Raw genomic sequence first — 288,358 nt, 5'->3', positions numbered from 1 at the left:
TGTACATGAGAAGTACTAAATATATTAGTTTGAGTTAGAGCTCTTTGGAAGGAGGCCTTGAGGAAGACCAAAGTGTGATTTAGGGATAGTGAAGGAGGCCATAGAGCTACAGTGAGAAAAAAGGATGCAGAGGACACTGATGGATAAAATAACAAATAACCAAAACTCAGGCTAACTTAATTTGACCCTGAATGCTTTTGCAATAGCTTCCTCATATCATCCATGCCTTTTACATTCATCTTATTCAGAAACCACAAAGTGATAAGTTGCAGGGAATCTAGTTTCTAGGATTGTTCTTTGTTTTTAAATCACTTGGGGCAAAATCATGACTTGTCTATGATAGGAAAGTTCCCATTCAGACCCGTGACCTAAGGAGTCCAATATCTTTTAGCGTGAAGTGTCCAGAGGGAACCACTAGCACTTACCACCCAATAGCACTTCACCAAAACATCCGTTAGTCACGCATACACAGCTGCCCAGCACTGGGAGACCGACCCACACACACCAACCCAAGTATATGAGCAAAAGACCGCATTTGTCCTGGCCCATCAGTCACAGAACCTGATCTCTCCGCCAAGGTCACACTGTCAAGATGTGGGGAATTTCCTGGGCATGCATGCAAAGAGATGGATGAGGTGAGGTCGAGGGACGGATAGAGACACGCTTAAGTAAGGCCACCGTAATGTACGAGAGGAGCGGCAACAATACGTCTTAGAGTGTGTGAGCCATAGCATGGAGAGAAGACGGGCTTTCTGTAACATCCATGCATTATTTATGAACAGCTATAGCGATGTATGCAAATGTATACATTAAGGGGAAGGCAGCTCTTCATTTCTTCCCGTTAAGAGTAAGTATCTGGGTTCTTATCACCGCACTAAAACCACAGCTATTTTGACGGGGATCGATGTGTCCCATCAGTGCATCTGTATATGCATGTATAGACTGTACATGCACATGGCTTGTGTGAATTAGATGAGTTTTTACGTTTTTACTTTTGATGACAAAGTGAAAAGGTACATTTATGGGCTTCAGCTTTCTGTTACAGGCAACATTTTGAGTACTTTTCATGATTCCAAAAGATGGATTTCTTGTTTTAAGTTGTTAATTTGGGACAATGAATGGAAATTAGCCTTAGGCTACTATTCATTTATTTATTTATTTGAGACAGGGACAGTGCACAATTTTTACATTAACCTTGACAGGAGAGATGCATTGTACCAGGTTGTAGCATCAGTGCAAATTTCCACCTGTAGTCCCTGGGCAGGTTCATTGATTAATTGTATTTAACTGACCTTGACTATCAACTGTTCTTGGAGACCTATGTAGCATGTTTTGGGTTGCTACATATCCAGTGTGTTTTCATATTGTGTCATGTTTCTCTCTAAACATACTCTGTCTCAATCAAATAAATAAATAAAATTGCTTAAACAAACAAGAAAATAAAGTAATATATTAATTGAAGTAGTATTTTGAAGAATCACTGCTAGATAGGAAGAGAAGTAGTGATATTGTTGATAGTGTTGTCACTGTGGTAGTGATAGTTGTTGATAAGGTTAGTTGTTCAACTGAATGTAACTATGACTCAATTAAATGCAGTGGAGTTATTGTGAAGTATCAATACTTGAACCTACTCACCTTTGCCTTCATTGCAAATTGTAAGATTGTAAGTAGCTCTCGAAAAGTCGTCTGATAATCATATATACTTATGAGGTGTCCTTGAAACAAATGATTTTGATTCTCCAGATAAAGGTAGCAAAAGTAGCATCCTAACTACCTTTTACTATCTAATTCCTGAGACGTGTGTGGTCCTTTAAGAAACGTTAGCCTCCTACAGAGCGCTGCCATGTTTCTGCCTGTCACAGAAGTGCTGCCTTTGCATAACTATCTCCCCATTATACTGTAATGTACCCCATGCTGAACCCGTGATAATGGCGGCAATTCTGTTTTATGCAGTTGCCCGCTGTATCTGGCCTGCATCATGAAACTTTAATTCTGAGTCAAGACAAGTCAACTTTATTTGTATAGTCTAATATCACAGTGTCTTAGTAGGCCCCATGAGCTTGGAAAAAAGAGCACTTTGCAACAAAACGCAAACATAAAAGGGACCATTATGTATTAATTACTAAGTGGTTGCACAATTAGTCTTATAGAGATTGGGGTGTAGTGATTTAAACTTGGAAGCAATGTAACCTCAAATGGCATCAGATGAATAAAAGAGAAAGATGGAAAAATATGACATGAATTTAATCAGGCACGGGGTCTACAGTAATTGCAGTACACCTATCCATACCCAACTATTACATCAGTCACTCAGACAGCCAAACAGAAAGTATGATGATGATGCAGAATGTACTGCTGCTGAGGCTAGACATTTTCATTCAATAACATCAGCAACACTCCCCAGCTCTGGAGTGCTACACATATACACAGGCCCATGGCATATTCAAATACTGTCGACTGTGGATTGTAGCAATAATATGTGTTGAATCTAATATTTTTCAACTGAATCTGAGTTACATTTTGTAATCCAAGTCTGTAATGAGAAAAATAATACAAATGTTCATGTTTAAGAATATTTTTTAAAAAGATTAATGCATCACAAATATTCCAGTTAATGAACAATTTGTTATTTTTTATACTTGTTATTGTGAACAGGGCTGCAACTAATGATTATTTATTTTTATTTACCAGTTTTTAAACAAGTAACATCTGAGATATTGTAATTGAAATATTCTAGACAGAGAACATTACATTTATTGATGAAAATGAAAAAAGTCTGTGTAGTCCAGTTAACAATATTCAGCGAGTCATATCCTATGTAATGTTTTGACTGGTTTAGTTCCTTTGCAAAGCTCTCTGCTTCTTTGTCCTCCATTTAAATTTCTTTGCAAAACCTTACTGCAAACCTTTTGTGCTTAGATTGTGGGTTTGAATTGAGCCGATTAGAAGACCATGTGACATCATCAGCATCTGGAGACTGAAGACAAAATGAGCCGTAACACTGTCACTGGGGAGTAATTGAAAATCCTTCTTTGTCAGTCGCCCAGTGAGAGTCAGGCGAGTGTGGTGAACTGGTGATGGCTGGTGGGCTGCAGTTTAGCACAGAGGCAACAGTATTTTTGCATGGGTTCAGTGTGCATGGGACAGGCTGTATAGTGACGGACTTGGCTGTATTGGCGCTCCAAGGGCAGGCAAGCAGTAGAGGCATACAGCGGGTCATCTGTCTCCCAGGATTGAACTCCTCTTCGCGGTTTGTTTCCCACGGGCCGCTCCCCTTTCCTCTGCCTTCTGTCTTAGAGTGAAGGTGAACTGCATTTCTCCATGTGTTGGCATGATTCTGCTGATGCAAGCCATGTTTGCTCAATTTACACAGATTGTTTCTTCAAGGACAAATAGATTCATTTTACATTTACATAGAGATACAATGTAATAAGGAATATAGAGTAGGTATGCATTTGATTTATTTTCTAGAGGAAGTTATTCTCCAAAATCTAAAACAGTCAAGTTTTAAGTAATAGTGTTACTGAGAACAATACTTATATCCCACCTGATGATGATAATAATAAGCAGCAAACAAAAAAGGCATGATGAAAATATCAGAAATACAGTATAAAATGGTAAGATACATACACATAAACATGTAATACATCATATAAGCTAGTATGGAGGTCTGTCTTTACATTTGATTTGTTCCCTGTATCTCGATTCAGACTTCTTTTTCTGTCACCTAACCAGTAAGGTGATTACTGTTTCTTTACTCCTACATTTAACTTTTTGCCACCAAAGCATAATTTTCGGAAAAAGTTTTTTTTTTAAATTTTGATTCTCTCCCCCCCCCAAATTTATGTGATTAGTTACTTTCAACCCCTGCTTAATCCACTATTACCTTGAGGCTTTACCTCGGAAAAGCCACTTACTTTTCCATCTTTCAAATTGAAAAATTGGATTTGCAGTTTGTTCCATTCTTAGATGTTTGTTTTGCTTGTGGCCAGAGGGCGGCCTTGATAAGGTGAGTTGGGAAAATATTTTGTTTATCCCTCTGAAATTGGTCTGTCTAATCTTTGAGTAGTTGCAAAACAACACAAATTAAAAAACAAAACAAAACTGACAAGAAATCATCACAGGCATTCTCAAGGACTGCTGAAAGTGAAATGGACTAAGAATCCATCTGCTTAAAATAGCCCTTTTGAGCTGAGTGTTATCCAGTGGTCAGGTATTTCTTGAAAGGCATTACTTGGGCTCTCATCAGATTCTGGCTCTGCAGCAAATATTCCCTTTGAAGACGCTAAAAGCAGCCACACTGTCCATCACAGCACCCCCAGTGGAAGTGCGCTCTCAAATATCCTCGACCCAAATCTGTGAGCTCGGCAGAACACAATATAGACACGGACAAATAAACACCTCGATCACATTCAGCCTCACAAGCAACAATCTTCTGTTTGGGCCTGCCTCTTTTTAAAATCATGTTTTTGTTTATGTAGTCCTACAAAAAAGTATCAGGTTCATAAGGTTTTATCGCTAATGCCAATTCAATCTCACAGCGTATGATTGAATCTTGTTCACAGTGGAAATAATTGTTATTTTCTTGAAGGTAAGGGCACTGAATATGAATGAGATTTGATATAAAGAAATGTGTTCCAATGCATTTCTGTCTCTCCTCCCCATCATACATCAGCGTCATATTAGAGTACAAGTCATTCATTCAACACCACTGGTACTTTATCATTGTCTACAGTCTATCCCTGCTGACTTGGTCCATTAGATTGGGAAACCATGGACAGTCTCCTATCCAAGTGCAATACAGAAGGTTGCAGAGATAAATTACCATGGTGAGGTGTGACTTCATTCTGAGGTCTTCATGTAACATATATTGAGTATGTACCATGTCATTAAATAATGTGCTGTTTCACAATCTGTGATAACATAATAAAATATAACCTAACCCTGACCCTAACCCCAAAGGCAATAATGGGTGATATTTCTAGGACTTTTGCTCACTCTATATATATATATATATATATATATATATATATATATATATATATATATATATATATATATATATATATATAGTAATTTATTTTGAATTGTTAATTGCTAAACTGTATTAGACTTTTATCACTCTGAAGCTCATAGATATCTTAGCGAAAAATATGTGCTGTCCTATTGAGTCCTAAGGTTGTGTTTAGAGAGACAGGGCATTGGCTGTCTGAGGCATATGATCAGCACCACACATCGTGGTAGTATTGACTATTCAAATTTGGCTATGTTTCCAGACTTAGAGGGAAAACTGCAGAAAAGCTGAAGAAACAGCTTGCAAAGTTTTGAATTTGTATCCACTGAAACACATCAAGTCTCCAGTGCAGGGCCATGAACTAAACTTCACCAAAATCCTCTTCCTCAGTCCCGGTAAAAGAGTAAAGTTAACATGGACATTTCCAGTGTGGAGCATGTGTGTTTGTGTGAATGAAGTTCACCATAATTCTTCCCCTTCGTCCAGGTAACCATGTAGTGGAAATGAAAATTTTCTTGTTTCTGCATATGCGGCAAAAACAAAAGTGAAATGTTAATGTGTGTAAGTCTGTGTGAGGATAATCTGTGCAGCCTTTTACATTTATTTTGAGTTATAACTGGACATTGTATACCTTTTCACAAATACAGACACTGAAAAAAGAACTGTGAAGGAACTGTATTGAAAAGGCTGTATTGTTAAAGTACTGAGAGAAAAAAATATAACAGTGACCAGCTGTAGAGTTGACTAAAGAACCTGATACTGTTAGGGGAGGACAAATTCTGTAACAGTTGGATGCTGCCATTCATAGAAACGTCAATAATGATAAAACTGGAGGTGTCCTTGTTTTGCCTTTGCGAGGCTAGAAAATTCCAACACAATATAATTAAACATTATTATTTTTGCACAGTGCATAGCCTTTTCAATGTGCTAATTATATGGCATGCTGGAAATGAGCGCTACAACCCCCCTCCCAACCCCCCAAAAAAGTTTCAAAATATGCATAATATCTTCCCTAGTCTCTTAGCAACTTCACCTTTACAAAAGCTATTATGCCTCGATCTGTACTTTAGCACAAAGTGGAACTGTAAAAATCGTGTGACTCCGCAGTCTGGCTCTGCTCTGCTCTTCCTCGTCTGTCGGTGCTCTTGTTCGGCTGGCTGTATGTCCTGTTAAATGATTAGTAAGCCCACAAGTGAATGTATGCAAAGCCTTCTCCACACTGCAGCTTAGCACACAGTGGGCTTATATACACCTTGGTGAATTCCCTGTCACACCAGCACAAAGGCATTCAGTGTGTGGGTAAGTCTGGGAACATCACATTCAAACAAATACATTTATTTAGACTTCAATCTGTACATATCCTATACCTTTGAAAAAAAAAAGAAACATTTTGTCATGGTAAGTCTCATGCTGTTTCATGTTATCAAATCAGCTTCAGCCGTAAATCAAGTAAAATATTCTGTTTAGTGACAATGTTAACGCCTGTAGATGGAGATTAGGACTAGATAAACAGTGTGAAGCGTCATGGTCACAGTGGGACCACTGCCAAAGAGGAGCTCCTCACATATCTTTATGTTTATACAGAAAGAAAAGTCCCAGTGTGAGGCATTAGCAGGCTGGGGATGAGCAAACCAAAGCCCTGATACGTGCTCCTGCTGTAATAGGGAGACGCTGCGAGGGACCTGCTCTGTTTGATATGTGTGCATTGCCTCCTATGTGTTTACTCCTGTGACAGATACGGCTGCCTATCTTTACGCCTTTCCTATCTCTAATGGCGTGTTGTTCTTTATGCGCAGCACATTAAAAGCAGGGCTATTTTTTACGCCAGCCGTTTAAAACAAATTCATTTCCATTTAGTTGGCCGTAGACATGACTTGCTAGTTTGTTTTATCACTGTGGAGTCTGTGTTTATTTAGTAATGCTATCTGTGTAGCTGCTCTGTGCATGGCGCGCTCAGACAGCTGCAATGTTTTAGGCAGAACAGACATAGATTTCTATCGCTGACCCTAAGGCGCCTCATTAGGATTCCGAGCACCTCTCCTCTGCACACTCTTGCTTTTCTCTGTGCTGTCTCCTACATTCAAAGAGGGAACACTGATAGTGGTTATTAGTGAGCTTTCATGGGAGAGGAGTCATGATGCGTTTGCGCAATCATGATTTCTACTAGATATGTACTATTTATGCTATGTTAAAGGTATAGTATGAAACTTTCTGGAGGTGACATGGCACCTGCTTGATTCCATGGAAATAGTTTTTTTTATTTTATTTATTATGGATATCGATTGTTTATCCAGAGAAACTGGTGGCTCTGCCAATATTTTTTGGCCAATATCTTAGCATTTACTACAAACTCACACACATTAATTTTTACCATAAACCTATAAGGAAGAAGTGTAGTCACGTTTTGTGCAATTATCTCTTCAAACTACAGTATTTCAGTAAAGCTTCATAAGTATTCTTGCAGTGGCAGTTCCAAAACAAAATATGGGCCTGTGCTGGAGATGTAAGGCCAATAGCTGATGCATTAAGAAGTGCAGTCTATCTCTATTCTCCATGGAGACAGATAAGTTTTATACTATTATTATGGAAGATATTATGGTCAGTGGAACAACATTTCCATGGGAAAAAGCAGTGTCAGGTTTGTGGAGATGCAAGCCTGCTCACAGTGTGTTTTTCAGGAGAAATAAAAACTAAACATTGTCATAAGCACATAACTAAAAAAAAGTGTATATATCAAGTAGAGTTAGAGTAAATGTCAGGAGTCACTATTATTCTTTTTTTCAGTGAGCAATAGGTCACCACCTTTTATCTGTTTTCTTCCATACAAAAAGACAACAGAATGCACTATTTTGTTTCCTACAGTGACTAGATTTGTGTTTTTAACAGGTGGCATGCTAAAATGTTTTTATAAAAAAAGCATTCAGGCTGTTGTTCATCCCCAGTCTCTTCTTTCACTGTGGCCACATGTGTGTTGCTTTTATTCCAGTATCATTGTCCCAGGCTAATTGACCAATTCCACTTGGGGAAAGGTAATTGTTGAGGTCATTGGATGGGGCTTTCAAAGAGCTGCTTGAACGCTCCCGCTTTCATAATTGCGGCTTTTAGCCACAAGCTTGCTCATACATACCTGGCATACATACAGGAAGCATTTACATGACACTTAATAACACCCTCAACACCATAACACCATCTTTGAACTAATTTGTTGTTTTTGATAGATATTCAATATAAATGTGTATTTTGTGGGGTTTTATAATATGATTTACATGCTTGTATCCCTGGTTTGTGGGTAAACACCAATCAAAGATAACATTATGATGACTTACTGGAGAAGCAGATTTTAGGATACAATAGGTTGTCTTAATGTTGTACAATTTGTTGATGGAATAATCTCATCTAAGTCTAAATTTACAGGTTTTGAAAGAAATATTGAATTTTATGATCCATTGCTATTAAATCTTGTCAGTATTTGTTCAACATTAGGTCAACAAATTCATCATAATCTTGTTATGGCATGAAGTCCTTTTAAGTGACAGCAATCACATCTATTATTTATGGCATAATAAAACATCCAATATTTTTTTTTGTGCAATTGTCCAAAGCAGAAACAATGATGAATCATAATAAGGAAATTAACTACAAGTTTGCCCAGGTTGCTTAAAAATAATATGTTCTGATAGAAATGTGTTACAAAACATAATGCAAGTAGTCATGGTGTTTTCTTTAAAGCTTTCTGTATAATAGTGGATGTGTGCATGTGTGTGTGTGTGTGTCCATGTGCTTGCATGTCTGATTGCACATGTGACTGAACACACCCCAACAATAGTGCCCCTGTCTGTTTGTCCATGCAGAGTTTCTGTGAGTGTGTGCCCAGCTCCTCCCAGCTCAAACACCGCTGGTCAGGCTCTGAAACAGCCAGGGAAACACCGGCCAAGGTAAGGCCTGTTGTTATCCGCCTATATCTGTCTGCTACAGCATAAATTAAGACAGACTGGTCTCTATGATGTTGATGTAATATATTATCACAATTACCATGTTTTAGTTCATATTTTCACATTCAGTTCCAATTTTCAAGTTAATGAAGAAAATTTAGTGTAAAATACTCATAAACACACACATTGTTGTTCATTGTAATGCATGTAAACACAACTGATTGACATGAGATAAAAGCATGATTATAGAATCTTGACTTGCATGATGCATGGTGGATAAAATGGTTACATATATTGTGCAGTGGTCAGTAAAGGTGCAAAATGTAGGTTTGTTTTAAGTCATTTTTGAGCACCAATTAAGACCATTTTCCCGATACCACTTGGCTGGTTCCAGTTGAGTTCCAGCTGCGAGTGTCCAATTATATCCCTTTGGGAAATTTGTCAAGTCACGCTAAAATAAAATAAAAAATATGTATTTAAAGATCAAATGGGGAATGAGTTATGCATGGATAATCACTGACAACATATTAAGAACCCTCATGATGTAAATACTTTACTGGAAAATACTGCTGTATTTATAAAAGTGGTTGTTTTTGTCTCTAAGCTCAAGGCTAATCAAAATTTTAAAATAAGAAAACATGAATAATAAAAAAAAAATACAATTGGACTAAAGAGAAATCGTTTTTTGTAAATTCTGTGACTCAGTTTAAACATAAATAATACAATTTATTTTAGGTTAGAAGAGTGGTATCCTCTGGTGAACTATTTGCAATGTACATCAAGTTTGTAATTTGCTGTCAGTGATTATCCATCTCATTCACTCATTGTCTGCTGCAGTTTATTTTATTTTATACTAGAATGGTGGTGGAGTCATAACATTGTCACTATATCATTTTAAACTTTAAAGTTGTTGTTCAATTATTTTAACATTCAGGAGGTAAAATGTACACCTGTAGTGCATTCTATCTAAAGTAAAGTAAAATAAGTAAATAAAAATAAAACTGTAAATATATATATAGAATCACTGAAGTGTTTTCTTCATTCACTTTCCTCAACCTGAAACCCACAAGAGTTACGCAGTGAATTTTGACTTGTTCACCTGTGATGGCTTCAGAACTATTCCAGTAGCATTCCTATTGCAATCTCTGCAATCCTCTCTGCCTGATGCGGTGATGGCAGTGTGAGGGATTACTGCGTATTACACTTTACACATATCACCATCAAGCATGAGAGATGGCGCAACCTCCTCTTAGAAGAACCCAACACACACACACAGATACAGACAAGAATTAGAATGGATTAAGTCTTGTAGATTTCTTTGAGCAGAGCGATCGTGGCTTTATCAGCAAAAGGGCATGAATGTGGGAGTGTTTTGAAAGCAGTCATTTAAAGAATACCAATCTTTAAGTTGTACATTAATCAGCAAGGTCATGGGAATTGAATAAACAAATCAAGAATAAGACAATAACAACTGTTTTAAATTGCTTCATTTTTCAGTTTGTTTATGGCTTGAGAGTGCATATGAGGCATGTTCTGTTATGTTTAATTAGTATATGATTCAAAATGAGGATGTGGCCCATAAAATGGTTTCATAACATATATACAGAGCCATGTGGATATTTATATTTTGAAAGAATACATGCTGGTGAAAATGGAAAGAGACAGCTTGCATAGCTCCTGCTGGTGTCCTGTTTATCTAATGAGTGGACAATGCTTTTGGTCTGAGTATTGTCTGCCAATGTTTCTATGTGGGTGGACAACTGATGATTTCCATGGGGAAGGATTCCTCTCCCTGCAAACCTCTGCTCTCCCAGCCAACACTGGCCATTTCCCTGATGTCCCCTGAATATGGCATGGGTACTGAGAAGATGTGACGTCAGCCTCTAATTACTGACTAGCCCCATGCTGTGAGAGTGAGAGACTCATTTACACAAATACTGTGTTAAGAGGCTTTCTGTATCCTGTGCATTGTTACTGCACTAGGCCAAGCATGCTTTTGGCTAAATATATTCTATTGGCACATTATCCAGGTTCTCCTGATTTTTTACAGTCTTGTTTTCTCTGCCGAGGAATTACCTATTTACCTGCCTATTTATGTTTCACTTTGTTTTGGGTTGGTTTGCCAGCTGGATTGCAAGATAACCTATAATGTAATTTGGACAACATTTTCAAGAAAGTTCTTTATTTGTTGGGTATTGTGAAAATGTTTTAAAGGGTTGTAAAGTATTGCACGATCATATTATCTACTATATCAGGAGGTCAATACAAAACAAATACAGTTTTAATCCAGTTCAAGTTAGATAACTTGTAAAATACAGTCCAACATTTTGAGCATATCTGAGTAAATCTCAGACATTCTGTACTGAAAAGCACCCAAGGCTGTGCCCATTCAGCGTGTTTACAAAATAAAGCAATTACTGAAGTGTACATACTGCTACTAGACAAAAGCACTCCACATACGCTTGTTTCTAAAGACGTCACTCTGCGAACATTCACCAATCAATCAATCTCAGACATTTTTGTTCATCTAAAAAAATACAAATAAATCTTGGACTGTGTTTTTTGTGTTTGTCCTCACACTAATTTAATACATTTCTAACAGGTATGTGCTGACTCCAATGGCTAATACATTTTCAAGAGGCCTGTGGCAATCACACTTTTATATACCTCCAGATCCCAACTCTCCTCACTTTTCCCTTTACTCCTGCAGGTCTAACCCTCCTCCTCCCTTTAGAGCCCACCCCTCCTCCCCTCTCACTCTCGCCTTTAGTCTTCCAAGCACTGTCCAGTTTACCAGGTCTGTTTTAGATGTTAGTGGCATGTGGATGGAGTTTAGGTGTTTAGTGCCACTTCAAAGTGCCAAGAAAACCATGGCAACAATTGTAAATAACTCAGGCCCATTTGCAGCAGGTGTATGAAAGGAAAATTATAGCTGTCATGTTTTTAAAAAAATAAATTGTTTGAGAAGTTGCTAGAGATTGCCTCAAGACATTTTTCTTATGTTTTGTTATTTGATTGTTGAAAGGTATTGTGTTAACAAAATAAATGCTAGGGGACGATACTGACATTTAGGACAGTCAAAACACATCAATAATATGTGCTTTGGCATTTTTGAAGTCTTCTCTCAGATGAAAGTAATTCTATTCACAAAAAGTCTCTGCACTGGCTTTAGTGTCAGTTACCCGCTTCTAGCTTCTTGGAAAAGCTTATGAAACAAAACACGGTTAGCACCACAAGTCAAAGCACCTAAAACACTTGTATATGCAACATTTGGTTTAATCTCTGTTTTATAGCCCATAATATTTCACAAGTAAAGCTTTGGGGGAAAGCATAACATGCATAAAGAACATAGTCAGCTGCCTATTTTCCTGCTCAAATGGGATACCCTCACGTTACTCCAACAGTTTATAAACTTGCACAGATCTGCGGGATAAAGTCACTATCAGTTCGACATTAACTCAGTGTATGGTTGTATAGATAAAAAGTTTCTATACCTTTATATTGCAAAATAGTCAAGCAAAACTATGCAACAATAAAACCTAGAAAAGAACTGGTCATCAGTGACAGCACAACTAAAGAATACACATTTTACTGGGATAAGCACTAGAACATGAATCATGTATATCATGTATAACACTAGATATTCAAGCTTCTGTCTGACCTTGTATGACTCAATCTAATCATCATTTATTTTTGTGCACCAATACTGAACAACTGTCCAAACACTGAATTTAGCTAATAATATATATAGCTCTTACTGGTAATAATTATAATGCTGATTTATTCCTAATGACAAAAAACATGTTGACCAAGTTGTTTATATTATAATCCACATGTGGGTCTTTCATTTGGGTTGCAAGTTTCGATGCTGAAAACCAGTTGGTTTAAAGACTCTCTCTGATGTGAAATATCTTTACCTAAACTGACACCATCTTTAATCAGTGCTAGTGCAGCCTCTGCAGAAGCCTAGCAGTGAGTGAATTCCGGAGGTTCTGAGCGTTTGCATGAGGCATGGTATGTCCATATACTTACGAGAAAAACATCCAAGATTCCTCTATATGCAATTTATTTTTTAAACTGTAAGAGCACAGGGTACCTACAGTTAAGAATATAAGTACTACTCTATCCTTTTATTATACCATAAATAGACTGCAAACCCACATTTAGTATGTTGGACAGCACTTCTCCCAAGGCTAAAGGCTGTAGATAAACATGGCACAATTGATCTGCACACATCAGGGGAACCATAATGCTTCACTGTTAAAGCACACCATTAGCTGTGTATTAGTGTGGACCAGTGTGCTTGGGCATTTACATATTAACAAGCTGGCACACGTACTTTTCCATGCACACTGCAAATATAGTCATACCTGCCCACATATCAGAAAACAACACTTGGGAAATGAGTGTGGAAAGAAATCTCAGAAATAGCTCTCTCTCTGTTGCTTCTTCGTCTGATGATGCTCAGTATATTAATCATGTATGTGGAGAATGTACAGTCCTCTTCATCACTGATTCTCTGAACTGCACACAAACAGTTAGATCACTGGGACCTTTTGAGATGTATTTCTGAAAAGAATGGATGTTTGATGGCCAGGTTATTGTGGTCCAGTTATTGTTTTATACTCTTGTAATTTTTCATGTCCTTTCCACCTTTGTTTAATTTTTCTTGAACGTTTTGAATTTATATTGTTCTTTAAAGGAAAAATACAAACAAGAATATCATTAACTTTACATACAGTGTCTCTTACTAAGTATTATTTTATGCTCGAGCTTGTGTGGTATGCAGGGATTGGTACTGAAACAAAACTTATAGGTAAATGATCATTTCATCTTGCTCACACTTTTTCATTTCTTTGATCTCTCCCCTCTTTCTCTTACAGCGGATGAGCTGCAGCTACCTGCTCTGCACCATCTTGCTGTTTGTGGCCGTACTGCTGGCTGTCACCGTCACTGGCACTATTCTCTTCATGAACCACTACCAGGCCCCGCCCATGTCTGATGGCATGCCGCACATCTCCAACAATCAGGAGGAGGGAAATGCTCTGGTTACTATCGAGAGGGGCGATGGGTCACGCATCAACATCTTCATTGACCCTAACTGCCCCGATTACAACAGTAACTTCCTGCGCCTGGAGGGGGTGCAGACCTCACTGCTCCACTCGCTGACTGACCACGACTCGGACCTGAAGTCAGTCAAGGGCCAGGACAGGGCTCTGCTGGTCAGCCTAGCGGAGGAAGTGGCCAAGCTGTCGGCACACGCAGGGCAGCTAAAAATGGATTATGAGTCTCTGCAGAGGGGACAGAGCAGCCTGAGACAGGACATCAGCACTCTACAGACGGAGCAGGGGCGGCTCATACAGGTGAGGGCTGTGTATAAATAGTGCGACTTATAAATAGTCCACAGCACATCGAGAAACAATAGAAGGCTGGAGATTGTGTTTTGAAGCTCATGTTGAAACAGATGTTCATTATACGTTTCTGTGAATTAGGTGAAACATAACGCATATGTACCTTTAAACTGCCTGTAGAAGGTTGAATGTTGCCATTTAAACATGAAAAATGGGGCCAAGCATAAAGATGGGGCAAATTTGACAAGCAAAATTGTGAGGGGTGAGTGACTGAGTCAGACCATCTCCAAAACCATAGCTTGTGCTCTTGTTGGGTGTTCCTGGTGCATCTGTCAGTAGTCTAGGAAAAGAACAATGGTTAACCCGTGACAGCTGATGCAAAAACACCACATAAGAAAAAAATGTGAAATTATTATTGCCAATTGCGACATAATGTATGGTATGTATGTATGTATGTATGTATGTAATAATGCTGTGTCTATTCACCTAAGTACAAATCTGTGTACAGTAACTTAATCCACTGGAGTAGACATGTGTCAGAGCCAAAGCCATGGCATGGAGTCCTGTACTGGAGTGCTCACAGACTGGATTCTGGAACACCTATCAATACACATCGATTGTAAAACCAGCTTAAGATGGGTGACACTTCACTGGACAGAGGGCTACTCCTGTGGCAGCTGTAATTTGTCCTCTTCCTTTAACTGAAACTCTAATCAGTCTGGGATCTTAAGCCTACCTGACCATGCTCCATTCTTTAACACACCAACCAAGGCCCAAACCTCAGTATTATTCTACACTAACAAAGACATAGTGTGTATTTTAAGCTCTTTTACATTTTATCCATTGCAAACAGCTATACTCATCTAAAATGGCTCAGTTATAAAAATGGGTTCATTGATTTCCTGTTCAAAACTGTAGAACTGAGAAGACTGGACTGTACAAGCAATAGATTGTCATTTAGATGTTTCTAATGTTGAAAAAAGGCCTACCTGACATTTTTAAGCCTACATATATAGGCATCATTGGTAGAGCATTCAGATTCACTGGTTGTCGGTGCGATTCCAGCTCCCACAGATTAATGCAGTTGTTGTGTCCTTGGGCAAGACACTTAACAATTAATCCACCTTGCCCCTCTGAATCCATTGGTTTATGAATAGGTGAGTGGTTCCTTGGTAAACAATGAATACACAATTTGTTCAGTTCTAAATATCTGATAAAATACAATAACTAAGTGTAGCTCATTTAGCAAAAGTATGTGTCTTTTATTGTCATTTTTACCGTCTTTTTGACCTTTTCACTGTCTTTGTTGTTAATTTAGTGGAAAATAATGTATCTGTTATGCTAAAAGTAATTCACTGGGCTTAGAGGTAATTACATTCAACCATAAGACCATAAGTTCCATACAATGCAAGCATATTCTGTTAAGTATACAACAGCTTTTGCACTATTTGTAAAGGTGACGATGAGTGGGAAAAGACAGCCTTGAAAGCAGTACGCCTTACTTACTTCCTTGAAAGATGAAATCTTGTTTGTTAAATAGAAATGCTTTGTGCAACAGACAAGGTTATAGTTTCAAAACATCAATTTTATACACGCAAAGTATATGATAAACTTGAGAAGTCATAAATGTATTGCATGTCATTTCATAACAATGTACTGTGATCAGGATGATTTTACAGTGCATGTGTTCTTTATAATAATATGATGACTGTTTTATTGTGATAACTCTGAGAAATCAAAATCACAATTTGAATAGTTCTAATAAGCAAATCACAGTGACTAATAATTTTATGTATTTTTTTTGCAAACAACATTTCTTATCATCCAAAAAAAAAAAGTCTTTTTCAGTCTTTCTAATGTTAAAGGTCTTATTCACCTTATTTGGGCCCGCCCACTTTTGTTTCTAAGTGCTCCTAAACATGGATTCTATATGGACGACTGAGGTATTTTAACGACATAGGTTCATCTGTGTAAAATGTTCAAATTTTCATGTGCACCAGCAAGTGAACACTGCTCTGATTCTCGGGTTACCTTATGAAAACATACCTGGGGTTGTCTTTTTTCATTAAAATGCTCTGTTTTTCATTAAAATGCTCTATTCCAGCTTATAATGTCATCAAGTGGTAGTTTTCAAGTGACCAGCTACCTTTTACATTTTATTCAGTAGAGATGGGAGCACTTCCTGCATAGCCACATGACATCAAAGAATCTCTGTTGAACAGAGCGTGAGAGAAGAACTCAGCCTGCATATGCAGAGTTTGTATGTTAAACATGTGTGAATGAAGCAAAACACAACTCCAGATATGTTTTTGATCAGGAAAAAACATTATAACATAGATCATAAAATAATATGAACCCATTAAAATATGATAACATAGAGCCAGTAGCGTAGCATAGTTGCGCAAGGCCCCGGTGCAAGTCTGGCATTGGGCCCCCTCCTTCCAGCCTACGCCATCTCGACCCATCCGTGTGAGACAAACATATATTCACTTTCCATAGGATCTAACTCTACAGCTTAAGCCTTAATGTAGAGTTAGTTTCTCTATACAGGTTGAGGTTTATTAAAAAACAATAAGGCCTGCCACTGGTTGTAAACATTAAACAACAGCCTCTCGTCAAAACCACCCCTGAACAACATCACTGAAAGAAGCAATCAGACAAGAAATAGCCACGCATCAGGCAGCACCAGGGCTGTAGTGGGCATGGTACGAGGGTACGCCGTCTAGTACTGTCCTATAGAGACCTGAGACTTGAAGGACCGGGACTAAACCAGGACTAAACCAGGACCAGTGGCGGCTGGTGGTATAATTTTTGGGAGGGGCACCAAGGCCAAAATTATGAATATATATTATGAATAATATATGTATTATATATAGGCTATAGTATTATAACAAATACCAGAAACAGACATTTTGGTTACTATTGGCTGAACAATATCGATCAGAGCACAATGAACAGCCAAACGCAAACTTTACGCAACAGCACAACGTAACACGCCGCTCACACCCAGACCCAACAACGTCAGCAAAACTACAATAAGAGGCTACGATCACAACATGAACACAGATGCCGCTCCTACAACACACGGCAGAACAACCAGAGCAGCTCCATCGCACCTGCGAGCTCATTTATGCACTATTTAACTATTAACACTATAACACTATTTACCTGTGAGGTTTCATGTTCAGATTTGCCACAAACTAATGAAAACCAGCCTCTTACCTTTTCTAGAGACTGAAGCAGAGTGTTTCTTCTATTCACTGTCCCATTGGTTCTGTCTCCAAAAGTGTATTGTCCAATATGAAGAGATGAAATTGGTCCAAATCCTGGTCCAGTCTGGTCCGTGACGCGAGGTTCGGGAGTGGAGTGCACGAGCGGTTGTAAAATTAGTCTTAATCCCAATTCCCACTTAAATGAAAGTTACGGTCAGTCCATATCAGCACCAGGACACCAGGTAGACTTATGCCTCTGCGCGCTATGCTCAGGTCAAACTTTTACACCCAGAACGAGCGGGCAAAGGCGGGTAGAGCAGCGAGTGGCTGCCCTGGCCCCGGCGGCGGCAGGGAGAGCCCCGGCCCGGTAGCAACTGTCCCGGGTCCTGGCGGTGGGTCTGTCAGTGTGTCCGCTCTTTGGCTCTCTCCTCACCATTTCCTTTGTGGAGGTTTAGGCTAAAGTAGCTAGCTGTCACTAATTGTGAAGCTGCTACGAGTTGACGCAGCAGGTTGACGTGAGTGACAGGACAGTTGTCCAATCACACAACACTAAATAAACAGAGACTGTGATGTCATTGATCTGGGCGCTAAAGTTTGTGCCCTCAGCCCGAAGTGAAATGTGCAAATCAAAATAATTTTAAAATAGTCATAATAACGACCTGTGCTAGGGGGTGGGGCACCAGTTGCCGCTAGGGGGGGCCACCGACACCATCTGTACGGAGTTTGGGGAGACGGGCCAGTCCTAGATCGCGATGGGCCCTCAAAGTTCCATGGGCCCCGGTGCATCGCACCGCCTGCACTGCCGAATGCGTCTACATAGAGCTGAGGGAACATAGAATTGACCGCCTTTCTGGGCAGGTTTAAGATATGCACTTTTGAACAGAATCCAGCTATTAAGGAAACTGCAAATCCAGTCATAATTGCAATGTTTGTCAGAAGAATCGAATCAAATATTTGCCAAAATTGTTCAACCTTAGATCAGAGCATTGCCATGGCTGCAACTTTAGCAGATTGGCATAGCCATTTTGTCAATTGATATCTTTTTGTTCCACAAATAAGAGTAAACTGCTTATGAATTGTGGGATATCCTTGCACTGTACTGAACATATATACTTTATCTTTAGTGTACTATAAGTCAGCATGACATTTCAGCATGTGTGGAAGTTCCATGACAGATCTCATATTTATTCATCCCCTCTTTCACATGTCCAGGAGCGGTTCATGTGTGCGTTTATTTTACAGGCCCTGACCTCACACTTAAACAAAGCCCTTTTTATTCTGTGTCAAGTGAAGTATTTATTTCCACCCAACATAAGCACCGGCGTAAATATAACAGTGTGTCATAGGTTATACTTTAAGACTGACAGCACACTATTGAAGGATGTATGTGCCATCCTGCTATTCTGCACTCCATCTGTCATGCTGACTTTGCTCAAACAGGGCCGTCAAGAAGTCACGGTCAGAAGTGTGACCCTAGAAATATAAATAATTGGTAGCTCTCTTACTGTGTGGGTGACTATAATGATATCTTGCACTAGATACAGGGATAATACATGTTTATGAACTTAAATGCCAAATCAGACAGTGGTGAGTACGAAGTCTTTTTTGGAGCCTTGGCTTGACTGGTCATGTGTGTGTTTAAATGTTTACTTTGTGACTGTTCTGGAAGAGGTCCGTCATCTGCTTGTGTCCAAGGAGATCTTATTGCCTTATCTGGAAAGTTCTGCAGTATGACATTAAACATATCTGTCTCCATGGATCAGATCATAGCACTGGGCAATGTATAGAGTTCTAATATCTGGAGTACTGATCCTACTCCATGTGAGAACATTTTTGTGGGCAATAATATTTATAGTAATTAAATACATGCTAGATGGGTGTATTTATAAGGCCATACTAAGGAACATTTCATGCAAAGCAATAAAAGCTTCATGTTCCATGAAAAGTTGCATAGTGAATGTTCAATCTTTCTCACCTTTTTTGTGTAAAATTTGCTTGCAATATTTAAAATATTTTTTTAACTGTTTAAAAGACATACATAGCCCAAAAGAGTTATATTTTTTTATTTTCCTGCTCATTCTTGCATGTTGAAATTGTCCCTAAAATCTGCCACCACCAGAGCAAAATTGAGATATTGGTAATCTTTCTTTTGATTGTTAAATATTTTATTTAGTCAAGCACAGAGATAAAGCACTTCATCTACTTCTGAGCAGAATACAGATATCTTTTTATGATACTTTGAAGGTTGCTTCTTAAGGGTGTGCCATTTCAAGAACATCCATGTGAGTCAGACCAAAAAAACAGGTAACTGTGTTTCAACCTTGGTGTGACTTTTGAATAGCAGACATATTTTACAAGCGTTCATTATCGGGTGTGCAGGGCTCATGGAGGTTCAAGATGTTCAGACATAAAGCACTGGGCCCTTTAAAAGGTTGCAGCTGTATTCATCGTGTGCTACACAGAATGAAGGACTGTTATCAGTGAATCGTTTCGAACAGTATAAATGTGCTCAAGGCTTCAAATTATTTTAACTAGCAAAGGCTGCCCAGGTCAGTAAATACAGACCATTTTAGCAGTTGCTTTCTTTTTTCTACTTCTCCTGTCCCAAATTAGTCAATAGGTACATGCAGGAACATGCCGCACTGGTTTGGATAGAATGACTCTTATATGTGCTAATTATTATAGCTTTTCCGCATTCAGTAAAATATGGATTTTTAATGTATTTTTTTCACCTCACTACATTCATCCATTCTGAAGAAAAAATGCACATAATTTTGGTCTAGTAAGGTATCACCAGTCTTATTTGTGAATAAAACATGCTATCATGGTGAGAGAATCTAAAGCATTTTTAGCTTTAGTCTGAGAAGCTTACTAAAAGACTTATATTCTGTCAACACAAGTTTGCATTTAGCATATAAGCAAAGCTAAAAGATTATACTCAAACTTGCTTCAGCCTTTTCTCCTTCTTGTGTAGTATTGTGTAGTTTTGTGAGGTCTGGTCATATTCCCATTTTGTGCATGTTAAAAGACATATAAATACATCTGTGTGTGTAGGTTTGGTCCCAGTGCCCAGGTAACATGATTGCAGTGCAGACTGCAATGCCTCCAGGGTGTGCTGCATACTTATTGAGGCCAGGGAGAGGCCACCAGAGGTTCTGTCTAATGCAGTTATAACACCTGAATATAGGTGCACTTACCTTACCTCCAAGACCTCTTATGTATGACTTTGAGCACTGTAATTGTTTAGTTTTTGGAGAAAGAGAAGGGAGGAAACTTGGAAATGTTATGATTGCTGTTGTTTTTAATGGGGTTGTGTCCAGCAGCTGTCTGTGCATGCTAGCCTGGGCAAAACGTGAGAATGACCTTTGTGTAATGAACAGCACATAAAGGGCTGCAGGTAAAGAGGTGACCATCAGAGAGGTTACTGTTCTCTGCTGGTCCTAGCACACACATTCATCACCAGCCTTCCCACAGGGTATGCTGGCTTTAGACCATTCACCACCGCATATTATGGGATGGGTTGCCATGTGGTGCCTTTGCTACTCTGGGCACACTTGGCACGTGTTCATTACACAGGGCACCTTCAGGACTATAATGTGCCAGTGCTTCATATGTTTGAGTTCATTTTTTCCTGATGCTGGGCAGTGTGACAAAGCAATCAATACTATCAATTTATTACACTTTCACCTCCTGGACACACTATAAACCTTATTTACAAGTTAGAATTGTGTTTCTTTTTTATTGTAATTTATTTTTGGACTTGTGTTATTTTCCCCTTAAACAAAAATGTCAATGTTTGACACACATGTTTAATCTGCTTTTTGTTGCAGCTGCTGTCTGACAGTCAGGTGAACATGGTGAAAGTGGTGAACTCAGTGAGTGACGCTCTGAATGCCATGCAGAAGGAGAATGTGGGACTGAAGGCCCGAGTCAAGGCAGACCTGCAGAGAGCTCCTGTGAGAGGAGCGCGCTTCAAGGGCTGTTCTAATGGTAAGAGCTCCAGTGTGTCCACAGCATACATGTGTGTAGTGCATGTGACCCTGTGGTGCATGTGCACTGTCATATAGCCCAGCACATATGTATGCATGCAGCCGCACTCACACATATCAGTATTCACAGAGACTCGCCTCATGCAGCTCGTCCAGTATCCTTGGTGCAGATCTCAATGTTTTTTACAGTACATGAGAAATGACTTGCACATTCACTGGGCTCTGTAGCTGAGAGTCAGACCCAGGCCTGAGGCATCATCCCATTGGATGCTTTTAAGGCAGGCGCACACTGTTGATGGCATTCCCCTGTCGAATTTCACTTGCATAGGTAGCCAAAGATCGCAGAGTGAAGGCCACTCGTGTACAGCATGAGCTCACCGTAACAAAGATGAAGGCTCCAGCACATGCCTTATGCATGTACAAGAAGTTTAATAAACCTACAGGCATTCATGCAGTACTCCTGAGGATACATTTATACACTATACACTTCACTTGCACCGAATTTGAATGATTTATTTACAGTTTTTACTTATGACACTTTGTAGAACTTGGTATTAATATTGTATGTATGCTGTGGTATATACATGATGTTTTGACGGGTAATTGTATGGGGGTTTGTGACACTATTCTACTGTTACTAAATTTATATTTCTTGAGGCTTTGTTTCTCTGTTGTAACAGTGATAGTAAAGTGCCTCTAAACTTCTTTCAGGTTGTAGAAAATCAGTAGTGTTACCTGATAAAATCATATTTTAGAAACAAGTTACATTACAGTTAGTTACTTTTTTAAACAACCACTATTCTAGCAAAGAAATAAATAAAATCATTTTATTTTAGTTAGCATTTTTGAGGATCCAAATGATGACACTGATCATTTGAGTAACACTTGTATTTATGCCCAGTATATGCTGATTTAGGGAAGGCAAACTACATGAAGTTGTCAAAATGTTTACAGCAATACAATTATGCGTCTATGAGCTGCATTACAGACAAGTGACGCGTTAATGCTGTAATCACTTTAAAAACGTGGTTTGCATTATGTTATGGTATAAACGTTGAGCTCATTACTTTAAATGCCTCCAATACAGTACTATCTCAGACTTTATTAACTTTTCATCATCAGGTGTTTTTGTATACGGGTTGCTACTCCTACTGCAATATACTAGTATATTAAACTACAGTAGTCTACCATCACTCAATTTACCATCTGCATCTCCAATTTTACCATGTATATCCACCAGCTTGTCAACTTACCTTTGTTGTTTTATTTCTTCATTTTTCATCAATTATTCAAAGGCTTTTCTTTTAGGGATCAATGCTTTGAAACTGTATATCTGTTCAGTGTACTGTAGTTAACCCTGTGAAATCCAAAACATGCTGGTTTTATATATATTATATTTTTAACACCTTATAAAATCTGTGGAAATGTGGAAAGCATACTCTCAAAGACACTAAAACTCTTTGTAAAAGAGTTTTGTAATGATATATTAAACTCTGTACCGCTGGGCATTTTCAGCTCACTGTTATTTTATTCAGTAAACAAACCATGCATAATTCTTTACGACATTTGCTCCCAATTAGCCCAGAACAGCGGCTATGACTACAGCATTAAGATTTAAAGAATACATTGCTGATTGATTCATTATGTAGTGATGCTTGAAAATCTTGTAGGTTTCATGCAAATATGCGGTGATTGCTTCACTCTGACCCAGTTTAAAGTGGTAATATCCTAAAGCATGGTAAATGTCAGGAATAATGCTGCACCACTAACTTCAGCACCATGGACAGCGCTCCATTTTCTCAGAGCTGCTGCATTCAAATCACTATTTAGTTGAATCTTCTTGTGTGAGTGTTTTCTGAGGTTACAAATGAGTAGCAGAAAGATAAGCTCACTGTGTCATGGCCGTGCTGCGTTATTTCATTTCTCTATGCAGCCTTATTATTTTCCTAAAGCCACAAAAAGCCCTATTCAGCATCTGTGTGTACATATACGTTTTTAATGAAGAAGCTGCCACTCACTTGGCTATGGTTTTATATAAAAATATATATTTACAGTTTATGTACTCTGACAAGCCATGGGCTGTTGCCTGTCCAGAAATGTGTTTGATTTACCTACACCAATATTATATCTTTTGAATTAGAAAAAATATTGCATAACATAGTAGGAATAATATAAAAAAACATTAATACAGTTTATTAAACAAACAAACCAGCAATAGAGAAATTCTGGTTTTCCCCTTGACCAGTTGGTAGTCATTAAATATTCCTTAGTTTTGTGAGTTGTTTTACAATTCATAAATAAATAACAGGCACCCACATGTCAATGCACAGACATGTGGTTCTTCACCTGTGTCTCCCATTGAAACTTGGATATGTTTCAATGGGACACCGGCTGTGTTTGCAATACACTCCCACAAGAATGCATTAGCTTTTCAATGTTGTGTACTTCCACAGTTGACAGCAGCGAATCTCTGAGGAAAGAAACTGCAGCATCTGTTTGAGCCGGATGAAACCACTGCGGGAGTCCTACTTTCACTTCAGACACTCACACATACAGAACTTAGCATCACCCCAACAAAACAAGCTTTAACTAAACAAATTCTGTCATGTTGCCAAGACCTTTTCAAACTCATGGATAAGGTACAACTATACAACATGTTTGATTTAAATAGACCAATGACATTAAAGGCCCCATATCACACGACACTGACTCCAATGAGTTTTTAACCATGTTAGGGTTAGTAGAGATGGGAAATTCCAGCGCTGGAATCATCCAGATTATTCTAATGAAGGTGTATGGATTTTAAAAAAACACAATGGAGTACCACATTATAAAATCATAACGTAGAACAGAGTGTTTTGTATTTGAGAGAAGAACTTAGCCTCATTGTGCAAGGTTTGTGTGTTAAACATGAATAAAACAAACCACAACTCTAGGTTTGTTTTTGATGAGGAAACATAATAACATAGATGATAAAATAGCATAATATGGGCCCTTTAAGATTATGAGCCAGGAATTTTTCGTTGTCTCGTTGTCATTTCTCGTTATGTACTTCTCTTTTTCTGGTCTGGTTTAATGAGCTTATTGCAGCCGTTGCTAAACATTTCTGTGAGGATATGTACACTGTGCAAACAAAAACAACAAAACCACAATAATATTCAGACAGTTAGACAGAGATAAACTCAAGCAGGACGCACAATGTCTAATGTAATGTTTTAAAATGATGAAATGGTGGGTAGGAACATAGTGGAGCTGATTTGGACTAAGGCTGTCGGTGAAGTGCGGTCAGGGCAAGAATTATCATCTGACAACTGACAACAGAACACTTGCTGTAAATAATGCTTGGGACATTTTGACACATTCGCTGGACAGACTGTATGCCTAATTTGTTAGCCCTATCCTCTGCTTGTAAATACATAATCTATTTTGACTGTAGCAGGAATCCATTGTCCACTGGAACTGGACTTACTAAAATTGATATATAAACAATATATTTATCTCAAAAATATCAGAAATAAGACAACATTGAACCTTTCTTGAATAATTTTAGAATGGTTGTATTCAGAACTACTATAAGAATATATGGTAAAATCAGACTATTATTCATTTATTATGTAAATGACATTATTTTGAATAATCATTGCTAAATGCTGTAAATACTGGTGATTACAGAAACTCATAAATCTACAAAGGAAGTAAGAGGGCAGAGCTTAGAGCAGAGAGTAGAGTAGAGAGTAGAGTTTTTTGTCTTTGGTGGTTACATCTTCCATGGTTTGAGCCAAAACATAAACAAAACAGAGATAAATGGATGACAAATCATGCTATAATTTATATATATATATGTATCTCAAATACTGTACCTAGTATAGGTTTTCTAATCCAAGTTTAGGTAAAATGTAAATATATGTACACATGATGATGATGATAATACTATCATTATTATTTGATACTGACATATAGTGCATATCAATGTACTATAGTCATATTTCTACTGTAAATGTAATGGGTCTTCCTTTACATGTACAGTGTAAATATGACTATGACTATTATAGCAAAGGTGCTAAATTCCATCTGTTCTTGTTAGACAGGTAACACAGAAAACAATTACATACCATTACAAAAAAGCTAATATAGTTCAGTTAAAAGTGCGACTTGGTTTTGGATTAACCAAGATGGGTACTATTAAAACCTCAAGAATATCTGAAACTTTATACTAGGAAAAGTCTGAGTTCCTTTTATGGTCTACCATCTATTTATATTCAGGGCTCTGACCCGCAGAAGTCTGGCATACATAATCTATGACATTGTCCTCCACACAGAAGCTCCTTAGCAGCTTCCTGGGAATAGCTTTGGTCTCCCTTGTGCAGCAGTGGTTCCTCAGTCACAGACAAGGGCACTAGTGTTCTTCAGCCTGTCTATCCGCTCCCATGGTCCAGCCTTCTCTAGTCACTAGTGTCTCATATATATCCATCTAAGAATGATTCATTTTAACTAGCTGCTGTTTGATGACTCAAGCTTTGACCTTCAAATAAATGCCATATCCTTAGTGTAATTGACTTCATATCATATATTTCATATTTCATTTCATTTATACAAGCAGCCATTTTATTTTCTAACAGTACATACACGGGTCATACACTTCATGTGGGTCTATTTCACGTTTTTATTTATTTGTTTATTTGTTTATGTATTTATTAGAATCTCCATTAGCTGCGCTGAGGGCCAGCCAATCATCCTTGGGTTCTGTAATTAAAAAGCACTTTAGAGTTTTAATTTCATACAGACATGTCTTTAAAACTATATAAATAATATAGTATAATTTAATAAAACAGTCTGAATTAATTTACATCATACAAAAATAATTAACTTAATTATGTTTTTATCAAAGTAAATTGTAGATTTTCTTTTCTCTATGTGCAGCATTTTGGAAACATGAATCTTGTTTATGGGATGTGCTATTAAATGGATTGGATTGGACACTACATGGGTCAAATGCAGAGGACAAATTTCCCTATGGGACAACAAAGTGTATCTTATCCTTACCTTAAATCCTCAGAACATAATTTTTCACGTGTTTTTTCACATGTTGTTTCTGCTCTGATTGTTGTAATCTCTGTCTCACCTTGATTTATTTCTTTTCTATCCACCCTTTGTCCGCACACCACCCAGTCCTTGTATTCTGTCTTTGTTCTTGTTCGCTCCGTGCTGCACTTATTCTCTTTTGTCCTGTGTCATCCATCACCCCTCCCTTTTCCAATCCATCTCATCATCTGTTCTTTTCTTTCTAAGGCCTTTCTATTTCTCCTAATTGCTTCTCCTTCTTTGCAGCTCTATTTTTCTGCTTAAACCTGTTCAGTACTCCAAATGTTTACTTGGACCAATATCCCATAACCTCTCCTCTACCTGTGCTAGATTTCACTCTCTGCTTAGGAACAACAGCTAGTGTTTGTTTTCATTTACAGTAACAGAAAAGTAAAACATCTTTATCAAAATGCTTGGACAAAGTAGAGACCTTTTAAAAGTTTGTAGTGAAATACATTCTAATTTCCAGAATGGAGGCAGTGAAATGGAACATAATGTGATAATGTCAGCAGACACCTTTACTAGTATAAAATGGTTGTTTATGCTTTTTCTACTAAGACTTAAAAGCATTAGCATATAGATCTCATGCCAGTTAATGATTGAAAATATATTATGGACTTTTACTCCTAGTCACCTCCATTCCATATACACTACCAGTCAAAAGTTCTCTCAAGAAGTCACTGTCTTTTTCTTTAAGTGTGCTAGACTTTATATACATGATCCACAATGAAAGATATATGGAATTATGTAGCACAAATTGTTAAATAACTTGCTTTAACAGCTCTCCCTACCCTAGGCCTTCTCTTAATGATCTTTGTAATAAAGTTACCTGATATAGTTTTCACTTCACAAGTGTGCTGCCTCGGGGTCTAGAAATTAAAAAGTCTAAACCAGAGTTTAAACTAAGGGTAAAGGTTATCCTAATTTAAAAAAATCTAAAACACATTTTGAGTTATTTTGAGTTTATTTTTTGTGTGCTACATTCTATATGTGCCATTCAAAGTTCTGATGCATTCATTGAGAACCTATTGTCCAAATAATCATGGGAATAAAGAAGTTTTTTTTTATTTAAAAGTGTGTCCAAACATTTGACTGGTAGTATAGATAACATTTTAAAGTTTATTTTTTGTTTGTTTTTTTTTACTCATAATTTGAAAGAATGGATACATTAGTTATGGTTCATGGTTCATCCTTCTCATACTTAAGTGGGGTTGTTTATTCTTTATTTCAACAAACCTCAAGAACAGGCACTTTGAAGTACACTAATGATCCCAGAAAGAGAAAGAGAAAAAGTTCAATATTTGTATAAGGGCAAAACTTTTCCTCCTAATTTTAAATAATCTTCCCAGTATTAACCACCAAAACATGTCCACCATACAGACTGCATGAAAACCCTTTAAACCCTTTTTACAGCTCATGTTGTGCTTTATACCCACGGTGGGAGCTCATTTATTCAGTGTCTGCCGGATTTTGCCTGTCCCTAGGCTCGCGTCCCCGTGACTGTGGTGACCTGTACGCCAGCGGTCAGAGAGAGGACGGCATCTACTCTGTGTTCCCCCTGCACCACCCCACTGGCTTCCAGGTCTACTGCGATATGACCACTGACGGAGGGGGCTGGACGGTGAGTCAGAGCACATACACACAGCAAAATGCATTCATGGCGCTTTGTATTTTTTATGGACTAAAAATACTGGACATAGAATTACACATTGTTCTCTTCAATGGATGCTTTTCTTTAGTGTTCTTGAGCACTGTAGATGTATAAATCAGCTGGAGAAGTACAAACACACAGAGCACTGTCCACTTACATCTCATTGGCCCATCTCACGTACAGTTCAAGTGCTCAAATCTGGACTCCAACCAAGGATATTTTTAGTTCAAGGTTTGAATTGACAATGGTTTCTGGATGATAGCTGAAACATTTGGATTTCAAAAACATTGTCCAGATGAGCGACTACGTTGCTATCATTCAAGAGAAAAAGTGCAATCTATTTAGACACAAGCCCCTTGAATCACACAATGCCAAAACTAATTATTTAGCATTATGACAAATCATGTGAAGGTGTGAACAAGTGCAAGGATGAGAAAAAACAAAACAATAAAACCCAATTTAAAAGAAGAAAACAAAACAAATACAAGATATTCAGTCAGATTTGTCACAGGGCTGAGCATTGATATTGGAATAATGCCTTTCTGCATAAATTGATAAAATTCCAACTTAGATTTTTCAGTATAAATAAATTTGCCATTTATCAAATTGTTTTGAGTACAGATGGTGCACAGCTGACCTGCTTATTGGCTGTTTGTAAATGTTGCATTAATGTCTTTGTAAAATAATTTTATTTAAAAAGATATTGAAGCAGGATTTCAAAGTGGTTTTGTCTGCGTGTTTTTCCCTTGATCAAACATCTGTCACTTGTCTGGCCTCTCTAAAGTAAACAGTGTTGTTTAAGTAGAGCCGGCAGACTGAAGCAGGGCGTCTGTGGGGAATGAGAGACAGCGAGGTGAACAAACACTGACACGATGCTGTTTGAAGTTATATTTGGAAATGTGCTTGAGTATTTTACTGTGTGCACACGTCTCACTTGTTACAGCCGTTTAGGTCTCTTTGTTGTGCAGCTATAGTTGTGGTCCTGAGGGAAAGCAAAGCAGCTCTTAATACAGAGCTGAGGGCCTTGTATTGTAACACATGAAAGAGCATCACATTTATACAGGCATCCATCAAAACCACTCATTTTACAGGTTGTGACATGTTTTAGTGAGACATCACACAGCTGATTGGGAGATCGTTTGGTCCTAAAGGATAGCAGGCTGCAGGAGCATTTGAGACAAATTGTCCCAGTTCCTGTTGGTATTGAATCTGTTTTGCTGCAGATTTGGCATGAGGGGGTGAGTCTGTCTTGTTGACAACTTTTTGACAGATATTTTTAAATGTGGACGTTCCCAGATATTCTTTCTTTTTTCAAAGTGTAAAAATCTTCCTGAGGTGTGAAAATGTTCTGATATTTTCGGAAAGAATCATCTTCAAACTTGCAAAAACCCACAACAGACTTTCTGGACACATCCAGAAGGCAACAAAAGAAAAAAAGAGTTTATGCTTTGCTGTAGTGAGTATACAGTACCTTTATTTATCCTTTGTGATTTTAACACAATCACATACAGTATGTAACAAAGTAAAAACACGTTTTTTAACCACTAATTCACTAAATTCACTAGAAACCAATATCAGTATATCAATGTACCAATGTATTTCCCTAATGAAGTATTGACACAAAGTCTGCATCACTTCTGCGCCACTTTAACTCAATCTCTTGAAAGGTACAGCAAAGATTTCTATTTTTTGCTTTGGTAAATCTGTGAGGAACAGCAACAAGTGGACTAGGTACGGTCAAGACCTTCCATAGCTCAAAAGGCAAGAGTGGCTGAGTGACAATGTGCTAAGAGCTACGTGATGGACCAGCTCTTGGGAGCAGAGTGATACTGTGTGTATTCAAACTTTAAGCTTAAACTAGTGTAGGCTTCCTGCAGGATGGTAAAAAGAGATTATGGTTTACAGAACATTATCACATTATGCTGGAATACTATTGCAAGATGATCTAAAAACTAATGATGAGAAATCTTTAAGAAGTTAATTCCTGAACGATGGTGTTCCAAATAAACTTAACATTATTTGTCGACTTTGTAATGACTCTGTTTCTGTGTGCATATATGTGTGTTTCTTTTTTTCCTCCCTTGTAACACGTAATCCCCTCCTCTTGTTCACCTATGGATATGCTCTCAAACACCACTCACAGACTGATGTGATAGTGATCCTTCCTGGGGTGTTGATCCGATCGTGAACACCCCTGAGCCTCATTATGAGATCAGCCACGCTCTATCCAACAAGGGCAGGTAGCAAGACAGGAAACTAGTCAGCGAGCTGAGTAGCTTACTGTCTGTCTTAAATAAAGAATAAGCCATATGCCAGCCTCTCATTAGCATACTGTGACACTGTGCTGCTCCTTACTGCAGATGCACTGGGAGATGAAGAGCTGCATGGGGAGAGGGAGACGAGACACACTGCAGAGAAAAGTGGTACCATGTGTTGGTCTTGATTCAGAGATGGCCCCTTGATAAAACCCTGGCAGTAGAAAGGAGATTTAATAACTGCTGTGCTTGTCTTTTGTAAAGTGATGGCAACAGAAAACGGCCTCTCATTTAGTTGTCAATCAGCTATGACAGCAATGACCTTTAAAAGACTGTTCCAAGTTCTGTGAAAGAAAAATATACAGGTGACCTCATTTTCAGACCTTTGACACTACTTGCAAAACAGTGATGTTAGATCAGTCAATATTTGCAATACTTGATGTAATTTGTTGACATTTTAGTTTATCTGCACACACACGCACACACGCACACAGGCACACACGCACACACGCACACATATATATATATATCAGTATTGGATCAGTATTACTTGGTATTGGACCGTTTGAGGAGGGCTTGTCAGTGTTTTTCTATGACTAAATTATGTTATACTGATAAAGACTTTACTTACTTCTGCAGCTACCTTAGACAATGTGGGTTGCATAGAAAATATTGACAACATAAATTGAGCTTGGCAGAAACTGTCTTAATCGCCAGAGGTGCTAGCAATGAGCTTGAAAACAAGAAGGAAGCCAGTCTCCTGGGACTGAATGACTAATAGTAAAACTGCCCATGTCTGTTTTCAAAGACTTGGCCCAGATAATGAAAATAATACTCTTCAGTAAACAATGACTCCCAAGTAAGCCACCAGGAAATGTCTTCAGAATGAGAAAGTCTATTCATATTTCAGAGTTATTTTCTGTTATTTGGAGGGAAAGTATTGCTCTCTCATCTCCATTCATGCACATAACTAGCTCAATTTTAGGGAGATTTTCACTGGAATTTAGTGTAAAAGCCTGATTGTATTTGTTATTTATTTTGAGTCTATGTATTGGTCATAATTTGCAGTATACTAGTATATAGAGCCCTATCTCATAATCTGCTTTTATATGTGCCTTTGAGAATGCTCTTAAATGCCATATATTTTGCATTATGCTGGTAAGCTTTCCTTGAACACCTTGTCCTTGGTCTTTCACTTAGATTTACAACAGAGGCAAACCATAGTTTTAAATATGGATGTTTTTGGACCCAATACCAGTAAAGGGGCTTTGAAGGTGCCAATAGCCGATATAACAGCCAATATATATTTAGTGATGTAAAAATTCACTGTAAATCTTGAGCTGATTCTAAAATTTAGATTGTGGATTGTAGATTGTATTTGATTTTAAATTGGGTTTATTTAGGCAATAATTACTGTTATTTTGCCTCTTTACCTTCATATTTAAAGACAGTAGGTAGGCCTAATAGCATTTTTGCATGGCATTCTAGCCAGTAAACCAGTAAGTAAGTAAACTACCGCTAGTATCCTTTAGCGATTACCGTAAATGTGTATGCGCCGCGGTAATTAATTATATGCATAAATGCCGATCATTCACACCTCTATTCACAGTTCATTTACATACCAGTGCAGGTCCAATAACATGTATACAGCCACTATAGTCACTTTACAGTAGGCCAATGTAAGAAAAAACTGGCTGTGTATGTGTATGTGTATGTGTATGTGTAGCGCTAAACAATGAGAAAGAAAGCAAAGTAGCTTCAAAACTGACACATTTGCAACCTCTCATACAGGCTCCTCTCAGATCACAAGTCTTCACAAATAAGTGTCCTTTTAATCCTGACTCAAAACAATCATTCATAAAAAGAATATAATCTAGTATGTTGACAGCAGCTGTGTGTGTCCTCTGTCTGTGGGACAGGCCTCTCTTCTCCACACTCATACTTTGATAAAAACAAGCAGTAACATTTATTTATAGTTAATATCTTAGATCAGACTTAAGAGCAGTTAAAGCACTTCAGTGTTGCACACTGGTGTAAACAAGTGCACGTGAGTCACATGGCTCTGCTGGTGAATTCAGGGGCAGTATGGCATCACAAAAACTGACAAATTACTCCACAGATAAATATTGATACGGCCCCACATTTCTGTCTGTAAATTGGATTAAATGGACATAATATATGCCCATGTGGACTATCGTCTAGATTGCCGATATGTCTCCAAGTGCCCATATCAGCCTATAATATCAGTCAACTGATATATCAGCCAGGCCCTACTTCAAATTAGTTGGGATGCATTCTATGTATCTATGTTTCTTGGCTAGAAAGAGCTGGCCTCCATCAACTTACTTACATCAAGTATCATGCCCTGGTGAGTAACAGTAAAGGTCCTATATTACTCAAAATTTACTCTTGTGAGCTTTAAACCATGTTATAATGGTGTTACCTCATTGAAAACATATCAGGAATTGTGTTTTGTTTCATTCGCACATGTTTGAGTAATCTTTTATTATTAGTCTGTGAAGCAGTAGTGTTCAATAGAGATCGGCTACTCCAGTCCTACAATCATCCATACAAGTCTAGTGAAGATATATAGAGTTTAAAAACACAGTGGGCACTTTCTGTATTACCACATGACATCACAAGGTGGAAAAGAGTGTTTTTTGTTTGAGAGCAGAACTCATCCTAAATATGATAAATGATCACATTTTTAAATAGCACTTTTCCACCTTCAAGGTTCTCAAAGCGCTTTACATCAAGGAACCACTCACCCATTTACACACCACTGCACACAGGACAAGTGTTACTGGGGGCAAGTGGTAAGTGTCTTGCTCAAGGACACAACAACAACATTCATCTGTAGTGGCTGGAATCGCACTGCCAACCTGTGAGTCCACACAACCAATGATGTTAATGTCGAGAGCAAAATTCAAACTGCCAACCTTCAGATCAGTGGACACACACTGTACCAACTGAGCTACTGTAAATATGCAGGGCTTGTGTGTTATGTGTGAACAAAACACAGCTACAGGTATATTTTTCATGAGGAAACAACATTATTAAAAAAAATAGCATGATACATACCCTTTTAAGGATACTCAAATAATTAGGGGCATAATGTGTTACAATAATGTTACATAAATCTTTGATGATCTTTGATTCCAGTGATAGTGGGCAGCTATTCCTCTTATTCTAACCAGTTCACCACTACCCCCAACCATCTACCATGCACTTCTACCATATGGGCCACCAACTGTAGCACATATGGTCCACATCACATCACATCCGCACACACACACGCACGCACACACACATACATACACACCCCCCACACACACACACACATACACATACACACACACACAAGCATGCAGTCACATGTTCATATGTTGAGACCATGCGAGACACTCACTGAAATAAGTACACACGCCAGTCCCTCCACTCATCCAAGTCCTTTGGGCCTCTGCGCTACCTGCTCCAGCATAGAGACATACTTCAAATGCCATTTAAATAAAGGCCCAGGACTCTAATGTAATGTTGTATTTTATTACTATTTTATTTGTTAAAAGGACTGAACTAAAAATGACCATTCTATCAATAATGAATGAGCAGAGATACAGAGAGCACCGTGTGGGTCTGCTGCATTATCAAATGGAGCTTTTATCAGGAGCGCTGTGATCGTTCTCAAATATCCAATTCAGAACTGAAATGTAAAAGTTTCAACTGAATGTAGGATTGTGTGCATGTTGTATCAGTCCTCTAGAAGGTTAGAGTGCCTTCTAAGCATATCAGAGTGTACTTTATAGGCTTTTCCCTACAGCTGTCTAGCTCACGGGCCTCTTAATATTTCATTTCTGTTAGTTTATTGGTTTGGAAAAAAAACAGAAATGTTTGTGTGGTTGTCTTTTATAAACTTTTGGCTAAAGCTAACTTTAGTAAAATATATAGCATGTGAGTTTCTTTCTGATGTCCTTTTGGTGTTTGAGTGAGAGTTTAATCAAAAGTTTATTGTTTTTGCTTTCACCTTTTGAGGTACAGCAAAGGTATAAATTTGGTGCTTTATTAAGCGTGAGGTGACAGTGTGTGGAGCCGCTAAGGGAGATTGTGTCCTCCTCACATTATGACCGTGTGTGTGAGACATGCCCTTTAGGAAATTAGTGCCATTAGTGACAGGAACAGTGCGCGAATAGAACAAGCTAAGCATACACCCCATTGTCACTTTTCGTTTGATGCACAGTAATTGGACTTTGAGCAATACACTAAGGACGATCTTTATGTTATTAATTGTCTTATTGCTATGAATGAAAGCTTGATTTATACTTTCTTTTCAGGAAGGAAAAAGGTTATAATATGTTGAAGATAGACTTTTCTCCTTTTCACCCCAAAAAAAATCATTCCCAGCAAGATGCTGTAGGTGAATAGGAAAAAATCTTAAATTTAGAGATATCAATTTGAATTTTTTCCTGTAGATTACTCACAGAAATGTAAGAAAAAAATGTCTCTCAACTGGCCTGGGGAAGCCTTGGGGTCCCCCCGGAGGAGCCGGAGGAAGTGTCTGGGGTGAAGGAAGTCTGGTAGTCCCTGCTTAGACTTCTGCCCCCATGACCCAGCCCTGGATAAGTGGAAGAAAATAAATGGATGGAATGTGTAAGAAAAAAATGTATTACCAGTTTTAAGTTTCATATCATGTAATATTTTCTTTTTATCTTCTTTTATATTTTATCTGTAAAAACAGAAGCATGAAAAAGAACCAAGTTCATATTATAATATATATATATATATATATATATATATATATATATATATATATATATATATATATATATATATATATATATATATATGTATATATATATATATATTTTTTTTTAATTATTTATTTATTTATTTTCTTACTGATTCTCAAAAAGGAGTGCGAAGAAGAAAGAAGAAGAAGTTATTTAATTCCCAAAATTGCAAATGCTTTGTTTAAGCTCCTTTGCATATTACATATTAGATACTAAAATATACAGAGGGGATTTTGGATATCTATTTTGTATTTCAGTAAACAAGATCTGACAGAAAATGTGCCTAAATATCTAATTTAGTTAAAACTTGAATAAACCAGACTTGGAATTAGATATTAAAATTTCAATGTCAAATTTTGGTGCATATATGTGCTACTTTAACGGTTGTCGCTGGAGAATGGATGATTCTGGTGTTTTCACATGGAAGCTTCTGTATACTGAGAGACCAACCTGACCAAAAAACAAAAAAAACAAAAAAAGAGTTTTGCCTGTAGTGTCTTACCTTAATTAAATAATGGAGAGAGTGTACAGTAGTCCTTGAGTTATTTGGCAAAATAAACTCAATTAAAATCTATCTTAATCTACCCTTTTTATTTGGTATCTTTTCTCAAACCACCTCAGATCAGTTGAATTTACAAAACTGGGCTGTGACACAAGAACTTTCTTTCAATGAACATATTTAGTTTATTATTGTGCAATATTTGTATAGAATGCACGGTCACTTAAGAAAAGCAAGACTGAAAATATTTCTTCATGATATTCATTTGTATCGTACATAACCTATCCATATGGAACATGTAAAACCTTTTGTAATCTCACATATACAAGCAGAAAACGTGACAGAATTACATAGTGTTAGGTATCTGTTCTTTTCCCTATCAGTTCACATTTGCTGCTCCACGTTATGAGCACATCTGTCTTTCTGATAGGATTATAAAACATTTGCCAACAGATGTTTGTGCTCCTCTTTGAAGCTAACACTTGTGCGCACTGCATTGGATTTATGAGAGCTTTCATCAGACAGTGTTGCATTTGTCACCATATCATCAATATTCCTAACTATGTAATCAAATTGCTAGCGATCCTTGGCTGCTGTGTTTTGATCTGTCTTATACAGAAAGCAGGTGTGTGGTGGAGCGTTGGTGGCTTTGTTTTATCACCAGTGGCTCTGAAAGTTTCACGCTTAAGATGACTTTCAAAGAGGAATCTCTAAGGGACTTTACTGTAATGAGCCTAAATCATGCTTTATCAGGTCCAAACTGGGGATAAAGCAGGGCTGACACAAACTGTGCATTACTTTGAAACATGGGCTAAACCAACATCAAAGAATGGCAACATCAAGATTAAGAAGACATAAGCAGCACCACCACGATTAAACCCAAACTGGCTTCAGAATCATTCATTTATCATATATATCACTCCTGAGATAATAGTTCAGTCCATATCCCATTTTGGTATATAAATTGAAGTAATAATATGATTTTCTTACCAATATTGGCCCAAAACACCTTACAAAACTGAACTTGTAGTTTTTCAAAGTTATTCTGTAATGGCTTTATATGATACATATGTTACAAAATACATTTGAATAATTGTTTCCCATACACATGTTTAAAGGAAATAAATAATATATTCAGTCTCTGTCCTGGTAATTGTTAATATTGGGTATTGGCAGATAATTAAAGCCATAGTATCAACATAGGAATCGGAGCGTAAAAACTGGAACATGCATACTTAACCTGAATCACTATTTATATCCATGTTTTGGGATTTGAATTGTGTCCAAAAGAACTGACCAAAAGACTGAAATAAGAACTGACAAATGAATGCAAAAATCACTGAACATTTGCACAGATCTAAAATACAGGGTTTGCACATTGTATGCAGAATAAGACACATTTTGTTGTTTGTGGACAAAATTATTGCACGTCATAAATCACAGTCTTTGCTATTTGATAATTGTGTCCATTCAAATTGTGATTTCAATTTGATTGCAATTAATTTTGCATCCCTAATTTGAACATTAAAAAAATACTCCATCAGACACCAGGGCCACATTTCACCAAAGTTCAAGAACCACTTGCAGCGTGTCCTTGCCTATTTGTCTCTGCAGTATTAAATTTCTGATTATTTTTGACTGCGTACTGATGCGTTAATTCCTCTCTGAAGATGTTCCCAATTATGTTCACTTAGAGCGGTATAGAGCAGTTGCACCCATGACATCTGCTGCCAGCACATAAACATAGTGTGTTCACAGCGAGGACATGCCAACAGCTAACAAGTTATTGGCACATCTCCTGTTTTCCACACAGCCTCATGCCAAATTGTAAATCTTCTCCAAATCAGCTTCAAAGTGCCTGTGACGCTACTCCTGCTATGCCTTTCCCCCTGTGTTCTGGTCTGGTCCATGTGTGTGCACTGTTGACAGAAAGCCTGCTGAAGAGCTTAAGGCGGCGTGTTAAGTAGCCTTCATCTACTGCTGAGATTACAGGCAGTTTAATGCGATGGTGCCTTTTAGCATGTGTTGCAAGAGCTAGCCATTAGAGATCAGACTGTTAAGCAACTTGGCTGTCATTGTGAAGCTGCCCCTGTAATTCCTGAAATTGGTTTATGTGTATTACTCTAGAAGTAACCTGGATTCACCTGGAGGTAGTTGAGGATAGATGCTGTAAGTACAGTGGAAGGCGGCAAGGCCAGGACTGCTTTGATTGTCGAGGGGAAAACACAACAACCCTTTATCTGTCAATAGTAAATCCATCGTGCGGCTGCTAACACAAGCAAAAGTTGCCCTGTATTCCTCAAAGGATTTTATCTGCACTGCGTCTCGCTGTTGTAAAAAAGTCTGGACTCTGGCTATATTGGACTCAACAATGCAGAGTGTAAATGTTTTTGAAGGCATTTTGACAACACTGAATTACTGCCAAAAATGAAGAGTGTATGTGTTGTGTTTTGAACAAATAAATACAGCTATTTTTGAAATACAGCTAGTTTGTGGTGTTATCATTTGCGTAAATCATAAACGTGGTATTCTTGGCAAAAATAAGAAGCAGTCAGATAGCTGGAACTGTCCTTGGAACTGCCAAATCTAGAGACAAAAACCTCAACACTATCCATGGGTTTCAGAGTGATAAAACATGAGCTGTTGACAATAGGGATGAGTATAGTTAAGAATTTGTCAGTATTGTCTCTTATTGATATTATCTGTTCTGGTCTTTTAAATACCATAAATATACAAATATAATAAACAGTAATTCACAATGGGCTCATTCAATTCCATGCATTTAGACATGCATGATATGTTTCCATATTTTTCCTGTTCCCTGTTATGATTTTGTTTTATTGGTACCCATCACCCATAGTTTTATATTTTTTTGAATGGTCAAAAGAAATCAAACTAGAATCTATACACTGGAAGGAAAACTGCATAAACTGATAATAAATAATAAATTACATATGGCTAGTATACCTGTCCAATTAAGTCTGTGCGTTAATACATTAACACGTTAGACATGCTAACAAACTTAATGGCATGAAAAGGTGTGAACCCCCCAGATTATATTGTTCTAGCTGAGCTACTTTTGTACCTTCAGTATAACCCCAGCAGCAATGTGCAATGCCTTCACTCCTTTCCATCTCCATGTCTCCAGAGTAAAACACATACACTCTTTTTAGATAAGCTTCTACATGACAAGATGTTGCCCCAAAAAACATGCAACATATGTGTGAAAATCCATTTGCAAAAACAAGTCAGCTGATGCATGAGTATATGTCCCATAAAGCCTTAGGGTGCTAGTTGAAGGCAGTAGAATAGCAATAACAAATGACTAGTGCAATAGAGACTCATATGGCCCTTATACTCACCTGCTCCCTATGAAAGTGAATCATAGCACATAGCATAAAGCTAAAAGTGTACTTCTGTTCAAAAATCTGTATAAGGGTGCAGGACATCACTTTGCAAATCAACAAAACATAATGTGACATGTGTGAACTTTGACATCACTGCTAGGATATGCCTTGTCAGATTGCATTATATCTTAATAGTGGCATTTGTCCACAAAAACAGAGGGTGGCATGATTTTTGAAATTATTGAGGAGTCTCTAAAATCCACCACAGACATAGCTCCAGCACTTCTGATGCTCCTTCTGCGTACTTGTAGGCTTAGAAATGTAGCCTATAAGCAAATAATGAGAGGGGTCTGGGGGTCTTTTACTTCGGCTGCATTTTTGATAGAATTATTGAGAATAAGAGCCCTAATATAGACGCATTAAATGATTGGTGAAATTTCTTTAGAGCTGAAAATAATGGAACCTTCCTTTTCCTATAAATATATTTAAGTTAATAACATATATGATAGAGGCATATGTGGTATAATATCACATAATATGACTTAATATGACTACATTCATTTTTATTAATGAATTTTAGTGTTGTTGATTCACTCAGACTCTGTTAAACACAAATTTAGGTTTCTAATTCAAAACCTCATGCAAAAATGTATTTATTAATGATCAACAAACATCAATTTCACCCAACAAAACTGCAAAGACAATTTCACATTCTAGCAGTTCCTTCTGATGCTCTGGGTCTGTAAATATTTCCTGCTTTAGTGGTAAATCTCTGACGGGATCCTGAGAGAAGTGGGTTGTTTAGGCTTTGTGGAGCATGTTGAACAGCTTGTATAAAGAATTAATTACCTGGGAGCTGTAAAAGTAACAAACATTGAAATACAGAGAAAGTGTTGGTGAAGTGGGAGGACGACATGAAATTTAAGTCCAAATAAATCAAAATAAATGTCTTCTCCTGGTTCACAGCACAGATGCCGGCTTTCTTTCTGTAATATTTGATGACAATTTTACCTTATGAGCCACAGTGAAGTTTTATGAGTGAGTTTGATCTGTGTCAAGCAGTACACAACACAGTGGAGTAAATAATGTAGGTCTCCGTGGTGATTGTGTGAATATACAATACATATTTAATCCCTCGCATCACACTGGATTGCAGAATTATCTGACAAGTGGATGACAATGGATGTGTTTTTAAGTAATGTTATTACTTGATCTTAGCTGACTGCAGTGCATGTTCTTTTTTGTAGACCTACACACAAATCAAATTTTGACAACATAGAAGTGCTGTTGCTCCCCATGTTGTCAGACAGTTCACCACTGCTTCTTCCATGTTGTACTGACAAAGGCTGAGCAGGAATAGCTCACAAGAGCACTGGCTTTAGAAGTGCTCTGGCCCAGACATCGGAGAGGTTTGCTTCAGTTTAGTGACTTTTTAAGCAGGAAAGGAAGAAGGTTTTTTTTAAGGCCATTAAAAACTGCTAGAATAAATATGGGAACCCCCTTGTGTTAGGCATTTTCTTGTTGGTGATTCCAGATATCTAAAAAATAATTGGTTCATCGATCAAAAAAGCTATTTCTTTGCCCTGCCTGTACAGAAAACTATGATCCATATGTGAGTCCATTTATATAAACATATCAAACCTGGTAATGTTAGTCTATGGACTGCTGGCGGTACCAGCAAATGAGGCCTTTACCAATCAAACTGTCTGTGTCACCTCTTACTGTCCATGGTCAGCATCAGCACAAACAAAGTCACACAGACAGGGCCTCTACACATGTCCTGGAAAATCCTTTCTTAGGCTGCATGGCCACAGGGCAGACACTACATCAAACTTGTGCTGTCAAGGTCAGGAACTGTCAAACTGCACTCTGCTGTTTGGGTCTGTGACCGGTCACAGCCACTGCCAGGGAAGGGCAGTGCTCTTATTGATTAAAAAGAAGTCCAGAAATGACAAAATGCTAAGCCTTTGTGGATCTCTAATTTGATTGAAAAGAATATTTGTGTAAAAATAACCTAAAATTGAATATGTATCGCTTGAATCTTCTGCTGCTACCTTTGCCTCACCTTTCAAGTCATTCATACAGTACATGTATTTGTCCTCTTGCCATTTCAGCAATGTGTCCCAAGTTCTCATTTGACTTCTTACTGATCCACATTCTCCCTCATATTACATTGCTGGTATCTCAGCGTTCACATTCCTGAATGTAAACGTTCAGTAATTCATTGTGCCTTAATCATTTGCAGCTTTCTTTGTTCAGTTGCTGTTGCCAAGTTTAGAATATAATGTGTGTTTATTTTAATTTTTTTTCATTGTAGTATTTTTATGGAACTAGCAGAGCATGGCCTTAAATTCAAAGACATGTGAAGTGCATGTCACTTTAAATACAGTGTTTAGCAGCAATTTTTCTCTTGGTTGAGTAGCCTGCTGAAGCCTGTATGCTCAACTCATATGTGACAGAGGACCTGTGCCTCACGCTACTCGTCTGTCCTCCTCTTTGCACCTGCTGCACACTATGTGATGGAAGCTCCTCAGAGTACTGGCAGATTAGCAGTAGCAGTTCACTTCAGATTAGGGTTAACTCTGCTCTGGCCCTCCTCCCTCTGTGGGGCAGCCTGGTGAGAGTGGAGAGCATCTCCCAGATTTAATTGTTGGCTGACCTCAAAGGTCACAGAGTGTGGGAATATAGCACTATGGGAACATACAGCACTAGTGACATTATTTCCCTTGGTTAAGAATGGGCTTTCCTAGATCCAGACTTAACAGTAAACATTTGTTGTAATTATATTTTAGCCTAGTTGTATGTCACTGAAAATGATGGAAACACACTGGCTTTGTGGCCTGTATCTTTAGCATTGCCATATTAGTATAACTATTGCCCCTCCAAACATTCTGTGCGTTTATTAGTCTCACAATTCAAGATTACAAATTGTGTGTTTCATTGTTGATCAGTGTAGAAAGGTTGCTCGGCCAGATGAAAAAACATACATGGCATGTCCCACCCCATGGTTTGTGTCCAGACCATCCTGCATTCAAACAGAGAGTAGAATGGATTGGCTAGACAGGTTCAGCAGTCAAGTAAAGTGAGATTAGGTTGAACTTCAAAGTAAATACTGTAGTGATTTTTAGATAAGGCAGAGTGACAGATAGGACAGTCTGGCAGCATAAGGGGCAAAGCTTGTGAAGGACTCACGGAGTATCTGTTTCAAATCCCCTTTGTTTCATTTTGTACAAGATGCTTTGACCCTAGCATTGTACTGTGTACCATATTGACAATAGGATATCTGTAGCCTTGCACTCTGGCAATTTTATGAGACCATGGCCAATGAAGTCAGTGAGAGCTGACACTGAAAAAGAATTCTTACATTTCTATGAAAAAAATGACAAATTGCTGCAAATGTAATGTTAATTTTAAAGAAAAAGACTGGGAAATATGTGTAGTCTTGACAATAATGTGATCATGATCATGATGCAGGGTTTCGTAATGAGGATGGTTATGGAGCTGAAAATGGTGAATCTGGAGACATTTTGGGGCGGCTTCTCCTAAGAGCCACTATGACAGGTACCATCTGGGCTCTGATGGTGTATTTGGAGATTAAGAATGATGAACAAAACCCTCATTTCCACTATCGAGAGGAGACTTCATATTGCAGGTCCATTTCCTCCTCACAAATATGCTTCTCATTTTGATTCATCTTGAGCTGAGCACATTTAGAGTCAGCATTTTCAGTGGACGACATGTTTTATTGGTGAGAATTAATACAGATCCGTTTGCACATGCAGAAGTATGTATCAAAAATAAATGAGCTTTATGCAAATATTCTCTTTGTTTCTAACACTGAAAGTGTTGTGAGGCCGCTCCCTTAATATCTCCACACATCAGTGCTTTATCGTACTCCCACAATTCCCACGAACAAGGAAAGGCATGCATTTCATCTCTTTGTCTGCATTTAGGATTATTGTATTATGAATATATTCCCCCTTTTTTCTGGGATTTCAATTAAGTATGCAGATTGTGCAATGATTTGATTCAAAGTCAGTCAAGATTTAATGGATTCCTTTTATTAGCTTCCGACAAATTGCCTTTTTAGTGGGGAAGAGTGTTTGCATTATTCATTTGTGAAAGAGCAAGCATTTATGAGTTCATTTAGTTTTGCTGGAGATGAGCACAGCAGCAAACCAGCAGTGGGATTTGGAGAGAGAGATAGTGAGTCATGGGCGAGCGGAGGAGGAAGAGGAGGATGATGATACTTATACAAATGAAGATGATATGACCTTTGACCTCTGTGCTGCATCTGCTGCCTCTCCAGGTGATCCAGCGCAGGGAGGACGGCTCGGTCAACTTCTTCAGAGGATGGGAGTCATACAGGGAAGGTTTTGGAAAGATCACTGGAGAACACTGGCTCGGTAAGTGTTTAACACACATATGCTTTCATCATTGGTGGGTTACATTTTAGTGCCACACTTATTGTGAAAAGAAACATTAGTAGATCTTATGATGGTCACATATTCTCCAAGGATAAAAATGTGGCCACTTTTCTGGTGGAGGATCCGCCACCTGCTTGTCTCCATAGTGATGTTGTTGCTTTGCCTGGAATGTTACATGGTATGAAATTAAACATTGCAAGGCTTTGGGGGCAGGAGTGCTACTTGGATATGCAAAAAATGTGCAGAATTGTTGTTTTGGTGCTCTTCAGTGTAGGGACCAGTCTCAAATACAAAATAGGAAAAAAACTGAGGCACTCAAAAAGTACAAAATAATTAAAAGCCTTTAATACCACAATGCAGATAAAGTTAAAATACGCCAACGTGTTTCAGCCCTTCAGTTTGCCCTGATGATGAACATGTTGGCATATTTTAACTTTATCTGCCATGTGGTATTAAAGGCTTTTAATTATTTTGTACTTTTTGAGTGCCTCAGTTTTTTTCATACTTTGTATATGAAATTAAACATATTCATCTATTCATTAAGGGTGTTCCTGTTGCTTAAAAATACAATGATTCCTTCTGTGAATAGGGGCGACTCTCCACAGATCTGAACTGTAGTGTAGCATTGTGCTGTAACCTGCTCGTATCTCGTGTCTCTCTAGATAGTTTAATGTATAGTGTGGAACATTCTAGACAAAGTATTTTCCTGGAGACATTATGTGGCAGACCCTTCACTAGAAATATTACACAGTACATCTTTAATTGAGCTGATCAAACCTCCTGTCTTAATGGTATGTGATTATAGTATCTATAGATACTCAAAATGAAATATTTGATAGTGTAGTCGTCAATGCTTTCTAGCATTAGCAGGATACAGGCAGTATAATTATACGATGTTTAAGGTTGTGGATATACAGTCATTTCTGATACTCATTGGTTATTACCATCTGAAGGTTTGGTTCCATTCAATTGCTTTGTTTCTTCTTTGAGGAAAGTCAATAAGGGGAAGTCCTTAAAGTAGTCATCACTTATAATTGGTGGTGTAAACACATTTTTGGGCAAGGTGGATAAAATATCTTGCCCAAGGACACAACAACAGCATGCAAAAGTGTAACCATGCAAGATTCAAACAGAAGTCTGATCACTTATGCCATTTTTCCTTCATACATTATATTTGAATGGTCCTCAAGCTTCAAATGAATAATTAAAATAGCCGTTAAAAGGTACATGAGTGTGCTTAATCACAATTCATTTGCAGCTGAACTCTGCCTTTGATTTTTTACCTTTTATGAGAACTGTCATGCTTTTTTCCCTTTCTTGTGTGCCTCACACTGACATAATACACATCTCCTCAGTTTGACAGAAATAAAAGACTGCCAGCAATGTATTCAGCTGTGAAATTATCACCATTCAAAAGCCAAATTTTTCAACCTCGCACAGCCTTTCATTAAATGGACCAAAATACATGCTTTCTCTGGGGTTACGCTTAGGTACAGAAAAAGTCGCTAAAAGATTATTTCATTTATGTGGTTTTCAAAGTGCACAATAGTACAATATATTTGTGTGGTTAGGGGTTCACCGCCTGCTTTTTTCATTACTTGCCTGGAATTACACAGTATGGCATTAAACCTATCAAAGGCAGGTGTTTTATTGCTCAAAAGTCTTTTGAGAAACAGTAACTGGAACATATAAGTCTGATGTACCATGAAATATTCCAACACAATAACATCTGTAACTAATTTATTTGGCTTTATTATTAACGGTGATTATCTGATTACTTGACTTATTTGTTAGGTCCTTTTTCTGTGGTGTAAGAAAACGTTATAAAAAGATGAAAATAGTACACCTTGTTAGTGTTAGTTGTGTTAGAGGATCAATGGTTTTGTTTTTCTGTATGTGTTTATTGTGGTTTATTGTGGTTTCCCTGTAGATCAAAACTTCATAATGTACTGATGAAAGTAAAACTATGAACTGTAGTCAGTGACAGGTCATCTGCCCACCAGCACTGACTCATTGTGTTATCCCTATGCTGTTTATCTTGTCAACCACAAACTGGTATTAATAACATCAGAAACAACACAAGGATGCTCTCTTTTACATTATTTTTCAATTGATGCAATATGACCCCAACTGTAGCTTTTTACAAATGTCTTATATTTATGTGGAGTGAGATGTTGAAACCTAAAATCTCTTTGCCCAGGATCAGACTGGAGTAATTGGAGCTTGAAATCTATTTCTGTGTTGGTGAAGGTGAAGGTCACGGACATGCATTGGTGAAGATAGCATCAGCAAACTCCACCACATGTACATGAACATACAGCTTACAATAAAAACACTTTAAAGTGATACTTCAGTATGGTTGCCTGAAATTGCATCTACCATGTTGCTATACCTAGAAAAGCTAGTGAAATGCCACATGCATTTCCCCCGTTTATGTGAATTAATAGATATGTAGGTCTTTGTGTTGACCTGAGGCCATTACAGAGCATAGCCCCTCTATCTCCCAGCAGAGCGGCGCTGAAACATGGCAAGAATATGGAGAGGGCTGGATTTAACTGAGTGAATGTGAATGAGCCCACTCTCCAAAGCTGCACGCCTCATTCTGTGTGTGCTGTTGTCTCGTCATCCTCATCATCGATTACCCTCAAGGCACAAATGAAAAATGGATTCATGTTCCCTGCAGCTGTATACTCGGCTCCGGTCAGACTAATCTATATTACAAATGCAGGTGCTTGCCTACACACACACACACACACACACACACACACACACACACACACATATATATATATATATATATATATATATATATATATATATATATATATATATATATATATATATATATATATATATATATATATATATATATATATATATATATATATATATATATATATATATATATATATATATATAAAAATGTGTTTTTCACCTTCCACGGTGGTAGGTCTCTCTCACCCTCATTGAGCTCGGGTCCTCTACCAGAGGCCTGGGAGCTTGAGAGTTCTGCGCAGTATCTTTGCTGTTCCCAGTACTGCACTTTTCTGGACTGAGATGTCCATTGTTTTTCCCGGTATCTGTTGAAGCCACTCTTCCAGTTTGGGGGTTACAGCCCCGAGTGCTCCGATCACCACAGGCACCACTGATGCCTTTACTTTCCAGGCTCTCTCCAGCTCTTCCTTGAGCCCCTGGTATTTCTCTAGCTTCTCGTGTTCCTTTTTCCTGATATTACCATCGCTTGGTATTGCGATGTCCACCACCACGGCTCTGCTCTGTTTCTTATCCACCACCACTATGTCTGGTTGGTTCGCCATCACCATTCTGTCAGTCTGTATCTGGAAGTCCCACAGGATCTTGGCTCGGTCATTCTCCACAACCTTTGGAGGTGTTTCCCACCTTGATCCTGGGGTTTCCAGCCCGTACTCTGCACAGATGTTTCTGTACACTATGCCCGCCACTTGGTTATGTCGCTCCATGTATGCTTTCCCTGCCAGCATCTTACACCCTGCAGTTATGTGCTGGACTGTCTCAGGAGCCTCTTTGCACAGTCTACACCGTGGGTCTTGTCTGGTGTGGTAGATCTGGGCCTCTATTGCTCGAGTGCCCAGGGCCTGCTCCTGAGCAGCCAGGATCAGTGCCTCTGTGCTGTCCTTCAGACCAGCCCTCTCAAGCCATTGGTAGGATTTCTTGATATCAGCCACTTCAGTTATGTTCCGGTGGTACGCCCCATGTAGGGGTTTGTCCTGCCATGATGGTCCCTCCAGCACCTCTTCCTCTGGACCCCACTGTCTGAGACATTCTCTGAGCACCTCATCTGCCGGGGCCTTGTCCTTGATGTACTCAAGGAGCTTGGATGTTTCATCCTGGACAGTGGTTCCCACACTCACTAGTCCTCGGCCCCCTTCCTTCCGGCCTGCGTACAGTCTCAGGGTGCTGGATTTGGGATGGAACCCTCCATGCATGGTCAGGAGCTTTCGTGTCTTAACATCTGTGGTCTGTATCTCCTCCTTTGGCCAGCTTACAATCCCTGCAGGGTATCTGATCACTGGCAGGGCGTAGCTGTTGATTGCCTGCACCTTGTTCTTGCCATTGAGCTGGCTTCTAAGGACTTGCCTCACTCTTTGCAGGTATTTGGCCGTAGCCGCTTTCCTTGTTGCCTCTTCAAGGTTGCCATTTGCTTGTGGGATACCAAGGTACTTGTAACTGTCCTCAACGTCTGCTATTGTTCCCTCTGGGGAAAGATATATATGGTATATATATATATATATATATATATATATATATATATATATATACAGTGAGGAAAATAAGTATTTGAACACCCTGCTATTTTGCAAGTTCTCCCAATTAGAAATCATGGAGGCGTCTGAAATTTTCATCATAGGTGCATGTCCACTGTGAGAGACATAATATTAAAAGAAAAATCCAGAAATCAATGTATGATTTTTAAAAAACTATTTATATGTATGATACAGCTGCAAATAAGTATTTGAACACCTGTCTATCAGCTAGAATATTATCCTAAATCAGATGGACCTGTTTGAGGTCGCTGGCTAAATAAAGAGTTTGAGGTCGCTGGCTAAATAAAGACACCTATCCACCTCATACAATCAGTAAGACTCCAACTACTAACATGGCCAAGACCAAAGAGCTATCCAAAGACACCAGAGACAAAATTGTACACCTCCACAAGGCTGGAAAGGGCTACGGGGAAATTGCCAAGCAGCTTGGTGAACAAAGGTCCACTGTTGGAGCAATCATTAGAAAATGGAAGAAGCTAAACATGACTGTCAGTCTCCCTTGGACTGTGGCTCTATGCAAGATCTCACCTCGTGGGGTCTCAGTGATCGTAAGAAAGGTGAGGAATCAACCCAGAACTACACGGGAGGAGCTGGTCAATGACCTGAAAAGAGCTGGGACCACCGTTTCCAAGGTTACTGTTGGTAACACACTAAGACGTCATGGTTTGAAATCATGCATGGCACAGAAGGTTCCCCTGCTTAAGCCAGCACATGTCAAAGCCCGTCTTAAGTTTGCCAATGGCCATTTGGATGATCCAGAGGAGACATGGGAGAAAGTCATGTGGTCAGATGAGGCCAAAATGGAACTTTTTGGTCATAATTCCACTAACCGTGTTTGGAGGAAGAAGAATGATGAGTACCATCCCAAGAACACCATCCCTACTGTGAAGCATGGGGGTGGTAGCATCATGCTTTGGGAGTGTTTTTCTGCACATGAGACAGGGCGACTGCACTGTATTAAGGAGAGAATGACCGGGGCCATGTATTGTGAGATTTTGGGGAACAACCTCCTTCCCTCAGTTAGAGCATTGAAGATGGGTTGAGGCTGGGTCTTCCAACATGACAATGACCCAAAGCACACAGCCAGGATAACCAAGAAGTGGCTCTGTAAGAAGCACATCAAGGTTCTGGCGTGGCCTAGCCAGTCTCCAGACCTAAACCCAATACAATAGAAAATCTTTGGAGGGAGCTCAAACTCCTTGTTTCTCAGCAGCAGCCCAGAATCCTGACTGATCTAGAGAAGATCTGTGTGGAGGAGTGGGCCAAAATCCCTCCTACAGTGTGTGCAAACCTGGTGAAAAACTACAGGAAACATTTGACCTCTGTAATTGCAAACAAAGGCTACTGTACCAAATATTAACATTGATTTTCTCAGGTGTTCAAATACTTAATTGCAGCTGTATCATACAAATAAATAGTTTAAAAAATCATACATTGTGATTTTTGGATTTTTTTTTTTTCAGTCTCTCACATTGGACATGCACCTACGATGAAAATTTCAGACCCCTCCATGATTTCTAAGTGGGAAATCTTGCACAATAGCAGGGTAGATAGATAGTTAGATAAAGGATGTTAAGGATGTCTTAAAGGAATGAAGACTGTTAATTGTATTATTAATAATTGTTTTGTTAATTATTAAATTTAAATGTAAAAAAAAAACAATCTTTGTAATCATCATGAATGGGTACCAAAAACTCTAAAAATAGCCTGAAGAGGTGACTGCTGCTGTGACTTGGTGCTTTTAATTTTAATTAAAGCTTACATCAGAATTAATTTAATTTTCTTTTCTTTTAAATTTGGCTATTGCACATACAGATGCTTTTATTTGCACCTCATGATGTATCACATATGATGAAAGCTAGTGTTACATCGTAATATTGCAAAGAGTTAGTGCAGCTTTTAGCACAACCACAGAGTTAAGTATTGTGGATAGCAGCCTCTCTATGCTTCCCCTCAAGTTGAAAATGCCACATGCTGCCTCTCATTTCTTATCTTTGCTGGCTAATAAGCATGTTGACACAGTGACCAGAAAAAAAGGAGTAAAACGAAGCCCGCTGTGCGTATCTCTGACAAAAACCAACATACTGCTGAATAATCTCTCCCAAAGGGGCCCATAATAAGAGTATAAAAGTAGGCCAAGGCAATTCTACTGTCACCATCAAATCTATTAGACACCTGGGTGGCAGGGCTGACGGGATGTGTCTGTATGTAATGTAGGTTATCAAACGGTTTAATGCTGTCCCAAAGAAGCTAACCCACTTTTCCAGATGGCCCATTACATTTCTACACGTCGTCTTGTATTGAAAAAGCAAAAAGCATTCATTTTGATGTAAATGAGTGTCATGTTGAGTTCAAGGCTTTGACTTGGACAGCTGCTATTCTTGAAAAAAACGAGAACAGTTAGTCTGAACTAAGGTGCAATGTCACCTTGAAGTTCTTTAAGTTACTTTATTCATATTTTCTTTTACATAACAATGTCGGTATGTGTAGCAATGGCAATAGTAGGCCTGGTTGTAGGAGCTGTATCATCATTTCACCAAGCATATTCATGGTTAAATCCTGTTTGAATTCGGATTTATGCCTGTTTTGTTCAAGTTTACGTGACAGAGATGTAGTCTAATTTCAATGCCAAGTAAAATTATCATTGATATCATTGGTATTATTACTAGGGTAGCAGTGGCTACCCTAGTGATTTGATCCTAGCTCTGACCAGTCCAAATGTCTTCATTCACCTTGTATGTATGAATCCATATGACTGTCCATATGACTCTGATTGATGGTGGTCAGACTGACACTGGAGCTTAGCAGCCAGGCATCATTCTGCCACAGGGCAGCTGTGACTGTAGAGAAAAAGTGTCACCGATGAATATGACTGAGGAGTCTTCCTCCTGTAATATTATACAAGTTAAATTGCACAGGCTTTATTTTAGTCACCAACCGGGATGTAGTTAGGTGGAATATAGGTGCTTTTGAAAGGCGTTAAGCCTGGTATCTAGGCTAGCTGTTGTGGGCACAGTGAGTTGAGTGGTCAACAGTCTTGTCCATTAACTGTGTAGCGTTTAGTGCTAATGGGTTGTTGTTTCGGCAAGCCACTTGAACCTCCAGTCAGCACCACCCCTGGTATGTCTCTCGTAGAGCTCTGCTTTTAGATGGTGCTGATCACACTGAAATCCTGTGATGATGCTTTGTATAGGGTCGAGTCCTGATGCTTTCCTTGGGTCCTGTGTTTGTAGCTCTGTGTCTTGAACAGAGCACAGCACTTTAACCACACCTGCAGTTACACAGTATTTTTGAATGTGTAAGAGTGGGATTCAGAGAGCCGGAATGGCATTCCATTATTTCAAATGTGTCATGTGAGTCATGTATGTTCAATTTCATATGAACACAACATGTGTTACAACATACAATTGATGGATGTCTGTTTGTCTTCTGGCTGCTTACTGCACATTATTTGGTTTTTGATTTGAATTTTATTGCACAAAAGGCAGCAAAATTTAGTCATGAAGGGTTGTTGATCAGAGTTTACTCTGATTAGTCTGTTTTGGTTTTATTTCCTAGGAAACACTTTTTCTTTTGAGAAGCACTCAATTTCATTAATCATTGGAGCATTAACGTTTGAATCAATATCTCTAAATGCAATTCTCCTTTTGTTAGCTTCCACAATTACAAATTAAACTTTTGTTGATTCTCCAAACAGCTATAATGGATTCAGTCCAACTTTGCTTTCATACTTTTAATCTTAAAAATGTGCTTAATCCCTACAAATATGGTTTATACACACACATTTTGTTCTAATATATACACCTTTAGACAGAATTTTACGGCAGTGGCAAAAGTGTGAGGGTGAATGTGATAGTAGAACCACTTTCTTTCATTAGGTAAAGCTGGTGCAGTGATGGGAGACAGGATCTCCTTTTCATCAGTTAGAGTTTCTGCATTGATGGCTCCCTCACTTTCAGGTTTTTGATTAACCCCAAGCCATTTGCTCACCACACCAGTCTTCCCTTTTTGTTTAGCGGAATCATCCTGTCACAATTTGTTAAAAGAAAACATGAGAAAAATGCTGTCACACAACTATATTGCAAAAATGACAAAGAATTTGGATTTTATTCACAAATTCTTGAGAAGGTTCTTAAATGTAAAATTGTATAGATTTCATTTCATTTAAATCATTGTATATGGTGTCACAAGTATTAAGAAAACCTCATCTCATATAGTAAGGATTTATATCAGTATTTTGCTTAGGTGCACTAACAGATGCCATTCCTGTCCCAATCTTTACATTTACAGTAAAGACTTGCAGATGTCCATTAGAGTGATGTTACTAATAAAAGGAGATTTTCACATGCCAAACGTGTAATGTGGAAACACACAGAGAATGTCCACAGCTGCAGAAATACACTGTCATATGGTATTAAAGGAAGCACAGGGATCTGCCCCCTGTAAGGCTTTGGTCATGAGATCACACAGCCCCTCTCGGATTAGACGCACAAAGAGGCCTTCACAAAGCCCTTTCACGAATACAGACACTGAATAGAATATGTGTGCAGGGCTGAGAGGTGGTAGCACAGTCCAAGAACATGTTGCTACCAAGATGTGATCAAAAATATAAAAGGCAAGCTTGCAAAGTAATAGCAGAAGAAATAGGACTGAAAATAGGTCCAATCTTTTCCTTATTCCAAATCCTAATGCTGTGCTGCAGAAGAAAGTTAGTCAAATGTACTACCTCATCAGTGTGTCATGGTGCGGATAGAACGGGGAGCCCTGCATGTGCCCTGTGCCCAGATGGTAGACCCACCTCCACTCTGAGCCCCACTCTGAGCTCTGAGGTCCTGTGATGACAGACGCTCTCAAGGAAGTCATTTAAGCCATCAATCACACATCCCCATCTGTCCAACACTCATTCATGTAATCAACACAAGTCCAGCAGCACGTGAAGACCACTGAGCCTCAAAGACTTCAGCCCACAGAATCAAACCATATCCATGTAGAATACAAAGATATTTGAGAGATGAATACTGGTATGTCATGATTAAGCTTATGTTATTGTAGTTTAGTCTCTGGACTTTTCGTTTCACATCAAGTCTTTGACCACTTTCAGTGAAGCTGTCTTTACTCATGTCATAACAAGGGCACATGGCTTTAGAATGTAAAAAATAATATTATACTAGTATTATACTCAACTTATTTTAAATTTTTTTTTTAAGTTGAATCTGCACAAAAGCCAACTGTTGGTGCAAATCTTAATAGAATATTTGAGCATTCACATTAGAAATCAAATAGGAAAGTCTTGATGTTTAGATCAAACAATGCTTGTAAAAGCACTTTTATACAACAGGTTGACATGAGTCAGTGTTGCACCTTATATGTTGCATTGCTAATGTCTACATAACAGTTTATAGCTTATGTGAAGAAGTTTATAGTAAAAGCATGGTCTTTCCTGAAGAAACATGCATTTGGTAGGACAAGCTAATTATGTACTGGGATATTGTGCTATATACTGTACAATTGTTCCTTTTCAGAATCATGCTGGAAACAACTAACTCATATTATGCCTTATGGATTGCTTTCATTTAAAAACAAAGATGCAAATAATGTTACTCAAGCGCATAAAGCCAGCTGGAGACAATAGAAAAGTAGGCTTATTTTCTTAAAAACAGCTTTGGGCACAGGCTGGGTGAATATGAAGATGAGCATGTTATGGATCATTGCCTTGTTTTTGTGACTTATCTCTCTCTCCTGTCACTTCTCCAGCAGATGCTTGAGGTCAGACTGTTAGAGGGTGGTGGAGGTGTTATGGTATCATTTAAAATATGGCCCCAGGCTGTAGCCATTTCTGAATAAATAGACTTCATCTCATGAGACTACTACAGAGGAGTACTCAGTGTTATAGTATTTGGACAAATATGCTATTGTCTATGCATGGTTAATCTCAATAATGGCACATCCTGGTAGTTTAGTACAGTCTGAGCACTCACCCTGCACTCATCCTGCTGTCATGAACACACAAATGAATCTGCCTCTCTTTCATCAAATACACATCAGAGCCAAGCCAAACAAGTGACAATACATCCTCTCATTATTACAGTAAGCAGACCAGCTCCGTCAGTTACAATAACATCGATAATATTCTCCGACATTTCAGAAAGATAAATCAGTTTGGAACATGCAGTAGGCCTACTGCAAGTGAAATCTATTGTTTATTCTGCTAACACTACTTTCTCCTACACATAGACCGTATAAAGAAGTGGACCAAGGGAGTGTGACATCACCTATAATGTTCGGCTTCAGTCAAATGAAGCTCACAAAGCTAATGGTTACGGGGCGAGTTTGGAGCCAGGCCCATATTAGGTATAGGAATTTATTTATATTCAAAATAGCTAAATAAAAACACCACGATCATGTAGAGTTTGTTAATACGAACATTTTAAGACCAAAATGACAAGGCTCACTGCAGCAGTTATAGCGAGAGGGGTGACAATTTTCCAATGTACAGTCCCTGACAAAAGTCTTGTCGCTTATCCATTTTGCAGAAACAAAAGCTTATAACTTGACTTTAAATTAATCGATTGGTTTTAGAAATGTCTCATATGAAAGCTAAAACCCTCCCAAATTATGCTCAATAAACTAAAATAAATTTGCTTCACTGAAAAAAGATTGATCATTTAATGAACACAGAAAGGTCAGATTTTGGCAAGACAAAAGTTTTGTCGCCTACAGAAAATTGAACAAATAATTTAATTCAGATACAAAAATATGTTGCATAACATCAGTGAATTAAGTAGTGGTGCTGTGAGATCCATATTTAATATCTTATATGACTTCCATGAGCTTCAAGGACTGCATCCATGCGGTTCCACAATGATTCATACAATTTGTTGATGAAGTCATCAGGAATAGCAAAGAAAGCAGTCTTACATGCCTCCCAGAGTTCATCAAGATTCTTTGGTTTTGCCTTCATGCTTCCTCTTTCATTCCACCCCAGACATGCTCAATGATGTTCATGTCTGGTGACTGGGCTGGCCAGTCCTGGAGCACCTTGATCTTCTTCGCCTTGAGAAACTTTGATGTTGAGATAGAATTATGCGATGGAGCACCATCCTGCTGCAAAATTTGACCCCTTTTATGGTTGGGAACGTAAGAGGTAGTTAATACTTCTTGATATTTTAGGCTATTGATATTGCCTTCCACCCTGCAAATGTCTTGCACACCCCCCATACTGGATGGAACCCCAGACCATGATTTTTCCGCCACCAAACTTAACTGTTTTCTGGGTGAATCTTGGATCCATGAGGGCTCCAGTAGGTCTCCTGCATTATTTGCGGCGGCTGTGATGTAATTCAACCGAGGATTCATCTGAGAAATCCACCTTCTGCCACTTTTCCAGTGTCCATCCTTTTAGCAGGCTGTGGGCCTTGGCAAATGCCACACAGTTTTTTAATTGCCTTTTGTTTAGTGCTGGTTTCTGTGCACTGATTCGACCATGGAGGCCATTTCGAGACAGAATTCTACAAACTGTTCTGGTTGACACAGGGACTTGAGGTGACCAGGCCTGGTGGAGATCTGCTGCAGTGGAAAAGGGGTTGGCTGTGGATTTTCGAATCAACAAACGGTCCTCCTGAGCAGTTGTCTTGCGGGGTCTGCTGGACCTGGGCTTGTCAAAAACATCTCCAGTCATTTCAGATCTTTTTCTTATTCTTTGTACTTGACGCTGAGACACATTGAAGGTGTCAGCCACCTCAGCAGTGGATCTGGTCTTCAGCCTCTTGATAATTAATGCTTTGGTCTCAGGGTGGATCTTAGGCATGTTGTCAGAGGTCAAGTTGCAGTTGATGTGAAGGTCTGGTGTGCTGGGGTTCTTTTTATACACACCCACTAACTGACTGAGCAGTAACTGATCACAGATGAGGCTGTAATCTAGGATTGGGTGCATCATATGACAAGGCGACAAGACTTTTGTCTTGCCAAAATCTGACCTTTCTGTGTTCATTAAATGATCAATCTTTTTTCAGTGAAGCAAATTTATTTTAGTATATTGAGCATAATTTGGGAGGGTTTTAGCTTTCATATGGCACATTTCTAAAACCAATCGATTAATTTAAAGTCAAGTTATAAGCTTTTGTTTCTACAAAATGGATAAGCGACAAGACTTTTGTCAGGGACTGTACAGTCAGTTGGAAACAGAGTCAGTGGAGCCAGAAGCATCACCATGAACACTTCCTGTTTGGAACGCAGGGGCTAGTGGGTTAGTCCCACTATGATTATTTATATACAGTCTATGCTCCGCTCCGATATGCACCACTATAAGTAGTTACTCAACCTATAATTCTACTTCTGTAGGTTCTGTACTGCACAATCATTCTGACCATGGACGTTATTGCAACCCATTTGTTATTACATTACAGTATAAATATTTGTAGTACATATTCTGATGTACTATATTTTTATCGGTGCTTCCAATAGATACCATTACTTTCAAAATTAAGCAGGTGGCTATGATGTTCTCTTAAGTGAAACACTGACAGCTGCCTTGTAGTAGACCTGGATCACGCTTCCATATTTAAACATATTTACTTTGAATAAAACAATAAAAACACAAAGATAGGCCTCACTAAGCCAAAGCAACCCTATTGTTAAACTGTAATATTTATTCTGTCCCTAAACCACTTCGATATGCACTTTCTACTAGCGACACTCCAGGCTTGTCATATTTTCTGCTATCTTCAGTTTTTTTGCGAGAAGCGCTGGTGCAGGAGAGGGGCACACAATGAGACCCGCGTGTCTGTTCTGCCTGGAAGTTGTCCTCTTTGCCTGCAGCTGCTCTGATTTCACATGCTGCCTTATTAAAGATACACTCGCTGCTGCCACAAGGAGGAATAGACAGGCAAACTCCTATTCTTTTGTCACCCTGTCACATTGTGCACACCTCAGCAAAATAAAAAGCAGCAATAACCACGTTTAAGAACCACCTATAACTGGGGCAGCCTACACACGCAGTCTATATAACTACCAGCAGCCTCTTATATGTGTGCTAGGTCATGTGATTATAGAGAGGCAGGGCACATAGAATGATATATTTGCACATGTATATGGTTACCTGACAGCGAAGGTGTGAGACTAGGTGCAAGGGAGCAGAATGACTATAATTTGGAAGATGGGGATTTGACAGGCTGCCAACGTCGCTCTATGAGGAAAATAAGGGCCTTGCCACATTGTGAGGAAGAGTGAGAAGACCATAGCATACTGCCTCGGAGCTCTGTAAGCAATTTAAAAGCTTTGTGTGTCTATTTTTAGCATTATAAAGAGCCTATTGATTGCTGCTCTAAGATTTCTGCTTCTTACAGTGGTTCTGGTGTAGTAACTTTTTTCTTCGAAAGATATATACATTTTATACAGTGTGCTTTTTATCAAGTCCTGTCCCACACTTCTGCTTTATATATAATAGAATAGTACAATGGGACTAGAATAACTCTTCTAACCTGAAGAATGTGAAACCTAGAGACACCATTACATTCTTTTACAGTTTTTTTCAGATCTAACCAGGTCTTTTCAGAACCACTGATACGTCAGAATACAATTACATGCTACCCCCCGTGAAGGATTCTTCATTGCTGCTTTGCCGAATGAGTAGAAATATACTTAGATTTATAAGAAGCAAAAGTGAAATACCAAGACTATGACTCACAAAGTCCTTTAACTTGGGGTAAATGCAAAGTCCATTGAGCCACATGTTTAATACATCACATTAATTCAAACCAACCTGATAAATGATACTCTAGAAAGCCTATTTGGTGAAACTATGCATACAGATTATAGCTGTCTCTGAATATTGAAAAATAGACGGTCCACTGTACTGAGATTATAAAAGAAGCACGTGTGTGGTCATTTACTAGGAACTATCATGTCTTTTATGTCTTCATGTCATAATGTAATTGCTGTACATTCTGTCTTTAATGTCACACATTTTACCATATCAACCAGAGGATTTCCATAGCTTTTGTCATTGAAACATCGCTATATGGCATGTTTGAGCCATACGTGTATGACCCAGAGTCTGCATTTTTTGTATCATCACCAGATAAATACAGAGAAGTGGGAGGAGATGGGGGTGGGTGAAAACTGAAATTTTCTGAGCACTCAAGCCTCAGAAACAATACAAGACTATTCAAGCCTGCATGCAAATGATGAGAGAACACTGTTATAAACATAGATTTTACCCAATACATCCCTTTTACTAAAATGTGTTATTGCTAAAAGTATAGCCCTTTCTTTATTCTGAGACTAGAAATGTTGTAATTACATTTCACCACCTACCAACAAACATCAGTGATAGAAGAAGATAGAGCTCTGGTGACGGGATGATGCAGCCAAAAGCCCCCCAAAAAACAGCCTGACTCCCCTGGACAGCTTTAGTGTTCAAAGCTTCAGTGCATTAGCCGGTGTACGGTGTAATTGTGTTTCTCTCGCTCCCTTTATACCCTCCATCTTTCTTCTCTACACTGGCACACCCTAGTATCTTTATTTCTTTTCTATGGCTGGAGTCAGCGCCATGTTCCCCCAGATCAATGAGTCTGTGGCAATTAAGTCCCCCAGCGCCAGTGGAACTATTCAGGGCTTAGAGAAGCAGGAGAGACGCACAGCGGGGAGCTCCATTCATCTTCACTCCTCTTCAGTCTCGGAACACACTGTCCACACATCAAAATCTACACACTCCAGAAGCCATATTGGATTTTAGAGAGTGTGATGGATATACTAAAAAAGGATAGAAATTCTCAAGCACAGTTGAAAAATGGTGTTTGGGTGAATGCAATAAAGCCAGCAGTGTTATTAAAGTGGAATGGAATAGGTTGAAAATAGTATTAACAAGAACAGAAATATATTGTGATGGCATTTTACCAGAAGTTGTGATTAAATAAGAGCAACTCATCGAAATTAACTGAATAATGATAACTCTATTTGGATAACAAATATATAGATATACTCAAACAAAAGATGTTGCAGGGTAAGGGTTAGGCTGTGGTGGAAGAAGTTTGGCCTTTTTAATTGCTACTGAATTCTAAAATAAAATTCACTTCAATTCACTTCAATAAAACACTTCAATGTCATTTTGATTGATATTATTGCCTTATTAAGAGTTATATTGGATACTCTAAAAGAGGGGGTATTTTACTTCTGTGGGGTATTCACTGCTAACCTGTAACGTATTTAGATCCCCATGTTACCTTTTATTGTTTTGAAATAGCCACATTAACATGACTCATAAGTTTTACTTTCTTTTTGACATACTGCATTCCCCTAACCCTTTGGTCCTCATGCTAAGTCACACCACCTTCACAGTGCTATACGACATGCTGATTGTGCATGTGATATGCTGATGAATGATGATGTGGGAGCATGGATGACGTAGGCTTGTGGGCTGAACACTGCACAGAATTTTACACCTAACCCTACAACTAATGAGTAAAGAGTACAGCACATTCATAATTTGACCAATGTATATCCTAATCTTCAAACAACACAATGGCATTCCCTCACGTCACAGAGCTCTGCTGGCTTTACAGCTTAAAGCTAGTGTTACACTACTATGGGGTATTCACTGTTAACAACAAATAACATATTTAGATTACTATGTTACCTTTTATTGTTTTGAAATTGCTAGTACTGCTAACTGTGAGAATGGTTCGAATAGTGAAAAAGAGATTGCAGGATTACTCGAACATGCATGGATGACATATAAAACCACTTTGGGTGTATTTTTGATGAGGAGAAAACAATATAACATAGTAGAAAGCTCCAAAAAGTTGATTTTGCATAATAGACACTTCAAACAGTATCTAGATAATGAAATGAAACCATGAAATTATTATTACCAAAATGTGTTGCTCACACATTTATGACTCCATTTTCGGCTGTGCTTTACTTTAAATCTTCTTTTCCCTTCATTATTTTCAGGACTAAACACATGCCTACACACTATCCTCCGCAGTCACATACAACAATAGCATGCGGAGTGTTGTTTTTGCCCTGTTTCCACACAGTAGCAAGCTAAAGAGGACTGTATAAGTACAAAAAGAGCCTGAATCAAAGATGTGCACAATTCCTGTGAGGCTGACAAGCCATTTTGCTTTTTTGTGTCTGTTTTTCCCATTTTCTTGTCTCTGGACACTTACTTTTGTGTTATTGAAGTCTTGCCGGGTAAGTCAGCCATACACAAGCAGTAGTATTGCTCAAGGCAGGGGAACACATCGTCAGCTGTCAGCGACCACAAACACAAAAACATTCAACAAACAAATGAAACAAATAGATGGTCTCCGGGCATACACTGTATTTAGACCCTTCTTCTCAACACGTAGTATTGTTCATTTAGACAAATCTATTGTCTATATTAGCCACAAAATTTATTCAGCACTTTACAGTAGTTGTTAACTGGACGTCATATTCAGTTGTTTTCAAGATGACATTGATTGATTAAAGATTTATGAATAAGTCATTGACAATTATACATTTATTTACTTGTTTATGTCCCCTGTGGTTGGATTTTTATTATTTTTATTATTTTATTATTATTATTGGTATAGATTTTATGAGAATAGGCATGACTATAGATGAAATCTGGACTAGGGCTTGAAATTGCAATCCCATTTGATACTCGATACCTGGCTCACGATGCAATATTTTTAAAAAACAAATACATTTTAACAACAGTATTTCTTTGTTAGACCAATGAAATAAACCAGTTGCAACCAGTAAAACAAGCAAGTTTCCTTTGTCTGAACAAACATCAAAATTGTAGGACTGTCACAAAATAATGTAGTGAAATATAACCATTGGTGATATATGTAGGGCAGATACTGTATCAAGAAATATTGATATTTCAATATTTTTACACACACCTCATCTAGAATGTGTATTTTCTTCTTTCTAGTATTGTGTCAGTGTAGCATCAGCATGTACGCTAGCTGCAGTTTCCTTCACAGGGATACATTACCTGTTTCTCTACCTCCTTTTTTCTCCTAAGGCAGAATTGCGTCACAAATAGACAGGGGTTCTGATTGCACAACTTTAACAGACAGCAACAAAAAACGCAGATAAAACAATTGCGCTTGACGTGCCTTGACCCCATCTTCGGTTCATGTGTGATACTCTGCCAGACACTCCAATCATGCGCCGCTGTTGTGTCTTCTCTCAGCTTCTCCCTGCAGAGGCAGTGCTGACAGCACCGGGGTCAAAGTTCAACACTGCTTCCCACTCACAGGTTAGCCCAGAGAGGGGGTGGAAAGAATGCTCATTGATTGCTCACGGGGAGATTTATTACTCCAGTCTTCGATAGATAGGTGATGCTCCTCACATTCAGATCTGTGCCTCTGCTATAGAGGAGGGTTTTGTGAAGTGGAGAGCTAAATGAGATAAGATGCAGTATAAGCCAAAAGACAAGAATAAAAACTAATCTCAATTCAGAATAAGTTGTTCATATAAAGTCAAATAAACAAAAAATGCATTGATTAGGAAGAATAAAATTATGTTAGAACCATTTTCTGAACTTATTTGCTCATTTAGAGTTAGATGGCAAAAAATGCAGATTAAGCTAAGTAAGTAAGTAAGTTTTTTAATTTTTATTTTATTTTAAAATTTATGTAGCGCTTTTCACATACGTTTGTCACAAACACACGTTATAGAGCATTATTCAGTCAGTCACTCCATACCCGGTGGTGGTAAGCTATTATTGTTAAGCTAAGAGACAGTACACACTGGGTGAAACTACTGAATGTCATCATGTCCAAGTTGTCCATTTTGAAAATTATCCAAGTTGGCAAGATTTATTTTAAGTGAGTTATTAAAAAAAATTATCAGGCTTCTTGTTTGTTCCTTGTTTTGAATCAGGTTTGTGGAATTACATCAAATCAGCAAGTCAAAATAAGACAAATTTAGCTTTTTCTTGATGTAGTCGATTTGAAGAGTCTGTCTCTAAATGATGGCATGCTGTGCAAACTACACCATCTGGAGCTCATTCTTCTCCCCATTCATTATACAAAAGACAATACCGTGATTCATGGTAACTTAATAAGCTATTATCACCATTTTTTTAACAAAGCAAGGCAAATTTGTCTATTTGTAAAGTGCAATGAGAGCACGCCCAAATGGCCTCAAAAAATGCTGGGTGTTGCCACCGGTATTGTTTTTCATGTATCTGCATAACTGCAACTAAATTAACAATGACAAAGCTTAAATTTGCATAGCCCATTTCACCAAAGCAAGCAGAGGATTTCCATTGTTTGTTTTTTTATTGAAACATGGCTGTATGACTTGTTTGAACCCTTCATGTTTGTCCTGAAGTCTGCATTTTTTGTATGATCACCTGGTAAACACAGAGAAGGAGATGGGTGTGGGTGAAAACAGAACATTTCTGAGCACTCTAGCCTCAAAAACAGAACAAGATTATTCAAGCATGCATGCATTAATGGAAAAACTTCAAACTTCAAAATCTCATAAAAATAGATTTTACACAATATGTCTCCTTTAATAAATTATGTTATTGCTATTTTGTTTTTACCAAAGCAAGGCAAGTTTGTCTATTTGTATAGTACAAGAGAGCATGCCCAAATGGCCTCAGAAAATGCTGCATGGTGCCACCAGCATTGTTTTTCATGCATGTGCATAAATGCAACTAAATGCACAACGACAAGCTTGGATTTGCATAAGCCCATACACCTACAACATCCATATGAGGCTTATTCAGACTGAATGGAGTCAATAAAGGTGGCTCTGCCTTGCAAGAAGGTCGATGCTCAGAGAAAGTCTGCAGCAGGCTCTACACAGCCTTCCCCTGAACTCACTGTGTACTTGTTAGAGGGAATAAATAGGCTCATTATTCCTGTGGCGCTCTCCATCCATCCATGTGTCCCTGCCATTGTTTTAGAAAAATCCCAATGCAGCGTTCAGATGACTTTTCATTCTCTGGCCTTATTGTTCCACAGAAAATATATATCAGGTTATGGTGTTCCTTCTTAAATTGGTTTATGAATGATGTAAGAAAGTCACAGACTATAATCATAGTTATAATTAATGTGTGATTAAACTCAAATAAACATCCGGCATAATTGAAATCAGTTATAGGAAACAAAAGTAATAACTTTGTAAAGTTACATCATTTTAGCATTTTAACTCCTTCTACTCCTTCCTACATTCATTCAGGCATTTATATGGATTTTACTCAGTATAAAAGAAAATGTATTTTAATGTTTGTTTGTTTTTATGCTTTTATTTGGTGTTTATATTTGAGAAAAAAAAATGTTCCAAATGCAAGTGTACATGCTTTGAACATTTCTCTATGCTCACACAGTGACCTTAATTTTCATCTCGCTTAAGCTAAATGAGAACCAGCTATCCATGTGTGTATGTCTTCGTGAAATGCCCATTTAGTTATTTGCTGGTTTATGCATTGGTTGGAACATAAACAATATTTTTCCCTAGACACAATTTTAGCTTCTATATGGCTCCAACATTCATTCATTCAGACTGGTTTAGAGAAATACAAATAGTCCAAAGAGTTTGCAGAGATAGCGCTGAATTGGCATGGGTAAATGAAGCCATCCAGACGTGACAAAGCAGAGCAACTAATTAAGACAAGTGTGAAAGCAAGCTGTCAGGAAATATCTGAATATATGATATGACAGAGCCTCCCACACCACAAAGGCAAATATAAACTACAATCCACCGCTATCTATTATTTAACGCATGCGTAAGTGTTTTCACTTAAAGCTCCACCAATACGCCATTCATATCTGATCAATAATTCAGCAGGCCGACATGCTGATGTTGGCTGTCTAGGGGTGCATAGAGGCAGCCAGCTGAGGCTGTGCCAATCACAGGGCCCAACCTTGACCACATCATGCATGTCAAAACCAGAAGACATTGAACCCCTTAGTAAATGTGATGCTGGTTCACAGAAGAGACCATCTCTCTATTTATGATGACTATTTTGTGCATCATTCAGGCCTTTAAAGTACCTTTGAACATTAGGCTTTGTATTTCACTGCTGTAACTCAGTAATTTAATGTATATGCTATAGAAAATGGATTTCTTAGTATCCATTTCATCATCAGCTGCTGCACTGAGGATGGAAGCGATAAATTGTAAGGCTAAAATAGAAGTAGGAAGCTTCAAAGTTGGTTATTCTTGTATTGAAGGCAATTTGAGCTAACTTTGCAAACTCACATCTTGTACAGCTCCTGGTGATCCTTTTGAGTCCACACAGAAAGCGTATATTTTACGCTAACAAGGGAGCAAGGGTAAAAAAGGTAGATATCATGCTACAGATTCATCAAGCCAAAACTGTAGTATTTTGTTCTTTAGCTCACTGGCTGCTGTGAACACTTTCAGTCCCCCCTCTTGTGCAATAATTTCAAGATCAATATTACAGAGCTAGCCTTATTAGTGCTCTAATATCAGTTTTTGGTTTTTGAGTTTGACACCGTATCATGGCATTTTAACCAACTAAGAAGTGCAGTGTCTGCAGTTCAAAGGACACAAGTAAGAGACTGTTGGATTGTGTGAAATGAGCTGTTTGTTTTTCCCGTATACATGGAGACTGTGCAAGAGGCTAACTAAGAATCTAGCTATGGGCATTTGAGATTCTACAGCTGTTTTACACCATATGTGGCAGCAAATATGGCAGCAGACCTTCTTGAGGAAATACTTTGTGCAGCTAGGTCATTTCATCACCATTCGAAATAATAGAGTGGAGGGAGAGTGAGGCTTAGAAGAGGCTTTCCTGTTGACCCTATATTGTTGCAACTAAACTTGAATTTCCTTGAGGATCAATAAAGTATATCTATCTCTGTCTATGTATATATCTATTTATCTATCTATGTATGAATATGTGAAGAACATATCTCAAATGTGTCTTTGAGGGAACATCTCTACCACATGAGCTTATTATCTATAATACTACCCAGTTATTCAGCCCACTGTGAGGTATTCTGGGACACTTCTGCAAGCAGTGGTATTAACCTCAACAATGTGATCAACAAATGCGTGTTTATGATCCATACATGAATCAACTGACCCCTGCTATGGCAAAAGTAGCAGAATATGTAAAATCATACATATTTTGAAATTTCCTGAAGTTTTTGCTGCTCAAAATGTCAGTTCACAGGAGTCATATAAAGATAATCTTATCAATGAGCCTAGTGTTTTGTCTGACTGGTAGTAATAATAATAATCAAATTCAAAGGGCCTGGTCCCAGTTTCCTGCCCCTGGACTTCCTTAAGGAGGCTTATGTGGTTCTAATCAGTGAGCTGTAGCCTAACATGTGCGGCTGTGCTGTGGAGTAGATTTCACTGGCAGAGGAGTGGAGATGGAGCTGCAATTTGCTGCAATTCACGAGTAATTTTGATATTTATGAGCACCAGAGCAATCCATAGGGCCTCTCCACAATGCCCAGGTACTTTATAGAAGTCCTCTCTCCATTGGCACACTGGAAACTGCTGTTGTTCTGCTCCTCTGTATGTGATAGTGCCAAATAGGGCCGTGCAATTCATTGAATTTCAATTGAGATCGAGATTCTTTCATTTTTAATCACCAATGATCAGCTTGGGTCTTTTTAGCTGAGAGCTCTACAGCCAATCTTCTGTCAGTAAAAGCATGTGATCTGGACCATTTGGAGTCAGACAAAGGAAGCAATGTGACTTTTTAAATGTATTTATTTATTTTTTAAGATAAACAATACAGACTTTTAATAATTATGTTCAGCAAATTAATATTAAAATACATTTTCATTTGTCTTTAATAAACCAAAATAAAATTTAAAAATGTCCAACTTTGAAATGAGACATATACAACCAGGAAAGATCAGTTTGCAGAAAATATGAATTATGTTAATAGTGTAGTTTTATTAACAGAATTCACACGTGTTTCTGAATTTGACAAACAAGTTTTAAAATGATGATTATAGATAACCAACGTGGGCCCTTATCTCCAAATGCCTCCTCTGTATTATTCACCCTCTGCTGTGCTTTCTTAAGGCTTTTCAATTAGAAAACATCTAACACCTTTTAAAGCTTGGTAATAGTGCTGTATTGTTCGTGCCCAGCCAGACATTAGACAACACAACAACAAGCAGATTAACTATTCATAATTTCCGACGCTGCCTAGCTCTTCCTCTCAGTGATGTTTTTGTGGGATGACAGATCAGCTGGGTGCCTGTGCATGTGCATTCTTAATAATAACCTGCTCGGGGCTGAAAGGACTTTAGTCAGTGTGAAAAGCCACACACCACAACACTAAAGAAGAAATCTCTTCTTAATTCCTCCTCCTTTCACTTTTCTGCTTTACCTGCCACTGTCTGGTCAACATTTAGGAAGTGTGGTCTCTTAGCACAGCTGGAGGCCATGCTGTTAGCAATCCTCCCATTTTGACGGCAATCGTGTTTTTCTTCTTGGGGCATTTTTCTTTAAAGCACATTTGAAAGACACAGAAATAACGTCTGAACATCAGTTGTGACAACTCAGGTGTGTGAATAGTAGAATTGAAAGAAAGTATAAGCTGTTAAATAGTAGCAATAGTAGTTGTAGTAGTAGTAGTAGTAGTAGTAGTAGTAGTAGTAGTAGTAGTAGTAGTAGTAGTTGTAGTAGTAGTAGTAGTAGGAGAGGTTGAAGTAATAAATAGTAGAGTTGTAAAGTAAAACTACACAGAATAGTTTAAAGTTTTGCCATGACCAAGCTCTCCATCCGTTTTCTTCTTTTATTCATCCAAACACAGTTGGATAGCATCAATTTGTTGACAGTAATAATATCTGAAAATAGTGTCATGAGTTTTGAAAGAAAATCCCAGTGTTGTGCGTATGCAAGGCTCTTAATTAGCTCTGAACTCCACACAACCTCACCGCAGGCCCACAGGGCTGGGAGGCACGGGTCTCATGGACGTTGACTCCATCTCTGCCACGTCAACATTTGACCCACAGGGGGGCGGAGCTTAGCCAATGGAATCAACACACTGTGGTCTTGCCTTGGCACAGGCTCTGTTCTGGCACTGTGATCAAAGTCTCCATGACGTTTGAGTGTTTCTGTTCTGTGCTAATGGTGCGCCGTTCCACATTAGCGCCCCCCCCCCCCCCTCTCCTTCTCCCTGTTTTCCTCAATCCTCTCTGTGTCTGTGTTGTTTCTCATCAAACACAATTTTACCATTTTATAACTCGCCTCAAGGCAGATTACGGAACGTATGGCTTAGCTCTGTGCAGTCCCTTTGAAAGGCTTGTATCTAAGTTTGAGCTTCAAATGCAGCTCTGGATTTGTCGTCCAGTAAAAAGATATAGATTGACTGATTGGATTTTCATGTACATTGATGCCAGTAAATGTTTTTAGGGCATATTATTTAATAAAGAGATAATAAAGAGAAATATTTCAAAAATCATCAAAGCTTTGAGAATTACTGGAATGTTGTATGTGAATAAATTAAGAATGTAATTTGCAGGTGAATATTATTCAGGTGCACACTCAATGAATATTTGATTTCCCAAATCAAAGTTTGAGAAACTTCCATATCACGAAATATTGAGTATGTTTTCAAAAGACTTATTCCTCACAGGCTGACTTGATAATCTTCTGCTTCCCCGTTCTCATAGTGATTTCTAAATAAGTAGTCTTCCATAGCCAGGCTTGGGACAGCAATACCTTTCTGTTCTTTTGTAATAGACATAAAAAATAATGACAACAATATTTTTAAGTCTGGTGTCCCTGTTAACTTTCTGAATGTGTGTATTTTATTACTACCCATAGTGTATTTGAATATAATTTATTCTAAACCACATTACTCCTCTGTAATCATCTGGCATAGGTTTGAGCATGTTTGTGCTACTGTGTTTCTATTCCTAGCATCTTCATTGAGAATCTGGGTGGCTGTGTGTCTCCTGTGTGCTGCCAATCTCCATGCTGTCAGCCTGGCACTGCGCTGCTCATTTTGTTTTACCTGAGAGTACCTCTAAATATTAATGTGTGCCTGTGAGTGAATTACAGCCACACAGCTCTGCCAACTCTTGCAGCGTTTGTCTACCTGGCCTCCTCGCTCTGCTCAGCCCCTCCCCTCCTATGCACCTCCCCTGGCTGCCTTTGGCTCCAGCCCCCGAAGGTTAATTTCTGATCATATCGGATGTGATGGGTTGTTGGCTCTTATTCTCCTCTCTCATGATTTTATGAGTCTAATCTGTCCACTTGAGAGAAAGCCTGCCTTTATTTTCACACTCTGGGTGGCAATTGGAAGCATTTAATTTCACAAAGATGAGGGGATGAGAGTAAACCTGAAATCTCAGACAGGAGGATGTCTGCTCTATCTACCATGAAATGAATTAATCTCATCATACAGGCCATTGTTTTCTTACTAAAATGAATAATCAGATCTTCGATCTGTTAAGTTACCCATAACCTATGCTTTTGTTTTCATCTACATGTTTAAAAGCTCTTAAAAGTCAATTTCAGTAATAGTTCTCCTTTAAAACCAGTATTGATTCCAGCCTATTTTTCCTAAAATGTCTAACTAAAATCCTGAATAGGTATAGCTGGTGTCCCTGGAGAAAATCTGATTGCAGAATGACCATTTGTCATGTCAATGATGAAGCACATCTCACTAAAAATGAGATTAAGGGACTTGTAATTAGGCAAGTTCAAGCGGAATTCGTATAAAAGTCCTTCTTGTAAATTTTTTGGTAATATTTTCTTTGTGGGTTTGGAGTACAAACAGTTCAGATTCTTCTCAAAATAGTTGATTTTAATGAAAGTAAGTGACTTATAGATTTCCACTAATGTTGTACATGTCCCTGACATTGAGAGTTTCCTTTTATCAGAAGCTGGAAAAACAGAAATTAATAAAGAAAAACACGTAGCTCTGTGTGAAGCTGACAATACAGTCTGGAGATAATTACCTTGAACATTAATTAAACTAATACTTGAATGTGACCTGTCAATTAGCATATAGCACCAAGCTTACCTCTGTGCGAAGCCCTATAAATTATACTGAAATCACTTTCATTAAACGCCACCATTCTAGACAGCCATTTTTAACCTGAACAGACGAGGTTATGTGTAAATGAGCCTTGAGGAAGTTTGACATAGTTAAACCACAGCTTTAGCGCTACGTGCACAAGCAAACATGTCACCTCCAACTTGTAATGTAGTGACAGCTCAGAGAGGAGGAGACGCAGACAAGCAGCAGTCCTCATTCATTTGAGATGAGGCGAGGGAGGAAGGAGCAGCATCAGCTCTACTGCTCCACACACAGCAACACAGGGGCAAGTTCTGTTTGAAAAATACCACACACTGCTAATTCAAACTTGAACAATCACAACATATGCATTTATTTATTTGATAATAGGAAAAAATGCATTATTAAAAAAGTGTTGAATGTCATTTTAGTTGTTTGCCACCTGCTGCCATATTGGTTCTAGTGCTAATGCAAACAAATAGACTTTAAAGAAAATGTACATAAACCAAATATCAGTATTAAATTACTTTTTAAGTAATTTTGAGATTTGAAATTAAACCTACTTGTCACGAGGGAGACAAGCCGGATACAGCACTACACTACATTACAGTTCAGATCTGTGGAGAGTTGCTCCTATTCAGTGCTCCTATTATGAGCAATAGAAACACTCAGTTAATAAATGCTATATCGAGTGTAACATGGAACATTCCTGGAAAAGCAAGAATGGATGCATCTCCATGGAGACAAGTAGGTAGCAGATCCTCCACCAAATAAGTTGCACAATGCACCTTTAAATTAATAAGCGTTTCTTCCCATTAAAGTCTGTGAAAAGCGATACAAAGAACAAGTAATCATGCAATATCTGTGCTGGCTGCCCTGCGTAGTGTTACTTGGCAAAAAAACAAAAAAAAACTATTGACAATTTCCATCTCATAAAACAGTAACAATATTGGCAAACAAGTTAAAGTCATGTGAAGTGTGAAATTTTACAGTTTTCGTGCTGCTTTAATATAATGCCTTTGACACTGAAAAGGAACCCAGGTGTGTAGAGTTTCAAAAGGCTTACTCTCTGTGTGGTTGTTAGCAGTCCTTTTAACATTGGAAAAAATCATCATCAGGTAGATTGGATTAACACTTCAAATTGTGTTTGACAGTTGTGTCAAATTCATTTACCTGCTCACTTCACCAGAAGTCAGTCAGGGATAAATGTGTGGTTAGCTAAAACAATGCAGCCAATTTAAGCATGTTGGGCTGTATTAAAAATTCTCTGGTCAGTATATGGCCCTTGATAAAAGCATAAAAACCCACTATAATGGAAAAAATCTTCAAAAATTAACATATTTTTCGGACTATAAGGCGCACAGGATTATAAGGCGCGATATCAATAATGTTGAATTCTCTCGTCTGTTTTCATAATAAGGCACAGCGGATTATAAGGCACATTAAGCAAAACAAACAGACAACACTTGAGATACTTGAGATAACGCCTTAGCCCAGGCATCCACGATACATTGGCAGATACGTGACGTAATTCACCTGGTGTTGCCTTCCTGTCTTGATGAATATGTATCATGAATGTGAATATGGGTGGATAATTTAAGTTTGTTTTTTTATTTCCTACAAGGGGACTTAAATATACATTGAGTAATAATGTGTTTAATGCAGCTTTGGGCACATTTGTTTATGTTTTACAGAAGCAAAACTTAAAGCCACATGGCTAATATGCATAAATTATAAGCGCTGAAAAAGACAGCTAACTCTTTGTGCGCTGATGCGGTCAGCTTCTGTCCGACTAAAGGATACGACTGAGTGGAATATATGTGTTCTTTCTGTGACAGAGGATGTGCTGCTGATGCTGAGTCTGTTCTGTGCATATATCACGTAGGAGATATATGATATGCAGTGATATCCTCATTTTAGATGTCAAAAGGGTTTTGTAGCTCCGGGTGTTTTCTTCGGGTGTGGGAGATGCTCTAAATGGCTGTTTGAGCATTTAAGGTTGCCGATCCCTGGTTTACACAAACGCCTGGTTTAAATCAGCTTTCTAGTGTTGTGGCAGTGAATTACTTTGCGGCGCATAGACCTTGACCCAGACCCATAAATCAAAAACAACGGCGACAAGGTGATGGTGGCAGTGGGTGTTAAGTTGACGCAGAACTATACTCTGCCCTTTATTCTGCGAGGCTCCTGACTACGGTAGCATTAATGCTCCGACAATCCATCAAGCAGTGCGGCTTCGTAGCTTACCTAAATTGACCTAAAACATTTTGACAGATTTTTAAATGCCGTATACCACATAAAATCAGTTTGAGGTCAGTAAGCACAACCAGAATTAATACATAAGGTGCACCGGATTATAAGGCACACTGTTGATTTTTGAGAAAATTAAAGGATTTTAAGTGTGCCTTATACAAAATATTGTATAATAATACAGTGGTACAAATGGTGCAATTACTAATTAATAGTTTTAAATACCAAATCAATGTTCTTGAAGCTCCATTAGCCATTTTTCAAACTGCAAAAGGAGGAAGTATACATTCAAAGGTGCACCTGCTTGTCTCCATAGAAATGTTATTGCGTGGCCTGGAATATTAAACATATCCATCTAGCATTTATTAATTTTTTATTGCTCAAAAATACAGAAAAGTCACTCTGTGAATAGGGGTGACTCTCCACAGATCTGACTTGTAATGTAGCATAGTGCTTTTACCTGCTTGTCTCCAAGACAAACAGATAGCAGACCCACCACTAGAAGTGTTACACATTGCACCTTTGGATCTATGCAACTAGTGATCCCTAGCTCTGACAAAGAGACAAATAAGTAGAACAGGGACGGGCTGCCAAAGCGCAGTCCAGGTTTTCCATTAATAAAATACAGACAGCACATTGCTGTCTGATTTAACCACAAAGTACTGCTTTTACAATTTCACAATTGCATACAATTTACTCAAGAAAATCCAGCTCCTCATCTTTAAATACCACCTTATAAAGATATAATTGTATACTACTTGAACTGCCATAGCTGAGCTCACACTTTAATTTCTTTTACTAAAATCACTACTATCATTGATGCTGTTATTACTTAAACACTACAACACATTTTATCTAAATTGTTTAATGCATTTGCTATTCTTTGTACCATCAAGAGAGGCCCTTGCTCCTAAACCTAACATGTGCATATACTTGATCTGATGATCCATCTCTATATTCTATTTTCTTATGGTGGTGAGAATGACCTCCTTTCACTCCACATCTCATGTTCAAAAACAGGCTACCACAGCCTCATCGTACTGCTGGCTTTTATATGTAGTTCACAATGCTTTTGCTCCTCTGCAGACAGTTATAAGGAAACAATATTTATAAATAATATATTGCTAAGTGAATCTATCTTCAAAGACAAAGCAAGCAACCTCTGAGAAGTGCTGTAATGAGGGCGCTGTGGGCGACGTGAGCAAACATTCCCAAGATCATTATTCCCAAGTTAGACTGTGCCCGGGGAGCAGCACAGTGCATTTGGTGCTCAACAAATAACACCAAGGAAATTTAGTCAAAGAACATTCGCTTTCCCATTCAGCGAACACTTTGGAGTTTATGGGGACTGGCTCCTCCTGGACTACTGCACTTGTTACAAAATGCACTGCAGATACTGTGGTTGGATAAGGATCAGGGTTAGTGAGGCAGCTCTGACCTGTACCGAGTCTTCAAACAGGGGAGGCTATAGGCTAAACGCTGTGATATTCAGGCTGTTTGTCATCCTTTCAGCTGTGGTATAAAAATCTACACAAATGTATCACAAAAGATTCACACTCACACAAAACCGATGCTAGTCAGTTCCTAAACTGCACTATTTTCTGTATGTTATAATGTTGTTTCCTCATCACAAACAGGCCTGGGGTTGTGTTTTGTTTCATTCACACATGTTTAACACATAAACCCTGCAAATTTAGGATGAGTTCTTCTCTCAAACAGAAAACACTCTGTTCCATCTTGTCATGATGTTATGTGGTAACACAGGAAGTGCTCTACTGTTTACCTTTTCTCCATACACCTTCACTGGAGACATTTGGATCATTTTAAATCTGGACTTGCACATCTCTACTGAACAAATGGTAAAAGGTAGCTTTTAATTTGAAAACTATCTCTTCATGACATCAATGTGGAACAGAGCAATTTGGGTTTTGGACATGTAGTCAGACTAATAACAAAGGATTATTCAGATATATGTGAATAAAACAAAACAAACTCCAGATATGTTTTTGAGGAGCTAACATCTTTCTAACATGGCTAAAGGCTCACATGAATCATATTTGTGTAATATAGGATGTATGGTAAAATAATAAGTAATAAGTAATTATTTGAAATTAATTGTTGTTACCTGTTATATGTTGTCTATAGAGCTCCTACACATGAGTGAATTTGATAGGGATGCTATATTGGTAATTGAGAATTAATGACAATGAATGAATCTGCTTTTGGAAATTTTTTGTCATTAAATGTGATCATGTACAATGATTTATATCAAAACTAATCAGATTAAACTTATAAAACACTATATCTATAACATTTACTGATGGACAATTAAAATCATACGATCTTGATAAAATAGTGAAAACATGATGTGCTATAACTCATGTGCAGACATACACTGTCAGTGTAATAAATACCCCTAAAAATATTAGTTTGGCTTTAGTTTGTGATTTTATACTTCCACAGTCGATATTTCAAAGCAGTCAGTTAACATTATGCAAATTAACAGTGTTTAGCAAAAAAAAACAAAAAAAACATTTGGATGGTTTCTCTTCTAACTATTCTCTCGCCAAATAGACACGCTAATCAGTAGTCCATACAGCTTTTGAATGATACAATAGCTAAAAATTCTAATAAAACCAAATAACCCCTCTCCTCCATGTATCAGTGCAAAAATACATTTGTAGCTAAATTAATGTAAGGCTTGATTATCTGATTGGCCCATTTAGCTGTAGAAATCCACTTCTCCTGTCAATCAGGAGCTTTGTAAATCCAGTAAAAGACTCAGAATTTCTTCTGCTCTCGATAATGCGTACATACCGCAACAATAATTCACAATCTCTGAAACTCTGACATAAAGTTTGTTAACTGTGGCTGACGTGCTTATTTTCTATGGGAATTCTTTGGCCACTGTCACTGCAAGTATGGAGTGCGGAGGTGCATGCTGGGTGATGACACCTGCAGGAGCTTTATTACACACTAAACCCAGAGTAGACCAGAACTAAACTAGGACATACCAGGCTAAACAAAATCTACACTAGGACTCCAACTGGGCCCAAACCATTACCAGACTAGATGGGAACGGACCCATAGATTGCATTCAATGGCTGCTGCAAAAAGGTTTTGAATCTGTATGATTGAACTGTGAGAGCTTAATTTATCCATGCATTTTAAAGTCTGTCTGAATAAGCCATGTTCAAAAACAAATGTCTGTTTTTGTTTATTACTTGGAACACAAAAATGCATTTTTATTCTAAGCACAGTGTGCTCAGCCCAAACTTGCCCCAGCATAAGTATGGGTCTAATGCAAAAAATGCATTAAACTTTCCAAAGAATATATTGGGGTCTTGTAGGGCACAGTTTTCTCTTACAACTCTGCGGGGTCGGTGTAGAATCTTTTGACTCAAGCTCATGCAAAAACACAGCTTATAGCTTTAGTATTCGCGCCCTAAGCAGACTCCAAAAAGCAAGCGCTTTTCACAGGCAGAGGGTAAATATAATGGACTCCCTTTGACAGACTGTGACAAAAGCAAAAGTTGCAAATAGTTGTGCTTGTGTGTCAGAGTAGTGACAGTTAATCTTAAAATTCTCATACTTTTTTCTCCCATTAAATGTCACAGTTTGCCCGAGGGAAAGTGGTGAGCTGGGGAGTTCGCACACACACCTGTCTGTGTTTTCTTCTTCTTTGATGACAAGGGTAGAGCATACATTAGTGAATCTATTGTGAACTCTTCTGAGGGCAGACAACAGGGCAGGGCTCTTAGGGAACCTTCAAAGAGTTTGGATCAGCCAGAGTCCTGCCCTTGTGCCAAAGGGGAGCTCAGCATACTGGTGGCACAATGGAAATAGCACTTCTGGATTCACACTAAGAGGCTCTGTGCTGTGAAAGAGTCTGACAGGGAGCATGGTAACTGTGTGGAAAGATTCACATGAAGTTTAAGTGTGTGTTCACAGGTATACTTTGCATAAAAGTAAGAAAACTGCAACTAACCTACAGGAGACCAGGACTAAAACAGGACTAGAACAGGATGTAACCAAATCTAAACTGGGACTGAAACAATGACTAAATAAGTATGAAGGAATGTATAAACTTGTACCATTAAAAGGTACTAACTTATGGTGGAATTATACAGTTATTTTCTACAGCTTCACAACAGAAAGCATGCTTTAAGTGTATATTTATGAAAGTCTATAGCCTAAATAAATGTTATTCTGGAGTTATTTCCTGTCAAAGAGTAAAAGACCAAACATACTGAATTTTATATAATTTAAAATGTTCTTTAAAATGTAATTGTCTGTGACACAGTATTTGAGTATACACTGTAAAATTGGCTCTTGTAAGCTTTAAGCCATATTAGAATGTTGTTACCTCCTCAAAAACATACCTGGAGTTGTGTTATGTTTCATTCACACGTTTGAGTAATCCTTTATTATTAGTCCGTCTACATCTAAAGCTCAAAATTCTCTGTTCCAACTTATGATGTCAGAACGTTATGGTGGTATTTATTCATTTTTTTCCCTACAGATTCACAACAGAAAATGGACTATTAGAGTATAGTTACAAAAGCCTGTAGCCTAAATAATAGTTATTTTGGAAAAGAAGAGTTTTCTGTTCAGGAGTGAAAGATCCAATATAGACTGAATTTTATGTAATTTTAACTTGAACTTTTTGTAAACCATAACACTCTATATTTCTATTCTATATTCAATATTGAGTAGACAGACAGAATTTTGGATTTTTATTATCTGTAAGCCATAATCATCAAAATGTCAAGAAATAAAGGCTTGAAAGCTTCTCTCTATGTGTCATGAGTCTATGTAATATATGGGTTTGACTTGACAAAAAATATTAAACTTTTTCATGATATCTATTTTTTAAATGGTCTGTGTAGTGTAGTTGTAATTTGAGAAATATTTCTTTTTTACTGTTGAAATTGCAGCCTAGAATTTGCATCTATTGTTATCGACTAACTCACATATTTATAGACTTGTGTATCATTTTGTACTGCCAGAGAATAGGTCTACAAATGTCAAAAATAAAATACTAAAACACTGTATCTATATTCCAACAGTGGAGCAGTTGAATCTGTGACTTGGATGAAGTGAAAAATTCTGCTCTGGGCATAATTGAGCTATGAGCGAATTCCAAGTGCGCTCAATGCATGTAAATGTATACTGAGGCAGATTAGTGCAAATACAGGGAAGACAAATCGTGGGAGGGGCTGAGTTATAGGAGGAGGAAGACCATGTGGGCGGAGGAGAACGAGACTTCTTTTTTTCTCCTTCTCGGCTCAAAGCGCCTCAGCCTTTCCTAACAGGGAGAAAAGCATGATGAATATTTAACTGGAAGGAACGTCGCGAGCCGCAAAAGAGACTTATTTCTCTATGGAGTTTCCTATGTGTGTGTGTATATGTGTATGTGTATGTGTATGTGTGTGTGTGTGTGTGTGTGTGTGTGTGTGTTTTCCTTGTAATGGCACATATATGTCAAAACGCTACCCCCTTAAAAGCATTCAGTATGTTCTCCTGACAACGTAGTTTTCAATAGAAGCAAATAAATGATTCATATTTGGGCTTCCTTAGGAGATCTTTTACTGTCTCTGTTGCGAGTCTCATTAGCAATAAAATCACTTTGTAGCACAGGCTTTTCAGTTCCTAATGGTTTAATCAATGCTACGAAGGTTTCATTTGGGAAGACATAATGTATTAAGAATCAATGAGTAGAAACAGTAAAATTGATAAATTGTTGTATTAATATGTTGAAACAAGTAGAATTTGTCCAAAACCTCAAAATGTTATGAGAATGAGTTATGGATTACCCTGACCCACTTTAATGGCATAATTGTGTACATGCATCATTTTTATTGTGGCTCAAATAGATTTATTATGAAGGAGAACAATGGTAGACTCCTTTGTGTACCGGCATGTTCTACTTTCAAGAAAGCCCTTCAGGTTATGGCCTATTATTTGACTACATTAGGTCTATACTAAAAGTTGAGCAGAGTTGTACCAAGAGTGGTGTTTCATTCAAGCATGGTTAAAGGTGCACTATATAACTTTGCGGTCAATGGTCCTTGTATCCATGGAGATTTTATTACTTTGCCTGGAACATTTTACACTACAATACGGCACTTGTGCATGTTTTTCAAGCAATGTGTTTAGCATGAAAATCGCCTGTTATTCAATAAATGCTAGATATATGTTTAATGCCATACAGTGGAACATTCCAGGTAATGCTGTAATATCTCCATGGGGACAAGCAGTAGCAAACCCTTAACCAAAAAAGTGCATATCACAATACACATATTTTGGATCAAAAACCCTAAAAGGAAAACCGTAAAATGATTGTTTTCTTCAACTTCAAAGTTTGTGAAATTTTGCCGACTGTTCTAAGTAGTTTCCATACATTTAACTAAAGGAACAAAGGTTCTTTTGTTGATTTTGTTCTTTAAGTATCTGAATATCTAAAGTCTTGCTCTTGATAGACTAGGTTGTAACAATAGTTTGTTCTTGCAGTCTCCATGATTTACTGGTAAGAAAAACACTTAAAGATTTTTACCCCATTGCTTTTGTTAATGAGACCAGTTCCAAAGAGTTTGTTAATTTGTAAATACATTGATTGTTTAGAATGAGCTGCTGCATTTTCAGCATTACATTGACATTGACGTATTAGGTTTTTACTGTGTTTCTCTGTGAAGATTTGTCTGTCCAACCCTGTTCCAAGAAAATTGCCTTTCATCCATCTCATCAAAAAAACACAATTGTATCCCTGTAATAGCATATTCATATATGCTAAAGAAAAAACATTATAGATTATAGACATGGTACTTTTTCATATGGAACAATTGCTTTGTTGCAATTTTTTTCTTTTTTTGTTGTTGCTAGAATAACCATACCCATTTTATTTTGACAATGCGACCAGCTTTCAGCCACGTTTGTTTCTTTCAGTGCAGTTACACGCAGGTAAATTGAAATGTTTGCTTGGTTAAATAAATAAGGGGTCTGTTCATTTCTATTCTCAACGAGTGGTAGATAATTCTATTGCTTACTGCAATATGGAATATTGTCAGTAGTACATGTTGATCTTTCTTCAGTTTTTGTGTGCATGAGTGTGTGTGTGTGAATGTGCAACAGAACAACAGATGAAAATGAACGCCATAGATTTCAGTATGTCAGCTTTACACAGTATGTATGTTTATGTTCAACTTCCAAGCAAATGCACGTCATAACTCTTTTACAGGGGCCATCAAAAGCCTCTAGTGTGTGTTTACAATATATAAAGCATAATGTGCAGCCCACCAAGACGCTTTGAACGCAGGACCAAGAATTTTGAGCCCTGTAGAAAATATAGCCGCAGACTTTGAACTCAAATTTTCCTATTCTTACATAAACATTTCTCTAATATTAGGAGTTTCAGCACATAGAACTATAAAGCACATTTTGATACAGTCCAGTATGTTAACTACCCTGTTGTTTTGGTCTTTCATATCTCAAAATGTCTATGTGCTAATTTTGTGTGCCTGGTAACCAAGATCTAAATTCTTCTGACTTAGATACAAGTGTGTCTACAATGACTGAAATAATGATTTAGATACTGTGATTATCAAGTTGATTAAAACACATAATTACTTGTGTGCACCATCAGCCAGTACCTTTTTTTTAGGGATATGGTGAAAGAAATCCAAACTTAAGCATTATTTGGCTCTTTATTTAAATTAAAATAAAATATTCATAGGTAAGAACCAGATGCCTTGATCTCTTTATATGTGCCAATATGAAAATTCAAAATACAAGTCTAATTCTCAGCTTACAGTGCACCAAACCATTCACAAAAATCCCCAGAGCCCCCTGCTGAAACAACAGGGACAAAACAGGAACCACAGAGCTACAATACCTCTCCTATCCGCTACAAGCCCTCTACCAACTTAGTGAAGTAGCTCAGTTTGTAGGATGTTTTTCCACTGATCCTAAGGTTGGCGGTTCAAATCCCACTCTCAACAGAAACACCACTGGTTGAGCAGTTAGATATACTGGCAGTACACTTCCAGCTCCTATAGATGAACGTTGTCATTGTGTCCTTGGGCAAGATACGACAATTAACCCACATTGCCGCTAGTGTCTGCATATTCTGTTGTGTGAATGGGTGAGTGCTTCCTTTATGTAGATTGCTTTGAGTACCTTGAAGGTGGAAAAGTGCTATATAAAAAAAAAATTAACAATTACTTTCCTTTGTCTTTGCTTTGTGTTTTTCTCTTTTTTTCCAGCCACGTGAAGTTCAACATTATCATTAGTCCAAGTCTGCTGTAACAGTTGCTATAGCTCTCTTTACTCCCGGCCTAATTACTTGTCATTATGAAACTCCTACAGAACAGAGTACATTTACAACCCACCTCTTGCACTCCACATCAGCGCATAGTCGAGAGCTGCTATTGCATAACGTATTAATGATTTTTTTTTTCTAAGGAGGTTAAAAATTTCACCGGCATGACAAATCTAGTTCAGTTACGCTACTCGATGAAAATGTTTTATATCTTAAGAGATTCTTACCTTTGCCATCCAAGATACTTTGTGGGAATTATACAGAGCAAAGGGATGGTGGTAAACATTCTGGATAAAGCGTGCAGTAATCTCCCGTTTAAGGCGTAGGAGGACCTACATATGTGGGTTCTCTAAGCTTCCTTTAAATGAAAATCAGTGCAGAGTCTTCTTTTTTCCCAATGGTGCAATCATCACATTAAAACCATAGCAAAATGGCTAAAAATGTTCCATTGTATTGGGCCCATTTAAATGAACCTAACAATAGCATGTAATTAACAGTGCAGTACACCTGAGCATTTAGACGTGAGCCAACCAAGTCTCCGATGTTTTTTCCCTTGTATTCAACTCAGAGTAATTATTCCGATTTGGTGTCTGACGGAGGGTTCTCGGGGGCTTTAATTAGAGAGTGAATTAAAGTTATGTAAATATAGTAGGGAACTGCACTCTCTGTAAATAGAGCCGTGTTGCATCTGCTGTATTTGTATTTTTCCAGAGCTATAAAAAACATTCTTGCATTTGTACTTACTTTCTTTTGAAGTTTGTCAAATCACTCTAGGCTTCTTTTCCCTTAGGTTTTCATGTGCAGTGATACTTTCAAAGGGTTGTGACCAATACTGGCTGGTAATGTAAACACTGGGGTGTTTATTAAATGGATGTTATTGTGAGAAAGGTAACACTGACCACTAATGTGGAAATGTACTTGGAATTATACTATTTCAGAAGTTTATATGAATATAATTATTCAAAAACAGAGCTAAGGCGACGCAGACATCAGGAGGCATAAGAATTTTAATCAAAGAAAAAATACTGAATATATGCTAATAATAAGTCAAGAAAATTACTTTTTCCTTCAGCTGTGAGGTCTGGACAAGACTAATTATAGATTCAAATTAACTTTACAGAACACAATATAGACCACAGACACCTAACAACAAAATCTGTATGCCAGAAAGAGAGGGGGAGAGAAGCACACTGTAACAGTAACAGTTACATGAGCATTCAATTATACTGAGCCTTATAATGGCATATTCTTTGCCTGTTACATGTTGAGGAAATGAGAAGACTGGGATCAACCTGCCATCAGGCAAAATTAAATCGAAACTGAGTGTCTCAGCCAACTCTGCACGGTTGTGCCTCCGAATAATAATGGCTTCTTTCACTGGTGTTTGTCATCAAATTAGCCTTACACTTGAGACAAGGTGCTCTAGCTAGTCACATGTGGAATTCAAATGAGCCCGTGTGAGGTGGAGGCAGAGAGTTTGGTGTGTGGTGGAGGCTGGCATTGATTGCTGTGGGTGGGAGGTTTAAATGAAATGAAACAAGTTTATATAAACACTTTTCTTTCTCGCAGCTATATCCATGCATTGAAGTAGAAGTGTGAAACACACTATTCATGAGTTTCAGCTTCCTGTTATATGCAACATTTTGAGGACTTTTTCCCATTCAAAAAATCTAATATTTAGTTTTAAAATGTTAATCTGTATGGCAACAGTATTATTCTTATTTCTGGAACCCATGGCTAAAAATTCTTTACTTCTCTACATGTTAAAAATCCAATCCTATGAAGCATTCTCTCAAAAACCTATCCCTGCCCACAAATCTGAACTCTTTTGAATGTGCATTAGTAAATGTCATAGCTTTCCACTTTTGTCTGCATGTGTTTGCCTTCTATAGTGCAGTGTTGCGTTCAAGGAAAGAACTGTTGCGTTCCACACAGTGCTCAGTACCTGACACTCTGCTCCTCCAGTAGCTTTGATCAGCCCAGGAGAGGGGAAACCTGCCCTGCGAGGAATCCACTCTCTGACACAGTGGGAGAGGAGTAAGAGAGGAGACAAGGAAACAACTGGCCCCCTCTGGTAGTGCATGTCAAAATGAAAAGAGACAATGAAAAGGTGATATAATGCACTAATGACACAACATAAGGAGATGTTGGTGCCTTGCAAAAGTTTTATTAAAGCTGCACTATGTCACTTTTGTGGTGGGAATCTGCTACCTGCTTGTTTTCCTGGGGATGTTATTGCTTTGCCTAGAATGTGACTTTAGTTGCATGTTTCTCCCGTGTCTGCGTGGGTTTCTCCAGGCACTCCAACAAGATCATGGAGATGGGTTCTCAAGTACTGCACTGCAGTGTTCAATGTTCCTGAGGAGATGCCTCAGTGGGAATGAAGGATGGGTCAAAAGCAGAGGGCAAATCTCCCTACTGGTACAATAAAGTGTACCTTATCTCAATAGAGAGCAATGGTGGTTGACCCTCTACCAGAAAATGTACATAGTGCACATTTATAGACAGTAATTATGAATGCAGATATATGGCCAACTTTATACTTACATTTATTTAACTCTGGACTCCAGGTTCTAGAAATGTAAGCACACAGATAATAACTGAACCTGTATCAACTGTAACAGATAGAGAGTGATTGCATTAACAATAGGTGTGCCTGTTCTTTGTAAATCTCATTTTTTATAATTAATGTGGCATTAGTGAAAAACTGGGACACTCTAAATAAGTGGGACAAGGGACAGGAGCCTACATTGACTGTACAGTTGGTCACCCTACCTGCAAATTGTTTTATTTTCATTTAGTCTGATAAAATATTAAGTGAATTTTAACATTTTCCTCAATAACATCTGAATTTGTTTATGTATTTATTGTACTTATTTATTTTTAATTTGTCTACCATCAGTACTTGTTGATGCAAGGTGAGCCTATTTAATTAATGAAAGCAAGGACAACTTAAATCCCAAAAGCACTCGAGTTTTTGGAGTTTTTGGAGTTTTTGTCAGGTGGCAGCATATGTTTGTTGACCTAGATGTTGAACCTTGCGCTGCTCAAAAGATAATTTCATAATCCATTTTGAAAAGGAAGCAAAGCCTGTCTTTGAAGTTACAAAAAGACAGTTTTTAATCTCAATTTGGGTTTCCAGGGTTGACTGTATAACTCATTCCGACTGGTTGAAAATATGCTGCTATGATGCTGCTCCTCCATCTTAGATCTGAAAGGACACTGCATTTCTCAAGAGTTTATTTTATATATACTATGCACATCATTCACCCGTGAGTGCAACTTGGTTATGTTTCAATTTCACAGTTCACCTGCACTTTTTCCACAAGTCAAGGATGCCATGGAGAACTGAAAGCAATTACAAATTTGCCGACAAATCAACAGTCCTTATCGAGTATGGATGAGGAAGCTAAAGGTGTGCTGTGTACAAGCTCAGTGCAGCAAAGCATAACGTAATAACTGCTTGAAAAAAACAACAACCTTACAACCCACTAGACCTGAGGACTGACATATAGACTTTCCACTGTAAAAAAAAAAAAAGCTCTAATCCAGTTTTAGTTTGAAACCAGACAGTAAATGGAGAAAAAACTTGTTATGCTCGAAAGACTATATTGTTGTATTCTCAGTGGCTTTAAAATTAAGTCTGCAACATGAAGTAATGGGTTGTTTTCCTCTTTCAGGGCTGAAGCAGATCCACGCGCTGTCCATCCAAGGGAACTATGAGCTACGCATTGACCTGGAGGATTTCGAGAACAGTACTGCATACGCCCAGTACGGCACCTTTGGAGTGGGTCTGTTCTCCGTGGACCCTGACGATGATGGATACCCGCTGACTGTGGGGGACTATTCTGGAAACGCAGGTATGAGCACGCGCTGAACTAGTTGAATATGTGCTGCGCTCACACTTTGCTATTTTTCAATTTAGCCTATTTTTCGCTCTGAGGTAGATAAAACGAAACCTCCACAGCGCAGAACTTCACAAAACATCTTGTACCAGGGTGTACAGGTCTGTAATGTGTACAGATAAGAATTCATCATAGTTATACTTTTGTGATGCAATTACAAGTACTAGTACAAACAATCAACAGCTGTTACTTTCTGGAGGAGCATTTACATCCTGTTTGTCTCCATGGAGAAGTTATTTCTCTGGAATTCCACTGTATGGCATTAAGCATATAAATCTCCATGGAGACAAGCAAATCTCCAGACATGTGAAAGTTGACAGAGCTTGACCAAATGACATTTGAAACAATTACTATCAATATTTTAACAGTCATATTTTCAACTTTCACCAAACTTAGAGCAAAAAAAATATCCATGCTGCTGACGGACTCTCCCAGTTTCATAGAACCCCATTAAATTAACTTATATTTTTATAAACAGGGCATCGCTACAATCTTCCTGTATCTTCATAGATCACAACCAAGTTACCTATCAGCTTCCTCTAAATTACTGCCAATTAATAGCACTGCTTGACCTGCAGCGTAAACAAAAATGTGCTACTGAAATGAAACAGCTATTTCCTGAACCTCTGGGAACTCGGCGCTCCAAGAACACTGTAGAAATTGGGACAAATTTACGAAGCTGAGGGAAGGCAGAGTGAAAGAGATGTAGTGAGGTGGAAGAGAATCTGAATAGGACAGCTGTGAAAGAGGCATGCACAGGAAGAGGTAAATAGAATATAGATACTGTCCTGGCATGGCCTCACCACTGGCTGGAGGCAGGTAGAGTTGCCAAATACTCAAATACTCAAGTACGCGTTGTTACTTCAAAAGCAGTAGTAGTAGTACTTAAGTACAAAGTGATTAAGAGAAGAAAATATTTGGGGAAACTCAAGTAACTGTCTATGCATCTTAATAGTAACATTAATCTTACTAATTGGAAGAGCAAAACATGAACTGTTGCTAAAAATCTGATATTTTCAAATTATAGACCAGAAATAGAAAGAAATAGAAAAAGAAAATAATAAAAAATACCAGAAAAAAAAAAGAAATAGAAAAAAGCATTTAATATTGTCAACATAAAGCTTGTAGACATACTCACAGGGAGATGAGTAACCAAAACATTTACTTAAGTAAGAGTAGGCCACTGATAAACTGTGAAATATATTACTTAAGTTGGAGCAATATACGTCTCATATCTGAAAATGACTCACACAAGTACAGTCTTACTCTAGTAAGTGTACTTGAGTAAATGTAACAACCCACCACTGCCACAGGCTGATGTGTGTTTGGGAAATCACACATGCGTCTTTCATGTAATATTAGTTGTGCTGTGGACACACTGATAGCTGCTCATTTGATCCGGTATGTTTGACGTGCTTGCCTCACACAGCACCTTGCAAATTAGCCATTACTTTTTTTATACATATCCTTTGGACACCTTTTTTCTTCTCCTCCCACTACTATCTCCTTTCGTCCGTGTCGAGCAGTGCACAACACGGTTATCAGACATGCCTGTCGGATCATTTTTCCTGTTCACTGGTTACCATGGTAATGCCAAATGGAGGGAGCAGTGCCGGTGCGAGAGGGTAAGAAGCTGAGATGGCCACATCCTGAGCAATTAAGAGCGGTTTGGTGCCCTGATGAGCTGTTATCTGTCACCTTGTGTCCGTGGGCTGCCTTTCACTTGCTGTCTGCTCCGTGCTGTGCTTTTTAGGCCAGGGTAAACACAGAAACACAGATCATGCTCTGGGATATATAGGATCTAAAACAGGATTCAAAAGTGTGTAAACTGCCACATATTTGTGCTGTTTGTTTTAGAATTACTCTTAATCATATACACTGTTTGAATAACATTTATTTAATGTAAAGAAATCTATCTATCTATATCTATATATCTATATCTGTCTATCTATATATGTGTGTGTGTGTGTGTGTGTATGTATATATATATATATATATATATATATATATATATATATATATATATATATATATATATATATATATATATATATGTGTGTGTGTGTGTGTGTGTATTGTATATCACAAAAAAAAAAAAAAAAATAAAAAAAAAACTGAATAAATAGGAGCCTCTCTGTAAAGATTATTGGGTAACATCAGCTCCTAAAACCACCATTCTCTCTGCTTTTTACAGCAAGTATTGATATTTACCATTTTCCAGAGAAAAATCCTTTCACAGCCGGAGGGTATTTTTGGGCTTAACACAATTTGGTTTGAGTCTGCCTGACAATACACACATTAAAGGGCCCTTAGCTTATCTCATATAACTGGGTCCTCTCTCCACCGTCATGTAACATCACTTACATCTTATATATAACAATAAATATGGCTATGAATAGGTCCGTTTGTGACTGTAAGCAATGTCCAGATAAAAGATCAACCTATCCACTGCACAGTTTAAGTGAGCTTTTCCCTTCATGTCATGCTCATAACCCATAACCACGAGCGCTCAAAATCAATGGGAGTGTGTTATTAAAAAGAGGATAAAAAGGTCACTATGGAACCTTTGATAAATTGGATACAAAGCTGTCTGACCTCCTGTTTGGATAATGAGACCCAATACTCCGAGGAAGGAGTCTGAAGCTTTTTAATTACTGCTGGTACTGACTAATGCTCAGCCTCTAATTTTAGAACCTATAACGCAAAAGACACACAAAAGATTGCATTCAGTAGAGCTTATAATTGCAATTTTTTTTTTCTCTAAAGCACTGAGAACGGATGTATTTTAAAAACAGCAGCTGGTCCAGTGGAAAAGAGACTGTATTTCAGACTCGGTGGGAGGTGAGGAGTTTGACTGGGGAGGTACATCTGTCAGAAGGTAATGTAAATGTCCTAGGGCGAGTTCAGGGAAGATGGAAACCCCACGCACAGCCGAATGACTTAGACATCCCCCAGTGCTGTACTGCGGCACAATAAAGGCCTAGGATTTCAGGAGTTAATTAAACTTAATTGTCCAGGGATAACGACCGTAGGAACTAGGAGTATCTTTTTCAAATTAATTATCTTCCAATGTGTTAAATGACTGCACTTCGATTAATTTGTACATAATAAAAAAGTAATGAGACTAATCGATTTTCTGACACCAAATACTGAAATATCCATTATGGTATTAATAATTACTAGTGCAATAAATTCAAGTGTAACTACTCTGCAAATATGCCACTGGGCAAGAACGCAACTAAATGAAGTTAAACTAAATTGTGTGTAAGTATAAATCACTTCACAAGTCATTAAACTGCTGCTCTTGCTTCTTCTACAATAACTACATTGTTGGTTGACTTCTGGATCCAATTTGGACACACTATTTTGTATTTTGATGGATATTTTGTGTTTATTCTTACCTGCATGTCAGCTACACATCACAGAACAATACAGAAAAAGAGCACAATTTCCCTATTCAGTACATGGTAAATTCACAAACGTGTTTGTGTTTGAACATGATCATTTCTATTGGTGACTAGACTGTAGAATTCACTATATTACAACAAATATCTGCATTTAACTATTTTCACTGAGACCTGTCTGTATAAAATGTATTAAAACGCTTATGTGTTGGGATGCCAAATCAAACCCAAAAAGAAATTCCTGCTTGTGTCAAACCCATGCTGTATACTCTAGACCAGGGGTGTCAAACTCATTTTGGTCCGGGGGCCGTATCCAACCGACTTTGATCTGAAAGGGGCCGGATCAGAAAACTCATGCCATATAAACCCCCAAAATAACAATAAGTTCAAATATTTGTGCAGAGAAACGCAAATCTATTACAGAAATATTTTTTAATTGATGAACTCTTTCTTTTACAAAATATTATAATATTATGAACAACCTGAAACTTGAAACCTGAAAAATGTAATTTCAACACAATGTTTTAACATGAACTTGTATGCAAATAGGAATAAGTCAATTTTTCTTGTAAAATCCTGCACTCGGCTCCACTTTTCTCATTTTTGACATTTTTCTGATGAGGGTGTCACGGTCAACAGTCAAAACGATCGTCCTTTAAGAGCGTTTGGAAAGAGACAAGTCTTCATTTGTGCTGCTCTGGTGGGAGGGGCCACGTACAGAGACACTGGAAAATTAACAAAGAAAATTAACAAGATTTTAATAGAAAATATAATTCAAATATTTTAGTAGAAAATCAGCCAAGGGCCAGATTAAAGGTCTTGGAGGGCCGGATCTGGCCCCCGGGCCTTATGTTTGACACCTGTGCTCTAGACCAAGCATGTCCAAACTATGGCCAAATTTTACAAATATTACAAATTTTCTTGACCCTCAGGCTTCAAGGTGACTTGGCCCAAATTACCTTACATCAATAAAAAATTTACTTTTTACTGCATTTAAAAAAAAAATCTACCTTGATAAAGCTAATATTGAATATTTAGTGTGTGGTTTTAAGGATCTTAGCATGAATAAAGACTGATGGCTCATTCTAATGTGTTAAACATGCACATGTTTCAATTATTCACTGTACTGAGCACCAGTCTACGGCCCTCGATCAGCCCTCTGCTTGGTCTGTGTTTACATATGTGGCCCTTGATGAAAAAAGTTTGGACACCCCTGCTGTAGACTGTATAAAGAAGTGGGCTTAAGGGATTGTGATGTCACACATTGTGTTCTGTTCCAGTCAAATGAAGCTCACGATGTTTGCAGTTATGGGGTGAATTTGGAGCCAAGCTCAATATTAGGAGAAGGGATTTATTAACAGACCAAAAGGTGAAATAAAAACCCCAGGATCATGTAGAGCAGGTTAATATAATTAATACATTTTAAGACCACAATGACGAGGCTCTCTACAGCATTTACAGAGAGAAGGGTGACAATTTTTCAAAGCAAGTTGACTGTAAGCAGGAGCAGAAGGAACCTGAACTGCCCCCAGGCTTAAATTTGGAACACATCGGCTACATTAGCTATATCCATTTATATATATCTATATAGTCTTTGGTCAAACCAAATCAAAAACAGAAAACTTTTAGATTAAACCTAGTCTTTCTTTATTTATTGTAAATATATTATAAACTACATTTTGTTTAGGAATTAATTTGTTATGTACACAACTCACATCTTTCTCGTTTACTGTAGGTGATTCTCTTCTGAAGCACAACGGAATGAAGTTCACGACCAAGGACCGGGACAATGACCACTCGGAGAACAACTGCGCCTCCTTCTACCATGGAGCCTGGTGGTACCGTAACTGCCACACCTCCAACCTGAATGGCCAATACCTGCGGGGCCAGCACACGTCCTACGCGGACGGCATTGAGTGGTCTTCATGGACTGGCTGGCAGTATTCCCTAAAATTCTCTGAGATGAAGATCCGACCTACTCGCGACCCTGATAGTAAATGAAGGAACGTGACTGAAGTGGAATCTAATCTTGGGGAGATAAATTTACTTGGAACATATAGATGGAGTTACATGTCTTCACCTCTTTCAACTCAGCAGACTGTATGATGTTTTTTTCATTTGCAGCATTTTTCCGTCATTTTTCATACTGTCACACTGGATATTGACCCTTACAAGAAGATCCCTCAAAACCAATGCAACCTCTGAGCCCTATGGTTTTCATTGCAAAGCAACTCTGAGCCCACAGTTTAAAACGGAGCATTGGTGGTCCCTTACAAAGTCATTGTGATCTCATTTGAAATCTTTTATCTCTGCTGACAGTACAATTTGGTCCCGCTACCAAAAAGATATATTCCATGATTTGCCATGAAATAATGATAAAAGCGGACATAATTTCAGTCGAATCTGGCCCAGAAGAGACAGCTCATCTGTACTACATTATACATAGACAAAAAAGTGCCATTGTACAATTTTAGATTAGCAAAGAAAAGGTTAAGGATGTGAATAAGTGTCAAGAAGTTGCATGGGAGAAAGAATAAATACACGAGGATCTCATTCATCTGACTTTAGCCATTAGGGAGCATATTGGGCACTTTGTCTGATGTGGCTGCCAGCTGAGCACTGGCCAAGTGATGCAGCATTCACAGATGGTAACCCAGTGCTGTGTGCATAAGTAGTGTGTGTGTCTGTGTGTGTATCAAAGACAGAGATAGACCAACTCAGATCTCTCATACTATCAGTTTCCTGTTGGAGTTCAGCAGAGCCAGGCGATGAATGGACAACAGCGTTTGCCCTGGCCAGACAAAACACGATGCATGGGGGACACACTGTACAGTCCCTACCATGCACCAGAATCGTTTACATCTAGTTTGAATAATTCCAACTAGTGCAATGGGAGCTTCCATATATTTGGTTGCTTCTGATTTGCCAAGCTTTAGTATATGCTACAGGAGTAACGCTTTTTTCAACATAAATTTAACAAGAATCACAAATAAGGTTCTATATCACCTACACTGACCAGCAGAGGGCAGTGCTGAAATCACTTTGCACAGGCTTTCAGCACCACTCCCTGTTGGCCGGTAGAGATTCATAGAACCATAGTTACTTTCATAAATTTAGCTTAATAATAATAACTTCATTGTTGATGCTGTTTTAATTTGCTCTGTGTAGCAACATAGCGAAAGAAAAAAAGGGTACAAAGAAAAAAGCTGTGAGAGGATTTTGTGTAATTTACATTTCCCTGTCTGACCATTTTGACAGTGTTGAACCTAATGTTAAGTTTTTTTGTTTTGTTTAGTTTTTTTTTCTTTAATGTTCTAAAAGCTTTAAAATATCTGTAGATTTTACTGTACATTGTGTACTTTTAGAGCATGTGATGCTGTTTTCTTACTATGCTAAAACACAAAGAGAGAACTGAAGCACATGGACTAAGACAAATCCACCAGTTTAAAAAAAAGACTGAAACTGACTAAATAAACTCTTTTCTTTCTCAATACTTACATTTCCTGGAGGTGCTGCTCAGAAAGTGAAGAAAAAATCATGATCCCAATAGCACAAAATCCACCTTTGAGCGTACCATGTTGACACTATATGACTGCCTGGAGAAATCTTCTGCCCCATTGGTTTTGGATGAACATTTCTGGGAAGACATTTTGGAGCCCGTCAAGGAGGAGTCACTGGCTGACACACTAGTGAGTAAACGTGCAACAAGGCGCCATGTTGCATTGACTATCACTGACACTGGGACAGCTGTGAAGTTTTCCTAGAGGGGTTCTCCCATCGCTGCAGCACAAAGCTTGACTGCAGCAAATGCCGTTAAAGCAGACACATATGTGACAATATTGTTGAAAGAGCACAGCAGTAAGCTACGAGAATGTTGATAGATTTATAGAGACATTAAAAGAAGTTATATAAAAGGACAAAGAGGTGAGAAAGTAGGCCTACGTGAGTGTGAATGTGCATCATTGTGTACACAGTAAATGCATGAGGTGGACTGGAGGAACAGCAGACAGAGCAATGGTCTCTGTAGGAAGTTATGTCAGGTGCTGTGCTTTCCTCCCCTTGTGTTGCTAACAGAGAAATTTACACTATTATAAAGAACTATTAATTATTGTGATTGTGAACCCTATTTGAGTGGACAATGCCCTCTGGTACTGTGTTTACCTAACCTGAGCTTGAGCCATAGACAGTAGAAAGCAGAGTGACAGCAAGTGAACTAAGGAAAAGGTTTAGGGGTTTGTCCTTGTTTAGTCCTGGTTTAGGCCAGGTTTGAGTGCTAATTTAGATTTGGTTTGGTCCTCTTTAAGTCTTGGTTTAGTCCAGATTTAGTCAGAATTATGATGTGGTGATTTTGTAAGTGTGAACACACCCTAAAATTCGATAAGTACCAGTGACTTACCAACTAATTTTTACTTCTGTTAAGTGGAACTGGCATACACTTTGAAAGTTGTTGCATAACAATTAACTAAGCAATTATACACTATTGGGCAAACTTTTATGTTAAAATGAGTCACAGTTTTATTCATTTGTGTTGTGTAGTTTATCGGAATGACATGCTGTGCATCACTCATGACACATCGTGGGGAAGAATAGAGAGCTTTTATTACAAGTCACTAACATTTTGGTCACGATTGCTAAGTTCCTAAATCATTAGTGTGTGCAGTATTAAGCTGACTCTGGCACAACTAACTGTAATGCAGAACACATTTTGTCTTATCGACACTTACTTTTAATGTACTGCTTTCATAAAACAACATATGCACATGCAATCAATTAAACGTATGAGAATGCTAGAGCTAACACATGTTATGGGGTGCACTGGTCCTTCTACTATCTATGGCTCTTGCCCTTCTCTGTTCTCTCTTCATGTCTCCACTCTCTTGTGCTCACTGTATATGTTACTGCTATGTTGCCCCCTTGTTATTTGCGTGTAAAGAGCAGACATTATTTGCCACTTCCCTCCTGTGTTCTTTTAAAGCCACTTCCAGGCGAGTCTCCGATGGACAGACGTGATAAAGGAGAGGAATCAGAGGCTCTAATCATTCCAGTTATCCCGCTCATTACATCGCATCAATCCCCCAGGTCCTTCAACCCTCTATCTTTCTTACTGTGTTACTCCTTTAATTGCCTTAGCCTCTGCTGCCAATTCCCACTCACTCAACAGCCCCTGAACACCCCGTCACTACCCCCAGCAACCAACTAACCCAACCTTCATGTTCTTTTTCTTTTTAGTGAAGTATATAGATTGTTTTGCTGAATCTTGAGCTGTGTTAAAAATGTTCTTGTCAACATTTAATAAACATTCACATTTTGTAAATGCTGAACATCCTCATGTGGTATTTTGTAGTTGTTCTGTGAAAGAATCTTAGCAGTTAATCATGCGTGGACAGACCTAGTAGTATTTGTAGGTTTTCATTTTCAAGCTGCCATCTTGACCGAGCTCTATGCAAACAAAAACATTTAACACTGAGCTGGCATCAAAAGGCTGGTTATTTTTTTGGAACATCAACTATAATAAAGAATGAAATGAATTGGCAGTCTGTCTGAGACATAGACATACTGCTAAAAAACTAAATAACTGAACACTCATGTCTGTTTGGCTCATTTGTCACTTTTACAGTTTAAAGAGATCATATTACGCTATTTTCTGATCTCTGTTATAATGTTCCTCTTCACAAACATATATGGAGTTGTGTTTTACTTCATTCACACATGTTTAACAGACCAACCTTGCATAAACTTTGACTTCTTCTCTCAAACAGAAAATATGTTATTCTAAACTGCGTTGTCATGTGGTAATACAGGAAATGCTCCACTGTTTTTAAACTCCATACACCTTCACTAGAATAATTTGGATGAGTTCAGTTCTGGAATTACCAATCTACTGAATTAAAGGTAAAAGGTTAGCTCAAAAACTACCACTACATGACATCACAAGTTGTAACAGAGCATTTTAAGCTTTGGAGATGTAGACGGACTAATAACAAACTCTTATTCCAACATGTGTGAATGAAACAAAACACAACTCCAGGTATCGTTTTGAGGAGGTAACAACATTCTAACAAGTTCACAAGAGTCAATTTAGCATAATATAGGACCTTTAAAGTAGAAACAACCCATTTCTTTTTTATGTCAGGTTAATCCAGTTTCCAGATAGTGCTGCCCCTGCCCATCAGGGAAATACGGTGCCTGTACTAATTCTTTTGAAGATTCTGAGGTTAGCTCGGTGAAGACAGCCGGCTGCCAGCCCAGTGATATTTCTCATCAAGAGAGTTCAGAGTGGAGTGATTCAAGTCAGACAAAATGCTGGCATCCGACTTTGGAACTGGCACTCCGCACACGCTGCCTGAGCTATCCACTCACAATGACAGCAGGCACACATTTGGCTTATTTGTGAAGCAGTGTCAAGATGTTCCCAATATAATTTGTACGCTTCTATTGCTGCAAAATGCAGCATTTTCATGTCTGGATAAATTCACCATGGTCAGACTGATGCATAACTCCTCCACTGTGCTTTGTCAATTTGCCTTTTCCCAGATCCCCAGAATTTCATGGAGAATAGAGGCCTTGAGGTTGCCAATTGCACTGCTTTTGAGTTTGGTCTGTCTGGGTCAGATGAAAATTGAATGGTGTGATAAATGATTTGCTACCTGATTTCTCCTCATTTGGAAATATAAAAAATGCTCTGTATAAACAAATAAGCCAGTGAGTGTGAAGTAGTATGAAAAGAGAAGGCCATTCATTTCAATGTTTTTTTATTTATTGGTTATAGTGTAATGATTGTACTAAACTAGATTTGTTTTAAACCAAACCTTTAATAAAAATCAAGTAAAATCTATAGACTACCTGTTCCTAAGCAGTAAAGACATTTAACCCAATATATTTTATAATAGCTTGAGCAAATGATGCAGATAGGCATAAAAATGAAACAATTTATTACGCCACATCATGTATTTTAGAAAATCTCTGTTATTTGGTGGACTGAAAAAGAGACTGCATAATTTTCCTGGCTTGCCATTCCTTCGACTCCTGTTTCAAGACCCAAATTCTCCCTTTCTATCACCTCTTTTCACAGGTCTGTAGATGAATGGGCTGTGGTACACATGTGCACTGTGTGAAGTATACAAGTAACAATAAGTGAGCAATGCCCTGAGGCAAATACATCACACTTGTCCAATTCAGGATTAGTTTCACCCCAAGCTCCACCTGCCACAAGTCTGCTCAATATTAAACTTGTTCTCACCTTCACAACAGTTTTGGTCTTATTTCAGCCTTAACACCTACTCCTCACACTTCTCCTATTTTCTGCTTAGTTAGCTGACCAGACAAGAGTACGTAAGCAACACTGAATCAATACAAAAAAGTGTAACCCAGACAACATTAGGCCCTGTGAAAAGGGTGACAGCTTGATTTATTTTTAGAACAGATTTAATTTAAATTAAATTACAATGAGTTTTGAGGGACTAAAGTTTCCATGCAGTTTGAGAGATTATAAAATGAAAACTTTTCTATTTTTATGTTTTTGTATGATGTGTGAGTGAAATGCCAACACCGTGAGTAATGACCACTCCAGTGTTCTGCGACATAATTAGAGGACTTTACAAAGGGATACGGTGACCCGCTGACAATCAGCAATTAATAGCTTAGAGAGCACTTAAAACTTCCACCATGTTTCACATAAGGTTTTACCTCATATGACAGTAAATGTTCTTGTTTTTCTGGTGGTAAGAATATGTTTTTTAGAGCAGCTCTACTTGTGAAGTAGGAATCCAGTCTCATCTTCTACATAGTAAGTGTTTTAAGGGTTTTGATATGTACTGATTTTACAGTACACACACATACACATACACACACACAAACGAACACACACACACACACACACACACACACATATATATATATATATATATATATATATATATATATATATATATAGTGCATTCTTGTCATTTTTATCTATTTGTTTTGCATGTGAGGTGAGCAGAGGCAAATAAACCCACCAAATAAGTGACTCACATGCCCTCGTTTGTTCTTATAGAAAAAAAAAAAATCTTTATATTATGAACATTAGAAACAAACATCATATTTAATGCCATTTTGAGTGAGAGACCAAACCAAAACAACTGAAATTAAATAACAAATGAGAACAGAGAATTCACATTTGATAAGAATACACAGAATATATAATCTATTTTTATTGTATGTTTTCTTTTTTTGTACTTTTTTTTTTTCTTTACAAAAACTGCGCATTATCTTTACACAGTTGGAACTGCACGACAGATCAGGGCTGCAGGTGCTGATTACTCTTCTGAGGTGCATGGGTCTCCTTCACACATGCCGTCATGTTCCTGTGTAATGAGCTTGTGTGCGTACTTCAGAAGTGTCTGTAAATAGCTCTCTCTCATTTTTCAGATTTGAGACTGAAGTGTTAAAGGGGGCATATTATATGAAATCGGGTTTAACAAGCTTTTAACCATGTTATAATGGTGTTCCCATGCCATTAACTTACTCAAAGTTGTATTTTGGTTGATTCAAGCATGCTTGTGTAATTCTGTATTGTATACTCTGAAAATGATTGTTTTCACCTAACCATATCATTTAAAATCTTCTATTATTGTGAAATACCAGTATGAAGAGACAAGTCTTATCAGTTCTGCAGTTTTGATCAGGAAATCAATGTATTTCTTGCTGTTATATCCAGAGCTAGAAAAGGATTGTGTTCTCTGTTGTGAATTATGAAGATTAAACTACAAAATATATCATGTATATGGGCGGCATATACATAGGGCTGATCTGAAGGTTGGCGGTTCGAATCCGGCTCTTGATATAAACATCACAGGTTGAGCGGTCAGATCCACTGACCCACAGGTTGGCTGGTGTGATTCCAGCTCCCACAGATGAATGCTGTTGTTGTGTCCTTGGGCAAGACACTTAACCCACCTTGCCCACAGTGTCTGCGTACACTGGTGTATGAATGTGTGTATGAATGTGTGTGTGAATGGGTGAGTGGTTCCTTGTTGTAAAGCGCTTTGAGTGCCTTGAAGGTGGAAAAGCGCTATAGAAAAATGTGGCCATTTACCATATATGCTTGTCTGTACTGAGCAAATTTAGGACAAAAAGCACAAGCGTGAGTTACCCCAGGAATCTTGTACAAGCCTGTGGAAGGGGCTCTTTGACACATTCTAAACCATTTTCTGTGGATAAGAACCAACATTAGTTCAACATTACATCAAATAGGAAAAAAAGAAAAATTACTTAAACTGAAATGGTATCCTTAATTTTTGTAGAACCTAAGCAAATAATATATATTATCAGATAATTTATTCAAAACATTAACTGTCATACAAATGTGGCACAATTGTTCAGTTTACACTTGTCAATTATAGCAAAAATAAGAGTATGTATTGCATGCTAATATACTAATACACATACAATATGCACAGGCTAAATGAACTGTCAGATATTTGTGTGAATGTGTCCTTCTTGGTAATTCAGTTGGTACTAGTTTTACTTGAGGGGTATGTTTGATTTTTGGTATTTTTGGTAGCTTAAAAGTTGTTTACCCAAAAGCTCACATTTTGCCTCCATTCATACTTCACATATAGTGTTAATTGTCCCTTTCACACATTCTCTTTAAACACAAAACCTGGGCCTTGTTCAGTGGTGTGATCCAGAGAGGAGAGGCCTGTTACATCTTTTAATACAACAATATGCTCTAAGCAAATGTGTGACAATTTCAGTAACTTGGAAATTAAAGGCTCCTATATTATGCAAAGTTAACTCTGTTATAAATGTGTGAATGAAACAAAACACAACTCCAGGTATGTTTGTGATCTTTAACTAGCTACTTTATACATAACAACCCTGTTCTTGTTTTTTTCATTTTGTTCTTGTGGAAACATTTAATTCTGAAATGATATCATAATAGTATAAATTGTGGAGCTCTAGGGAGATGCAGTTTATATAGTTTGTATTGTTAAGGGCAGCAGTCAAGGATGTGTCCCTGCAGCCTCCCTGTAGATGGTTCACAGTGTGTTTGACTGGGGCACTGTACAGAGAGCAGCTGGGGTACTGCCTCAGGAGCCCCACAGGCACAGCACAGGACAGGCTCAAGGCCTCAGAGTCTCAAATGGACTCTTTAGGGCCCAACTACAAGAGAAGAAAGGTCTTTCTTTTAAATCAATTACTATATGACCTTGAAACATGCATATATGTAAATGATAAACAAAACTGAACTTTCCTTCAGAGTGTGGTGATTTTGTTACATTAGTTTTTGTACTGTCACCGTCTACTTTGTAAGCCATAGCCACAGCCATAGATGTGTGATATAAATTCTTCTAAAGACTGATGTACTATGTCACTTATTTACAGTTTTTGCTGGGCTTATATAATGTTACTTTTTAAGCAGTATTGCACAGACACAACATTTATATATTTTTATTTTATTTTATTTTTTAGATGTTTTTATTTTTTCTTTCTTCCTAAGTTTTTTGTTTTTGTTTTGACCATTCACCAGCCAAAAATGTGTTGATCAGCTGACAAGGCACGTCACAGCAACATCACATGAACACTCTGACAAGACCGTTAACTGTCAGCTATGAAAGCAAACTCTTGGTCTGAATAAAAATTTGATCAAATATATTATGGGAAAACCAAATGAATGCAGTTGGATTTAAAAAATTCTATAATTGACCAAAATATGAGAATACTCACTGTCAAGTGCCATCATATACATTTACCAATGGATTGCCCTGCTCACCTTGCAGTAAGTAACTTAACATAAATATTTGTCAGTAATCAAGCACAGACAAACAAACATGCTAAAAGTAATCCTGATTTCTTGATTTCAAACTGGTTTCTGTCAGGACCCGGATTCTCCTGCAGCAGTAGTTGCAAAAGGCTGAGCAGCATCAGCCTCTAGAACAGCTCTCAGTGCATGAGCACCTTAAGTGGAGCTCTGGTTCAGTGAGCTTCTGTTAGATTCTGTGGCTGATCAGATGGGACTGATAAAGCAAGCAGCTGTGGAAATGACATCAGCACAGAAATGAGGTTTAGTAGTATTGTGGGCACACAGAGCAATCACCCAGGTGAGCCCAACACTGTCACGGAGCTTCTCTTTGTATAGATCCTTTATTACATCTGACAGGCACACCAAATATTATGTGTGAATTATCAAAATGGACTTTAGGCAGACACATTTCTATTTGAGAAAGAATTAGCTATCTATTTGCACATGTCAGTTTTAATCCATGTTTTGTTTGTTTGTTTGTTTGTTTTGGGGGGTAGGCAGTCAAAGTGATGACTTTTTATCATCATCAAGGGAAATGTTCCACCTTCTTTCATCTTCCAGCTCCTGTGGGGGACACCCGGTTGCTCAGTCAGCCTCATTTTGACCGTTTATATCCAGGAACTCATGACCAAAGGTGAGAGTAGAAACTTTGCCTTTAAATTCTGCTGCTTTTTCACCGCAACTGTTCAGTACAGTAGACAATACAGTACCCCACTCGGGCCAGGAATATCCACCCACCTAGGAAGGGCAAGACACCCTTTTCAGGTTGAGGACCATGGCCTCAGATTTGGAAGGTGTGATTTTCATCCCAGCCACTTCACATTCGACTGCCCCAGTGCAGTTTCAGGTGCTGGTTCGATGAAGCCATCAGGACAACATCATCTGCAAACAGCAGAGATGAAATCCTGTGGTCCAAACCCAGACACCATCTGATCCCTGAAAGAACAGAACTGGTGATGAAGGGCATCCCTGGTAAACTCAAATTTAAATCACACAGAGCTTCTATATTAAATGTTATAATGTTCATAACTAATCTGGAATGGCGTGTCTTGCTGTCTGGAACATTTATCACTAACAAGTTTCAAGTAAAACTTTAGATCTCAGCCCTGTTTTAATGCCATAGTGAGCAGCTACACTTACTGCAGACACAATGATCATGAATGGAGCATTTTCCCCTGAAGTAAAAAAAAATAAAAATAAAAAAAATACATGACCATCGAGACTTTGGAAATTTGTAGTTGTTCATCATCTGGCATAGTCGTAATTTTCTATAATTCTATTGTATATTGTATGTACCATGACAGGAAGATTATTTGCATTTTAACTGGTCCAGCAATCATTTGAATGCATGAAAAGACTACTTAACACTATCAATAACAACACTAAATATAAAGAGGGTTAGTCTTTAGTACTGGAGGGTGTACACATAAAAGCTAATGTAGCATTGTGTGTTTAAAGGCCTGTATTGCAGAGTCAAACACTATAGTGGTTGTTTTTTCTCATTCTCCACACTAGATTTGCTTTTTAAACACTTGCCCGAGGAAACTGATAACTAGTGCAATATCTGAGACAGGGGTCACGCTCCATCATTACACGTTCAAAGATGCTATTGGTGCTGCTGATGATGCATAATGCCTTTATTGCTTATTTCTTGCATCATAAACGCGATGAGACTAACAGGACTGGACACGTGACATGGATATCTTCTGTTGAACAGAAGAGGCCAAATGCTCTTTTCAATTACATAATGCCCACTCTTGTACTATTACAAAATTACAAGAATTACAAGATTCTCTTTTCATTAAGTAAGTCCACTGGGTCATCTGCTTATACGTGAGGTTCATGATTCTATTTGGGTGAGCTGTGGCTCTACTCTGAGCTCCTCCCAGATAAAGAATATTTGCATTCATATGTATAAAGGACCACACAGCACCCCTGAGAAGTACATTCATTTTAAAAGCTTGTTTAAGTTCTTGTCCTTTTGGCCATGACCAAAGGTCATGACTTCAGAGTAAAATCAGGAGTTGACCACAACAGACTGATATATCAATAGAACTGTTGCGGGCACAGCACAAATCTGCCCATCCATCCAACATTTCCTTACGTGAAATGTATGAAGGCATTTTAAAATATTCAGCTCAATGTCTAATTTGCATGTGAACTTTACACAACATTGCATTTGTAGTCCTATTGGTGTTCCATAATGAGCTAAAATGTTAATCCTTTGTCCTGTGTTGTTTGCCTAACGAGACCAATTCTGCATTTCATTTTAACTGCCTTATGTTATTACCCATCTAAGATTTGATTAAAAATATCTTCTTGAACAGCACTTGAACACCTCTTGTTATTCCCTGCTGCAGCTTGACCTAGCAATGACTTAACAGTTTTACGTTGCTAGATTTTGCAAGAGCACTTGTGTATATATAATTTGCCTCAAAAACTCTTTGGCATTTTCACCATTCCCCTCAGCTCTTCTGTATAGCAGACCACATTTCAGCTGTCTCTCCTCGCTGCCTTGTTGTGTCTCTTTGTGTACCAGAATGCAAATGACAGTGGTAATGGATTTGAGTGTGCTCACTTCTTTTGGAGCCTTCTATTTTATGCCACAGAAATAAACAACTTTTATTTAGGACATTTTCCACCTGTGCCTGCACTGATGAAGCTGAGTCAGCAGTTGTATCACAGACCAGGACATTGCTTGACTTTATATGAGGATGGATTAGAGCTTAGCACATGCTGTGTCGTGGCAGGGAGGCATGTGATTGATGAGCAAAAAGCTAATGTGCTGTATCTTCATCGCATACATGTTTCCAGACACTGCTGACCGCTCACTGAGCCACATTTACCTCATAAGCAGTTCATAATTGTTAGAGTAATAAGTACAAAATTCTCTTGTCTCTTTTTAACAGCCATCTGCATTTTATTTATTTATTTAGTTAACTTCAAAGAGATTATGACCGTTTGCTGGGTCTCTACATCCCAAATGATCATCAGTCTCAGCTGCAAATGAAAGCTTCCCTCGCTCATCTTTAGTGTAATCTCCATCCGGACCTCTGCAAGTGGAAATAGTGGCAAATTACCACTTTATACAGCATGATAACACATAGCTCCTCATCATTTATTAAGTATAGGAGCAGCCATGCCGCTACTTGTGGTCTTCTATACTCTGAACCACCATGGCTTGTCTCAGTCATGATATACTCACATGTACTGATGATTAAAAAAAAAAAAGAATGGCATTGGAAAATCTGTTTACAGTGCTTGAAATTTGTAGGGGTAGGTGATGAGGTAAAAAAAAAAAAAATCAAAATTTTCCTGAAGCTATAGATCACAATTTCAATATGATCACAATAAACATAAACATACTGTCAGACGTTTGATGTTTCATTGCACAGCCCTAAATTGAAGTAACAAAAAAGAGGAGATTCTAATGGAGGTTGCAGTCGTGCTTTAAATGATGTGTGTGGTTCAAAGGGAGTGTGTTGAAGAAATGCAGAGCTACCCGTTTATACAAGAAAGTGACCTGAGGCGGTGGACTTTGGCTGAGGCAATAAGGCAGAAAATCTAATATGGTGGCACGGCTGTCCCACTGGGCCAGGCTCCCACCAACAGTATGCTTCTCACTCACTCTCTGTGTGAGCTCTCTCTCCTCTTCCCATTTTCCATATTCTACTGCCTGCTTCGCTCCTCACTCACCTCCTCACTTTTGGCTTGCAGCTACATGGAGTGATAAGCCGGCAGTGCTGTCTTGGCTATGACCCTAACCTTGTTTTACTGGGTTTATTGGGCAGCCTCTCGAACTAACCTCATTTTTGCCTCCAGGAATACAGAGTCAGCTATTTGTTCGAATACTTGCACACTTTTCAACACCCCTATGCCTTGCTATTGTGTTTCCTCCGTTTCTTTGTCTATTTATCTATATTCCCCAAACTGTCAGGCCCCAACTGCCATCATGCCGTGCCTTAATATGCTTTTTTCCTGCAGGTCTATGAGACAGCTGGAGTTCACTAGAGCTTTAGGCAAAAACGAGCACACTGTGAGACTTACTGCAGGGTTAGTGTCCGTGCACAGGACAGGGATCTGTGTTGATACGGCTGTAATTTAGAGAGCGTGGATAAAGGGCATTTGCAGCAGGTAAAGGCCAATTGCACAAAAATAATCACAAATGGCCCAAATCACATCGAAGAGAATGCAGTAATCATTAGGGTAAATACAGAGGTGCATGTTTGCCACTAAAGGGCTTTTGAATTAAACAAGTAACAAGAGACAAAATAGTAAATTACAGAGGCACTATGTCACTTTTCTGATTGACTCCTTTGTCCCTTTGTTTTTATTGTGTTTTTACTTTTTATTGCTCAAAAAAACAAAACAAAACACTGAATAACATACTTGGCCTGGTGGCACCTCCTGCTTGTCTCTGAGGTGTATAAGGTGTCATATGAAACAATCTAATGAAAGCAATAATCTCCGTAGAGACAACTATGTGGTCTACAATCCATCAGAAAGGTGCACCTTTAAATAAGCACTACAGAACACTTGATTTGACAACACTGTGAACACAATAGTGCACTGGCATGTTTTGCATTTAATGTGTGCCACAGGCTTTCAGCAGAATCCCTGGAAGAATATCGGCCAGCATTGAAAGTCCTGCTTCACAGTGTAAGGCGAGCGACCATGTGTTTCCTGATGGGACACTGCCCAGCCCTGCCATCTTGCAGAGATCATGTCTCACTCTGGACACTAGGATACTAATGCGTTGTATCCTCTTGCCTGTGTCTCTCATTTTGGAATCATGGGCGAATTCAAAGAGCTTCTGAGAATACAGCTCAGGGATAAGCTCCTTGCAAACTTCCATTTTGGATGAGAGGGGAGTTGTGGGGGTTGAAACAATTTTCCAACTGTCAAATGATCATGGAATTTAAATTTAACATTTGAATAATTGTTGTTTTAATTCTACTTTCTGTGTATTTAATAAAGGAAAACAAAAGGAAATAAAGATGACTTTGAGGTTTTTGAGGGGAATATCAGAAATGGGAGCTTGGTCAGGCATAAAAACAATAGATTAGGATTCAATATGGCAGGTGATTTAAGGGCATCATTAGCTCAGATAGAGCGGCGCAGAGACCGGCAGCTTGAATCCTGCTGTACCCAGTGCAGACCATCCAGAGAGTGCCCCAAAAACACAAACAATAAGCTCCCATAACACATCCATAAAGCATCGCTGAGAGCACTGAACTTGGGTGTTGGCAAGTGCTGTTGGCTGTATCCAATGGAAAAATCAGGACTCCAGAACATCCAACTCTCCAGTTACTGAGCCACCATTCTTCCTGCTGAACTTCTACCACCACCAATGTAACATAGTACATCCAAATTATAAAGCTGAAACAATTCCACCATTTTATACTTTAACTCTTTTTTTTTTCTTCACATTTTTATGTAAATGTAATTAACCTTCAAAATATTCCAGGTCTTTTCATTTGGGTCTATATATCATATGATCCCTATTCCATTTAATTATCTGAGAAATAATGATTTTATTGAAATAGTTACTATACTTTCAAGTCAACAATATCATAAACCTTCCACAAAAATTAGAAGAAGTAGCATCAGGCCTTAATTAAAACTCTGCCAACATCATCTCAGCAAAGTGTGGCCTGCTTAAAAGATATAGTCCTATAGATACGCTGATGGTGTCAACAGTTTCTAATTTTGTATTGTTGTGTGTTTGTGTGTGTATATATATATATATATATATATATATATATATATATATATATATATATATATATATATATATATATATATATAAGTATTTGTGCATGTGTATTTAAAAAGAAACATAAATGTATCTCTGTCTTCATTCACAGATGGTGTATACTGACTCCCTCACACCCCTGTACCCTGTAGTTGTAGTTCAGTGATGGTGCACAGCTGACTGCACCGTGAACTCTGGATCCTGGGGGGACACAAGGGTCCCACCTTAGACCATAGACTGCATATAGAGACAGACGCTGTACTCCAGCTCCTCTCTGCACTTGTCTGCCTCAGGTTATACATAGTTAATAAGGCTGGAGGGAAGCAGCTTGATTACACTCTTGTAATGTTCACACTGACACACAACAGGACAACTCCATCATACCATCATTCACTGCTAGCACTGCATCTATTTTATATGGCATGGTACACACCAGTACATTTTAAATGTACTCTACTTGTAATTATACTTTTTGATATGTCCAAAATGGTACAAAGCTGGTACAGCACATACTAAATTATGTGAATGTAGTGTCATTTACACTATATCAACTGTTCTCTATTCATCCAAGCAAGCCCTTTATTTCAGTCTGGGACCTCTTTGGTACACATCTAATTACTTTGTAAGAACAGTAGGGCACGTTAGGTCAGTAAATATCTCAATTGTTAATTACTGTACAATCCAGATTTGAGACTGTCGTCTGAGGTATAGTGACTTCTTTAAAGCACCAATTGCAGCTGACATTGGCCTCATCTATCTTCTTTGCTTTCCTTTCAGCTCTGATTAAATGAGTGTGATGGATCTGGGCATCATTAGAGAGACTGAAGGCTGGCGGATTGGAGCCATCACAAATCAGCTTTATGTGGGAAGAGCATGGAGTGGCAGTGACAGCTTTACGGCCTGCCTCATATAAATGGAGGAGCCCAGTGAACACGCGGTGGCCTGCAGCCCTGCTCCCTGCAGATGTATGCTCACCAGCAGACATTATACATCTCAACACGTCTGCTTATGAGCACTTCATTCTCTGCCTTAATACTTAGTCAGCACGTTACACAGTTAAGGTAAGAAATGTTGACCCATAAGGCTTAATTTGTGTAATTTGTGTAATTTCAATGAATGGTTGGCTGTTGGCACAAATGAGATGATATAGTAATGTTGTTTGAAACTTGGTGTTTCAGCTTTGGAGATGGAGCGCATTTGTTTGTGCGAGGGCCAATTATTGCAGCTTGTGGCTATATTTATTACTATAATTGAAAATATCGACATACAATAAATATGTGCAAATTATCTATGCGTTTGCATATTACTGGTTGCCCCATTTTTTCTGGAGGTTCTGAGTGAAAGTTGCCTGGGTTCCAGCTTCTTTGTAAACTAGGGAGCACCACACTTTCAGGAGAGTAAATTTCACACAAAAAAAAACACAAAAAGTACAGCGGTAAAGTATGCACAACAACCCTACAAGTACGTTTGTGTTAGTGATTTTAACATGAACAGTGAAATATTTGAGTATGGCTAGGTTAAATGTTGGCTAAAAATGTGTGCATTTTGATGTGGTTAACCTGTTTTAACAATTATTCCTGGCAGTTAACTTTCAACATAAAGGCACTGTGGAAACAGTTTAATACTAGAGGTGGGTGATTTGGCAAAAATGAAATTTTCAGGTTGTGAAACCTAGATTACAATGTTGTAACATCTGATTTATCATTTGAAGCTCATGTAATGTGAAGGCCAAAACTAAATTCAGTGTTTTCAAAGCATTGGCCACTAAAATGAGACAAACCAAATCATATCTGAAGGAGCGGTGTAAGAAACATAAATGTTCAAATCGTTTCATATTGTCAACATAATTACTTTTACTCAAGTACTGTAACCATCAAATATATAACTCAAAAGTGTCTATAAATCCTGTTGTACTCAGAGAATTACAGTTAGATTAAAAAATTACCTAAGTAAATGCAATCGAGTGTATGAGTACTCCCCATCTCTGATAACTTCTTCTGAAAGTTCACACTTGGTTAAATTAGTCTAATAATCAGTCAATAGGAGGAACGAGGGAGGAAACGTTGATGACATTTTTTATTATAAACCAAAGAGCACCAGATCACCAAATACAATCTGTTTAAATTACCTGTCTTCATTATAAACATCTGAAAATGACGAGTTTGTGACCAATTATCAGCTGTACACCACTAATATGTTTGACTTTCTCAAAAGTGATTAATATTTAACAATAACAATATTTAACATAACAATACTTACAAATGAATATTAACATATACAAATCTACAGTAAATTACCGATAATATTGGATTATGCTGCTGATGCAGTTTTTAAAAATCCACTTGAGTCACAGTTTTAAATGAAACATGTCTTCACTTATTTTTCACATTAAAATAATCCACAAATACAAAAATTCTACACAACACATCTAATAAATAAATCGTAACGGATGTGACACTGGTTAAGTCCGAGTGCAGGTTACATGGCCTTTTAAGAAAACAAAGCACACTTTGTGACTAATGGACCACATTTATGTAGGATCGGTCTGAATGTCTTTTGCAGTTTTGGAGAAAATGGCCTTAGGCAGACGACATAACATAATGCCCATAGATGAGTTGGTGAAGTTAATTCCATCAGCTTACCAGTTTGTTCAGGTGATAGGACACGGCTCCTTTGGATAAGAGGTCAAGTGTGCCCACAAAGAGTCACAGGAGCTGGCTTAAGTTCCCTTACAACCACCAAAACACAGACAAGGAGGTAAGAGTCTGTCTTATAGCACATCTGTTCTGCACAATGGACTTTTCACAGCTTTTAAAGTTATAGCTGTTTTTCCCTCTCACTGACCCGCTGTTATTTGGAGTGATTTGTGCATCTTAAATTGTTTATTTTCAAGATGCTATATTGCCAATCATCTCCCATTTTCACCGCCACCAGTACACGCCCACTGTGACGTACCAAATTTATTCTCCAATTTTAATTTCTTAATTGCAGATACAAGTAGGATTCACAAGCATTAGTCATTTTGGTACAAATGAAAAAAAAAAAGGAATCCACTGCTCACTAGTGTGATCTGCGGCTATCCATAGGAGGGGCCAACAACTACACAGCTCTTTGTTGTGGTGATATTTACAGCAATGACAGCTCCCATTAGGCACCTCAGTTTTCTAATGTGGAAGTCACCGGATTTGTTTCTTTTATGAAGTCGTTTTAGATTAATTCAGAAGATTTAAAATGTGCAAATTACATTATCATTTAGAACAGCTTTTTCAGATGGCAAAGTGAAACTGGAGTGGACCAAAGCGCTGCTTTCGGCTCTTACTTGCGGGTTGAGGAGAAATTAAATACTTTATTACTTTCTGCAGTGTACCCTGCTCTCATTTTGGGCCAAAGTGGTTTTCAAAAGTGTTCTTACCATATATTCTATTTACACTAAAACGATCCTCTCCACTGTAATACAGGTTGTGACCGTGACCTATGGACATACTTCTCTTTACATAGGATGTTCAACTCAAGTTGAACTCTTGTTTTGCTGTATGTCAGATTCACTTTTAATTCCATATACATGATGTTGCTTCATATACTGTATTTGTGTGTCTAAAATGTACAAAGTGGTAAACACAAAGAAAAAAAACACTGAATGAGAGGGTGTGCTCAAACTTTAATCTGGTCACGTTTGTGTTATAAATACTCATGGGCTTTTGTGTTTGTAGGAGAACTTCTTGAAAAACCTGCTGGCAAATGGAATGGACGACAAGAACATGATGAAGTTCTATGGCTCTTTTCCGACCACATTCGGTCCGGCCATGATTTTTGAGTGCTTGGTGTCGGACTTGCAAATCAGCAGCATAATCCAATATTGTTCGGTTTTCTATTCTCCTTTCCTAAAATGCCTTTGTGTGCAGCTGACCACAGCTCTAGATGCTCTAAAGAAAGAAGGGATCATCCCTGGAGACCTGAAGTTCAGTAATGCCATGCTGGTGAGTGAGGTCAGGCCTCTGCAGGTTCAGCTCATCGACTTTGGTCTGGCCACGCACCGCAACAAGGCTCTGAAGAGCAAGATTGTGGGCATCGCCAGCTGCAGGTGAGACTACTGCAGCACCATGTCCAACACACATTTGACCCACATTTGAACAAGAAAGAATATTTAGGCATCAATGCACAAAAAAAGGAAAAAAAAAAAGAAAAAAAAAGGCACCCACATTTTATAAAATCCATGCTAAATCTGACATTAAAGGCCCCATATATAATTTTAAATACTGACAAACATTCGAAAAGAGTTAGCACAACTTAAAGGTGATTTACCCGATTTTTACAAGAAAAGTGTCACAAATCTGAGCATTCTACTTATTCACCATAATGAGCTTTCACAACTTTCAGAGCCCAGAGTGGAGTTTTGCTGTCATGATAATACAAACAACAACTAGCATGCTAATCGCACGCTTTCAAATTTTCGGACAGTAAAATGTTTTATAATTAATTGTTAATATTTCAATTTTTCCAAAAGTCTATGGGAAAAATTTACAAAAATGTACTTCTGGAACCAAAGCAATCAGTCACTGTTGAGCTCTACTGCAGTGGAGCTCAACAAATCCCAAATCTATTTTTTACAGAAAAAAAACAAAACAGAAACAAAACAAACAAAAAAACAAACAAACAAATGACATGTTTGAAACAAATCCATTCTACAGTATTGATTTCTTCCATCTCCAGGACCCCTGAGTCTATCCTGGGTCTAAACCTGTCTGAGGCACTGGATGTGTGGTCTCTGGGCATCATGATGGTGACCATGGCCATGGGAATAGAGCTGTTCCCATGCAGCACAGAGTTTGAGATGGTAACTCCTCCCTCACTCACAGTCACAGATCACACATCAGTAAAAGACTCTAATGTAATATTTCTGCTTTTATTTGTTTCTGCTGCCCAAAATCATCACCAAACTTCTGGGCCCTGTACCGGTAAAACTGCTGCTCTAAGTACTGGTCCTCATATTATTACACTATGGACAGGGAGAGCATCAGAATCAGGGTAAACAATACTAGCAACATTCCTCATACAGGTATCCAAAGTTTTCTAATAGGAAGAGAGAAAGAGAGAGAGAGAGGGAGATACTTTTTTGATCCTGAGGAAAATTCAAGTTTTGTGTCCTGTTGCCCACAAAATCTAACAATCAGTCCATCAGTCAAGTATTCCTAAATATGCAGGGTTTGTGTGCTAAACATGTTGAATGCCCACCAACCCCTGGCCCTCCCAGACATGGTCTTCATTTTTCAACAGGTAGGAGGCACAAATTATAAAGCTAAAGGGTTGTCAAAAATCAGATACTAATCAATATTAAAACTATTATTGAAAGTAGATACTAATTTGAGCAGGTAGCAATACTAAAAAAGTCCCAGGACAGAAATAAACCTTTCCTGAATAGCTTTAGAATGATCTTGAGCTCTATTAAAATTATTATAAGAGCAGACAGATTATTATATGCCCATGGAACACCACATAATCTACCTGGTATTGTGGTATCGGTGTTGGTATCACTATTGGTATTGAGTTTTGAGTCTGTTCCTTAGAATTAAAATTGATTGATTGTATCATAACAACACTAATGGCGATTAAGTTTTGGATTAGTCCTGGTTTAGTCCCAATTTCGATGTAATACATGTAATGTAGTTGAGGTTAATATAACATTATTTAACAGAAAACGTAGGTTATTTATTCAAATTACCATCTAATATTGCAAAGTGAAATCCATATTAAACTTGTCTATTGTGTTGTGCTGTGCAGATGGCAACCGCACTGAAAGCCCTGGAGTCCATAAGAGTGATCCATATCGAGGTAACCCTGGACAACATGTGGATGTGTGCTCAGACCCTGTACCTCCAGGTCAAACTTACACACTTCCAGTCAGCCATCTACCCCATCAACACCCAGCCAGGGATGAGTCTGCAGAGCCTCCAAGACAGGCAAGTTTCTATAACATCTGCACTTTAACTAGACTTAAGAAAGCATGGAAAATGAATTCATAATCAACAAATAGCTTGTTAAGAAGGATTCAGGTAGTAACTATTTGGTAACTACTTATTTTGGTTGTTTTTATTGCACTGACCTGAGTCTTATTTGGCCTTGAGGAGGGGCCTCTTACTGCTTGTTTCCATGGAAATGTTGTTTCCTTTTATTTTAAGCTTCTCTATGCAGAATATTCTGAAGTATGGTTTTTAACTTTCTATTTCCATGGAATGATGCAGGTGACATGCCATATCCAGAACGTTACATACAGTATCTGGCTTTAATTAATACCCTAACTCCTGTATGTAACTTCTTAATAAAGTAGTTACTGAGTCTAAAAGTCTTAATAACCTATTTGTTCATTATTAATTAAGTCTTTGCTCATGCTTTATAAATCCTAATAAAAGTATAGTGTAGTAGCGTAGTAACATTTGTGGTGTGCCTTTATTCTTCAATGGCAAAGCTCCAGAAATCATTTTGGGACTTCCACTCAGCGAAGCCATAGACATAGACATGGTCTCTGGGAATCATGATGGCCTCCATGCTGTTGGGCTTTGACGTGTTCCCCAGGAGTTTGAGACTTAAATCACTAGTCTTATTAAAATATGTGTGCTATAACTTTAAATGCAAAATCACATTGTTTCTTTTTGCAGTTGAAGATCATGGTCAAATATTTCGGCCAACCTCCTGACGGCACCCTCTGAAAACAAAGGATTAAAAAAAAAAAAAAAAAACACACATCACACTGTGAATGTTGAGTTTCATGGCTTTGTTATATTGACTAACATGGATTTTCTTGTGTCTAAGCCTAGTCATGGCTTTCAGGCATAAGGATTCCTTCCTGATTTGAATACTTTGCTATGGCAACAGTCCTCTTATAGCAATCGGACCTCTAATATTAATAACTCAATAATATCTTTTGAATGGAGAAAGCTCCACGCAAACTCTTTCAAAACAGGATGGAATCATTTGCCAGAAATCCATGAATAGCCTTCTAATCTTATATATAACCTTACTGTCAGTTATAATGTTGTTTTTCATAACTTAGCCTTAACCTTTTTAACCCATATCTGAACTTTAAATCATGTTTTTTTTTTTTTTTTTTTTTTTTTTTTTTAATATTTAATATTGAAGGATTTACCTCAAACCTGATTTTTGGTCCCCCACAAAGCAGAAGGCCCTTGTGAAGTCAGTGCATACACAAATGTGTTTGTCCTGAAACACCCATACAAACAAATCCCACTCTAAATCCCCAAGTTTTTTTTTTTTTTTTTTTATTGTTCACTGTTATGAGTTTAAGCTTTTCTCATAACTTCCACAAGATAGAGCAAATACATGGGGAAAACCAGGTGCAGACCTTTTAACTCTCTCAACAACACTCAACAACACTCATTACTTCAGTAGGAGTAAAAGTATTCAACTCCATATAAGCTGTATTTTTTTATATTGTATAAAACTCACCTCTGGATTGAGCGTCCATCAGAAAGGTGATATTTTATATTTTATATAACTTGTTTTTTAGGTAAATGGAAAAAAATGCTAAAGAAAAGCTGCTTATATCAGTTTTGCCACTGGCTCAGGAAGCATCTCTGCTGCTTCACTTCGACCACAGATGACTAAACTAAATAGTTGTCCAGGCCGTATCCCAGAGTTGGGCTCCTAGCTCTGGGATGCAGCCCAGGATATCTGTGTGAATGGGTGAGTGGTTCCTTGACATATAGGACTTTGAGTGCCTGGAAGATGGACAAGGGCTATATAAAAATGTAACCATTTACCATATCTTCAGCACTTGACCCCTTGGGGCTAAAAGGTAAGTGCAGGTGGACACGTCTTCCCATTTGAAAGAGAAGATTTGGTTCACTTCTTGGGTTGGTACTTCACGAGTGATGACAATGCTGCTACAAATAGGGGTGGGTTTGGGAAAAAATGGGATTAAAATTTAAAAAATGGACTATTAGAGCTGAAGTTGGCCTAAAAGATAGGTAGTGATATTGTGACAGAGCAGAGAGCTGGGTTTTCATTGGTCCATTACACAGTGGGGTGGGCTTGATAGGTTTTGTGCTGGGCAAAACCCATGAGAATGAATGAAAGTGCAGCTGGGTTAGAAAAAGAAATCAAAATTTAAAAAGGAAACAATTAGCGCTATTTCTTGTATTCCTTGCACTTACTTGACTAGTTGTACTAGTTTTATTACCAAGTAGTAGAACTAGTGCATTCAGCACACACATTTTCTATTTGAATGAGAAGATGGGTCTACTTGGGCTAGGTTAGAAAAAAATCACACAATTTTAAAAGGGAACAATTAGCATTATTTCTTGTATTCCCTGTGCTTATTTGATAAATTTACTTTGTGTTTTGAATGTATTCTTTTATGATTTGGTTGTTATGTTTCTGTATTTTGGTTAATTTTATTTTATGTTTCTGAGTTGGATTTTCATTTGACTTGACCTGATTTTGCACGTATTCAATTTGTATTTTCTATTTTGTTCTTATTCATTATTATTATTATTTTTTAGGCTACATATTTAATGACATATGGATAGATTTCCTTTGTGTTCTGAATGTATCTGGGTTGGATTTTCTGACCTAATTTTGCAATTTTGCATGTATTCATTTTTTTATTTTTTATTTTGTGCTTACTCATTATTATTAATTTATTATAAATGTTTTTAGGCTACATATTTCACCTCATACTGATAGTTTTCCTTTGTGTTTTGAATGTATTACTGAATGTAATTTGGGACTGAGGACTCAATAAACATTTTTTGGCATATTGACATTTTGATAGATTTCATTTGTGGTTTGAGTGTACTTTTTGTGTTTAGGATGATTGATTTCTGTGTTTTGGGGGATTTGAGTCTGATTTGTATTTTCATTTGAATTGAATAGGGGTTACGGTTAGGTTAGGGGTAGGGTCAGGGTTAAGGTATGGTTAGGGTTAGAGTTAGGTTTGGGGTTAGGTTAGGGGGTAGGGTTAGGGTCAAGGTCAGGGTCACGGTTAGGCGTTAGGGTAGGTTTAGGAGGCTATAGGGTTAGAGTCAAAGTCAGGGTCAAAGTCACGGATTAGATTTAAGTTAGAGTTAGGGCGAAGCGTGATATAGGTATAGCTGTGGGGCGCAACATGGGCACAAGACACAGCATAGGTGCATGTGAGGGCTGATTATTGCCACCTACGGCTATATTTATACTTATTTGTGTATTTTTATCAACAAAGCCCAATTAGTGAATTTCTAACCTTAGATTCACAGAGACATCATTGTTAAGTTGATGATGATTTAAAGCTTGTATGTCATTCTTCTTACTGAAGTCATTTTAATTAAATTTGTAAAAACATTGAAAAAACACTGATGTTGATTAGTTATAACACAGTACTCATTGGTCTTACTAATACCTATTTCCATTAAAAATGTTGTCTAATTTACTGATAAAAAGTACCATAGATGTTTGAGTATTTCTGAAATATAGTATTGTGACCAAGTTGATGTGTTTGGTTCTGTTTAAGGCAAAATGGCAAAACAAGGAAATCTACAATGGGCCCACACAGGTTGATGAAAGCTAATAAAAAGTTGAATTTTATAGCATTATGCTCAGAGGAGAGATTTGCCAGATACTTGCTGAGGCAGAGGGCAGCAGTGCTAAGTTGCTGTAAACACTGGAGGACGAAGGGCATTAGGTGCACAAGATAAAGCAGAAGATAGCACAGCACCTCGCCAGTCCAGCACAGCATACAGCAAAGCAGCTGAACAGCATGATACAAACATGACCTATAAGGCTGAAAGTTTCAGAATCAAGAATGAATACTGCACTAAGTAATTATCACAAGTTCAACTCAAGAAAGACCACATGCTAATCTTTTCTTCTTAACTTCTGAATATTGGATAGAAGACATGGCTGTAAACACATCATAAGATCATATTCTGTATGAGCCCCACACAATGAACAGGCTTTAAACTAACAATGAACTAGATTTTGCTCAGTGATGGTGAAAATACTTTTCATTTGAGCCTGTTTTCTACATTTGCATACTTGTCATTTTGGAGGGGGAGCTTTTACAAAGTGTCTCAATTTTCACACAAATTGCTTTGTTAAATTGCACTCGGGGAAGGTGATGTACGCAATGCATTTTTCATAAATCACAGCTTACAGAAGTGTGATTAAAGTTTGTTAAAAATATATCCTGTCTTTTAAAATATTCTATTTATTTAGTGCACATATAATACAAGATAAAGAATGCTGCTTTGATTCATGGCTTTATTTGCCACTAAACAATTCCAGGCATGAACACCCACAGTGAAGGCAGCAGAGAGATGGAGGCCGTGACAGATGAGGCACACCTGGACTCGAGGTCACCTTTCCAGCTGCAGTGAAAGGAGCGCAATAGTTCTCATGTGAATTAGCCTGCACAAAGCAATATGAAAGCAAGAAAACAAAACAAATGTGACCCAATATCGGAACAGAGGGGGGTTTGAGTTTTACCTACAAACAACACGTAGCCTCTGAATGACCAGTTTCACTTGGAGTTTTATGGGGTCAATTGGTGCTGCAGTGTGACATTTCCCAGACAGATATTCTAGTCTTGCTTTTAAACTGATTCCTTTTCCATTGACTTTATTTTACCATGTGTAAATTTTAGACTCTTTGGTTGTTGAATTTAAGTGTTTGTGGCTTTAATGACGTACTGAGTAATTTGCCTGCCTGTGTAATCTCATCTATTTTTTTCTTCTTTAGCATACACACAACATTAAAACAAGTTATTTTATATTTTGAGATGAACAGCTGTGATGTAGCTCAACAAAAACATTACAAAGCAAAACACACCAGCACAAATCACAATAGGGCACACGGTTGGATATCAGGGTTTTGTTGTCAATGAGTTATAGCCCTATTGAAACCCGCAGAGACCAGGAGCCCCATGCACAGGCCACTATCTGAACACGCCGTGTATATTGCAGTGGTATGTGTGCACCATAAAACAATGCCTCAGTGTGACGCCTCTCTGGCAGAATTTGCCTATTGTGAAAATCTATCGAGCCGACATGAGCTAACATTTACTCATTACTGTCTGGAGAGCTTTGGAGCAGGAACACCACACAGGAGGCATTTTTTCTGAGTGTGTGCATGGCAGCATTCAAGGGGTGCTCTTTTGTTGGTTTTGTTGTTGCAGAGTTTTTGATGTTTGTGCTCTGACATCACATTGTACACAACTGACTGTAATCTACATGCATTCATATATTGCCACAGTCATTTAGTGCACCTATTCATACATATTCAATGTTTGTCAAAGATTGTTATTGAAAAATTTGAGAGATTATTGATCCCAAGGGAAATACTGCTATTTCTCAGTCATCTTTGTGTCTCAGTCAGAGGTCTCAGTGCAGAATAACAGGAGGAGTGGTCAGGTAGGATCTGCAGATCCTGTGTATGGGCAGTTTGAGGAGAGGAACTGGCCCGAAACCCCCAGGCTGGCTGCACCTGGCACGTTGTAAAGCGCTAAAGCAATTGATGGCAAAGCGACTCTCAGACAGGCGTAGCCCTGGAAGGTGCATTCAAAGTGTCAGTGGTCAGTGTGTCCTGTAATCTACATTAGTTCTAATGTGCTGCATTTTTCATCGACACACAAGCCGTGTGATCCACCGCTAAAAGTTTTTTTTTTTTTTGTTTCTGTTTGGGTTGAGACCAAACTCTCCAACAGGGTTGGTTTGAGGCCTCCAGAGATGAAGGAGGACTCCAGCAGGCGCCACACACCGGCCCAGCAAAGGGGCCCAGTGCGGGAAACCCCCCACCTACCCTCGAAGGGGAGAGGTGAGTTGGGTACCTGCGGGTGGCACGGGTCAAAAAAGGAAAAAGAGGAAGTAGGTATTTCAATCTAGATCTCACAAAGCATTTGGCAAATGCACAGTATGCACATGCATACACTTCAGGGTGCATGCTCAGTTTGGAACAGCTTTTTTCAGACATCGAAATGAGGCAGGGATGGACCACAGTAACAGGGTAAATCTGCTCTCAGCATTTATCTCTTATTTTGTGATATATAAAGTATTTAATAATTCAATGCAGATAACACACAAGGATCTGATCTGGTCACAAAGTGCTGCTTTTACAATATACTCTATGGGCAGATACTCATTTCCAAGAATAAAGTTGGGTACTTCAGCTTTAATAGTTCGGTAAGATATTGAACATCTTTATTTCTCAATCAATCATGCTGTTACCCCTCACTACTGCACTGGCCACAATTTCAGTGAAAAGTAATTAGAAACTTCCAATGTTATTTTCTTTTTAACAATGTGTACAGATATGATATAAATAAATAAATATTACTCAATAAACTCTAAGAGTAAGCATTCAAGTTTATATTCTTTATAACTGATTCTTATATCTATCTGTATGAAAATAGAAAAGAAATTAAGAAATAATGTAAGAAATAATGGTAGGACTTAAACACGCAACAATAGCATGGTTAGATACAGGATTCTACTTTGTTCAAGGTAATATAATCCTGACCCTGACCTATGGATAACTATGGTGATTAGTTTATTGTAATGACTGTGACCCTACTGTTTCTATCCTATTATCATAGTCTTTGCAGTAAAGTGCAACTGAAATAAATGTATAAAAGTTAACACAGAACTCATCTTGTGATTTCCTTGTAATGAACTATGAAGGTGTGATTCTCTGCTGTTAATAGGAGCTGTGATGATCACACCAGAAAAACAGTGAATACACTTTTATGCCTATAGTCTTTTGTGCCTGTTTCTTAAGGAAACATATCTGAGAGAGGAGACAACAGTCTCTGGCTGTAGTGAATGCAGCACATATGTTGCACTGATCCAATCCTGTGTATGCCAATGGGGAAGCTACCTGACTGCCAATACACTGTGGGCCAAATATGCTTGGCCACAGACTGGGAGCTCTATGTTTAGAGTGGGGCCTTCACATATGAGAGCATACAGTTTGTCTCAGAAGGACATGTGTTTAAAGGCCAATACTAGGACTGTGGATTTTTAGGAAAGTTTAAAAAAAAATTAATAAGATGTTTAAAAATGGAAGAAATGAATGATGTTTTTGGAATGGTATGATATGCATTAATTTGTATTACAACAGTGCACAACAATACTTTGACCCTAGGTTATAGCATCAACACATGAACAAATTTACAACTGAGGTGTGAATGCTGGAAATTCTAATTAAATGTATGTAGATACATTTTAATGTAAATAAATTTAAACATGTATTACCTAGGATGACATCAGTCAAATATTCTAAAAACAACATACACCCATAAATACCCATGGCTGAGTGTCTAGCACTCATACTTCACACCAAAGGTTCCATCCTCAAGTCACCCGGGCCTTTCTGTATGACCTTTGCATGTTTTGCCTCATGTCTAGGTGGGTTCCCTCTAGGTACTCCACTTTCTCCTGTCAAAACGTAAACAATAAGTTAAATCCTCCAGCTGAGGTAGTCCTGACAAATCTCCCTATAGGTACAATAAAGTATACCTCACCCATTTAAGCACATACATTCTCCCACCCTCCATCAAGGCTCAAAAAAAGTTTTATAATATAGATCATTCAGAATAACACTCATCACTAATGTGTACATACTTGTTTAGATATATCAGTCACTTCTTTGTCAAATGTGCAAACATTTGACAACATGTGCAGGTTAAAATATCTGTTGGCAAATTATTCCAATGACTCACAGCAACATTTGTTGTTATCTATTTCTACCTGTCTGTCTGTCTGTCTATCTATCTTTCTATCTGTCTATCTATCATCCATCTGTCTCTGTATATGCAGATATTTGTATTTGTATCTGTTGTATCTGTTGTATTTGTATCTTTTTTGACAAACACTCGCCCCATGCCATTTCCCCTTCTTCCTCATGGAGCATTGCAATAAAACCTACCTCATATAACGCTTACATTGTTGACTGTAACAGCCGTGGAAGAGGAGAGGAGGGTCCTTGTTGCTGTGTAAACAGCTGAATAGGAGTGGAGAGACTGTCACTGGGGAGAAAGAGCGTCCTTGCTGAAGCAGGCACCACATGGCTTCACTGTCACTGCTGCACAGCATCACAGCAGGAAGATTGTCCAAGTGCTCAAGCACCACTGGCACACAGCCACACTCAGTCTACTGCTACTGCCTCATGATACTCCTAGGGGCGGGGTAACCTTGATCAGCAGAAAGGTTGAGAGGCTGGGGCAGGGTCAGGCATGTGTAGCTTATGCTGAGTCCTATTTTATACTTTTTAATAAGAAAGTTTTTGGTCAGAATCCTACACGTAAAACCATGTAATAAGAACAGAGAGACCAAATTTTTTTTCAATTATGGCAATAGACATATTATGCAAAATAGACTTTTATGAGCTTTTACCCAATCATTTCCCTCATCACTAGCTACTCAGAGTAATATTTTGATTGCTTATTTGTGGTTGATGTTTGAGTCATCCATTATTGTTCTGCATTTGAGGCTTGAGTGCTCAGAAAATATCTGTTTTCACCTACCTCCTATCCACACTGCATTTACTGTAAAGAGGGGGTATTATGCAAAATGTATTTTTTTGGAGCTTTCTTCCATGTTACAATGTTGTTCTTACATAAAAAATATGCCTGAAGAGGTTTTAGATGTCATTCATGCATGTTTGAGTAATTTTGCTCTCTTCTGGCCAATATACAATCGCTCCTTGTGGTTAGCTGTGAGATTCTAATTCTAATGATCAGCCCCCAAGCCTATGTCATCCATGCTTCCACATGACAATTCTTCATAAACAAGATACAACAGTTCACAACAGCATCAAAAACCTGATGTGATGTGCAGTAGTTTAATTAGCAGGATGCACGCTCATTGTGAAACTTATTGAACATGTAAATACATTGTTTTGTGCTAATATAGCTTTTTAAAAACAATAACACTTGGTGCTCTAAATATGTTATGTGTTAGCAGTTAATACCCAATAAAAGTAAAATACCTCCTCTATATTTAGACTTAAGGTTAGACAAACAGGATTCAGAAATGTCACATTGAATTAAAATATGTAAAATGAGCACAAATATGAGCAGAATCTGTAAAAAGCATGCACACCCTATGACTGGTGGGTCCAATACATACTTATGTAAAGTTGTAAAAGATATTGCTTTCTCTCACGTGATTCATCATTCAAAAATCTCTTAAAACATGTGACATTTACAGGTTAGTATAGTGCCATAACCCCATATGCAAAACATGTATCTAGTTTCACCATGTCCTCATACTGTTGCACTGACTCCATGCAACATTGAGAACTGTCAGGTTGACTCTCTAAGCCTACCCACGCAGAACCAAATAAATATTCATGTATATCTGTAGATTTGCTCAAAAAACGACTCCCAAACTCAAGGCTGCTGTTTTTTTTCTTTCACTGTCACTTCTTTTGCCACTGTCTCATGTCGTACATTGGCTCTGTTGCTTTCTTTGGCATCCTACTTTGTTCACCCCAATACAAACTCACTAACAGAGTTTTTCTCCAGCAAAACTTGGAGAGCCACTGGTGTTAGCACAGAGCCTTGATATTTGTGCTGCAGCAGATTTCTAAGACGCAGCCTGTCACCACTAAGGGTATTAGCACAATGTGATTTGGTATTTCCAGCTTTGTGGGCCCCCTTTGCACCCAGCTATCTGGCAGAGGAACATGGAAGACTTTGGGCTGTCATTTTGCATGGCATCAGCAGAGACACTTACAGATAGTGTCAGTGCTGGATATCACAGGTAGAAAGGGGTCTGTTCCTTCGGGAATGGGAAGTGGTAATAAGACAGCATCAGAGAGGCACATAAGAATGGCAGGGGAAACTTATCTGCAATGTCACCAGCTTACTGCACAGACTATTCTATAGAAGAGAGGCAGAATGTGAGTCAGGAGAAAATCTGTCTGGCTAAACTTCAGCCCTGTCTGTGTGCCCCTTTAAATGTCATGGTGCACAACTGAATGTAAAAAGGCAATCGGGAGAAAGAGGAGACAAAGAGAACACAATTTCTGTTTGGAAGAATAAACTATACAGTAGTACATTATCTTTTTTTTCGAGGTTGGCTTGTGAACAGAATCACATCTGTTTTTTATACAGATGTATCATAAAGCTCACGTTACGCTTTAAGATACTACAGTTGTCAATCAGTATTGTCAGTTGTCAGCCTATTGTGAAAAAATGTTTGTGAGATTCATATTTTATGTTTTATTGACTTTTTACACATCAAAATTTTTTAAATGCTGTACATTTTGGTAGATTAAAATACCACACTACAAGACTATCCATCGGTGCCTTGGCCTCATGCTTACCTGCAATCATTTATTTTTAAATATAGGTTCACATTTGTTTGCTTCTTAGTCTCTCGGCGCAGATCTCTACACGCTCTTGTGCTGTTTTTGACAGAATAAGACTTGTTTGACTGCAAAAATGTCAGACAGAAAACAAGCAAATGTCACAGCCAGACATCCATCCGGCAATCTCTCCCTCCCCATGTTTATCTTCCTTCAGTCACAATCACACATCCACACATCCACACAAAGTATTTCATATTTACACCTGGGTCGCCCCGACAACACTCTCTTGAGAAAGCCATACGTGTTCCTTAATCCACCTGCAGAACAGAAATCAATAGTGTTTTGCTCACCAGCTCTGAGAAAAGATTGTGAGCGCCATCTCTACTGTCCAGTTTACACAACTAAATTGCTCTGAGCTTTTCATCCAAATATCATGGTTGATGGTCGACAGCAACTGCAGGATTTAGAATGCAGTGTTGTTGTCAATATAATAGAGTAAAGTCCAGTTTGAGCTAATTACACACACCACAGTCAACACACATTATTTTAGTAACACACATTATACATTCTTGTGGCTTTAAAGGGCCTATATAATGTTATAATGTTGTTTCTCATCACAAACATACCCGGAGTTGTGTTTTGTTTTATTCACGCATTTAACTCACAAACCCTGCATAATTAGGCTGAGTTCTTCTCTCAAATTGAAAAACACTCTGTTCTACCTTGTGACATCATGTGGTAATACAGGACAGGCTCCACTGTGTTTTAAAATTCCAGACACCTTCACTAGAATCACTTGCATTATTTCAGCCCTGGAATTGCCCATCTCTGCTGAACTAAAGGTAAAAGGTAGGAAGGTAAAAGCATCAAGAGTTTTTAAGATGTAGAAACTGTAATGATAAAGGATTACTCAAATGTGTGAATGAAACAAAACATAATTCCAGGTATATTTTTGAGGAGGTAACAGCATAATAACATGCTTGAAAGCTCACAAGAGTCACATTTAATTCCCATTTAACATGTGTTTTTACATTTTCTAACTTCAAATAGTGTCTACAAGTTGGAAAACATACTTACATAAGCTTCACCTCGTCAGGCATTTAGAGCTCCCTCTGTTGTCAGCAGTGGAACTGAACAATCAGAAAGTAAACATGTAAGTGCGATACTAATAGAGCCATGTGTTCATTGAAAACACAATTTAACTGCAGAACTATTGCAATGATGGCCTATGGGCTAAAAACGGAGCAGGAGAAGTCTGGATTTTTATCTATGAAGCAACAAAACAGCAAAATTTCTACAGAGCTTTTTTGAGTGCTCAAAGAAGACCATGGATTAATGAATTAAAGCTCAAAAAATGCATAATATTGTGGTCTTTAATGTTCAGACTCCAAGGTACAAATTACTGCAAGTCTGTAATTTTTTATTTGTACATATTTTTACTTTAATTAATGCATAATTTGACACTAGTCTCTTGCTATTTTCTTATTTTGAATTTATAATGACCATTTATATTGTTGCTCTTTGTTATTATGTAATATAGTGATGTGTGAGCTATGATGTTGTTGTGGATCAATACACTATACCTAAGTCTAAAACACACAGGGCATCTGTGATTTGTGTTGGTTATGTAATATTATGAACACAAAAAAGTGAATACAGTTTTACAGCATTTCTTTTTTTCCCTTTGGTTCAAGTTTTTTTTTTTTTTTTCTTTTTTTTGACAACACTCTTACTCCTTTCAGACAAAAACATACAAACACGATGAGCAATTTGGTTTCAGATACAGGAACACATTTATATTCCGTGTACACATTGGCACAGATTCTACGGTAAGTCTTCTTCTGAGGCTGTAGGCTCATTTTGTTGTTGACAAATGGAATTTTAGCAAACTGGATAGTTCGAAGTAAATAAGATAAAAGCTTATCCAAAATCTCTCATACAAATGCCTCGAGTCACTACAGTGCATTCCATTGTGCTGTTTTCCAATGTCTGCCTTCTCTCATCTACCATCATTGTGTGTCATTCATCTTGTCTTAAGGTATTATGGTTTGTGCGTGTTCCCAAAGATGCAAATGCTCTGGGCTTTTATTGGTCTTTCCCTGGAGCTGCCTATGTCTACTCTTCAGCTGTGTGCATGTAAGGTGCAGTGACAGAAGACAGGCCTGAAAATGAAGAGGCATGGGGCTGGAGTGATGCTTTCATACTGGTGATCCATTCTCATGAGGAAGTGTCAGCTCATCAAAGCATGTGAATGGAGGAATAGGCACAGCATGTTCTTGGCCTGTGATGACATGGGTTTAGGCTTTGGCTTATGAACTCACATATAACAATGATATAGTGCATGTTCTACTGGCAATACAGCGCAGTGCCAGTGTGAAGATGTGTGTATCATTAGGCAATAATCAATAGGATGAGAATGTGAAAGAACATTTTGTTTTGTATATAGTGTAAACCTCAGTTCTTGTTACATAGCTTTGGGTACATTTGGTCCACATACAATTTTTTGAAAAACAAATATTAATTTTGTTCAGGTTTTAGTATGAACTGACAGTAGTGTACATATACATAAGGAATTTGGATTTATGGCAAATTGTTTTTGGAGTGCTTTATGCATGTTTGACCAATCTTTAATCACTTATTTTCAAGACACCATAATGCTGAGTTTGCTTGTTTTTACTGCCACCAGCATATGTCCACTGCTCTGTACTCTCCAACTGTATTTCCTAATCAGTGATAAAAGCAGGATTTGGCAGTGTTGCATTATGTATTTTGGTACATACAAATGAAAAAAAAATGCAGCTTTCCATAGAAAAGCAACTCTTTGCTGTGATAATATTTGTGGTGACATCAAGTTGGTGGACTTATTTCTTTTATTAAGATGTATATTGTAACTTAAAATGTCCAAAATATAACATATAACATTATGATCCAGGAGTGTCATAGATTATAACTATGTAGCAGACACAAGCACAGTAGGTCTTCTTTAAAAGTGCACTATGCAACGCCCATCACAATGGTTTGAAATGTGTCACTCTGTAATGAATATAGATGGATTCTTTTTCAAATTAAAGTGCATGAATATTCCATCATGTTGTGTGCATCTACCATATAAAAATAAAAATCCAACTTTTAAAAGTATCTTTAAATTTGGTGCTAGCAAGCCAAGTAACACTGAGCTGCATTTGTCTTTTGTTACTACAGCCCAGTGTCCCACTTCAACAAATCAACAAAAAGCAAGCCATGGCCCCCAAAAGTAACATCATTGTTCCACGTACTACTCAAGCCTGTTCCCCTCCACTTCCCCATCTGCTTTAAGCGACCCCTGAAGTCATGACAGAAAAATAACAGAACATGATTCTGTCTCATGTAGCCGCTCCATTAAAGTACTTGCAGTCTAGGAAAATGTCACTTCCTTCTCAGAGTCATAGAACTGATTTATATTTGTCATTCAGAACATAAAGTCCTCCTCAGCGCCAGGAGAAAATACAGTTACAAAGTAAGCGTGGGTTGATACAACATCAGCTTGTGTGTCTTAAAATATTCTGTGATTTGGGTTGGGCAGTATTAATATTTTGTTCACAGTATATCAGTATGAGTATGATTATATATAGCTGTACATACTAGGCTTTTGTTTGCAGGATATATGTTGCACCCTTGGGTAAACTGACAGAGGCATGGCTGTAAATTGGCGCCACAGCTTGGCCAATCAATCTCCACTCCCTCACTCACACTAATTCAGGAGAGGTGAAGTGTCTTGCTCAAGGGCACAACAACAGAATGCACTACTGTCTTCCCTGAGGTACTTCATACTCCCAGATATGTTTAAAAAAAATATTGTGCACTTTTTTTCCTTTTTTTGATTTAGTTTTTTTGTTTTGTTATGTTGGTCTTCTCTTTGTCTTGGTGTTTGCCTGTTTATTGCTCATCTGGGGTATTGGCACAGTTTTAACGCTCTTGTGTGTCATTCTTCCCGGTGTTAGTCTTGTTCATTTTTATTACATTGGTTCTGTCAAATAAAGTTCTCTAGTTGTACAGAGGGGTGCTCTAAAGTCTAGTCAGGTATTATGTTCCACTTGTATCCACATACCTCCACATATAGTCTGCTTTGTACTGATGCCATTGAATCGCATTTTCCTCCATGAAGAATCCATGATGGCTTGAGTGGGTCCCACATGGCAAATCTCATTTTTCTGCTACTATTCTAGTAGATTTTTACCCTTATATTCAAAGTGGACTTGATTAGAAAATGATGGGCTCTATTATTTAGACTTGCTGTTCAAGGGTAAAATAATGTAGCCTGAATACTAGTACTGTTGAGGTATATATATATATATATATATATATATATATATATATATATATATATATATATATATATATACATACATACATACATACCTCAACAGTACTAGTATTAGTTGTTTATTGTTTATCTGAATTGACTATTTCATGGAAGGTGCAGTGCTTTACAAATAAGCCAGTAAATAAATAATATGGGGACAGTAGCTGGTAGGATGTTTGTCCACTAATCTGAAGATTGGTGGTTCGAATCCCGCTTTCACCATAAACATGAGTTGTCAGATCCACTGACCCACAGGTTGGCAGTGTGATTCCAGCTCCTACACAACACTACACAACACTTAATCCACCTCTCTCTACAGTGTCTGCGTACGCTGATCTATGAATGGGAGTGAATAGGTGAGTGGTTCCTAGATCTAAAGGGCTCTGAGTGCCTTGAAGGTGGAAGACTGCTATATAAACATGTGACTATTTGTCATATGCTCTCTGATTATGTCTGCTGAGGTTTCAATAATGATGCACAAACCTGATGTGTATTTCTTATTCTTCATTTACTTAATGTTGCAGTTTTTTCCTTTTTCATGACATGATCACTGCTTCACCGGTATGGAGGTAGGTGTAAGAGATTACTATCAACATTGACAAGCTGCTACACGCGTTTTATCTTTTAGCTGTTTGTAGACTGTGATCAAAGTGTTCTTGTTGTTTTTTCCCCAGACTAAAATGAGTGACAGCAAACATGTTTACCTTCTACTCTTCCTTGGGTGTGTTGCATTGCATTAAGATCGTGAAGAGATTAGAACAAGTGCATGGTATTCTATGCTGAAACCCACTGAGTGATCATGAGCAGACTCAGATGTAAACCTGTCATTCACAAGGAGAAAAAAAATCTTATATCAGGCATATTCTTACTTCACATTACATTGCCTTGTAGATTTAGCCAAAAGCCAAAAAGCCAAAAAAACAAAAAGCCAAAAACTCCAAAAGACAAAAAGACAAACATGACATCTGCCATGGTGTAGACTGATAGACGTGAAATTACCAATGTGCGCCATCGGCATCTCTAACACACCACATTCATGTGAGACAATGTGAGTGAAGTGTCCTGCCTAAGGACACAATAACAGTTTCTGTAAAGGAACTGCAGCCCCAGTGTGGCACATGGTATTCCTAGCAGTCTGTACTTGGCAGGCCCGACTTTGCTTAGCTTCAGAGATCAGGCTTGTCAAGCTGGTATAGCACAGCAAATAGAACTACTAGCATTGTCTAACACAAATCAATAACTGACACAACAGTAATTCTCTATAGTAATGTTTGATATTATGATGACACCTTAATTGGTTCATCCTACTCCAACAAGCATTAGTGTTTGTCTCTTGTTACGTGTATACAATATTCCAGGTAGTGCCAAGACTGATGCAACTTTCATCCCCTGCTGACTGCAGCAAAGTATGTCTTCAGGCGAGATATCACACACTTCCATCATCTCTTTATGCAGCAGTGTTTTCACCACTGCACACTTTTCAAGTGTGGAACTTGTGTGAACTTTGAGAAATTCGATGAAATATAGGAACCAGCTGGTGCAGGGAGGCAGGACTGTGTTTCTGTATATTTGTACTTAGCTGCTTTCTATTTGCCTTTTTAGTGATTTCTTATTTCTGTTGATGGTTAATCCTGTCAAAGGGCCACCACTACTTTTGATGGATTCAACATTTATATTAATCTCACTGTATATGTAATGGTAATGTAATCTTCACTTTTGTTATTCAATCATATTGTAATCAATATATCAATATGTGCACTTAAACGATTCTGTTTCTGAGTATTGCAGATTTCATGAGTTTGCAGAAGGTCACGAAGTCCTATCAAATTCAATAACAGGAAACATCTTGGGCGACCATTGCTTAAGGAGGATAAAACTAAGGAGGATGAAATGAGGAGGGCAGACTGACCTTAACTCTGGCCTGAATACTGTATTGAAGTGTTATTTTTGTTTTTCCTGTAAGCAAAGAGGAACTACTCCTAAATGTTTAATGTTTGCATGTTCCCCCTCCCGTTCTGAGAGGAGTAGCTCCCATTGTAACTAGGGGTCCTAATATTGAATAAAAGGCGTGGAGAAACGAGAGAAGGCTTTAGAGAGTATTGGGGTGAATAACAACTAGTTTCATGTAACTAGAGTTCTTCTCTCGGTACTCCCTCCACGCGTGTAAAAGATATTAATCTCTTGTCTTCTCTCTTGTTAAATATTGAGTATAGGTAAAGGTGAACCTATCAACTTTAAATGTCTGAGTGTGCCCAACTGCCACGTGGCATTGCTTTAGGGAGTATTTGCATTTTTACTTTTTAACTCCTATTCACACATTACCATTTACATGTTTTTACACAAAACCATTATAAAGGCTTGTCAGTAAGTGCAGTCAACTTGATATTTGCTTTTGGTAGGGATCTTATTTGGTTTTGCCCTTCTTTGGTGCTCAAAAATAGGTGGCTGATGGAATTTGACTGATGAAATTATACAGTTTGGATATGAAATGTCAAACACACCGAAACCTTTTTGGAGATGACTTGCATATGTTTACAAAACTGACATTCTCAATGCTCAGGTTAAGTGTTTTTGAGCAGTCTTTGGCAGTGTTGGAAAGAGTGCTGAAAATGTGTAAAAGTACAGCTACACGGCTAAAATGTACTCAATTACAAGGCAAAATTTGTATTTAAGTAAAAGTATTAAGTACTACTCAAAGTACATGTACTAGTTTCTAGTCGACGTTTATGAAATTTTAGCAGCATTTTAGATCTACATATAAAATGTGATTTATTAAACAGTTAAATGAAGTTGCTTAAACCATAATCATATTCTTTGAGCCCTGGTCAGTCAGAAGCAGGTGATGCAGTGCTGTGTGGAGAGGAGCACAGACATTGCATTGGGCCAATTAGGAATTGAGCTATAAAGTCAATTACAAGGATAAGTACATATTTAATGTACTCTTTTAACGTGAGCATTTCTGTCTTTGTTTAGAACCTAGTAGCTCAACTGCAACACTTAATTAAATAGAAGGGACTGGTCATATGAGAAAAGCACTCCTGATATGTTTGACAGCAGGCTATACTTGATTTGTCCTTCCTTATATAGAATGCATGGAGAGTTGCAATAGGTTTCCATTATTATAGCCATTGATTTTCAATATGTGCTGCAGTATGCTGGTGGGGGTGGAAGCAAAGTCTCAAGTCCTTCTCATATTATTAACTGCATGGCTCCACAATGGTTATTACCTGGACCAGTGCAGTCAGCAAAACATTGTGACAGGTGATGAGATTGAGGATGTGGAATGAGCCTCTGATGGACAGACAGGGAAAAGCTCAGAGGGAGAATATAACACTGCTGGTGATTTCATGCCACTGTTTGTCCTGACTAGCATTTCCACAACCTTTTCTTTAAATCGATTAATTCATTGTATATTGAAAGCCCTTATATCTAAAACAAAGCAAATTTGGAAAAGAAATATTCACTTGTGGATAGTCAAGTCTCGGGTGTGATGCAGTTAGCAATGACAACAAAACTAATGGTCCTCCGTAGACAGTCCCAGTGGGTTAGGAGTAGGCCAAACACATGAATCAAGAGCTATACTTGGAGCAGGGGTACCTCTTTGGAATGTGAAGTACATCCCCACTTCATTACACCAGTCCAGACTTACACTCATTTATTGCCTATCCTACATTACATGTTCTCTATGTGGGACATTCATAACACGGCAAGCATCAACACCTGAGACAGGTCAAACCACACAAAGTGATTCACATCTAATACTGTATAGCTTAGGTAACCTGGTATAGAGATGGAAACTAACAAATTTCAGGTAACACATTTTTGTGACATATCATGACATAATATCATAAGACTTAATTCATAATGAACAAAATAGCTTAGTAACTTTCTGTAGGTGGCACATCGTGCATTAATTCATGGAAATAAGATTTTTTAAAAAAAACATACTTTGGAACATGTTCCATGAAGATAGATAAGTTTTATGGTGTACTGTGGAATGTTCTATTATCTTTTTCTTTATTAAGACTAAGCATTTTAAAGTGACAAAATGTAAATTTTACTAGATTAGAACCTGTTTCCCTCAGTGATAACTCCAGTACGTAGTACTAAAGCACACAGAATAAAAATAATTGTGACAGTAGCAGAAGCAGTCGCAGTAGGGTGACCACCTGTCCCGCTCTTGGTTGTACTGCACAGCCATTTGGACTGCAGTGCTGCATCCTGCATATTATGTCACACTTTTTTATTGGTGATCAGCAGGCAGCAGTCAATGCAAAGGTGCAATGATTTAGAAGATCAATGAAAATACTGGACCCAACTCTTGATTGATTGAATAATTATCATTAATGGTTAACATATTTCTAGTTCAGAGAGAATATAGTGTGCGCAGAGAGTGACACAGTTTGAATGTAGTCCACCCAGGTGAGCACAAGGACTGCAGGAGCACAGACTGTATCGTCTGTCTTCATTGTGTCACATCAGAGAGGCTGGCCACCCGAGCAGGGAATAAACAGGCTACAAGGGTCATGGGGACATTTTCACCATCATCCACCATCATTCCGCTGTCTGTGCTGTGCCTCATAGAAAGCAACTTACACAACCAGAAAACCTTTTAAGGCATTTTTCTCTTTCTCTGCCTCTCAAGCACTAATGGACCAGCAGCTAAAAGCATTACCTAATGTATATGGCATTACAAAACAATTTACTGTTTGAATCTATGAATGCTTGCTTTTTGATGGATTTAAAGGCCATTTAAGTTGTATATTATTCAGCATAACAATATCTATTTACTGAGAAAATAAGGATGTTACATGATCGTATTGGTAAACTACATAGTACCATAGTTGATAAATGGGTTGTCAGATATGCCAGCTAAATCAGTACTGCTGCTAAAATTCTATTACTAACATACAATTTTGTACTATTGCCATCTTTCAAATAATCAGAAAAAATTGAATCTCTTTGAATGAGATTCTCAATTAAATTTAGTCTCAGCGGAATTTTCACAGCCCATGAGCTGACTGGCTTGTCTCCAGCATATCTCACACAATTGGAGCGAATTGGAAAGTGGGAGATGGGATATGATTGGCTGATTGCATTGAATGTTTGTCTGTGACTCATGAGGTGTGTCCGGAGCTTTGAATGGGATCCTAACATTCCTGCCGGATCATTTTGTGTTTGTGCCTCCCTGTTTCCCTGACCATCTGCCTCTCTGTTCCCTTTCTCATCTATATGGATAACGAGACATGCATTAGAATAACTAATACAACAGGCCTCATATGGTGCGTGTGCACTAACAAGGTGCTACAGATTGTTGAGAGATTTGAGAAGGCATGGCTGTGCTTATGTGACATTACGAGTTGGTGACAAAGGAAATAATAACATTTATTTTAAATTGCATAAAGCCTGACTTAGGACTTCTGATTGTTTCTATAATCAGACCAATATAATCTGTCATCAACAGAGTTTGATTCTTTAGTTTCATAGGTCCAGCCAGAAACTGAGTTTCACATAAGGGCAGGAAGGAACACTGGATGTGCTGCAGGGTGTTACTGACTCAATCCTAGGACAGGCGAAGTTACATTAGACTATAGCTGCTTAAAGTACTTCAAAACTGGCAGCCATGCTCAGTCAGTGACATCAGCTCGTCCATGAGGCACACAGACCCATCACCACTGAGAGTGGAGCCGGCCATTGCCACAGTAGAGGGCTATGAGCAGAGCGCGCCCTAAGCTACGCCTCTGGACCAATTTAAAACATAACTTACAGTTATGTTATTAGGTTCTTTTTTCAGACCTAGAGTGTTATTTCATACCTGACAGTTTTGACTGCTCACTGGCGTCTTCCTCAGAGTGGTCACGTGATGTTGCTGTGACGTGTCTGGTCAGCTGGTCACCGGTAGGAAGACAGCGCCAAAACCTGTTTAAATCAGCTGACCAGACACGTCACAGCAACATCACGTGACCACACTGAGGAAGACGTCAGTGAGCAGTCGAAACTGTCAGGTATGAAATAACACTCTAGGTCTGAAAAAAAGAACCTAATAACATAGAATATCGGAAGACCAAATGAATCTCATTGGACTATAACTTACAGTTGTCCACCTAAATGTTAGAATTGCATTGCTGAAATCAGCTGTCTCATATGGCATCATGGACAGCAGAGCATACAATACAGCAGATGGAAGTGAGTAAGTTGGAGGAAGACCAAAGAATGCTCAGAAATCTTTATAGTTTTTGCTCAACTGCTGCCTGCTGGTAGCTCCACAAAGTCCACCCTACTACATTCATACTTTCATATATACATTCATACGTTGCTATCTGCCGGCCAAGATGGGCGCATTGCCAATATATTTTCCTGAGAAAAGTTATCAGCAAATATGTTTTCTCCCTATTTCTTACTAGATCAGTCTTTAGTGTTCTTTTTTTTTTATTATACTTTTATATTTACATGTAATCAATACCCATACATTTGAATAAACGCAAAGTAATTATAACTCTATGATAAGTATACATGACACAGGAGTCTTTACTTCAGTTAAAAAGGCACATAGGGTATTTTGCCCATGTTCATATTCTTGCTATTTCAGTTTAAAGACAGATCAGATGTGTATGAAAGACAGCCAACACCTCAGGACATGTTGTGTTCTATCCAGTAGGAGGTGCTAGCACTAGTCAAACTGTGATAGATGTTGTTGAATACAGTGATGAAGAATTGCTGGAGGAGATTTCTTAGGAGCCTGGAGCAGACCTGGACTGGGAACAGAGGGCCTCACATGTGTCCATATGCTAAAACAGAGACATCTTAAGTGTTGGATCCATGGGGAATGGCTGTCCACAGTCCACATGTGGAAGTCCTGAGAGTCCTGCCTAGGGGGAACGGTGGGATTGTAAACGTGTGCACAAATGCATCGACTTCATTTGCGTCTGTGGGTTCATCTGGGATTCTTACTAAATATTTCAAAGGGCCAAGAGAGAAAACAAAGGGAAATCGGATACCAGAATGTGGAGCAGTAATCCCTGAAGAGGCACCAAGGAGCTCCCATCTCCCAGTTACAACCGAAATAAAATCGTTTGATCTCTGTTGCTTCTTGTCTCTATTGTAAACCTCCACCCTTCAGACTACACTATATGCATTGCACCAGAGAAGGCCCTACAAATGTGTACACAACAAATATGTTTACAAAACCTGCAAAAAAAAACAAAAAAACTAAAAAAAAACTCCAGAGACCCAACGCTAATTTGTAGCGTTTTCACACACCTTCCCACTTTAATTAGCACTTTTAGAGAACAGAATCCCTTTTATTCCTTGCATCACTTAGTTGCGCACCTGGTTTCACTGAGCTCAAAGCCTATATAACCACAACAATAGCCCTTTAATTCTTGCCCATTTAGTCAGGCATATCATCCATTAGTTAAATAAATGTGTTGTGGTCTCATTATGGTTCAGTGGCCCCTAAGATGAGCTTGGTGTGGTTTGGAATCTTGTTTTTAAGAGCGCTGCTGCACTCAGAGAGAAAGACACAGCCAGGTGGAGATCCATGTTTAGTTACTCATGAATCTTTTCTGTTTTAGACTTTCCAGAAGTCGCCATATGATAATACTGGCTGGCTTTGGACTTTTTATTACACAGCAAACACTATTTACATTGTCATAGCCACTTTTTTTCATTCACTCATTCATAAAGGCAAACAGGGGTGTCTGGCCCAAGGACACAGCTGCAGTGTGAGAAGAGCATATTTTTTCTGATTATTCAGTTAGCGGGTGATTCTTCCTACTGTTGTACTGCTGCACTTGGAATATTTTATAGTTATGAGTCTTGCAACTGTCAAGCAGCATATTCTGCGTAACCTTTCTGGTAGAAGATCTGCCTAGATGCCTAGAATGTTCCACAGTATGGTATTAAACATAACTATTTCTATGGAGACAAGCAGGTATGGTGAGTCCATTCAGCAACAAAGACATTTACTATTAAATAAATTAAAACAAATAATGCCAAACTGCAAAACATTCCAAGCAAAGCAACAAAACCTCCATGCACCATTTCATGTCCCAACACTCACATTTACCTTTACAAACCCCATGCTTCACTCTTTGGCCTAGACCCTGGGCCAACCCTATGCCCACTTTCATTAGCATCCTAAAAGTTTTATCTCTATTGGCTGTATCATTTGAAGCGCAGGAGACCGGTCCAAGTCACATAAATCAATGCTACACTCTCCATATTGACCACCTCTTTAGTTCTGAACACTCCCTAATGGGCCAGAGCACCTGTGTTTGCTGTACCTTGTTGCAAAATAAAAGAAAACATCCTTATCTGCCACAGTTCCCACACATTCACATGCACACCCAAAAGCTTCCCCTTATCACCGCTGAGCACAAACCTACCCATTCATTAGCATTGATTTCTCTATACGATGGCCATACAAAACATCCATCTGTATCTCTGTTACTGCCTCCTCTGCCGCGCACTGTCCTAACCTCTCCTCTGCGCCAAAGGGACCGCTCCTCCTGGACACTATAGCGGGCAAGCGCTTGTTAATTGCTCACAGCATTAGGTGGCTATCAGGTGGTCAGGCAGTGAAGCTCTGAATATTAAACAGATCCCAATGAGGTCCAGGTGGCAAACAATTAATAGAGGAAAATTCTACTGCCTCCTCACAGCTGATGAAGAGGAGGAGGAGAGGGGATCAGATGAAGTGGTTCAGGGGGCACTGGTAAATAGGGCAAATATAAGCAAGTTGGCAGCTGGAGTGTTGATTAGGAGCTACTGCCCTGAGCGTGCCTCTGGCTGGTCTTTTCATGGTGATTCCTACATTTCCATAATGCCACTCTCTGGCAGGTAAGCGTCTGGGGTTCAGACCCACCGATCCTTATGTACATCTAAACAGAAGCACTACGCTCAAGGGAAGGTATATTTATTTTGCAGTACTGATATGTTTGCTGTTCCTGCCTGTTTCAATATGTTCTTGAATTTGACTATGCTACTACTTCTGTACAGCAACAGATGGAACCCCAGTCAAGAAAAATAATCTGTGTCCAAAACTACTTGCAATTCTTTTTTGGTACCATCCATAGAAAGTTGGATCTTTCCTGAATAGTGTTAGAATGGTCTATATCAGGTCTATGTCCATCAATCACCATATATCCGTATATCACCAACAGTATAAGACCACACAGTAGCAGTAGTAGTAGTAGTAGTAGTAGTAGTAGTAGTAGTAGTAGAAGTAGTAGTAGCAATAGTAGTACAAATACAGTTTAAAATACAGTATATGGGTCCATTATGTATAATTAATTTAACATGTTACCCTGTGATTCATCTTAAATTTACATTTCAGCCAATTCCCATGACTGTCAGCTCATACATTTTCAATACAACATATTTTCATACTGGTCATCAAACAGCCTGACCACACTAACCAGCAAACTTCAATTCATCAAAAAAAGGCCTCTGTATCGTAAATTAAGATCAAAACTATTGTACTATAAACATCAGAAGTGCTGCTTGTTTGTCCCTATCTCTCCTCTTTACTTCCTGTGGGCGCTCCAGCTTTTCTGTCTAGACTTATTATGTGTCCCTTGAGTGAAGGTGGTGCACTCAGCTTATGAATGGCACGGGAATGAACCAGTCTACCTGCGTCAGCACGGCAAATGTGGATGTGGCGGCCGGGTGAGCAGAGTATAATGAGGAAGCCAGTGGCAGAGGTGGCCCTGAGGTATTCCTGGACCACTTCCTTCCTCTCGTCCAATCAGGCGTGACGTGATTTAAGCCTCCCGCTGCTGCTGCTGGTGAACACTAAGAGAGCAGATTCATAAAAATGTTTAACTTTTCTTCTGTGAGACTGCTTCAGGCTATCTGTCCACTTTCAAAGCCAATCAAGCAAAACGCTGTATTTCTCTTTCTCTGTCTCTGCTCATATCTTTCCCTCCCTTCTTCCTCTGCCTCAGTCTGTCCTTACTAGCGTGCCCTCATTTGCACACTTTGTCCCTGGCTATGTGAACTAAAGGGGAATGGAGATGACAGATCTGAACAGAATAGCTGCAGGTTTTCTACTGTAGTCATTCATATCTTCATGGTTATGCAGATTGTCTACACTCAAAATATTATTCCTGATGTATATTTAAAATAAATACTGGGATAAATGATTAAAAGAAGGTTTTTTATAAGTAGAAAGCACATACAGGTTGGGAGGAATACTGTGAAAATGCATTTATTAATAGAATACTAAATACATTAAAATGTATTCTGTAATGTATTTCTGTTACATGACCCAATCAGAGTATTGCTTTCTGAATACTTAGAATCCTTTCACTCAAGTTGGATTATACTAGTGTAAATACGTGACATGGGATTTAAACAGCTTTATGAGTGTATGCATTTTACTATATGTATTTATTTATATCACACATTAGAGAAGGAAAACTACATATGCACACCGCAAGATCGGCGTTTTCTCTTTTTTTTTCTTCTACTTTTCTTGTGCAGTTTGAAGCCTACAGTACCATGTAGTTGTACATTTTTATGTACTAGAACACAGTTTCTCAGATTTATGAATATGTATTTTTGGTACATATATTTACTTCAGCCATGCCTACTGCTATTACTACTTGAATTACATCTCCAGGACTATGAACATAACTATTTTCTACCTTCAGAAATTCTAAAAACTCAGGTGGCAACAATGGTGCAGAGTGTGTTCACCTCCCAAACAACAACAAAAACCAAACCATCGATGCCACCTTTGCCTCCCATGAGCAACACACTTCCACATCATAGTTCACATCAGTCACAAAATAAGTGAGCGGCTGTGTCATGAAGGAGAAAAACTTAACAAAAAACACAAAAAAAAAGAAAAAGGGAACAAGCAGGAGTCAAAAAGTAGAATAGATTTTAAGATTTGATTTACCATAAAACCCATGATGACCAGTATATTGGCATACGGTGCACTGAATTCACTTTCTTATCTCTGACAAACTGACAAAACTATTCCCCACAACAGGTCATATTTTGATAAATAGGCCTGGGTGATAAGCTAGTTTTGACATTGAAGGGCCACAACAGAAAAGATAGAAGGAGTGAATGAGAGGGAGATGACAAGATCTGATGTTTGTGATCCTTGAGCGGGAAGAGCTTTCATTACCTGCGGGACTTGAGCCATGCTTGTCTTGCCAGTCTCCACCATCTTGTGTGTGTGTGTGTTATTGTCTGTCAAAGTAGTGCAGCAGCTAGATACCTCTCTATGTTTAAGTCACTGTGGGATTTCAACAGCCTCTGCACCAGCCAGACAGGCCAGAGAAAGAGGCCTGATGGATGGGCGCGTCTGTTCAAGAGGAGGGAGAGGTCGCTGGGGTTCAGGGCAGAGATGGAGAGACTTCCTTGATAGGGACCTGGCCATTTTTTTAATTAACCTCTTTGGGAGGGACAGGCTCTTCCTTCGCAGGTAATCACAGTCCCTCTCATTAGGACTCACCTGACCTCCGAGTGTCCACCAGTGTCCGCAGCCACTTTCCACAGCCCATCAGTCTCCCATTCAATCCGGTAATGTCACTGCCACACAGCTAGACGAGTGTATAAAATAGAACAGGCAGATATGGTCATTGTCAGGTAAAAGTAGAATGTACATGACAATACTGATATTAAACATTGCATTATTTTTATACATTTCCATCATTTCCATCCATTAACTGTCATGCTGGTCCTTTATTACATAAAAATGATTCTTGTGATCTTAAAACCATGTTATAATGTTGTTACCTCATTGTGCTGTTTGAGTAATCAGATATTGGTGTAATCCTGCATTATTAGTCTACAAAGATCAAAATGTTCTGTTCCACCTTGTGATGTCATGAAGAGGTAGTTTTAAAGTTAACAGCAACTTTTTACCTCTTGTTCAGTAGAGATAGGTAATTCTAGGGTTGAAATCAATCAGATGATCCTAGTGAGGGTGTTTTTGTGTGTGTTCAGTTTCACAGTTAACTGGCCTGTAACTGAATACACAAGATAAATAAGTTAATGATATACTGTGGAGCATTCGAGGCAAATTAATAAAATCTCCGTGGAGACATATAGGTGGCCTACCTTCCAATAATGTAATAGTTCACCTTTACAATGCACTTTACTTCCATCTCCACTGCAGCAGCTAAACCATGAGAAATCATACTCTCCATAGTCCAAGTGCCCTTATTTATTCATGTATAGGGTTGAACAAAAAGATCTGTTTTTCCATTACATGCAATTGAGCACTACACTGGCAACTATCCCCTCAAAAATGTTAACAGAATTATCTGCTCTAAAACTTTAACATAACTCCTTCAATACTTCTTTTAGACAAACTAGACACAATTTAAAAATCAAAAGTTTGACAGATTCCTTTGTACCATCTTTCACGTTTCGAGCTCTGTGCCAATTTTACAAGAATAAGAATAGCTGCATTAAAATCAGCCACTTAAAAAATTTAATAAAAACTCAAATGCCCTACCAGTCTGACCAAGCTTGTATTTTCTGACTCTTTCTCCCCTGTATTTTTCTTTCATCTGGGCCTTAGTTGATCTATAAGAAATCTGTGATGTGCTCTCATATAAATCCGGCATAAACCCATGAAAATAAATTGGTTTTACGCCGTAGCTGCTTAGAGCCTTTTGCAGTGGAATTCTTGTTTGCTGCTTGATGTGTCATGTGCATGAAGGGTGTGTGACCAGATGAGCGCTTAAAACTAAACGCGTTTCTTAAAGTGCCGGTCAAGAGAAAGGTCACTCCAAGACAGGAAGGGTATGAATCAGAGATTCTCCATTTTGATCAATATTGTGTTGTGCTAGATTTTTTTTTATTTTATTTTATTTTTTTTACAAGCAACATGAGCCCTCGTCATTTCATTTGGTCTCAACCCATCAAAATGGAGCAGGTCATGATGTATGAATCCACAACTCCCCCACGTGGATATTTGGCAGAAATTCACCCGCTAAGGTCAATTTGTCTTACATAAAAAGTTACTTTAACAAACATCAGAAGTACAGTGAAATTAGGCAATATATATATTTCATATATTATTATTATTTTTTACTTTAGATTGCCTAAATCCCTTTGGAGGTTTTAGGGCTTTCCAGGGTGCAATAGCCAAAACATAGGGTATTACTGTCCTAAATCATGTTCATTTTATAGGCTGGGGAAAATATATGATTTGGCTACAGGTTGACTCATGCAAACTTCAGCTACTGGTCTAGATTTCTCTCTTGAAGTTCCACTATCCACAAAGGAAATTTAACACAGCTGAAAAAAACAGAACTTGACACGAAGTTGGTCTATCACCTATTACAACAGAAAAGTGAAGCTGAGGCAAAAAAAATATATATAGGTAGAGGTCTATTCATACGTTAGTAAATAATAAAGTGTGTGGCGTCAGATCCTGTGTTTGTCGGTCAATAGCGCTTTTGAATTTTGACCACAGACTTCAGAGATATGCTTTGGCTGTGGGGACAGCGGACTGTTTCAAAGCCGATTATGATCCAAGCGCGGGGGCGGGACGTAGAGCCGACACTCTTCTGTGATTGGTCGCCCGCGTGTCAAAGGCCCATGTAACCGCCAATTGTAACGCGTGGACCTTTATCATCGCTTTGGACTAGTCACCCGAAGCCCTAGGCCTACCTGACTAAAAACACCGGCTGGGGAGGTACAGGGACTAGAAAATAATAGCCCTGTGTGTTTTAACTGGTTCGGACGCAAAAGAGACTAATGTGTCTTCTAGGCATCCAGCGCTCTTTGGAGAAAGTTGAGCACAGAATGCCTCTTCATTGACATCACCAGGGATGACTTTTGACACCACTCACAGGATGGAGTGCTTGTTCCAACGTTGGCATAAAGACGTTTTCCTTTGCTCCTCGCTTCGGTCTGTACTTTCTGTGACATGCTTGGTAAGGCTATAATTATTATTATTATTTTTTAATAAAATAAAAACTTGTCAAAACCGCAGGACACAGGAAAACGGACCCAGCTAATAATAAGGGGCGTTCAAAAATGTCAGACTGTGGTTCTCTAAGGGTTAGATTGGTTATGTTATTATGACATAACCAAACATTTTTAAAGTTTCAACTAAAACTTCAAAGGACGCCAGTCTGTAGTTCTCACAAGGTCTTTTTTTGTAACTAACCAAAATCCATTGTATTTGAACAGGATTTGCAATTGCTGTCGTGTTCTGCAGAAGTAGGACAGATTAGAATTTGATCACTGTCTTCATCCGTCATTTATCTGTGCCAGACAGCGACAAATAGTAAGAGGATAATAAAAATATGACCCGGTCCAGTCACAACATGGTGGTCCTTTTGGCAAATTCATTAAATAGCTTTTCTTGTCATTTCAACAGTAAACATATTATTAACTATTCATTATAGTTGACAGCAGAAACAATGTTGTCTATTTGAGGTCACTGCCCTTTTTTTCTTTTTGTGAAGCTCCTTGTTCTGCTCATGAGTCTCTATCCCTGCCTGTGGTCCATTGGGGTGCGACTTCATTCAGTCTTCACAGGAAACTATCTACCAGGCCACTACTCTGTCCTTATTATTAACAGCCCAACCGAGCAGACGGCCAAGGATATTGGCAGGTAATACTCACAAAGCCAAACTGATTGTTCCTTTTGCTGTGGCAGGGGCCTGATTGTACAGGTGACTGTAATACATAAATGTTTTGTTTTTATTCTGTTATCTCTCTATATCTGTCTTTTTAATGTCTATGCACTTTGTGTTCAAGACAATAAAGTGTGTCTTATCTGGAAATAATTTGTTATTTTTACATAGCACATTTACTCATTTGATCCACTGGATAACATCATCCATGGTGTTTTAGAATTGGGTTTTTTAATTATTTTTACTTAAAAGTATGTATGCAAACATATTAGACTTCATCTTGAAAATGTAAAAAAGAAAAATAAATCACAACTAAAGGTTTGGGTGTTTCTGCCAAGAGTAGAGCAACTATTTTGTAAAGTTGTAAAAAGTTGTAAGGATACTAAATCTCCGCTCTCACCCCTTTTGTTGGCATTTTAACTGCATGCAAATGAGCTCTATCTATCTATTTACTGTGTCAAGACACGGCCGCACTGAGGTTGCCAGATATGCAAATCTTTTACCCAAGAGTTTGTGCTTGAGGATAGGGGTGTCACAGATAATACATTTAATAACATTAGCATCACTGTGGAAAGCAAAGTTTGCTCTGTGTTTCTGCATTATCAGCGTAGTGGTTTTACATTAAGACAGGACTCATGCAACTATCATCAAATTATTTTTCTGCACCTTTTTCTTTTCAGTTCACTGTTCAATCGCTTTTGTCCTTTTCTCTAGAGCCATCATGGAGAAGAGGCTAGCTGCCAGTATTAACATTCTCACAAGGACATCTACAATGTAATTATTGCTTTACAAAGAACACAATGCACACTTAAGCCAGTCTGACCATAAGTGCCCACCATACAAAAATTGTTCTTGACATACTTTGACAGATAGCCTATATAAACATGCTACGTCCATAGGTTACCAAGGCAACTACAACAGTAAATGGGTTGCCTCTGATTGCTCTGTCGATTTATTCTTATCATTAGAACATAAAAGGCAGTTTTGAGCTGTGTATTTGCATGGATTAACCTCTCGTGTTAATGCATAATCACAAAGGGAACAAAACTAATAGGCCATGGCGAGGAGCCCAGCTGAATAGAAACCACTCTGTCGTACCTGCTAACCCCACGGTTGTAGCTTATAATCAAATAGAAACTAGCATATATTGTCCAGTACCTCCACCTATTCCTAGAGAGGCAGTCTAATCCCCTTCTGTGTGCTTTTTTTGCCAGGTACATATGGAAAGATGAAATTCGTGACACCAGTGAAATTCTTATGGTAGATTCTTTCAAGATTAATGCCTGTTTTGCCTCCAAACAGCTGATATTCACTAATATGTAATTTTTGTTACAGCTTGTAAAAACAAAAACTTCCAGGATTCAACATGTCTTGGAATATGTGAGGTAATAATATGTAATTTATTGTTGTCCAAGGAAAGCGTTCTGACAGTATTTAGTACTTAGTATATTTAGTATTTAGTATAGTAAACAGCATTTATCAAGACTTAGACTTTAAACTATGTACTACATATCTCATGAAAGACTATAGATTATTTTGTATTTATACAAACAATAATTACAGAATGAGAACTATAAGAATATGAATTTTTTAAATAAATCAGTTATTTATTTGCTGTCTGTGCTGTGGAGCATAGACAGTACACACTGCAGTGTTATCCAAGGCCAACATACTATACAGCAATCTACTTAGTATGTAAGCATACAGCCAAGATTTTAGTTATAAGTCTTCATTTAGTGGTTGGTTTAATTTAAAGACCCTATCCCTCTTGAGTACTGTCTGTGAGTTTGCACAGTCAGGACGAGGAGCTCAAAATGAGTCATGTCCAATTCATTATAAACAATAGCTATACCCTGTCAGGCAGTGAAAGAATAATGTGGCTGTGTGGCTTTCTTCAAGGTCTGTCCACCCATACGCAGCCCCAGAAGTCCTCAGTTTTCTCGTGGAGGATGGCAACCTGGAATACCTGAACTGGATGGATGAAGTGATTCCAGAACATTGATTTATCATTAACTCAAAGTCATTTTCAGTAAACAGGATATAGACAACTGCTCTTCATCAAACATTAACCAGGAAGTAACAAACAAAACTAAGTAGTTTTAAATTAACCAACATGTTTTGAGGCAGCTTGAAGAAGCAAATATATAAACAAATAATGCCTTATTTATGTACTGTATTTGCTGAATGTTTTGCACTGTTTTAACTCTAATGGCCTTTTAAGATATTGCCAAAACTGTCAAAAAGTAAAAACAAAAAGAACAGAACAGAAAAAATAATTCATTCAACCTCAAACACTACAGACTAATACAACTACAACATTCTTTCTTACAAGTCCAGAGTATAGGCGTTATAAAAAGTCAATTTTTAAACTTCTCTTCCCCACATTATCTAATTTTTTCATATGCATATTATTGTGTAAAGTTCTTACATCAAACTGTATACTTTAAATAAATAATATCAAAGAGCCACTAAAAGCTGTGTGATTTTTTTTTTTCATGAATGTTTTATCACCATCTTATATAACTCCAGCGTCATACTGTACAGAAGTTATTCTTTCTAAAAAACAAAAAAAGACAAAACAAAACAAAGAAAAACAGCTACTATCATCTTTAATGGTATGAAAAACTGCAAATAATGCTTGTCAGTACTTCCAAGAATACATGAAGTCAAATGAATTGATGTTGTTGCCTACTTTATATTTTTGATAACTTATTTACTCTACTTTTCCCATATGGCAAAAGCACCGTTTATGATATGCTGAATGTTGCAGTGGATGCTTTAGGATGGCATGCCTGCAAAAAGCCCTGGTCTGCACAAAGTGTTTCCGGCATCAAGGAGCAACAATGGAACTGCCGACATGGATGAACCATAATAATCCTGCTTTCTCTGACAGGAAGTCCACAATGCATGGTGAACAGTTGTGCAAGTTAATGTCAAAACAGTGAAGTAAAGATAGGTGTCTTCTGTTTAAATTAGAGAATAAGAATCAGAAAAGCAGACAAATGTGCATCACTGAAATGCTCTTTCAGGTACACAACATGCAGTTTACCCAGCTGTTCACTAGATGGTGGTATTACCTTAACTTAAAAAAATAATCAAATAAAAACGTTTTGAAGTATGACTCATGCTCACAGTTAGAGAGAGAGAGCATTAAAAACAGATAACATAACATAAAATATTTGTAGTTGTAAATAAATAATTTTTAGTGTGAAGTGTTTGCAGCAAGAGCCTCTAAAAGTCAGTGCATAGATGACTTGCTGTGTCAAGGGAAGGCCAAATGGAAAAGGACACAAAATGTATAATGCCTCATGCTTTGCTCCAGCCTCCCACCCAGCTAAAAAGGAACAATTTTATTATTTTGCTCAGCCGACAGTGTAATAATCTGTTTTATTAGTGAATATACAAGATCCAGTTACTTAACAAATCAATATAATCTGGTTTGTGCAAACAAAGACAGGCGGCAGGCTTGTTTTTCCTGTGTGTCATTAAACTCTCCCTGGGATACGGAGTTGGGGACAGGATAATTAAGAATAAGCTGTTAGAAAGCAGACTGATAACTCACTCCCACAGAGCTGTTTAATAAATGAGGGATAATGACAGACGTTCTATACACAAACACTTTGCTCCAAATAGAGTAACATATGTGAATTTTCCAGAATGAAATACTGCCGCAATATTTACAAAGCAAATATAATAAATGTTAAAGTTTTATATTAACAAGGACAACACAGAGATTATTGTTCACTAATGCAAACATATGCCTGGAGCCAGTTTTAGTTGTGAGCTCTTTCTGTGTTGTCCTTGCACATCTGTAGCTACTGTAGGAGACAAAAAAACAAAAAAACAAAGACAAGTTGACAAATTATGCAACATTTTGAAGGCTATGTACAGCTAGTCTTGTTTGATATACTTCAAGCTGCTGGAGATACACAGGCATGTCTACAGAACAGTACAAATGACATACACACAAATGTATTTTATATCTTCATACTTATTATTATCTATTGGTTATATTTTTATTTTAATGCTTGCATACTACAACATAATGTCTTCACTCCTCTATGACAAAAAATATGCATTGTACATTATTTAAAAAAAAAATACATATCATGGCTTATGTAATATTAAAAGAAGAGTGAAGTTCTGGTTTATATATAGAGAGGCTAAGAGTATATGAGGCCAGGTCCTCTCTAATTATTCTCGACATGCTTTGACAGCTTTGTGCGTGATGCTGTGACCTCACATGAAGACATCTCCCTGAGCACCAGACCCCTTTCACACTCACAACTGGATGCTGCGGTTCTTGTAAGCCTTTAAGTGGTTTAGTCTGTGCGTTGTACTCACCGGGGGAGGGGAGGTGCTGGTGAGTAATAGCACGCTGCCCAAACCAGTAAGCCTATAAAGGTGATTGCCTCTCTGCTGTCCCTCCTCCCAGCTCCTCCCTCCTTTCCTTTTCAGCCTCCTAGAATCCTTTCTATGGCTCCGCCCCCCTCCGCCTCAGACTCTCATCAATCTCCATCTGCAGTACAGTACATGTGCTGGCTGCCAGGCGCTGCTGCTGAACGCTCAACTCTGCAAAAGGGGAACATGAAAAACACTGGTGACACTAGGTTAGATAACACGGCAAGCTCATTTTCTTGCCCTACCTTGAGTCCACTCCTCAAGCTGCTACGACTAGGACCTTGTCACCACAACGTACAGTGAAGGGGGTGTGTGCCCACTACATAATGGTCATACTATTACTATAGGCGCACAGTGGAGTCAATACTCAAGATGCAGCAGCGAGAAAGTATGTCTTCTGATACTCTGTCAGGTAAGAGCAATTTTACATTAAATCTTCAAATACAATGTATCTAGATTCCTTTTTTTTTTAGTTTAGACTGTTGTAAATATATGCATGTTTCATATGATGACTGTGCAAGTAATGTTTACATCTCTTGGGATCACAACTGCTTCATACCCAAAGCACAGCTGCGAAGTACATATGGAATACATAACATGGCAATATTCTGACCTATTTGCAGTAACAAAGCATGTGCTGCTTTCGTGATTTTTCTTCAAAATTTCACTTAATGTTTGGCGACTAATGTTTGAGTTGGTTGTAATCAAATGTAAATTGTACCATCTCATTTTGTGCAAAAAAAAAAAAAAAAGAATTGAAGCAACATTGTGTTTGGTCATTCACTCAGGACTGTGTTGTTGTGCTTGGCCAATGTGGATTGTCCATTGTTGCCCTTAGTGATAAGAAGGATGCTTCAGCTCCAGCCGCGTTATCCATTGGTGGCAATCTCTCCTACCACAAGAGAATAGTGGGAAAAATGTGTCAATAAAACGTGATTTAACTAGAATCTAAATGCAGTCTGTAATTTTAATTATATTACATTAGCTGTCAAAAGGAAAGTGCATCTTCCTGCTATTCCCTATCTTTCCCTGTTTTTTTCTTTGTTTTGTCTTTTTTTAAAGAACACTATTCATAATTCCAGGAAATACATTGATTTCTCTCATCCTTGTCCATTTGTACTCCCGAATCAGTAGCCAAACTGAAGGACATGGCACTTCCTGCTGCATTCAATATTTAATTTCTAGAAAGAATCAATTTACACTTTGTGACGATGCACGGACTACTTAAAATGTGTACACAAGTCTATTATTACATTGGAATATTTTGCATTCACTCATTGCTTTACTACCCTAATATCCAATTAAAATATAAATAATAAAATAAAAAATAGTCTGTCAGTTTTTGATATATTTCTAACTAAAAGCAGATGCAGGCTTCAAAGGATCTCTCTGGAGAAAAAATCTAAAAAATGTGGAAAATGTACAGGTGCTCTCTCACAATGGGCACAGTAGCTGAAGACAGTAAATTACTTATAAGTAAGTATTTCTTAAAAGAGTATATATTATGTGTATGTTCAGTGATGTGTTCAGCATTCTAATCTCTCAAGCAATATCGTACTTTACTTTATTGCAATGAATATGTTCTCATACTAAATAACAAAACAGCAACAAAAATATAAATGCCTAAAATATGTAACTGTCAACTATGCTTCCTTTGCTAACACCAGTAAATGGTTAAAGAAGTGAAGTTGCACTGTACACAGACACAGTGTTGTACCTGTCATGAATTCTCTGGCAGGTCATCAAATGCCACTCTTACTCTTCTGACACCTCTTCAGTGAGACGCTCATCAGTGATTGCATCCAACTCCAAGGTGAAGCCAGTGTCAGGATGTCCTGCATTAGGCTTTTATCTCCTGGTCCCATACCTCCTGTTCTGTAAACAATGACACAGCAGAACAACAGCATCAGTCCTGTGCAGATATAAGAAGCTCTCTTTGTATGTTGGGCAGATGGGAGATTTTAGTGGGGCTACTGCAGCACAGAAGTGCATGTAACCTAGCCTTGAGTGTGTTGTCATGGCTCACAGCACAAGTAACAGGTAGTATGAACAGGATGGTAACAAAGGGAAACTAAGAGAAATCTGATGTTTCATTGTGCAATAAAACCACAAGATTTAATAATAAAAATGTATTATTCTTATATAGTGCTTTTCAAGACACTAAAAGTCACTTTACAATTTGGTACATTAGTGATTCATTCCACACTCGGTGATGGTAAGCTACTGTTGTAGCCACAGCTGCCTTGGTGCAGAGTGACAGAAACAAGGCTGCCAATCAGCACCATCGGCCCCTCCGACCATCAACATCACTCACGCGCATACCACATTCATACGAGACAATGTGGGTGAAGTGTCTTGCCTCTGGACACTATGACAGTATTTGCCACTGGGGCTCCACTGTGGCACCTGGACCAAGCCCAAGCCTGTTTTGGTTCTGAGATATAACGAGATCAGGCTTTGACAAGAAGGCTTGACATGGAACAAAATGATCATTTATGATAATAAACATGAAAAATAAGTAAACAAACATTAAGTTTACAAATCTTCAAGTCATCGTATGTTAAAAAAAATGTCAAGTAAAAGTATTATCTGCTATCTCAACAAAACACAAGCACACTCAAAAAAGCTCAATGTAATTTTTACATACCTCCAATTAAACAGAATCCAGTTTTCTTTCTTCCCAATACACAGCTATCATCTGTCTATGCTTTGTTTGTTGTGACTATTTGATTTTTTTATTAATTTTTTGTATTCACAGGGACAAAATGATACTGACAGACTGTCTTCTTTCACTGTTGGTTCTAGTACAGTAGATGTGTTAACAAAAGGCTTACATTTAGAACACGGCCTCAGTAAAATTCAGAAAGTGCAAAGACGTGGCTCATCGGGCTCAGTCACTATTACTCTATAGGCAAATAATAAGCATATTCTTCAAGTCGATTTTAAAACCATATGTCCAATACTAAATTAATTTTGCTGAATTAGCCTAAACTAGGGGAAGGCTGTATGGCAAAACATGCATTATCATATGCAAATGCTGTGGAGAATTGAGCTATCATATCTCTAGTACACACTGAAACTTGAAAAAAAATTGATATGGGTCAACTTGAGTCAAAGTACATTTAAATGTGTTAGATAGCATCTCTTACACCACGTGTCAAAAATACTTATATATAATATATATGTACTGTACAGAGAGATACTTTATTCCGATTTTATATCGTTTAGACAGAAATGTTGTGTGGCATAACTGCGTTGGGAAAGTGTGCGCGCGGCTACAGACGCGGATATGCGCCACTATAGCACGAGCTCATCCACTGTCACTGAAAAAATTAGATGATGAATGATATTGGGTAAATATTACACTATAATAAGTTAAACAAGTGCCCGATGCCTAGTTTACTTACTCGTGCATCTTTGGTTTTAAAGATGGTTGTATTATGAGTAGGCTATGCTGGCTAAGCTTGTGCAAAACACTTATGTGCTTTTAATTATAAATGCATGCTAGGCTATAGGCTAATTCCTGCGTGCAAGTTAAGTTTTAAGAGAAGTGCTTGATGAGTGCTTTGCTAAACCAGACGTGCTGAAATTATTTTAAGCATCCAGGCTGCTAAAAAGCTCTGAAACTTTTATTTATTAGGTAAACAAAGTACACACAATCCTGTATGTCACGAGATTCCTAAGTAAATAATTTAGGCCTTGCAATCCAGAAATAGGCATGCAGCACAAGAGAGCAAATCAGTATAGACCTACTAATGATAAGAACTCTGGAGGCTGACCCATACTTTTGGAGCATCACAACTAGTCTTCACCCACCCAGTCTGAGTGAATTTGATGAACGTTGACTTAAAAGCAAATGTTGCAAACGTTTGCCAGAGCACATAATCCTGCAGAGTAGGCCTAAGTTACATTTGTGTTTTGGCCACTGAACGTTTGTATTTTCAGAGCTTTTCAGAGCTTGCTAAGCTCTTACATAACTTAATCAGCACCACCTATAACACCTGCCTCTGCCGCTAAAAGGAAAAGTGTGTCTGCTTGACCTGCTCACATCCACAGTACAGAAGTAAGTGTGAGACAGATTCTTTATGTAAGCAAGTCTGCTTCTAGTCTCTGTTTAATGAAACCATACTAAAGCTTCCTCAGACATATAGCATACAGGTAAGTATTTTTAAAGGGTCTGTATTGCTCTATTTTGTGATCTATGTTATAATGTTTCCTCATCACAAACATACCTCGAGTTATGTTTTGTTTCATTCACTAATGTTTAACACATAAACCCTGCATATTTAGCATAAACAGAAATGATTCTTTTCCACTTTGTGATATTATGTGGCAATATAGGAAGTCCTCCACTGTGATTTTTTTTACTCACCTTCACCTTCACTAGAATCATTCGGATTTTTTCAGACCTGGAATAGCTGATCTCTACTGTGGTAAAAGGTAGCTGTTAACTTGAAAAAACTATGTGACAACAAAAGGTGGAATGGAGCATTACTCACACCTGTGTGAATGAAACAAAACTCCAGGTATGTTTTTGATGAGGTAACAACATTATAAAATGGCTTAAAGCTTTCAAGAGTTCATTTTGTGTAATACAGGACCTTAAAGGTAATACAGGCAGGCAGATGCAGATAGTTGTAGTAGGGTATTTAAGTCTGTTTAGAACAGTCATATAACCATGGAATTTCAACATTATAAGTAAGGAAGTAAGTTTACTGTAGAGTGCAGAGCACTCACACACAATTTTATAAAGTCTTTCAAAATAGCTATATGTATATGCCAAATGTTCCAAGTTGCTCTAAGGACAAATTATACAGAAACAGCATGCATTGTGTAATTTCAGAATCTGTAGGCTGTGTTTGTGTTCCTCTCTGCGCTAAAGTAGGCAATGAGTGATCTTCAAAAAAACTTTTACTGTGTAATAAAGTAAGTTGCTTGTTTAATAGAAAATGACAAATGGCAATGACTCTTTTGGTTTAACATGTGACTTTCTCTCATTCAGTTTACCTTTCTTGTCACAAAGTAAACAGATTTGTTTCACTTTTTCCAGATGTGCGTAGTCCAATTAGACCCTGGATATCACGTGGACGCTCATATGAGGAGAAGCCCATGTGGAACAAGTACTGTGTGGTCCCTGACTGTCAGATGCTGCTTCTGAACGAGGAGGAGGTGAGAGCCGACTGTCCAGTCTGTCATATCCTTCTGTCTCTTCTATTGTCTGCCTTTCCCTCACACTCCCTCAATATATTCTAGTAACAGATTAAAGCAGCACCTGACTTGATCACTATAGAACTCATGGTGGATGTAAATGTTCATCATATGTCATAGAAAATACTATTAGTATACCATCCGTTATCCTGTTACTTTCACTTGTACTCAGTGCTCAGCTTTTAAATGTCTCCTACAGATCAAGGTTAAATACATGTCCTTGATTACTGTAGTAATGAATCAAAGTGCTGATATGTGTTGTGAGAATGTGATAACATGCGGACAGTTAAACATTCTGTAGCACAAACACATACAAGAGAACAAATGAGTCACCCACAGTTCAGAAAGCATTTGAATGATGAACCAATGACTATTATTTTCTAGGTGTGCTCCAGTGAAAACCCAGAACAGATGTGTGTGGATGTTCGATAAACTATTATCACTCTCTTTGGAGGACATCAGATCCCTTTCACATCTTTTCTTTGACTCACCCATTTCTCTTCCTTCCATCACTCTTCTTTTGTCTGTTTAATCTCTGAAAGCCAAACCTTTGGTATTCAAACTATAGCCCACTAAAAGTTGACATAGACCAATGTGGTGCTAAATCAGTGTGTTCACCTTGCCATTTTTCAAGAATCTTATGGTAATTCTGCATTGCTGCACTTGACCTGAGCATTAACTAAATTAAAAAATTATTTCCTCTCATTTTGTTTGTAGTAATTTTTTTCTGATGCTATGGCGGTCATAGTCTGTGTTTTCACAAGTGTTCTGTTTCCAGGGGAGGCATGTAGCATCATGCAAGGCCCATCTTTTGAGACGTACCATCAGTGTCCCAGTGGAAACTAGTTTTCCAGAATTCCACAGCCAGATATCCACTGAAAGTGGTGAGTTATTTACAACCTACTTTACTTAAGCTCAGATTAATGTGAACACGCACAAGTGCAATTTTTCAGTATTTGATTCATAAGTAACCACTAGATGGAGACATTGCTGGTTCATAGGCTGGCATGCAATACTTAACTAATTCATGGTCTTTACAATTAAAAGCTTTGGAAATGAAACCTTTTGATAACTAACAACTATTACAAATACATTTTGTAAAATACATCATATGTGACATTGTATACTGAGAGTTTGTTTCAATCCCTGTATTGAATTCAGACACAAGAGGGTAGTGTTTCCCAAATATTTGCATTTTGTGTTTCAGCAGAATTATATCTTTAGCCCTTTAAATTGTTACTGTAGCTTTAGAGTAGTATTCATCCTTATCATCATGATAGCTGCTGAATTCATTACTCATTACACTAAGGTAGGTCCAGTAACAGTGGCTGTTTACAACTGGGAAGGCACCTGACAAAATTTTGTTGTTAAAGCATATACTGTAAAATATTGACCTATACAGATTATTAAATAATTTACTTATGTTTTAAGTTAGGATGTTGTTACATTTTATAGCCTGGCTAATTAATTTAGCCATATAAATGTCAATATCATTTAAATAATCTCATATGTAGGTCAACGTTTATTTAATCCAATGCACATGTATTAACAAGATGTCTAGTATGCGTGTATATTTCAACTGATGTACAATTCATCACAACATTACACGATAAATACAGACTGTGCTTCAGCTCATTATTCATCAGTGTAGATCTCACCCGCCTGTGTCCATTGGCACTGACTTTAAATAAGCACTGTGATGAATAAAATGACAAGATGAATTGGATTCCAAAGCAAATCGTAGCGCTTTCTTCTCTTCTCATCTCCAAACTGAACAGCAAGAGGCTGCTCTTGCTTTTTTGAACTTGTCAACGTTTAGGGCTCATATGTGAAAGGCAGGAACTGTACTTAAAACACTGTGATATATGTTCTTACAAAATGTCACACCATTGTTGTAATTTCTGTTTCTGGATTATACTAGTTTAATGCAGCCCTGGTTATAGCAGTCAATATAGCTTTTTCTCTAAACGTATTAAATATATTAAACACACACACATATATATATACATATATATTTTAAATTTATTTATTTTTTTATTTTTTTACCTTAATAAGTCAAAAAATATAAACATGCTCTCCTTAGTAACTGAGTTTTAAGTGCATGTTTTCAGGGTTTTATACTTTTCTGTCAGTGAGCAGAAATGCAGAGTAAGATCTCCATCTCCATACAACACACTCTTCAGTTCATTATGGTAATTGCTCTAGTGATATTTACATTATGATTTCATAGTCACAAGTTAAATGCATCATAGTATTATAGTATAGATATTCATTTATTTCCCATGTATTGGCCCACCCAGATCTGACCCGTCACTTCGGCATGGAAACTGTTTCTTTCTCCTCCCTCTCTCTCCTCCCTCTGGTTTTCCCTGCTATACTCTCTCACCACTTCTCCAAAGCGAGGGGCTCAGTCAGACAGATGTAACACAGTGGTAAAAGCCTGCGCTGAGCTGGCAGGCAGGCAGCAGAACTTGAGACCTGGCCAAAAATCTACTCTCAACAGGAGAACAGGAACTGCAGAGGAGACGACAACTACAGCAGTTTGGACTAACACTTACATCGACTTCTTTTAAGATATGGCTATGCTAATCTTGGATCTTATTATCAGACACATCTAACATGGAAACTGACGTGAGCAGCCATCCGGAGGCACAGAATGGTAAGTTGAGATGCTGAATCTAAATCATTATAAGGAAAGGAAAGTTTGAATGTTGGTGAAGATGGAAGTAGGGTCATATGGCTTCCCTGTGAGCTTGCTACTGCAGCTCTCCATTTGGTTTTTGTTGACTAGGGCCTCTGTAGTTCGAATGAAAAGAAGTGTTTTGTTGAGGGTCAAGGGGTGAGGGGTGTTACATGGCAACGTGATGGAAACGACAGTATACAACTGAAGAAGTGGAACTGCAAAGGGAATCTCTCAAATTCTACTTTCATGTGTAGTTTTTGGCACTTGTGTCCCTCTTTGGCCTCCTGCAGAATGGAATAATTAACAGCGGCATATGTGAGAGCGCTGTGGGCGTGCTGATCTGGTTCAGGGTAATTTGATGGTTGTGTGATATATTTGTAGACTGTGTAGTGGTTGGGGCGTGTGGGTGTTGAATGAAAGTGGGATACAGAGGAAATGGCTAGACAGCATACAGTTAATTCCAGAGGGGACGCTTCTCATTCCTTCTCGTCCCATCATTTTCCGTTGCTTTTTTTCTTCACTAGATCACATGCTGTATTCTATCCTAAAGTTGTAAAGAAAACAATGTTCTCCCTGTGTTTCTATGTATTTTTTGGGATGGACATAGTTGTTCTGTTGAAGCTGATGATTAAGAATGCAGACTGATTTAACAGATTTGAACACGCAGTCTGTAGCTGTGAGTTCTAGCCAGCGCCTAAGCCACACATTGCTTTTGTAAGGGGCAGGCTGCCATAACACAAGAATGAGACAAAGGAAAGAACAAGAAACCTGTAAAACTTTCAGAACTTTAGACCATTGCTGGGACTTGACAAACTGAATAATTTAGAACATTGATGCTGATGCTCACCTTGACTGTTGCACCATAAGGTTGGTCTGCAGAGGTGGAAGGAATCTAGATATCCAGGTACAATATACTGTCTTGTAAACATTTACTTTTATTAGAAGACAATATAAGAAGGAGCAAACTACCAGGAATAAAATGCTTCAAGACTCCATGGTTCCCTAAATAGTGTTTAAGGACACTTGGAATCTCTTAACATTTTATACAATGCCATGAAAAAGTGCTACATGTTGACATCACTCTATTCAAAAAAGGACTTTGTACCTTGTCAGTGGGCCTTAGATTTTTCAGTCTACTAGCACTCCTCTAGTATTAGCAGTAGTAGCAGTTTTTCATTAAAGCAGTAGTTGCTGTTGTGGGTGTACTTTAACTTGTTGTAATAGTTTTAAGTGGAGATTGGTCATAGCCCAACTGATAAAAGTAAAAAATAAACAATAGTATTCTAGTAATTATTTGGTGTAGTCTTCTTCCATAGGATTGCAGCACATTAAAATGTATTTATTTTTAGCTTCCTTGAATTGGCCATCTGCTTGCTAACACAAAGCATACATCTTGGTGCTCAAGGCAATTCAAATTGACTTTTGAATTGTCTTTCATAAAGCCACATTTGTCACATATTGAGTTTATGGCATTTAGGAAGTAGATACAGTTATGATAGGACATTTTGGAGCCAAATTAGTGACTGGAATAAACCTAATTAAAACCATTAACATAGGGGCAATCAGGGCAGTTGTAATCCATGCCCTTCATTCTCATGTAAATAGGTCTGTGTGTATCCCTGTCCTAGTTGAACATGGCTAACTGGACCACTGGAAGCCAGTAGTACAAAACTGCATTTTAGATATATAAAACCACATTTACAAACAACAAGTCTTTCTTCTCTACTTTTATTTAAAGTGTGAATATTTCTGGTTACAGCTGAATAATAATCAAATTGTATTAAGACAAAAAAACACAGTGCTTCAGGGCTGTGGTTTGAAGAATGTTTTCATTTTACTGAATGGATTATTTTGCCATGTGTCATGTGTAGAGCTGTAGGCCTTTAGTCATTTAGTTGATTAAGCGACTGATGCTGTTTTAGTCAACCAAATTTTGCATTAATCGACTAATTATTTTATTTAGATTATATGGGGCAATAGCCGAAATGAGGAAGCATGAAATGATTTATCTTAAGACTGATATTTACGTACACTTTTACAACACTGTTACAACACTGGTTCCTAGTATTTTTTATGTATAAATAGTGCAGTTGTTGTTTTGTGTGTGCAGTGTGAGTGTAAATGGTCAGATTAAACTTAAAATAATACTAATTGATTGGCAGGAGATGTCATTAGTTGTTCAAGATTTTTTTTAGATGACCACAACTATGTGTTCTTGTACTGGGTCTAGCCTCTTTAAGTATGTCTTTGATACAGCTGTTTGTAGTATGTTACTTTTTGTTTACCTATATTGTTCATATATTTCTGTTATTATTTTAATGAGCAGAATGAGTTGATTCATACACAAATATGAAACAGTCTGCATGTATTGGTCTAACTTTTTAGACCATGTCCATAGTTTGATTTTGTTGCTTATATCATCCTTGCCAAATCTCATATAACTTCATTTATGTCAACATCAAATAAATGAGTTAATGATAGTCATGAAGAGGTCACGCAACAATGCTTGGGAACAAAGAGTGCAATTGTTGTCATGCATTACAATGAATGAATACAATGAAGAAAGTTGTCTTCCCAGTAAAATAGCGCCTAGACTTCTATCTCGACAAGAGTATCTTTACAGTGTGAAGTAATTTGCCTATAGTAAATCTGATGTCAGTTTAACATTTGATGCCCTTTCTCTCTAATTTTCCAGGTCTGGGACTGGCACAAAGCAAAGTATTATGTGTCACATCTGGCTGGATATGAACAAACCTTTGACATATAGCTAAATTACTTTGCCACTGATAAAGTTGAGATTATTTTGATGAATTTGCTCCTTTTTTTCTTTTTGGGAATCTTGAGTTGCAGTTCAGCAGTCTCACATCTCATCTAACACTGGATATAAATAACTCCGTAAGTAAAGACCTCAGCAATAGCTTCAGAAAGTTGACCAGTGTCCAGCCATAACAGTGGCACTTGTCCATTTGGCCCAGTTTGAGAAAGCCTGTGTGATGTGGGCCTGTCAGTCAGCAGTGCACACTACAGCCGCTGCATAGACTTATAATAAGGAACCCATAAACAATGACTGTATATGTTTATGTGCCTGAAGTGTTGCCTCACTTTCTATCTTTTCCTTATGTGTTTATGTCTGAGCCAGAACCAGAGCCACTGATCTTGTTTCATGCTTGCAGCTCACTACACATTTGTTAAGAATGTGCTTCTAATGTCTTTGTAAATCATATGCTAATGCACTCAGCCCACACAGCAGAGAGAGAAAGAGGAATCTGAGAGAGAAGGACTGTGTCTGACTTTGTGATTATTGTAATACTAGGACAACAACAAGACTTCGTGCATTGCTTTTTAGTTGTTGGGAGTATTGGGAAAAAGGCCTCAAAAGTGTGCATTTTGAAGTTCATTGAGTAACTTTTCTGGTGGGGGTTTGTCACCTGCTTGTCTCCATGGAGATGTTTGTTTCTCTGCCTGGAATGGCATTGAAGGTATTGTTTTAGCATTTATTTATTTATAGTGCACAAAACATGTACTCTTACTGTGTCACCTTACCTTTCCACAGATCTGAGTTGTGACTAGACCTAGTGAAGTCACCTACTTATCTCCCTGGGGATGGAAAAGTTTAATTCTATAGTGCGGAACATTCCAATATGCGGAACATTCCAGACAACGCAATAGCATCTCCATGGAGACAAGAAAGAACACAGTGCACCTTTAAATTCTGCACTGAAGACTTGGAGTAGGAAAGGATGCAAAACCAGTCTGTGTCCTTTTAACAGCATAGTAATAAAGGGCAATTCAATAAATCTTTTACCTGTGGAACACTTTACTTACAAAACATTATTATGGCTGGCCTTTTGCCTGCTAATGCACTTCAATTTTGGCCTGCTGAGGGAAAGATTGAGCCTTTGATCAAGTACAGAATAAGACTAAATGAATCGTGAATAAAGTTTCCACTAAAACTAAATAAGAAATGTAACACTTTTCTGAGTTGGACAAAACACCCCAAATCAAACAGTATGGAGGCTGAAGTGATACAAGAATGTGGGCAGGAGCTAGCACTGACAAATATAGAAGTACAGTTAACTGAAAATAGTGACTGCTCTAAATAAACACTGAATTTGAAATCTTAGACCAGATATAATACAATCAGTGTAATAAATAGACCACTAGACCAAATCAAAAATATACCAAAATCTGTGTTCTGTTTGTTTCTCTTAAATTTAACCATAGGCCTACACTACCTGTGGGAATTGGGAATTAAATTCATCCACAAAAAGCATTTATGGCATGGTTTGTATAGCAGAGGTCTGACCCCACGTGTCACACACAAGATCCTTTGTGTCTAAAATGGCCTCTGCTGACATTCCGTCTGCCTCTAATATACTGTACACATTACTTTTAATGCATTTTCCAGTTTTCCACTTTACATTCAAACACAGTGAGAGAGATGTGGAGGATTTTGTTTTAAGTGTAAATTTTTCCCTGGCCTCAGCGTTTTCTGGAGTAATTTTGCTTATATATCCATTCCTATCCAACACTAGGACTATCTCTGATCTGTCCCGCTTCAAGATTACATGGCAGATGTAGTGATTATCAGAATACCTGAGCCAATACAATAAGATATAATAGGGTTGTATTTTGATACTTCCAGGACTGAGCTACACAAGTGCACAAACACAGTGACAGGGTGAAGATTTACGGATGACCAGGGCACAAACATAAAAGGAGAGGTGTGTTTTTAGAGTGAACATGGTGTGAAACTCCAGCACACATACCATAGTAATCACTCATGCCTGTCAGAGATACTTTGTGATAGAATATTACTTTATACATTGTACAAGTTACACAACTCACTAAAGATAACATTTTCTTTTTGTGTAAAAATATTTTAAGAAAACTCTGGATCCAGGAGTGTTTAAAAGAATGTGTATTGTTTGAGATGTTTACCTTCACTCACACAAAAAATGAACACAGAACACAACCATGTTTTGGAACATTTCTCAAAATCATATAAAACATTCTTTTAACTATGAAAGCAGCACATTTACATCTATATCCAGTAACTGTATTCATTCGTCATTGTATTATAAATCAAAATATAGCATTTTTAAATTTGTATTTTTATTGCTTTTCTGACCATTTTTGCACAGTACTGTGTAATCTGTAAAAGTTAATATATTTGTTCAATCACACAACGGCAGCATTGTGAGTTGAATGAATTGGATGGAATTCATTATAAGACAACAGCAATAACACAAGATTTGTCCAATCAGTCTTACATAACTGCCACAGTGTATTACTGGCATGCATGTATGACATAATCTCCTATCTGAGGCATCATCTATGGTACATGCAGTGAAAGACCAGGAGAAAAATGGTAGTGAGTGCATGGTCAGTTACCTGGTGAGAAGAAAGTGCTGCTCCCACCATTCAGGTTGGAGTTGACAAATCTCTACTCAAGGACAGCGTAACATGAGAGGGCCATTGTTCTTCTTAAAAGGATGAGGAATGTAGACCGGGTTACAAATAGTTTCACTAGAGACTTATCAACGGGCTTATTGATATTTAGACATCTGTTTCGGGGCTACGCTTGATCAAAAAAGATTTTGTACCAAATTTTAGGATGCACAAAATGTATTTTGTTTACAGAAGTTGGTCTAATATCTGCAATAGGTTATTTAAAAAAATACTGAAATTATTGTTTATACTTTACTGTTACCACTTACTATGGCTAGTGTTTTTATTTCTGTACATCTGTTTCTGGTATACGCATGATCAACAAAGATTTTAGCATCCACAGAATGTACTTTGTTTACAGAAGTTGCACCAAAATCTGCAATAAGTTATTTGAAAAAAGAAATAAAATGATTGTTTACTTCTTACTGTTACTACTTACTATGACTACTACTTTTATTACGGTAACATTGTACACCATTGCAATCTGCAAAAGATTTTTGTAAATTTTTGTAACATTCCACCATTTATTGTCTCCCAAAAAAGCCACATTGATCCTTTAACTTATTTTATTGCTCTTCACATTGCCTTCGCAGACTAACCTTAAGTGCTGTACAAGACAAACTCCGACTAATGCCTTAAAGCTGGAGTGTGGTAGTGAGAGGCCTGGTCTGGCCCCGCGGTTTTTGGTCAACCGCATCAAAGCTCCTGATTGGACGGCCGTAGTGTAGGAATTTAGCCCTCTCTTTACTAAAGCCCCGCCCCCTCTCCTCCTCCACCTCCTCCTGCTTTTCCAAAGCTCTGAGTGCTGAGGCATTCCCTGTGCTTCCCTTTTTTCATTAGCCTGAGCATGTGAGAGAAGAAGAACGAGGAGTTTTTCTGGCGTTTGAAGTCATGGAGCAAGGAAGTAAAGGAAGTACAAGAAAGCAACTCAGCATAAAGAACGTTTTAACTCTGTTTGATTGTGCATGTCTGAGGTGGGGGGCTTGCTAACCCTGCTGGATGCCACAGGATAGTACCACATGCATACTTCCCCTGTCCACTACCTTGAATGAGTCCGAGCAGACGGACATTGAAAGCAAGGCAGCGCAGTGAGCCAAGTTTGGGGATTTACCACTTGATGCTTCTCAGGATGATCCTACTTTTGCTTTTACCTCTGCAGTGGGACCTAGTCTGAGGTAAGCAAGCACTGTCCTTCTAGCCCTTTAAAGATAAACTGAAAAAGTGTGATTCTGAATTGGAATGCTTTTGTACTGGAATGGCGTAGAGTTAAAATGGGGGCAGGAGGCATATGTGCTTCTATTGCAACACATAAAAAGAAGAGGTAAGTCATGAGGTGTTTAGACAATTGTATGTGTATTTCTTATTTCCCAGGGCATTGTCAAAGAGAGTTTAACAGTCTTGGCTGATTTGCAATGCAAACATTACAATCTTGCACATAAGCTCTTTACTGTCTGTTGGTGTGTAGCATAGGCACAAGGTAGTCATTAGCTACTTTAGCACTATGTAGTCTTCATTTATCAGCTCTGCTATGATTACAGTGCTGTCTCTGTCTGCCTTTACCACAGATAGCAGCTTATTTGAGAGTTCAACCTCCTCATCATTCTTCCACCAACATGTGTTTACTTGCAACAACCTAACATGCAACAACTTTGTCTGCAAGTTGCTCTATTGAAGTGGCATGTACAAAGAGAAAGTGATTTGAAAATAAGAGCTTTATTTTTGAAGAAATTTGTAAATGTTTGTGAATGTGTGTGTGTCTAATGAGATTCCCTTTTTACTACTTGCTATAACTGTGTGTCCAGGCTTGGGCAGGCATTGTTGTCCTATTATTAGAGCCACCCAGCAGCTGTGGGGAAGGAAGTCGGCTCACAACAGCCGGAGACGAGGGATTACTGGGAATACCGAGCGGGAATTATGGACTGCTGGATTGGAATTCCTGTATCAATCCAGTTACAACTCCAAACAGAGACTGTTGACATTTCCTATGTGAAAAAGAAAGTGAAATCAGTGAAGCAGACTAATAGATTTCTGGTATGATTACAGATGGACCAGTCTGACAGATTATTTTGTGTTTTGATGTACTTAGAATTTCAAGTGGATTTACAGTAACTACTAATCTCTAATTCTTATGTCATAGCGTATGTTGTAATTGCATCTTGGAGACTTTAAAAGTCTATGGAATAGGTTGAAACATGTTCCAGTCAGTGCCCACTAGTGAAGTGTGAAAGAGAAATACCAGTTTTTAAATTTGTAAAGATGTGAGTTTGGCTTTGGATTTCTTTGGATGTCTTTTCAGGTTAGAGCATCTTCAGTTCACAGTGGTCAGAAGTGGTCAAAGCAAAAAAAACCTGCATGAATGAAGCAATGCATGAAGAGTGGAGGGTGGTCAGTGGTCTATTATAAAACAGACAAACTAGCTGTAAAAGAAAGATGACATCAGACAGTGCATCATGATTTTTGTTTATGGCTATTCTTCTTACTGTTTTGCTGTATTGTCCAAGCTTAATGTCAAACTTCATCCATCAATGTCTGTGAAGAGCACCTGTCCTTAATGTAACACACACATTAGTACAATTAACTAATGGCTTATTTTGGTGGCCTGTTTTAAGCAGGTACATAGTCATTAAAAAAATTATTGTCATACATTGTCATATGACCACATTCTCTCACATCCCTGTAACTTGCCAATCTGTGACTGTTGTCAGCCAGTGAAAGTGGGTTTATCTCACAAACAGTGATAAGAGAGCGATAGAGTTTAGTGATAAACCACACTGACTGAGGAGATAATAGGATCCCAGTGGTACTTGTGTGTATTCCCCAGAAGTGCATGGAGATAAGCCTAGTGTTGCTTTACTCCTTTATCTATTCTGTAGTGATGTGCACGACTACTGGCATGCTATCTGCTAGTGACTCCCTGTGTTTTTTTCTAATAGCTATGCACAGGGCTGAATGCGAGTAAGCTCTGTTTAATTAAGTGTGACCTTTTGAGTGAAAGACAGCCAGTGGTGCCATTGTGAAATAGTAACCCAAACAAGAAAAGTATTGATACAGCACCTGGAGATTAGAATCGCTCTTCTTGAATGCACTTGTTTTGCTGTTTTTGCTTATGAAATCCAAACTCACTGGCTATGTTTCCAGGCAAAAAGTGTTTTGTATTAACAGGATTTAAGGAAATCTGGACTGAAATTTGCTGTAATATCCACACCACAACTTTTAAACATACTGCTTAAAGATTGTATGGAGGATTTTTTTTGTTTCAAATTGTCAATGATAGCATTATAGAGGTGCAGTAGCCTTGTAATTATGATGACCAAAAAAAAGAGAATAAAAATTCATCAACTCTGGACGTGGTGGGGCCAGCTAAACATTTGCCAATAGATAACGACATTGCCTCGTTATCTGTTAGTTGACAGGCTGTCAATCAAACTCCCTATGTTTCTAGCGTAACTGACTTGCCTGCGTGCTGCCGTTACGTGGTTTGCGTACGCCTGTCACGCAGTCCACAGACGCAAGACGCACAGACGCTGTTTACTCCACCAATGCAACAGTTCTTAGCGGCTTTTTTTTACCTATATCTTCCTCGCAGTTCGCACAAAGTTTGTTGCAATGGCAGACAAGAATCCAGGAGCAGTTAGCCACAAAAGAAAGTCCGTTTTTGAGATTGCTGAAAGAAGAAGACAAGGGGAAAAGCAGCGAAGCCAAACTAAGGTGATTCTTGAAGATTCATTCCAGCGATGGCGCAACTGAAGCAGACGCAGGGTCTAAAGACTGACGCACTGGTCGCCAAATTACTCCTGGACAGGTCACTTCTGCTTATTATGAAAACGTACTTTATTTCCAAGAGCTAGACAAACATTTTTCAGGACACGAATGCGATATCCTATGTCTGAAAACGTAATTTTCAAGGCAAAGAAAGAGTCCGCTTGCTGCTGCGTGTTGTAGCTAGTTCATTCGCACTGAATCTCCGCGCCCCCCTCTCTGCACCCCTTACTGCTCCTGTCCCCGCTGCCCGTTCTGCTCTTCCCCCTGCTCCTCACTTCTCCGGGCACGGAATCTCCGCGCACCGCTCCCCTCTCCTCTCCCCGCTCCCCGCTCCGCTCTTCTCCCTGCTCCTCACTTCTCGTCCGCGAACAAAATGTCCGCACACCCGCTCCCCCCGCTCCTCACTTCTCCGTCTTGCCTAACCAACACTGTAGTTAGTTGTTTACAAGTCATGTGCAGCGCACCGGCTGTAAACAAACCTGTTTCTGGCGTAAGGAGGAGGCGGGAGGAGGCGTTTCTACGTAGGGAGCTGTAGGGGAGGGGAGGTTTCATGCATGCGCAACATTTGAAAAAGGACAAACAGTCGCTGGATTTCTCGTTCCTTGGAAAATCCTCTATACAACCTTTAAGTAAGGTAGAGGGTACTATATTTTTTCTTTCATATAATATAAATATTTTCTAATATTTTCAAAAATTTTATTGATAAAATATATTAAAATTTCCATTAAAACTGTTGGAAAAATACAGAAAATTTTGGAACTGAACGTGTGTTTGTATATAGTGACAAACACCTTTGTGCCTCAGATGAACATTATAGCTCATTATGATCATGATCAATTAGGCCATTTTTTGTTTAGAGGAACTGAAGCGTAGACAAATATTCACAAACTCTGCTGTCTTTTACAAATTTAACTGCTGTCATTTGTGGGTGCACCAGCAAAAATACTATGGAAGGCTTCACAGTACAAATGTGACAGAGTGACCCATTGGGTCTTAGTAATTGTGTTTTATTTAACAGATATTTAAAAAGTCAGTCATACTGCCACTATATCAAGCATTTACTTGCTTTGTGTAATCCATAAAATCAGGGTATTTTCACATTTTTATTCAAGATAATACTGTTTAAATTTTGCATATTTCTCAGAGAATGTGCACCACATGTATTATCTGACGCATATAAGGTATTGACCCCAAAGGAAATTCTGGCTGGTATTTGCAATATACCTACTACCTTTATGAAAAATAGTGCAGTGAGTTGTGCATTCCCTCTCATTATAAATGCAGCTGGACTCCATCTGTTATGTATATGTGAATTCAGTGGCCCAGGAGCAGATGTGGCCCTTCACTTTTAGTCTTTCATACTGTGCTTTTTGACAAGCAGTCTCCTTCAAAGCTACCAGCAAAGCAATGTAATTCCTGCTATGCTTGCTTCTCCTCTTGTAGGCTCTGAGTTTGACAAAGAACATTGCAGTGTGCCACCAGGTTTCTTGCAGATGCACAGCAGCTGCCCCTACATTCTTCATACATTTATGGTCATCAAACTCAAACCTAGAAGATAGTGGTGAATACTTGTCTGGGAAGCGATAAATGCCAGTGGTGAAAGGCAGAATAGAAATACCTTAAAATAAATAAGAAAAAAAATGTAAATCTATTGTAGACAAAGTACCTTTTAAAGTATTCACTTGCTATCACTCTGTCAGTAATATAACAAAACTAAAGGTCTCACAGCAAGTATTTGGTGGGAATAATATATATATTTATCCATAATGATGTTACTTGTTTGTCTGGAATTTTCTTACTGTGGGCGTGGTTCCCTTTCTGCAGATCTGATCTGCAGCTTGGTTTAGTGGCATCACCTGATTTTGTTCTTGTAGATAATGCCATATTCTGGAACATTATAGGCAAAATTATTACATCTCCATGGACATAAGCAGATGGCGTTCCCCTTTTCATTGAAATGTCTCTGAAAACAGTGAAAGTGCTAATAATATTGCACAGTTGCTTGAATACTGTAGGAGGTAAAGCAATGGGGACAATACTCATAAGTTTGAATGTTTATTTTCTGCTCTTTGTCTACACTGTGAGGCCTTCCTGTAGAAGGAGGAAAGTGCTGCTACACAAGCAGCATGTTTATATTTGTATGGCCTTGTTAGATGAGTCACGCACGGGTAAAACTAGCAGCACTTGGGGCAGTATACTGTGCAGACCACATCTCACACATACAGAGCCCATAATTGGACTTGAGCTGTCAGAGATCATCCAATTAGTTTTGGAGTAAAGACTTTTTTCAATGAACCACATTGACAAACTACCTCAGAATGGCAAAACTGCTCTCTTGTTTTATGACTTAATACCCCATGTGGCTGCATCTGTACCTGAAAGATATATTTTCTTTTATCCATACGTAACACTGCTTCTTTTGTGGCCCATAGCAATTCTGAGTTACCATTTTAATGGACAGCAAGACAAAACTGTTAATAAAGACTGTTTTGTGCAAGACTTTAGTGAGTTTGTCAAAGCTAACATTACTTTCTTTGTATTTCTGTGTAACTGTCTCAAATAGAATAAAAAATCTAAAGTGTCTGGTTCAGTCAAATCTGATGAAAAGAAGATTTTCTTTTGTAGAGACATTACTGTTTTATTGGCAGACATTTCAATAATTAACTCATTGGCAATCTGACCTTTTTAGCCCAGCATTTGTCCCTTATCAAACCTACAAATAATTTCTCTTACAATGCATACCAGTCTCCCGTGTTTCCATGGAAACCGGCAGACTGATCAGGAGATGTTCCACATTTGTCATCAGAATCAACAAAAAGGCACATGCTCCATATCCAGTGAGAAATGCCAAAATGTACATTAAAATAATATGTTTACTTTGTTTTGTATTTTTGTTATTTGGTTCATATTCTAAAAATAAAACAGGAATGAGAAAGAATCTTAATGTCCTACATTCCTGACTTCTTCTGGCTTACCTCCACACCTTTCATATTATGACCCTTTGAAGAGATTCAGATATAGACTCAAGAACATTTACATTATAAACCTACTTTTTGGCTGCACTGTCCCAGATTTTGGCACTCCCCTGGTGTCCTGCCCCCTGTGTAGGGAAAAGCACTATGACATTGAAAATTTGACTGCATGAATCAAAATGGCAGTGAACTCAATTCAAAAATGTAGTTTTTAAAAGCTAACAGAAAAGAACAGATATTACTTGTATGAGTTACTTAAAATTACTGGTGTGGGGTGAGCAGCCTGCCTACTTTGCCACCAAGGTCAGACTTCTTTATACTTTTGCACCCAACTGATTGCACCCTCTCTCTCTCTGTCTCTCTCTCTCTCTGTCTCTCTTTCTCTATTTCTCTCTCTCTCTCTCTGAAGTTATTATTAAACAAAATTAAACAAAGTAGGAGTTAAAATGAATGGCATTGTGAAGTTATTTGATTTGTCTTGTAGACACTGCAGCTGCTGAGGGAGGACTGAGACCCCATATCTGTCCAACTGCCAACTACCTGTTTTCCTCTACTGGCAATATATGATTCACAGCCATTTACATATTGTGCTTATTGTTCATCAACAATAGAGTCAGTGTGAATAAGAAGGCAGTAGACACCATTGTGGGCACTGGACAAATTCTTTAAATTCCATCCTAAACAACATGAGTGTTTCTGAATTTCATTGACTCAGATTTCCACAGTGTTGGACCAATACTTTCAGTGTCTCTGCGAAGTATATAAAGAAAATAATATCAATATTACAATATTGGGTGATGCAATAACTGATATTGCAAGAAAATTAGTGATCTGTATTGATTTTGGAATGTAAGGCAGATTTTTTTTCATGATTTTCCTTACTATGTCCAACATTAGCTTTGAATGGGTCTTGGTTTTGTCGTTGCCAAGTTTTTATTTTGACTCAGTTTGACATGTGCATTTTTTGTTTTAAATTAACTTAATGTATTGTGGAAAAAAGTATTAAAATATTGCAATAATATTGTTATCAAAAAACAGTTATGGAATATCATGTCTGTCTCTAATATTGTCCATCCCTACTCCAGACCCTTTAATATGTGTGATTAGAGACAAAATAACCAGTATTTCTGTATATGAAAATTGCAGAATTCTAACCTTTCCCTAAGTAAATTTGCACAGTTCAACAATGAAGACTTAACAGACCAAATGAAATACATATAACATTATAAAATTGTATAGCGCAGAAAGTGAGGTATAGTACTTCTTGCAGTACCTTTAGTTTGAGTCTTTTAAAAAGCTGCTATAAAACTTTTTGGATCGAGCAGGAGGGTAATTGAGGCGCAACAGTCTCACTTGTGTAATGACATGTTTTGTTACCTATAAAACTGGCCTCTTGGCTTTCTCCATCCCCTACACTTTTACAGCTTTCCCTGTCCAAGCTGTCTGAATAGAAATCCTGTAAAAATGCGTTTCAGTTTAGTCTGTCTGTAACATTTCCACAATCTCTGTAAAGTCATCCTAAAGCTCCAGTTAATGAAAAGGGAATAGATGTTATTGTGCTACTATAATGGATTGAACATATACTCATATAAAGGACTGGTAAAGACATACTGTCGCTATGATCCTCTGGTCAGTAATAGATCAGCACTTTTACACTTTGCTAACTTTGTGAAAACCATGATGAATTCTATCAGTATATCCTTTCTGAGCCACACTTGGGATTTTAGCTGTTGTATTAGTTTAAACAAACAGTCAGAAAAGTAGAAATGTGTATGTCAACACAGTGTGCATCCAGAAAATTTTATTTAATTTGTCCATGTCTGTCCAAGTTGAGAGAATAATTTCCTAATCTTCCAAATATACTAGTAGTCACACATCTGTTCAAGGGCAGTATTTTAAGGTCTTGCTCCTGACAGGCCCCATTAGCAGTGCATGGTCAAAAGCAAAATACTAATTTATTTACAGTGAAAATAAAAGTGAATTGGAGACAGATAAAAGATAATACCTTGCCTCTTGGAGATGATTTGATGAAATGTTCCCAAACTGAAACTGACGGTGATTATTTGAACTTTCTGCAAAGTTTTGCTGTTGAAAAATCTTTTCTCAGATCTTCTTTTCCCTCCCAAAGGCCTGAGTTTAGATTCACACGCTATGTGTTTGTATTGAGAAGTTTTAGTCAACAAAAATGTGCTTACTCATTCTCGGGGACTTCACGCTGCCTGCTTCAAAGCTTCTCTAAAATACTGTACTGCATTGTCAATCCATCATCAGTCTGTGGTGGCCCTTGTGACTCTCCATCAAATGAAGTTCTACTCAATGTCTGTTTGTCATGTTTGGAAACAGCTCCAAAGCCTTTTCTGTTCCCATCCTAACAGCCTGCTTCATTAGTAGTATCCCTCTCTCTCTTCTGCCTCACTCTAACCCTCTCTCTCTCTCTCTTCTCTCTCTCTCCTCTCTACTCCCCCTCTCCCTCTCTCCTCATATTTGTGCTCTCGGTTCTTCTGATCTGCCCCGTGTTGGCTGTGGGTTTTTTGTCCATCAGTGTCTCACAGATGTCCTCTGTTCTCGCTCAGTGGCTCAGTCTTGTGTAATGAGTTCGCCTTTGGACAGGACATTCTGCAGTGTGGCCTTTAGTCTGGGGCCAACAGGGAGTGGGAGGCCTGAATACAAGAGAAGAAAGGAGAGCATGAGAGGGAGATACCACGCGGTCACTATAGCAGCAGCACAGGGAGCTCTAAGCTGTATGCCTCTGCTTTGTTTTTACTGACTTGTATCATGTATTTGCAAAGTAACACCTAATTATTAAATTAGGGATGGGTGGTATTGACTGAATATCTCAATATTCTTTTGGACAATAGACTAGGCCTATTACGATAACACATTTTGAAGCATGATATATTGCTACAAAGGAATATCATGATAAATAGTAATATTGAAACTGCTTTATGACTGTTGCATAATTAAAAATAAATCAGCATAATCACTGTGAACCATTAAAATACAGTATCATTAAAGCATGAACTACAATAAATAAATATTAGACATTTATCAGACAGTATAAAAAATACCAGAATCCTGTCCACAGTATGCACACAATAAATATTGAGCCCCAAAATATATTGTTCCAGCTTTCATATATTGAACAAAAAGTTGATATAGCGATCATCATGACAGACCTACAATATTCTCAGATTTTTTTTCCATAGTTATAACATTTGACCTATATTTATGGTACTCCAAATACTCATTTGTTGCTGAAAAAGCATCTTGTAGGTAGCCTATTTAATTATTATCTTCCACATTTATTGTCCGGCGGCTGTAATTATATTGGTTGGGCTCACAAACCTCTAAATGCAACCTTGAGTGCAAGACTAATGACTTGATGCTTTCCATCTCAGATAGTATGCACTATAATAGTTTCAGGGCCCAAGATAAAACTATAAATAAAGATCAGATTACATACTCTGCTTTTGTTTAGTTACAGTACTGGCCTGATTATTTATTTATGTGTGTGTTTTTTTTAACCTTTTCCAATGCACTTTATTTAGAAAAATGAACCTTTCCAAAGTGCTGTGACACTTAACATCATAAACCAATGCTCATCTTCTCCCACTGCTTTCTCCTTTAAGATCAACCAGCTTTAATCATTGTAATCATTTACTATTTAGACTCTTTAGTTGTCACTAAAAAGTTTTACCTAGGGATGTCTAGATTCATTCATAATTATAAATGTTATTAGATACCATCAAAAACAGGCATTAATAGAAATGTATTTAACAACTTGTGATTAGTGACTTACCGCTTTTACTTTTGACATTTTTTACATTTTTGACAGGAAAATGTAATACTAAAGCTTAAATATCAGATACAGAGTTTTATGCCTTTATTTAAATATATGTCATGATGTAATTTGTATAATTTAACAGCATATATACGAACTATCAGTAAGTCATATTTGGAGCTGAGGAGTAGTAATGGGTTTTGACCACCAGGGGTCAGCATTTTAACATGTTAGACATTGCACTCTGTCTCGGCCCTTCCAGATGCTTAGAATTGCGGCATTGCATTCAGCACGCAAGGTGTAATGTTTTTAATGTGCTCTTTTACTTGTTATCTGTAACTTTCTTTTTTCAAAGAGAGTTTTTCAGAGTGTCCGATCCCTGTGATGCTCTCAGATGAGTTTGTGTTTACATCTCTCTCTGAGATACAATACCAGCATATAAAGACACTAGCACAGGCTGTTGATATAAATCAATGTCTCTTTGTTTGTGGCTCAAGTATTAGTCCCATTTTCTTCTCCATCCATCCATCCATTTTCTTCCGCTTATCCGGGGCTGGGTTGCGGGGGCAGCAGTCTAAAGAGGGACTCCCAGACTTCCTTCACTTCACTTTATTTTCTTCTCAACTGGGAATTTACAGGGCACTAAACACACTTATTTAAAATAATGAACTTTTTCTTGAGCTTAATTATATTTCTATGGGAATTTTATGTTCACACACAAACTTTTTTAATTTATTGAGATTCATTTTAACTGTATAAAATAAAATACATGCTTTACTTCCTGTCTGTCTTTTAAAAGCATTTGGAGTGCATGAACTACAGGAGCCCCCTCACTGCACTGGTCTGCATGTCTATAGGGTCCATGGATGCCTAACAAGAATCCATTGTAGCTGTGTGCTCCCACTGTGCCCATTATGTGTTCTGCTTAGAGTTTGAAAGGACTTCACACGTGCCACTGTTACTTACAAGAGGCACATTATTAGGCTCGTCAATGTGTATTTATGAGACGCTGCCTCACAGTAGAACTTCTACTTAGATGTCGACTCATTGTTTGCACGTATGTGTGTGTTTGTGTGTGCGTACATATATGTGTGTATTGGTTGCTATGCTGTGTCTGACTCACTTTGGATGATGCTTACCTAATGGCATTATATATGGAACAAACAAACAAGGCTATTGACAAATGTGGAGAGGTTGTTGTAAAATGACTGCATTTTAAATGTCTGTGTTGGTTTTAGCTTACTATTATTAATTTAATTAAATTTTATTGCTGAAGGATATAGTGCCCATCTTAAAGGTCCATCACATGAAAGCAACTAATTGGCTGGGCTGTATAACCGATCATTGTTGTGTCTTTTTCTGCTATAGGCTGCAGTTACTTCCTCGTCCGTTTTTGCCGTCAGTCTTGCAAAATACATGCAAATGATAAGTCATTCGTTTATTCATTCATCAAGTCAATAATAAGATCTGTTTATTTTTAATCAAGTGTTTTCGTAATGTTCATGATAGCTTGTGTAATGACTGGGACGAAGATGCCTTGCCCAAATTATTATAACTCCAAAAATGTCCCAGTGCCACAGTTGTTGTGAGGACTGTAAGCTTTTGTGCATGTCACTCATTCTGTGTACATGCTTCCAGCTGCTTCCCTTCCTAAGGAGCCTGTTTTGATTGGCTGTTGGAAATAGACATGTATCTCTGAATGGTCATTCCCAGCCTTTCCTATGGGGGCTAATGAGAGCAGTTTAAATTTAAGATATGGAGCATGTTGTGGATGTGGCTGCAGTGGGAGCAAAGGATGGTGACCTAGTGTACTGCTTGCTTACTGTCACTGACACGCCTTTATCTGAGGTCTGTAATAGATTAGCGTGGTTAACAAGGCCACAAAGACATACTGTAACCTGACACTGCTTCTTAACTCCATTCCGCTCAAGTCAAAGCCAGTTCCTGTTTTGTAAGTGGCCAAAACCTCTGCTCCTTTCAAACCTCATATTCCCTCTTTTGTCTGTTGTCCACAAAAGAAAGTAGCTTTGAGCAGACACAATGGTGATCAGACCTGCTCAGTGATAATGTGTGTGAGGCATTCTTTCAGAGAAACAGGAACAGTTTTCCTGCCATTCAGGAAACACACTTCCAGTATTCCGGACTTGTGCATGTGGGCCCATGCTGTGGGAAACTCTGAGGAGGAGTGTCCTGGGCGGAGCCACATTTCACTTTGAGTCTCAGCTCTCAAGTTGTTGAAGGTTTGATTGCTGCTTCCCACAGTAAGAAAAGTATGAGAGGACAGCATGTTGATCACCACATGAGGACAGTGCCAGTAACTCTACTGAAGGAGGACTTCTCTGTGAGGCTGCAGCCCTGATGAGAAGGGGCTCTGGATTTGATCATCTAGGGCTGTAGTGCTGTAGACTGGGACCATGGCTGGAATCACCAGGAAGGGTTCTGGAAGACCCTCGTACTACTACAGATTCCTGGGCAAGTCTCGACTGCAGCGTCAGCGCAGCAGGTCCCGCAGTCGCACCCGGCCGGCTGCCAACAGGGGTAATCAATGCTTCTACTAAGACTACCAAGCTAACATTTGGGCTGCATTACACAGACTGTGTTCTCCTGCCTTCTCTTTTTTGAACAAGGCAAATCCTGTCACTCACATTTAGTCTTGGTCCTGATTTTGTCTGCCATCTCCCATTTTGTTTTCAATTGGGAAATTAAGGAATTAAGAAAACAAGCCATATAGTGACAGGCTCCTCACAAGAGTCTGCTGTCGTCTTTGTTTTTGTGAGAGTAACTATATTTTTAAACTGGGTGTCTCTCTCTTCTTATATGTGTGTGTTCCTAGAAATGCTAACGTGTTGGTGTAACTATTCACAAGTTGATGTAACTTTCCATTTTGAGTTTCTGTAGATGGCAGGCTACAGCTTAGAGTCTGACTGTCAGGATCCTGTAACTTTAGGCACTTAGCTGGAATAAAATCAGAAACACTTCCATTAGTTAACTCTGTGCAGGATAAGTACTATTCATGTGAGTGTGTCCTGAAGCACTGTGTGTACTTCTTTGCTTTGATGATATTAGGTGACTGTAGACAAGGCTGCAGGCACTGCATGAATTGCTGAGAAGAAGCTGCCCTTAGGCCTGACTTATGGCATGTGAATTAAGAAAGCATTTCTCATCTGCTGCCTTCTTAACTGCTAAAACCTGCTGAGAAAATTAAACATTGAATCTCAATTTCATAAACTGTGCAGTATGTGCCATGTAAACTTTGGGCTCATCCCACTGGCAGTGTAAGTCTGGTATCAATCGTGATAGAACATGTGGAGACATGGTCTTTTGAGCAGATAAAAGACCAACTTTGAAGTCTCTTTTTTCATATCTTTCACTTGTCAGCCACACACAGCCCATGCTGCAGTACAAAGACATATGTGATAGGCCCTGGTGTCTGTGGCTAACACAAACCAGCCACAAGTGGAAGTTAAGGCCACCTCCACATGGAGGAGATTGGCATTATAGACTTTGATTTACTTTGTTGTAGCTGATAAAATTATTTCATTGCTTGTTCTCACTGTGAATATAGGTTATTTGGAAACAACAAGACCTGCTCATTGGTTGGTAGTTTAAGACAGCCAGATAATTCATTATCAGTGTGCATAAAACAAATGGCATACAGTACAGAACATAGTAGACCACAGACGTATCACGTCACAGTTGAAGATGAACTCTTTTTGTATTAGATTATTGTGCTTGTATGTCTATCTTGGCCAGGACCTTCACTGTACACAGTGACCTGTAGGCTGTTGAGCTCATATGTTATTGTTTTCTTAGTGTGTGTGTGTGTGTGTCATTATCTGGAAAATGTTCTATCAGTTTGGTTCAGTCACACATTACAAGGGATCTGCTTCCCTTCTGGAAGACTGGAGGAAAGAGACTGCTCACTACTCTCCAATCTGACTTTTGCAGTGTTAGTTATTTTTAAGCCTTGTCACAATTAGTTAAGTTGAGTAGCTGAGTTTGTTGTTATTATTATTTGAATGGTGTGCGGCCTGTATGCATAGATTGTATCAAACATTGACTATTCACAAACAGTGAGACAGCTCAGTGACTAGCCTTTGATCCCTCCCCAGTGAGCTCTTGTGGATGCACTGACCTACATTTTCATTGTCATATTTGCAGGACATCAGCACCAACAGCAGCTGGTAGATATAGAGGAGACACTTGTCTATTGTGTTTGGTTACATAATTTTCTAATATAATTTACATGTCGAAACTTTTGGAGCATAAAGTTCAGATCCTGTTCCATCCTGCATCCAAAGAGTAATCTTCATTGCTTCATGATTTTTCTGTGGTATAAATCTAACTGCTGTAGTTATAAAGATTTCAACTCAATCTGAATATAGTTATGTTGTGTGTTGTGTATAGTGCAACCTTAAAATGTATGTATGTGTATTTTTTTTTTCTTTTGAACTCATTTGCATCTTGTTTGACTGAATGACTTGAACTGAATTTAAACCACATAATTCACAGATGTTTTAGCCTTATTTACCCTTCAGTCATATTGAAAATGGATTTTGCTAGGACAGACTCAGAGACTGACTATGGAGTAGGGAAAATATAAGGCATCCACATCTGAGCACTACTAACAAGAGACTCGGAGCAACAAGCCATCGAAGTTAACAAGCCTTAAAAAGAGATACTGCTGGCAGCTGGCGCCACAGTGTTTGAACTACTTGATAACAACTCAATAATGCATTACCCCCGACACTTGGTGAGCATGCGTTAGCTTAGTCTCAATGGGTCATTACAAGGATTTTTCATCTGCAGCACTGCGTCACACCAAGTTTTTGTCTTGAGTGTTTGTGATGTACCCAGTGTATGGGAGAGTGTGTGAGAGCTGAAATCAGGCCAAAAGGAACAAAAAGAATTAAAAACATGACGGAACAGCAGACCCCTCATCGTGAGTCAGTTTCCTGTGTTACAGAAAAGCACATGGTTCTCAAGATTCTGTTCAGTTTGGTGTGATGTAGTTGGCTCTGTTATAGTGTTGTTTTCTCCTCACAAACATACCTGGAGTTGTGTTTTGTTTCATTCACGTATGCTTAACACACAAACCCTGCATATTTAGGCTGTGTGTCATGTGGCACATGACAGTTTGTTTTAAAAATCCTTAAACCTTCACTAGAATCATTTATATGATTTCAGAACTGGAATTACCAATCTCTATTGTACTAAATGTAGTTGTTAACATGAAAATTACCGCATCACAAGGTGGACAAGAGTATTTTCAGCTTTGGAAATGTAGACAGGCTAATAATAAAGGGTTACGCAAACATGCATGAATTAAACAAAACAAAACTCCAGGTATGTTTTTTGAGGAGGTAACAACATCATAACATGGCTTAAAGCTCGCAAAAGTCCATTTTGTGTAATATTGGACATTTTAAAACCGTAAAGAAATGTTGGCTCGCCATTTTTCAGAAGTAAAACTAAAAAACTGCTGCTTGCTACAGTGCAATGCAAGTGTGAGGAGGTGGGACAGTAGCCGAACATTAGTTCAGCAGTTTTGAACAGTGTCAATTATCAAGGTGTTTTTGTCTCTTCAGTGATATGGTTTACAATGAACAAAACATAAGGCAATGATCTACATTTTGTTACTAAATAGAAGAAAAGAACATAACATGACTTTTAAGAGGACATAAAACTGACCCATACATCAATAGGTCCAACTGTAGCATAACCCAAAAACAGGATATTAAAAAAGCAACATAGAATTAAAATAAATGAAGAGGCAATGAAACTCATGTTTAACTTTGGATTACCCTCTGATCTATATTTCAAATCCACTCTCACCAATTTCATCTTTATTACGTAATTCTTGTGAGAACCAAAGAGTCCAATAACAGGTGCAGTCTAATTCCCCTAATCCTAAAATATGCTGTCAGATTCAATTTTTTTCATTACTAGATAATGCCTATGATTACTGTTGACTTCCAGCATGCATTACACATGAAATTACTTACATAGTGAAAGTATAGTATAGGGAAAGATACTACAAAAACGATTAGTTATGACCCAATGCTGCATAAAAATCTCAGTAAAGTAGTCTTAAAAATATAGTTTATTGTGATATTTTAAGAAACAATATATCATGCTTTACATTTCTTATCATGACAGGACTAAGAGAAGCACATTTTTAAAGTCTATATATTTTACACATGCTGAATTCTTTGATCTTTGACCCATTGTCTTGAAAGTTTCTGTTTGGAGAGAAGCCAGAGCAGCACCTGCTTTATCTACTATCATCTTTGTAGAGGTCTAGAGTCCAGCCATGTGCTTCTCGTGCACTGTTGACATATGCACTGTGTACACAAGAATGCACTCTATACCGTGCATGGGAAAGCATGCTTCAGACCATCTCAGCAGCTATTTGATTACATCACTTACAGATACAAAATGCCAAGGGTAGGCTTTGTATCTTTGAGTGATTTTGATGATATTCTGGCAACATTTTTGAAATCTGTTATATATGCACTCTGGTGCTGATTTCATTTGGATTCCCTGGGGGTATGATGCTAACTGTAGGCCCTACTCTGTCTGAGGCTTTATTAGACTTTATTTTAACATAATCTGGTCATAATTAACTCACTTATTTGGAACCACAAGAGCTGATTTGTGCTGTTAAACAAGTCTCTAGTTTGCTTCTGGTCCATAGTCCGGTCTGTCTTGAGTTTTGTGTGTCTAGTCCTGGATAAATGCTGATGGAAAGAGGGAAGAGTCAGACAGGGAAGCCAGAGCAGGTGGACAGAAACCATCACACTGACAGCCTGCCATTTGTGCTCCACATTTCAACACTCCACTGAGAGAATGTGTGTGTGTGTGTGTGTGTGTGTGTGCGCGTGCGTACGTGGCTCCTGTCATAACACCACAATTTACTATTCTCTTCTGAGACCACTTTTCACAAATAAGGCAGCAGATGACAGAGAGATGCACTGTAATATTAACAGGATTCAGTCTTAGAAAATATGTCAATTTATTTATTAGAAGATTGATACTAGGTTCTTCATTCATCATGCTTCTTATTCCTCACCAATCTTTTGTGACCACAAGACCTATAATTTTATTTGAAATATAATTCTGAAACATTATAAATTGTTAAGTTATTAAACTATTTCATCTAAGTTTAAGTTTTAAATGGATATTGGTCCTTTAAATTGTTAATATTTAAATTCATTGAAAAGTCTATGAGAAAAAATAATGGGAAATTTACATCTATAACCACCAAATTATTTTCAAACGACTGCTGAGGTCTGTACTGATTTTGTATAGAATTATTATATGTTGCAGGTCATGAATGCTGATTTTATTGTTGTAGCTTTAAGAAGAAAATGTGTTTGATGCTGTTTTCTTGGATTATAATAAGTTTTGACATGTCAAAATTGTGATATCTGTACAGAGGTCAAATAATCAGTGGTAGCTGTAGGGGTTCAGCATTAACATTTTTGGGCTTTGGGCCTTTTCCACTATTTTTCAGCAACACTTGATTTTCATGTGCAAAATATTCAACTATAATTGAATGTTTTTAGATTTGCTGATTTTCATTGTGTGCTGTTGGCAGCCCTGACCGGAAGCTAAAGCAAAGTGGGCTAGAATGGCGTGTGCAGAGAACTCGTCTGGCTTTGAAACAATAAGGAAACATGCAGGCTGACCCATACCACTAAATGTTAATGGGAGGAAGGAAAGTAGATGGACAGATGGATGGACAAATATGTGGATGTCCGTGGCTGATCTGTGGTATTGTGTGGGAGGGAGACTTTGGGTGGTCAGTGTTTTTGATGTTAATAAAAACTTGATTTATTCCTTTCCACAGCACACAGTCTTATCTGTGTTGACCAGGCCCATCTAGTCCATAGGCACACACAGACCACTGCTGACCAGCATTAAGTCTGTGCTCCAGGCTCTCGCTGACCACTAATAAGAAGCCATGGGGACAACAGACTGCTTAAGTGATAGTTTGGCAGCACAGCAGGGACAGTTGGGGGTTTGAATGGGTAAATAAAAGAAGGTTAAAAACAGATTGAAAAATTACAATACTGGCATGGTTTTATGAATTATACGCCTGTTAACTTTTTACTTTTTGTGGTACAGTAACAAATAATACAATCTATCAATTTTAAAGACAGTATGCTTTGAATAAAGTGTGTATTCTTTTGGCATTGTGTAATTTAACAATAACAATATACAGATATACCACCAGTCTTTAATGTATTCAAGTAAAATTACAAAAAAAAACAGAATATATTTTCCTTGTGTTGTAGTGCTATTGATATGTTCCTTTGATTTGAATTGTATTTCCTTTGTCTATTAGGGCTATTTATTCACTGTCAAATTGGTCATTATATACAAAAAAAGTTTCTGCACTAGTTATTAGCCTCATAAATCTAAGCGTCACAACTCTAGACTGGAGATGGCCACCCACCACACTTGGATTAACTACTACTGTAGATTTGGACATTTTATTGAAATCCGCAGTTAGATGTGGCACACAATGTTCACATTTTGTAGTTTCTGGTTAGAGCCGGTCCTTTGATGATTCTAGTGTTCTTTTTTTACAGTGACAAAGTTTCCATTCAATAGGAGCAGCAGGCTACAACACAGTCATCACGGTACATGTGCTTATTATTTGTATGTGAGCCAGAGGTACACAAAAGCAATGTGTGAAAAACAGATTAGTCTAATGAGCATCTGTGTGTGATGAGGAGAAATTCATTACCTTCAAAATGTATTTTTTCAAAAGAAAGACTAATGAATTTACCAGGATTAAACTGCTGTTGTCATGGCAGCAGGTATTTTGGTGAAGCTTAAAACATCCTTTTATAACTTTGAAGTTGATTAGGTTGATTTGTCACTCATAATTTAAGAAAAAGATCCATCAATCTAAATTTCATGTTAATGTGGCAATTTGCACTTGGTATTTGCTTTATTCATAAAATTCATATTTTCATAAATTCATAAACAGTTTTAAATTAAAGCACTGATTTTATATGTAACCTTGCTTATGCTTGTTGTTGGTCATACATTATTATGTCAAACCGCCACAATGTCTTTTTTATTTTAGACACTGTTGTTTTATGTACTTTTTTTTTTCCAGAAGGGACATGTATTTTATGATAAACTTTGATAGTAAATTGTATTCCTGTATTAAACCCTAAAACCAAAGCTCTAGAGAGATTGTATCCCCTCACTGTGTGGTACTCTTCAGGGTTACTCCAGTCCATGTGTGAACACAACATCCACAGTGCAGAGAAGCCATCTGACATGTGTGGTGGCTTGCATAGACAGCATCACTCACATTCCACTGGACATGCCTGGATCTGCATCATCCACACGGCCCTGTCTCTGCTGTACCTTCTGCACTCTTCACGTGGCTGTATATCTGATAGACTTTTTATCTGATATCATTGTTTTTCTGATTGACTACTACAAACATATCTTTAAGAAAGAAAATAAAATATATATAATAAAAAAAAACTTAAAAGAAAGTGCTACTATATAGTAGTCACAAATGGTAATTGAAAATTCTAATTTGATATTTGATACTAAATAAAACATTGATGTGATACCAAATTGAAAAAAAAAAAAAAGTGGAAATCTTCAGGTTGATGTCTTCCAGCATTATTCAGTTATTGTTACCTGAACCAATTTTTAGGATTGATACTTGGATTGAATAGGTTCCATAATGTGGCTTTAAAAGTGCATTGCTTTATGTTTCCCAGAGTCTCCTCCGGAGAGGACGGGGCGCAGGCGCAGCATGCCTGGCAGCTCCTCAGACAAGGCCACGCCCCCCGCCATGGAACCTCCGCCCACTTCCGCCACACCGTTCAGAGTCACCGTGAGTACTGTGAGTTCCTCTGTGCACTTACTTTGGCTTTAAACACTTATAGATCTGTGTTGACTCTGAGTTGCTGTTGCTGCTCTCCAGATGGCTCCATGCCAATACAAAACTCATTTACTTCCAATGCTGGAACACAGCCTTTGTTTGGTTTCTTCACTATAGTTTACATTGAGCACCCACGCTTGTTTTTAATACAAATAGTTAACACTGACCAAGTGAACGAGCAGACAGAATCTTTATATGGTGATAAGCCCCTCCTGTGTCTTTTGGATACATTTTCACTGTGCACATTTCACATTGTCCCACTTACTCTTTTGCCATCCACAGATATTCTGAGCTCATCCGTCGTCTGTCATGTTTAATTCAATTGACAAACAAGCAGCAAATGAACCTAAAATTATTGGCTCATTCATTCACAGCCTTTTTGCAGTGCTTGTACTACAGTAGATAATAAAAATAAAATACAGTGGTACGTGACAAACCTATGGCTACTTTTATCAGCAAGTCCAAATTGTCATAGTATTATGTCAGTCTCATGAAACCTGTGAGTCCAGTAGTGTTAGCGAAGAGGTATTTGATACATTTGTTGCATTATCTCATCAGCTGAAAAACATTTGAAGCCTCCATTCATTTCAGTTCTGTGGGTGTGTCTTGAACTTGATATATATTTGTTGCTGTGTTTGTTATTGTTCTCTATATGCTAGTTGTAACAAAAAAAGTGTTACAAATTGCATGGTAGACTCTCAGTAATAAATCACTATGGTAGACTAAAGTAGGGTCAGCACAGCATTAAAAGCCTTATTACAATGCATTAGGTACATACAGTAGTGGACCAAGGGAGCAGCTCCTGTGTTTGGCATTTGTTGACACATTGCCCCCTTGTGCTTACTTTAAGTTAATGCACTTTCCACTGTTACAAGTCTTGTAACAGCAACATTTTCTCCTGGTTGCTTATGCCGTGGTTCTCAAACTGTGGTACAGAAGTTGGATGGCCCACATTTACATGGATTTGTAAGTCAGTCCTGTTTTAGACCTGGGGAATATCTGGTTAAATCACAACTTTTTTCCAAGACATTTATAGGATGGTTTAATACCATCTTCTTGCTAAAACTGAGAGGATAAGGAGGAGCTTCTACCTCGAGGCCATAAGACTGTTAAATCAATCAAAACACTCTGCTCCTCTCTACATTTAATGTATTTACTGCTTCTTTTGCTAGAAGGTACATAAGAAGTTCACTACTGTATTGTACTGTGTGCATGTGACAAAAACAAGTTCATAAAAGGTTAAAAAAAAAGATGAACAGAATACTTTTGGGTAGAAATATTGCTAGTGCTTGATTAATTCAAAAATAATCACATGATTAATATTATTCATATTAAATTGTGTTTTTAGGCTTGTTGTCCTTTACAGTGTTATCAGATTTAACATTTAAACTACTAAGACAACTTCAAAGTTTGATCTGAAAAGAGTTTTGTCCTTCAGAGACAAGATTGCGTGCCCTATTAAATGACATGTTGTTTTGTAGGATTCTAAATAGCGGAAAAAAACAATCTTGGCTGTCACATTTTATTTTCTTCTCCTTATTGCCCTGTTGGATTGATTCACTGGCATTGCATAGTGTTTAAGCTCTGAGCCTTCTCTCTCTCTTTCTGAGTAGTAGGGGACTAATTGGATAAAGGTATGTCTTGTTTTCATCTGGTAGACATTAGGGAAGGAGGTGTATAAGCAGAGAACACCCTGCTGACTGATTCTGAATAGGAAATGGATTAATTAAACTCAATTTTATGATAAAGAAAAGTACAAGGAATCCTTATACAATACTTATTTTAGTTTTGTATTTTTTGTGTTTGCATTTCATAATCATGAACACATTCTTACAGAAACATTTGAGTGCAGTCATAATAACATTTTGAACTATGCTATATTGATGAAATAAATATAGATGATTAGCGATATTATTGAAACTAATTTATACACACAATAACCCTAAAGCAGAATTATCCCCACATAACTCTTCAGAATGTGTAATATTGTGTGTAATATGTAACACAAACTGCAAAAAATAAATAAATAGCAGAATGAAACACTATCTATAACGAGTCATAGAAGTTATTTTTACAGCTCAAATGCTACTGTAGTACAGAAAGAAACAAAAATTCCACACTAGTACAGAGAAAAACTTCCACGATAAATATTGACCCTTAAAATTATTGTTTCATCTGTCATGTTTAACGGTAACTCGATAGAGCAGTTATCATGTTTTGGATCCACAAAATGTACTGATGAATTCCCTTTATTCCCCTGTAAATCAGTAAAAAAAATCTGTGGTCTTCCAATGTCAAAGCTGCATGGTTTCTAAAGTTTTCCTGACCTGCAGAAGCATGTAAAATCTGATTTTTTCCCCCTCCTCCTCTTTCTAATTAGCTGTCAGCTCATGATGTGAAATAATTACAGAGCTCAATGAATTTGGCTTGCACTTAAGACGTTGCACTTGCCTCATGTCAGCCTCTGCTAATGTAATAGCCTTGCCATGTTAATATGGCAGAGAGGATGTTTTCAAAATGAGAGCTACAGAAGACAGCAGAACCAATCAGATTTATGTTAGGGCTATCACAGAATTATGTTATTAATTATCAGAGGAAATCAATTAAAATGTTTACATCGAATGGCGATTGTGGGTATGCATGTACACAATCCAGAATCTGCAGTCAGGCTGGTTTTAGGAGGTTTATCTTAAGGATAACAATGATGATGATATTTTAATAAAGTAGAAGTAGGGTTACAGTTAATAATAATATACAGTTATTTCAGAGTGCATTTCAAGTGCATTTAAATACAAAATCCCACTATACAAGCTATATGGTGTTTTAATAGCAAAGCACTGTTCCTAGTGCTTTTTTGGTCATTTTTGTGCAGACTAGCTATGTTTGCAGCTTTTTATTCACAAATGTATTTCAGTGTGTCCTGGCTCCAGTGGCCAGTGTAATTGTAAATGCTTGGTAATATTATGAAACACTGCCCTAATTACAAACACTTGGCTGCAGGGGTGGAGCTTGAAATGTTTGACCAATCACAGTGTTACTTATACCTCTAGACCCGCCCCTCCTTTCCCCTCTCTGCCCAATTTGTCAGCACTAAACAACAGATAGGATAGTAAAATAATTCTAAATAATGATGAACATGATAGATTGGTCTCAAAATAAAACTATACTGAAACTGCAGAGGGCCCTTTGCACCACTAGAGGCAGCTCCACAGTTTGAGAAACACTGCCCTAGACTGCACCTCGTCTATCATGTGCTGTGTTCTCCATCATTTTCCTCCTCATTTAGTGTGATCCACTCATTCAGCTTGTACGACTGGTGCTGCGGCTGGGCGCTGGCTGTCACTTTTGACTGCTCTCACCTCTATTTCTGTTCCCTCTGTGTGTCTAACTCACTTCCTGCACATCTCTCCTCTAGTCCTTGTCGTCTGTTAAGTGCAGACTAGCTCAAATGGAATCTCTCACATTTTGTGTGGTGCCTCTCCTGTGGGTTAAACAGGTCTTCATTGTTTTACTGGAGGCTTTTTGGCTAGCTCAAAAATTAGGATGTCACATTGATGCCCACACACAATTTGGAAAAGAGTAACACTTTATTATAACTAATTAGGGTGTAATTATTATAATGTGCCAAGATAGAAATCATTTATAAAGAACAAATTTATAAAAAAAAAAAAATTCAACCTTAGGAACTACTAACCATAACTGAATCCTAACCCTATTAATACCCTCACCTGACTGCTAACACTTCAATTAAATAGTTAGCAACCCTGAATCATTCTTAATATGAAAATTTGTTCATTATAAATTCTTTCTTTGTGCTTATTAAGGCTGTAAATAGTGTAGTTATTATAAAGTTTACCAAAAAGATCATGAAAATGTTGTAAAAGAATGATGTAAATATTGTAAAAGAAATGTTGTTTAAAATGCTCTGTTGGTTTGGCTCCACTCTCCATTTTTCTTAGCTAGCATTCACTATCTGTCATCAGAACCACTTAAATTATAATTTTTAAATTTCCTATAGATAAACAACAGAATGTCCATATCTCAAATCAACCCACAAATGAGTTTGATTTGATAATTTTGAAAACTATAACTTGTTTTGTCAGTGCAGTAAAGAAGAATGTAAATGAGTCTGCAACCGACACAGTTTGAGCATTCAGTGTTTGGTAAAAGTGGCGATGTATGGGAGCTGCCTATGGTGCGACCTTGTCTGGGCTGGAGCCCTAAACATCGCTCTCATGCCAGCCGCGATGACTCAGCCCTGCTCCTTTAGCTAATGGGCCCTGCTCACAGTTGACTGCTGACATCAATAGTTGGCCATTTGCTGTTCACTTATCTGTGACTTACATGTCAACTTGGCCAAAATGATGATGTTATAACAAGGAAATTGCTTACCAAAGTAGAAGCCCATTTGAAAAGCAGACCACCACCAAGGCAGTGTCCATATTTTGCAATAGTGGTATCATAATGCCAATATTTCAAACTTGATTTGGTTCAAAATAATACAATATAATCTATTATATAAAAATTAAGATGATTGTCAACACTGTATTTTATTTTATTTTTTAAGATATTGATATAATATAGTAACAATTACCTAGTTCAAGGGTAAATGATGATACCAGCATTTTAGTTACTTTGTGCACCCTCTACTTTAAAAGTCATAAATACAAGAGTTGTGTTTAGTATGACTTACTGCATTGTTCCTGTGTTCTATTGTACACTGTATCAGACAAACCAGGCTAGATGAATATGTATTGGTGGATGTCATAATGAAACATGGGTGCTCCTGAGTTGCTATGAAGACCTGGCAGTGACAGGGCTGTGCATGTAGCTCACAGCGCCTCCCGGTGACAGGTGGTTTTCACATGCAGGATGCTGAGACTCTTCAGTGATCAGATGGCAGCCTGTCTAGAAGCCCTACTCTAATTATCTCTTTTTCCACCGATACCTTGGGGCCACCCGTTCACACTCAGGGCAATAATTATACAGGTGTGTTAATGGTGGCACTGGGACATAGCAGGTTGGTCTACGCTGTGTTGCCTGTCACCTGCCACTGCCCTGTCAGACCTTATTTGACTCATGCACTGTGTATGTAAAGGTTTGAAGCGTTAAGGCATTTCTTTTTCTCACCACAGCCCACATACCTGTACTCTGTTGTTTAATGGTGCTGAGAGCTGCACCTGATGCTGTTTATGTGTTCCTAAATCTGTCCTCCTGCCAAGTGCAACTTTATAACAGCACAACTTACCTAAGTAAAATGGACACATGTTACTCTGCATGTGATTATTGTCTTCAGATTGATAGTAGTAGTAGTAGTTAATACTGTGTAGAGCATAGACTTCTGATGAGGCAGTTCAGTGAATGTTCTGTTTATTCCACCATAAATGTCAATTCTGTCACCTATTAATTAAAATGGTACCAAATCTGACCAGGTTTGCTGCTTAAAGGTCTTTATATTATGCAAAAGTGAATCTAATGAGCTGTTAGCCATATGAAAATGTTATTACCTCATCAAAAACATACTTGTGCTTTTTTCATTCACACATGTTTGAGTAGTCCTTTATTATTAGTCTGTCTATGTCTCTAAAGCCCAAAATGCTCTGTTGCAACTTATTTAATGAAGCCTTAGTTTTCAAGTTTACAGCTACCTTTTACCAGTTCAGTAGAGATTGGAAATTCCAGGGCTATAATCATCCAAATGATTTGAGTATGGAGTTTGAAAACAGGGGAGTACTTCCTGTATCACCACGTGACATCACAAGGTAGAGTGTTTCCTGTTTGAGAGAAGAACTATGCAGGGTTTGTGCTATAAATAACTTTATAACATAGATAGGAAAAGAGTGTAATATTGACTCTTTAAATAGACACATTAAACCAATGTCAAGCCAGTTAACAACTTTGTAGCTCATCTGGTAGAAAAAAAATCACACACATGAAAACAACATGTCACTGGATTCTAAATAATAATGCCTTGAACTTATGCTGTACAAGCCTCTCAAAGCACTACATTATTATTCATTCACTGTATACTTGATGGTGATCACAACTGCCTTGGGGTAGAATGATGTCTTGCCTAAAGAAAGACGAGTGGATTGATGGATAAATTGGTTTGTCGCAATAAATAATATATAGACTTATTCAATATTTGACAGATGGAACGACAATTTTTTGGGGTAGGTATTTATCGTGGGTACTTTTTTGTACTAGTGGGGAAATTGTATTTATTTTTCTGTATTACAATTAAATTTGAGCTGTAGAAGGTTAAATTATGAACGTCTGTGACTATGATTGTAGACACAAACTACTTGTTGCATTCTGCTTTTTATTGCAGTTCACTTTTTTAACAATATTGTACATAGAATAGTTTTTTGGGTATATTTTTTTCCTTATGGTTTGGTTTCAATATTGTTGCTTATCATCTATATTTTCTTCAGCAGTATATCACATTTTAAAATTTGTTATCCTGTGGACATATGCTCTAACCACTGAGACACTGTCTTCACTGGTTTTGCTTGAACGGATTGCCTTATGCCATACACTATGCCTTCCTAATATCTTGTCTGTTAACTGTCAACATTTTGACAAAGCCAAATAATATTGATATTGGTTAAGTTTTTAAACACACCTCCTCCCCTCAACTATTCAAACTCCTTCTTAACAAGCATGCTCTTGTCCCTTTTCATTCTTTCCCCACTTGTTGTTCCTTAAAAATCCAGTTTGACTCAGATCTAAAATAAGCTACGACTCACCATTGTTTTCCACGCTCTCTCACACAAATGTCTTGCCATTTCTGCCGCACATTTCTCGTCTGTCGGAATATTCTCTCTGTCCTTATGCCAACCAGCAGTTACTATGGAGACAGCGAGGTGCTTGGGGGAGTGTGATTGCAGATGTTAGGAGAAGTAAACACAGAGGCTTAGACGAAGACAGGAACGTACAAAACTAATATGGGGGTGCAAGGGCAAAATTAGTCTGGAAGAATGATTACAAAACACGGGCGCTTTGAGTGACATGACTTGCACAAACAAACTGGCATGATTGTGTGTCTATAAGCACGTGCTTAGTATTCATATTGTGTGTTTGACCTTGTTGCGACTTGCTCCACTGAATCACTCTCTGAAAATCTATATTCATTTCTTACCACTTTATTTCTCCTGACATCTGGTCTAAGTACATTTGCGTGCTATAAATGACTGCATTAAGGGGGTCTGTTCTAATGCCAGGCGCAGCACAAGTGATTGACAGGGCTCCTAAACCAAACTCAACCAACAGGGAATGGCTTGTACTGACTGCATCTCTCTGTCCATCAGGGTTTCCTCAGTCGTCGTCTGAAAGGCTCCATAAAGCGCACTAAGAGTCAGCCCAAACTGGACCGCAACTCCAGCTTCAGACAGATGCTGCCGGGGTTCAGGAGTGTGGACAATGACAGGTACGTGCTCAGGACACATTCTTTTTCAGTTTGAAAATTTATCTTCAATGCAACAATTTCTCTTTTGGTCATCAGATGTTGTGTGACAGTGATTTGTCTAAGAAAAAGTTAGAGTTTTTTGGTCTTCCAACATTAATCCAGTAATATCTGTAATGCTCTAAAATAATACCTCTACACAATATCTCTCTCAGCACAGGCTGCTCAATATGTCACAATTGAATTAAAATCACATTTTGAGTAGATGCTATGATCTATTACATAATAGAGTATCCACTGCTGGCTACAAAATATTGTTATTGGAAAAAAAAATTATAAATTAGACCTTGATATATAAAGGCATACAGTTCTTGTGTAACTGTTTGTATTCTAAGTTATCTTTGACATAAATGAAATGAGCACTAATGTAAAATTGTTAACTTTTTTTTTTTTTTACATAAATCAAATCAAATCTAACCTTTGTTTTGGTTATAACTTTTAACCTCTAATGTCTAAGCGATGCAAGTTGGAAAAAAATGTACAACATTTTCATCAAACTAATTAAAGCTAATTGCATAGGATTTTATAAAACTCCAATTCACTTATTGAAATGGAATAAATTCTGAAATGTTCTGAAATGTGACTAACTCTGACATATCACTGGATAAAAGTAGGTCATGCTGTAGTTCTGTATTAATGTCTGAAACCATTAATTGGCTAAAACATAACTTTATGATCCTTTTTTACCATTTATCTACTATATTCATACTGTAAATGCTATTCTATTTGACTTTGTGAACTCAGTTTGGACTCTCTTTCATCCGCCATACTTTTAATGATGCATTAATATCACTGTCTCATCATGAGGAGGGAACACTGGCAATTGTTGAGAACGGAACACCAAGAACTCTTCAACCAGTGCAGTCAGACAAAATGAGCCCTCTTCTCCCCCTCCGTCCTCCCCCCACCCCTCTGTCCCGCTGTCTTTTCTCATTCCCTTTACTACTGCTTCTTCTCTGTCATTACCACATCTATCTAACCATGCTCCGCTCTATCCATTTCAGACTCGTCACTCTCCAATTTGATCCTCATCACCAGCCTGCCTCCTTTTACCCACTCCACACGATTGTACAGCTCTATATGTGCGTCAGTGTTCCTCTGTGACAAAGTGCTTCAACACATAGGAAATTGGATTGTCTTTATTTTGCAGTGTATTAAAGAAACACACTTGCCTGTTAGATTTATCCAGTGTTTACGTATCAAGGGCTCCCATGGATCTGTTTAATGGTAATGACTGTATTGTTTCACATTCACTGAAGGTGTTGTCTATGGTCCTACCGAAACACATTGTCAAAATGAGAATGAGAAGAGTCATTTGTAACACACAGCTCCTCATACAAGTAGAGGGTGAAACAACAAAAAATGGATCAAAGCTTCGATTAACCTTCTTTTACATTTAGAGCACATCCTACTCACTGGCCCTTGCTTATTTTTGTAGGAATATGTCCTTCCTTCCTCCCACACATTGCAGATTAGACAAAGTGGACAGTGTCTTGTGAAAATCTCCCTGAGGTGCTCATTGACTGTGTGTGTGACATTGTTAGGCAGTGCAGCCCGAGGCGCTCTCCAGTGAAGGCAGACCTGCAGAGGAGCAGCAGCTGGGTGTCCAAAATGAAATATTCATTTGCATTAATCAAACCCACTGCCTCAGCAATCATGTTGAATAACCACACATTAGCATGCAAGATATTTTCTTTTGTCAAATTCAACTCATTTACAAATAATTCAGCTTTTGATTGGAGTTTGGCTGTGCAGGGACCTTTGTCAGCAAGCAAAATAAGCACAACTCCAGAAACGAGATCTAACTGGCCTGGTCCATTCTTACAGAGACATTCTACCCAAGTGACCTCTCTGACCTTCACTGAACACAAAATCACTTTTTCTTCATTTCTGCAACCAAGTCTAGCAACCAAGTCTATCCCAAAGCTAACTATAACATAAGGCAATGTAAGTCTCAAACTTTAAACCTTTTTGTTTCTAGACTAAACTTGCTAAAATGTTTAGTAAAGGTGCTTTTTAGGATAGTTGTTGGTTTCACAAGTTTACAATTCCACTCCGGTATTTCTCTGTTAGTTCATACGCTGCTTGCTGTCTGTCAAGCCTTCTGTAAGGAACAGAAACATTTCTGATTCCAGCTTGGTATTTTTATTTTTTATGTACACCTTTACTGGACAATTTTGATTTGGTAACTGTTAAAACCACTGACAGTGCTACTCCGTCTGCCTGTCATTGTCCTCCTATGTATTTGAGATAATGTCTGTATTTGGGTTGCAGCAGCTCCTGCCAATGACTCATACATTTTTATGGAAAGCTGCTTGTGTAACATAGCAGGACTGCGTCCATGTTCTCACTCCATAACACAGTACATTAGCAGATGGATGAACTATCCCAAACCATCCATTGCATAATTATTTAGCTTAGCTGCTGTGTGTTGTCAGTCTCCTCTCTCACTTGTGTCAAACAGTCTGTTCAGTCTGCAGCGTATGTCTCAGTTAGCTGGTGGTTGTATTAAGTGCTATGCTGAATTGTGAGTTTGTGTTGTGCTGAGTTTGTGTGAATTGTAAGGTGTGTCGATTCCTCCATCCTCATCTGATCTCTTCTGTGTCCAGATGTATAATGACAAAACACTTTGACTCAAATATGGAAAAAAATCATACCCAGATACTAATCGATACCACAGGTATTTGAGGTAATTACACATTTGAGCAATTAGCAATTAGCAATACTGGAAAAAATGGGCAAAAAAGACTAAATAGATCCTTTCTCAATGAAACTGATTGATATCAGAACAGACCTCATGTAAGACCACATGATGTTACTGAAGAAATATTATTATTATTTTGCATTTAAAATAGCAGTCTATAATCATCATTGTGGTATTCAAATTTGTATGAAGTAGTGAGTATTTCATTTTGTATCAAATTGAGAATGAATAGTACAGTGATAACAAGTTTTTATTCAGTATATGTGATTTAGAAAAATTAGACAAGTTGGACAAATTAGACAAATAGTTATCAAGTTGTGATAACTATTGGAATACATGAGTTCATATAGGTCACTCTTTTTATATACAGCTTTAAACATACTATTTCATCAAAATACATGTTCATCTATTCTCAAACCATTACACACTATGCACCATTGTGCTACATGCCATGTCCATGTAAGGCAGCGCAGTGTTGGTAATAGCTTTGCTTTGTACATATCTACCCACAGCAGGAGCCAAGAGCCCTCAGTACAAGACCTCCTGTCACGTTCCCATAAAAGAGCACCATTGGGGACTCTGTAGTAATTGTTGCAGGTGGGAGTGATGGAAACTGTGTGTGTGCAAAAAGTGCAGCACAGAGAGAGCAGAGGAAGACATCCATCCATAAATCCAATAAAGTGATGACATTTAGAGTTATTAAATTCTCTAAACATTCCCCAGGTGGTCGCACTGTAATATCCCGCTTTCTTTCTTCCTCCCCTTCTTCGTGTGTACCTTTACATCTTCACCTGCACTTCCTGGCATTAGATCGGCTATCTCCTACCATCTGTTAACACTTTATTGACAAAGTAAAGCCTATAGTATTTTCCATTTGACTGTCCAGGTGCCACCTGGGTATCGCTGTCCAGCGGAAATGCTGTCCAAATATACCCTTTGAAATGTATTTTTAACGTTTGTTTGCTGGGGATTTTTTTTTTTAAATTGGCACAGCCGGAACCTCGTTCAATAAATCAAATTATTGATTATAAATTTAAAGCTCCCATCTGCAACAACCTAGTCCCACCTCCCCTCACTTCCCCCTCATTTCAACTCCTCCCCTCACCTCCCCTCCTCCTCTGGACTTTGTTTGGGTACACCTGTGCTCTTTGGTCTTCTTGTGTAAGGCCAATGCTGGCACACACTCAGACTGCATCCAGCTAATTACAGTTAAAAACATTGTTAAAATTTTATGGAAATGATGAAAGTGTATGTTGGGATGTTAACCATTGTCCACCTTCTGTACTTTTTACAATAATGACAAAGGATCAATGCCTTGCCTGTGGTCTCCGCTTCAGATATTACATAATGGTCTTTTAGTGAGATGTGGTGTGGTCACAAAGATGTAATTAGTGAAAAAGGAAGAGAGTCCATCTTTGCCTTCCTCCTCCTCCTGGCTTTGGCATCCTTTCCTTCTGTCATCTCATTTGCAATGCATCGGGCTGATAATGCATGTGGTGTAGACCAAACAGCACTTATGGTCAAAATATGTTGTACAAAGCTGACTTTACCCACCACTGTGCAATATTAGACTGTGTCTTATACAAACTGAATTTAGCCATTACAATGTCTATCTATTATTTTACTTCACAATACTTATTATATAGCAATACATGTACATCTTACATGTGGAATAATTTAAAGTTTTGGATATGGTTTTATTTTGCTTCAAGGACAGAGCTGAGTATTTATACCTGAAGTTTTGTCTTGATGCATTGTCTTTTTGCTGGTTGCCTGAAATAATTACATTGTTTAGTTGTTCCTCCAAGGTTACTCCTGCTTTTGAAAAAGGCTTAAGGCTACCTTTAAATGAGCTTGGTGTCACACATATTTTACATACACAAAATGCTTAGCTCGTAATGAGTAACAACACACAAGTAACCGTTCATGTGCTCTATGTTGTTCTCATTGCAGTTAGAGAATAGATATTATATGCAAATGTACAATCTGACTCCACACTCGTGTAAATATAATCACTGTGTGTCTCATTTTCCATGTCTTGCGGGGACTTTTGTTGCATACAGTTGTTCTGCACTGTCCCATAATACACAGATGCATTATTACTGAGTGACGTCTTGAAATCAAAGATGCTGAAGAGCTTCAGATGCTGTGTCGCAGTTTAACCCTACTGGAGTTTGGTCCTTTTTCTCTTTCTATCTCTCCTGAGGTAATGAGCTGTAATGGATAGGGCCTGGGGCATGACAGGAATACCAAGGGCCGCATTAAAGCAGTGTCCTGTGCATCCCTCCAAAGGACTGCTCAGTAAGCATGCAAGCACTCATTCATCCTTGTCCTGGTTCACCTACTCTGCCTTATTCATTATGAACTGTATTCATACAATTACATGTTGAACATAGTTATATAACTATTGTAGTACAGGTAGTTTACTGTGGCATGGTCATATGCAAAATGTCTTTATTTTCTACAACTTTTTAGTATGTGATTTATCGGAAAAGGACATTTACAATAGGTTTGAGTAATGACACTAAATACCGTACCATCACAAGATAGCATCAGTGCCTAAAAGGAGGTCCTCTGTCTTATGTGTTTTAATTAAAAGACATTATGTTTTGGAGGGGAATATTTTGTTAGTATGGAATGATGACGTGTTTTTTTTCATTGTGGTCCGCAATATTGGTCTAAAAGAGTTTACGAGTAGAAACAAGCCAATTCACTTCCTTTGCTTTTATATATCTTGTGATTTCCATACAGCCGAGTTAGAGAGGGCATTATGTGGCCCAACAGCAGCACAGCTCTGCGTCTTCAGTCTGACCTAGTTAGAAACAAACATTTAAGTGCGAGGTGCCAGGCTGCCTGTCTCACTGTCTGCTTTCTCTCAGTACCTCCAAATGTGGCCCTCACTACTACTGTCTGCTGGCCTGACACGGGCTTTCACACTGACAAACTACCTTCTGTAATGCAACTTTATTATTAGGCACATACATTTTACAGGACTTCCTTTGTATTAAATATTACATTCCAAGACAGATTTGTAGAGCGAAACAAGTCTTGCATCCCTCCAACTAAAGCATTATACTTGAACATTCTTTGACCACAATTTTTATATTCAAGATACTACACAGTATATCTATACAACTTCTCTGCATCTGTAATATTGGACCAGTGATGGGGAGCAGGTGGATGGTGGTTCACAGCAACTCACAGAAATGCAGTCACTGTAAATTCAATGGTGACTTTAGACAGGTTTAAAGAAGTATTATTATACAAAATCAACCTGTTTTCACTGCCACCAGCATACAACCACTGCTCTCTGCTTACTTTTTTCACCAATTTAATTTTCTTTTTGAGTGATACATGCAAGATTCAGCAGTGCTGCATAGTTGTTTTGATGCAAATGAAAAAAGCTAGCGTCTGCATCTATCCAGCAGAGTTGTGATGATGTTTACAGCAACGTCAGGCTCCCATTGGACACCACCATTTTCTAAGGTAGTTGACAAACTTGTTTCTTTTATTAAGTAATTTTAGATTAATATTGAGATTTAAAATATGCAAATTATAACATAATGATCAAGGGGTGTCAACAAATAATAGCTAGCAGACTCGAGCATAATAGCTCTTTAATGCTTTGGCTTTAGTCTTGGCTATTCTAAGATCTGGTACATCTGATATATCATTTATGAACTAATCCAAAAGAACAAAGTAGTTTGTTGTCATTTTGAATTCACTTTAGGGGAAAAAAATCCTGGTCACACCGTCATTTGATCCATCATTGAAACCTACTGTGCACCTCCTCCACTCACACACCCACATAGCCCATTGACTGATCAGTTTGCCTCTACAGTCCCTGATGTGCTGTGTATCATCTGTCAGTGCGTGAGGCTGCGGTGATGTCATATCTGGTGACATCACTGCGGACGCGCACTGGGAGCAGATTAGCGGATGGTGGTAAAAAAAAAAAAAAAAAAAAAGATTAGATTAGAGGATTGTGGACCAGGCTTCTCCAGCTGTTCCACCTTACCTCCCCTCCCTGCACTGGGCCTTTATCCCCATGTGCCTGTACACTCTGGCTGCATGGGACACACTGCAAATAGCCTTGGTTTCACCCCAGCCAGACCACCAATTCCAAGTCAAATTGAGCGTAACAAACCCCTCCCACCCAAAATTCCCCCTCTCACTCTCTCCCATTGCTAGTCACTTTGCCAAACTGTGGCCTGTTTTTCAGTGTAAAAAACCCACACAGCTTGAGTGTCCATGGCTTAACAACAGACTAGCAGCAGGCAGTGGTTGACAATAAGAGCAGATACTTGCTCCACAGTTGACAGGACAAAGAGTGCGCACACTCCCACTGGATAACACAGGGGGGCAGGGCCAAGCTAGGCTGCACCGCACACAAGCTCACACGTGACTCCCCCACCCCCCAATGAACAGCATATGCAGGCTCCTCCCCGTGCCAGGACACACAAATGGGAGGTGCAGTCCACTCAGTGATAGCAACAGAAGCTGAGATTGGGAAAAGGAAGAGAAGAAAGCTTTAAAAAAATGACTTTCAACTTGATTCATTGTTCACTGGCAATTTTGAATACTGGAGATTGTGTCCCATTTCTGAGGCGAGACAGGAAGTAGGACATGCAGTGTGCGGACTGAGAAGAGAAGGATAGAGGGAGCCGCGTTTCTCCACCCCTCTCCTTAAAGCAGCAGCAGCAGCAGAGAGAGAGGTAGGAGTCAGAACGCAGGCACTGACTGAGCTGTCTGCATCTGCAACAGGACCAAATGAATCCCTGAGAACAGCTAGTGCTACTAACATCCCTGTCCACTCCGCTGTCTATTTCTCGGCTTGGGTCGCTTAGAAGAATTCTGACAATGACTGGTGAGTTTTTCCTGCTTTCACATCCCATTTGATCCTTTTGTGTGCTGATCTGCTTGAGTTCTTTGGTTGGTCAAGCCTTCTTTAGCAGTGATTTGAAATGTGATCACCGAATGCTTCATTGCTCCATGGCAGCTGGGTACTGTCTACTGCCCCATCTTCATCTTTCATAGCTGAGTTTAACACAAGGCAGCTTGCCTAATAACCGTTCGACTCGTGACATTTGTTTTAACCTTCAAGGAGATTTTTTTGCAAGCAGAAAATGACATGCTGAAATTGTCCGTCCATTTCCAGTGGTGTCCTAGATGTAGTAGCGCTGCACAAAGCTGGCTGTGTGACTTATGGCAGCGTGCTAACACAAATCAGATGACCAGGCCAGGCTGTGAGGTCAGCTACTCATTTGGTCTGGCTTGTTCATTTATACTGTGTAAGAAAGTGGGAGTCAGAAATGCTTGCTGATCTGAATCATAGTTGCGGGTCACAAAAAATGAACTGCTTTTGAGAGATATTTGGGGTTGTCCGTTGTTTCCCGTTGTTTGTTAGATTATGAATGATTCCATTGCTGGCCAAGTATTGACGGTGAATGTTGTGATGTTGAACCAAGTGTATATAGGTTGTGTGAAGTCTTTACTTCCAAAAAGACCTAAACTTGTATTCCGTCAGCATTTTGACACCGACAGTAGTTATACAGATACTGACTGAATACCTGGAGTGGTTAATATTTGTATATTATATCAGATCAATATTCCACATTTTTCTGACATATTGGTCAAATTTTTTTCTAAGCTTGCCTAATCTGTGTGTGCCAATTTGTCATTCCCAGTCAAAATAGAAGCGCACATATATAGAGGAGCTTGTATATTTATTTACACAATAATTATATATAAGACAACACATTGTATTATATCACAAAAGATATTTAAATAGAAATAGCTAAATATATATTTATATTTATGTATTTATTTTTATTATTATTATTATTATTATTATTATTTTATTTTATTTTATTTTTCAAATGTAATGTGGATTGTAGGAATCAGCAGCTAGGGATAATATCAGATGTCAGCTAAGAAAAAAAAACATGGTACCATCACTATAGCATTTTATAGTCAGCTGTTAGACCTACTTGCTTCTCAATTGAAACCCCCACATCAAAACCTATCTCCACTTGCTCCATGACTAGACTACAGGAGCATTTCTGTCAGCATGTATTTGTATTCGACCCAGGCAGTGTGATGTGACCCCCTCCTTCCCCCACCTGCAGCCTGAGGCGTGGACCACTGTATCTGCTTACATGCATGAGCGATGGGCTTGTATACATATATATATGTGTGCATGTACTGTGTGCAAACAGCCATGTGTAATTTGTGCCCCATGGAGTGTGTCCCACCATAGCTTTTAGTGTCAGGGAACTCTAATTGGGAGAATTAGAGCAGTTTTAAAGGCATTGGTGTTATCCCCAGTCACTTATTTGGATGTCATTTTTCTCTCCTGACTGCTTGTATTTAACATAAAATATAGTGTCAAGTTTTAATCTGGTGTGATAAACAAAACCTTAATGTGCAATTTTGTCTTTTTTATAAAACATCCATGTAAGACATTACAGTCACTATAGTGGAGTTGGTTTAACATGAAATGTAATATAACAATGAACAGTAAATTTAGAAGAAAAAGAAAAAATATGAACTAGACAATGCAAATTGTTTTCATGTGCTTGGATTCTTTCGGTCTATTCTAGCCGACTAAATCTGTTACATGATGTTCATTCTTTCCACATTCTTAATTTCATGCAGGCTTTCTCTTTTGTAACAAAGTGCTTTATAATCTTTGATATTTTGATCTGCACCAAAAGAGACAGATCCATGATTCGGCTACAGTATATGTGTGGCTCCTTTTGTGTAATTACTGTGTCATAGATTGTCATTGTGTGCCTTCTATTGATTTAGCAAGTGCTCATGAAGTGGAGCAGGGCATTTGATCCAAAGCTTGTCCTGGAAGGCAGCCACCAAGGGCCAGAGCACACCCACAGTGCACACCCACAGGGCACACCCACAGGGCACATCCACAGGGCACATCCACAGGGCACAGCGAGGGAGAGGAGGACAGGAAGAAGATACTGCTTTATGGAAGAGAGAATTGGACAATTAGTCATCATATAAATATAAAACACATTTGTGTTTGAGTTGCATATGTTACAATCAAATCATCATCTAGAGTTGAGTAAATATGGATCCATCTGAATTTAACACAATTTAAAGGATCTGTATGTAGACTGTGCTCTTAATTTATTTTTTATTTTACAATCACAACTGAATCTGGGTTGCCAGTACCTTAACTTTTTTTTTTTCTCAGTATATGGACAATTTACACTCATAAGGCTCGTTCAGATTTCTGATTGGATAATCATCTATACTGGAGACCCAAATCACTAAATTATAATATAAAAGACATGGCCACCATGGCCGGTGTTTTAGTAACTAATTCATTAATCATCTCCATTGTTACCAGTAAGAGCTACATTTATCTGGGGAGACGTTTTGGTTATGTTAATGGAATTTAATAAAAAAAATTGTTTTTATATGATTCCTTAAATGTGCAATTTGAATAATTGTCAAAGCCAGTAATTATTAGATAAAGTATATTGTCATTGTTATTGATGTAGGTTTTACTGCCCATAACTAATTTATTTTTATTTATTTAATACAAAGGAAGTGGACTGATAACAGCTAACAATCGTATTTTAGTTAAATGTAACCTGAATTACATAATTTAAACTCTGGCTCACCTAGATGAAGATTAGAGGATGTACAGTGGTATCAAATGGTTTAACTCAGATGAGATGGACCATTGTATCAATAGATTTGTAAACTGTCCTCACTATTGACAGTTTGGTCCTTGCTGAGCACCTGTTCATGACTTGAATATAGGCTTGTGGAAGCTTGTCTGGAATGTGCTGTAAGCACTGATTATTTAATTCCATTCCTTTGTGGCCATTTTGGTTTGGGCAAGTGGCACCCCTCTCAACAGGTTGGCGATTAACTGGAGTGAAGTTCTCTTATGCTTCACACACAAACAGTTTTCAGTTTGTTTTCCATTGTGCTCTACAAAATGAATCTTTTTAATTAATTAATTCATACACAATCAGTTGGCCTATGATCATCCTTCATTTAATTCTCCTATCCACTCATGGTCTTCTGGTCAACTGCAAGTTTACAAACTGCTTTGTCAGTAGCCTTGAATTAACTATTAGCAATTCCCTTTTGAATACAGACAGATAGATCCCACTCAAGACAGGCCCAAACACTACCATGCAGTCAGCTTTTTTGTCACTCTGATATGAAGGAGCTCAATGGTCACCTATCATTTTGAATGAAATAACATTTCTCTCACCCCAGATTAACAGAGTTTAGTGTATTGTGTGCACTGATTCTGCAGAAATCCACAATGTTTTACAGTCCCCTGTGATATTTTTTCCCTCTTTTTTCTGTATTCAGTCATATTTATTTTGATATGGATGGACCATGTGTGTCCCTGCTTGTCAATCATGCCCGTGTGAACTTGGGGAGATTCAACTGTGACCAGACTCACATATTTGTAAAGTATTGGAGAAGTATGTATTCTGGATCCAAAGCAACATTCATTTATGACTTGCCAGTAATTTGCAAATATAATGGACACTTAGTGTAAACATTTTATTCCTGTTAATGTCACCCTACCAAACATGAATACAGTTTTGTTTTGTAGCTTTAACATGTCCAGCTCTTTGTAGACACCAAGACAACAATCACTGAAATAACCTTTGGTATGAATGTGGCGTGTGGAATGTGGTGTGCGCTGTGAAGTTTCATTTGTACTGTAGACCCCTATTGTGTAGTGTAGTCTCACCTCGGTCACATCTGTTACTATGTCCCCTCACATTATAAAAGTGCAAATACTTTAACTGTAGCTTCTATTTTTAGGGTTTTAATAAAAAAAAAAAAATACTGTGCTTTGAACAAAAAGACATCCTATCTCTCCTCTGTTCACCTTGCCCTCATCTTTCCTGGTGTTTAGTTTGACTTTTCATACAAACTAATCATTTTGTAGGTTAAAATATTTATTGTAGAGTTTTGTCATTAGTTAGTTCATGTTCATTGTATATTGTGTCATAACATATGTCTGTTTGTATACACACTAATCATTTAGTGTGGGAAAATAGTGAGAAATCCCAGCTGCACACATTCAAACATGTGCAATGTAAAGGTCAGACTGCCACATGACTCAAGACTCCAAACAGAAGCCCATTGTTTCGAACCCATTTTCTATAAATAATATAGTTAGAGATTATGTTCTGCGTTCCTGTTTTGGACAATCCACAATATTAACCACATATATCACGCAGCTTTAATCTGACCTGCTTGTATGTTTGGGAACACTCATATACACACACACAAAAAAAACACATGGGGTGAGAGAGCATCACGAGTGCAGGCAGTAGAATGAGGAAATCCCCAGTTTAGTCTGTAGTCTTTTGTCTGTAGGGTTTTTGCCTTGGCTTTGTAGTTAACCTTTAACTAGGCATGCTTTAAAACAACAAGGTGTGGAGCGCTGTTCAAGTGATAAGAGCAGACAATCTTAATCCATACTATCGAAAGGAATGAATGCCACTCGACTCCCAAAAAGATTCTTAAAATGTTTCTGTAGCTCTATAAAGTAATGAGTCTTTGTCACTCACTGGGCTGGGCGAGAACAGTCGAATTGTGATCTATTCCATGTGGCAATGCTATGTGGAATTGTCTCCGTTTAATACAGCTCTATGTTCACACACATCAATCAGCTTCCGTCACGCTCTATGAGTGAGTGACAGATGGATTTAACCAATCACTGTGAAGCGTGAAAATTCAGAAGTAGTAATTATTTCGTAAAGCTGATTAGTGTTTATGAATAAAAATAAATAAATAAAATTAACAAATCATTATCTGGCTGTGATGCTTGTTTTTTACCATATTGTATTGAAATTTGTTTTTGAAGGGTATGTTTTCTGGAGCAAGAATTTGTTGCAAATTAGAATTAATCAAAATCAATCAATCATGTAGACAAAACATAAATTCAGGTTTGCATTTGGATGTGGATTTGGTGTAAAAGCAGGGATATTTTAAAGAGTGTTGTAAAATTTAATTTAAACGCATAAAAAGAACAAATTATCTTGGGGCTCTATGGAAAAGCACATCAGATCTTGACAAGGTTTATGAATTAATCTCTTTTTTGTGGCACTTTTGTTAGCTTATGAAGCAATTCACAATACAACAATCATCTGATGCTTAAGTATAGTATTTTTATAGTGGTAACTGTGATTTTACTGCTAAAACATACACCACTAATAGAAATGTTCACTTACTGACAGCATGTCTCGGCGATGACATCAGTCTTCCCTGGTGTAAAAACATCTGGTAGTGTGTGTCTCCTCCCTGAACCTTAACTGGCCACTAGATTTTCAAATGCACACTTTTGTCCATTCTTTTCCCCCTCCTTCCTTTTCCTGCACTGCCCAGTATTTCCCAAAGCGTGCAACATAAGGGGTGGACCATATCTCGGCATTGCTACTGGGAGGAGACACAAAACTGGCTTCCTTGCTGCCGACTTGGGATCTATATTATAGCAAGATAGCAGGAGATGAAGGAATAGAGAGGTTAGCTTATGCTGTGAAAACACTTAAGGATGTTCTTGTTTTTCATTTTTGTTGTTTATATGAAACCTTCAGATGTGTTATGGCTGCGATTTCATACTTTTAATGCACAGGTTTAGAATAGCTTCCTTTTGTGAGTGGAAGTGCTGTCTTTCTGTTGCCTTGGAGAGGGGTGTGTAGTGGTAACAGCAAGCACACATCCTTTGGGAGCGGTGTGGTGTAACTCGGAGGGCAGAGGCTCCAGCCATGTTCCCAGCCCGTCCAAAATAGTCCGGGAAAAACACACATATACACACTGCGCAGACGTTTGTTAGGAATGCCATCCCCAGTGAAGTGGGGCTGCTGGCTTGGAAAGCCTCTCGTGGACCATGTTTCATATCTTCAGTAAATCGTAAGTACTGTTTAGTTTTGCATGTTTCTGTGCTATGCTATCTATCTGTTCGTTTAGAAGTTTAAGGCTCACAGCTGCATGCAGGTTTAACTTTTCGTTCAAAGACTTCCTCGCCATACAAAGCTCTTCCTGTGTGAATCATGAAAGCAGAGAAAAGACTGGTATAGTTGATTAGGATAGAGAATAACTAGTGTACAGTGAGAGAGTGGAGGAGAAACATCCTGTGCAAAGGGGAGGGCATGTTTAGACTTGAGCATGAAAAGTATTCAGTGCCGGAGGCAAATCTCGGGCTTCACAGCGCAAATAAGACCTTTGTATTGACACCAACCTTTTATGGCTTTACTTGAAAGGATAGAGCTACCTGTTGTGATGTTTAAACTTAGACTGTTTATGCATGTGATCAGATTGGATGTATGCAATTGTAAATACTAATGCTAAAATCACTGTAATTTATGAGACTGTGAACAAAAAATATAGAAGATTTTGTAAAATTGTATTTCTTTAATTCTTATCACCTCAGATATAGTATAATTTAATATGCAATCTGAAATCTGAAAATGATTGAACCTGTATTTAAAGAAAAATATAATTTATGTTCACAAGTGCATTGAATCTGATATAGCTTTGGAGATCATTTTCTAATGTTACGGAAAAGCAGTTTTGCATTATTAGGTCTTCAGTTCGTGTGCTCGTAATTCACTGTTCTTTTTCAATGCTACAGTATGAGATATATTATTCCTACTGTGTTGTGTGGGAGGAAAGTCATTGGCCTTTTTCTTATTGTGGACTTATTGTGTGAGTGCTTGCTTGTTTCTTTGTCCAGAGCCACAGGGGTGTTTGAATATTCAGGTCAAGAAGTTGGAAAAAAAAGAAGCACTTCCTCATCTTGGCTTTTTGCACTTGTTTTCTGCTCCCCAGACATCACATGTTGCGTAATGCTTGGGTTAAGATGCTCTCTTGCTTGTAACATTTCATCAAAATAAGACTGAAGGGGTCCAGTGAAGTTTGATCTTGTGTTCTTTTCAGAAGAGGTGCTATCTGAAACACAGCTCTTATGCACAGGGCCTTGACCTTGACAGTCCTCATTGTTATGACTTAGACTGTCCGACTCCTTCTTTCGGCATAGAACATTTGTTGTTTAGTCCTAAGTAGGCCTATGCATTTTCAGCAGCAAATACAGTAAAATGTTTATTTTTTAGATATAACAAAAGACAAAGGAGAAGTAAATTAGTGGTATCACGATTCATGTATCATATGACTACTGTTGCAGATACAGTCTAATTAAAAAAGAAAATACATTAAAATATATAAAAATTAATCTTTCCCTGTAAATGCTGAAATTTGGTGTATAATGGTGAATGGCAGAGTATGAAAGCTGCGTGACACCTCTGTGGCCCTCAGGATGTGACTCTGCGTGTCCATGAGCAGGACACGACTTTAGTCGTCTAATTGAACAGACACGGCCCAATTAGACAGAGCTTCAGTCTGACTGGAGTGAGCGCTGTATTATGTCTGCTGCTGTTTCCAACTCTGGCCTCTGCAACTCTTCTACAAATAGACAAGCCTTATTTATTTTCATAGTAATCCTCTGAGGTTTTATTGTAGTATGTTTTCTACCATGGTTACCAATACCAGTTATTTTAAAAACACATGTATTTATTCCCATCATGTTGTGTGTACGTTTCCACGGACTGACTAGGTGTTAAAAGCCAGAACATTAATAACCATGGATGAACTGATGTTTCTAGGTTATAGCAATATAATAGTGCTTCATTAAAGGAAGGTTTGCCATTTTGTTTTGTTAAACTAACTTGCCATTTCCACATCTCTATCCTTGGTCCTTGGACTCTCTTATTTCCGGGGGTGACACAATAGCATAGCGTTGTGCTTCCATCATACATAACAGCCTTACTCTGTCAGCTGCTGCCCTGGTCTAATGTGGTCATATTTGCTGCCAGCTGTTTTTCCCCTTTGCCTCTGCACTGACCTGAGCGAGGGGCCTGAGGCGACCCTCTCCACGGCTGCTATCCTGTCTGTGCTCTGGTGTCCTGCTGAGCTGAGTGTCCCAGCAGATGTTTGTGTGAATCACCTCCTCAGCGCGCCGGGAGGGTGCGCTCTCTGTAATCATGCTACAAGTGTGTTAGCGAGCAGGGCCATTGAGCCAGCTCTTACCACTGCCATTCATCTGTATCACTCACATAGCAACCAGCTATTCCCACAGTCTCATCATTGTCCAAAGTGCAGCCCAGGGACCTGCTGTAGCTTGGATTAGACCTGGTTGTGTCCTTAGTTTAGTCCAGGTTTAGTCCTCCTGGTATAAGATCAGATTTAGTCCAAGTTTACACATCTGTCTTGATTTAGATGTGTTTTTTCCTGTTTGTTGAGTTAATATTAGAATATGTTTACTGTAAATGAAAGAATTAAGCTAATATTAATAGAGCAATGGCAAGGTGGCAGTGTACATTCATACACATAACTAAGTTTAAAACAAAATGTATACCAATTTGAAAGTTTGGAAAAACTACACTCATAGCTCTAAAGGGCATCTAATAATTCCATAGATGATCTAATAATAAATGCTAAGATTTATTATATCCACTGAGTGCCTTGAGTGTAGTGCTTGTGTTTACTGTATTCATCCCTTTAAAGGCTTGGGTCCTCTGTAACTGAAAGCCTGTCTTTTATGTGCAGCTATCCCTTATGCAGAGTCCTAATGTGCCCTCTCTTTTATAGCTTATACAGCTCTTATTTTTCTGTGCTTAAGTGGTGGTGCTATGGTATGTGGTGTGTGCTAGCGCCCAGGGCAGTGTGTCACTTCGCGTTTCCCACAGTAATCTCTCTTCTTTGTTTTGTGTGCACAAGTATACTCAAAGTGTTTGAGCCAGAGGACGGATGCACTAGCTATAGATGCCACTTCTACTTTACATGCCAGTGCTCACTCAGCCGTGCTGGCCATCTTTTCAAATGTGCATTTTCTTTTTATTATCGTTGCTGTTCAAAGCTCTGCAGTGTTGAGACTAAGGAGGTCAGCGATGGACGGATTCAAAGTGTCAGCCTTAATGCAATGTGGGCAATTTCTCCTTTACAGTTGTCAAGTTGGCCAACGGATTTCCATCCTCCATCTCTCTTTTGTCCGGCTCTCTCCTGAGATCTGTAAGCTGTCAGTTTGAAGCACAATGCAGAGAAAGAATTAATTTAAAAAGCAGAATAAATTCTAATTGCATTGTTGTTAACATTGAGTAAGTAAGTAATTTTAATTTTGCATCATATCATTAATTAGCACATGGGTCTGCTTTAGAATGTTGTTAGGGATGGGCCATAATTTGAAATGTCTTCTTCTATGTCTTTAGAATTGTGCAAATGTAAATGTTTAATGCCATACTGTGGAACCTTCTAGGCCAATTAATAGCATCTCCATGGATATATATATATGTATGTGTGTATATATATATATATATGTGTGTGTATATATGTATGTGTGTGTGTGTGTGTGTGTGTTATGTTGCCAACAGAAAACCAATGTAATACACATATGCACATAAAAGAAAAAAATTTCTGCTGTAAAACGTCTATCATGAAGAGCATAACCTATCTTCAAAATATTTTCAGGAATTCCTTGAGAAGAATTCCTTGATGTAGTGAGAGTCTGTAACCACACCTGCAGATGAAACGATCAAATCTGCGCTTTGATCATGACCTGGTCCACCGTCCATACTCCTCCAAAAGGGAGACATGACAATAACAGACATTTTACTATGTGGGGCATGCTGTAGTTTAGTTTTGTATTCTCATAATATTTCCAAATCTGGAAGTAATTATATGAACTTATTCCAGAACAGTAAATAATTGGAACACATGCGGTTGTACTGACTGAGCAAAAAAGTAAAAAAAAAAAAATTGCAAACTTTACCAGGATAACTAACTGCAGGTCTCTTGTCTTTGTGTGGGAAAATGCATTTTGGGATCATGGACGAGCAGGTAATTGCATAGTGGGGTAGAAGTCTTATGTGGAAAAGAGTATTGATTCTTGTAAAAGCTGTTCTGAAGGCAAAACAAGCATTCTCCTGACAGGCCCGACCACAAGCACTGAGAGCTTCTTTTGGCTGTATTAACTGGAAATGTCCTTAGAGAAATCACACAAAAATCATATTTGATATCTCGGATTATGTATACAGTGAGCTTTAAGTTTGGCATTTCAGATATTTCACACTTGTTAACCGTTACAACACCACAGTAATACGTCTGGTAGTACAAAGCTGGTATTAGTTGTAGTAGTAAGATTAGCCTGTGCCTCATGTGGACTAAAACTGTTTTTGTTTTTGTATGTGGTTATGGAGAAGGAATATAGTTGAGTAACCTGGAGCTTGATTCTGATTTTGTGCATAAATACGCTTGAACTACCTTGATTCCAATGAGGGAAAGCCACACCCACAGTAGGGATGCACTGATACTGATATTATCAGATATTAGATACCTGCACCAATCCAGGAAATTTTGCAGAATCGGATATCAGTTCAGCTGACATCCTGGTTAGGCCTTTAATTTGATGTAATAAGACTATTTACAGGCTGATGTAGGCATAGAATATCTGACTTTGTTTGAACTTTTATTCGTGCAAAGCTGTTCAGTAGTTACTTCAGGGGTATCAATTAATATCGAAAATCGACAGAAGTATTCATATTGATATTGAAGCTGATAAAGCGCTGCATCCCTAACCCTTACTGCCATATTTTCCTTTTAGAGTGTGCTTATTGTTTTTGAAGTTATAATATGTTTTTATCCTTTGTGGCTGAGCTCTTCACTCTATCTCCAGTGTCAAGCCACCCTGTGGAAAAAAAAAATATTTTGACTACTTGTATTTTATTGTATTGTATCTTGTTCTTTCTGTCATGACCCAAAGTTTATAACCATAGGTGAAAGTAGGAACATAGATTGACCAGGTAAATCGAGAGCTTTGCCTATCAATTTTGCTCCTTAAACATAGTCAATTGCCAGTCAGTCCCAGTAGCAACCTCATTTTTGTCTTTCCTTGTTCTCATTTCCTCCATTGATTATGTAAAACGGTCTACTTAAGCATTTCTTGTGCATTACAATTGTGTTTACAAACTGTAAAAAGGTCTTTAGCCATAAGCACAATCATCTTTCCCTCTGGTAGAAGCTGCTATCTGATTCCTCAGTATGTGCAGTGTAAGTGCAGTGATCAGATCAGATGCTATCAGATGAACTGTGCACAGGCCGCTGAGACAAAGAGAACAGGGAGCAGCCCAGAACCATTACAGTGCTTTCTGCTGCGGCCGACTAACTGACTTTCTATTGAGCAGACCTGAGCTTTCCTCTCACTGTAATACCTTTCTCATGCACTCACTACTGCTGTGAACACTTTGCACACAGCACTGATTCAAAAATAAAGGTATACACATTTTTATATAAGATATATAGATGGGAAAGTTATTTTTACAAACTAAATCTGTTAGAAAACTGCAGAGCTGAAGTAAGTCGACCTGACTGAAGGATGCTGTAAGTTATGCCCTTTTGTGGGAGTTCTTTTACCCAGACAGTATTGTCTGTGAGAGGTACTGGGGTTTAATATGCTCCCTGTTGATTTCAAATATTCTAAAAACCTAAAAATGAGCTACAACCTAGCCTGTTGTTGTAAGCCTCTGTTAATGGAATTAATAGCTCTTTTTGCTTGTTATTTTGTTCCCATCCAATAAGTCTTGAAATTGTGAATTTCAGTGTATTTCAGTATTTTCAATATACTATTTATAAGCCATATTATTATTTTTTTTTAAACATAGCTCTGTTGATATTTTTACTATGTAACCCAGGTCTTATGGCATACACAGAGGGATGCACTCTTCTTACAACATCTTGTGTAACTCTTACGATGGGTTTTCAAATGTGTTCTTTAAGCCATGACCTTTTACATAATGTATTTCACTACAGGCTGTATGGAGCTCTATCTGTGCACAGTTTCTCAGCTGAACTCCTGCCTATCCCTGAAATATTCAGGTGGCCCAAATGAAGCCCTTGAGACACCGAGCATAGACTGATAGGTGATCAGAGGAGAATCAACACAGACTATCTGTGGTTAGGGTCTACCAGGGACTTAGAAAGTCGATCTAACGTGAGCTAAAACACTGTTCACTGGTAAGACCCAAGCAGCCAAGAGGAAAGGACTGGCTGTCAATGATAATCAAGGACAGTGACAGGCAGAATAATAAAGTCAGTCAACTAGTTTTAAATTAGATTTTCATTACTGTTACTGTAAAAATTTACAAGGAAACGTCCTGATGATGATAACTATGTTATCTTTACAATAAACTTTGAAAAGAAAGAATGAAAGGGTTAGCCAGTGATCCTGGGAACAGGAAGCTCCAAAGGGCCCAACCCCTGCTCAAGGCGGCCTATTTTAGTGTCATGATGATGGGCATGGCTACCATACTTATTTTCTCCAGAGACTAGGTCAATTTACTTACTGGAATAAAGTGTACAATAAATGTAAAAATATTTGAAATGTGTACATGGATAATAATTACTGTATACATTTGCATTTATTATTCCTTTGTTTATGGTCAAAATGGTTGATTTTTAATAAATTTTGTGATTTGATTTTTAAATATGTTGTAGTAGTTGTAATAGTTGTTGTAGTTGTAGAAGATGTAGTAGTAGTAGTAGTTGTTGTAGTAGTTGAAATAGAATAAACATATGCATAGTTTGTGTGCATGTTGACTTTTGTGGCCATACCGGCTTGTCAAAGCCTGATCCCGTCAGATCTCAGAAGCTAAGCAAGGCTGGGCCTGGTTAGTACTTGGATGGGAGACCACTGAGAAAATCAGGTGCACAGTGGGGCGAGAGTGGGAATAACTGTCGTTGTGTCCTTAGGCAAGACACTTTACCTACATTGCCTAGTATGAAAGTGGTGTGTGCGTGAGTGATGATGGTGGTTGGAGGGACCGATGGCGCCGATTGGCATGGCAGCTGTGCTTCTGTCAGTCTGCTCCAGGGCAGCTGTGGCTACAATAGTAGCTTACCATCACCAGGTATAGAGTAAACTAATATTGCTGAATAATGCTCTGTAAAGCATCTTTTTGACAAAAAATGTCTGTGAAAAGCGCTATATAAATAAAGACTTGCTTACTTACTTACTTTCATAATTAAGACAAGTCACTGAATATCCATAGAGAATTAACACCCATTTTTGGTATATATTATACATTTTCAACCTTTTGAACAGTCCAAGAAGCAAGTTCGCACCTAACATTCATCAATCCTTTGTGTCTCTGAGAACACATTTCACTAGAATGCCCCAGCCTCCCTCTCTCTCCTCACTTGACTCGCTGGCTGTTTTGCCCAGTACCTCATCAGCCAATCACAACGCAGCGCTGTGACAACAAGTGCTGAGAGATGCCTCCTCTGTATAAACATGAAGTGTGAAGCAGGTTACGGACTGCTGTTGGTTTGTCCACTGAATGCAAATGTATGTTTTGTGTATGTATGTGTGAGAGGGAGAGATCTTTAGGGAAATCGAGACTATTGGACTGTGGATTTGACAACAAAGCCAGCTGTCTGAATGCGGTCTACCCCCGGATGCTAATCCATAATTACAGCAGATTTTTCCCCACTTTTATTTACGAGTTTACAGTATTTATCTGGAGTCCTCCGAGAAGGCACAAATAAACACGGACAGAGAGATTAGCCTGTAAGCTTTGTATAGCGGCCATTATCAAGAGAGTACCTCCCTCATTACACTGTCAATTGCCCTGCTGTCTCTTCTCAGTGTCTTTTTTAATATTATTATTATTATTATTATTATTATTATTATTATTACATTGTTGATTAGTTGAATGGGCCATTCCATAAAATAAAATAAAAAAATGGTTCCCACCCATGTAGTGAAGTATGATGAAAGTGAATATTCTGTTAATGTGTTCCTTCAAGGTTTAAACCTGTGGCTTATTTGTCATTGTCTGAGATGTTTAACCTACCTCTGGCTCATAGCTCCTTGGATAATTGTTGTCTCACATGAGTCTAACCAGGTATGTAGGGAGAGCAGCAATACCTCACAATGCAATGTGTCTCAATAACAACAGGCAAAGCGTGTCTTGATAAAATATATATTTGTTATTAAACAATTTAACTTCAAACTATTTAGTTTGAAGATATTTCACATTTAGAAAATCAGTATTAAGACTTTATATTTAAGTTTTGTAACAGTTACATAATTGTTTGACATCCTTCCCTCCCTGTGTCATACTTACAGTTGCTTTCTTCACACTCTTTATGACTACTGTCCTATTCCCATGTGCATATGCTGTCCCTCTCTCTCTATATGTCCCTGGGGCTGACACACACGTCTCTCTCTCTCTCTCTCTCTGTCCTCTCACAGGTCTCATTTAATGCCAAGGCTGAAGGAGTCTCGCTCCCATGAATCTTTGCTCAGCCCTAGCAGTGCTGTGGAAGCCCTGGACCTAAGCATGGAGGACGAAGTCATCATCAAGCCCGTTCACAGCAGCATCCTCGGGCAGGACTACTGCTTTGAGGTGAGGAGGGCCATATGGAGCACGTGCACTCTGTGAAATCATTGCTCCACTAAATACTCCCATCTCTTATACAATCTACAAGTGAAGGTTAATTGATTTGGACTTCTTCAAATTATTTTCACTTTCATGTTGAGCAGAATATTTGTGAACAAAAACTAGTTGAGAAAATAGAATATACAACTTTTTATATTAATTAAAAATATTATTGTGAAAATGATGTAAGTTAAATTCCATATAGCCCACTTCTATTTAGCGATAAGTAAAAAGCACACACAAAAGTACATCTTTTAATACTTTACAAGTAGTAGTTTTTTTACTTTACTATCCACTTCTCAGAATGAAAATTAGCTCAAATTAGCTAATTTGGGCACATTTACTCTATTAAGTTATGTGCAATGTCCTTTTTTCAAATATATTGATAAATACATAAAATACAAATACAAATAGATATTGCACAAATATCTATATCAAAAAGTACAACTAGTTATCTTATAAGGGGACTTATTGACCAAACCACAGTTTGTGCATAGTGACTGTCATTTCTATAAGTTTCTGTCAGTGTTGTAAGTGGAGCAGCGTCCCCACAGACTTAGTGAGGACATCTGTGTTTCTTCTGCTGCACTTCTGTTATAATCCGAAGACAACTGGCAGTGTTGTGTTAGTTCTTATTTATAGACAGTAAAGAAACAGCACACAATACCAGCGAGACCACAAGCCTCCACTAATCATCATTATCTGGCTCATTGCATTAATAGGTTTGTTTTGCTGTTTTTAGCTTGTCCCTGTTCTGGTTTGTTACAATCGGCCTGCCAAACACTTTCTCCTCTTCAGCCCATTCACATCATCTACCATTGTGTTGATAAGCTTCTTTTCACCGTGAAACAAAATGGTTTAAAGAACTAAGTTTAGCAATGCAATCTTTTGTTCTAATTATGTCCTGGCGATATATGCCTAAGGTTTGATCATTCAAATTTCGTCTCCTGTCTCTGCGGTAGGTCACCACCTCCACGGGAAGCAAATGCTTTTCCTGTCGTTCATCAGCCGAGAGAGACAAATGGATGGAGAATCTGAGGAGAGCGGTGCAGCCCAACAAGGTGAGTACATGACTTCACAGTGGGAGGGGAGAGAAAGAGAGAAGCAGTCAACCTGTTCATACACATCAGCATATCCCTAAGCACACATTAGAACTGTGTCATTGGAAAGACAGAGAACTCATCTACTGTAGTTGCTTATAATATAGCTCCTTATGTTTTAAGTTATATACATGTCCTAAGATATTTCCAGATTCTTTTACTTTTATTTGAGTAAAAATATTAGTCCTAGGGTGGGTTTTTGTTGGCTCCTGGTTTGAGGCCACTTTTGTCCAGATGACTTGGTTTAGTCCTGGTCTAGTTTAGTCCTGGTCTAGTCCAGGTTTAGTTCCAGAACAACAGTAAAGTAACAGTTGCTGTTACTGTTACTATAACTAGGAAAGTATCTAAGTATGTGTATGTAATAGTGAATGACAGTGACAATAATGCTCTTCTTTCGTTATATATTTTAAAAGATCATGATTTCACCAAACATATTTAGATTAGGTCAGGATTTTTTATTTTAATGATGAGACTACATCAGTTGAGACTCTTACTCAAAATCAGGGTTTTTAAATGTGTGATCCAACTGTCCTAAAGGCTTTCACACCATGTCTGACTGCTCTGTGCTATTGTAACTCTACTTATCATTAAAGAGCTTCTGGATGCTTGCTCTTTCACTCATGCGTTCAGGCTGAATGACTCAGCAAATTAATCAAGCAATTTACCTTTTGTAGAAGTGGTCCATTGCTGCAGACTGTACCAGGAACACTTATGAAAGAGTAAAAATGAGACATTAGATCCATTTTATACAAAACGGAAAGTAAAGTGTATGTCTGATCATTTAGGCCCAGGCTCTCAGACTTTAGGGTCTGATTGAATTCTCAAGTGTTTTTCTTTCAGTGTTTTACAGAATCAGACTCTTTGCCAGCACAGTATTTATCTTTATAAATATAATCTTCCTAAAAAAAAACTTTATATTACTTTATCAACATTATATCTTATTTTGAGTTGGAAAGACTTAGCTCTAGCTCGAGTGATATAAAACAAGTCACAGTTGTCAATCATTCAGTTACATGCAGTATGCAATTCTATAACATTACAAAGGTGTTATCTGTCTTTATTCACAAGTTTGCAAGTAGCATATTTCACTGCTTTAAGATTAATGCAATTTTTGCCTCATTGGTTTCAGGACAACAGCCGACGAGTGGAGAACTTGCTGCGTCTCTGGATCATCGAGGCCAAAGACCTACCTGCCAAAAAGAAGTACTTTTGTGAACTGTGTCTGGATGACTGTCTTTATGCCCGCACCACGTGTAAGCTCAAAACTGACAATGTGTTTTGGGGAGAGCACTTTGAGTTCAACAACCTCCCTGCTGTCAAAAACATCACAGCGCACTTGTACAAAGATACGGACAAGAAGAAGAAGAAAGACAAGAACAACTACATCGGACTGGTCAGTATCCCTGTTGCCGCGGTGACGGGACGGCAGTTTGTGGAGAAGTGGTATCCCGTCAGCACTCCCATCCCCCCTAAAGCAAAGACTTCTGGGCCAATGATTAGAATTAAGGCCCGCTACCAGACCATGAACATACTTCCCATGGAGATGTACAAGGAGTTTGCGGAATACACCACTAATAACTACATGTTGTTATGCTCAGTGCTGGAGCCGGGCATAAGTGTGAAAAACAAAGAGGAGATGGCATGTGCGCTGGTGCATATTCTGCAGAGTACTGGCAAAGCAAAGGTTAGTATATGCTGAAATTTTTCTATTTTTAAATCTTGATCTATATGTATTATGCAATGTTATGGGCTCCAACAACTAATGAATTGTGAGTAATTGACTATTGAAATAATTGATACTTCAGTAATTTCAAATAATTATTCAGCCTCTAAGATGGGCCAGGTGCTGAGAGAAGAGGTTTATTGCAAACAAGCTATGCCTCTGTCCAAATTTGACAGTTTGTGTGTTCTTGTTTTAAAATGAAGGAAACTAACTTGTTTGAATATGGATGGTTGTCACACAACGAGTATGCTTTTGATCATAAAGACAATAGATAATGTTATGACACCACCTTCTTTGTAATTAAAGTTTGAGACTTGCTCAAATAGAGGTATGCTAATCTACAAGAATTAAAGAGAAAAAAATCTGAATATAATGAAACTCCAGAAAATGTAAAATACTTGATGTTGATGTTTTAAGATATTCTACAGACCCCACTTGGACTAATTGGACTGAATAGTTTTGGAATGGTCTATATCAGAACTAGTGAGAAGACCACATACTATAAAAGAAACTACTATAATCTTTTATCATTATCATATTAAAATCTGTATTGAGTAACAAACCTATTCTTAAATTTAGCACCGGAACAACACTAGACTACATATCCTTTAGTCTTTGGAGTATCTTGCTATACAAAACCCCATGATGAGGCTGAATTATGTCAAGGCTCTGAGTGTTTTCCCCTGTGCACTGAGGTTAACACTGCTGTTTGTTGAACTGTTGACCCCGGCTGTTTTAATATGGCGCAGACAAAGAACAAGCAGACAACTGTATTACATTTTAAACTGGAGCTAACCCCACACATGCATTGTAGACTCAGCGCATACCAGTGCATTACAGATGATATGAAGACTCCTGGGCCTGGTGCAGTGGGTGTAAGCAGGGGCAGATTAGTCTGGCACAACAGGGGGTGACCGCTTCACACATTCACCCTGCAACTGCATTTATCCAATCTCTGACTGTCACTGTGGATTAAAGGGGTTATAAGACTGTATATAAGACTGCATTTGTACTCCAGTGTAAGAGAGTCTTGGGTCTTTTGAAGCTATTTTTTTTAGCCATTTAAAGGAATGTCAGCAATTGGTAGACTAAACATCTTAAGCAATGTTTACTATATGTGTAATTGCAAATACAAAAGTTGTGACACTACTTGGTCAGGATTAGCGCTATCTAGTCATTTGCTGATTAGTCAAATGGATGCCACTTGGCTTTCTTGTTATAGCTTTAATTTATTTGATTTGGGTTAGATGACATTCTATAGGCCTGTAACATGCAATGGAGATAGGAGATGGGTCAGATTTTTATTGTTATACAGTGACTTCTAAAGCCTAGTTACTAATAGAAATGTTTAGATTCAACATCTATCATTTCTTTTAAAATTGCAGTGTTACGGTTGAGGAAACTGTCTTTGAATCTGAATGTATATTAAATTAGAGTTGCAATTACTATATTGTTTTGGCATTCAAATAATCATGAGCAAATGCAATACTAATAATAGTTCAATGTGATCGTTATCTGGAGCGTGCTATGTCTAAAGCCATGTGAGATTAGACAGCCCAGACTAGCCATAGAAGCCAGAGTGTTATCTGATTTAAAGTTGCTTAAAATCATTTTCTGTTTAGATGAACATTATCATGTTCATCTAAACCTAAATTCTCTTTCTCTCTCTTTCTCTCTCTCTCTCTCTCTCTCTCTCTCTCTTTCTCTCTCTCTCTCTCTCTCTCTCTCTCTTTTTTTCTGTTGTCTATAATTACATTCTTGGGGTAGAGGTACAACTTGAGGAAGACAGGACCAAAAGCAGCTGTCTTTTGTCTTTTGAGCCTGAAATAGCATCAGATGTGTTTAGACTGCTTTTATTTATGAGTTTCAACTTCCTTTTCTGTTTTGCCTCATCAGTCGCACAGAAGACAACACAAGCCTAGTTTTTCCTGACAGCGTCTCATCAACGCTGCTTTCTCTTCAGACTTTGGGTGACTGTAACACGCCCCAACACCACAGTGAGTGATTAGTGCTTAAGACGAGCTGTGCATTGGCTGTATAGTGCAGCTTTAAGCACTGCTCTGAGAGAGGCTGACTGATGGAACAGAAGCAGGCCCCTGGAGAGAGCCATGTCCATAATTACTTCAATTTATCCACTCAAACTATTACTTTACTTCCTGCCCATGTTTTCAAGTTTTCCACTCATTCAGTGCAGGAGCTGAAAATAACCAGAGGTGGGAAGATTATACAAAGAAATATACTTAAGTAGGAGTACAGTCAGTGAAGTAACATTGAGTATATTTTACTTGAGAACTTATTCAAGTACATAAATTATGTGTAACCATTACTGCCTACCCACAGAATGTACTGTTACTGTAAGATAGATTTTGAATTTATTATTAAGCCAGTGGTGGTGAAACAGTGGGCAGTCAGTAGTGTTAACAGTAGGGTGTATCTGTAGCAAACTCTGTCAAAGAAACATGGTTAGTAATGTCATAAAACAGGGTAACCGCGGATTCTTAAAGATCTTAAAAATGTCTTAAATTTCATGTTCCTAAATTAAGGCCTTAAAAAGTCTTAAATTATGCTGACCAAGTCTTATTTTTTCACAAAGGTCTTCAATTTCATTAGCCTATTTTTTGGATACTCAACTGGGCTGCAGTGCAATGTTAAATGGAGGGAGGAGAAAAAAACAACGTGAAATCACGTAATGTGAAGGAACATCTAATTTGGAGTATGCACAAAAAATATTCTGGTTTCTGGCACCAGCGGTAATGAGTAAACAATCAGTAGAGTGGAGGAAGACACTGATGGATCATGGTGAAGTGTAGGTTTAATCCACAGTGGCTCTTAGATTCTAGGTATAGTAGTTTTTTGGTCATTATTAGAATTGGATCTGGTGTTTTTCACCCGCATAATGGGTGCAATGTTGTTCTTAATTTTCATTTAAGTGGTCTTAAAAAGGTCTTAAAAAAGTCTTAATTTGAGATAGTCAGACTTGGGGATACCCTGTAAAAGTTTATTGAAAACTACTTTTATTTCCTTAGAGTTGTCGTGATGACTTTTTAAAGGTATGTAACTTTTCTAGAAGAGGGTTCCCCACCTGCTTGTTCCCATGGAGATTTTATTGTTTTACATGGAATGTTCCATAATATGGCATTGGATCTGTCCATGGAGACGAGAATGTGACGTGAACAGGCAGAGTTGCAGGTCAGATCAGATCAGAGGTGAGCCCCCTTACTGTAAGAATGCATTTTTCAAGGTATTTTGAGCAATTACAAGTTACAAAACAAATACTAGCTAGATCAATTTAATGCTATACTGTGGAACAATAGCAAAGCAATGACATCTCGATGAGACTCCCCATCTGAAAAGGTACACTGTACACCTTTAAGTGGTCAGGTTGATGGATAAATTAAATATTACCTAATGCAGGAAAAGGGTCCATTCTTCAACTAATGAATGTATTCCAAGATGCTGTATTTTAGTTGAGTACGTACATACCATCCTCTGCAAAATATGTACCACAAATATGCTGTGGACATTTTAGCAGATGTATGAGACATAGTTGTATCTGTGTTTACTCCTCTGATGTCTCCGTTTGATAGACACAGCAGTGATGATGTGCCAAACACTACACAGCACTCTGACAGACCACTTGGGCTAAAAATATTTCCCAGTACTAATTAGTTTATACTTTGAAGCAGAACACAGAAGTAGTTTTTCTGCATTTCCTGGCCTGAGCATTATGATTGTTAGTTTTCTGCAGTGAAAAGTTTTTTCTTTTCTCTCTCATCTGCATCCAAACAAGGTCTAGCAAACATGTAATTAGAGAATGTGGTGGAGTGTTAATGGTTTGTAAAATGTCGAATGTGTGTATATCCTATAATATCCTCACGTAGATTTACATTGTCTCACATTGGTGATGTTTTGAGTCTTGATTATCATGTGTTCAAAGCGTATTTTATTTACAGATTCGTACATTGAATCGTTTTTGAAATGTTGAAATGTGCTCTATGTAACTTTTCTGGCAGAAAGTCCCCCACCTCCTTGTTTCCATGGTAATTTTATTGCTTGAATGCAGAATATTGAATATTTTATTGCAGAATGACATGACCTGTATTTGTTTTTCTGGGGTCAAACAGATATTGCCAAATTACAGGTTGAATCTGTGGAGAGGAGAATTGGCTAACAATAGGGATACTTGTTTTTAAAGTTGAGGGCCACACTGTGAAACATTCCAGACAAAGCAATCACATCTCCTCGGAGACAAGCAGGAGGCAGACACACAACCAGAAAAGTTACGTAGTGCCACTTTAAGTAATAGTATCTCTGATGCATGGATCAATTAAAATAACTGTCGGCGGTCTAACATGATTACATATTTTGAGTATTTTTGTGTATAGGAGCTTTCAGACCTTAACCACAATCTCCAAATTTACCCCCAAACTCTGACTCTATCCATCTCAATACATTAGCCCATTTTTCTAGGTCCTCTATTTAATTTCACACATGAGCAGGTACACAGCAGTGGTTGACTCTGGCCTATATGAAGAAGCCTCTGCAATTGAAATAGTGAGTGAGAAATTCCTGTTTATCTGACGTGTGGGGGTCATGCCGGTGTGGTGTGTGCCCCCGTTGGGACACAAAGCCAAACAGCACTATTAGATGCTCCTCGTCAACAAAAACAAGCTCACTGCTGAGTTGGAATTGCCTCCAGAAGAGGTCCATCTTTGAAAATCTCCACTGCTGGCATGAGCGCGTTTATTTATTGATCCAGTCTTCAGGGCCTTGGCTCACAGGAAGATTATGTTCTAATTTTGTTGAGACGGCTCTTCTCTGACTGTTGGACGTGACAATAAGGTGGATTTATGCCTCTGAAAACAAGCCAGGGAGAGGTGGCATTGTCATCATTACAGCCCTGTTCAGTGCTATGCATGATCAACAGTGCAATGGTTAAAAATGAAATATAAGAAATGGCTTACATAATTAGTTCATGTTTTTTGAAGTTGAAAATGGAGTTATAAAAGGTGTATTGTGTAACTTTTTAGTAGGGACTCTCACCTGCTTGTCTCTATGCAGATGTTATTGCTTTCTCTACAATATTACACTGTAAGGCATAAAATGTATCTATATAGCATTTATTCAGTGACATGTTTAAACAGGCTAAAACATTTTCTTACAGTAACCTTTCTCAACAAACTAACAAATTTGATATATAACTTAACCTGGTGGAGTTTTGCTTCCAGCTAAAGATATAACATTTTCAAACAAACCTCCTTTAGAAAAGTTACATACTGGCCGTTTTAAAATAACTTATCTGTGAGATGAGAAATATGCTGATCTTCATAGGTGATGCAGCTGCCACAGTCCGACTCAAGTGACTCAAACATTGTGATTCTAGTGGCGAGCTTGCTCCATAATTTGCAACTAAAGCAGAAGGGCAGCTCAAGTCACTTCCTGTTTCTGCTTTGATTGACAGCACAGTTGTCCTATGAAGTGATCTTATGCGTTTCCATTGGTCCTCAGTCTCGGTGCCAGCCCAGTGACCTCACAGGAAGCACTGCAGGCTATATCGCTGTAATACTATCCCCCAGTCTCCCGGGAGGAGGGCTAGAGGATACAGGAGGGGAGAGGAGAGGAGGCAGTCTTTTCTTAAGCCTCAATTTGGACGGAGAAGCAAGACTTATTGATTCTTAAAGAGGGAGTGTAGCCGGGCCATTTCCAGGCAAACGTTTCCATCTTAGACACTATAAGTGGCTATATAAGGTACTGATATAGTTGGTTCATTCAGTCCAGCCACAGAGAGTCAAGTTGGAGTTCTAATGCCCTAAGCTAGAGAGTCTGATTTGTAGTGGAGATCCCAGGGGAGTTTGTTGAATGAAACGCATATATTTTCTCGTCTATTTTTTTGACATTTTTTATGGATTTGTTTGTTTGTATTATTCTTGAAATAATAAAAACACATTCAAAAAGCCACTAAACAAAGTCCACATTATACAGTACACAATAGCTAGTACTAGTTTTCATTATGTCTCTGTTTTGGCCATTTTAAGATGTATTTAAATGCTTAAACATGATCTAAATTTAATTTCATGATTACAATTTCACAAAACACAGGCAAAGGCATATTTTATCATTCATGCATTTTTAAACCTGAGTAGGGTACAGCACAGATGGTGAACCCATTTGACCCCAAAGAGAAAGACATTAGCTTTTATTTTGTGCCTAATCCTTTTTACGATATTTTAAATTTTGAATACACTTGAGTACAGGGTATTCATTTCTACCACTCTAAATCTAGTCCCATTTGCACAAAGTAGCGATTGTGCAGTGTCACAGAGTGAGTTCACACAGGCTATCTTTTCAAACAGGACTTGATGAGATCTGATGAGGCCTGCACTTCCACACCACCTCCACTCTTGCCCTCTTGTATTCCTGACGGCCTCCACTCCCATAAACTGTGCAGGAGTTCTCTTTTGAACCATGGTTGGGCTGATGAGATGTGGCAGCGATAAAGCCCATGTTCCACTTCTCTTTATTAGTACCAGAGAAGCAGGAGGGGGTAGGAGAAGGAGGAATGGGAGGGGGGATTACAATGACAACAGCAAAGGAAGCTACTGCCCCTTCAGCCCCAAGACCAGCCACGAAGAGACCGAAGCCTTGCGATGCGTCATGGTGGTCTCTCATTTGACACATTTTTGTAGTTTAGGGAAAGTGTCAGAGCTTGAGTTGTTGCTCATTGTTCACTTTCCCCGGTATCCCTTCCCTTCACTGCCCTGGTAATAATTGACAGTGATAGTCAATCTACAGTTAAAGGTGCAAAATTAGCCTGTAAAATTTTTGAAGCATTTTATGTTATGCATTGAGTGAATACTTTGTGTGCTTTCCAAAAAGAGAGTTAGCAGATCAGATTAGCTAAATGGTCTAAAAACATACAAGAGAGTCAATGTCTTTATCTCCCAGCAATGCATTGTATAAGGTAGTCATTCATAAAATTTTCTCAACATGGTGCTGTCAGCTAATGCCCAGTGCCAGAGTAGTTACAACTCTTCCCTTAAAATCTAAGTGAATAATTGTGAGATGGTGACTAATAACGATAGACTTTGTAATTAGGGTTACAATTTACCAAAAGTCCAAAATGAATCCTGTAATTATGGCATTGGGGAAGTGTACACCCAAAATGTCATGATATGTTTAGCCACTAGGTTTCTCCAGCGTAACTCTTTTATCCATCCTATTGAATCATACATTTCAGCCAACACACACATACTTAAACTGTAAAACCTTTGTTGTTAATACAGTGAGTGCTTTATATCAATATATATCTAACCATCCCTGTAAAACCTTCACTTTTTAGTCTAATGAATGTATGGAACCTTCATTTTAAGTGTACTCATGTGTGGACTGTACTCATGTTGGTCAGCGAGGCTCTTTTGGCTGCACATCTCTGGGTGATTGGCTCCCTGTGGCGTGCCTTTGATTAGATGGATAACAGGCTTGTGTGGCAGCTATAGAAAATGTCTGGGATACTTTCTCTCTCTCCCACCGTCTGCTCTGTTTCTTAAAAGACCAGCTCCGCTCTGTCTCCCTCTATCTCTACATCTGTCACACAGCTCTCGTCTCCCTTGCTGTTATGCTGCTGGATCCCCATTCCCCAAGTTTAACAAGACGCCAGGGGACTTCCAAAAAAAATGCACCCAGAAAATGTGTTGAAAGTGGCAGAAACAAGCTATGATCCATCCCCAGATGCCTCATTTTTGTGTGTCTCGTTCACTCCGTTTTTGAGGAATTATTTTGTGTATCCACCTGCTGTTTCTCTGCACTTGCAGCATTCTCGACGTGATGCATATGTTACTTAGTGTTGTTTCTACAGTTCTAGATCAAGATGCAAGCCTTTATAGCATCTTTTAGTCAGAACTACTGCTGCATATGATTCCCTATGAAAATAAATATTTATTACAAATATGGTTTCTTTATAAAGTATTGTTCAGTGGTAGTTTCACCATTTACAACAGAATGCTCTCAGCTGCCAAACTCCTCACTACAACATTTTATTATCAATTGTTATAGACAGATAAATATTCCATGATATCATGTTAAAATATTATTTATTTTTATATTAAATTATTATTATGTATATGTCTTGTCCTTATTATCTTTAATGGCCCAACAGAAATTTCACCGCTGCATATCTACAGTGCCCCTAGTGGCTTTGTTTACACATTACAGTTTGGGTTAACACATGTTCAGAAACCAAGATTATTTCAACAATAATTATGCAAATCTTTACAAATCTGTTGTATACATTATTACCTCCGCCAAGGAGGTTATGTTTTTGCCAGCGTTTGTCTGTTTGTTTGTTTGTTTTTTTGCAACATAGCTCAAAAAGTTATGGACCGATTTTGATGAAATTTTCAGGATTTGTTGGAAATGTGAAAAGGAAGAATGATTGCATTTTGGAGGTGATCCGGAAGAAATCCTGGATTCTGGATCACTTTGAAATTTTAGATAACATTGTGGTAAATGGGGCCAAAAATTTTGTTTCTCAATATCTTAGTTAATTATTGACCAAACCCCATGAAATTTGACTCAGGGATGGACAATGGGATCCTCTTTCATATTCCAAAGGCTGATCCGTATCTGATCCAGAAGACTGATTTTATCGCAATTTATATAAAAAATGGGGGTAGTCCTTGGCGGAGGTCTGCGCTCTCTGAGTGCTTTTCTAGTTATACCTAACTTCTTATCATTGTGTTGTTGTAGGACTTCCTGACAGATTTGATGATGTCAGAAGTGGATCGCTGTGGAGAGAATGAGCACCTCATCTTCAGAGAAAACACACTGGCCACAAAGGCTATAGAGGAATACCTCAAATTAGTAGGGCAAAAATATCTGCAAGATGCCCTTGGTAAGTAATAAGTCTGCCTAATACAGTAATGTCCAAATGTAAAAAGTTAAATTTAAGTTGAATAGTTTGAAAGATAAAACTATAAGGACTTGTTCAGTATCTCAAGTTCATGATATATTCATGGGTTTCATCTTTCTGCTATATCCAACATTTTGAGGATGCTTTTCCCTGTCCAAAAGGTATAATATTTTGTTTTGAATTGTTCATTGCTATGGTACCTCCTAATTTTTCTGAAACCCGTGGATAGATAGAATATTGTATACAATATTGTAACACACCCCTCCGACCCAATGACGTGATTAGTTACACCTAAACGTCCCAATTGTACAAAGTTAAACAAGGTTGGAGCAAAGTTGCACTGCAGTCTTTCCAATCACTGCTCTGTATTCTGTGTCTGCTCTTCCTGTTGATGCTCTGGGAGAGTACACAGCAGGAGTGTAATTTCCAAATGCACACACACTTGCAAGCATTCACTCACATTGTCATCCTGTCGCTTATATTAACTTTCAATTTGTCTGCATTAATTTGGTTTGTTTGTCTTTGTGGCTGTCATTGCTGCTACACTTATAGACTGCGTTTTATAAGACAAATGTATACCCAGTGGATTTGAATGTCTGTTAAAAGTCTCCCAGCTGTGACTGTGATAGTGCAAGGGCATTCAGGGCCTTTTGGAGAGATAGGCAGAGGGGATGAAGCATATCGTCTTTGGAGAACTGGTGATGCAGACAAACTCCTGTCAGTAATTTGACAAAGTGGAAAAACATCTCCACCTATGGCATGACGAAACAGGCTTTCTTTTCCTTCATTTCCTTCTATTCTTACTTCCTACTTTCTTACTTTTTCTTGTGGAGGGTCTGCCAACTTCTTGCTTCTCATGGAATGTTCCACAGTATGGTATTAAACTATCTTATTTCCATGGAGACAAACATGTTACTCCACCAAATCAAATTACAGTTCAGATTTGTGGAGAGAGAGAGACAAACCCGCTTATAGTAAGAGTATGTTTTCCCAAGGTATTTTTAAGCATTAAAAACACCTGCATTTGAATAAATGCAATAGAGACAAGTTTAATATCATACCATGGAACATTTCAGACAAAGCAATCACATATCCATGGAAACACAAAGGTGGCGGACACTCTCTTAAAAGTGATATAGTGCAACTTTAAAACAGTAACTGAAATGTTAGTGATAATCTTGTTTACAGACAATTTTCCATGTTTACAACATTTGTCAATCTTTACAGGTGAATTCATCAAGGCTCTGTACGAGTCAGATGAGAACTGTGAGGTGGATCCGTCCAAGTGTTCATCAGGAGACCTCCCAGAACACCAGAGTAACCTGAAGATGTGCTGCGAGCTGGCCTTCTGTAAAATCATCAACTCTTACTGGTGACTTTTCTTTATCTTCTTCATGTTTTAAGACATTATTATAACAGGGTTTCAGATTAATTTCTCCCTGGATGTAAGTCAAATAGTTTTTAGTAGAGCTCGACCGATATATCGGCTGGCCGATATTATCGGCCAATATGGGCACTTGGAGACATATCGGCTGATATGCTTGCTGATATGGGCCGATATTTCACGTGGGCATGTTATATCTCGTTATAAAGCTTAGACTCTCTACATTATGTTCATTTAATCCAATTTACAGACAGATAAATGTCCTAATATGTGGCTCCGCATCAGTATTTATCTACGGTGTAATTTGTCTGTGTCTGTGTCCATACTGTCCCTGAACACACCACCAGAGTGACGTCACTTCAATCGCGTGTGTTTGTTTACACCTGCAGCGGTGCGCAACACTGAGATTACATTCTTTTTCGAACAATCGGTTTGAGTCTGGATTAAAAGGACATTTATTAGTGCAGACTGGTGATGTGAGGAGGAGCCTGTGTGAGCGGTGAGTGTTGGAAATACATCGACTTTGAAGCTAGTTTAGGTTTTGTTAGCAATTAGCTGCTGTAGCTCCCACACATAAACAGGCTGTTTTCTATTGGTCTATTGTAAAGTGACTACATTGGCCGTATATTTGTTACTGGACCAGCATTGATATGTAAATGAGCTGTGAATAGACGTGTGAATGATCCACATTTATGCATATAATTAATTACCGCGGTGCGCACGTTTTTACGGCTAAAGGCTAATAGCGATAGTTTACTAGCTAGGAGTTACGGGTCGGTCGCGATCGAAGCGGCTCTTATCCGGCTCTTTGAAGCGAACAACGGGAGCATGTTTCTTATTGGGAGCCGTGTTTTCTCTTTTTCTCACTTTTTCTCTTCATGCTGCATGTAGACCCGTAGTAGTTTGACAGCAGCAGCGGCTGAAACGAAACTTTCAGAAATCTGCGTGTGCATAGGATAAAAAAAGTGCATATTTGGCTGCAGTTCAGCATAAAATGAATAAACCAGGACTAATCTTGGGCTCGAGTGCAGGAGAGAGATAGAAATCGAGTCCCGACATTCAGTCCTGGTTCAGTTCTGGTTTAGTCCTGCTTGCAACAAAACAATCTCAAGAGTCGCTTGGGAGCCGAAAGAGCCAGCTGCTTTAGTGAGCCGAGCCAAAAGAGCCTGTTCTCCAAAAAAAAAAAACTGGAATACCCATCACTAGCAGTGACAGTAACAGTAGCTAGAATGTGATGCAAAAATGCCATTAGGCCAATCTACTGTCTGAAATATGATGTAAAGAGTCAAAATAACAATAAATGTTGCCTAAATAAACCCAATTTAGAATTCACTAGAGCCAAACCTAAGTTTTTTAATCAATTCAAGATTTACAGTGAATTTTTACATCACTAAATATATCGGCGATTATATCGGCTATCGGCAGCCCCAACTTCCATTATATCAGTTTCATATCGGCCACAACAAAATCCATATCGGTCGGGCTCTAGTTTTTAGAACACATGTTGTGGAATTGCTTGATTTGTACATGGAGATCGCACAACATTACATAACCAATACAAAGGCAAAGAAAATATGCTGATGCCAGGTTATAGATATATTATAGAAATCCATATTTGAACACAGAATTAGAAGTATGTGGACAAATCTCAAATAATCCAATCCCACACTACAAACAATATAAAAACATACAAATAGTACCTTAAAATTTAAATATTGCTATTGAAAAAAAAAAAACATGCCCAAGCTACATAACAATTTTAGTGAATGCTAAGTTACTAGCCAATCAGTTGTAAATTACTTAATACAATTTAATGTAAAATGTAGATATTGGTATTGCTTTCAACTTGCTAGATTATATGTGTGACGACTATGTGATTCCTGTTTCCTCTCGGCAGTGTGTTTCCTCGTGAGCTGAAGGAAGTGTTTGCGTCTTGGCGTCAGGAGTGTAGTAACCGGGGGCGACCGGACATCAGCGAGCGTCTCATCAGTGCATCTCTGTTTCTGAGGTTCCTCTGTCCCGCCATCATGTCCCCATCACTCTTCAACTTAATGCAGGAGTACCCAGATGACCGCACGGCACGCACTCTCACTCTCATCGCTAAAGTCACGCAAAACCTGGCCAATTTTACCAAGTATGTACTTTTACAGCTTTGCCACATACAAGATGCATGTCTCTTAACTGGATAGTGAGATGGTACACAGAAAATAGGGTTTTGTGAAAAGATTTTGATTTGCAATTTTTCTCATGAGCAGTGAGATTTGCAAATTAGGTTTCAAATCTGGCCAAAGCGCATTTTATGCATTGTAATTTGAGAGCAGGTTGAAATATGTATACAAGAATAATATGTTTGTGGCGGTGTAATCTAGAAGGTTAAGGGGTTTTATACCTTATAGTGATTGGTTGCTTGTAGAGGACATAATGATATTTGATTTGCCAATTATGGCCATTCAAACTGTGATTTTCACTTGATTCCAATTCATTCTTGCAGCTCTGCTTTCAAACACAGAGTGAATTTTGATAAATGCTATAAGTGGTTACAGTACATTGTGCAGTATCTATGCTAAACCTTGTATCTCCTCCATCAGATTTGGAAACAAAGAGGAGTACATGTCATTTATGAACCAGTTCCTTGAGCATGAGTGGACCAACATGCAGCGTTTTCTCCTGGAAATCTCCAACCCAGAGACAATCTCAAACACAGCAGGCTTCGAAGGCTACATTGACCTGGGCCGTGAGCTCTCCACCCTGCACTCCCTCCTCTCAGAAGTGGTGTCCCAGATGGATCAGGTACAAATATGCTGCAATTGACTACTAGAAAACTCAATCAAATGCATGCATTATTTATTGTTTTGGGTATCTTGCAAGAAGATGGAATTAAAATTGGTTCCAGAGGGTCTAAGAGCATAAGCATTTTAATGTCCGTGATCTACATTAGGATGCTTGCTTATCATGCAGTAATCTATAATTCATTACATTGCATTACATAAATAGCGTGCTAAGGGAAATCACTCTCAATGGGAAAAGTATTAATGGATTTACAAGGACTTTTACAGTAGATCTGACTAACTGGTAGTAATAGGATAAAGGCAATATCCATCTGTATCAAACCTGACATTTTTATAATTCATAAATCTTAGTGCTTCGGCTAATATTTAAATCCATCAGGCTGGCCAGGCTCTTTCATTATTCATTGTGTTTTTTGTATAAGAGAACTGATGCCAAAATGACTTGCTTCAGGGAAAATAATGTGGACTAGAGAAAATGGGCTAAAAACTCATCAATTAAACGCAAATATTTGAGTTTAATTTATATAAAATTTTTGAATAACTTTGTGTTCACAGAGTGCCACCTCCAAGCTAGGACCACTGCCCAGGATCCTGCGAGAAGTGACCACAGCTCTGACAAACCCATCCAGTATGCAGATTACACCAGGACAATCTACCGAACATATGGGCTCCCCTCCGGCTGAGGCAGGCTGTAGCATCTCCACAGGCCTGCAGAAGATGGTCATAGACAATGACCTCTCAGGGTAAGAAACTACTGTGAATATGTTTTTTGTTCTAAGTAGTACAGACAATAGACAATTAGTTTCAATCCTGAGCAGTCGAGAGGTGAAAGTAATATTGTCCCTGTGAGCGAATATGTGTGCGAGCGAATATGTGTGCATTTGAGCCATCCTTCTAGGTAGGGCTGCAACATTTTGGAAAAAATCTAAGATTTAGTAAATTATGTTGTAAATGATTCATGATCATGATTCAGTTTACATTGCACATTTATACATGTCATGAGCAGTAATATCATATAAACTGAAGACCATATAAACTGCTAATTGATACTACTGATATTTTTAATTTGACTTAACTTGGTAAGTCTGTTCTTCTCCTGGTCATCTGCATGTCTGCAAGGAAAACAATTTCCGCTTAGAGTTGAATAAAAGTCATTCTGATTCTGATTCTAAGCTAATACCAGAATCCCATGCATAGTCATGACATTTTGCGTAGTTCTTCTTAAAACAACACTGGGAAGCCAATAATTTCCTTTTTGTGCGATTTCAGAAGTGATAATCCAAAAAGAAAGTATAATACTGTTATTGAAACATTCAGCACCGCCAGAGCACAAAAACTCTTCACAACTAGAGCATGCTATGACCTTAGCAGAGTGCTGACGAGTGTTACATCCATCAGGCGAAGCTTTGACACAGGGAGTGTGTGGTCTGTTCTTGTTTACGTGAACTAGATGAAACCTCATTTACTCCCCTGAGAAGAATACATAGAGCCTTATCTCCCTCATAGCCTTGTGCTCCAACTCCCCATCCCGGCAACTGCAAGGTGACACATTACCAGGAAGACATGAGGAGCGGAGAGAGCAGGCAAGCATAAACAACAGCTGCAGAAAAAAACATATGAGAAAGATGACTCAAGAGACGTACTTGATAATCGTTTGCTTTTTGTCTGGTCAGGGGGGAGCCAGATCAATAATACTAATTAATTGATGTTCCTATGAGGTCTCTCCATCCTCGTCTCTTTACTTTATTACACAAACTGATTGCTCATATTGACGTTTGCTGTTTAAAAGCACTAACAGAAGCTAACAAATGCATGAGCCTTGACCAATTCTCAACGAATTGCTTCTCGTCCTGCAAATGGTGACAAGTGAAAAAAAAAAAAAAAAAAACTTAAAATGGACCCAGCAAGGTTAGAGAATGGAAGAAATGCAAAGGCAAATAAAGAAGAAACCAGCCACACGTGAGGGGAATAGGGATGCTTGTTTGTAGGTAAATTGTAGCTGCGCAGCAGTGCAGGTCATTTGTTGTATAGGTTGTTGTATAAGAGCTATTGAAAAGAAAGTTTGATTTAAATTATGGCATTATTATAGTTGCTGATACACAATAACTACATCTGGAAATCTGGACAGGACTTGATAGGATTGAATTAGCTTGATTGATTTTGAGCTGCCACCTATTGCAAGTACAGGGCTGAGGCATGGTAGTGTGTGTGATTCAGGAGATACAGCATACTTTTATGGATTAAATGAGTGCTTTTTCATTTCCAAAATACATCTAGTAGTATCCATGTTATACAATATTCGCTAACATTACAGAATAAAGAAGAAGTCTACTTTAATATTTTACCTAAAATGACAATATTTTGTTCTTCTTTCAGATTGGTGGATTTCACTAGATTACCATCACCAACGCCAGAAAACAAAGACCTGTTCTTTGTGACTAGGAGCTCAGGGATTCAACCTTCTCCAGCACGGAGCTCAAGCTATTCCGAGACGAACGAGCCTGACTTGGGAATGCCTAATGGTAGTAAGAGCCTATCTATGGTGGACCTCCAAGACCCCCGCATCCTGGAAAGTGGTCCAGGCCCCAGTTCCTCTGATGGTGCGGGTGAAGGTCCTGCCAATGGTGTGAGCTGGACCACCAGAGCTCCACAGAACAATATTGCAGGAGGCCCAACCTTGAGGAGGCCAGGCCAGAGCCCGACCACACCAGTAACAGAGGGTACAAACCGTCCTGGGCAGCTCCTCGCACCCCTTTCCTTCCAAAATCCAGTCTACCAGATGGCTGCCTGTTTGCCAGTTTCTCCTCGTGGCTTGAATGACTCCGGATCGGAATGCCACAGCTCTGTTAGTTCCCATAGCAACAATGAGGACCCACCTGGAGCCAAGCACACCTTCATGACACAGGGGGTGGGGGGAGGCGGGAGCAGTGGGGACGAGTACACCAGGCGCTCTGGGGAGTTCACCCGGCGACAGATGTCCCTTGGCGATGCGCAGAACCAGCCCACTGTCCCAAGGCAGAACAGTGCAGGACCACAGAGGAGGATAGACCAGCCCCCTCCACAGAGCATGACCAGCAGACGCACGCCCCCCAATCTCCTCAACAGTGGCCCCTATCCCAGGCCCTCATCCGGGACAATGATGACCTCCTCACCAGACTGGCCCGCTGGAGCACGGCTAAGGCAGCAGTCGTCCTCCTCCAAAGGGGACAGTCCAGAGACTAAGCACAGGCCACAGCACAAGCAGGTGAGGAAGAATCACGCCTTAAATGATGTGTGGTCTTTGTATTCCCAAGAGCAGTGCTGTTGCTGATCCTGGACCGTCTCCCCAAAGAGCCAGTCAAATATGAGGCAATAGATATATAAATAATTGGTCTTACATTTGGCCCTTAAAGATCCTATTATGCAAAATTGATGTTCACTGAACTTGTAACCATGTTAAAATGCTATTACAATGCCATTACTGTGCCAAGTATAGATCATTATACATCAAAAGTCTTCACCAGAAGGGCTCAAACTTTAAAACTTTGGGTTAATGGGCACATGTTCTGCTACTTAGCTGCAGATCATAATTCATATTTTGGGAGTTATCAGATTGTACAGGTTGCATGTTTTGTACGTAATCATCTAAAAATGTAATGACGTTTGTTCGTTACATTACATCACGCTTATTGCAATTTGGATTATTATTACATAAAATCCAAAATAGTTGTAGTAGTAGTAGTAATAGTAGGGTGACAGGTTCATTGTGTGGATGATCTTGGAACAGCAACAGGAAACATCCAGAACATCATAAAGATGGGTCTGTACCATCTTGTACTTACAATGATCTATCAAGTTTGCTTGTGCAATAAAGAGGGCCATTGGTTAGAAAACATAGGAGGCTTGTCAGGATAATCTACACATTGTGCTCTAATGAACTATAGTCATTGCGCATGTAATAACAGTAATTTGCATAGAGGCAGCTCATCACTTCACCACTGTTTTACTGGTCACCCTTAATGGGCTGAGGATGGGGGCGCTGAAGGAATAATTAACATCTTATTAAGGAGAAGTATAAGCAATCAAGTGCACAAAGGATGACTGTATCCAAGGACATGGCAGCAGGCTTCGGAAAGAGAGCTCTGATGCTTTAATGGGATGGGTCATTGTGGGTACAGAGTCACAGAGGGAGGGAAACGATTTAATAGACTGACAGAGTAGATATCAGTCATTTGGCAACGTTCATTGGATGTTGTCTGTAATAGCAAGGTTAAAAATAAATACATAAATTTGTTCTTAAAGGGCTCATATTATACTGTTTTGTTCATCTGTTATAACACTGTTTCCTCATCAGAAACATACTTGGAGTTTTATTTTGTTTCATTCACACATGTTTAGCACACAAATGCTGCATATTTAGTTTGAGTTCTTTTTTCAGGCAGAAAACACTCTGTTCCACCTTGTGATGCCATGTGATAATAAAGGAAGTGCTCCACTCTGTTTTTAAACACCATATACCTTCACTAAAATCATTTCGATAATTCAGGTCTGGTTTTGTCAGTCTCTTCTGATCAAAAGGTAAAATGTAGCTGTTAACTTGAAAACTTGCATTGCGTGACATCACAAGGTGTAACAAAGCATTTTGAGATTTGCGATGTAGACAGACTAATAATGGGATTGCTCAAACATGTGTTAATAAAACAAAATACAGCTCTAAGTATGTTTTTGATGAGGTAAGAGCATTATAGCATGGTTTAAAGCTCACAGAACCTTGTATAATATAGGACCTTTAATGTATGAAATCTATAACAAATTCATAGTGTAAGATCTTTAATCTAATAATCTGGCATACTACTTTGACCAAATTAATACACAAATGATTGTATGCTATATATTTACAACCTTATAAATGCCAGTATATACTTTTAAAACACATAATGATGCAGTTTTATAATTTATACTTTAAAACCTTAAAATTTTTATAATAACATGCACAGTCCACTTAGAAACATTGGCCATACATAGTCAAAATAATCCAATATCTTTCTTACATCCTCAGCACCTCTATTTCAAATATATTTCCATAGAAATTTTGTCAGATCACAGCCCACCTTTTTCCTGCTATAGTCCCCTCCCACAGTCTGTTTATGTGGCTGGTTCACACTCCTCCACATGTTTACTATGAGGACATGTGCGTCTCTGAGTGAGTGAACATCTACAGCACAGCGCCATACCATCCCACTGCCTTCAGTTCCAACACTCAAGCTTTTTTTCTGTTATTGTGTTGTTGTTTTTTTGCCTTGCCGCCTCCTTCCTCCCATCATTTTGCACCCTGCTCATGTGTGTGTGTGTGTGTGTGTGTGTGTGTGTGTGTTGGTTCCACTAGGCCCCTTCCCCAGTGAACCCCAGTGCTTTGGACCGTACAGCAGCCTGGCTATTGAATATGAATGTGCAGTATTTAGACCATGAGGGGATGGAGCCACTCAGAAACAGGGAGGATCTGACACAGGTGGAAAAGGTAACGCACATGTACCCGAGACATGTATTTCTACTTCCTCTCCTGCCTTCTCCGTGTTTCATAAGTCCTTTTGCCTAAGAATATTCTCCTTTGTATCCTCCTCTTCTCAGTCCATATCTGTCTTCAAAGCTTTCAAGCAGACCGACCGTGACAGCGAGGCACACTGTTGGATAGATTTAGCTTTTTCTGAAGGTTTATTCATGGGTGTCTTTGTGATTTTTATAGTCAGCAAAAAAAGTTGCACAAAGTCATTGCAATCAAAAGTTTGAGCATTTTGTATGTGCTTATTAAACTGCAGTGCACTCATAAAATTGGACAAAAGGAAAAAATATATCATTCACTATTCTGGTTTGTTACACCCTGACCTTTGTATTTTCCAACTTAAAATAAGTCATAAAAGAAAGCTACTTATATTTAAGTAATAACACCACTGCTACAAGCAGAGACACTCTGCACTCTAAATATGCAGGATTACGCAAACAAGTCTAAAACAAAACTCTTTCTCAGGCAAGTCAAGGCAAATAAACTACATAACACTGTACCATTGTAAAACTCAAAAAGTTCAGTTTAGCATAATACCACCATAAAATCCATATGGGACTCCCGCGTAACCATCACCTTATGTAATTCCATACCAATCTGTATAATAGATTTTGTGAGCTGTATTGTAGTGTGTCTGTATTTATTAAATCATTTCCAACTTCTCTTGTTCAGTCAAGCATATATCGTAGAAAAACTAATGACTTTAAGTATTATTTTAGTACTCTTGCCCTGCTGCAGTTGGTAAACCCTTCCAAATGAAAGCTTTTTGTATGTGCATGCGTTCTGCTGTGCTTCCCTCTCCTTCTGCCTTTACAGTCATTCACTGTCTGCTTTGTTTTGCCTGATTGCCACACTCTATGTTTGTTACATTCACAATGAACACAGATTTCCCCCCATGCACAAAGTAGCTCTGGTCTGACCACCGGAGGAGCCAAAGAAGTCATATCTTCAGCCTAACTAATCATCCACAGCCGTTAGTTCTCAGCTCACAGCTAAGCTGCTGTTGTATTATTTACAGATTTTAGAGATATGTGTAACATAGGCACCCCCACAAGGGAGTTGGATGTGAACTGAATTTATGTCTGCTCCTAACATGAAGTCTATGCAGCTGATAAACTAAACTTTGCAGCATACTGCCAAAGCAGAAAAGGAAATAACAGACACCCCCTTTACTATGTAGCGTTAACAATGTGTGCCATGTGTACATGCCACTTTATTTTGTTTACTTGTTGTTAAGGACATTTATAGCACTAACACATTTTCTCCACCTGCAGTGATGAGTTTGACTCTAATCTTCTACGATGCAATAACAAACCAACAATTTAGACTTTTTACAGAAATCTTTGTAATTCAGGTTGAAATTTGTAGTATATACTTTTTATTATTTATTCTGTAAAAAGAATACAATTGTAACTTATCGACTTGGACCAAGATAGCGACACATTGTTGCCCAGTGACAGCTTTCAGTCTGTCAGAATTCAAAACATTTTTGTTTGGCAGCAAATACAAAACATAACTTTAATACAATGTTTGATGTGGGGTAGGCAGCTAAATTCATAAAAAAAAGTCCTATGTTGGCATGTGTTACAAAGAACAAAAGCACTCCAACTGCAAACATTACTTTGAAATGATGCTCCTTTGACACTGTTTATCTGAAAGAAGCACAGCGAAAAAGTCAAGGCACTTTTAGATCGGGTGACATGTTGACAGCCTCCGTTTAGCGCAGCAGGGGACGATACAGTCAGAGAAAGTAATGGATCCAAAACAAACAGTGTTATTATTGAGAACAGGAGAGGCCAAAGGATAGGCCAGTGCATTCATTTTTATATGTATTCACTGCAGATGTGGGGGATATTGTTTAGGAACATACACAAGCTTACATACATACCTCAACAATCATGGAAGAGAAGACTACACCACCAAGATCACTTCTTTTTGTTAGTTTATCATATTTAGTCTTTTATTTTTTTTTAAAATATTAATAGTAATAATAAAAATAACCTTTAATAATAACTCATGAAAAAGACTTTTAATAATTGCCATTTAAAACATGCTTTTACTGAGAGAGGATTGGCAGTAGACATTAGAGCCCGACCGATATGGATTTTGTTGTGGCCGATATGAAACTAATATAATGGGAGTTGGGGCTGCCGATAGCCGATATAATCGCCGATATATTTAGTGATGTAAAAATTCACTGTAAATCTTGAATTGATTAAAAAACTTAGGTTTGGCTCTAGTGAATTCTAAATTGGGTTTATTTAGGCAACATTTATTGTTATTTTGACTCTTCACATCAAATTTACAGACAGTAGATTGGCCTAATGGCATTTTTGCATCACATTCTAGCTGCTGTTACTGTCACTGCTAGTGATGGGTATTCCAGTTTTTTGGGGTTTTTTTGGAGAACAGGCTCTTTTGGCTCGGCTCACTAAAGCAGCTGGCTCTTTCGGCTCCCAAGCGACTCTTGAGATTGTTTTGTTGCAAGCAGGACTAAACCAGAACTGAACCAGGACTGAGTGTCGGGACTCGGTTTCTATCTCTCTCCTGCACTCGAGCCTAAGATTAGTCCTGGTTTATTCATTTTATGCTGAACTGCAGCCAAATATGCACTTTTTTTATCCTATGCACACGCAGATTTCTGAAAGTTTCGTTTTCAGCCGCTGCTGCTGTCAAACTACGGGTGTAGACCGCGGCTTGAAGAGAAAAAGTGAGAAAAAGAGAAAACACGGCTCCCAATAAGAAACATGCTCCCGTTGTTCGCTTCAAAGAGCCGGATCTAAGAGCCGCTTCGATCGCGACCGACCCGTAACTCCTAGCTAGTAAACTATCGCTATTAGCCTTTAGCCGTAAAAACGTGCGCACCGCGGTAATTAATTATATGCATAAATGTGGATCATTTACACGTCTATTCACAGCTCATTTACATATCAATGCTGGTCCAGTAACAAATATACGGCCAATATAGTCACTTTACAATAGACCAATAGAAAACAGCCTGTTTATGTGCGGGAGCTACAGCAGCTAATTGCTAACAAAACCTAAACTAGCTTCAAAGTCGATGTATTTCCAACACTCACCGCTCACACAGGCTCCTCCTCACACATCACCAGTCTGCACTTAATAAATGTCCTTTTAATCCAGACTCAAACCGATTGTTCGAAAAAGAATGTAATCTCAGTGTTGCGCACCGCTGCAGGTGTAAACAAACACACGCGAGTGAAGTGACGTCACTCTGGTGGTGTGTTCAGGGACAGTACGGACACAGACAAATTACACCGTAGATAAATACTGATGCGGAGCCACATATTAGGACATTTATCTGTCTGTAAATTGGATTAAATGAACATAATGTAGAGAGTCTAAGCTTTATAACAAGATATAACATGCCCACGTGAAATATCGGCCCATATCAGCAAGCATATCGGCCGATAGCCGATATGTCTCCAGGTGCCCATATTGGCCGATAATATCGGCCAGCCGATATATCGGTCGGGCTCTAGTAGACATCTCAATTAGACCCAAGCATATCACTGGTGCTGGATCTCAAACTCAGCTAAAATAACTGACCAATTGCACAGCCCTACAATAACTAAGTTGCTTTTTTCTGAGAACTGTGCTGAGTATTGTACCTGTATATGGTCAGTTTGGTAAAAATATAAAACAAATAGAATATGTTAACTTATTATCTTACTTTATTTTTTCCCTCAAGAATAAACTAATAAAACTGTATTTTCTTTAAATGTTATCCAGGTGCTAATTGCTGATTGACTTGCTAATCCTGAGTGCTGTGTTGTTTTAGTATCAGCAGGAGATTGCAGTGCTACAGGAGAAGCTGAGAGCCTCTGTGCAGAAACTGGAGGAGTATGAGGCGCGTCTGAAAGGCCAGGATGAGCAGGCTCAGAAGGTCCTGATGGAGTACCAGGCCCGGCTGGAAGAGTCCGAGGAGAGGCTGAGGAGGCAGCAGGATGACAAAGATCTACAGATGAAGAGCATAATTAGCAGGTACAAGACATCTCTGTAATAAATACAATTTATATGATACAATTCTGATCCACCCTCCACAACAACAAACTCATCAAACACAATCTAATGTTATTTTTTCTGTATACAATTGGAGAGCAAAGAAACTTCAGAGTGACAATGTGTGGTCTGTCTGAGGACCACCAGAATTTAACCAGCTCTAAAACAGGAATATTTTAGGGTCTACATTTGGACTAAAAACAAGTCTAAAATTGGACTACACAACTGAACTACTACCGGTAGTTCTAGATAAGGATTAAGAGAGAGACCACAACATGGATTAAAATGACTATAAATGAAACTAGTATTTGAACTGCAGAGGTATCTGCATAACAGAGAAAGTAGCAGTGTTATGTGCATCACAGTTTGAGAACCGCTGTTCTAAGCAAAACGGCCTTCTCCACTGAGATGAACAGATAGCAGACCCTCCACAAGAAAAAAATATATTCCAGTTCAAGTCCAGTTGTGGATAATAGGATTTGTATTATGTCATGTCTGCAATTTCCAAGTGCTGCCAGAGTGCTTTTATTCACAAATCAATTTGTGGCTTTTTAAAAGACATTTGGACTTTGTTGCAGGCTCATGTCGGTGGAGGAGGAGCTGAAAAAGGATCACTCAGACATGCAGGCCGTGGTGGACTCCAAACAGAAAATCATTGATGCACAGGTCAGTTCTACATTGTGCCTCTGTGCTGTATGTACAGAGGTGGTTAGTTACATTTACTCAGTTACATTTACTTGAGTAACTTCTTCAAGTAGTTTTCATACACCATGTTTTTACTTTTACTTGATTTATATTTGGCAGGGAACTAGTACTCTTACTTCAGTAAAAGTTTATTATTCTTCCCACTGTGAGTAAGTCTTCAAGGGACAAAATCTTTGAACATTTGTGTTTTTTGCACTTCAGATATGATTTAATGTGTGACTTATGTTTTGCCCTTCAATTACATTACATTTAAATCATAAATTAGATGTTACAGACAGTGAGACTTACATTACTTTTACTTAAGTGTCAGTTTCTCCAAATACTTTTTTACTCTTACTTAAGTTATTTCTTTGGCCACTACTGTTTCCTGAGTAAAATTATTTTGAAGTCATGGTACCCACCTCTGTACATCCACGCGCGGTTTTCTCTCTAGAACAATTGTGCTGTCAGTTGTGTCTCCTGCTTGACGACGCAGACATGTTTTATTCATTTTTCCATCAAGTTCTGTCTCTGCTCCTGACAAGATTTGTGGACTTTTCACTTTCTGCATTTTTCTACTTGTATTTATAGCAGACTTTACAAATGTGTGATCCTATTTTTGGCTCTTAACTTGAATTGTTTTTATGTGTGCGCATAGGAGAAACGTATCCAGTCTCTCGATGCAGCCAACGCGAGGCTGATGAGCGCCCTGACACAACTGAAGGAGCGCTACAGCATGCAAAGTCGAAATGGCATCTCCCCCACCAACCCCACCAAGCTCCAGATCACAGAAAACGGAGAGTTTCGAAACAGCAGCAACTGTTAGATGATTATGCATGTGGGGAAGCATGTAATGTAAGAGAAACTGCATTGTGGCTGTTGGGATACCTGGCGGACATTTTGCTTTATGGATTTTGAAGGACCAAGCCAGAGAAGGAGGTGGGACTTGAGCATGACTGACAGATCACCAGACAGCCTTCGAGAGAGCTTGTATATATAGTATAACACATAAAAACAGTACAGTTACACACACTGGGAGAAAGCAGGACCCTGTTTGTTGGGACGAACCACTATCAATCTACACAAGATGAGTGCCGGACCCATTGCCCCTAGCAACCCTCGTCTCTCTGTTTGACTGAAGTGGACTCGGCTTAAATAACTATAACACCATCACGGATTATCTCTTTGTTATTTTAAGAGGATTAATGCTTTATTTTCATTGTTTATTAAGAACCAAATAGGAGCTTAAAATATTTATAATCCAAAACAATCTTCTGGTCACCTCTTGGATGTGTCCCTCTCTTCTTTCTCTATTGTTCTCTCGCTCTCTCCGTCCCTATCTAGTGCACTTTGTGAAGAAAAGCTATTGGTACATGAAACGCCTTAAAACACACCACTCTTTACCTACAATCCCGTTCTACTTCTGCAAAAAAGGCACAACTTATACTGTGGATTTGTAAAAATTGGTTGTACACACCTAATGTATACTAAAATCTATGTGATAACGCTATAAAAAAAACTTTTAATATAGATGTATGCATTTTCTTCTATAGATTATACATTCATATAGCTATATTTGATAATGTCAGATGTAAAATGGCTCCTTTTTGTTCGAAGTGAGGTGCTAGGTTTTTGTTTTCTGTTGCAATCCGATGACTAGTTGGAGAAGACAGCAGATCCATACATGACCAGTGTTGCTACATTCTACTTAGCCCTTTACAAACCGTGTACAACATGTTTTACAGAATTCTAACCACCTCTCGGGGCTTTGTGTTGTTGGTAAACATAAATCGGCTCCAGCAGCCCCACAACTATCCAGACATTCATTCTGTACACTGGACTGGTGAGCCACCCCTGCAACAGGCTCTTACACCTCTGCATTTACCTACTGTGACTCTGCTAGCGAGTCCTTTGAACACGGATCATGCATCAACATTACGACCACTAGCATGATTGGTTATTTTAATGTTTGGTTTAATTCTACAGAGTAGACCCTTACACCACTAACTGTGAACTGTCATTTCTCTTCTGTCAAAACATGACTTCATCAACTTTGAAATTTGTTGCTCTACTTTAACATCTTCTTCCTCTACTCAATATTGATGAGTTGCATCAAAAATATTAAACCTGGTTGCGAATATATCTTTGTGCAACATTAACACAACCAATGATGCAGGTACAGGTCATATTGCTAGCCCTGATTGGTGTACCTTTTAAGCCAGACTCCATAGTTCTGAATGTGAAGATGCTCACACATGGTCTTACCTTGAGGTTATATGTCCCTCTAACGGTTATACTTTGTATATTTTATTTTTATTTTATTTTTAAGTGAGGCTTTGCATGCTTCTTCATTGTTTTAGAGCCAATAGCAGCGTGAAATTACACCCTTATTTTATTGCGAGATGGAAAGCGATGGTGATAAACTAAATGGCTTGCTGCAGATTTATGTAGTAAATATATATAAGATTAACAGAGTGTATCTAGCGACTGGACAGCCTGAGAAAGTGTAAATAAATAAATTGCTGACACTATTTTTATGTAATGTTAACAAGAGCTTTTTGTAAATGTTTTTGTCCTAAACCTCTGCTGTTACCATTATGGATATTGTAAATAAATAGCTCAGTCAGTGATCTGCTCTCATTGGGTAGAACTGTATTTAGTCAGCCTTCTGTGTCCTCCCTGTTCAGTCTGTTGGCACTTTCTATATTATGCTAGCCAAAAACAGATTAGTCAGATACTCATGTTTTAAAGAATAGATTTCAGTGGTCCAAGGGGCTTCAGTTACAGTGAGATTCGCAAGCACAATCCTCTTTGACTCTAGCTCTATGCACTTTTCTGTTCAGTACTAGTTGGCAAACGGCAATTTTGTAGCACAGCACATAAACAGTGTTGTGATTGTGGACTTTAAAAAGAAACATGTACTTGAGGAACTGCTGTAAAAAGAAATAATTTTAATGAAATACTTCACCAAATATAATGCATACTGAAAGTTAGAATTATGATGACAGTAAATTTATTAAATGTATGTCTGAATAACTTGCTCAGTTTAAGATGTAGCTCTACTGATGCCCCATACAGGTGTTGACTTTGTAAATAAAATGTTTGTTGGACATTATTAAATGGCCCAAAACAATTGCATTGAATTGCCATATTTTGCATAAGCAAAATATTTGACATGTTTTATTGCGTCAGTTAATGGCATCTCCACAGTTCCTCAACAGTTAAAATCCACACGACAACCCAACAAATTGAACAATAAAGTAACACATGTTGTATGTTTTCTATGATCCTGTAGAAATTACTTTTGTAAGTATGTTGAGAGTATAAAGTATTTGCTGGATTCTGCTTCCTTTGGCAACAGTGACAAAACAATAATGTACAGAACTTGTGTTGACAAAATGTGGCTGTGCAATTTATGTACATTTGCAACTAGACCTATTAAAGTTTTATTTAGCTATTTTAAAGCTTAGCTGGCTGCTCTGGTTTTCCTTTTATTATGCCATGTACATTAAGCTTTAATTTGTGTATTTGATTAAATCCTCACTCAGGCCTAGATGGCAGGGTGTGAGAACATATGCTGAAGTTTGGGTCCAAAGGCCTGACCTACATACTGTCTGATTGTTATTCTCAACACTAAGGAGTCTGTTCTGAAGGAACAGTAGGTATCCTACTCAATGTTGTAAAGGCCAAAGACTACATTACTGTATGTTAATGCAAACATTATGGACATTTTTTATAGGAGATAAGAAGCATTTTATAATAAGGACAAGAATAGCACAGTTTGAAGAGCAAAATTATTTTATTTATAATTTTGTGAATACATTTATATTCTTAGTTTCTGATTAGTGTTTAGGTTATGCTTTACTAAAATGTAATCTGACAAAGGTGTTTGCATAAGTGAAAGAGTACATACTAAGCTTAGTTTTACTTTAAATACCTATGTAGTTTTGATCCTTTGATCATTATGTAAGAAATTATGCACCATGCTTTTACTGCTCAAGTAATTAGTTTGCTAATGGCAACTTACTTCCTAAGACTCTTTCCATCCATCACTTAAGGGTGGAGGCTGCCTGACTGGAACTGCTGCTGAACTGAAATAGGATAAGTGGCCTTTTCCATTTGAATACTTATTCACTTAACTCACAGCTAATGGGCTTAAGAAGCTGTGATGCAAGGCTCAGCCATTGGCTGTGTGGAGTCTTTCCCAGTAGATCCTAGAACAATAAATACACACAACACTCAGAATGAACCAGTCACACTTGCATTCAACCTGTGCAAACAAAACTCAAGTGCAATTTCAAAAAAATACACATCCTCGACACTGCTTAGTGCTTTATAAATGCCAGTGGTAAAGCTAGTTTATCAGTCACAACAAAGAAGATGCGTGTGCACATACAGTGGAAGGAGGCCAATAGCTGCCCAGTAAAACGAGCCATAGTGAACTATGGTCAGGCCTCAAATCAGATTCCCTGCTCCTTCATCCCTGTAACACTGAACAACCATGCACTGTTCACTCAGTCAGGATACAACCCTCCTTCCCATGATTCCCATCATGCCCCTCTGTGGCCACAATGTAAGGCAGCCTCTCAGTTGTTCATCATGTGTCCCTCAGTTGTCTGCGTTGACCCTGAGGCCACGGGCTTTGAGTCTGTAGTGAAGACGCTGGTCCTGGCTGACGGCTCTCCTCAGAGGAGCAGGAGAGAGCTGTGCAGTGTGGGCCAGAGTCCTGGTGCCTCCAGACAGAGCACGGCTGCAGCTCACTGAGCGCCTCTCCTCACATACACTCAGCTCACACAGCTCCAGCAGAGCTACCACCTGCTGCCTCTGGCCCAGAGATTTGAACCTGCGTGCAGCCAGTGAGAAGAAAGCCTCTACAAAAGCTTGCAGACCCATGCCTGCAAAACATGAGGCAGACTATGGGCACTGGCTTCAAATCAACCTTTTATAGTTTGTTGTAAATTGCACTTACACTTATTAAAGTGTCATCAAATGTCATCTGAACTTTATTAAATTTAAAATTAGCTACAGCTACTATTGCACTCATTCTTTAAATATTTAGTTAGTCTTTCTTTACAACAGGCACCTGTTTTAAAAATGTTTCAGTACATTACCAGCTTCTCTGGAATCTGCCACCGCTCCTGCCCAACGCCGTGTGATGTCAATGTAGAGAATGTCCACAGAAGCCATTGTGAAACTACTGTTGCTAAGTTTGCAAGTCCTGTGTAAAAGGGAAATGCATGTAAATAGGTATGACTCCAAATAAAAGTATTAGATGTGTGTGAATACAATCCCTGTATGTACCTGATGAAGGTCCTAAAGGCTGTAGGGCCCAGGCGCATGTTGCCTTTAACCCCCAGGAAGCGAATGAAGAGGGCTGCAATGCGCTCCACCAAACGCAGATGGTTGAACTGTTTGGTGTATTTGGGGTAGACCTGTTTGAGACACAGAGAGGGCAGGGCTTCCTCTGGATTGGACACGGGGGACTCAGGCTCTGCAGAAATCTCTTCTGAAGCTTCTCCTCCAGGTCTGGACAGTGCTCTGGATACAAATACACAAATACTTTCAAATTACACTGGCCCACCACCTCTGCACATATACAGTAATTCTGTTTATTCCCAGGTCTGAATTATAGGCTTCATCCTGAAAGGACATTGCAATAAACTAAAACACCATGTGCTTTTGTCACATTTTTTACAGAGTGCACAACCTGAATGAATGCACCATGCTTTTCCCATGAGTTGGCAGTTACTTTGGGGCTTGGCAGAGGGCAGTGAAGAGTAATGTTGTGTGAGGGATAAAAACTCACCTGCCCTGGCTTCTCCAAACCCTTGGTCAGTCAAGAGTAACAACGGCTATTTTTAAATGCTTAACAACTATCACAATAGCATAAAAAGAACTTATCAACTTATTCATGTATACTGATAATTTTGACCATGTCTTGAAATGGTATTTTAAACATTTGAAATTAAAACGTTTCTAATTCATGCAGAATAAAATATAGTCATATTATCACTATTAAAGACAGAATAAACATAAACTAACTAATGAAATATGCATGTCAATGGTTATCAAAGCAGCAGCAAATTGCAAAGTTCCTCTATTTTATTTTATTTTTTTCTTTAAATATTAACTCAGACTGGGTCTAACCAATTTCCAAATGTATCTAACAAGGTTTTACCCAATGTCTTTGGTGTGAGTCTCTATCTTCAACTACTCTGAACAGGCAGGTGCCTCTAGGTGCTTCCAGGTTTACAGTGCTGCTGCCTGTTGTGGAACACTCTCCCTCTTCATAAATGAGTGAACAGTGTGAGAGAGCCCTGCTGACGGTTTAACAGAATCAGTCATCCCACAGCAGAGCGCTCAAAAGGACATCACCCCTATCTGTTTAGACAGGATGGGCACGTCTGCTGCAGCTGCTGACAGCCTCACACAGAGAGGCCTGTGTATGCACACGGCACACAGCGCATGCAGCAGGACCCACGATGAAGGAGATGAAGAGGATGAAGAGGGAAAGGTGAGCACTGAATGGAGACAGGTTCATAAAGAAATGTGGTTCAGCTGTGTGGCACAAGAAAAGGACAGAGTGACTGAACACCATTTTGAACTGACGCCATCTTTTCATAACTGCTAAAGTCAGAGCCCGCGGAGAACGTGAGTCATCCATCAAACACACATTCCCCACAGGACAAAGATGCACTCCTTGTAATTAGACTATTGAGATGTTTTTTTCTACTTATCACCCAAGTCTGAAATACTTACACTCTCTCTATTCAAAGTATACTCAGTTGGAATAAGTTTGGTCTAAATATGGATTTAATGCATATTTTGAAAACTAATGTTAATTAACTTTTCTTCCGCCAGGAAGATATTAGTGTTGTTACTAATGTTGCTAAAATTAATAAAGTAAATTTTTTTTTTTCTGGGAAAAAAAAAAAATAATAATCACAAAAGGACAAAATCTTTCTTTGAAAGATAAAATGGCAATATATATAATATGAATCTGAAATAAATAATTTGGATAACTTTGGAAGATTAAATGTAAATAGCAACCCTAATTCATAATTCCGAGGCCTGGTAGATATTTTAACTGTAAAAATAGATTTTAAAAAGGTAGATTATTCAAACATCTAATAATGTCAGTAGTGAAAGCCAGTATCCATTCACAAATATTATATGTTCTGCTGATTAAAGCAGGACAAAGGTGCACCAATGAATATGAAAAGGGATTCAATATGAAGTACAAGTCCAGAATATGAATGTTATTCCTGAGACAAAAGCATATTTCACAGATGAAAGAGAAGGGAAAAGATGGAGATGCAAGGAGGAAGGGAAATGGTAAATCCTTTTGTCATGGAAGAAAAACTGTCCAACAAAAAACTCAAAGAGTAGAGGAGAGGATTTATAAGCAGGCAACACTTGGGCTACTACTCATCCAGACAACCATCAGACTTATGTATAGTTGGCTGTGTGTTCTCACCACAAACCATTTAACAGGCTTCTATAGAGCTGCTGAGGACTGAGGAGATGGGCTTTGAGAGGGAATGGGCCGTGAGAGGGGACGGGTGCGTCCTTAAAAATGAAAGTCCAAGCTTCAAACGTGTGTGTGTGTTTTTACATTGGCGGTTTCTTGCGGCTGGGATCCATAAGGCGCAGTGTGTCTCTGATCACATTCACTTTCACCTCTTCATCCACAGGACTGGGAACATATTCAAATACACCTGGTGTGATCTGGACCACACAAAAAGCAAGCAGGTGAAATGTGCTGACTTTATTATAGTGTAGCCACACATTAAATTTCATTATCATTACTTTTTTGTTCCAAGGTTACACAATGATATCACAATATCATATGTTATTTATGCAGATCCCTTTGATTTCCCCCCTGCTCTTTCTCCCTCTCTCTTCTATGAAAACTTGTCATTCGCATCAGAACAAATGAAAAATAAAATGAGCCATCAGAGAAGAATAGCTCCTCAGAGCCTAAATGCAGAAAGACTCCTGCTTAACGCTCACACTAAGGTCACTCTTCTCTGATCACTAGTTGGAAAACCAGTGACAGTCTTGCCTCCCTGCTCTCACGCACTACACAACTCATCTGCAAGTACACTGAGGAGTGGAGCAGTTAAAATCTGTTAAAATTATACTAAACCAATAGCTAGCTTCTGTTGTGTTTTGTGACTTCTATTCAGCTCTATAGAGGGTAACTGGCACTCAACCTTGCACAATTTGCACAATCTCTAGGCATGTCTCTTTGTTTTACATAATACAAGACCATTATGTGTGATTTTTTTTTTTACATTTTGCATAGTTTTATTGATTCTTACCTCTTGCTCATGCTCAATCCTCATGCTTGGATTGGAGTTAACTTCTAGCAAAACTGGTTTCAGGTTCTTCATCAGGAGTATATCAAATCCTAATATCTAATAATTTTTGGAAGACAGTTATTATATTTTCTGCAGGTGCAGGTCTAACTAAACAAAATTAAAAGTGTAACCAACCTGAAAGCATGTAGGTCCAGGTTTGCCAGGAGGTATTTCTGCCTGGTAGTAGACCTTCAGTTCAGGCACCACAGCAATAACGGTCTTAATGACCAATGCGATAATGTCAGACCACACCTTCTTGATGTCCACTCCTTTAGCGGCGAGCCTGTACAGCACACTGGAAAGAGTGCGCTTGCTACCTGTGCTCTGGCTGTCGGAGTGGACAAAGTTGCCACTGTGAACATTGAGGGAGTAATTTGTCAGATGCATGAAGACATGGCTGAGATTCTTCTGGCTTGGCTCCTTACAAAATTGCGAATAAATACATCAGTATGGTACAAGAAAAGTAGGAGGATATAATTTTGCAGAGGTCTTGGATTAGAGAGCTACTACCTGGTAAGGCTCTGTGCAAAAGCGTGTTAGCCCTTCCTTGGCAATGTAGATCTCCAGTGGTTCCAGTGACTTGATGAGCACATACAGGCGGATGTCAAATTTGAGCTTGTCGATGAGTAATGGCTTATGAATGTACTCCTGGACAACACCTTGTTTGGCCTGTGACCCAGCAACAAGCTTCAGGTCACTGGGGTCACGGATGAGGTAGATACCGTCTCCCTGAGAGCCCCCATCTGGCTTAACTATAAAGGTGTGGTTGACAGTTGCATCGCTCTCCTTCACCATGCGAATCTACACAAATTCAAATAACAAAATCAGAATCAGGACAATGTTTATTGCCATTGTCAGTGAACACTTTCACAAATCTGGAATGTATGAATGATTTGGTACAAATATAATATATACAACACGATGCAATCATTAATGGACTACAGCAGATGGCTGAGTCATGTCTTGCAATATGAAATATAAGATTGTGATGCCCTCTACTGGACATATAGTGCACAATACTTTCAGTCGATTCAGTAGATATCAGGGTTTTGCCATAATGACATTTGGATCTACTTTTTGGCAGGAATGTTAAGTGCTTTAACTTGGCAGATTTATATAGATGTTTTTTTTAACCAATTATTAATTATAATAATTATGAATATATTAATTATTATTAAATCATTAATATAGGTCCACCTAAACTAGCAGCCAATTTATAGATTATGTTTACACTCAATACATTTAATAAAGGGATGTGCCTTTCCCTAGTGTGATAACCTGTGTGGTGAACTGCTGGTACTCTTCAGGTAAAATCCATGAGCGGGGATAGAAGTCATACTCCTCTGGGAACAGCTCCTGCATAGTACGCATAGCACGGCTCATGTTGATCTTCCTCAGCATCTCAACCATTCCTATGATTTCAGATATAATGACAAATAAAGAAATTCAACATCATTACATTGGGAATAATAATTTGTGAAATCTTTACAACATATTCCTTTGCACAAAATCATGCATATTTACAATTAACGTGATTCACCTGGAAACTTGTTGACCTGCCCAGAGACAATATGTTCATTGTCGTGGAAAGACACACCATGCCAGTATATGTCACAGGCAGCTCGTCGTCCCATGGGAAACTGTGTAGAAACAAGCAACCATCTAGCGTGACTCAGGTGTTTACAATGGTACTTTACAATGACAAGACAGGGCAGGGTTAATCGTGGCCAAAACGGGAAGGTCAGGTGTGCCACCTCAATGTGATAAGCTGCTGGATCAAGAAGAGATACTACTAAAGCCTTTTAAGGAGGAAATCCTACCAGCCCTGATAACCAGCTTACAGGAGTATGTAAAATAAATATTGTTTGCATTGATTCAAGAGGTCACAAAATTGATTTAGAGTCTACTCAGCCTGTATTTAGAAATATTAGTTTATTTACATTTTGCATGGGTGCATTTACCCAAAATTGTTAAACTAATCAATACATTACAATCATTGACTGAACAACAATCAATACAACAGTGTTATTAGATGTGAAGGAATTAAATTAGACGCACTCCAACCTGTTACTTATGATATCCCTGCATTGACTATTACACCTCAAATGAGTAAAGAGTCTGTTGGATTACAGGAGCTTAATGCTAATCATTTCCGACTGTTGTACGAACCACACGTGCTACAAGTGTGATGACAGCTGACCCTCTTTTGAACCCCCAACAGTGAGTAAATATTACATTTTAAATGATGTTAATATACATGATATGATACATACAAAGTCTCAAAGAAAGCTAAAATAGGAGAAAAGCTAAAATCTTTGATCCAGTCCTGACCAACAGTGAACCCATGACCTGATTACCTTGCAGTAACTGTGCTAACCCGTTGACTATGTGTTACACTGGTTGACCCACAGATCCACTGCTTTCATAGAAACATCAGACACACTGTAGTTACGCATAAGAGCAAACAAGGCCAGTGTCAGCTCATGTTTCTTTCATGAATTACCAGATCTTTAAGATGTGTGCCAGACTCTTTTTGTCAAGGGCAATAACTTGAGTTTACTTCACTTACCCCATGGCTTTGACCTCTGTTACGCCTCATGCATAATGTAGACTCAGGTAATAATAGCAGACAACAGGTATTAATTGCATGCGTGCATACCACTCAACTGGGTTGAGTTAGTGGCAAGCAAGATCGATTTGCTCTGCACATAAATGATTCAAGTTTATAGGGCTTTATCCTGAACAACTTTCATCAGTAATTTTATACAGCTTCATTTATTGTGGAGAATGCAAATGGTAATATCGTTGTGTATTATTTAATAATGTCATCATTTATGGAATTGGGTGCAATACTACCTGATAAAATTAGTTCATGTATTCGGAATGTATAAGATAAAGTGGCTCCAGATGGCTTCAATTTAAATATAATCTCCTATTGGTGCATTTAAAGCCCTATATTTTCATATGGTGTAAATAGTCCTTATGTTGCTATTTGTAATGACCAAACATTTCATTACTAACCTCTTTCCATTTGAGATGCTTGATGCTGATTTTCAGAGCCTCCAGTGAGGTTTTGGCCTTTGAGGAGTCCACGGTCACAGGTTTCTTCTTCCGTGGATGTTTAATTCCATTTTCGTGATCCTGAATGTTTTTCAAATGGGGGTTGTTCATATAGTTGCCATTGGGCTCGGACCTACCCTGCAGAACTTTCTCAGTTCCTCTGATAAGAAGAGTTCTCTCATTCTCTTGTCTGTTTTGTTTTTGTCCTAGAAGAGAACTGTGGAAAGGTGGATCTTTATTGTGTTTGACACTTAAGTTTTTGTCTTCTTTAGCTGGTTTCCCACGACTTTTGCTTCTATTTCGACAGGTGCTCAAATTGTTCGTATCTCGTCCAGTTATGGTGATACTGGGAGCGTCTGGAGAGACAGAGGCCGAAGGAGAAGGCATTGACACCAGCTCCTCGGAATCGACACCCTCCTTCTCTGCATCCTGGACCAGTGATTTCATTTGCTCGATCTGAACCTTTACAGGAGCATGATACAGCTGTTCACGTCCACAGATTTGACAGACGCTGCCAAACAGGGCACAGTGAATCCTGTAGTAAACGCAGTGATCCGATGCCGGGTGCAAGTCAAGCTAACGTTACTCTGCAGAAATAAAACAACATTAGTTGCTGCTTTGAATTGTAATTAAAAATAAATGAACAAAGTAGCCACTTACCTATACCCGATATTGGACTAAACCACTGGGCAAATCACTGAGCTAGGGACGTAAAGCAAGCCGATCAAAAACAGCAGAGAAAACTTGCTACTTGCTGCTAGTGGCTCCTTCTTCCAGAGCTAGTACGCTAATAGCTAGCCGATAGCTGAGCTGGCCGTAACATGTCAACCTTGCCTTTTAGTCCCGTTGTCCTTTCGACATTATTGCCCTGTAGTGCGGTCATGACCGATGAGGTCTAGCTACATGCAGCATTTTGACTTCCCTGAAACGCCCAGTGCCACAATCTGCTGTGTGTCCGCAGTCCACCTCCCCCCGTCCCGTGTCCTGTGTTGTTCAGCAGCTCAGCAACAGAAGACCAGCCTCCGTGTGCGCTACTGTCTATGGTGTGCACGCCATCTGATGCTACCTTTCTAGCCCATCGTAATCCCCTCCGTCTCCCCTCAGTTCGCTTCAGTTAATGGCATAACGTTCGTTTCGTTATCTCCAAAGCACACATTTCACATTACGAGTCTTATTATGATGGGCTACTCTAAATTGTAAATACATATATCATTCCTCATGTCTAATTGTAAATATGGAAAATACATTTCCGATAACACCTGAAGTACCATCATGGGGACGAGGGGATGACAGACCATTTGGATAGCGTTCACTCGGCTCAGACTGCTGATGCTATTGCAGTTTAAAAGGGTTATTGACTAGCATATATTTAGAAATGAATACTTTTGCTATTCTGACACAATAAGGAAACATCATACCTTATCCTCCATATCGCCAACACAAGATATCCCACAGAGTGACGGGTTAGGTTCAGGGAACACTTAATATGGTATGCAGCCATCCTCTTTAAAGATAGTAGACCCATGTTGTATTTTAAACTATTCCAGGTCTAAACTAAATCACTAATTTAGGACTAACTGAAAGGGTCACAGAGTGAGAATACAGTTGTAGAACCAAGTAAGATCGGGCACAGTTTCCATTCCTTGTTTTTTTTTTTTCATTATTTGCCATAGAGAGCAGAGTTTCAGAATTAAAAACTGGGCACTCACGGGTTTGGGTGGTTGGTGATATTTTGTGAAATTGGTGATAAATTGTGAAAACAGCGTGCAATTAAGAATTATATTAGGTAGTCAGTCTATTTAGACTTATTCACATATCTTTCCTGAGTCACGTGTGAGTTAGTATATAATCTAGTAAAATTGAGCACGTTTTTGTGTTGTTGTTTTTTGTTCGTTTTTTATTTTTTTGTATTTTGGCTAAACAAATGACCAGTTATAGCCCTCTCTTTACTGTTGGTGGGTCAAAACAAGGAATAAATGGGTATTTTGTAAGACTGGGACAAATCAATTGTTTTGAATGAATCTACCGGGACATGGGACAGTGGGCCCAAAACTAGGACTGTCTCAGGTAAACAGGGATGTCTGGTCATAGACATAGGTTACTCTTTTGCCCTGAAAAGTAGCCTTTGAACTCAATGACCTGTGGTGTGAGTGTAAAATTATAGATAGGCAAGGTCCTGAGAATATTTTGTTGTTTTAATCTTGTTTCACAGCTTCCTGATATCCACAGTTATTCAAGAAAATAAATTGGCAACAGTCCTCTCTAAAACTGTACATTTAGCCTACATAATTATTACTATCAGTAATTTATGCTGGCAAGTTCTCATGAGTACTGTGTGTTTGAAATCTTCTTCCACAACAGTGTCTTTAAGTTATTAAGAACTAGTGAGTGGTGAACTTCCATTTGGCTTGCCAGTCCATTAAGTGTCACACAGGTCCGAAGCTGCTTTTCCAAATCTCCACGCACATCTGATGGTGCGCCAAATAACAGAAAGTCCTGCAGCAACACACACACCTTTGCCAGGTTGGGTTGTACCACTTCGGTGTTACACTGTTTCACCAGTCTGTCACAGGTGGCAGTACAATCTCGTCCATAAGTACAGTCTGCATTGGTTTCACAGTGCCGTCCTTTGAGATAGCCTCGCACCACTGCCTCAGAAGCCACACTGCGCAGATTGGCCATTTTGCAATCATACTTAACATTATAGCCAACGTGATGAGGACTGGCATCACATATTAAAAAGCTTCCATATGAACCATGAAAAACTTCTTCTACAAATTCTAATAAACCAATAGTAATTCGTGCTCTGCGTGGCCAAGTTGGAGCAAGCCAGTGATTCAAACCAGAGCTCAGAGCCTCAGGAACCACAGACTGCAGATAATGGGGCACCTCTAATCGATACAGTGAACTATGGCTCACTCGTTCAGTCACATATAGGTCACCACAGAATCCCAGCAGCTTGGGAGTGTGCTCCTTCTCCTGCAGCGCCACCATCAGGAGGAATTCATTGATTTGAAGAAGAGCCCAAATGGATTTTGCCTCTGCAAGCGACACTTTACCATCCTGGTTAATATCTGCCAGCGTAATAACCCGATCCACTAAGGTGTTTAAAGATGGCTGCTCTCCAAGGTTTGTCTATAAGAGAATAACAGAATTAACCATGTAATTATTTAAAGGTGTACTGCGTAAATTTCCTGTGGTTGGAACAACACCTGCTTGTCTCCTTGAAGATGAATATTATGTTGCTTAGAATGTTCCCCAGTATTACATTACACATATTTGTATAGCATTTATTAAATTATTGGTGTTTATTATTATTATTATTATTATTATTGCTCAAAAATACCTTGAAAAACATGTTTAATGTGAGCTGCTCATCTCTCCACAGATCTGACCTGTATTTTAGCATAGTGGTGTCACAAGAGACAAGCAGGTGGCGAACCCTTCACCAGAAAAGTCATATAGTGCCCCTTTAAAGTAACTCATGAATATAGTTTTCAAATGTTCTTTAATTACCTTGAGAAAAGTGTGCAGCATGTCTTTAAATTCATCCATTGACGTCCCTCGTGTTGGTTTGTCAAATAAACTCAGCTCATGCCTCAGTCCAGACTCTGGGATCCCATCTGCACTGACTGGATCATCAAGACCACACTTAATAATAACAGGTCTCTCCTTCCACAGTCCACTGTAGATCTTAAACCAATACAAAATATTTCAGATTGCATGAGTTTGCTTTTAGCATAAAGTCTGTTTGACCGTTCCATTTTTATTTATTTTTTACCTGATGTGTTGAGGTTGTGGACATACAACGCTGCATGGTCAAAGATTTTTGGTCACACAAAGCCTTGCAAGATGAGCCAGATATGATGCCTCTTTTATAATGGTCACACTGCAAATAAACCAGTCAGTTACACAGTACACTGATTATCACAAAGAGACTGCTGGCCATTCATATTTCTTATGGTTAATCCAATCTACAAGCTTCCCTTCCTGTTTAAATCACATTGATTACAAGAAATGAGTCATGCTTTGGAATGAACACACAAAAGATGTTTTGGGATATAGTCAACTGGGTTGGAAGACCTATATTAGATTATACTCACTATAACCATTTGGCAGACATGGCCACGACAGAGTTCAGAGTAAGAGGCATACTGCATGTAAAGGACCCAGCTGGTGATGAGAACGCCCAGCCATGCCAGCAGCAGGTACTTCACCTTGATCACAGGAAAGCGAGTCTGTGGAGGATGAAATAAGAAGAGAGGTATGAATGCAGATTTTTTTGTAGGCCTACATCACGGACGCAACGAAGTATTAGGAATAAGTAAATTAAAATATTGCCTTTATCTTGTCAACATGATTAAAGAATACACTGGTTAGTGCAATTGCAAAACTTAAAAACAAAACAAAAAATTATTTCCTGAAGAAAGGCGCTGCACCGACACAATTGACAACATCGTGCATCATGGATATAGCAGATAATATATGGCCTAATAAAAGCGTTAGTCGTGTTGTACATGATACCTGAACTCCTTTGGACAAGGGACAGAAGAGCACCAAATGGACCAGTCTCCGAAAAGCCCTCGGCATAATGAGCGACTGTGCGGCGTGAACATACAGCAGGGATACCTTTACGCTACATCCTTGCAGCGACCTGCGCCATACGCAGCAAACAGCCAAAAGCGCGCCTATAAACCGCGGTGTTTAGCATGTTTCCTTTTTTGTGACTTAAAACATGACTACAAAACGTAATTCAGTAGAAATAATTTTCCAGAGGGGATAAAGCTTGCGTCCTTGAAAAAGCGCAGTTTCATTTCTCTTTTCGTGAGTTGAGCTATGCTATTGTTAACACAGCAAAATTGTTAAAATGAACAACACGCCAATGCACTATAATTAGGTCCATGTATTTATGATGCAGTAAATAGAAATAAAACACATATATATATGTATGTATCGCGTGTCTCCCGTTGAGCGCGCAGCCTCTTGTTTCCAGCTACTCCTCCTCATCATCATCACCGCTGCGCTTTATTAAAGGGGAAGTGCGACTGCTCTATCAGCTGTTTGTCATTTGCCGATAGAAATTCCATATGTATGCCTGGAAGGTTTAATAAATTGCTAACTAGAAAAGCACTCAGAGAGCGCAGACCATCGCCAAGGACTATCCCCATTTTTTATATAAATTTCGATAAAATCAGTCTTCTGGATCAGATCCGGATCAGCCTTTGGAATATGAAAGAGGATCCCATTGTCAATCCCTGAGTCAAATTTCATGGGGTTTGGTCAATAATTAACCGAGATATTGAGAAACAAAACTTTTGGCCCCATTTACCACAATGTTAACTAAAATTTCAAAGTGATTCAGAATCCAGGATTTCTTCCGGATCACCCCCAAAATGAAATCAGTTCTTCCTTTTCACATTTCCAACAAATCCTGAAAATTTCATCAAAATCGGTCCATAACTTTTTGAGTTATGTTGCTAACAGACAAACAAACAAACAAACAAACAGACAAACGCCGGCAAAAACATAACCTGCTTGGCGGAGGTAATAATATATTCATTTGTTAATTTATTTTGAAGAGAAATAAATAAAAAATAACTAAATAACATTTGGACATATTTTGTTTAGATTTATTAATTAAGTATTTTGCTTCTGCTTACTCCTTTTGAGCAGCGCTGTCATTTTCATAGTATTTGATTAAAAAATGTTTTCTCAATGGTTACATTGTATAACCAATTGCTCAAATAAAAATTAATCAAATGAAAATCAATATATAGATTAATGATAAATTAAAAAAACAAGACTTTCCAAAAGAAACAAGACTTTATTTTACACAGATGCCATCAGTGTTTTCCGCATTGTTACAACATGCTTTTTACAAAATAGATGGGGCATTTCAGAGTAATATAAAGATACATAATAAATTATTCCCTAAACAGTACATAAAACATCAGAACAAAAAGTTCAAAAACAATGATGAGTGGAAATCCCTTGTAATAAAGAAAAGGAAAACTAAATAGAGGCATGAAAGTAGATATGCTTTACATTTTGGTCACAATGACAAAGACAAGGAGAAGACATGGCCACTCTGATAGGGAATATCAAAGGGTAGCACTATAAATCTCAGTCCTACGTGCACATCCTACCAACACATGCCTATTGTATACCTTTGCTTCCACACTGCATGTTGTTCTTCACAGCCAGCAGCAACTTCTAAAAAAATAGTTAAGACACAGATGCATGTTTTTTTTTGGGTTTTTTTTGCATGTTTTGCTTTTAATTAAAAATTAATCTGTATCTGGCCCGGTTCCATACCCAAAGTACACCAAACACGAGGATTGGGCCATCGTGAGCCAGTTACTTTCTGCCCACAAAGTGCACAACTATTGACACAAATGTCAAAGCTGCGTCTCTAGGGGCAATATGACAAATATAGTGTATGACGAGTATGTTTAAGATTTCTTAGTAGCTTGCTTACAGCTTAAAATGGGGAAACGGCTCTGCTGGCCTCTCCATGGTTGAACATCAACTCCAAGTTGTAAATCTGTTAAGAGAAAGGCATTCATTACACTTAATTGCAAACAACAAACAATTTCCCTACATCACTGAATCTTGATTATGAAACACATTTCTACATTAATTCCAGTCAAAATGGTAAAAACTAACATTTCTCTCAAATGTGCCAAAGTGTGAGTAATGATCATGACCTACCCACCTGACACTTTAGGCGCAATAGCGCCATCTACAGTCTTAAGCGTGACACTGTAAATCGTCTGGAATGGGGAGTTCTCTCCCTAGTGTAACCGAATACCAAATAGAGTGGGTGTAAATTTGGCCTCTAGTAGGCTTCTCTCTGTGCTAAAAGACCAGTAATAACGTTGCAAATGCCTGTACTTTCACTCATGGTATGGGTCTACTTTTATTGAAAAGTATAGGCTGTGTAAAAGCAAACCTGTTGCAGCGAATCCGCAAGAAATTTAGTAGCAATCTAGAAGCCTTATACGGTCTATGGTATCAAGCAGTGTAGTTGTAGTTAGGCCTACAGGCAATCTCCTTAATAACCATTGTGGGTTAGTTTTGGTTGATCTAACCAACACTACGACGAGAAAAGCTTAAATAGATCCCTGTGTAGGCTACTCACCGTTCTACTTTTTTAAAGAGAAATCGCGAGCAGGATACTGATGACATGAACTGACAGCTGCATGAGGCACAGCAGCCCAACAAACTACGGAAAGTCAAAAAGCCCAAATGACCTCATACAACACTTGAGCGCCTACTAGTGTGACCTATTTTAACATCAGGAAAAGCAATTTGAAATAAAGGCAATGCTTTATTTATTTTATGTGTGCATTTTAGAAACTCATCACCAATGCATGATTGAGGACTCTTCACGTCACATTTCTTATTGACTTTTGAATAATTTACAGCTTTAAATGAGAATAAACGCAGAGTTAATTCAACTTGGACATGAAAGTTACCAGTAAAAAAAAACATGACAGAACAAAGAGGCCCATTACAGTATGATTACAATGTGGACAAAATGTTTCAGAATGACCTGTAGTTGTCTTTATAACCCAGAAATAAATGTCATGAATTTTGGATGGAGGGTGTTATCAAGCCATGAAGAAGATCCATTTGCCGTCTTTTGTCTTTTGCACGGTTGACTGTCATCTTGAATAAGCGGCAGTACATTTCCACGGCCACTGGGGTATCATCATTACCAGGGATGGGGTATGTGACCAGGGATGGATTGCAGTTCGAATCCACAACACCAATCGTTGGAATATTCATTTTAGCTGCATCTCTGATTCCCACATGTGTCTGAAACACATTGTTAAGAGTGGAGAGGAAAATCATGAGATCTGGTAGGCGGACTCCAGGCCCATACTGGACAGGGGCGTTGGTAAGTAGCCCTCCTTGCCAGTATCTTGTATGGGCGTACTCTCCACACTCCTTGGCAGTGTTCTCTACTAGGTGGACAAATTGGCGTCTCCGACTGACAAAGAGTATAATACCACCCCTGTATGCAATGTGTGCAGTAAAGTTAAGGGCCTGTTGAAGATGCTCCATAGTCTTGTCCAGATCTATAATATCTTGATCTAAACGGCTTCCATAGAGATATGGCTCCATAAGTCTGCAAAAAAACAAAACAAAATAAATATCATAAATGTAATATATATATATATATATATATATATATATATATATATATATAATCTTTCATTTTGCTATGAAGTTTTTCATTTACTTTCTAGTTGGATATGGGCAGCAGATGTGACATAAACAATTACCTCTATGTAGCCAGTTATCTATCAGTCATACTGTAAACAAGGGCCTAAATTGCACAATAGTCGTTTATAGGGGAAAAAAAAAAAAAAAAAAGACACCACTTTTATTTTGGATAAATGAAATTATGGATATTTTCAGATAAATGCCTTAATTAGCCATGTAATATGTCCAAACCAAATACAGCTTATACCAGTAACAGCTGTAATGCTGATTTATTCTTGATGACAAAAACAATGGCCATGATGGCCAAGCTGTTTGTTATAATATGGTGTTTTGGTTCTCAAGATAATATCTATTCAGAAAGCAGAATAGGCCCTACATGAGTTTCATTAATGAAATACAGTTGGTCTAAATTCTCTCTGATCTGACTCTTCACTACCTGAACCGCAGCAGCACCTTGCAGCCGACTGAGTGCTAGTGCAGCCTCAGCAATATATGCTGTCCATACACTGAGAGGTTCGGTTGTAATTGTAATAGCTAAGAGCTCAGGCTACATGGTTTTCCTATAACTGATGTAACTGGTGTTTTGGGTTTTTTTCCCCCCTCTTTTCATGTACAAACCAAGTTAGACAATACCTGTGTCGGCATCCTTTCTTGTGGCCGAGATGTACTCTTGCATCGAACAAGTCTTTTAGTGAGAAGAGTTCTGATACACGGAAGAAATCTGGCTTATCAAGGGGTAGGTTTATGACCTTATCTGTAAACAAAGATATACAAAACTGTTAAATGACAACTGTCAATGTGACTGTGCTTACAAACTAATGCGATTTAACTAACCCGTTACGTCGTCATGTGTAGGTGGTAGTGTTTTTATAACCGCTGGTGTTGAATAACGCTGGTTCCCACATAACAAACCTGACCTGCAAAGGCCTAATATACAGTACATACATTAGTCAGTCCATGGCAGTATTTCTAAAGTTTTGGTTAAGATATGAAACACATATTTTACCTCTCATTAGTGCCCGAGCTGCCATGCTGTTTGATAGTGCGGAAGGTCAGCAACTGTACGCATGCGCAGTAGGAGCCTTGTATTACCCGTGCCGTCAAACAGCAGTTCTGTCGTGACTGTAGTAGAACGGCTCTTGGAGAAACTAGTGTTTTCAGTATGGATCATGCAATCATGGTTTTCAGCTTTATTCATGTTTTGTCTCAAAAAGAAATTTCGTTAACAATATGAGGTACTGATTAAAGAAAGCCACCTCGTCACCCACAATAACGGATTTTAATTGAAAGTTAAAACTTATTACTGGAAAATACGCATGCAGTGGGAATCAAAAACATACAATGAATGAACTGGCTAAACAAACTGAACTTCACCAACAATGTTTGAACAGAATACAAGCCATTTTGGTCCATAAACCTCTTTATATTTGCAGACTTGTTGCTTCCTTTCTCCTGAAAAAAAATCCACTCATTTAAATCACATATACATATTAATGTGTCATTTGGTATTGGCCTACCTCAGTACAGGAACAAACTGAAGCTTTCTCTTAACATGCTGAATTGACTGTTGTAAATTCCCACTTCTCCAAGAAATTATTCCCTAGTGATAGTAGTTTGCACATCATAACCTTTTTTCTGTTATGTTAAGTGCATTTTCACAAATAAAACTAAAGCCTAGACACTACATGAATGTACCTTCCTGCATTTGTTATCCATACACCTCCTGCTGAATCTCTCACTTCGCTCTTCAGTTGTAAGAGCTATGCAGGGTTTGAATGTGAAGCCAGGGTCAATGGCACTTGATAAAGACCTGAGCAAGCAGAGCAAGCAACATCATCAGTCCACTTCCATATAAAATATTAAGACAGACATTCATAACCAAACAGATCTTTATTATACACTCTTTATTACGCAGATGCAAGATATTTTTTTTTATATGAAAAAGTAAAATAAGGAACAAACACAAAAACACTTACAAAATATTTACAAAATGCACAGCATGTTCAGTAAGAGTTTTATAAACAAAAATAAATATCTTTTACATATGAATTTCAAAAAACAGTTTACATGACAATTTCAGATTAACTGCAAACTGAAACTGAGCTGAATTAAATCTGTGGGTATTAAAACAGTTGAGGTAATAAATTGTAATAGTGGCATATTTTTAGACAGGATAATTCAAATTATTCAGAGAACTGAGGGCACTCTGAAGGTAAAGTCACTGAAGATGTTTTATTTTGAATGCAAGCAGGTTAGGCTTCATGTTATTTGGAGAGTGGCCTTTAATTCTTTACAAAAATATTTCTAACCTGTTGCTGTTATTGCTCAATAATGAAAAATAGGAGTAATTTTGAGATTGGCTTAAATTGTTCACATATGAAAAGTTTAAAATGTTCACTGAAAATTTACGATGATGTTTCAATAGACATTCCTAACTGTTAGTAACACCTATGAACAGGTAACAAAACTGTTTAATAAATGGGTAAAAACATCAACCACATACATGGCTATACTTACAATGTGGAAAGGCCCTGTTTCTTCTCTTGATTGCTCTCGTTTCCTGACTCATAATCTGCCTCATCTATAAAGTTTTCCTCTTTAATATTCGGACATACTTCTTTTTCCTCCATCTTTCCACTCTTTCTTTCTCTAGTATTAGCAGTTAGCACATCTTGACATTCCTTGCCCTCACTTCTGTCCCTGCTTCGGACTTGAACATGGTTTGTTCTATTTGTTTCAAGTTCTACATATACACTTTTGTCTTTAGATATATGCACCATGCTCTTAGTCTCTTCCTCAATAGGGAATTGTGAACTGCGACCAGAAGCAAGTGCTTGTGTAAAGGGCCCTGGATGCTGTCTAGCAGATGATAAAAAGCTCAAAGCATGGCGGTGAAACCCCATCTCATTACTGCGAGAAAAAGATGCAGTGATCGTCTTTGCAGAGGACCAAACTGGATTTTGTACTTTGAAATTCTGAACAGTTTGATATGGCCTTGTTGTCAAAGATGTATCACTCATTTTGGATGAAGTAACCTGGAATGGAGTTCGTATTTTTGCATCAGTAATAGGTAATCCCAGGCTTTGACGCCATTTTATGGATGCAGATTGAGAAGCAGTGAGATTAGGATTTAAAACTGATTGTCCTTCTTTTGACAGACTTGCACCTTGGATGTTTCCACTACCAATTTTTTGAGTTCTTGTTGCATTTGCAGCAGCTCCGGCACCATCGGCAGGCTCTAACAAACTCTGGCTGCAGGTTGGGCTGGAGGAGAGGGCCTGTGCACCTGCAGGAGAGTGTTTTAGGGCTAAATGCTTGGGAGACAAAAGTAGCACTTTTTCTTTAGGCAGTATGTTTTCAGTAACAGGTCTATATTCAGTCAACTGTCCTGGTAGAAGAATGTTTTTACTTGGAATTTCAGCCCGCTGATTTTCCTGTTTAACATCCTCTGTTTTATTTTCAGCACAAACTGGAGAAATACCATTTGTTGATACAGTCTGGTTTTTATGGTGTTCTGATGTTGCAACCTTGGCCTTTTCTGCGAGAAACTTCCTAATCTCTAACTCGATGCTGTCGTCACTGTCCACAGAACTGTCTTCATCTTTCATAGGTTTAGACAGTGGTGAGAAGGTCAAATCAGTTCCTTTATAAGATTCACTTTCTGATTTCATGTTAGATTCTTGACTAGTGTTGCATGTCTTTTCTGAAATATTGTCCTTGGGCAATGTAGAATAACTCAGTTCATAATTTGTCTTTTCTGACTGTCTGAGAATACTTTGTTTGAGTGGATCAGGTTTTGACTTTTTAGACAGAGAAACAGATCCTTGCATTTCCTTTTTAATGCATTTCTCTGGTTTACGCTTTAAGTCTCTTGTCTTTTTCTTTAATTTCTTTTTGGTTTTGAGAAGATCTTTTATTGCCAGGTCAAGGTCCTCATCACTGTCAAGTGAGCTGCTTTTGTCTCCACTTTGCTCTTTCCTTTGTTGTTTTGATATTGGACTTGCTGGGGGTGTAGATTCATCATTGCTGTCTGCTAAAGATATTGTGCCTTTGACATTACTCAAAGCTGACATAGTGCAAAAGTTAAGTTTTTCAGTTTTTTGTTTCCTTTTTTTTGTTAAAGACAGCCTTCCAGGTTTCTTTGAACTTTTTGTTTTTACAGCCTCTTCATTTTCATCACTAGGTGTAGGAGCCACAGCAGAGCCCACTGTCTGTTTCTGCATTTGTGCTTTTTGCTCAAGAAATCTCCTTATTTCTTGCTCAATGCCATCTTCACTGTCAATAGAACTGTCATCACTTTCATCCTCTAGTTTAATGTGAGGAGGTGAAGTCTGTGCACAAGCATCAAGTGAAGAAGTGTTGCTGAAACCAGGAGCCTGTTGAAAGGCTCCAGGCATGACAGTTTTAGAAATGTCTAGTATTGCCTCAGCACACATAAGTTCTGCTGTTGTATTAGTCTTTGGATGAGTGGATTGACCCTTCAAAGCTTCAATTTTAAAGGAGTGCGGTACATTTCCTTTAATGCTGTCTAAAAGTGTATTGCTTGACATGCCAGATAACACTTCCTTCTTCATTTTATTCCTTTTCTTTTTCAGCTTGTGTTTCTTTGTGATTCCTGTGTTAGGTCCATGGTGTTCCTTTGTTGTGAATTTGTTGACAGTTTTTTTAGCTTTGTTGAACAAGGGTTTAAGGATGCTTTTCTTCTTGAGTTGCTCGAGCTGATAGCGGCGAATAGCTTCTTCAATGCCATCATCACTAGTTGAATCAGAGTCCTCACTTAATGTATGTGTGTTTTGAGTCTCTGTTTTGTTTAGCAGATTCTTCTCCATTTGAAACTTCTGAATAGCCTCTTCAATCCCATCATCACTGCTGGAGTCAGAATCCTCTTTTGGATTTGCGCTCAACTTGATAAGATCACTTAAATATTTAGATGGGTGGTTAGTCTGATCTATTGGTACATCTGACCTGCTTGGAGGTTTGCTGGATTCTTGCTTTGTGAATGAGCCTTCAATAACTGAAGCCTTGTGTTTGATGTATTTTTTAATCGGATATGTGGTAGGTGTAATCAGCTTTTCTGTTATTATATTTTTTGGTAAATCTTTGCTTGAAGTAAAAAATGAACAGCTTTCAGAATTAAGACGGGATATGCCAGGAATAGGAGAAGGACTTCTCGGAATCTTTGAAGGCTGGAAATCCTCTGAACATGTTTCACTCTTTTGTTTAGGACCATCCTTTTCTTTTAGATATTCAAGTATAGCCTCTTCAATTCCTCTGTCCACAGAATCATCACTGTCTGAATCATGGCTATTGTTACAGATTGTAGGACTCTTGAGCTGGTTAACAATGGGGCCTTGGGCTTTGGAGTTGGCTCCAACAAAAGACCCCATTGCTACCTTACAGACTTGAGGATGTCCATCTTGTCCTGATAGCACTTTCCCTTCTTTTTCATCTCCCATCTCAACTGAGGACTGAGTGCTCCGTAGGCTCTCAATGATCATTTGGACTTTGTCTGAGATAGGTGTGCCTCTGGTGGACAAGTCACTGTCCGAGTCATTGAGGCAAAGTGGAAGGCTATAGCCTCCTGGTGTGCCACATGTTCTCCACTCTGTGCGCGTCACTGCAACAGGAGGTGCGTTCATTAGGTACATTCTAGTGAAGGTGGATCAGAGTTGTGACCTCCATTCACAATCACATGGTTGAATCTGGGGAAGAAACACACAAGTAATAATCAGTCACCAAGAAATGCTGAATTACTGTCTCTGTTCTGCCATATTGTATTGAACACTAATACATCCAAAGTCCCTAAAATTTACTTAAAATTCTATGTATATACATTAACAATAAGAGGTTTCAGTATGCGCAACTAAAAAAAGCAACTTGGTAATTGAAATAATGCTACGCCGAAGAAGATAAAGCTACATAACGCTGTTGGCAGGCTTGCTAAACGCATCAGTCGCATTCACCAAAGCTCGGTTTAACACGAGTATTAGCTCACAGATGTAAAGAGATGAGACTGAGATGAGCAGCCTAACTTAACATTAAATGTAAAGTAAACGTAAGGGGGAAAAACGACGGCCATGTCTTCAAGAAACCAAAAGCTAAAATGCCAAAGTTAGCAGCGAAGAAACAACTTTGACATAAATTATGGATCTAAGTCTTAAGGTAAAGAAAGTTTTGTTACATGTATAGCTTTATCAATGTCTAGGGCTACCAATCGCGTTCATGATTTGCGTGTTTTGCTTCCATTGTGCTAAAGCAGCACATGGCTACGTGGTGCACCCTGGCGGTCTCCCTCGTTCGTCATGCGGCATGGACTGCACTGAAGCCCGGCATGCATCACTAGGAGACTCCGCAGAAGCAACCAACTACCGGCCACCATGGAAGTCAAAAAACATCGGTATAAGCCCACTAACCAATAGAAGCGCCCCTTAAATGTCCCTTAAAACTTGAAATAAAAGAATTGTGTTGATTTAATGGCAAGAGGGCTTATATGAAGTAAACATCGGGGGCATAAGCGAGTATCGGTGACTTGAAAGACAGAGGCGGGCCTGCAGGCTGCTGCAGCCCGGCATTTTCTCTGCCACTGTGAGCCTTTGTATTGAACCCGATTTGTAGCCTTAGCCCAAGCTTTTAGTCACATCTAGAAATAAGATTTCACAGTTTCTCCTACCTGCTTACAACACAAAACGACAGATGCGATGATTTACGCTCATATTTATGGTGGTCCGTGTGTTTGGCGCGGCCGTCGTGATGTTTGGGTTTTCTTGTCTGCTCACACCGCGCCTCTAGCTCTCTCCGTAGACGCACCAACAGCAGACTGCAGGCGGACAGACGCTTCCTTAAACCCGGCTCCAGCTGGGCATGGACGAGGCTACACCGCTCCCACCTACAGGCGTTTAGAGTGGTTAGGCTGCATACAGCCCCGGCTGTAGTCAGGTGCATTTTATCATATGTACAGCACAACTTTTAATGCAATAGCCTACTAAAGTATTGTTGTTGTTTTTTTCTTCAGTGAAATTACTACATTGTGCGTCACTTAGACTATTCTGGATGTTGGTGTGGGCTATATATTATCACAATTATAAATGAAGCCAATGCAATCATTTCTGGTAACTCAATATTATTGTTGTTAATGTTGTTGTTATTTAATGCTCATACAAGCAGCACGATAGTCTTTAAGCCTAAGGGACTATACCAAGTTTGCATTGCCTTGACATTCTTCTTCATTTAACTGATCTCAACAAATGTCACTGCAATTCTGTATAAACCCTCAGCAGTGCCTAGAGAACTGCATGTTTTACTGCAAATGGTGTAATTTAATAAACAGATGAAGATGGGGTTCTTCTTCGTTGCCAGTCTAAACTAAAATAGGCTCAATATCATGATTTTTCCTATCGCCTAAATTGCTTTTTTTTTTTTCTTTTTTTCTTTTTTTTAATAAAACCTCATCTTAATTCACAGATGAAGATTTGCAAAGGACACACCAGTTTACCATGAAATAGTGCAGTGGAGATTAAGTAGAATTTTAATTTAACTTACCCACGATTTGGCCCTAAAATTATCCACTCATCCCCTAAATGCCATACAATTACTTCCAATTAGGTTATTTAAACTGTAAGTATTGTATGGCACATACTCAGGTATAATGATGTGTAGAGACTATCATTCTGGAAGATATATATATTTTTTACCACATGATGGCAATGTAGGACTGCATCTGAGCAAATGGTCAATGAACGATTGGCTAAAATTGCAGGATGCTTATACTGCTCTTCCTGCAGGGGGCAACAAATTGCTACAACGAAAATCAAGCTTCACATTGCATTATTAATATGTATTAAAGTCTCAAAGATGATTGATATTATTACCTTTTTAACCATATGACATTGTCTATTTTTTCATCTTACCATAACTACAAGCTTTTTCTTTTGCACAAGTAGATAATACTTGTGTAGCTAGATGTTTTGTATAGCAAGATCATTAATTTCCATTGATGCAAGTGTCAAAAATTAAATGTGCATACACTGCTGAAATGTTGGAAGGGCTGGGGTTCATGGCCCTAATCAGGAGTAATTCAGTGCACAAATGAGTCTTCCTAATGGCCTTGTCACTTTGTTTGCCTTCAAGGGCTTCAACAGAGCCAATCTCAGTCATTGTAGAGACAATGAGAAAAATGAAATTGGGGGGCTTGGAACAAAAGGGTAACAACAAAGAATTGCAGGCAAAGACATATGCACAGAGTCATTTGAAAAAAATACTTCACGATAAGATATTTTATAGTAACAAGAGAGCATAAGCCTGAAGAGCTTGAAGATGTGTTCAGAGAGAAAGCCAAGACCCCAGCTGTGGCCCTGCTCCCACTCAGCATACTGTACAGGGAGCCACACTGGCATCCTCCCACGCCTTTGGCCAGATTTCTTTTCAACCATTTATACACATTCTATTCAGTATGCCAGTATGTCTTTTCATATCCATCTAAAAGCGTTGAAGAACTCCTTACTGTATATTGTTAAAGTGATAGTACTTCAGAGAGGGACAGTTAATGTTTGTTGCTTTGAAGATGGTCAAAGAGGACAGACTTCGTTTGGATATGAGAGGAGGAATGATTTTTTATTTTTTTATTTTTTTTTTGGTGAAGAGATGATGTTAGAGTTGCCAGTAAGAGAGGAGACATCAGCTTCCTTCTTACAACCACAATATTTCTTCTTAAGGTGTATTGACAGTCTTTTCGCCATGAGGGAACCAGTCACATTCTGTGAATAGACCTTGCGCCAAAGGGAAGAATGGAAATCGATGCACCTGTGCTCTAGCCTGGCTAACCATGACTTTACGATTTTCCTATACTTTATACAACATACCCAGACCCCACCTCTGTCTTCCTGAGTTTCAATGGCTATTTGGCAGGAGGAATGATTGCTTAATGTTTTAGTTAGTTAAGTGTTGATCAGTTGATGCTGAAAGTTAGCTGAAGATTTGAGAGAGCTAAAGATTTAATCTTCCATTTACATTTAAGTACATAATTTCATCCTAGTCTAAATGCATGTTTCTCCATGAACTCTATCTCCCATGCAATTGTAGTCTTTGTCTACAGTCTTAATATTTCCAAAGCATAACACTTCAGAGTTCTTACTTTTTTGCTTCTGTTTCAGATTTTATTTTATTTTTTTGTGCAGAGAGAACGATAAAGAGAATAGTGAAAAATCTCCAAGGAATGTATGTGACCCCAAATATCACAGTCACACCACCAATGATCAAGCTCTGTGGCTTTCAGTTTATCCAGCCCATGGCAACTTTGTCAAAGTAAACAACATCAGGGGAAAAGCTTGCTTGTGAACTCATAGAAGCAGTGTGCTGGAAAGGCCTCCTGCAGTACTGGCTTTTCAAATAAATCTGAAGTGGTTCAAAACTCCAAATATGTTGTGAAAAATACACTGGTGCGTGTTTGTGTAGCCCAGCTAGAGTTCAGATCTGTGTACATTAAAAATATCAGCAAAATAAATGAAAAACTCTGGGGATGTTAACATGAATGTCTGTGCGTTGTTTGAAGTCAATGCTGTGATTTGTTTGGCCCAAATCTGAATATTAAAGGGTGTTTCGCCCCTTACTGTCATACCTAACATTTGATTATGTGATATAATCAACTATAATTAATACTACATATTCTATTAGTTTATAACCTAATGATTATCTTACCTGTGAGTCTACCTTTGCAATTTTGCAGCTGGCATGCCTAAAGTCTTTTGACCAGTGCAAATAAGATGTATTCAAGCTGTGGATCAACGTTCATAGATATGATGTGCAGATGATAAATATCATTCTTTATTGTTACTGTTTTTATGAATGTGTGTATTCAATTTGATTGCTTATCTCAATGAATAGCCCATATAATGCCATTCCATATTATCAGTTTAGCACATTTTCCACCTATAGCAACACATATTTTCAGTTCCTGCTGTAGTATAGGAGCAGATACCTAAAGGAGATGTATTTGTGTCATTACTGGGAGTGTAAAACTGGGTTGGTGTACTATTTGTATATTTGCATTATAAACTCAAACAAAAGAATCTGTTTAAGTCCTGTGCTTGTGCACCATGTTCACTCTGTGTAAGTATCTCACCCAGGGGAAAGAAGTGTTTGTCTGCCTGTTTACTATTGACCAAGTGAACGTGAGCTCTAATCCATTTGGCTCTACAGCTGCACTCCTCTGCAGCCTTGTGTTAGTATTTACCAGGCCAGATTATGTGCTATAGCATGATTATGGCACAGCCGGCTTCTCTGGTGCCTGAAAGTAGTCGAGTTTGCACATTTGTACTTTGTTACTGCATAACACTGTATTGTTACTGTATTGTTAGTAATCTCTTGTGCTTGCAGGCTGTAGGTCCACTGTGTGTTGACCTGTGGAGTCTAGCCATCAATGTCATGTCACCAAACACTCCCCTCTATCTCTGGCTCACAGAGGGTTATTGATCTGTAGGGAAAGTATATTTAATTTGAGTCCCAGCAGATCGAACAGGCCCTGCTGTTCTTCTGTGGCAATTTTATGCTATAACATAAGATGTAGATGAGCATGAGAAAGCTTATAATTCTATTTATGGTCATTGTCTGGCTTGTTGAAAAATTGTAAAACAACAATAAAACCTATCTTAATAATAAATCCAAGCTCTAGAAACTCAAACTTATTTATGTGTAAACACAGTAATGACTATAGCAATGTACAGTATAACTCTTTATTGATCCAGAAGGGAAATTATTTGGACACAGTAGCTTACACATCACATTATATTATAATAACAAAGAGTAAAAATATAAATGGTAATAGTAAATTCGAAATAAGCAGCAAAAATAATAGCAAGAGACTTAGTGTGTCAAATTATATATAGGCTATATATATATATATATATATATATATATATATATATATATATATATATATATATATATATATATATATATATATATATATATATATATATATATGATATGTATAAGTAAAAATAAAATACAAAATAAGTAATAAAAATGTCTCGGGTATATACAAGAGGTCATAAGGAAAACAGTGCAAAAATTATATGATGGTTTTATATTGTATACTTAATAAGTGAAGACCAAAATTAAGAACTGGCATTACCTGTGACTATCTTCTTGCTTACAACCAGTTTACACCAGCACCACAGGGAGTGTTGTGCAACCACAAATGTCCTTAAAGGTAGCTATTCCCTGCTGTCACCTTTCCCTGGTAACGCCTCTTGTGGATTCTTTGAACCTACATACAACTTCATTAAAAACAAAGATGACATCATGCTGCCATGTCCCATAAGGCTCTGCGTGTAACAGACTTTCCAGAAAGAACTTGAAGGAGAGATGCTCTGTCAAAGATTTGCTTTAATGGAGTAAACAGAAAACCTTATATTTGATCTACAGAAGGACCAACTGTGAGCAAATATTAGACCACAGTCATTTGGGGGTCATTATGATATATGTCTCTCATTTTTATAAAACCCTGTTGTTTAGACCCATGTTTAGATAATATTTTGTCTGATACTGCAAATATTTGTCTTATAAATTGCCATATTTTTTCTTTTTTCAAAATTGTTTAGTCCCAATTTATACTTCTGGATTCTAAGATTAATGTTGGCTGTTCAAGTAAATAGAGTTTGTGGCAGGCTAAAAAGGAAATGTTTGATGCAAGCCCCGTTTGGATTCAAGACTGGAAGTAAAAAGTGATCTATAAAAAATACATGTCTCACAAGGGGCTTAAGGCTGGAAAGAGTTTATGTGCTGCAAAAATACTTTTCTTGACAAACAGAAACATCCGCAGGGAGTAAGGACATTAAACTGGCATCTATAAGATTTACATTGTGCTACTAAAAATAATCTATATGCAAATGAAAATTGGCAGTATTTAGTTCACTCTGATTCAAATGCCTCTTAAAGCTTACGCTGCACTTGGACGTTTTATTCCACACTGTGCCAACATTTGTATGAAAGTTTATGAAGTGTTGCCAGTGATGTGCCATTTTATTTCACCAGTTTAATGTGGAAAATGATTCTATATGTTCCCTTTGAACTGTGTCCAATATGGGCTTTTTTCACTATAAAACAATTACAGTATGTTGTCTGACTACTTTAAATGGACTTCCAGTGAATAGTTATGAGAGAGGTGGTCTGTCACATTTAGTGGCCATTTCCAGTAGCGCTTAACAATTCTGGAAAGATTTTGCTAATTATGTTTAAAAAGTAGGACTTTGTTCGGACTGCATATTGTACTACTGGAGCAATAAAATTTGAGAGATGACTGCAATAAACTGATATACCAATAAAAATTCCATGCACTTCAGAACATGTTAGGCCTTAACCGTAGGCACACAAAATATTTATGTAAAAACAGAATATTATAGAAAACTGTGAAAGTGTGTTTTGGGGGCAATGCTGATTAAGACCTGACACATGTTCTCTATTCTAACAGATATGCAAAACATGTTGTTCAGTTCTCACTGAGCTTGAGAGATGTTTAGTGTTATTATCAAACTCTACAATATTTCTTCTCACAAAGGAATGGAAACGGAAAAGTAATTCACCTGGGCAGACTCCCTGCAGCTCCAGAGAGGCTGCCATCAAATTCAGCTCTGGTCTCTGTAGTGGGGGGTATTTGGCCCTTTGAGCTCTGGTGTGCTACAAGATTTAGACTTTACCTGCTGTCAGTGTCAGAGCCGATGGAGAAGAATTACACCTAGAGAGACACTAAGATCCATATAGAGAAGGCATGATTTTATTAGAGCTGAACCAAGTGTGGCCATTAGACCCAAAGCAACAAATAAGAATGGAGAAGTTAATTAAAGATTTCATAATGAATGGAAAAGTCCCGAGGATGTGGCAGATGCTTCATTATAGGAACAGTTAATCCCACCCTGGACTGTTGAAAATCAATCAGGGCAATTTGCTTGTAAAATAAAATTTTAAAAAAGAAAGCAAAGTTAAAGTTAAAAGTAAAAAAAAAAGTGCAATTATATAAAAAACAGAAGAGGTATTTATACTATGCCTTGTCCTGTATTTTATTATTAAATTATGCAATAAGAATGTCAGCATGTGATGGCTAATTAAAATGTACATTTAAACACATAATTGAAATAACAGCACATTGTATCTTCCCATTGCATGCTCCTCATAAACAGAATATGTGCATCAGGGTTTGGAGTATGTCACCTCTCACTGCACTGCTTAGTCTTTTTGTTGGTTGCTAGGAGACTACACTGTAGTGCCTAAAGGTTTTTGCAGAGATAGTGTAATGTTCAGGGGTTATACTTTTCTCTCCAGTCACTCCCACTGATGTTGTGGAGTGATGGAGGAGGATGTGGATGTCAAAGGAGCGGTGATGCACAAATGTACACACCAGTTATGAATGCTATTATGATTTGTTATGTAATTTTTTTTTGTTTGGCATCCCATGTAGATCCTTATTTTTGAGCGTTTTAATCATGGATCGACTTGAAATAATCGCGATGTATTGACCACTAGGGGGCTCTGAAGGTCTATTTGACATGTGCTGCTCCGGTTATTGGCTTGCTTTTTTTTCTCATTATATTTCAATTTGATGTTGACCCACTCAAACTTCCACTTGAATTTTACCACACAACACCACGGTGAAGACACTGTGTCTGTGTGTACACTAAATTAGACAAAAGTGGAATCTCCCTGGGGTTTTCTGTTTTTCAGAGCACATGATATGCCCCACTTTGGCTGTTAAAAAAAAAAAAAAGTGCAATGCATGAAGAGGTTTTGTTCATTGTTTGTGTAAACACTTACTCTGCTGCATATTGAAATTTTGTTGTTGAATTGTGCATTATTTTTATAAATTTTTATTTTGGTGTAACTTTCCCCCCTAAGGCCAGGCCACCTTCTGAATGGTAGTTCTTTGTGCGATTTATAGAGGTGATAGTGCATCATTATTCCAATATATCATATTTCACTATCTATATATAGAGCTCGCACATTTACTTAAACTAGCAGCTATAGCTGACTGACTTGATCTGAGAAAAAGTTAGTAGGCTTTGAGTCTCCACTACACTGCACCTCTTCAAAGAATGGTTTTGCTAATTCAAAATGCTTATTGATCTGTTTAAAAGATTGCCTTTGCCATGGTTAATTTGTTCTCAGTTTGCCTCGCTAATGCTTAAACTTAAGACCCCACTGTGTAACATTCAATCAAAAAATAGACTGAAATAACGACATTTCCTTCATTATAGATTTTTATTTCACTTAAAACATTGAAAAACATGCACCTTTGCTGTAGCTAATAATGTGAGAAGTCTATTATAACATGGTTAAACATTATTAAAAGTACCCTTAAAGTAGAGGGGCTAAATGTGAGTAGTCTCCAAAAACCAAATTCATAAATGTGTTCTGTTCAGTTGGATAACAAAGCCTTTTCATGTTAATTTAAAACTTGCCAGTGTTGCATAATTAGTTGCAAGCCAAGCCTGCCAGTGAACAAGTGGCTTGAGTTTTTATCTGTGACAACAACTTGGGCCTAAACCACAGTGCAGTTTTCACATTTAAAATTTCTTGACTCAGTTACAGGGAATAGACAGACAGACATTTATTTTTGTAATTTTAATAATCAAATCATATCGATATTGTACCCTATTCTTTACAGGACACCATGCAGCCAAGAAAACTATAGGCCCCATCTATGTCACCATACCGCACATATCTTTCCTTCTTTATCATATATATGTACAGGCTATTTGTACTATTTTTCACTGAGGTGCTCTTCATCTCGGGAGGGCAGAAGTGGAGCAGTACCTTGCTCTCGTAGTAGGGAGTTTGTTGGCATACCTCAAGGCCAGCGTACCTCAGGTGAACTGGGATTTGTAGGAGACACTTTGCTGTAGTAGCAATTTATGGGGGTGAAAAAGTCCCACTGAGCTAATGGACCATTTATTTTGGTTGACAGGATGCTGCTGAATGTGGACTTGCTCCATACCATCCCATTGTGTGGCCATCCACAGACTAAATCCCAAGAAACGGTGTTCTTCTCAGTCGCTGAAAAAGTTATTTGTACAAAAGGAGTAATTTGTTTAGTGCAAGTATTGCACATGGGAGGAAAATAAACTGCAGAAGTCTAATAGAAGTCTGTACCTTATGGAAAGTGCATGGGGAGTGGGGGTAAAATTACACAACTTGACAAATGTTCAATATGACATCAGTCCCTAATGATGTGGTACTATGTCAAAGTATACAATTGAAAAGTTATTGCAGTATATTGGATTCTTTTCAGTTGTGAAGCTTGATGCTGATAAAAACAGTTCTCTGTATAATAGTAGGCATATCTAAAGTAACATGGCAGCAGTAGAAACATATAGTGGGTTTTATATAATGTATACTTAATTTATATAATGTACACATATTGTCAGTGTTCCTCTACTGTTGTAGCAGTAGTGTTATCAATAGGTGCATCTCATGCTTCTACTGACACAGTGTCCCAAGCTGATCACAGACCATTGTTGACGGATATTTGAAAGCCCATTTAAGCTGTTTAGTGTAGACAAATAGGAGAGGTCTTTGTTGACCAATAAGCTTGGTATGAAATAAAACGTTTCCTTTTTCAGTTTTCAGTTAAATGAGTGATACTTCACTTGCCTCTGTATGGAAAAAACATTAACACACCTCAGTTATTATTATTTGTCTGAACAACCCAATAAACCTGGATATACTATAAATCAGCCGCTGGTTCTGGTTATTAAATATTGTTAAGTATTGTTGTTGTAGTAGGTCACAGAAGGTCAGTGGGGCTCTCTGATAAAGGAGCTGGAGCTGTCAGAGTGGAGTGGTGCACGTGCTGCATTTGGATCAGTCCTGGCAGAGCTCTTTACAAACAGCAGGCAAAGAGGAAACAGGGGCCAAGGCACACGACCGGCTTGTTTTCCTAAACTCAGGCCGACCAATGCCAATGTCACACCGAACATGGATGTTGACTACAGATCAGGGAGGATGAAGAACAACATGTCAAAGGCTTTTCAAGTCTGTAAACGTTTGAACAAAAATAACAAGGCAATTACACAAATGGATGAGGGACTTTCATTCAACAGCTGTACATTTGCACTTACTGCATATTAGAGTGCTTCGAAATAAAACCAATTTTGTCTTTAAAGGGGCACTATATGTAACCTTTCTGCAGGATCTACAGGATCTGATGTTATTGCTTTGCCTGTAATGTTTAACAGTATAGAATTAAACTCATCTATCTTACATTTATTCATCTAGATGTGTTTTACTGGTTTAAAATATCTTAAACATAATGTCAAAAACATGCTTTCTTATTGTGAGTGTGGTCACTTCTCCACACATTTCATCTTGGCCTGGTGACATCATCTGCTTGTCTCCATGGCCATAAATGTTCCATATTTATACTCATCTAAGACAAAGCAATGACATCTCCAAGACAAGCAGTAAAGTTTAATTTCATTCACCTTTACAATTCTGCTATATCTTTTGTTTTTCTTTTGGTCAAACACAAGCAAAATAAGAAACATTGATGTAATGTGTTGCTCAATATAACATCAGTTCCAGACGATGTAAGCTAGCCCAACATAAACAGTTGAAATATCATCATAGAGTATTGAAATGTATAATTTATGAGGCTTCATTTCAGCAGAAATTATTGGGCCCAATATCACGCTGATCATGATTTTCATATACAATAAAAGGAAATCTAATTATTCTGAACAATTGCTTGCAGTACTTTTACTCTTTATGATTTTTCAAAACCAAACAGTTTAATATTAAATACTGAATAGTGTATTTTGCACAGCCCAGGCAGTCTCTACTTCTTTCTTCTATCTCCACTGATGAGCTGTTAAAACTCTTGCTGTGTTTTTTTATTCCCCATACACTTGATTCACATAAAATTTTAATGATCTCTCGACAGAAAGTGGGTCATCGCAGCAGCTCTGAATAAGATATAGAATAAGACAAGAGCAATGGAAAGAGCACTGCTGGCACAAGCCACTGAAAATTTTAAGAGGTTTTAAATATTACTCACATAAATAACCTGAAAAACATATTTATTATATATGACCAAATGCCCTTATATTAAAAAAAAAAAAAAAATCTCGAGAAAATAATTGTGGTAGAGAGTTTCAGCTTTATTAAAAAATGTTATGAAAAAGTAAGGAGTTTTTATGAGTGAGAAACAACACAGTTTGAGGCTTGCTGAAACTATGGGTGAATTGATTAGGTGGCTGGCAATGAATACAATATCATCTCATTTTCTGGGTCAAGAATTATAATGATCATAAAAATGCATTAGTCTTCCAAGGCAAACATAAAGATCCTGCCCTACTTTGCTTTAAAATGTAAAATAGAAACAGGCACAGTTAGACAATGAATACTAATATTCTGTGCTGTTTCTAGCTTTCACAAAAATGAATCTTAGATCATCCAATCCACAATAATATTCACAAAAATAATACCACACAAATATACACAAATCACTATTTTATGTGTCTGTAGAGAGCGTGATTTCAAACTTGTATTTAGTCATGTTATGGTTATTATCATATAACTGTGCTTATAGGAGCTCTATGAAAAAATGTTGGCATGTTGTTTTATTTGATTCTTGTTCTACTGAACTCTCCAAGCTGTGAATTGTAGTAGTGATGGAAACACTCAGTCCACTGTCCCCACTGACCGCAGGCCTCATTAGAGCTCAGAGCACTGTCACAGCACATCTCTTTTCTCTCATTTACACGAGCCGACCTCCACTGCTCTTCAAATGTGTGTGCTTGGTGCCCCCAGGTTACTGTGTTAAGACGTATTGTACACTGTTCTCTAGAATCCAGAAACCTGATCAAATCACTGACTAAGCATAAGGGCTCACATGTGCTTAGCACTGATAACACTCTCTCTTCAAGTTGGAGGAAATGTATTATGTATTATTAACCTGTTGCTGCTTTTGCCACTGCTTGTTGTGCCTTAATGTATACTATTACTACAATAATGCACTACTAATATATGCATACATGTTTTACTCAAATAAACAAAAAAAGTATTGTTTAACAAAATATTTTTATTACATAGGGATTACACAGACATTACTCAAGTCAAACTCCCCCTTTCTTCCTATCTGTCCCGGTGTTCTTTTTCACTTATTGATATTCTGTGCTTTTGGCAGCTCTGGTGCAGCTGGACTGTTGGTGCTGTCGGGACAGTGTTTGGCAGTGAAACAGTAAACATGTTTGCTGAGGGGTGAGCCAGTCATTTCCTGTTCAATGCATATAGACCATGATATAGACATTCTCAGGAGCAGAATCATTGACATGCCACAGGAGCAAATGTAGCACATGACAAATGAGAGGAATATTATCTGAGTTTGAAGGCTACAATTAGTCACTGTTCAGGTTCCTGCATATAATTTATTAACCAGACTGAAATGAGCCTTTGTGACGGTTGAATATGTCTTTATTATTCATGATGTTTTCTAGTGTTAGCTCTGAGTTTTCTGATAAAGTGTTTATAACTAAAAGTGGTAAACACTTCGAGCATTTTCCCTTGACAACCAAATTACACTTTTCTGTTTACACCAGTGCATGTGCTGTTCCTGAAGAAACTGTTGTAGTGATGTTGGATAGAATATTTCATGTTGTTATCTACTGACAAAATGTGAGCTTTTCTTATCCCTATATAAATATTGAATATTTGCATGTGGGAATATATTGTTGTCTTTTTATTTTATTCATTATAAATACGGATACCATAAAGCCATATGTAGGTATTTTAGACATTAAATACTATTTTATCAGTATTATCAAACAAACTGCATCTGCGTGACAGTAAAATCAACAAGGCATACTGACAACATATCTCCTCTTTAAACAAAGCATTGTTTGTCCAAAGCTCGTATATACAGTGTTTAGTGAAGAAGGTGTAGCAATTACTGCTGCTAAGCTCTCCCACTGAGCCAGCTAATGTGAGCTCTATGTAGGTCAGGCTAAAAATGTTGGCAAATGCTAACAACCACACCATGGCTCTTATTCCCTACCTTTGAATTAGTTAGCATTTGTCCTCTATGTATCGTGCAAACAATCCAGAGAACACTACTTAACTTCTTTTTTGACACTGTCCCTTTAATACATAATGTAGTAGGAGAGATGGAGTCAGCAGAATGAGTGTGACTCGAGGTAATGATGAAAACCAGTGCCAGCATTAGTTGTGCCCACTCACACTTTATTTGTGTGGCTTGGGAGTGATAGTTATAGCTGGCGTCTGAGGTGCAAAAGAAATGTTATAAAACGTGTTGATGGCAAGCAAAATTTATCCGCCAATTGTATAGATGCAAGTGACATAAACCATTTTCTTCCTACCCTTATTTGACATAACATTATCATGAGTCTTTTGTGTTAGTTAGTTAGTTGGTGGGATAGCTGGAAAACAACAGAACATTTCATCCTCAAGTTGATGTGTGAATCTCTAAATAGCTGCAGTACTTGTCTTTCCAGTCTGCAGTGGTCGGAAGTATCAAGCCTCCATTTGGATCCACACTGTAGAAAGACCAAAGCTGGCCATTGCAGTGTATTGCGTGTCTCTATTATGTACTTGCGCCAGGTAATGGTGTTTGCAAAGCCATATTAGAGCTAAATATAGACCACGTCGCCCTTACTAAACACTGCAATATATTTTATAATATGAAATTGGATCATAAAGGAGAAGACGATAGCACAGACAGCTAGTTTAGCCGTAGTGTGTTGGTAGATGGCTCTCCTTAGACCTCATATAATAACACCTCTGGATATCACTGTGGCCCATTAGTTTTTAATAAGCACTGTCCCGTCCATAGTGGGCCATTTGGAGTCTGCAAAACAACAGCAGCTGTGTCCGACCAGTGACTCCAAACACAGCACTAAGACAGTGAAGGAGCAGAGTGTGTAAACTTTGCTTTTGTGAAAAGTACACATATCCCTGAAGCAAGACAAGTTGGCAAACTAGGAATGTCTATGTCAACACAGAAAAATAACATTTCCCTGTACCATGTAATGTATTGTGAAAACAAAACTAGAAACAGTTTTATTTAAAATGAAATATACAACAATTAATCAGGTGTTACTGTGACTCTTCTTTTTCGCAGCATTAACACTTCCCAAATAATTTCTCCCTCAAAATTCAAATTAGCTGTAAGAATTGTATTGGGTTGGTTAATTGACCTTGCATGGAATGTTCTACAGAATGGCATTAATCTGACCTATCTCCGGGAAGACACAAAACATACACTGCTTGTGTTCAGCTGATGCATGTATAGCTTTCAAAAAGGTTGGACTTTGTGTCAATTTTTGCTAATATTCAGATCATAAATTTTGGTCAGTCAGTGGGCTGCATTGCCACCGAATGCATCTAACCACCAGGACTAAAATCGCATCACTGAGCTTGACCCATTTACTTCATGAACGGACAGCCAGGTTTGAGCCCTGTTTCTTGATGCTAGATAGATAAGTTTAATGTCCTACTCTGGAACATTCTCAGCAAACCAATAGCATTTCCTTGGAGACAGTAAGGTAACGAGAAAGGTTACATAGCGCAACTTCTGTAATATCTTCTCCTAATGCAACACTTTCATTTTTAGATGGAGAATTTTTCCGATATAAACAGGGAGAAGATAAATCTTACAAACATAAGCCTCTGAATCAGGGCAAGAGGCCTGAGCAGGTTTTGTCCCCGAGCAGCAGCGGATGTGAATCTACTTAACCTCTGCATACACCTCCAGTCAGAATGTCCACGAAGCACGCCAGAGCACCCCTGACATCTTCACACTCCTCTGCTGGTTGTTTGGCTGTTTGCTCATTGAATGCTGCTGCCAAATTTGCCCCACAAGCACAAGTACTCGATGATGTGTAATGCCTGCTAATACATACATTTTTCATGAGAGCTTGTACACACACACAATCACTGCCAGTTCCTGCAACCTATCCATTTCTGTCACAGCCTCATCATGCCTCAAAGCTCAGCTGTCACTCGCAATGCGCCAAGTCCCCTTATGTGAGATGATTAGCTGAAAATAAGACAGCCCGTTTGTTCAAGTGCATGTCATTTTACTTCTTTGTAACAAGTTGGATTCTTGACATCAGAAAGAAACGATTTAATGAGCTTTTTCGGGATCCTCTTTGTACAATATTGGCTTTTGATCTTTTTCTTCATATTGTTTCCCCAGATCCACCCTGTATTTGCTCCCCTCTCATGTATCTCGGTCTATGCCTTTAGTTTTTCATTCAGGAGGAGGCGGCAGGCTAAATTACAGTGTAATTATAGTGGCTTGCTAGTGGCGGTGTGGCTTTAATAGGCACGTGGTTCTGCTTTCTATAGCTGTGAGCTGTGTGACAGAATGCAGATGAGGGCTCACTAACGTTGATGGCATTTACGGCAGACACACGAATTGTACAGACTATGATGGATCATATACACACAGATACATGGGAGATAATATGGTTATAATGTCACTGCTGTTGTTGTTGCACTCCTTTCAGTGAAACATTAAACGCTGCTACTATGGAGCTCTTCACTGCTGAGTGTTCAAAATGCACTGTTTACTATGTGCATGGGTGTTATAATTGCTGCACAGACTAATGGTGTGTTTAAGTGGTTGTGGTATTTACCAGTAATGTCTCCTAGGTCTGTCACGATAATTGCTATATAGACTTATCATTCAATACATGAAAGCTGGAGCTATATATTTTGGGGCTCAGTATTCATCGTGTTGTATTTGTTTTTATGTGGAATAATCTGAGCTGTAGTGGGCTGAAAATACAATTTCTATGGCTAGTTATTGGTTCATTCTTTTATTTATCTTTTGCAGCTCAGACCTTTGAATGATACTGTCTATTTAAAAATCTTTTACTAGGATTATGTTGCATTAATATGTCAGGGGCATGATCACAGTATATTTCTGTAGCAATAAATCAAATTTCTAAATTTGTTATCATGACAGGTCTAACATCTCCATATGTTATTGCTTCACCTTGCCCCTGTTCCACAGTATAGCATTAAATGTATACATGTCCATCTATGCTTTAATCAAGTGCATACATTGAAAACCTTTATGTGTACACATAAGGAACTGATGACAATACTTATATCGGGGGACCTTTCTAAAACTACTGTTTTGTTGTATTTTTATTATTATTTTTCAGTATCAACACACTTGTTCAAATGAGGGTCTACAGTATCTAAATAGTAGGCAAGATGACTTCACAGTGCTTTAGCCACAGTTATTATTACACAAACAGTCCCAGTTGTGCATATATACATTGTGAGATAGCTACACGAGATGCTCATTATTTCCTTGGAGTCGTCCTCATTTCCATTTCCCTCCTCCTCCAGCTTCACCAGCCACAGTGGCAGAGTGAGACAAGAGGAGGCTAGTGACACCTCTCCAGGAACAAGCCCCCCTCACAACAGAGACCCATCTGACCCACTTTCACTGCCGCCTAGTTTAAAGGTAAGCCATTTGGAAGTGTGATATATTGCAACAGAAAATATAACGATAATACGAAACTACTATATTACAGACACAGTAATCCTAAAAAACATGATACTCCAGGTAAACTATTATCTAAATGTAAAATATAACGTGACAAAAAAAAAAAAAAAAAAAAAAAAAAAAAAAAAAAAAACTGCTGCAACCAGTAAATAGTAGAATGAAATGCTTTATTTTTACTGTCCCAGTTGCAGTAGTCCAACGTTATTCCTCACTTACCTTATCCATTCAGAACACTCCAATTATTCACTTTTTACAACTCTGAGAGACCAGTGGCGGGTAAACTAACAACAATTAGCATGCTAACATGAACTTCCTTATTATTGGACAATAAAACACATTCTAAGAAGTAGACACAGACAATACATAGCTGACTTATTTTGACAGCTGACATTTTGAGAGCTGCTCATACAATACGGGCCGATTTTGCCCCTAATCTTAGCACGTAGTGCAAGTGTGGTTCATGGAGGTCTTAACAGTGGAGCAGACTGAGCGTGTGGTGTGGCGCGTTCAGTGAATTGCCAGAATTGTTAAAATAAATATTAAGCGAGTTCACTGAAAAACAACATGTAACATGCTCAAGGCTTCTTTTATTTGAAAATATATTAGGATGATAAATGCTTAACATCCATAACATGTTCCTGTGCTGTGTGGGAGCCGTCCGGATGCCTTCCCGCAGCAGAGCACAGCACCTGTATCGGGAGCGGGTGATCGGCTCAGCACTGCGCTATAGTTTGGTTTGATCTGGATCTGTACAAAAGCTGCTCATTCACATGAGGCTGTTTACAGCTCTGTCCTAAAGTGTGCTTTCTTACCCTGTCTGCGGTTCTAATACTGCGATGTCGATTTCCTCACATTGTCGCGGCCAGACTCTGACAGGGATCAGCATGAGCATTCAATGACAGCTCGGGGCTGTGACAGACGCACGTATCATATCTGTGCGCAAAGCTGTAACATCAGAAACATTTATATTACAATTAACGTATTCCATAATCTGCGACACATCCACCTGTATGGGACCAAATGCAGTGGACATGAGAGACAAGAATGTGAGCGGTCAGCGGTAGCAGCGGTGGACACTCGTACCTCAGGTGAGTCTGTTGGAGCGGACCGCCGGGACAGGCGGCAGCAAGAAAGCAGCTGGTCTGCTGTGGGATGGGGAGCGCATGAGACAGACACTGGTCTTAAATTAACGCAGAGAAAACTTTAAAAGGTTGATGTGTGCGCACGTGCACGGGCTTACAGCGGTGTGTGTTCAGAACACAAACCCAGTCAGTTCTGTCATGGCCCACACAAAATTATATATTCCTGGTGCTTCTATTGGTTTATACTTGCATCGTGGGGCTCCGGAGCTGTTTTATTGTACTCATATATAACTTTTCCCCACACTCCTTTGCTGCCTGGTAATGAGGCAAAGATTGCAGACATTGCCCACACGGGCGGTGCTTTAAAATGCCACAGCGATCACAGATTGGTTCAGATGCCGTCACCATATATGTACTTATGTACTGTCCAGCCTCCCACAGCAAAGTAGAGCCCGACCTGGACACGCCCACTCCTTAGTGCCAGCACTAGTGCTAAGATTGGGTGCAAGATTGGGCCCTTTATGTGTACTGGGCAAGACAAATTTTGCTGAAATACAGGGGAAAAACTCAGGCCTTAGCAGTCTTAGCAGTTAGCATCTACTAGTATATGACCTATAAACAGCATGCAGCCCCAAAACATCGTTCAATTTATGATTTATTGAAAGCAATATAGTCTATTAGGCCTATGGTGACAGGTTTACCAGTTCAGTACACCAGATGCAACCAAAAAATATAAAGAATTCAATTACACATCAAATCTTATTTATTTTCAAGTTCGAAAAATGGGATAACAATTAATTAAAAGCCAAGATGTTGGTGAAATTTAAAATAAACTCTTGAGGGAGCATCTGTTAAATCACTTCAATATCAGATGCAGACACGATGGTAATATTTTTAATTTACCATATGGTGGTTTAGATCATTTAAGAGGCATCCACACAGAGGCTGTAACAACTATAGAGTGATACAGATGAAGTGTTAGCATGCTTATTCCCAGTGGTACAGACACTAAACTAGCTTCAGACGGAATATATAATGCAGGAGAGCCTCTTAAGAATGGATCACTGCAAGATTCTCTTCATATCTCTCTATAGTCACTTTCCTTTATAATGTGAACCTGAGTACTGAAAGGTTAATCTCAAATGAAATTGCAGTTTGGATGGTCGCAATTATGTAAGTCCTTTACGAACAAAAATATCCTGATAACTCTGTAGTTCAGATCTCTACAAATATGTTCTGATATCCATGTGATTATTGTAGTTTAGCAGTAAATAGAATCCAAATATTGAAAATAGTTTGTCAGAAAATGTTATATTTTGCAGAAATCGTTCATGAGCCGTACTATTTCCCAGCAACTGAAATGAATAGTCATCTTATTGTTGCTTCTACACAACATTCTGCTTCTGTTGATATAGGAAATGTAGCTTCAAATATAGTTGCAGATATTGCTGTAGTTTTATATGCTATCATAAGTCCTATAAATACAATAGTGAAAAATACACTGAAGTCAGGTGAATTTATTTGTAGATGTTGATATATTTCATAAAATGTATTTGATGTGTGTCACAAGCAACAATAAACCTAAGAGCATATAATAACATAACTTATTTTGTGCAGGCAACAATGTCTAGGTTGTGAGAATGGAGAGAGGCAGAGAAAGTAGCCAGTTAAATACAGGGGCACTGGGACACTGGGAGATGTCTAACACAGGCAGGATGAATTATGGACTGCTGAAATCTCTCCAATCCCCATTGTTCTCTGTTCTGAGTGCTGTCTCTCTGCAGGAGCTGTGGCTGTCACCTGCGCCACAAGCTGCATGAAAGGTGGGAAAGCACAGGATGATGGTGGAATTCAGAAAAGCCAGGGGGGTTGTATTTATAGAGGCAAAACCTGGCAGCACTGACATTTAAGAAAGGCTTTTAATTAGAATCAGTAAAAGGTGATGGCAGGTAAGGAGAAAACTATTAAGATAAACACAGACAAGAGAAAGATGGTGACTGGCAGTTTGAGAGCGCGATGCTGTAACAGCCCTTAAATAGAGAAATATAGTGGAAAGTCATAAATATTATTAACTGGATGAAACTGAGTGAAGACCTCATGGCTTTGCCATTGCTTTAACATCTTAATATCAGAAAAGACAAAGTGCTTCTATTAGAGCATGCCATGTTGAATTTACTCTGGCTATATGAGCTGAATGGCATATTTTTAACATGGTATTTCTGTACCCTCACAGTGACCTTGTTTTCTATTTTTCTATTATATTATTCTTCCCTTTAATGTCTTAATATCTGTAAAACAACACGCTTCTATTACGGCTCCCCGTGTTGAATTTACTCTCTCTATATGAGCTGAATGACTTGGCCAAGAGCATGCCCTCTAAGTGGGATCAGTACTGCTGCATGTTTGCACTGCTGGAGGCTTGGCTATATGCTGCAGAACAGCACTAGTCAATGGGGAGCCTCCTGCTTGAATCACTGTCTGAAGCTCTGTTTCCCTGCCACTGATGTATCTCTCTGTGCACAGTGCAGCCTAATAGGGTTAGCTCATTGTCATGCACGGCACAGCTGTTGTCTGCTTGATGTGTTGCAGAATGTGACTATTTACTATTACTGTTTCCCTGCAGCACAACTTTTACTTTCAATATACAGACACCCATTTCTCTTGTTCCTGGACATCAGGGCTTTTTCACTTGCCACTTTTTAAAGTTTTACAAGCCTATTATGGTTTTATCCACAAGTCGAGTATTTGTAATGGTTTGGTGTCTAGCCTAATTTGTCATAGAGTATACTCCTTTGCTATCAAGTTGTTCTATGTTTGAACTGGCTTCAAATCCAACTAATATTTACCAGCATTTGGCCATTAGGATGTGAACTAAGGCTTTTATAGAAGAACAACTGAATGAGAGAGAGAGATTTCATTGATCCCGAGGGAAATTCAAGTTTTGCTGCATTTACACTGCACTTCTTAGTTAGAATTACACAATATATTACAATAATCTTGTGTCTACTCACAAAAGATATTCACAGAGACAATATTTTAAATGAGAATATTTTAAAAAGTTGAAAGAACTTGTGTGGCATTGTCAGTATGCAGTAGATGCTATGTCTACATATTCCTTCAACTGAACATCTGAGGAAGCAGTTATGTTTATGCTAGTTGGGATATTTCTTTTCTTGTAATTTTGAAGAATCTTCTCTGTACCCTCACTTCCTGGTCTAGTTTAGTGGCCCATACCAAATACATTTCATTATTAGGCCATGATGTGAGGGAATGGGTTTGTTCAAAGAGCTGGAAGCCTTTTTATACTTGATAAATGGTCTCACAACAGTAGTTCCAGCATTGCACTTGTGCCATTTTTGGAAAAAACGACTGTGTGATTTGTCCTATCTTCCCCTCACACACACTCACACACATGCACACATGCAGACACACTCCATCACTGTGATATTCTCTGCTCTCACGTCAGCGGTGCCTCCAGTTCCGTGCCTTGACAGTACAGGGGCCTGGTGTCATGTGCACGCAGTGGATCAATGCGGAGCAACCACATTACCATATAAATGCATGATTATATTATTATAGCTGCTCTGACCTAAGCTTCATTCAAATATAATAATATTGAGGTGAGGCTAAAGGCTGTACAGGCCATACATTACATTACCGTATAAAGGAACAAGAGGATTACTGTATGGCTATTGCATGTGCGTGATATGAATAGAATGTAATATTGTTTTATAATTTAATAGAAGCTGTTGTAGTTGATGTAACTTGTCTGATAGAAGGTGTGCCACCATAGATTTAAAAAATGTGCATTGTTACAAGGAAAGATATTTTGAAATATAGCCTTTTGTTATTGTTGTAGTAACTTTTAATCTTGTGATTTTGCAACCCTCACATGTTTTAATTTGGGTTCATAGGTTTATTGCACAGGACAGATTCAAGTTTAGGAGGTGTTGAAGAGCGGAGAGAGACATTCAGTAAATTGTCAGAACCAGGTCTATCTCACAACACTGAGGCCAACAAAGTTCGGTAGCTTAAACTCCCTAGCGTTTGTGCTGTACATTATGAGAAGCGCACTTCTTTTTGGATTTCTGACATAAAACCGTCTGCATCTGTAGAACTGTCACGGGGGTGTGCATATTGTGTAAATGGCAAAAAGTAGCTTTACATTTATAGTATGTGTTCTGTATCATCAGCACAGGCAAAAGTACTTTGTTTTTCATACTTGTTCTGCTATCAATTAGTGAGATGTTGTTAAATTCAAACATCGACTGCAATCTACTGCTTCCAATTAGGACCTGATGTTGGAGGCAGCAAGAGCATCACTTGATTGTGTTCTTATAGCAAAAGGTTATCTCACTTTAGGTTCATGTGTGGGTGTGACTTATCGCACACAAAGTCACTTGACTATCTTACTGCGCTCATTAACAGCTCTCTATGACTATCACTATAAAGCCTATCTGATGACTATGTGAAATAACCTTTTATTAAAATGTTTACTCTGATTAGTATAACAATAGTATATCATTAATATCCTTGGAAAGTGCTGATCTTACAGTGATCTTAGTGTAGTTCTTTTTCATTTGTCCACTTGCATTCTGGTGATCTTTGTTTAAATAGGGTTATCAAAAAATCAGATACTGACCGATACTAAAACTAGTATCGAAACTAGAATCTCATTTGAATGAGTATCAACAGTAAAAAAAAAACAAAAAAAACCCAAAACATTCACACTGGACTGAAACCTTTCCTGAAAAGCTTTAGAATCTTGAGATCTTGATATATTTCAGAACAAGAAAAAAGCACATACACTAGAATACGCCCATGGACCACTATGGAATATGTTATAGATACAGTAACTCATGATAATATTAAAAAGTACTACACTTTAATGTTCAAAATCACATTCCACTGTTAAATAAATATATATATATATACATGTCAGGTAGTGTGAAGATTGGCTCCAAAAGACCCAGAGTCAACGCAGTATTAAACGGGTTTTTAATAAATCCAAAAGGCTTGCAAAAAACACAGAAACATCCATAGAACAGAAAGACAATCTGACAAATGGGGGAAGACAAGACACAGACTAAAAAGGGGAGCTAATGGGACACAAGTGCAGCACATTAGGGCGGGGCAGTAATCAAAGGCGGGAACACAAGAGGGAGGAAGTAAACTGCAACAGAAAACAGGATAAGTAATAACAAAATAAAAGGGAACAAACAGGACATGACAGTACCCCCCCCCCCCCTCTATGGGCGGCACCCGACGGCCCAGGATCCTGAGGGTGGCGGCGGTGAAAGTCACTAATAAGGTCTGGATCCAGAATATTACTGGCAGAGACCCACGATCGTTCCTCAGGACCATAACCTTCCCAGTCGACCAAATACTGGAAACCCCTGCCCTTACGGCGAACAGCCAGTAACCGCCGAACAGAGTAGACAGGCCCCCCATCCATGATCCGGGGGGGAGGTGGGGGTCTGGTGGCAGGGACCAAAGAGCTATCCTTGACTGGCTTCAGGCGGCTGACGTGAAAGGTAGGATGGACACGCATGGACTTAGGAAGTTGTAACCTCACAGCTACAGGATTTATCACTTTGGATACTGGGAATGGACCAACAAAGCGTGGGGCCAACTTGCGAGACTCCACCCTCAGTGGTAGGTCCTTTGTGGACAGCCAAACCTTCTGGCCAATCAGGTAGGTGGGTGCAGCGTGTCTCTTATGATCAGCAGCTCTTTTATAAACGTCTGAACTCTGGAGCAGTGCGTGGCGAGCCCTTGACCAAGTGCGACGGCAGCGACGAATAAGAGCTTGGGCAGAGGGCACATCAACCTCTCGTTCCAGGGCTGGGAACAGAGGCGGCTGATAGCCAAAAACACATTTGAACGGGGACAACCCTGTGGATGCGTTAGGCAGAGTATTGTGAGCATATTCGAGCCATACCAACACTTTACTCCCTGAGGAAGGATTCTGAGAGGTAAGACAGCGCAGTCCCGTCTCTAGAACCTGATTCACTCGTTCAGTCTGTCCATTGGTTTGGGGATGGTGACCAGAAGACAGGCTCACAGTGGCTCCAAGAAGATGGCAGAAGGCTTTCCAGAACTGGGCAATGAACTGTGGACCCCGGTCAGAAAGCACATTCCTAGGAAAACCAAACACTCGACAGATGTGTGTTAGGAGTGCCTCAGCTGTCTCCTTGGCAGTAGGCAGTTTAGGCAATGGAATGAATCTGACCATTTTAGAAAATCTGTCAACAACAGTCAGTACAGTGGTATTACCATCAGAGCTGGGCAATCCAGTAACAAAATCTAAAGAAATGTCCGACCAAGGGCGGCGAGGTACCGGCAGAGGGTGCAGGAGTCCAGAGGCAGGTGAAGTGGAGGACTTGTTGCGGCAACACACATCACAGGCTGCAACAAATTCTGTTATGTCTTTCTTCATTTTAGGCCACCAAAACCTCTCTCTGGCTCTGAATAGAGTTCTTTGCACACCAGGATGGCAGGAGATGAGAGAGGAATGTGCCCACACGATTACCTCTCCTCGGAGCTCAAGGGGAACGAATAGACGATTAGGTGGTACGTTCAGAGGAACTTCAATATTACGCAAGGCCTCTCTGACTCTGCTCTCGATGCTCCAAGAGATGGCGGGAACAAAACAGAAGCTTGGCAGAATAGGAGCGTTGGATTCTGGGAGAATACCTCGAACAAAGAGTCTCGACAAAGAGTCAGGCTTAAGATTCTTGGATCCAGGGCGATAAGAGACAGTAAAGTTGAATCGTGAAAAGAAAAGTGCCCACCTTGCTTGCCTTGGGTTTAGTCTTTTCGCTGACTTGAGATGTTCCAGGTTCTTATGGTCTGTCCATACAAGGATAGGTTGTTCAGTCCCTTCCAGTAGATGTCTCCACTCCTCCAATGCCACCTTTATAGCCAGAAGCTCTCGGTCCCCAATATCGTAATGAGACCAAGGCCTTAGCAGCCTCTCGACCAGGTGAAACAGTCTGGAAGATTTGGTTGAAGGTCTTGAGGAAAAGAGGAAGGGAATTGCAGATGGTAGAGCGCCGATCCCACTCCGCTGTAGCCCAGGCTCTAGCTCGACCAGTCAAATAGGAGATTATATACGCAACTTTAGCACGGTCAGAGGGAAATGAAGCAGGTTGGAATTCAAAATGCAACTCGCATTGAGACAAAAATGGCCGACAGTCCTCGGACTCACCGGAAAATCTCTCAGGACTTGACAAACGAATGTGAGAAGATCCAGGAGGAGCAAGGGCAGAAACAACTTCAGGAGTGGGAGGTGGAGTAGCTCCTGCAGGTGGAAACGATGTAACCTCCATTTGCTTGAGTCGTTCAATGATAAAGTTCATCTGAGTAGATATCTGAGAAAATGCCTCCTGGTGACTCTCATTGGCAGATCTGAGTTCTTTTCTGAGGCTACTCACTTGCTCCTCTTGCTGTTGAATTCTCTGTCCTTGGGCTTGGAGTGCAGCTCGAACTGGGTCTGGGGAGTCCATGTCTTGGTCAGATTGTACTGTCAGGTAGTGTGAAGATTGGCTCCAAAAGACCCAGAGTCAACGCAGTATTAAACGGGTTTTTAATAAATCCAAAAGGCTTGCAAAAAACACAGAAACATCCATAGAACAGAAAGGCAATCTGACAAATGGGGGAAGACAAGACACAGACTAAAAAGGGGAGCTAATGGGACACAGGTGCAGCACATTAGGGCGGGGCAGTAATCAAAGGCGGGAACACAAGAGGGAGGAAATAAATCTGCAACAGAAAACAGGATAAGTAATAACAAAATAAAAGGGAACAAACAGGACATGACATATATATATATATATATATATATATATATATATATATATATATATATATATATATATAGGTTTTGAGTTTTGAGGATTGGTTTTGAGTCAAGTCTATTCCTTAATATCGAAATTGAGTTTGAAATGTTACGATGATGACAACATTATATTTAACGAAGCTGTTTATGTACAATAAGCATTAAAATGTGGCCTATTGTATTACAATTTACTTTGGAATGCATTTTTAAAATAGAGTGTAGTATGTGATATTGACTTTCCACTAGCACACAGACAGTAAAATGGAATTCAAGTTTAAAGTTAGATTCATTAGGACTCCTGAACAATAAATAGTCTGAAAATCCAATGTTATACAGTATTGGCTATTATGTTCAAGTGGATGCCATGCTCGCCTGTCTCAGTTATAATTAAAAAAATCAATAATCTTCTAGACTGGTCTGTACCTCTCTGAAACTACTTAAAGTGCAGAAGCAGTACACCTGTCACAATAATCACTTGAATCAATATGACAACTTAAATTCAATAGGAAAGCTGAACAATATACTAAACTTTACTTTTTCTACTTTTTCTTTGCAATAGTGGAGAGAATATAGTATTACATTTTTATGTAATACTATAAGATTTGCAGTTTGCAGTAGGTACAATAAATAACTGCTCTGACTAATTATTGGTTAATTCTGTTTATTCTGTTTATTTGTTGCAGCTTTGGCTTTTAATGATACTGTCTCTTTAAAAATGGTTACTGGGATTATCTTGCTTTGTGCTAGAGGCATAAAGTAGTTTGAGTATTATTGTTTATCGCAATATTTTTCTGCAGCAATATATCGTGCTTCTAAATTGGTTATCGTGACAGGCCTAGCGGTACCTTTATAAAAAAAATTACAATTACTGTAAAACATTATGACAGCATAGTAATTCCTTCTTATTTAAAAAAAGAAAAAGAGACACTATAGGTACCGCCTGCAGCTCCTGAACAGGCTTTATTAATCCATGCTTCATTGTGACCCATAGACTGCAGTATTGCATTGCCTGTGGGGAGGTTTCTATGTCACATGTCAGAGCAGAAAGGCCGATGTCAGCAAAAAACGTGACCACTTCATTCATTCTCTTACTTTCACTTGAACACCCTTTACGTCGCATTATACTCCGCAGTCATTATGCTTTAACAGCCAGTATGGTGTAATTGCAACTAACAATAATGTATTCCATGGCCGCGTGTTGATTTGCTCAGAAATTGCTTTTCGTGTTGCTGCATTTTATAACGTTTTAGTAGATAATCAAGTAGTGAAAAAATTTGATTAAATAAATTGATTGCTTTGGTGAGGACACACACACAATGTATGGAGATTTTCTGTGTAATGCAATTTATTTATAGACAAGAAAAACATTGTGGACGTTATAAGACCAATTGTTGTCTGGGCTGCAGCAGTTTAAGTCATAATAAGTAATAGTAGTATGTAAACCTCACGTAATATATGAATAAAGTGAATTGATTTCAGATGTCCTGATCTCTCAGTACACTTGTGCACTGTGTAACTTTTTTGTGGAGGCTATGCCATCTTCTTGTAGTCTCCATGTAGATTTAGTTGTTTTGTCTGGAGTGTCTCACCTCTCCACAGATCTGATATGTCCGAAGGTGTCCCTTTCTGCCTCCATGTAATAAGTGTAATGCCATACTGTGGAACATTCCAGGCAACACCTCCATGGAGAGAGGCTGGTAACGGACCCTCTACCACACAAAGTGCACAATTAAATGTTCTGTTAGTTTAGATTTGAACTGTTAGATAAATGCAATAATATCTTTAAACATGTCCAAGGATACAACCCACCTGATAGTTATCAAAGAAATTTTTAAAAAATGGGATTAACATACAAGGTAGAAGTAAAGTTTCTTCTTGTAGCTAAAATGCAAAGTAAATGTAAGGCTTCATTATGGGTTGGCTAACTGTATTTGCAATATGCGTAGCAACAATAAACAAACCCATATGCATTTTTCAGTTATTTTTCTTATTTGCCCTGGTGCTTTTTGGGCTCTGCAGCTCAATCCGTCTCACTCTGCCTCACACCCTCACTCTCTCATGTTTATTTCATGGCATCCTCCAGCATCTCAGAATAAATAAATTATACATTTCATTATGCGCTCATTTCAAAGCTCCTTTCAGGAACAGGACTTAGCTCGTTTGTCCCTGAGTTTGTGTTTATCCTAAATAAGTGCATCAGACATGTTCACGGGTGCCGACTGTCCAACTGCATTTGTCATGGACTCAGCCTAATTCCTATTAAATCCGTGTTCAGATTATTAATGCCACTGTCTGGACTCATCCTATAAGATTAGATTCACCGAGTAGACAGGAGGATGTCTGTAAATCAGACCCAAAGGCAGAATCTTATCTATATTTAAGATCAAGAGCAGCTACATTTTAATATTCACATACATGTTTTTGCTCCCTATGTTTGGACTTGGCCTGTAGTCCACTGTGATTGTGCTGGGTCACGACCTGACTATCTTTTGGATGATGGCGACTGCTCTCTGCTGTGTCGTGTGGGCTGGGGATGGGGGGAGTCTTGTTTGAGGGGAATATATTAGAGCTGAGTGGCTGACGTTAGTGCTGGCCTTCCTCCCGCACTCGGGCATGTCATGCTGAGGGTCAGTTTGACTCATGATTTGTAGTAACAGAAAAGTTTTCATTTTTAAATCACCAATGCACACGTTTTCCAGTATTTTTTGGGTATGAATTAATAATGCACATGCCATATAGGGGCACTTATTACAGGTTCAATCATAGCAGCTCAAACACATGTATGAATGTGCACATATCTAATCACACAATGACAGTGGAGAGCTTGGACACACTCTCCTCCCCATATGGACCATCAGGGCCATCTGTCCTGCTGTCTGAGAGCCAGGAGTGCCTGCATGAATCTAAGCTCCAGTTTTCTCCATGGACCAGAGCTGCCCTGCTGCAGAGGGCCAACTATTTCAACCCAATGAAGAACTGTGTTAACCCAATGTGAAAATGCACTTGAATGAACATGGTCCCACTGGAGTCTCTCCCCAGAGTCTGAACTATTTGTGCAGCAAAATGTCATTAGTCAACATGATGCTCTTTGAGAAACACATCCAACACAAACTCAGAGATCACATGCTCTTGTGTCACATTGAGGTGCCATCAATGATACATTTTTTATCTATACTTTTCTCTCAACATAAGGTTAAGTTTAGCTGTCTATCTTCAGCACTTCTCTTAAAAAAATAGTCCATCCAACAGTAATTCAAAGGCTGGCATAAGCATGCGCTTCTGATCCATCAAATATTGTCAGCCAATCATAGTACTGTTTTAAGTTTTATATTTTATATAAGTTCAAAAGTAAATGGAGTCCATTTTAGTTACTGTTCCCTTTAGGGGACTCAACTCTGGTCTTAACTAGCCACTGTTCAATCCATATTCACCTTAAATGGTGGCTTAACGAAGACTCATATAAACATTTCATTCAGAAAACATGTACTACTTCATATTGTAAACCAGTTTTGGGTAAAATGACTGTCAGTGCATGCAGCCCTGGAGAAGGCTCATGGGGGGTCTGGCTCACACCCCTGTGGCCCTGGGGGAGCCAGTCTGTTCCAGGGGCTCACTGACTTATACTTTAGAGGTTTGATACGATCCTGTCAGCCTGCACCAGAATAAGAAACCTCTGCACTCACACCATAAGCTCTGCACAAAGTGGATCAAAATGCTGTTAGGCCTGAGCCAGAGAGCCCACATTCTCAGCCCACTTTGAATGCTCATCTCTGTTAGTGTGTGATGAAATGCCCATAGAAGGAGGAGGTGGCCTGAACGTTGGATCATGAAAGGAATACATTCCAATTTAAGACAAGTTTAAATAAAAGCAAAATACTGTGACAGTTGTTTTTATCATGGGAAAAGTAAAACAAAACATCAGCTACTAAAAATGATTGTCAGTATCAACAACAGCAGTCTAAATGATCATACCAAATGATCAGCCCCATTCTCTGCTACACCTTACCTGACAAATGACATTGACCAAGAACATATTTGTTTTTGAATGATAGACTCTTAGCCATGATACCAACTCATATTCAATTATTTCCAAAGATATTTCAAGTGTTAAGTCATAAAATTTGAATGTGACTCCAGCCAAACTCCACACTAATGATAAATGAACATCTTTATGAGTGTCTGCTTCAGAGAGGAGTCCATCTGCTACTTTCTGTCACAAGACCATTGACTGGAACATGCCAAATTCTTTACACCTGGCAACTCCCCCAATCTGGCATCAAGTACAAATTTACTTGGATCAAAAGTTGTTCCATTTTATAACTAAAACCAACCTCACTAAACTAAAAATGGCAGAAATAACGCTTGGCGTGTAACTTTTGTATATTTACTGACACAACATATTGCCCTGTAAATTTAGATAGCATCTTTAAGAAGGAGCTAATGTGTACAAACATTTCAACATATGGCAAATTAAAGTCACAAGCTTTAGTATTTTTCCAGAAGCATTTAAAGGAGACCTATTATGCAAAATTTACTTTTAAAAACTTTTAATGTTGATGTAATTGTTTGTCCAACCCATTTACCCTTATTTACTCAATGTTCAATGTTCATTTATGCATGTTTGAGTAATCTTTATTCTCCTGCATTTAAGATGTCTTTCTTCGATCTCCCACTGTTGGCCGCTGCCCTTTTTACTTACTTTGTTCTCCAATTAAATTTTCTTAATTGTTGATACACATGTAGGATTTGGCTGTGTTACATAGATAT

The 288,358-nt window shown here is 38.4% G+C and overlaps 7 protein-coding genes, 1 long non-coding RNA gene and 1 pseudogene across 15 annotated transcripts in view; 4 read left to right on the top strand and 5 right to left on the bottom strand.

The window, feature by feature from the left end:
- The window catches only part of fibcd1b (fibrinogen C domain containing 1b), a 106,955-nt gene extending 18,257 nt beyond the window's left edge, over positions 1–88,698 (top strand). The window contains exons 2-8 of one of the 2 annotated variants that reach the window (XM_020921898.1): positions 8,866–8,949; positions 13,830–14,309; positions 21,340–21,499; positions 28,065–28,201; positions 43,426–43,522; positions 83,069–83,248; positions 88,433–88,698. In XM_020921898.1, coding sequence (XP_020777557.1) covers positions 8,866–8,949; positions 13,830–14,309; positions 21,340–21,499; positions 28,065–28,201; positions 43,426–43,522; positions 83,069–83,248; positions 88,433–88,698 — 1,404 coding nt within the window. The remainder of the gene's footprint in view (positions 1–8,865; positions 8,950–13,829; positions 14,310–21,339; positions 21,500–28,064; positions 28,202–43,425; positions 43,523–83,068; positions 83,249–88,432) is intronic. The other variant, XM_055153686.1, reaches the window with a different exon arrangement.
- A 48,850-nt stretch (positions 88,699–137,548) lies between these two features.
- On the top strand, positions 137,549–140,869 carry zgc:63972 (protein CutA homolog). Its single transcript, XM_055154048.1, has 6 exons — positions 137,549–137,786; positions 138,324–138,472; positions 139,209–139,268; positions 139,709–139,754; positions 139,830–139,879; positions 140,394–140,869. The coding sequence occupies exons 1-6, from the start codon at positions 137,682–137,684 to the stop codon at positions 140,494–140,496; spliced, it is 513 nt and encodes a 170-aa protein (XP_055010023.1). The 5' UTR covers positions 137,549–137,681; the 3' UTR covers positions 140,497–140,869.
- Positions 140,870–143,286: 2,417 nt separating this feature from the next.
- On the top strand, positions 143,287–235,958 carry dab2ipb (DAB2 interacting protein b). 7 transcript variants are annotated; one of them, XM_055153722.1, is made up of 18 exons: positions 143,287–143,307; positions 147,946–148,064; positions 148,882–148,987; positions 176,511–176,626; positions 183,985–184,103; positions 206,153–206,306; positions 207,302–207,400; positions 208,569–209,123; positions 217,908–218,052; positions 219,298–219,442; positions 221,352–221,588; positions 222,043–222,244; positions 222,799–222,986; positions 224,620–225,487; positions 227,609–227,740; positions 231,585–231,787; positions 232,384–232,471; positions 233,148–235,958. In XM_055153722.1, the coding sequence occupies exons 2-18, from the start codon at positions 148,005–148,007 to the stop codon at positions 233,313–233,315; spliced, it is 3,585 nt and encodes a 1,194-aa protein (XP_055009697.1). In that variant the 5' UTR covers positions 143,287–143,307; positions 147,946–148,004; the 3' UTR covers positions 233,316–235,958. The 7 variants fall into 7 exon arrangements, with proteins under 7 accessions (XP_055009697.1, XP_020777284.1, XP_055009699.1 ...); XM_020921625.2 differs by lacking the exons at positions 143,287–143,307; positions 147,946–148,064; positions 148,882–148,987 and adding an exon at positions 150,584–150,762 and having other exon boundaries at positions 176,511–176,635; XM_055153724.1 differs by lacking the exons at positions 143,287–143,307; positions 147,946–148,064; positions 148,882–148,987 and adding an exon at positions 157,385–157,412 and having other exon boundaries at positions 176,511–176,635.
- On the top strand, positions 204,497–204,613 carry LOC129409065 (5S ribosomal RNA; annotated as a pseudogene).
- An 848-nt stretch (positions 235,959–236,806) lies between the features above and the next one.
- ttll11 (tubulin tyrosine ligase-like family, member 11) lies at positions 236,807–245,207 on the bottom strand. Its single transcript, XM_020921774.2, has 11 exons — positions 244,573–245,207; positions 243,874–244,499; positions 242,393–242,492; positions 242,131–242,264; positions 241,363–241,653; positions 240,988–241,272; positions 240,814–240,909; positions 240,105–240,217; positions 237,791–238,027; positions 237,601–237,707; positions 236,807–237,384 (listed from the first exon to the last, which is right to left on the bottom strand). The coding sequence occupies exons 2-11, from the start codon at positions 244,357–244,359 to the stop codon at positions 237,098–237,100; spliced, it is 2,136 nt and encodes a 711-aa protein (XP_020777433.2). The 5' UTR covers positions 244,360–244,499; positions 244,573–245,207; the 3' UTR covers positions 236,807–237,097.
- Positions 245,208–246,234: 1,027 nt separating this feature from the next.
- dipk1b (divergent protein kinase domain 1B) lies at positions 246,235–248,505 on the bottom strand. Its single transcript, XM_020921943.2, has 5 exons — positions 248,437–248,505; positions 248,016–248,150; positions 247,694–247,801; positions 247,429–247,605; positions 246,235–247,047 (listed from the first exon to the last, which is right to left on the bottom strand). The coding sequence occupies exons 1-5, from the start codon at positions 248,500–248,502 to the stop codon at positions 246,235–246,237; spliced, it is 1,299 nt and encodes a 432-aa protein (XP_020777602.2). The 5' UTR covers positions 248,503–248,505.
- Positions 248,506–249,716: 1,211 nt separating this feature from the next.
- LOC129408926 (uncharacterized) lies at positions 249,717–251,047 on the bottom strand. Its single transcript, XR_008632178.1, has 3 exons — positions 250,865–251,047; positions 250,391–250,456; positions 249,717–250,125 (listed from the first exon to the last, which is right to left on the bottom strand). It is a non-coding gene; the product is annotated as an uncharacterized LOC129408926 (long non-coding RNA).
- Positions 251,048–251,222: 175 nt separating this feature from the next.
- Positions 251,223–253,295, bottom strand: mrps2 (mitochondrial ribosomal protein S2). The gene is made up of 4 exons (XM_020921897.2): positions 253,151–253,295; positions 252,979–253,071; positions 252,778–252,898; positions 251,223–252,046 (listed from the first exon to the last, which is right to left on the bottom strand). The coding sequence occupies exons 1-4, from the start codon at positions 253,173–253,175 to the stop codon at positions 251,500–251,502; spliced, it is 786 nt and encodes a 261-aa protein (XP_020777556.1). The 5' UTR covers positions 253,176–253,295; the 3' UTR covers positions 251,223–251,499.
- A 24-nt stretch (positions 253,296–253,319) lies between these two features.
- ppp1r26 (protein phosphatase 1, regulatory subunit 26) lies at positions 253,320–259,002 on the bottom strand. Its single transcript, XM_055153695.1, has 5 exons — positions 258,815–259,002; positions 254,662–257,846; positions 253,840–253,954; positions 253,662–253,744; positions 253,320–253,596 (listed from the first exon to the last, which is right to left on the bottom strand). The coding sequence occupies exons 2-5, from the start codon at positions 257,790–257,792 to the stop codon at positions 253,566–253,568; spliced, it is 3,360 nt and encodes a 1,119-aa protein (XP_055009670.1). The 5' UTR covers positions 257,793–257,846; positions 258,815–259,002; the 3' UTR covers positions 253,320–253,565.
- Between the last annotated feature and the right edge of the window lie 29,356 nt (positions 259,003–288,358).

This window comes from Boleophthalmus pectinirostris, unplaced genomic scaffold (assembly GCF_026225935.1).
Source record: "Boleophthalmus pectinirostris isolate CB_2022bp ecotype Guang Dong unplaced genomic scaffold, ASM2622593v1 HiC_scaffold_18, whole genome shotgun sequence".
NCBI classification, from domain to species: Eukaryota; Metazoa; Chordata; class Actinopteri; order Gobiiformes; family Gobiidae; genus Boleophthalmus; species Boleophthalmus pectinirostris.
Note: the sequence above shows the minus strand (reverse complement) of the source record. Positions and strands in the feature narration are given on the sequence as shown.

Excerpts from the sequence above, each read along its gene's own strand:
- ttll11 (XM_020921774.2), bottom strand. The coding sequence starts at position 244,359 with ATGAAATCACTGGTCCAGGATGCAGAGAAGGAGGGTGTCGATTCCGAG. Across the intron at positions 242,493-243,873 it reads AGCATCTCAAATGGAAAGAG|TTTCCCATGGGACGACGAGC; the intron begins GTTAGTAATGAA and ends GTTTCTACACAG. Across the intron at positions 241,273-241,362 it reads TTTGCACAGAGCCTTACCAG|GAGCCAAGCCAGAAGAATCT; the intron begins GTAGTAGCTCTC and ends CAATTTTGTAAG.
- zgc:63972 (XM_055154048.1), top strand. The coding sequence starts at position 137,682 with ATGACTTTTGACACCACTCACAGGATGGAGTGCTTGTTCCAACGTTGG. Across the intron at positions 138,473-139,208 it reads ACGGCCAAGGATATTGGCAG|AGCCATCATGGAGAAGAGGC; the intron begins GTAATACTCACA and ends CCTTTTCTCTAG. Across the intron at positions 139,755-139,829 it reads ACACCAGTGAAATTCTTATG|CTTGTAAAAACAAAAACTTC; the intron begins GTAGATTCTTTC and ends TTTTTGTTACAG.
- ppp1r26 (XM_055153695.1), bottom strand. The coding sequence starts at position 257,792 with ATGTACCTAATGAACGCACCTCCTGTTGCAGTGACGCGCACAGAGTGG. Across the intron at positions 253,745-253,839 it reads TGGATAACAAATGCAGGAAG|GGAATAATTTCTTGGAGAAG; the intron begins GTACATTCATGT and ends TACTATCACTAG. Across the intron at positions 253,597-253,661 it reads CAGTTTGTTCCTGTACTGAG|GAGAAAGGAAGCAACAAGTC; the intron begins GTAGGCCAATAC and ends ATTTTTTTTCAG.
- dab2ipb (XM_055153722.1), top strand. The coding sequence starts at position 148,005 with ATGTGGAACAAGTACTGTGTGGTCCCTGACTGTCAGATGCTGCTTCTG. Across the intron at positions 148,065-148,881 it reads TGCTTCTGAACGAGGAGGAG|GGGAGGCATGTAGCATCATG; the intron begins GTGAGAGCCGAC and ends TTCTGTTTCCAG. Across the intron at positions 232,472-233,147 it reads AGAAAATCATTGATGCACAG|GAGAAACGTATCCAGTCTCT; the intron begins GTCAGTTCTACA and ends GTGTGCGCATAG.
- dipk1b (XM_020921943.2), bottom strand. The coding sequence starts at position 248,502 with ATGCCGAGGGCTTTTCGGAGACTGGTCCATTTGGTGCTCTTCTGTCCC. Across the intron at positions 247,606-247,693 it reads CCACAACCTCAACACATCAG|ATCTACAGTGGACTGTGGAA; the intron begins GTAAAAAATAAA and ends TATTGGTTTAAG. Across the intron at positions 247,048-247,428 it reads TGCTGCACACTTTTCTCAAG|ACAAACCTTGGAGAGCAGCC; the intron begins GTAATTAAAGAA and ends ATTCTCTTATAG.
- mrps2 (XM_020921897.2), bottom strand. The coding sequence starts at position 253,175 with ATGGCAGCTCGGGCACTAATGAGAG. Across the intron at positions 253,072-253,150 it reads AGCTCGGGCACTAATGAGAG|GCCTTTGCAGGTCAGGTTTG; the intron begins GTAAAATATGTG and ends ACTGTATATTAG. Across the intron at positions 252,899-252,978 it reads TACACATGACGACGTAACGG|ATAAGGTCATAAACCTACCC; the intron begins GTTAGTTAAATC and ends CTTTGTTTACAG.